This window comes from Monodelphis domestica, chromosome 7 (assembly GCF_027887165.1).
Source record: "Monodelphis domestica isolate mMonDom1 chromosome 7, mMonDom1.pri, whole genome shotgun sequence".
Lineage (NCBI taxonomy): Eukaryota > Metazoa > Chordata > Mammalia > Didelphimorphia > Didelphidae > Monodelphis > Monodelphis domestica.
This window is the reverse complement of record NC_077233.1, coordinates 190,258,699-190,547,056: the sequence shown is the minus strand read 5'-3', so window position 1 is coordinate 190,547,056 and position 288,358 is coordinate 190,258,699. Positions and strand designations below refer to the sequence as shown.

Sequence of the window (288,358 nt, the reverse complement as noted above, 5' to 3'; positions counted from 1 at the left end):
TTCACCAAGGCTTCCTTACAGATCTAAGTAAGAATTCCATTAGTGCTAACTCTAACCACGAAATAGAAGGCGCTATCCTGCCACAGAACTCAGTTTTTTTTCATTGGCTAAGCAACTGTCAAGTGAATTAATAACTAATATAGGAACTGGGGATCCAAACGTTATTATTTCCCTCAGGGAGTTTGCATTCTATCGGAAGGGAAAACCTTTTTTTCTATTTTATAATTTTCTATTATCCCTATTATATAATTTTCTATTATCTATTATTTATTATTATATAATTATGTCTAATATATAGATATTATAAAATTTATGAAATAGAACACAGATTTTGTACAACATGTACTCAAAAAAATAGATAAAAAGTAGATAAAAGTCAATGATAACGAAATAGAGAGCACCAGAAAAAGAGGGTGGAGTGGAGGAGGGAGTGATCATCATAACCTTAATATGAAATGGCTAGATTAAATGTGATGACCTATTCCACCACTTCCTTATTAAAGAAATGCAGGCTTCTTTTCTCTCTCTTTCCAACCTGCCCCCACATCATTTTATTAATATTTTAATTCTAGATGTGGAAATATTCTTCATCAATTCACATCAGCAGCTCTTTATCTGAAAAATTGACTGGAAGCAATGAAAGATTAAGTAATTTTCCCTTAATCATAGAGACAAGATGTGTGGCTTGAACCTAGGTGTTTTTGATTCTGAATCCCGATCTTTTATTCATGTTTCCTTTCCTCCCCATCCTTTTTCTTTGTTCCAACAGGGAAAGGGCAAGCATGTGGTAATAGGATGCAGATGAAGTAACCATATGGTACAATGGATAAGGGGGCAGGATGAGAGCCAGGAAAACCAAGTTCAAATCTAGCCATAAACCCTTACTAGCTTTTCTTTTAATCAAATGATCAGACTCTTTCTAGGAAGTCATCAGGTCTACTAAGGCTTCAAGGTAACATTCCCACCTCATAGGACTTTGGGTAAGTTAATTAGCCTCTGCCTGTCTTAGTTTTCTCATCTGAGAAATAGGGATAGTAGAAAAACACCTACTACCCAAAGTTGTTGTTAGGATCAAATGAGATATTTTGAAAGCACGACACATGGTACGGAGTAGGTACTTGACCGAGGTTTATTTCCTTCCATCCTCATAAAAACTCTTTTTTTTTGGTAATTTTCCTTAACAGCTTTCATTGGATCATATAATTTTAAAATCCTAGCTGTAGGGGGCAATTGGGTGGCTCAGTGAATTGAGAACCCAGCTAGAGACAGGAGGTCCTAGGTTCAAATTTGACCTCCGACCCCTCACTTATTAGCTATGTAACCCTGGGAAAGCCACTTAACCCCCATTGCCTAGCCCTTCATGCTCTTCTGCCTTAGAACCAACATGCATTAGTGATTCTAAGAAGGTAAGGTTTTTTTAAATAATTAATTAATTAATTTAAATAAAGTTAAATAAAATCTAGCTGTAGATCTTGAAGGAACCTCAGAGACAATTTATCTAACCCTTTCTTTTTATAGATTAGGAAAATTAAGGCCCAGAAGGTTAAGTGACTTCCTTATCCAAGGTTCCATGTTAATGTATAATTGAAAAATCTGTTACCTTAAAAAAACTACATTTCCCAGAAGCCCACTGACTTCCTGTTGTTACATACTTCCTATAGACAGGGGATATTAGGAAGTGGAGTGTAGGGTCCTGGCCTCTTTTGGCTTCCTGGCAAGGTCGGTGGTGGTAAGCACAGGGGTTTTGAACTGGCTGATTAGCCATGGGCATGTGGTTTTCATTTTGTACCCCTTTTATTCCTTTATTTCTAATGATCATGAATAAATCCTTTAAAATATAACATTTTAATTATTGTACATTAATTTAATTTTTACATTATAGGGATCAGGCTATGAATCCATATCTTCTGACTTAAAAAAAACAATTATTTTATTAACTTATATGTTTATGTCTGGCAGTTGTATTAAAACAAAATTTGAGAAATAACTTTTTATAAAAGCACAAAACATCAACCAACTTCTCTGCCATGGAGACTACCTAAAGTCACTGATGATCAGTAATTGTGTAAAAAAGTAGCCCTTATTTCCTGTTCAAAGGAAGAAAATGAAATGGGCTATATGATTATCAATTTAGCTTTTTCTTGGCTGTTCCTGAAAAACTAAACCATTTTAAATTTCAAACAGAGATCCCTAAGAATCATCTGAAGAAATGAGTTTGTAAATTCTTGAAGGCAAGATAGTTCAGTGAAAGAATATCAGATTTGGGCCCACAGGCTCTGGGTATAATACAGAATCAACTACTAATTGGTTTGGGTGGGGGGTAAGTTTTTGTTGTTGTTGTTTTTTACTTTAACTTTCCTTCTTAGATTCAATCCTGTGTATTGGTTCCAAAACAGAACATTAAGGGCTAAGCAATGGGGGTTAAGTGACTTGTCCAGGGTCACACAGCTAGGAAGGGTTTGAACCCAAGACTTCCCATCTCTAGGCCTAACTCTCAACCCAATGAGCTGCCCAGCTGTCCGCTCTACTATTCGTGAATTACCTATTAAATAAAGAATTAAGATCCCTTCCAGTACCCAATCTATAGTCTCTTTTAGACTGTCTTCCAAAAAAACATGAAGTTCTCTTCAAACTAAAATCTTCACTGCATCTACTATTCCCACATAAGCAAAAGTTAATGTGTATCCCTACCAATAATAATTAGTGCTCTTGCTTGAAATAAAAAAGCACTATTTTTATTCACAGCTAATCATTGCCAAAACATTCATCTTATTCCACAAGGACTCAAAACCACATTTTCTTCCTGGGAAAGTTGAAGTTTATTCACCTCAGCTCACCTCAGCTAATTAAGCACCTTTGCAGAGTTCATGATAACATGACCATCTTCATTGCTGTAGCACTTTATAGGCAAGATGCTTTCAGAGATATTTGAAGTCAGACAATATCTGGGTTGGATGTACCTTAGACATATACTGGTTGTGTGACAGTTGTCAAGTCACTTAACTTTTTAGTGCCTCATAAACATATCTAATAAATCCCAGACTGGCTCAGTTCATGGAAGGAGTTCCCTTCACTGAAGAAAGCCTATTTCTAAGTTTTCAACAAGCTCATTTAATTGGTCTTAGTAATGACTCTGGGAAGAAGACTGGGTCTTGTCCATTTCAAATTAATTACCCTATCTGTAAAGATAAAGATAATAAAAATAAAGACTTAAAATCTAAATTAATTGGTCACCAAGGAAAAAATCCCAAATAAAAAAATTTAATTAATATAGAGGGAAGGATTTAAGGAGAAAGAGGAAAGAGGGTATAGGTTTTCTCCTGCCTGGCCTGTGTTAGGGGGTGTCCACGATTTCGGCAGCTAGGTCTCTGAAGGAGATTAGAGGCTTCTAAGAGGATAAGTTTGGAAAGTAAAGGAGAAAAATCTCAGCCAGAAACTCACCACCAAACTGGACAATAGCTTGTAGCCATGTCAAGATACCAAAAGGACCAGCCAAATCTCCACTACCAAAAGGTCCCAGAGAGAGGAAGTGAGCCAAATATATAGACCTTTTACCCTTGTGTCCCCTCCTCTAAATGCCCATTCTTCAGTTCTCATCTTCTTTGATTAGATTATATCTTTTGAGTTACTTAACACCTCTTTGTTAAGTTCACCTTTTGTTAGTTATTTGACCTTTTTGTGATTAATTTACCCTTTATAATTATTTAACACCTTTTTGTATTAAGATCTAAAAATAGACTTAACTTAAAGTTCTAGCTTCACTATAAGTAAGAACTAAGTACCTTCATTGTTCAATCAGGAGATTACAACTTTATCTTCACCATAAAGTAAGATCTAAGTAGGGTGGAGTAATTTAAAGTTCACAAGACATTCCTGATTTTGTTAGACTAAGTAGGGTAGAGAAATCTAAAATTCACATATCTTTGACAAAAGACTATATCTTGCCCAGTATCAATGGAATAGATGGAATAGAAAGCAACAGAGTCAAGGGTAGAGTCCTGATTTTGGAATTAGGAGGTCTGGGTTCAAATTTTGCCTCCAAGGTTTACTACCTAGTTGATGAGATAAGTCACTTAACCTCTCTGACCTTTAGAGTCCTCACCTACAAAATGGAAGATTTGGGCAAGATGACTGGATTCCAGTGTTTGTTGTTGTTATTGTTCTGAGAACTACCCTTTAAATAACAAACCCAAAAAAGCTGTGAACTCCCAGGATAATTTAATATGTTACTCATAATGTTCTGCAATTATTTACTAGTTAAAACACCATTAAAGACTTGAATAACTTCCCAAAAGGTTCAAATATGATGAAATGGAAACCATTGAACTCTCAGGTCGCTTGTAGTTATGTCTATCAGTTCCACATAGGAAATCTCTTAACCAGTGCTGATGAACAAATTATCCATAATTGAGGCCTTAAAGAATTATCCCAGGTTAAGTTATTTGTACTTGGTCTCACAGATCAGAGGCAGGCAGAACTTTGACAAAAGAACTTTGACCCAGGGCCTCCTGACTCCAGGGTTAGCCATCTAACTATGCTAGGCTGTCTCCTTCATTCCATTTCATATTCTTCTTCTTTTTTTTTCTTAATAAGCCTCACTTTCCATCTAAGAATTAATACTGTGTATTGGTTCCAAGGCAGAAGAATGAATGGTAAAGGCTAGGCAGTGACTTGCTCAGGGTCACACAGCTAGGAAGTGTCTGAATTTAGATTCAAACCCAGTACCTCCAATCTCTGAACGTGGTTCTCAACCCACTGAACCACCCAGCTGCCCTCCATTTCCTATTCTAATAAAACTACTAAAGTAGGAGTAAAATTAGCTGCTTATACTAAAAAGCTTTATTGAACTTTACATTTTTTCAAAGCATTTTGCATAGATTATCTCATATAATTCTCCCAACTTCACTATTATATCAGGCATTACTCCCATTTTATAGATGTGGAAACTGAGGCTAAGAAGGTTTAAGTGTTCTGCCAATGGTCAAACAACTAGAAAGTGTTGAAAGTAGTGTTTGAACCCATGTCTGATCGTTTTTTTAAATTCCCATCAGTAATAAGAATTTTATTAAAGCAAAGTTATTTGGGCAAAGGTGTAAAGTCCAATTTAAAATGGCAGATAATCTTGATGATCCCTGGGGAAATCCTTTTAACCAATAATAAAGAAGTTTCTGATCTTGCTTTTGGTATGCAACAATTATTTATTTTGCATATCTTATCTTTCCATTAGTGTCAACAGACTCAGAGAATAGTTTCTGAAGAAAATATTGACTATTAGGGCTAGTCAGAATTAGCTTGGCTTAACCTACTTTCCTCAGTTCAAGCAAATATCGGGCTCCCCAGGAAGTGCTTAAAATCCCAAGAGTAGCCCAAACTTCTAGTTTCTAAATGGAATTGAGAAATACAACAAGATGGGGAAATAGAAAGTGCTTCATTTTGGGTACCTTATTCTTTGATTCCTGATGAAATAAAATATACTTACCACCCAAACCAACTTGATATTTATATAGTATCAAAGATTGAATTCAATCAACAATTACCAAGTGTCTTCTGTGTTCAAGACACTAAGCTACTCAAAATGAAACAGTTTCTGCCCTCATGGAGCATATACTCCACTAGATAAAACAACAAATCACAACCAAGCAAATACAGCATAAACAAAATTATTTTAAGAAGAGAATGTGAACAAGAGGATTAGGAAAGGCCTCATCTAGGATGTGACCCTTGAGGTATACCTTGAAAAAAATAAAGAAGGCAACACTATACATTTCAAATATATGGGTCTATTTGTACATAGAGTCAGGAATTGGATAATTTGATTTGAAGGAAAAAAACATGTGCAATAAAACTGAAATTATAGTTGGGAGTTATATTGTAGACCTTGAGTATCAGTCTAAGAAGTTTTTTTTTTTTTAAGTTTTTTTATCTTAGAGCAATAGGAGGAAATTGAATATTTTGAGTAGGGAAGTTCAGATATATTATTTTAAGAATAGGCAACTCTATGGAGGATAAATTGGAAAGGAGAAAGACTAGAAAAAGGGCAGTCAGTTGAGGTTCTTATACTAGTCCATATGATAGAGTCCTGAACTAGTGCAGATACTGAGTAACTTGAGAAAAGGGAATGGGCAAGAGTGATGCTATGGAGGTAGAATCAGCAGTCCCAGGCTAGAGTTCAAGGGCACCTGGAGGTCCTCCAAGTCTACTCCATTTTATAAATGAGAAAACTGAAGCAGTAGTTATATCAGTAAAAATCAGTCATCAAACTCACTCCTCCAAAGTCATCAAAGTCTAGTGGTAAGGCAAAAGTCAAGATGACTGGTTGTTTTGAAGCCTGTCAATAACCCTCAACCTAGTTTAGCCCATCTGCTAAGAGGGTTTGTTGAAGTGTGGACACTGTACATGCTATTTCTTGGAGCCTCAGGTGAGAGTTGGGTGAGAGGTAGACAACCAAGGTAGATAAACAGCCCTGAAAAGAGCTCAGCAAATACTCACACAAGAAGTACAATCCTCATTCCATGTGAACTGGAACACTCTCTCGGAATTGATGCAGAGTGAAAGGAGCAGAACCAGGAGAACCTTATACACAGAGACTGATACATTATGGCACAATCAAATAGACTTTTCTACTAGCAGTAATGCAATGATCCAGGACAATTCTGAAGGACTTGTGAGAAAGAGCACTATCCATATTCAGAGGAAGAACTGTGGGAATAGAAACCCAGTAGAAAAACAACTGCTTGATCACATAGGTCGATGGGGATATGATTGGGGATATAGACTCTAAACAATCACCTTAGTGCAAACATCAATAATATGGAAATACGTGTTGATCAAAGACACATGTAAAACCCAGTGGAATTGCATGTGGGCTATGGAAGGGGGTGGGAAGAGGGGAGGGAAAGAATATAAATCATGTAACTATGGGAAAATTGTATTAATCAAAAATATAAAATAAAATAAAAAGAAGTACAATGAATTTTCCTGTGGTTAAAATGGAAGCATGAAGAAGGAAAGGTCCTTTCATGAGTCTTTGAGATTTATGGCAATGGGACCTTTTACAAGGTGCAGAGCTTTATCATCTAAGTCAGTGATGGTGAACCTTTTTGAGACTGAGTGTCATGCTCTGCCTCCCCTCCCCCCCGGCTGACACCAAGTGCTAAGCCATGTCCCTTCCCTCTGTTGCTCTGCCTTACTCCAGTCAGGGGAAAGAAGAAGCAACACCCTCCCCCCATTGGAATACTGGGCAGAGGGCTGGATGACGTGAGGAATGTCCTCAGGGCAGGTGAAAAGGGGAAGGGGAATGGCCTGAGTACTCCACTCCACTCCAGTGAGCTGCCCACCTTACCCTCTGTGAGCTCCCATTGGGCTGCTAGGCAGAGAGGCAGGGGAGGTGAAAAAAATGACATCAGGCATGGTGGAGGAGAAGGGAGCAGCTCCACCCAAGTCTCTCTTCCTTTCTAATAAGGAACTCTGGGCAGGCATGAGCAGGGGAAGGTAGCCATGTGCCTACAGAGAGTGCTCTGCATGCCATCTTTGGCACATGTACCATAGATTCACCATCACTGATCTAGGTGGAAAGGGAAGGAGCATTGTGCCAAGTGAGTATAGAAATGATGAGGAATCACTTTAACATCAATTCCTAAGCATAAAGTAGGAAAACACATGTATCAACATGGACCATACACAGAAATGTCCCAACACTCCATCTGGGGACTTGGGCTATCTCTTAAACTCTATCAAAAGAAGATATCTCAACTTATTATCATAGCTCACTATATAAAGAATGGGCCAAGGAGGCAGCATAGTGGATACAGTACTAGGCCTGGAGTCAGAAAGACTCATCTTCCTGAGTTGAGATTTGGACCTCTAACTTACTAGCTATGTGACCCTGGACAAGTCACATAACTCTGCCTTAGATTCTTCATCTGTAAAATGAGATAGAGAAAGAAATCTTTGCCAAGAAACCCCCAAATGGAGTCACCCCCCCAAAAAAACCCAAAAAGGAGCCAGACAGGACCATATAAAAACTAAGCAACATAAAGTCAAGAAGAAAAAGGTAGTAAATACCTCCCCCTAAATAGTCAATGTGTTCTTGAGGAATGACTTCTTACTTCACTGGAGGCAGAAATGGAACCTAAAGTTCCTAACATGCCCTTCCCCAAGCTCTTCTTGTGGCAGCATGAGCCACTATATGTATACAACTCGGCTGCCTAATTTTAAATTCTATCACACTGATACAGAAGATAACCACCACCCTAACCCCCAATTTGCTTTTTCAATTTCAACTGTTAAGAAGTCATGTGGGTAAAAGCTTAGTCTGAAAAGGCCATGGAAAATAATCTGAGTTATTTGATAATCATCTATGAAAAATTTACTTTTATCAATGATACAATGGTCCAAGACATCTCAGAGACTCGTGATGAAGAAAGCTATCCATCACCATAGAAGGAACTGATGGAGTCTGAATGCATATTGAAGCATACCATTCTTCACCTTATCTCCTTCATGAGCTTTTTTTTTTTCTTATCTGAGCAATACGTGTCTTCTTTCACAACATGACGAACATGGAAATATGTCTTAAAGAATACCACATGAAGAACTTTTCACATTATTTGCTGTCTTGTGGAGAAGAGGAAAAGGGAGAATTTGTATTGAAAAAATGCCAGAAAATGATTATTAAAAATTATATTGACATGTAGAAATAAATAAAGGTAATTTAAAAAAAAAGAAAGTTGTCTTAGTTGTATAAATACATGCTGCCATTAGAAGGGCTAGGATGTACCAGGAACTCTAGGTTCCATTTCTATCTCCCGCAAAATATGAAGTCAATCCTCGAGATCACGTTGACCATTTAGAGAATATTAAATTAAATTCCTTTTCATGATGATTCAGTGTGCTACAAAAATAAGTCTCTGAAAATGACATGTGAGCAAGTTTGTATATTCTTCCACAACTTCAACAGATAATTAGTAAAAATAAAATTTCAAATTTGGGGTTCTACTTTTTAATTAATTAATACTGACCCACTAGAAGTAGGACATATGCTTTAAGTAGCTCTCCCAGGAGGGTTAATTTGTGCAGACCTTCCTCTTCGCTCTCCCAGGCAACCTAAAGAACATATTTTCACAATTGTTGGCTGGATTTTAGGGTACATATATAGTCATAAAGCAAAAAGAAGTTAACTGATAATATCTCATATCATTGTAACTTTTGCTATGCTGTTTTGTTTTCAAATCATGTTCTGGAACACATAAGCCCAAAATTCCTGTGTCTGAAGTACATTTGTTTTATTGCTAGAGATCCCTCAGTGGCAGCTTATAACTCAAAGCTTCCCTTTAGAACTGGACATTGAAGAAGATTCTCTCTCTCTTTCTCTGTATGTGTGTGTGTGTGTACCTCTATTTTTTTTAAAAAGCAAGCTTCTTGCCAGCAACAGTATTTTCACAGTTATTAAAACTCCAGAATACTTTTCATGGCAAATGTAAAAATTTCCTTTCACAGCTACAACTGAAAACAAACAAAATATGTTTATAGCTCAAAGAGAGGTCTTAGCTATTTTAGTAGTCTTAAGCAAAATGTTATAATGTTGCCCCAGAAAAATAGAGAAGCAAATATTCCCTAATCTTACATCATTAACTGGTTCTATAAAAAACATCTTGGGGTGGAGGCATGGCAGCTAGGTGGTTCAGTGGATTGAGAGTCAGGCCTAGAGACCAGAAGTCCTGGGTTCAAATTTGGCCTCAGACATTTCCTAGCTGTGTGACCCTGGGCAAGTCACTTAACCCCCATTGCCTAGTCATTACTGCTTTTCTGTCCTGGAGTCAATACACAGTATTGATTTTAAGATGGAAAGTAGGGGTCTTAAAAAATGTTAGATAAAACAAGGTTACAAGGAGCAACTACTGTCATAAGGACAATGTTATGAGAAATGTGTTATTGGGGAAGAGAGGTGTAGTGCTGGCACTCCTAGGTGGAACTGCTGAAGTAGTGCTAGAAAAGACTAGAGCAGAGGCAGTGACTGAGCCTAGGAGTGGGCAGGGATAAGCCTTGGCCTGAGGCAAGGCTGAGTTGTGTGGAGCTGTCCTAGGTACAAAGGTTTCTAGGTGAGGAGGCTGAGCTGAGAACTGAAGAGGAGAAGAATGGGTCTGAAGTAGAAATATTGGGTTGTGAGGCATGGCAGATGTGATCTGAAGGCAGCGAAGCTTAGGCATAGGATGTCATGAGAAAGTCAGTGAGTTCACTATGAAATAATCTGTCACTTGAACGCACAGTGATGGAGGATCAGCTACAAAACAACTCCTAGGACACATATGCACAAGAAGTTAGTAGCCTTTAGATGAATGCTTGAGTCTCTGTTGTGTCCTGGCTAGAGAGCAGTGCCCAACTGCGCATCACATGCTCACATTTGGGGAAACACCAGAATTCCACATGAGTTCCTGATTCATCATGCACTCGAAGTCAAGAACCTCTGACCTAACACCGTTTCACCTCACATTCTCACATTCTTCCTAAGACCTGCCATGCATGGGGAAGGGGGAAGAGAAACAAGAATGTTCTAGGATATTTGTCTTAGGAAAGAAATACGCAGTACTAGGAAGTTTTTCTGGCCCTAAGTAGAACATTCTAGATCACATGTCAGCAGATTCAGATATTGTATAATGATGAAGGATCTACAACAATGCTCAGGGAGAACTCAGGGGACCTTCATGATAGGAAGTACATAAGATCTAACTTTACCAAGACTCTTGCAAGGGGTGAGCAAAAGGAGCATTGGCTCTCCATCGCAGCTTTAAGTCTGATTTTGTGATCAGATTAACGATTGGTATGTTTCATGGAGTTCTACATACAAGTGCTTTCTACATGCTTGCCAGGGCAAGGATTGCTATGAATCTAAGATGTCTACTCCTAGCAAGTATACACATAACAGGGCAGGACAAACTTTAGTTGCTGCACGTCAATATTGTACGTCAGGTTCCAGGTCCATGACAGCACGTGTGTATGGATTCTGGATAGTGGGCCATACTTTCAGGCTTTCCCAGGAACCAAAGAAACAGGGCTGGGTTTTTGTTCCCATGTTGTTCTTTTTGAACTTGATGTTCTCAGCAACGTTGCTGGATGCCTTCAATGAAGATGAAAATAGCACCAAGAGATCGAATTCACAATGCCTAGAACATGAAACAGGTTGAGAAAGGCAGATCTCATCAAGCCCCACTACTTTGCAGATGATGGTTATTATCAGAGTTTTCTTCAAAGCCCCAAATCAGTGCTAGAACCTTAACTTCTATAATCCCATACTCAGACCCACTGAGTTAACTAGAGGAGGATATTCAATTATTTTTATGTAGCTGCTTTTAAAAAAGAACAATTTGAAAACACTTTTCAGTTAATCAGTCAATAAGAATTAAATAAGTGTTTACCAAGTCCCAAGCTCAGTAAGTGTGCTAGGTGTGGGCTCAGTGTAGCAGTGATCCCAAGAAATCATTCCTTTTGGCTTTACCCCTTCCCCTGAAGGCAATGGTTATGCATAACCAGTCTGTGGGCTATGAGAATGAATTAATCTAGCAATTGTCATACCCATTTCACAGATGAGACTCAGAAGTTTTCTTCTGAACTGTTCTGTTCTAATATCCATTTCCAGGAAAGTTTTCCTGGACTTTTAACTGATTGATTCAATTTAGTCAGCATCTTGGAGAGAGAAAAAAACCCAGTTTTTGTAAAGTTCTAAGTCTTTACAATGACCCCAAAATGAAAGGAAAATAATCATTTCCTCACAGAATTCCTGGAATTTAGCATTGTTAAACATCTAAAACTCCCATGAGAGAATCTCTCTGTCATTGCATGATACTGATACATGGTGTGTGGGGCAGTTTCCATTAATGCCCAGACTGTTTATCATATTTGCTCTAACATTTTGTTGTTTTCTGCTGGGAAGGCATGAAAGGAAGAGGAAAAACTTTAATTGTCCAGAAAACAGAACTCCAACAGTGAACTACCCCCTTTCCTTCTGATAGTTCCTCTGCAGTTTTCTGAGATGCTTCCCATTTGGGGAAGGAAACCAGAGGAGGATGTCTTGCGTGAATTTATTCCTTGGGGTGTGTCTTTTATAAACCATTATCAGAATGCAATCCAAAGTCTCATTAAGGTGTAGAAGTGGCTGGCAGATGGCAGTGGTGAGCTGTCCACGCTTTTTTGGCACACGGAATAGAGAACTGGGCAAAGATTAGAGTCCCAGGTTCAACAGATACTGGCAACCTCATACCATCTTTCAGAGTTTGTTTCTGTTGTTCAGGGTATATCTATGGAAAAAGACAAGAACCACTCCTCTGAACTGTTTATATAGTGGAATCCCTTAGTATTCCTGGTACTGGAGAATGAGATCTTGATACATTTGATTGACCTAAGATAGTGTAAGAGACTTTTTTACCTCCTTATTCCCACTGACTACATTTTCTCATATAAAAGACAAGAAGAGATACATTTGAGTCTTGTCAAACTAAGGTGTAGCAACATAGCCCAAACTTTTATTGAATTCAGTGAAAACAGGGAAGAGTGCAGCTCAAAGGTCAAAGCTCAGAGTGGATTGAACACTTGTAGGTTATAAAGTTCTCTCTGGAAGCAGCAAGATCAGAAGACTCCCTTAAGAAAATTCCAATGTGGGAACCTTATAAGCTCTGGGAAGAAGAAATGGGTAGTGACCAGTAACCAATAGCACCACAGTTTTTAGGCATAGAGAGCAGAGGCTCAGGGGCTCTGAAGTTCTTAATACTCTGCCTGGAGATGCAAGTAAAGGCCCTAAAGACCCAAAACTCCAAATATCAAAGTGCCAGACTGGGAGAACCTAAGCCCTGGAAGTGGAGTTCAGCAGAAGAAGCCAAGGAAGACAGTATAAAGCCAGCCAGGGGTTGTCATCCCACCCCAAAGTAAAGCCTGACCCTTAAATAAAACTTCAATTCAGGAACTACAGATGGATAAATAAGTGAATTAAAGAAAACACCCCTCCCCCCACAACAAGGAAAGAGCAAATAATTTTATAACATCGGCAAATAAAGAATGTTTTGAAATAATAGATTTTCCACTAGGATTAAATGGACACCCAGTAAATGAAGCAAGAGATTTTAGAAATTTCTAGAGAAAAAAATTGGAGAATACATAGCTTAGAGGAGAAAATGGTAAACTTTACCCAAGATGGAATCTGTGAAAACTGAAATATACCAAATAGAAATTAACTCCCTAAAATAGAAATATATATTAGCACAAAACAAAAATACTTTAAAAATATAGTATCTTAAATCCAAAGCTACAGATCAGGAAAACAAACCAAGGACATATAATTGAATAATTATTATACTTCTTAAAACAATGGATTTTTTACAAGCCTGGATATAATTTCAATAAATTACAAATGAAAACTACCAAGATCTAATAGAATCAGAAGGCAAAGTAAAGACAAAAAGAATCAACTTATCAGTACCTGATATATTTCCAACATATAGAAAGAAATGATTCCCTTCCTAAAGAACCATAGTCAAGATCACACAAGCATCTTCTGTGAATGAGAAATATTAGAATATATTATTCCAAAAGGCTAAGGACATAAGCTTACAACCGAGCAGAACTTTCCCTGAAAAACTCAGTACAATTATTCAAAGAGGAAAATGGATTTGTAATGGTATAGAACAATGAAGGCAAACTTTCAATTGGCACATGTGCCAAAAAAGGCACGCAGATCCCTCTCTCTGTGCTTGTCTGCAGTTGGCTGCTGGACTTCATTATTAGAAATCCAGAAACACTCAAGGTAGAGCTATTCCCCTCTCCTTCTCCATGTACCTGAGGACATTACTCACTTCACCAGCCCCTCTGTCCAGCAGCCCAATGGAATTGCTTCCTCTTCCCCCCTCCCCTGGTCTGGGATAAGGAAGGGGGTGAATTGGGGGATGGGGCCTGGCACTCAATATCATGGGTGAAAGTAGGCATGGCACTTGGTCTGGGGGGTAGGATGAGGCCCAACATTCCATCTCTAAAAGGTTAACCATCATTAAGGCACTTTTTTTTTTTTTAGTAATTGGAAGAAGTTGTATAATGATATAAGTGCTAATATTCTAATAAAAGAGAAGCAAGTGTCCCTTTGGAATTTTACTGTCTTTTGTAAGGATGATATTAGAAAATAAGCATTGTTTTATTAGTTTAATGATAAGTAAAGTGGCTGGTTTGAGAAAAGAACTGGAGTTTGAAGCTGAGCTGAGAGAGCATGTTAATTTCAACTGCTGACAGTTATAACCATTTCTCTATGTCAATTACTCTTTCTGGCAGTTGGAAGAGACACACACTCTAAGACTCTCTCTCAGGGCTGGAGGAGGTAACATCTTTGCCTTTCTCTCTGTCTGAGGGAAAGATCTGAAGGTACTTAGTGTTTTCCTTTACCAACTTGGGAAACACTATTGACTATCTATTATGGTTTTTATAGATTGTTTAACTCTGAAAAGACCAAAGAATAATCTGGTCTTTGGTTTGGACTCTGAGTCTGTTAAGACTTGAAGTCCTAACTGGATTCTTCTTGAGACTTAATCAGCTAGCCTTTGCTATTTTATAATTTGAAGACAAAGCTAAGATTTATAAGGATAATAGTGGTAGTTTTTATTTAGATAGTATAAATTTGGATTAGTCAGATCAGAGTGAATTAGTGTAGCCTGTGAAACACGGGAGAAGCAGTTCCTTGTGGAACCAGGGAGTTTATTTGGGTGGATTTAGAATACCATAGAATTAGAAATCTTTTATGTATCCTTATATATTTCAATAAATACTTTATTTTTATAATAAGAGTCTCTTTAGCATCCTTGCACCTGGCACTGAAGGGAAGTTCACTTTTGAGGTTCACTTCATCACTGAGGATACTTTTGGTTACCTCTATCAAAAATATCATAGCAGTTTTGAAACAGTTTTAACCTATATTGAACAGTTTTTCCATCTAAATATTTTATTTTTATAACTTGCCAATTTTATTTTTATATTTTGAAGGGTACTGAGAGAGTTATATAAGAAAACTAGAAGTCCTTGATTCTGTTCTGAGGGTTTCAAAAGAAGGTTTTTAAGAAAGGAAAAAGAAGAGAGAGTAAAAGGAGGAATAGTCTAGCATAGGAAGGAAGAAGGAGAAGGAATTTGTAATTTCTTATATTGGAGTTCTTGAGAAGAATAGCATACAAATGGAGAGAAATGGACATCAGATCAACCTTGCTCTTATACAAAATAGACAAAGGAGGATAAAAATATATTTTTATATAGAAATATATCAAACTTGGAGAAACAATGAGGGATGGGATAACAAGGAGCATAATAACAGAGAGGGAAGTCACAAATAAAACAAACTTCCTGATCCTGCCATGAGAATTAAAAAAGGAACTAAAAAAGTAAATAACTAAAAACTAAAGAGATGCATTAGGTTGTCCTTTAGCTGGTTGAATAATGACTGAATAAATTGAGGTAAATTAATGTAATGGAAAAACATCATTGTACATTAAGAAATGATAAAGGAGATGATCTTGGAAAGCCCTAGATAGCTATAAACTGGTGCAGAATGAAGTGAATAGAACCAGGAGAAAAATTTATACAAGGATAATAACATTGTAAAGAACAACCAAATGATTTAAGAACAAAGCAATGATCAACCATGACTCTATCCAGAGGACCTCTGATACAGCATGCTAACTCTGTTTTGCTGAGCTATACTCATCTTTTTATCAGGTTCTTTTTTTCCATTTCTTTCTCTGTCTTGGATTTTGGGGGGAGGAATTTCAAGGAAAAGACATTAGGCTAGAAATAGTGTTGGTAAAAAAAGTCTACTGTAACATTTTTAATGCAAAAAAGAGAACAGGAGGAAGCTCAGAAGAAAGTATGGACAAATAGAACATTTTTGAAAATAATATGAAAAATCTATTGCAAAAATTTTTAAAGCAGTCAGTGTGAAATGGAGATTTTTGGCTTCAAATGGAGTCTTTTTTGGGGTGTGTTTATGAAAATGTTCTTTTCTTGCTCCTCTTCCTCCTGCTCCTTGTTCTAGTTCTCTCACTCTCTTTCAATTTCTCTCTCTCTCTCTCTCTCTCTCTCTCTCTCTCTCTCTCTCTCTCTCTCTCTCACACACACACACATACACACACACACACACACACACACACACACACACACACACTCTCAGTCACTGATTTATATGTACCACTGATCCTATCCTCTCCTTTCTTCTTTAGCAGATGGATACCTCTAAACTGTATCTATATTCTGATTACTTCCCTCCTTCCTTCAAACATGTCTCAGTTTCTTCCATCTAAATTTTCTTTAAACAAAGCAGTTTGTTTTTTTCTTTGAACAAAAACATAAAACCTCAGAATTTTAACTCAAATTTCCCATCACTTTAAGCTATTCTCCTATATCTCTCTTCCTATTATTGACCAAATTCATAAAAAAAAAAACACTCTCAACTGATTACTTCCATTTCTATTTTTCTCATTCACTCCTGAACTCTGTAATCTTCTGGCTTCCAGTCATATTCAGCTGAAACTATTTCCCCAAAGTTACTAATTTCTTAATTGTCAATTTTATTGCTTCTTTATCAGTCTTCTATTTCTTGACTCATAGTTGACCCGACTAACCTTCCTCTCTTCTTAGATTCCCTGTTCTCTCTACATCGCTTTCTCCCAGTTCCCCTCCTATCTTTGCTAGCTGATCATCCATATTACAGTCCTTACCTAGGAATATTCCCCAAAGCCCATCTGAGCTGGGTTTTTTTCCTCTACATACTCTCTCTTGATGACTTCATCAGCTGAATTATCATCTTTTTACAAATGATTGACAATTATATATCTGGCACCAGTCCCATATGCCTGCTGAATCTTTTGAACTTCATAGCTAAGAAATATTTTAAATTCAACATATAAAAAAGTAATTCATTTTCTTCCTTCTCCAAATAACCCTCTTCCAGATTTTCCTGTCACTGCAAAGGCCACATCATTTTCCCAGTCTCTCAGGTTCATAGATTTTAATGCCTCACTTTCTCTCTCCTCATGTATTCAATGAATCCCAAATCTCGACTCCATTACTTATTGGAACCCATGCAGCTGACACCTTTTCTCTACTCATATAACCACTTCCTTAGTTCAGGGGTTCCTAACCTCTTGCCTAGACTATTGAAACAGCCTCATAATTGTTCTTCCTGCCTGCCTGACTGCTTTCTCCACTCCACTCCTTCCTCCACAAAGCTACCAAAGTGATTTTCCTTAAGCACATAACTTACTCTTTACTCAGTAAACACCAGTGACTTCCCACTATATCTAGAATAAAATATAAACTTTACTGCTTAGATTTTAGATCTGTTAACAGCCCATCCTATCTTTCCAACTTTAATACACAATTCGTTCTCTCCCACACAACAAACTGGCCTCCTCTGCTCTCCACATGTGCCGTCCTCTCTCCTATCTCTGTGCCTTTTTCACTGGCCAATCTCACGTGCCTGCAATTTACTCCCTCATCACTTACACTACAGAGTCCTTTTCTTCCTCCAAGAGGCTGCTGATCCCCACAACTATTGGTGTTTTCCTTTCCTAACTGTCTTGTGTCATTAAGACTTTGTATTTATTGGTATTTTTATACTTACACAATTCTGTGTGTGCCCTCTGTAAGAATGTGTATCCTTTATGCGTAGCATAATACCTAGCACTTAATAAATGTTTTTAGATGAATTAATTTCTGTTTTATCAAGTAGTTTTATTTTCTGATAAAGGATTTTACCTGGGATTTTATTAGTGTACATGAGCAGTGTCAAAGTAATAACTGATATTTACAGAGCAGTTTAAGTTTGGAGATTTCTTTATATAACATTATCTTATCTGACCCTCCCAACAATGTTTGTTATCACCCCTTTATGCAGATGAAGAAACTGAAGTGGAGATAAGTTAAGGGCCTAGAATAGCACCCTGGAGTTAATAAGCATCTAAGGCAGGGGGCAGTTATGTGGCTCAGTGGGTTGAGTCAAGCTCAGAGAGGAGAGGTCCCAGGTTCAAATGTGACCTCAAACATTTTCAAGCTGTGTGACCCTGGGCAAGTCATTTTATTGCCTAGCCTTACCACTCTTATGCCTTGGAACCAGAACACAGTGTTGATTCTAAGACAGAAGGTAATGGTTTAAAATTTAAAAAAGAAAGTCTAAGGCAGTACTTGAAACCAGGTCTTTTTTACTCCAAGTCCAGCACTCTATTCACTACTCCTGCCAAGTGAAACTTAACAAGGGTTTAACGTAAACTGTAATATGGCTCTCCTGCCTGATGCTTTGTGAGTTTTCCTTGTAAAATTATTTAAATCCAAATTTTAAGTGATATTCCAAAGTTTAGAGGAATGTAACAGTCCTGCCATTGGAAACTGCACCCCACTTCATCAATTCATGGCACTGTTTCCATTTCCTTTTTAAAAAATCTCTCACCTTCCTTCTTCTACCCCTTCTTTGCCCTGTCCCTTACTCCATCACCATCACCCTCATTTCTTTTTCTTGCAATAATAATCAATGAGCTGCCTGGAGATCGTTTGTGTAAAAAGGAGGGAAGAAGGAAAATATTTATTCAATCCAACTGAATTTGTCTCATATCCTACAACAGTATAAAGGAAGTTCCCACATAGTTACATGACAATGACAAGCAAGTAGAGATGGCAGTGTTACCAAGCTTGGATAGATAGTGATGCACAATGAGTGCAGTGGGATGCTCATACTTATTTGTAGCTAAGAGAAACACTTCCAAATGCTTTCTAGGTCATTTCAAGTCTCAGTAGCAGGTAAATAATGTTCTTAGAATCTCAGGACTACTCACTAAGTTTCTGGATTCTGTAGGTTTATTGGATTCAAAGGGTCTGTTTGGATACTTAATCCTGGTCAAAACTGAGTTATTTTTTTTAACCCTTACCTTCCATCTTGGAGTCAATATTGTGTATTGGCTCCAAGGCAGAAGAGTGGTAAGGGCTAGGCATTGGGGGTTAAGTGACTTGCCCAAGGTCACACAACTGGGAAGTGTCTGGGGCCAGATTTAAACCTAGGACCTCCCATCTCTAGGCTTGGCTCTCAATCCACTTAGCTACCCAGCTCCCCCACCAAAAACTGAGTTTAAATATCTTTCTTCCAAAATCTGCCCTTGTTGTCAATAGCACCATCATTTATTTAACTTCTTACATTGAAAATCTTAGTACTATTTTTCCTCTCTCTCAACTCCCATAGAAATAAGTGCCAGGGCCTTATCAATGCATTGTCAATAATAGCCTAATTGGTCTCCCTGTCTTAAATATTTCCTCACTCCAATCTCTCCTCTACAAAATTCCCAAAGAGATTTTCCCAAAGCAAAGGTCTGAACATTTCATCCTTCAAATGAATAACTCTAGTGTTTCCCTATACCTCAAGATCAAGTATAAAATCTTTCATTTGGGGATAAAAACCTTTCTTTTTACCTTTCCAGCCTTCTTATTCATTATATTCCTCCACTCATTTTAGGATCCAACTACAGCTACTTATTGTTCCTCCTACATGAGTATCCATCTTCTAACTCAATGCCTTTGAACTAGTTGTCCTCCATGTTTGAGATGCCCTCCCTCTTCAAATCTTCCCTTTGGTTTCTTTGACTTCTCTCAAAAATCCCTTCATCATTAATAATTAGAGAAATGCAAATTAAAACAACTCTGAAGTTCTACCTTAGATTGGTAAAGCAGACCCCCCCCCAAAAAAAAGAAAGAAAAAATGACACATGTTGGAGGGACCATGGGAAGATAGGTACATTAATTCACTGTTGGCAGAGCTGCAAATTGGTTTAGCCATTCTGATGTGAAACTATATCCCCAAACTTACTAAACTCTGCATAATCTTTGGACCAGCAATACCACTACAAGGCATATGCCCCAGAGAAGAAAGAAAAAAAAGATTCAATTATACAAAAATAGTTTAGTTCTTCCTTTTGTTGTAATAATGAACTAAAGAGGTATCATCGTTTGACTGGGGAACAGTTGAACAAATTGTAGTATATGACTGTAATGGAGTACAATTATGCCATAAGAAATTATGAAGGGAATGGTTTGAGAGACATTTGAAAGACTTGTGTGAACTGATGCAGAGTAAAGTGAGCAGAACCAGGAGAATAATTTATTCTGTAATAATAACACTTGTAATTATAAACAACTTTGATCAACATGATGACCAACCATGATTCCAGAGGACCTGTGATAAGTCATGGTATTCACCTCCTGACAGAGAGGTGATAGACTGGTGATGACCTAGCTCCCTCACATTTTGTATCTCATAATTCTATACTGTTCTTTAGAGAAGTTGAACTATTTTCCAACCTCAGATACTTTCCCACCTCTGATTCTTGCCCACATTTCTTTTGACTAAAGAAGTAATTTTCCTGTTTAAATCCTACCCATCCATTAAGGAAGGTTGGAGTGTTGTTTTTCAGTAATATCTGATTCTGCATGACCCTATTTGAGATTTTCTTGGCAGAGATTATGGAGTGGTTTGCCATTTCCTTCTCCAGCTCATTTTATAGATGAGAAAACTGAGGCAAACTGAGTGAAGTAATTTGGCCAATCACACAGCCAATAAGTGTCTGACCCCAGATTTAATCTCAGGAAGAGGAGTTTTCTCGACTTCAGGCCCAGCACTCTATCCACTCTGCGACTTAACTGTCCTCCCCATCCCTTCAAGCCAGATCACAAGGACGCACTACCTCCTTGTGAAGCCTTTCCTGGTCTTCTCAGTTAGTAATAGTTGGTCCTTGTTGGACCTCACATATTTTGTCCTTCTGTAATGACTAATGTTTTTTAAGCCCTTCCCTCTGTCTTAGCCTAAATCCTAAAACAGGAATGCAGCAAAGGTTAGGCAATCAGGGTTAAATGACTTTTGCCCAGGGTCTCAAAGCTAGGAAGTCTGCAGTGGATTGGAGCACAGGTCCTCCTGAATCTAGGGGTAGCACTCTACCTACTGTGCTGCCTAGCTGCCCCCATGACCCATATTCTTGCCTAGTTCTACTCAAGTATTATTTAGCATTTTGTTGTTTTTGTGGGCCATATCAGCTCCCTGCCCCCAACTTATCTGTAAATTCCATGAGGGTAGGCACAATAGCTTATCACAGGATGCTACATACAATTGGTACTTTTTGTAAATACTGCCTGGAGTTTGATCACTATTCTGTTACAGAAAAGTAGATATTCAATCCCCCCCCCCCCAACCTCCCAAAGGTCTATGCTTCTTTTAATTATCTGATACTGGCATCAAGGATAAAGTTGGAGGGTAGCAGATCAAGGGCAGGTTTTGGAGCCAAGAAGACATGGATTCAAGTCCTGCCTCTGACTTTTGTTGCCTGTATGACCCTATATAAGTCATTTAACTTCTCAGTGTCCCCACACAAATTCCCAAGACTTCAAGTTGACAGAATAGTTGTTATTCTGTAGCTTTGGAAAGTTCTGTGTTGATGACATCATGGGGTGAAGGAAAAAGAAAAGGGTGGATTTACAACTTACAAACACCTGATTAATGAATGACCCCTAGAAGCAAGAGGTTAGCAAGTCTGCCATCTGGAGCCCAGCATGGTTGGAGGAAGAACAAGGGCTCTTTGTCTCATGATTGCAAACACCTGTAGTATTATTGACCTCGAGAGTTACCTTCTCTTGTACAAAGAATATGGCATGTTTCCCCAGGACTTTGATTTTCATTAAGAGCTTTCCTTGAAACAAGCACATGGCAACTGTCATTGCTCCCATTCTACAGATTAGGAAATAATTAGAAATGCAAAATGATGTCATTAAACCCATTAACTCCCAACTGCTAAGTAAGCCGGGAAGATGAGCAGAATAGCTAGGAGCTAAACATATAACAAAGCTCCCCCATCACCCTTGTGAACAAAATGAAGTGTTGAAAGCCAGATAAAAGAACTGGAAGGTGGATCTGCAAGTGACTTAATAACTGAATCTGAAACTGTGCTTGGCCTTCTGTTGTTTAATGTGTTTAACAATGACTTTAATTTTAAAAAATTTTTTGTTGAGGGGGCTGCTGGGTGGCTCAATCAATTGAGAGTCAGACCCAGAGACGGGAGATCCTGGGTTCAAATTTGGCCTCAGACACTTCCTATCTGTGTGACCCTGGGCAAGTCACTTGACCCCCATTGCCTAGCCCTTACCACTCTTCTGCCTTGGAACCAAAACACAGTATTGATTCTAAGAAAGAAGGAAAGGGTTTAAAAAAACAAAACAAAACATTGGTGATCATATTTTAAAAAGAGAGCTAAATTGGTAAATAACAGAATCAAATCCATAGTAAGTGCTTAATGTTATGTATTTTATTATCTATTTTACTTTTTATTTATATTTATATATAGCTATGTATATATATATTTCTTTTTAAAATAGACAGACAGACAGATAGATAGATAGATAGATAGATAGATAGATAGATAGATAGATAGATAGATAGATAGTGTGGGTTTTAAAAAATATTGTGGCCAGGGGACTTCATTTCCCAGCATTCTTTACTCTTTCTGGGGCCCCCTTATCTTTTGTCCCTGTATTGTGCCCTGGCGTGGGTTTGTTTATAAATTTTGCTGAAACCCAAGCTGCAGAGCTTTGGGGCTTTTGTTTGATTCAAGTGTGGTAGGTGTGAGACTCTGGCTCTTTGCTCTGTTCACTCAGCTGAAGGAACTCCTTTGCTCTCTCACTTTGTTGCTATTAAATCCTATAAATTTAAATACTTGGAGTGTTCATTTATTTTTACTCTCATGATAGATAGTGTCTAAGTGGAAACTAGAGGTCCCATACTTGCAGCATGGAGGAATTTGGTGATCCCCAGTTTATTTAGTTGGGAGGTTTTGACCTTGTCACAGAGTTCCTCCCAGAGGGAAAGTCCTACTTCACTGGTCTCAGGCTAACCATAGACCTTGAGTTAGTTCTGAGTGGGGATGGCCAATCCCATCGGATGCCTCTTTTTGCCTTAGAAGCTTCTCCCATTGTATCACATCCCCCTTTCAAGGACTGAACTCAGGACCTTCAGTTTATGAGACTGACACACTACCTACTGTGCTATAACTCAAGGTCTATGGTTAGCCTGAGACCAGTGAGATAGGACTTTCCCTCAGGGAGGGATTCTCCTGGGACTAAGTCAAACCCTGGAGTTTCTACCAACTAAATAAACTGAGGATCACCAAATCCCTCCAAGCTACAAGTGTGGGGACCTCTAGATTTCATGTTGATGATATAGATAGATAGATAGATAGATAGATAGATAGATAGATGGAAGGATAGATAGATAGATAGATAGATAGATAGATAGATAGATAGATAGATAGATAGATAGATGGATGGATGGATAGATGGATGGATAGACAGACAGACAGACATTGGTTTTCTTTTCACTTACCTTTTTTTAGATGAAGATTCTCTATCTTAGCGGGCCTGGAAGTACAGCCCTCATGGTCTGGTCCCACTGCTGATCTAGTCAGAAGCTTTCACCTGCTCTGTTTTTCCAACCTGGGCTAGTTTGGCCCTCCTTATGTGGCTCCTCTCCATATTCGGGTTCTAGGTTTTATTGATGTGAGTCTCAGTTCCTACTGTAGAAATAAGGCTGAATGCCAAAACATGCCCTTGTTTTTCTTACTTCTTGAAATTACAAGTAAAGCCCCCATTTTGAAAAGAGATTTTCCTAAATAGAAGAGTTGAATTAAGCATTAAAATCTTTTTAACTTGCAGGTTAGGAGTTGAGTTCTTTATGTGAGCTAAAACTCTATAGTGAAGTGCTTTTTATTTGTTCAATTGATTGTTTTCTTTGGACTATTTGCATGAGAGAGAGACATATCATAATAGGGAGTCAGCTTCAGAATCAAGGAAGACCTCGGATCGAATTCTGTTTCTGCCATGAAAAGGACTACAGGACCTTGGGCAAGTCACAACCTTTCAAGTGGCCCAGACAATTTTCTAAGATTAGACTGTAGTGCAGATTGGGTCCTGGATGTGAAGCTGGAGGGTCATTAGGAAGAAGGGAGGGAGCTGAAGGGTGAGAAGAAAGCAGGAAATCTGCTCTATTTTGAGAGACTACCTAGCATATGCTAGGTGGCACAGTACACAGAGGAATAAGCCAGGAATTAGAAAGAGTCAAATTCAAATCCAGCCATACACATTTACTAGCTGTAAATATCTCTGGGCAAATCACTGAACTACTCTTTGCCTCCATTTTCATGACTGTAAGATGGAGGTAATAATAGCACCTATCTTGCAAGATTGCTGTGACGATCGAATGAGATGCTATTTGTAAAGAGATTAGCACAGTACCTTGCACAGAGTAGGTGCTATGTAAAAGTTATTATTATCTGGATTCTTGCCCATAATGGATGGGATGAAAGATGTTAGCATCCATCCTGGATGAAGAAAGCAGAAAGGGCCATTGGCAGGGAAGGGCCATCACAACACTTACTCTGCTGGACTCTCCCATGACCAGTGGAAACGGGGCGCAGGAGCTGGGATACAGGAGATGACGGGTTCCCTGTTGATCCTGTTCTGGCATCCACAGAGCTCTAAGAACAAGCCAGAGACCTACTACTACCACCATTTCCTAGTGATTCCTGGGAAGACAAATGATGCCACTGGAAATCTAAAAAGCTTTACTAACAAGTACAAAGTTCTGGGCAAGAAATGGAAGACCTTATGCAAATAAGTAACAGTTTAATAATCACAATGACAGGTATCCCTTCCACATCATAACTTCCCTTGGCGAGTTTTAATATAGCATGGGCTGGCTTAAGAAATTAAATGGGAATTTAGGGGGATTTTCGCAAAAGCCACAGACAATGGGAAGGCCAGCAGACAACACACACACACACAAATTTAGGACCTCAGAAATGTAAAAAATACATGTAGAGTTTGTAGAATATCAACATATTTTATCTTTTAATGTCATGAATAAACACAATTCATTTTTTAAAGGTAAAGTATGTAAAAAGTTAAAGTTTGTGAAAAGAACATGAAAGCCAGGAGTCAACACACAAAGTCTAGGAATGTAGAGATATCTGACAAAGTTTAGTCATTGATAAATGCATATGAGGTACTTTAAACACTCCATGAAAGAAAGAAAAAATCAGGCTTCTTCTCTGGTATGAAAGGAGGATCCAGATCTCAGGGGTGCCATGCTCTTAGTTTACCACTACAATGTGGAAGGGATGCCTGTAATTTAAGGGAAGAACTTTACAAAAGAAAAGAGTTGATCATTGAAGAGTTTACTAAGAAAATGGTCACTAAAACCAGAGGCCAGATGTATGCATGTCAGTGAAAAATATAAAAATGATGGGGTTTTGGTCCATGGATAAATTATATCTAATGAGAACTAAAAAAATAACATTTTCCCAAAGTCCTACAAACCTGGACACAGGACCTAGCACATGGTTGACATTTAATAGATAAAAACTGACTGCAAAGGGCAGCTAGGTGGTTCAGTGGATAGAATGTCAGGTCTAGAGAGTAGAAGGTGCAAAGTTCAAATTTGACCACAGACATGTAATGGAGGGAGAGGAATGGAGTCTCCCACCATTGAATGCAGGACCAGAGTGTGGTAGAGATGGAATGGAGCCAAGAGGTGGGGAGAGGGGATAGATTGGGTTCCCTGTCTCTTTCCCTGGTAAAGCCACTCTGTGTGCCTTCAGAATCACAGGTTACTGTTCCCTCAGAGACTTGGTTGAAATAAAGTACAGGACAGACAGCTTCTCCCTCTCTGAAGAGAAATGTGTAACTTCCTCCCCCCCAACCCCAAGTCTCCCTTCTTGGATACTATGAAGCAGGCACTTGATCTAGTAAACAGCTATTTATTCTAAAAGGAACACATGAAAGGTAGGGCAAGTGAGTTGTAGGATAAGGTATTGGGAAGGTGGGAATTAGGAAGTCCTTAAATATAAAAATTGAACCCCTTTTCTCCAAGTCCTGGGGGGTCAGGCTTTGCCTGCCTGACCCTCTGCGGTCAATTGTGACAGCTTTCCTGACTCCTTGTTGTCCTAGCTATGATATCAGGTTCAAGGCTGTCTAGAGGGATTGGGAGGAAATCTTCTTGTGGTGAATGGCTTTCTGGCAAAGTCCTATTCACTCTGGTTTGTCTTCACTGGATACTGGGGTCAGGCTTCACAGGAGGATGCTCCAGGCTCAGAGGTTCACTCAGATCAACCTCCCAGATGGGCTTCCCAAAGAGAAGTGAGTTCAACTGTTTGGATCTTCTCAGTTCCTCTGTTCCTTCTCTGGAATTCTCTCTCCTTCCTGCCCTTCCCCTGCTAAGGATGGTCTTCCAGCATGATGAATTTGCTCTCCTCTCTTTACAGACACTTCCTAGCTGCGTGACTGAGCAATTCATCTAACCCCAAATGCCTAGCCTTTACTGCTCTTCTGCTTTGGAACCAAGTATTAATTCTAATTTGGAATCAAGAACTTAGTATTAATTCTAAGACAGAAGATAAGGCTTTAAAAAAAATTAAAACTAATAAAAAGAGACTGATGACCAGGCTCTTCAGAGCATCTTGAATTACTTGCACATGTCCAATTTTCTGTAATACAACTATCACTGAAATATATGGCCTATGAATCTCTGTGCAGATTTCATTGACTGACATCCCCTTCAAGTTATCTCTGAGTGTTTCCATTTCAGAAAGTACAATTTTTTAATCTCTCACAATATTTTTATTTTTTATTATCTCTCCCTACTAGTGTCCCCACTGAGTTGAACAATTAACATTAATAAATAAATATATCTTATTCTACTTTTTTAAATCCATTACCTTCCTGGTAAGAGGCAAGAGGTGGGCAGTGTTTGATCTTCAGTCCTCTGGACTTGTGGTTTATTAATGCATTGATAAGAATGCTAACATTATTTTTAAATTTTATTAATATTTTATTTTTTTAATTCAAGTATATTAAAAAAACAATTTAAACTTCATTTTCTTTTAAGTTTGAACCAAATTCTCACTTTCCTTCCCTTCCTCCTATCCCCACACCCCAATACAACAGACAATCTGATAAAACATCTTTCCATATTAGTCCTTTTGTGGAAAAGAACTTAAACAAATAAAAGAAAAGTGAAGAAATACAGTGAAAGATAGTATTCTCAGTCTGAATTCAGACTCCATCAGTTCTTTCTCTGGAGGCAGATGACATTTTTAATCCTGTCCTTGAGGATTTTCTTAGATCACTAAATTGCTAGGGATAGTTAAGTCATTCATAAATGTTCACCATATAATATTGCTGTTTCCATGTACAGTGTTCTCCTGGTTCTTCTCCCTTAACTTTGCATCATTCCATTTAGGTCTTTCCAGGCCTTTCTCAAATCATCTTCCACATCATTTCTTACAGACCACTAGTAGAATGCTAATATCTTACAAAATTGCTTTTTCTTGATAATGCTGTCATTGTATAGTGTTTTCCTACTTAAGCTCCCCTCTTTCTGCATCATTTTATAGAAATCTTCACAGTTTCTTCTTTTATTTTAATTTTTATTTGGTCATTTCCAAACATTATTCATTGGAAACAAAGATCATTTTCTTTTCTTCCCTCCCCCCCTCCCACCACCTCTCCCATAGCCCACGTGCAATTCCACTGGGTATCACATGTGTTCTTGATTCAAACCCATTTCCGTGTTGTTGGTATTTGCATTAGAGTGTTCATTTAGAGTCTCTCCTCAGTCATATCCCCTCCACCCCTATAGTCAAGCAGTTGCTTTTCATTAGTGTTTTTACTCCCACAGTTTGTCCTCTGCTTGTGGATAGTGTTTTTTAGATCCCTGCAGGTTGTTCAGGGACACTGCATTGACACTAATGGAGAAGTCCATTACCTTCGATTGTACAACAGTATATCAGTCTCTGTGTACAATGTTCTCCTGGTTCTGCTCCTCTCGCTCTGCATCACTTCCTGGAGGTTGTTCCAGTCTCCATGGAATTCCTCCAGTTTATTATTCCTTTGAGCACAATAGTATTCCATCACCAAAATGTACCACAATTTGTTCAGCCATTCCCCAATTGATGGGCATCCCCTCATTTTCCAGTTTTTGGCCACCACAAAGAGCGCAGCTATGAATATTCTTGTACAAGTCTTTTTCCTTATTATCTCTTTTGGGTACAAACCCAGCAGTGCTATGCCTGGATCAAAGGGCAGACAGTCTTTTAATGCCCTTTGGGCATAGTTCCAAATTGCCCTCCAGAATGCTTGGATTAATTCACAACTCCACCAGCAATGAATTAGTGCCCCTTCACAGTTTCTTCTGAAACTCTTCACTTTATCATTTTATGGCAAGATAATATTAGATTATATTCATAGTACATAATTTATTTAGTAATTCCTCAATAGGTTAGCACCCCCTTAAAGTTTCCAGTATGGAACTACTGCATGAAGAACTGCTAAAAATAATTTTGTACATATGGGTTCTTTTCTTCTTTCTTTGATCTCTGGGGCATAAGCCTGATAGCAGCATCTCTAAGCTGGAGAGTTTGCAGAGAACAATAACATGTTGAATATAATCCTAAAAATCATTCCAGAATGACTAGACCAATTCACAGCTCTACCAACTTACATGATTAGTGGGCCCATTTTCCCATAGTCCTTCCAACATTTGTGATTTTCCTCTTTTGATATCCTTGCTAATCTGATGAGTGTGAGGTAGATTCTTAGAGCTGCTCTAATTTGCATTTCTCCAATTATAAGAGTTTTGGAGCATTTTTTTTCACACGACTATTGATAGCTTGGATTTCAAAGAGTATAATTTTCTGAAACATTTCTAAATATTTGAAGAGTTGTGGTATATGGCTCCTCAGGCACATCCCACATAACACTCATAAAGTGAGAGCATATCAGATCTCATGCCAAATTTCTTCCTCATGTGATCCTTCTAGTTCTCAGACAAGCAGACTACCAAAGTAGAAATTCTCTGGATTCACCCTTGCAGAAGGGGCCTCAGTGTTTCTTCACAGGCTGTAGTTAATTATTTTTAGAATATGTTGGTGTATGCTCTCTGATAATATTTCATTAAATATTTTAGATATTCATAAAGATATTGGAGATCTTAGTTCTCTTTTTTCTCCTGGATTTAGTTATCAATATCAGACTTTTATTATATAAAGGGTTTAGCAAGGTGCTATTCATGTATATTTTGTGGACAGTTGATGTAATAAAGCAGTTGATCATCCCTTAAATGTTTCATAAAACTTGCTTTAAGTCCATTTGAGCCCATGATTTATTTATTGGGGTGGGCAGAAAGAGTTCTTTTATGTTTTATTCAGTATGTTTCAATGATCTTGTGGAAATTCACATAAGGAATAAACATTCACAAAACAAAAACTAGACAATTTTAATCATATAAACTTAAAAGAGATTTTGCATGTCCAAAATCCTCATGCTACGAATTAAAAGAAGAACCATCAAATTTTTAAAAAGGAAATTCTTTACATCAAATACCTCTGACAAAAGTCTGCTACCCAGATATATAAGGAATTTAAACAAATATATGAGAACAAGAGTCACTTCCCAATAGGTAATCAAAGGATATATACTTTTCTGGGGAGAAAATGCAAACAATTGACAATCATGTTAAAGAATGCCCCTATTTAATAAGAGAAATAAAAATTAAAACAACCCTGAGATTTCTTCTCACTCTTCAGACTAGCAAAAGATGACAAAAGACAAAAATGATAAATACTGGAATTATAAACAGAACATGTTTATAGATACACTACTGACAGAATTCTTAACTAGTCCAGTCATTCTGGAAAAGCAATTTAGACTTATACCCCAAAAGTTATTAAAATATATGGACCCTTTGATTTAGTAATCCTGCTAATATACCTAACTCGAAAGAGATCAAAGAAAGAAAATAATTCATCTGTAAAAAAATATTTATAGTGTCTTTTTTTTTGTAGCAGCAAAGTAATGGAAACTAATAGAATTTCATCAACTGGAGAATACTTAGACAAATTGTGATATCTTTCAAAGCAATCTAAAGAAATCTGTATGAGCTGACACAGAGTGAAGTGAGAAGAATCAGGACAGCAATTTATATAATAACATTTTAAAAATAAACTTTGAAAGCCTTAAGAATTCTGATCAAAATAATGACTGGCCATGATCCCAGAGGACTATTAATGAAGTGAGCAGCAACCTCCTGAAAAAGAGATTAAAGATTTGGTGATTAGAATAATTATTTCTTTAGGAAAGAAAAATGTAGGAATATGTTTTGCTTGACAATGCATGTTTGTTTTAATGTTATTTTTCCTCCTTGTATAGGAAAGAAAATGAAATTTTGTAAATAAAAAAAATTTAATTTAAAATATATATATACACAAATATTTATAGCAGCATTCCTCTTATGTAGCAGAAAACTGGAAGCAAAATTAGTGCCCAAATTAGAAAATGATCAAACAAATTTTCATTTAATGTAATATTGTCATATCTTAAGAATTGATTCATATAATTTCAGAGAAACTTCAGAAGGCTTTTATGAACTGATGCAGCATAATAAAAGAAAAAAACAAAAGAATATGTACATTAATGTAAAGTAAAACTACACCAAAAGACATGAGAACACAGATCAGTCTAATGAATGGCCAATCAAGTTTATAGGCCAGCTGTTGATGAAACATACAACATCCATGTCAGTGAAACTGTGAAAGATTACATGCAGATTGTCAGATTTAGTCAATGTGTCCCTTGGTTTCCTTGTTACTGAATCATTGTACAGGGAGAGAATATGGGAATTTGGGAAGTCATAATAGTGTAAAAAAATCAATAAAGCTTTTTAAAAAAACCTTTATATTTTAAAGAATGTTATTAGGTGCTCTTTGGGAGGCAGGTGAATTTCTATTAATAAATGTGGAATAAAGGAGCATAACTTGAAGCACAATGCAGGTACAAAAATATCATAATGAAAAGCAATTTTAAAGGGCTTTATAATTCTTATCAATTCAATGATAAACCATGAGTCAAAAAGCAACATTGCCCACCCCCTACCAGAAAGGTGATGGATTTAGAAAACAGAATGAGATATAGATAGATAGATAGATAGATCAGTAGGTAGATAGATCAGTAGGTAGATAGATAGATAGATAGATAGATAGATAGATATACATATTTACACACATATTTGGACATGGCTAAGGTAGTCATTCATTTTGCTAAATTATCTATAAATTTTCATCCTGATTTTTTTTTCATTTTAAATTGCTTAACAAGGGCAGTGGGAGGGAGAAACAACAAATGGTTATTAAAATAATGTTTTAAAAATAATAGAATGCAACTAGAAATATAAAAAGAGGAAGCAAATCCCAAAACTCAAATCTCAAGGAAATGAATCAACTATTGCGGTTAAGACTCTTTGCCCCAGATATATAATTTATTGTTCCAGTTGGCAAGAGGCCATGAATTGCAATGAAATATACAATGGAAAAAGTTGTATAGAATGAGGATTACAGGAACTATTTGTAGTAGGAGATTTTCTCATCCACAAAGATCAGAGTAAAAATCATCCTGAAAGTTAAGATAATGGCCATGTGATAGTGATCTTCCTATGTCATCTGAAAGTGGTCTAAAAACCAAAAATAGATCAAAACATGTATGATCTTGAACAAAGGTTTAAATAGGTGAAAATAGTCCATTTTAGATGCAAAGTAGAAAATTAAATATGAATTTGACATTGACACAACTACAAGACATACGTGGCATAATTATTGGAAGGCCTCCCATCATAATTTGTTAATATTTTAAGACCAATCCCAGAACAAAGATTTCTAATCTAAGGTCAACATTATTGGGTGTGCTGCTCTTTTGTACTCCATGAGTATTTACTTGTGTTATGTGACTGGATGGTCTAGTTTCTATCTTGTTAAAAATGTTTGGAGACCATATGATTTTCCCTAAGACTTAAATGAAACTGTTAAATAAGTCTCAAACCACTTCTGAGTTTGGTGAGACCAAGTCTCCAACAGTTGCCACATCTAAGATGCAGCCCAAGGATATCTCAAGACCACCTAATTATTACATATTTGCTGAAAACCAGAAGTACAACTCCCAGGCAACAATGAGGCACCAAGAATAGGCAAAGTACATAAGATACTCATAGAAATAGATTTCTTGGGAACCCCGGCAGCACATCAGAGTTAGATTAATCAAAGTCTTTGATGTGAGCCATTTCCCATCACCAGTTGAGTAAAGGAGTCCTTTTTATCCTAGGAAGAAGATTAATCTGTTTTAATTGCTTATGCTGAGAATGGTACCGATAACCTGAAAGCCTTTGATAGGAAATTTCAACCCAATGTGGATTGGGAGAATACTATTTAGACATCTTGAATTACTTTTATGCTCCATCATTATTATTTCTAAATTGTACATTCAAATATTTTTTCATGTAATTTTCACTTCTCTGACTTTGAAGATCAAAAGTACTCATGAGTACTGCTAACACTTTCAGAATTAAAGAGCTAAAATGAAAATGTCTTATTTTCTAGAGTGACATTTGAGTATGCATCTGCAGTAAAAGAGGGAGAAAAGTTAGAGAGAAACATCAGCAATCCTGTCCACAAGGTCAATTGATGACTAAAGAAAGAAGATAAGTCAGGGTGATATATTGAAAATTCAGTGCAATTCAATCCAATGCAAATATATCTTAAATGCCTTTTGCATGCAAAATTCTGAATTGTGTACCTAAGATACAAAGACAAAAAAGAAAACAGGCCTACCATCCAAGAGTTTCCCAGGACCATCAAGATGCACTGTGGTACAATAGAAAATCACAATATTAGAATTATAGTCAGAAGACCCAGTCAGTTGTAAGTTCTTGAAATTGCAGTATGTCATTAGGCAAATGGTTTCACTTCTCTGGGGCTCCTATTCCTCATTTGTAAAAGGAAGGACCTGGACAAAGACCCCCTTTAGTCCCAAGTCTATGATCTTATGGTCTATAGAACCGTGATGATATTTGCCCTACATATTTTAACAGGGTCACTGTCATAAAAACACTTTGAAAACTCATAAGTGCCATACAAAAGTGAGCCATCATGATTTGTGTTAATTCATAAAGAAAACTGAGTTAAAGAAATTTCCAAAATAATGCCATCCTATTCCCCTAAAGAGGCAGGATAATTATAATTAAGCTAACCAACTATTATCTGTTTCTTTGCATAGATATGACCAGTTAAGATCTTGAATACTGACAATATTTATTCAATTCTTGGAAGTTTACAAAGCAGTTTGCATTCCCACCTAAATCTCAAAACAACCTTGTGAGATAGGTACTTTTATCTCCACTTTACAAATGGGGAAACTGGGACTCAGAGAGCATAAGTGCCCAGGATCATGCAGCTAGTATATGAGGCAGGATTTGAACTCAGAACTTGCTGACTTCAAGCCCAGCATTCTTAACCACTGTATCACTTAGCTGCCTAAATATTTTTGTTATTGCTGGTCAGCCATTTTCAGTCATTTGGGATTTTCTCAGCAAAGATACTGGAGTGCTTTGCTATTTCCTTCTCCAGCTCATTTTATAGATGAAGAAACTGAGGCAAATAGGGTTAAAGGACTTATCCAGAGTCACACACCTAGTAAGTATCTGAGTCTGGATTTGAACCCAGAAAGAAGAGTTTTCCTGATTCCAAGCCTAAACTCTATCCACCATGCTACCTAGATGCCCTTCCTAATTATAAATCTTTTTATAGAGATACTTCCTTTTTTTCAATACTTCACTTGTTGATGGGTGATTCCAAAGTACTTTAATATTTTTGAATATCTCCTCTCCAGAGTATTTCAACACCATCTCTTGGATCTTTTATTGTATTACCCACCAAGCCCTTTCTTCACAGTACAGTGCTTGGAACAAAGAAGTTTAAGGAAGACTTGTTGACTAGCTCTTTTCTCTTGGCTTGTGTTTCCTCATCTTGAAAATGAAGATGGTGGACTAAATGCCACTTTTTGGTTAAAGTTTATCATCTTATAATTCTTTGGAGAAAGAGCATGGTAGAATGGATAGAGGGCAAGGTTTAGAATAAGGATGACATGGGTTCAAGTTCTGCCTCTGGTGAATATTGACTGTGTTGCCCAGGGGCACAATCCTGTGAGGCAAGTAGGGCAAATATCATCTCTGTTTTATAGGCCATAAGATCATAGACTAGGAGCTAAAAGGGGCTTTTGTCCAGTCTCTTCATTTCATGAATAAGGGATCTGAGCTCTAGAGGGGGTATGTGACTTGCCCAAGGACACATTTTGGTAGATCTAGAATTTGGGACTGGGTCTTCTAATTGTAAGAACACTTTTAGTACCTCAGGAATAACTTAGCGATTACAGAACAGTTATCCCTTGTCTTGATAGAGGGTTCTCCTCAATGCAGATTCCCTATAAAATCACAGGTCTAGGTCACCCCAAATTCCTATGACAATAAAGTACCAATGTTATTAAATAGGAGTTTGGCGTTCAAAGACAGAAAAGAAAATGTCTCTTTCTACAAACTCTTTAGAATACTGGATTAGTTTGTTCCTGCCCCTTCTAGCAAGCACTCCAAAAAGTATCCCTTTATCCTTTGGAGAAGATGCTCCATGCAATTGTGTTCCATTATTACTGCTGCTTTCACCTTTGACCTTTCCTTCTCTTGACCAATACGTATGTCCCTCCCACCTGCATTCTTCTCTGTGATCAACCTTCCAGATTTCATTCCTTTCCCCCCTTCCCCACTGTCTTTTAATTAATGTCCTTTATCAGCCTAAGACCATATAACCCTATGACCATCTTTAAATTCCTCCCATAGCACTTTCCTGAAAACAGGATTTTAAGCAATGTCAGAGATTCCTGCTTCTCTCCAGGGGATCTTTAATGGAGAAGCATTTCAGGATGCCTACGTCAGAAAAGTTTAAATCCAAACAAACAAAATAATTGAGTCCCTCTCCTGAGGTTACCAGTTCAGGACCTTCCAACTACAATGTCTCAAAACCTGAACTGTTGCATGTGGTTTGAAGCCTGCCCTTTTCTTTCTTCTAGGTCTGGGTTCTACAGGTCAAGAGTCAGATTTTTGGTGCAAAACCCAGCACCATCAAGGTTTCCTTTGGGGAAAGGCTGGCATTCCATGAGTGTTCTTTCAATTCCAAAGGAGTCAAAGGCACAGGAGAACAGCTAAATAGCTTTCATCTGAGACTTTGTTTACCTTAGTTTTCCATAGTTCTTAGAATGAAATGTAATACCATATGATTTACAGTGGGCATCTAGGCGGATCAGTGGATAGAGTGCTAGTCTGGAGTCAGGAAGATTCATCTTCATAAGTTCAAATCTGGCTTCAGACCCTTATTAGCTGGATGACTCTGGGCAAGTCATTTTAAGCTGTTGGCCCTGGTTTCCTCATCTATAGAACAGATGAATGAAAGAAAATATAAAGTGAGCTAGAGAAGGAAATGACAAACCACTCCAGTATCTTTGCCAAGAAAACCCGGAGTAGGGTCACAAAGAGTTGGACACAACACACAATGGAAACGACCAAACAACAAAATTATTTACAATATGTCTGCTAAACATCTCTATCTGGATGTGTATAGGGAGATCAACCTCAGCATGTCCAAAGCAGAACTCACTATTTTCCTCCTTGGGTCTATCCTTCTAATCATCTCTGTTTCTGACATGGGCATCACCTTCCTTGCAGATACCCACTGGGTTCCCAACCTCAGAATCCTCCTCAACTCTTCCTTTTCAGTATCTCACATTCACTCCCTTCTTTGTACTCATGCATCTTCTACCCTCTACTATGCTTCTCAAAAATTCCTCAGTGGCTCTCCAATACAGTACAGACATGGGGCAACTAGATGGCTCAGTAGCTAGAGAGCCAGGCCTGACGATGGGCCACACATGATTACACAGCTAGGAAATATCTGAGGCCAGTTTTGAACCGAGGATCTTCTATCTCTGTGCCTGGCGCACAATCCACTGAGCCACCTAGCTGCACCCCGTACATTTTCTTAACCTTTAAACAGAACATAATGTAGTTAGGAGACTTAAATTGGCAAAAATTTCCATAAAAATCTATTGATCAGAAGTAAGAAGTTGAAAATAGGAGTGTTTTTTATACATTGAAAGTTTTCTTTATCTTTGTTTACAAATAAATTGTTTCCTAAGTAGCATCAAGACTAAGCCTTAGTTCATAATATAATATCCTCACATTAAAAATTCTTGCTACTTGGAAGAATGTTTGCCTACTTAAGCCTACTGGAAATGTTCAACTGGCTTGCAAGGACCTATTTCACTTTTAGTTGTAATTTTGTTTGAGTTTACGGAGTACTGACTTCTGAATTTCACATTTTTCAATTGTGTTGCGATGATTTTATCTTGCATTTTTACAGAGCACTAAGCATTTTAAATGTTGGTTAAAATTTCTCATGTTAACAGTTAAAAGATTCAAGATACATTGATATTGTAAGACTTTTTGCCCTCTACTATTTGATAAATATAAAACAACCTTCCTCAAAATCTAAGTTGCAATAAGTCACTTTAAATTTTACTTACTCTTTGTAACTTTTTGTCCAATAAAGCACTTACAAACTGAAAAATAATGATAATAAAATAGATTATACTTTTGTTTCTTCTGTGTTGTACAGATCTGACCTCTTCACACTTTACAGTAATGGGCTGTTCATTTTCAGCTTTCCCAGGAAATCACATTGTCTGAATAGCCCTGAAGGCTCTCCAGTGTTCCAAGGTTTTATATGATGAGCACGATTTCATCCTCAATTAAAAGCATCTGGATGCTATTAAGTAATCACCTAATAGAAAATCCCTCTTGCTCTTGGACCCTCAGCATACTTCTTGATGTCAATGAATATCTTTTGCAAAGATTGCTCTTCCTATTTTATATCTTATTCAAGAGTGATAGTTGGAGACTAATCAAAGGATAATTGAACAAAGTCATCACTGTCATTGTTATCTGTTGTCATCTACCCTAGAGTATCAAGGATTATTGTGTGGCATTAGCCACACTAGAAACATCATTAGAAGAAAACCTTTTAAAATGTTTTTGTTTTACTGAGTGAAATGCCTTTTAAAAATAAACAAATAGCTGGAGTAGCTGGGTGGCTCAGTAGATAGAGAGCCAGGCCAGGAAAAGGGAAGTCCTGAATTCAAATCTGGACTCAGCCACTTCCTAGCTGTAGGATCCTGGGCATGTCACTTAACCCTGTTTACCAGATTTCTCATCTGTAAAATGATCTGAAGAAGGACATGGGAAACCATTCTAGTATCTTCACCAAGAAAAGCCAAAGTGAGGTCACAAAGAGTTAGACATGATTGAAAAATGACTAAACAAATATGACCAGGCACTGTTAAGTACTTGGGATACAAGTAAAAAAGAATCAAGCAATCCCTACTCATAAGGAGCTTACATCTTAATAAATACACATAAAAATATGTACAGCATATATATATATATATGCATATATATATATATAAACATTTTCGTGGGCAGAAAGGAATTAAATTTAAGGTAGTTTGGCAGGGAGGGCACTATAACTTTCTCTGATGCTAAGACTTCTGATACTAAATTAAGGTCTTAACTACACAATACTCTTTACAATTACTGCTATTTTTTCAGATTACATGTCAGTTTAATTTTTTAAACCTTCCCTTTCCATCTTAGAATTAATTCTGTGTTCCAAGGCAGAAGATCAATAAGGGCTAGGTAATGGGGGTTAAATGATTTGAAGCCAGATTTGAACTCAGGCTTGCTTCTCAATCCACTGACCCACCTAGCTGACCCCTTGATATAATTTTAAATAATTACTTTCTGACATTTTACAAACCATGTTCTTTCCCTTCCTTTACCACCACCACCCAAAACAACTGGAAATATGATGCAGATTGTACATGTGTTCTCATAAAATATTCCATGTTTGTCACATTGTGAAAGAAGATATGTACTACTTACACTAGAAAAAATTCATGGAGGAACCAATACCCTTTAAATCTGCTGATCAAAAAGAATAGTTTTACTCCCTTAAACACTTCTTAATGATTCATGGTTAGAACATAAATGCTTTCGAATAGTTCTAGGTGCCACCTAATTTAAGCCACTTTTATCTCAGAATCAAAAGGTCTGGGTTCAGGATCTGATCTCAATACTTCATGAAGTTGAAATTTGGAGAATGTAAAAAATGTACGGCTCTATTGCCCTCTGCTACCATCTTAAAGATCCCTTCCAAGGGGAAGGGGGAACTTAGCCATTAGAAAGATGAGGCTGATCTCTCCACATATCCTACACTAAAGCTACTTGTCAAAAACTTATCCAAGAAGAAAGAGAATGAACATGTGCTTCTGGTTGAGAGGGACAGCAACAGTATCAGACTGTCATCACCAACAAAAATAGTTGGCTCTTCAGACAAAATTTTGAATGTCTCCATGCCCAGAGGAGATGGTAACGCTATATTCACTAGTCCTTGTTCATAAAATGTGTCCTGGGGTTTGCTAAGTATCTTATGACATTTAGTCCTGCAAGAGAAAAGGGACTCTAGAGAGGAGCAGAAAACTGGAAGAGAGATATAGAGATGGCAGTTAGTATAATCTACACTTTTAGAATGTAAATGTGGTCCTGGATAATCAGATTGAGGTAAGCCTTCTAAGATATGCTTACATGATAAAAATGGTTCTCAAATTGTACCCTACCAATGTGAATTCACTATGAACACAAAATTGAAGCAAAGGTTTTTGAAGAGGTATTCTGATCTTTTCCCCCCAAAATTACATGCTTTAGAAATTCCCTGTTTAGAAATCAGATTGAGTGTAGTAACTGACAATATTACCTAGAGCCTTGATGGCAAACCTATGGCACAGGTGCCAAAGACAACAGGCAGAGTGCTCTCTATGGGCACGTGGCCACTCCCCCTATCCTCTAGTTCATTACTAGAAAGGCAGAGAGACTCAGGTGGAGCTGTTCCCTTCTGCCTCTCCACTAAGCCTGATGACATTTTTCACATCCCTACCCCCCCCCCACCCAGCAACCAGTGGGAACATACAGGGGGGGGTGAAGGTGGGCAACTCACAGGCTGCAGAACTGGAGGGAGGAAGAGCACTTGGGCCACTCCCTTCCCCCTCTCTACACTTGCTGAGGACATTCCTCACGTCACCCAACCCTCTACCCAGCAGGCCAGTGGGAGGGCTTTCTCCCTCCCCTGTGTGGGGTGAGGAAGGGGGGCAGGGAGCACCTCACACTTGGTTGGGGGAAGGGGAGGAAGCACAGCCTACAATCTCTGAGGACTGGGCAGAGCACTTGGTTTGGAGGGTGAGATAGGGACAGGGCCTGGCACTCTGTCTCTAAAAGGCTCACCATCACTGACCTAATGTGTTGTCCAAAGTCATAGTCAGCAAAGAAGAGAGGGAAATCTTGACCTTACTTCTTTCATGTTTTTAAAGGTATAAAAGCTATAGATAGGAGGTTCAAATGCAGTCAAAGACTTTCTGTCTGGGTGACCCTGAGCAAGTCACTTGACTCCAATTGCTAGCCCTTATTACTCTTATTCTTTGAAACCAATACTTAGTATTCATTCTAAGATGGAAGGAAAGGGTTTTTGGAGTTCTTTTTACAGTTTTTTTAAAACTGTAGATGTGGAGGTAGAAGCCATTGGCTCTCCTGACATTTCTAACTCCTACTCTCCTTTCTATCCAACATCATTAAGAAATGAAATCTGGCCCTGGTCCAGAGGTCTGACTATTTTCACAAGATGAGCTCACATCTGCCAATTCCATTCTGGAAATCCTTCATCCAGTGTAGCAGAGGATCCACCTCAAGCAGCGGCAGATACTTGGGGAAGAGAGGAGCAGTATGGAGCCAATGACAAAATCCTAGCCAACAACACTTTAAACCATGTCTGCATGGGCATTAAGTAGAAAGGCCTCTGGGTTGCCAAGTGCCTCTTATCATTTTCCAAGGGTACAAGAATTTTCCAATTGACCTTTAGCCATCTGTTCATTCCCAAGCTAAATTTGCAGGCAGTGGGAGCTGGAGCCTCAGGCACTTCATTCTGGAGTCTACAGACAGCCTTACTTTGCAACACTGTATGACAGACATGTCCAGTCCTGAAAAGTATATGGTTTCCTCCTTACAGTCAGTTCAACTGGGCAGATTCTTCCCAGTGCCTGCTTCCCCATTCCAATTAAAGAACAGAATGAAGAGTAGGTGTCAAGTAGGAGAAATTCTATATCGTAGAATTTGAAAAGCAAAATGGTGTAGTGGAAAGAACTTGGTGTCAGGAGACATGCTGTCTCTGGTGTCTGAGAAACCAGCCTGAGATATCAGTTATGTGCTCCCTGGCAAGTACACATATGTTTAACCACTATGAGCCCATTTATGAGCCCTTATCTGTAACAATGAGGATAATGATATCATACACAGTTATTGTAAGGAATTCACTTGTAGACTATAAACACCATATAGCGCCTATCTCCACACCCACATGGGCATGCAGAGAAATGACACCAGGATCAAGGCTTTCTAAGTCTGTACCAACTCAAATGCATAGAGTCACTCATGAGCCCCTACCATCTATTTTAATTTAATTTTTATGTTTACAAGTCATGGAACAATTTCATTCAAAACAAAAGATATTCCCTCCTTAATAGAGAAAATATAAAATGGTACTCTAATTTTTTTGTTTTGTTTTGTTTTTTAAAAAACCCTTACCTTCAGTCTTGGAATCAATACTGTGTATTGGTTCCAAGGCAGAAGAGTGGTAAGGGTTTGGCAATGGGGGTCAAGTGACTTGCCCAGGGTAACATAGCTGGGAAGTGTCTGAGGCCAGATTTGAACCTAGGACCTCCCATCTCTAGACCTGGCTCTCAATCCACTGAGCTACCCAGCTGCCCCCAGATTGGCCAATATGACAGTAAAGAAAAATCATAAATGTTGGAGGGGTTGTGGCAAAATTGGGACACTAATGCTTTGCTGGCGAAGTTGTAAATTGATCCAACAATCCTGGAAGGCAATTTGGAATTATGTCCAAAGAACTTTAAAAGAATGCATGTCCTTTGGTCCAGCAATACCACTACTGATTTGTACACCAAAGAGATAAAAAAAATGGGAAAAGTTCTGTTTTTACAAAAATATTTATAGTGGCACTTTTTGTGGTGGCAAAAAATTAGAAAATGAGGGGATGTCCCTCAATTGGGGAATGGCTGAACAAATTGTGGTATATAATGGTGATGGAATACTATTGTGCAATGCGGAATGATGAACTGGTTGATTTCTATATGAACTGGAAAGATTTCCATAAACTGATGCAGAGTGAAATTAGCAGAACCAGTAGAACATTATACACAGTAACTGAAACATTGTGAGATGATCAAATGTAATTGACTTTGCTACTAAAAGCATTGTAATGATATAGGACAACTCTGAGGGATTTATGAGAAAGAATGCTATCCACATCTAGAGAAAGAACTGTGGAAGTAGAAATCCAGAAGAAAACATATGATTTATCACTTGTTTATATGGGTATATGATTTGGGGTTTTGGTTTTAAAAGATTACTCCATTACAAAAACTAATGATATGGACATAGGATTTGAGTGATGATATATGTATAACCCAATGAAATTGCTTGTCAACTTTGGGAGAAGGGAGAGAAGGGAGGAAGACAATAGGAATCATAACCATGGAAAAAAATTAAAGATTATAAAGTTATTTAATCAAACGGCACTACAAATATAGTGACATGAAATAAATCTCCAATCGTACAAAGTCACTACACCAACAATGGGAAGGATAGAATTACACAATACATGTATAGTCAGGAAAATAAGACAGACAATAATGACATAGGACAATGATGGTGAACCTTTTAGAGGGATGAGTGATGTCCTCAGGTGGACATGGAGAGGGGGAGGGAAGAATCCCAGCTCCATGTCTGTCTAACTTTCTAATAACTGGTGAATTCTGGGCTGGGGCAACAGTGTGCCCACAGAGAGGGCTCAAAGTGCTTCCTCTGCCATATAAACTACAGGTTCACCACCACAGACATAGAGAACATGTACCCAGGAAACATGCATGAAAGGGAATGGGTAAAGAATCCAAGGGACCAGAACACACAAGTAGGAACATTAATGACTGATCATTAATATCTCCAGCCCTACAAAGCACCATAATGTCTGTTGATGTCAAAGTTCCCTCTCTGTTGATTTCTTTGATGTATAACATTTCTACTCTGTTTATACTGGTCATCTTCTGTAATTCCATGAATGAATTAATGCAAAAGCATTTATTAGGCAGTTACAATATGCCAGGCACTGTGTTAAGACACTACATCTCTTGACTTTCAGCTATCCACCATGCTTGAAATTCCCTTCCTCCTGGTTTCCTTGACTTCCTTCAAATGTCACTAAAATTCCATCTTCTGCAAGAAGTCTTTCTAACTCCCACTTAATTGCTAGAGCCTTCCCTCAGGCAGTAACTCTAATTTATCCTGTGTATATCTTGTTGTACATAGTTGTTTGACTGTAAGCTTCTTAAGGTCAATGACTTCTTTTGGTGGAAGGGCTTTTTTTGTATCCCCAATGCTTAGCACAGTGCCTGATAAATAGTAAGCACTCAATAAATGTTTGTTGACTGTTAACTAACCAAGCCCTAGAAATACACATTTTAAAAACTAAAATAATTCATTCCCTCAAAGAATTTTTAGTCTAACAGAAGACAGTACATCCAAGAAGTGGGAACCAAGGAAGAAAATTCTGGTCTAAAGAGTCACAGCAGTAGCAAATTTGTCTATACCTAGGGCTGTCAATTGACATAATTTTTCCCAAAATCAATGGTACTATTTATTTGATTATCATGACAAGAGAAAGACATGGCAGTAGGGTAGAGGGATTACATTGAAGCCAGGCAGATAGTAAGGTGTCAGGAGTATATGGATAGATAGATGTGAAGCATAATTTGGTCTCTTCTGTGGCTGGTTATAAATAATGAGTTAGGTAAATTTTCTCTCATTTAATCATCAGTCAAGATGGCTCATTCTTATAGCAGGAGATCCTCTAGCAGAGGGAAAAGTGGATTCTGTGGTCAAGTTGCTGGTCTGGGTGGAAGAAGTCATGTCCAGGTGCAGCAACACAAATGGCAAAAGGATATCACTTAGATAATACATGTATAACCCAGACTAAGTTGTTTGTCAGCTCTGGGAATAGAGAAGAAAGAAGGGAGGGAGACAATTTGGATTATAAAACTTTGGAAAACTCTTGTGGAAATTTTTCTTTTAAAAAATTGTCATTAAATTAATTTTTTAAAGGGCATCATTTAGTTGTTCTGGGCTATTGATTGTAGGTTTCTTCAGAGCAGGGCCAGTTTATCTTTCTTATTTGTATTCCCAGAGCTTAGCATAGTGCCTGGCAATTTTAGCACTTAGGAACACTTGCTAGATTCTCTATTTCCACTTACTGATATCCAGTGGTTAGAAAGCCTCTCCCTGGCAAAAATATGGTGACAAATAGAAATCCATGATCCCAGAAAAACATCTGTTTTGGTCTTAAATACATTTCTTATAACTCTTTTTAAATCCTTCTTTAATCATCTCTGGATCTCTACTTTAAACACATACACACATAGAAGCTAGGTGGAAGATAGGTTTTAAAGTGAGAATCATTAAGATCCTCTTTGATAATATCCAGATGAAGTTAGGAGAAATAGGCAAAGTACTTTAAATTACTAATAGTTGACCTTGAGTAATGACACCCCATTTCTTGGGCTCTAGGCATTTTCTATGACAGTGCCCATGTCCGGAACACCCTCCTTCCTCCACTCTAACTACTGACTTCCCTGGTTTCCTTCAAGTCACTGCCAAAATCCTACAGCTGTAGGTAGCCTTCCTCAATCCCTCTTAATTCTAATGTCTTCCCTTAATTAATTCCTATATAACCTGTGTATAGTTTGCTTGGTTTATATTTGTATGCCTATTGTCTCCCCTGATTTTGTTTCTTGACAGCAGGTACAGCTTATCTTTCTTATTTGTATTCCCAGAACTTAGCATAATGGGAACTTTATGAATTTTTATTGATTGATGGATCCTCTTTAATAAGCTAAGTTTTAAATGAAGTTAGATGAAGTGGGCAAGTACTGCAAATTACTACCATTTGACCCCGAATACCTTGGTTATACAGACTCATAGTCTAAATATCCAGCTTCTTAAAAGTAGAGTTGACTGTTAAAAAGAAAATTATGTTTCTTTTTTCTTTTCTTTTTTTAATTCCAAATTTTATAAAACCAAATAAAACAAGCATTTCCATATATAAAGAAAAAGAAGATTGTACATAAATGAAATCACAAATCTTTTATATGTTGAGCTTACTTTTTTTCATATCTCCATAATAAATCCCATGCAAAATTTCCCAGATCCTCCCTGCCCTTCCCCATCACAGACCAACAAGTTCATTTAAATTAAGTCTTTCATGTTTCACATTTCAGTTCACTTTTTGGAGGTAACATTCACAGTTTATTCTTCCAGCATTAATTCTGTAGCTGTGAATAAAGTTCTCCTGGTTCTATTCATTTAATTGAATGGATCTAAATGTCATATAGTTTTTACAAAGTTTTTTTTTTAATCACTGAGCTCACTGCTTCTTATGGCACAATAGTATTCCATCACAATCATATACTACAATTTGTTCAGCCATTCTCAAATTGATGGACATCCTCTCAATTTCCAATTCTTCACCACCACAAAGAGAATTGGTATAAGTATTTTGAAATATATAGGTTCTTTTCCTTTCCCCGTAATCTTCTTGGGAAACAAACTCAGAAATGGTATTGCTGAGTTAAAGGGTATAGACCATTTTATAACTCTCTGAGTATAATTTCAAATTGCTCTCCAAAATGGTTGGATCAGTTCACAGCTCCACCAAGAGTATATTAGTGTCTCCATTTTTTCCACATGACCTCCAGCATTTGTCATTTTAGCCAGGTTGATGGGTGAGGGTGATATCCCAGAGTTGTTTTGGTTTGCATTTATAAAATCAGTAAGGATTTAGAGCATGTTTCATATACTTATATATGACTGATTTCTTTATCTGAAAATTATCTTTTCATATCTTTTGCTCATTTATCAATTGGGGAAAGGTTCTTATTCTTATACATTTGACAAAGTTCTCTATTTTTAGATATGAAACTGCTATGTCAGAGGGTGTCTATAAAATTTTTTCCCAGTTTTTTGCTTTCTTTCTAATCTTGGCAGAATTTTTTTTATTTATATGAAAACTTTTCAGTTTAATGTATTCAAAATTATCCATTACATTTTACAAAGCTCTCCATTTTTTGTTGACTCATAAATTCTTCTCCTATCCCTAAATCTGATAGATAGTATATTCCATGTTCTTCTAATTTACTTATGATATCTCCTTTTATTTTGATCTTATTTTAGTGAATGGTATAAGACATTGGTCAATATCTAGTTTCCTTCAAACTAGCTTCCAGTTGTTCCAGCAATTTTTACCAGATAGTGATTCCCTATCCCCAAAACTAGGATCCATGCCTTTATCAATGATGAGATTCCTATAATCTTTTACAACTGTTTGTGATATCTCTGTTCTATACTGGTGTTCTGCCTTTCTATTTCTTAGCCAGTTCTAGATAATTTTGATAATTACTGCTTTATAATATGGTTTAAAATCTATCATTGTTAGATCTCCTTTCTTTACATTTTTAATGAATTCTTTTGATATTCTTGATCTCTTATTCTTCCAAATGAATTTTTTTAAATTTTCTCTCACTCGGTAAAATAATTATTTTGGTAATTTAATTGGGATGGTATTGGAAAATTATGTTTCTTTTCTTTTTGAAAATTTTATTTAATTAGATGATTTAGAATATTGTTCCATGGTTACAAGACTTGTGTTCTTTCCCTCTCATATCTGATGTGCAATTCCACTGGTTTAACATGTCATTGATCAAGACCTAGGAAAATTATATTTCTTAAAAGCAGAACTCTTTATTCAGAAGTTAGGAGCAAATGTAACTTTCTACTTTATGATGTTGGATAAGTCACTTCACTTTGTTGAATCTCAATTTCCATATCTGTAAAATAAGGAATTTGGGCTAGATGACTGGTCTTTTAATAACCCCTACTTTCAGAATGGCAAAGGCTAGGCAATTGGGAACAAATGACTTGCCCAGAGTCACACAATCAAGAAGTATATGAGATCACCTTTGAACCCAGGACCTCCCATCTCCAGGCCTGGCTCTCTATCCACTGAGCAACCTCAGTGTACCTACATCACTTTTCAAGTCCTCTTCAGGATCTAAATCTAGGGTGTGCTTTTGCCCTAGCCTTACTTGAATGATACCATCAATCTCAATTGAAATAAAAACTTTTCTCAGAGTATATACATAGTTGTCTAAGGAATAGAGCTTGTTGTATCAGACTAAAACTAACAAACAAGCAAAAGCTCCTCATATCAAGGTCTTCCCTTCAGTGCAAGCACCTATGCCAAGACAATTAATTCCACCTTTCTACCTCCATTTTGTAGATCTTTCATAAAGCAGCTCAAGTAATTGGAATAATCTTGTCCAGCTGCCCCAAATGAAGATCTCCTGGAATGACAAGTAGGAAGAAAACAGAGGTGCCCCAGAGGAACCCAGAGTCAGTGGGACTCAGTGGGAGGTGCCTAGATAAATGAGAAGCATGCCATTTGAGCATTAGGGAATAAAAGAAACAAGGAAGATCAATCCAGAGCCTTCTGGGAATGCTAAGTAGACTCATTTAAAGGATAAACACATCCTGAGACACCTTTGAGTTAGCTCTACTCATACTGGGGAAAAGTAGAGTTAGATGAAGTAATGACACATTTCTTAAGAGGCAAGCCCCTAAGGCATTATATTCAGTCATGTTAGCAACCACCCACCACCACCACCACAGTTCCTAAAGAGTTTTCCCCTCAAATATTAATCTACAGAAATATTTTAAGAATTCTTTATGGGTGTGCTTGCCTTCCTGGCCATGCTAATCAAATGATAAAAATGCAGATTGAGTTGATAACCTTAGAATGGAGTGAGGACTGTGACATACTTCATGGGGGACACTAAACTGTTAATAACATCTTTCAGGGCTGAGAGGAGAAAGGAATGTTTATACTTTGTAAAAGAAATATACTGAGAATGAGCTGAGCAAAACTGACTTCATTGTGAGAGCTGCAATCACAAAAGTCAGGGTCTGTAGACACACTCAGCATGGTCTGAGACGCTGAGCCTTTCAGCTGACCAGTATTTATACTTTACACAAAAGAGCCAGATTGCATAAATTCCCCCCAAAAGAAGTTGGCTAAACTGGGTCTTCTTTCCCAGGACACAGGACATCCTGGAGGTCGGGCAGTCTCTTCTTTCTGTAAGGCAGATTATGGAGCCACCTGGTCCATATATGGTAATATAGAGATAGCCAAGGTTATTCTGTAGTTAAATGAGATATGAGAAACCCACAGCCTCAGAAACACCCGGGTGCATTCCAGGATGCTAAAGGTATATCAAACTCCCCTTGACAAGGCTATCTTGCAAGCTTCTACAGGGAATTTTTATTTTATTCACACTATGATTATTGATTATGGATTCTCATAAACAGTTGTTCCATCAGCTAATAACTGGGACTAAGCATTTTCTAGTAAATCTATAGTTAACAATTTATCATTAAAATGATGTATATCTAATGGGATTATATGTAGAGAATATAAAGTTATAAAGAAGCCTAAAATAATGAATATACATGTGTATACATATATGTGCATATGTGTATTAAAATAAAAATTGATCTGGAGGCTTATTACCAGATTTATAAGCATGTATTATTAAAGCAAAAAGAGGTAGTGGGGAGAGAGGGGTAAAGAGATACAAAGACAGAGAGAGAGGGAGGAAGAGAAGGAGAGAGAGACAGAGAGAGAGAGAGAGAGAGCTCAGCCTTTCTAACTTCAGGGGAAAATCAATTCCCCCATTTCAGTTGAATGGCTGAGGCCAAGGCTTGCCAGAGATGGCTAGATAAGATAAGAGAGCAAAGCACCAGCCCAGGGAGCCAGTTAATTCTGGAGGGGAAATAAAAAAGGCCCCAGTCCTTCCCAAGCTGACATTTTTAATTGAACATGCTCCTCCCTCTATAGCCACACACATTGCACTGGCTCTGCCACACTGATGCTCCAGATCCCTGGACAGACACATGTGACTGTGATTCCTGTGTCCACCACTGGAGTGCCTCGGGATGGAGGATTTTACTTCACACATGCATACACATAATCTTCAAGAATCTTACCCATGTGTCATACATCTATGATAAGGTTCTGCTAGCCAAGATATTTAAGCATCTAGTACAAATATATAATACCAAAAAACATTTCCCACTGAACATTTGGTGAAAGGATATGAACAGTTTTCAGAATAACTACAAACAAGACTGCTCCAAATCACTAATAATAGTCGAGGTACAAATCAAAGCAAAGCCAAGTCTTTATCTTACTTGGGAGAAATTAGCAAAGATATTAAAAGAAGGGAATGGTTTCTATGGGAGGGGTTGAGGAAAGACAAGCACACTGAAGCAATGATAATGGAGCTGTGAATTTTGTCCAAAAATTCTGGAAAACTAAATATGAAATTCAGCTCAAAAACCATGGCAGAAATGCCAACATCCTTTGACCCAGAGATCTCAGTGTTAAGCATATAACCCAAGAAGTTCAATGATAAAAAAAGAAATGTCCTATATACACCAAAACATTTCCAAGAGTTCTTTCTGTAGTCCTTTTTGATTCCAGAGTTTGGTAACAACTTTACCCCATAGACCTCATATAGTGCTTTCTTTTGTCAACTGTTTGCTGCTTTTGTCATGTAAAATGGCGGCTTACAACTCTGTGGTGGTATCCAATCTATCAGAGAGGCAGGTAAGCAGTTTCAGACCTAGATTCAGGAAGACTCATCTTCCCGAGTTCCAGTCAGGTCTCAGAGGCTTACTAGCTGTAAGGCCCTGGGAAAGTCACTTAACCCTGTTTGCCTCAGTTTCCTAATCTGTAAAATGAGCAGGAGAAGGAAATGGTAAACCACTCCAGAAAATCCCAAATAAGGTCATGAAGAGTCAAACACAACTGAAACAATTGAACAACAATTAACTATTGGAGTGTAAAGCTACTCAAGGACAGGGGCTATGTATCACTCAAACTTTATATGCTCTACTTTTGACCAGATATTTAACAATTAATTCATGAATAATGAATAATAGGTAATTTTACAGATGCAACTCACTACATTTTGTTTTAAACCCTTCCCTTCCATGTTGGAATCAATGCTGTATTCCAAGGCAGAAAAATGGGGATTAAGTAACTTGCCCAGGATCACATCGCTAAGAAATGTCTGAGGTCATATTTGAACACAGGACCTGGTTCTCAATCCACTGAGCCACCCAGTTGCTCCCCCATTCTCTTAGTCTTTGCTTACTTTTGCTGCCTATTGCTATGCAGACTAGAAGAAAATCTTTCTGTAAGGAGAATTACTTCTTCCCTAGTTGCTTTACTGATAAAGTAGAGACCTCCTATCTGCCCTTTTAGGCAAGAAGCAAACTGGTATAAATAATCTGAGACTAATCATTCTGAGAAACGTATTTTCCTCTGACTCTGACTGAAGTCTATATTCCAATTCCCTCGATCCCTCCACAGAGACACACAGCCCAGACCTAAGAATTTTACTTTCTCAAGAAAGTCCTGTCTCCAGGAGATATTGTGGGATAGACTCCTATGCAGGAAAATGGATTCTGGGGTGCCTTCTAGCTCTGAGATTCTGTGGATGTTTTATTACTGGCTCCAGCATTCATTATCACATAAGGGATGTGATTTTCCTTAAGTGACTGTAGTCTTACTTTCCTTAGTTATATTCCCTGGCTGCTTCATCAGTAACATTTTCAAACCAAAATATGTAGTTACTACCTATGAAGGGAAAGCCCAAATAAAGAATTCTGTTATTTTTGGGTTGTCTCAGACTCTCATGATACCATTTGGGATTTTCTGGAGTGGTTTGCCATTTTCTTCTCCAGCACATTTTACAGATGAGGAAACTGAGGCGAGCAGGGTTAAGTGACTTGTCCAGGGTCACCCAGCTAGTGTTTTAAGCCAGATGAATTTTTCTGACTCCAGACCTGGTACTCTATCCACTGTGCCACCTGACTTCTAAATGTCCAATGCAACAAACTTAAAACAGACCTAAATATCTTAAGGCTGCTTCGTTGTCTTAGTCTGAGAGGTGATGCCGTTTGTCTCTAGAATGAAGTGAGCCAGGAAGGTAGCTGAGGACAGAGATAGGCTAGGGCAATGGGAAGGATTTCCAGTCTGTCTCTATGGTTGTCTCTATTTACACTAAACACAAATGCACTGAGACTGGACCTGTAATTTCATTGGTATAGGAAGCCTGAGAAGGAGAAACTCCCTTCCCCAATGCAGTTTATCACTTTCTCTATAACTGGGATGAAAAATCACTTGCCCAGTATTATTATATGTTGCTATTTTTCAGTCTTTCAGTCATGTCTGTCTCTTTGTGACTCCATAGACCATACTGTCCATGGGATTTTCTTGGCAAAGGTGCTCAGGTGGTCTGCCATTTCCTTCTTCAGTGGTTGAAGGCAAATCAAAGTTAAGTGACTCGCCCAGGGTCATACAACTAGTAAGTATATGAGGCTGAGCAAAAGTTTTCCTGACTCTAGGTCCAGTACAAGTAAGTGTCTGAGGCTAGATTTCAACTCAGGTCTTCCTGACTCTCAGCCCAGCTCTCTATCCACCTCTTAAACATGCCCCATATGTTAAGAGGCAGGACCTGGATCCAAGCTAGCCCTCTAGCCCTTACATTAGCTATTCTGCCTCTCTTAAGCCCAAAAAACAGATACAAATGATTTCAGGATTATTCATCATTTGTACTTATCCCCACCCCTGCTCTCTTCTACAATCTCTGTGTATAATCTAGAGTAAGCTCTTTTAAAGAGAAATAACATTTTTCCTGCCAACATATTCGGTAAAAGGTGAAAGACTATCTTTGGCATTTGACCTCCATGGCCTTCCTGTGTCACTGGAAGATGTGTCTCCTGGGAAATCTCAGAGCTGACTATGAAGGAAAAATCATTTCCAGCCCCTGCTAGATTGACCAAGAATCCCAGCTATGTATATCAGGGAGTGTGCACCCTTCTGTCTTCACACACACAATTCCAAGCGTGTTCAAGCTGCTCAGGAAATTCCTAGTTGGTTGATACAGTAACTCATGCTTAACCTGTAACCTCAAATTCCCAACGGAATCAATGATTGTCAAATGATTGGACATTCCACCAGTGGAAAAGTTCAAATCTTCCCCCAGGCTCTGGGCTCTCCAAAAAGCTTTGAGATTGACTGGATGTCTCCCCCCAAAAAGAAATGAAACCCTAAATTTGATCCATTTGAGAGTGTATCATCGGCTCCTTTGGAATGACCATTTCTGATGTGGTGTGATAGAGGTACCCCTCTTTTTACACAACTATTTCCTGAGAAAAGTACTGGGAAAATTGGATTTTTATAAATGAGAACCACTGAGAGGTCACAAATTGATCACTGAGAAATTACTGAAATCATTAATTTGTGCATTACAAAGCACTTTAAAAATATCATCTCCCTTTTTAAAAACTTCTGTCACTTAGTACAGGGTCTGGTACATACATAGTAAACGATCGATCAATGCTTGCTGACTTGGTTTATCCTTTCAAAAACTCTTTGAGTTATTATTATTATCCTCATTTTATAAACAAGGAAACTGAGGCTGAGAGAGAGAAAATGATTTAACAGTAGCAGATACAGGATTCTGGCTCTAAGCCAGCTGGTGTTTAGGCTACTCCATATCAACTATCCTCTCCGTCACCTTTGGCAAGTCTTCTGGACTGAGTTGGAGTACTAGGAAAGAGGCATACTAAGAGGGAGTGACTTTTTTCAAGTTCACCTTTGGGACAATCCTTATACTGGCTCAGGAGAACTGGGTTCTAGTCTCTTTTACTCTCTATAATCTTTGGGGTAGCTAGATGGTGCAGTGGATAGAACACCAGGCTCAGAATCAAGAAGACATTTTCCTGATTACAAATCTGGCCTCAGACATTTACTCGCCATGTGATCCTGGACAAGTCCCTTAGCCTTATTTGCCTCAGTTTTCCCATCTGTAAAATGAGTTGGAGAAGGAAATGGCAAACCACTCCAGTGTCTTTGTCAAAAAAACCCAGCAGGGTCACAAAGTCTGAAAAATGGCCAAGCAATGTAAATTCTCCAAGGGAAGACTAAGACTCATTTTCCCGTCTACAAACTGAGGTTAACAGTCCCTTCTCCTCTTCCCTGACTCCTAGGGATGTTGTTCAAATAAAGTGAAGTCACAGATGTGAAAGCACCTTTGAGAAAAAAGCTGTGCATGAAGCTGGGAGGGCCATGATCAAGGTCCCTTTCAGAGGTACCCTTCCAAAACTTCACAGATGGAGAGGAGAGTTCCAAAGTAAGGCTGATGTTGAGCCATTGCAGCTGCCTCTGCTTCAGAGGGAGCCTTTGCTCTGTTCATGTTTTGGACTAGGCTCCAGCTGGATTCTAGTGAAGAATGTTTATTTGGTTTAAAAGGCCTTATGTCAGGAGAGGCATGTATAAACCAGCTGTATCAACTTCTAATTCTTTTCACTCCATTACACATCTCCCTCTTCCCAACTTCTCTATTACTATCAAGGGTACCAGCATCTTCCCAGTTAACCAGGCCAGAAAGCTAGGTTCCATCTTAGGCTATACACACACCCTGTTTCACTCTCCCCATTCAATCTTCTGGAAAGTCTTGTTGATTCTACTTCATAAATCTGTCATATGTACCGTCTTCTCCCATAGAACACTGATACCACCACTCCAGAGTGGGATCTCCTCTCCTCGCTATTGCAGTAGGCTTTTGTTTGATTTCATTGACTCAACTCTCTTCCCATTCCTGTCCATCTTCTGCTCAGCTACAAAACTGATCTAAAAGCATAGGTCTGACCACATTAACAGAGAGAGAGACAGACAGACAGACAGACAGACACAGAGACAGAGAGACAGAGAGACAAAGAGAGACAGACACAGACACAGACACAGACAGACAGAGAGAGACAGAGAGAGAGACAGAGAGACAGAGACAGAGACAGAGAGAGAGAGACAGGGAGACAGAGAGAGAGAAAGAGAGACAGAGAGAGAGAGAGAGAGAGAGAGAGAACTCCAGTGGCTCTCTATCATCTGCAAAGTCAAATAAAACCCTTTGCTGTTGTTCAGTCATGTCCTGTTCTTCATGATCTCATTTGGAGTTTTCTTGGCAAAGATCCTGGAGTAGTTTGCCCTTTCCTTCTCCAGCTCATTTTACAGATGAAGAAACTGAGGCCAACAGGGTTAAGTGACTTGTCTAGGATCATATAGCTAGAAAATATCTGAGGTCAAAATTAAACTCAGAAAGATGTGTCTTCCTGACTCTAAGCCCATGCTCAGCACCTAGCTGCCCCTCTTTTTGCTTTTAAAGCTTTTTATAAATTGTTTCCTTACTTCTTCCTAACTTTCTATTCATCTTCTACTCAACTCCTCTCCATGTACTCTGCAATTCATTAAAATATTGGCCTCCTTGTTAATCCCTAAATAATACACATTATGTCCCAATTCTGAGGACATCTCCTGTGCTTCAAATATTTTTCCTCTTCTCTGCCTTCTGTCTTTCCTGGCTTCCTTAAGTCCCAGATAAAATCTTACCACCTCCATGAAGCCTTTCCCAAATCCCCTTAACATTAGCCCCTTCTTTCTATTATTCCCAGTTTATTCTGTCTATAGCTGGTTTGTTCATAATTGTTTGCATATTTTCTCCTCCTTAGATTGCGAGCTATGTGAGAAGAAGGACTGCTATTTTCCTAACACAGCACCCAGTGCTAGGCACACAGTAAGTACTTAATAAATGTTTATTGATTTACTGCTCAATATGGATCAGAGGAAAGACCTACTCAGCAGTACAGTAGGAAGAGGCTTAGAATTGAAGTCCAGGACTTATATTCAAATCCTGCTTCTAATTAGGTCTTTCATTTAACTTTGCTTGGCCTTAGTGTCTCTTCTGTTAGATGAGAGGGTTAGAGTAGATGATCACTTAGATCCTTTTCAACCCTGAGTCTAGAATCTCATGAATAGTTTATTTCTTATATCCTAAATATCTTTGGCCTTCTTTGTCCGCTAGTGTTAGAACTGGAAGAGAGCTTAAAGATCATCTAGCCCCGTGTTGGAGAACCTATGGCAGGAGTGTCACAGATGGCACACAGAGACCAGAGTTCTTTACTAGAAAGCCAGAGGGACTCAGGTGAAGTTGCTCTCCTACCCCTCTCCACCACACCTGAAGACATTCCTTACTTCACCCACCCCTCTGCCCAGCAGCCCAATCAGAGCACTTCCTCCCTCCCCTGTTTGGGGTAAGGTGGGCTGGGGAGAGGGGAATGCAAGAGGGGATGATGGCCCACAGTCTCTAAAAGGGTTGCCCTCACTAATCTAGCCTAACCCTTTCATTTAACAGTTAAAGAAACTGAGGCAGGGAAAGGTCACTAAATTTATAAAAGCTGTGTTATGACAAGATACCACCCTGGATAAGAATAACATATGTGGTAGGTCTTCCTTGGATCCAGTCCAAGGGTTTTTAAAACTTGAAGCTACAAGATATATACCATTATAACATTGCTTCATCTAAAACATGCCACCTGGATCCCACATACTCCCTTCTTTTACCCATGGGATGTTATTACTGAGAAGCTATGTTCTTAGACAACTATTTTAAATGATTTTTCTATGTTAACCTGTTTTCAGTTCTTTGACTTACATTCAATTGTATGTGTATATTTATATCACATTCACTTCAGGATGGGGGTGTAGTGCAAGGAATAGAGTAACGGGTCCAGAGTCCAGAAGACTCAAGTTCAAATCTGGCTTTAAACATTTACTAACTGTGTGACCCTGGGCAAGTCACTTACCCCTATTTATCTGAGTTTCCTCATCTGTAAAATGAACTGGAGAAGATGTTGGAGGGGATGTGGCAAAATTGGGACATTAATGCATTGCTGGTGGAGTTGTGAATTGATCCAGCCATTCTGGAGGGCAATTTGGAACTATGCCCAAAGGGCGATAAAAGACTGCCTGCCCTTTGATCCAGCCATAGCACTGCTGGGTTTGTACTCCAAAGAGATAATAAGGAAAAAGACTTGTACAAGAATATTCATAGCTGTGCTCTTTGTGGTGACCAAAAATTGGAAAATGAGGGGATGCCCATCAATTGGGGAATGGCTGAACACATTGTAGTATATGTTGGTGATGGAATACTATTGTGCTAAAAGGAATAATAAAGTAGAGGAATTCCATGGAGACTGGAACGACCTCCAGGAAGTGATGCAGAGCGAGAGGAGCAGAACCAGGAAAACATTGTACACAGAGACTGATACACTGTGGCACAATCCAACGTAATGGATATTTATTACATTCCTACAATGTGCCAGGCACTGTGCTAAGCATTTTACAGGTGTTATTTAATCTTCACAACAATACTGGGAGGAACAATGTTATTACAATGACCTTTTTATAGTTGAAATAAAGGAAGTGATTATATGATTTTCCCACAGTCATATAGAGGCTGAATTTGAACTCAGGTCTTCTTATCTCAGTAAAAGGAATTCATCATTTAAGTGTAGTTTGTTTTACAACATGATTTCCCTGCAGGCAAGAAAAGACTCTGAAATCTAAGTATGGCAATTCTAGGAACTATATAGTTTCAAACAGTGTTTTCTTACAGCTTTAAGAGAGATTTTTCAACAGGAGTTTGTAAATGGACAAGGGGTTTGAAGAAGCCAAAAGAGTACATCTTTTGATCAAGGGGAAGGAATAGAGTTCATATAGAAAATAAGGAATGACTGGGAATTCCTCCCAAACCTCCAATCTAAACAAGCATTCATTAAGGATTTACCATGTGCCAGGCACTGTTCTTGATTCTGGTGATAACAATCACAAACAAAACAGGATTTTTCTTCAAAGGTCATACATCCTAATGAGGACAAAAACATACACAAATGAAAAGTACATATTTATAAGCAGGGAAAGACAGGAAAGGAACTAGAATTAACATAATGCTCCACACACTATTCTAAACCCTTTAAAAAAAAAAGAAATTAAAAGGGGTAAGGGGTGGAGGGAACAACTAGAAGACTTAGATAGAGAGCCAAGCCCAGAGACAGGAAGACCTGGGTTCAAATTTGACTTCAGACACTTTTTAGCTGTATGACACTGGGCAAGTCATTTAACTCTCATTGCCTAGCTATTGCCACTCTTTTGCTTTGGAACCAATACACAGTATTAATTTTAAGATGGGAGGTAAGGGTTTATATTTTTTAATTAAAAGGAGTTGATTAAAATATGTCAAGTGTTAGATTTATGGTTGAACTGAATATTAAATTTGTGGTCACCAGGGATTTAATTTCTAAATCCCAAAATGAATTACTAAAGTAAATGGAATTTAAGGTAGTTACTTTTTACAACAGAGGGAAGATGTTAAGGAAAAGAGAAAAGGAGAGAGAGAGAGAGAGAGAGAGAGAGAGAGAGAGAGAGAGAGAGAGAGCGAGCGAGCTCTGGCTTCCTCTGAACCAGTTAGAATTTCTAAGGCACCAGTCAGGGGAAAGGAGTCTCAAGATGATGTTTCACACCTCCAGAAAAGGCAAGGAACTAAGTCAGCCTTTACACTCACCATGGGGACCATCTAAAATGAAAGCAGTCTGAGGTCTCCTGCAGGAGCTCCTCCAGGGGTCCAGTTCCACTGCCAAGTGTCTTCACTCCAAGTCCAAGAGTCTCTCTTTACTCCATCAGAGAGTCTATCTTCCAGTCTAACTTTATCCTGTGTCTCTGTTTTCCACTATTTAAAGACCTTTTTCTCTTGTGTCACCTCCCCTAAATTTTACCTCTACCAATCACAAAAGATGCTCCTCTGCCCACTCTTTCACACGTGGGTCACAGACCTCCCACTCAATGTATGAAATGGATGTTCATGCCCTTTTGTAGTTAGCTCATATCTTTTTGTGGTTAAAATGGGTAGATCTACTTTAAATACTGGGTTTACACTTTGGGGGATTAAAATCTAAAAATAGACAGGGATTACAATTTAATCTTCACAATAAAGGAAGAGCTAATTACCTTCATTGTTACAACCTGGAGAGAGCCAAATCCAATCTTCATACAAGGTAACAACCTGTTGGCAGGCTGATCAATGAAGCTCAACCCAGATTTCAGATATCCCATTTTAATAACAAAATTTTATAATGAGATAGACAAACATTGATAGATTCCCATCAGCAAAAGAGGGAGGCCCATGCAGCTAAGTTCCTCTCCAGGTCTGTGATACTTTGCCCAAGTGGGGTTTTCGAAATGATACTTCTCCCACAGGCCACCATATGATTTGACTAAGGGACAGACTAAGAGATGTCTTGCTGCCTGGCATTGATTGATCAGCAGAGCTAAGAATACAGTGAATCATTGAGTTAAGATGTTTTTCAATACTGTCCTCTAAACTTCTCTAAAAATTATAATTTTTTTTTTACTGTCTTCTATCTCTTACATTATCAGAGCTATCTTTTCCCCTATATCTTTCCAGCCAGGTGCCCAAATATCTAAAAGTATTTCTGAAAGGGAAAAAAATCAGCACAACTAATCCTTTAATTGAAAATTTCTGAAAACACCAGCAATGTAAAAGACCTCCCACTGCCACAGAGGTGTGTATGGGGAATGGGTGAGGTGGGTGGAATTGTCTTCCCAAATATCTTCATTTGAGCCATGCTAAGCACTTTTTACAGATTTTATCTGATTTAATCTTTACCCCCTTTTCAAGATAGATGCTATTTTTATACCCATTTAACAGTTGTAGAAATTGAGAGAAACAGGTTAAGTGACTTGTTGAGAATTATATAGTGTTATGATAAAAAAATTCTTTAGAGACTGCATATTAATTTAAAATTGTTTATTAGTAAAGTTGAGAGAGAGAGAGAAAGAGGAGAAAGAGAGAGAGAGAGAGAGAGAGAGAGAGAGAGAGAGAGAGAGAGAGAGAGAGAGAGAGAGAGAGAGAGAGAGAGAGAGAGAGAGAGAGCAGGAGACAGAGAGAGAGATTGAGAGAGAAAGAGAGACAGACAGACAGATTGAGAGAGAGAAAAAGAGATCACATCACCAGGCCAGTGACATCACGCCTGCTGCATCTCTCTGGTTGGACAGACTTGACGCAATCTGAGTCAGAGCCAACTCTTTGGAAGCCCAGAAGTCACTCAGCCTCTTCCAAGAAGCCAGGGAACTACAAGATTGCTGGTACACTCCATAGTACACAAGGGTGGCCAGTCAAAGGGTGGGGCTGATAGCAATCAAGAATAGGTTTTCAAATAGAATAAGGGAGTACAATTTCTATTAAATTGACACAGTGGTTAATAAGTGGCTGAGAACCAAATTTGAACTCGCTTTTCGAATTCCAGACCCAGATCCACTAAGCCAGCTAGGTCTGAACTCATTTTCCCCTGGACTCTTTATGTCCTAGTAGGAGAATGTCAGAGTTTGGGGCAGAGGTAATGTTTTGCATTGCCTGATCTTACTATATCACCTCTTTCTAAATAATTGCTATTTTCACTCATTTTTTCAGTCATGTATGACTCTTCCTGATCCCATTTGGGATTTTCTTGGCAAAGATACTGGAGTGATTTGCCATTTCCTTCTCCAGATCCCTTGACATAGGAGGAAATACATAAACAAGGTTAAATGACTTGCCCAGGGTCACTCATCTGGTGAGTGTCTGAGGCCAGATTTGAATTCTGGAAGGGAAGTCTTCCTGACTCCAGACCTGGTGCTTTATTCACAGTACCACCTGATTAATATCAACTGCTATTCATTGGGGAAGGGCAGAGGACCTAACACACTGGTAGGACCTAATGAGTATTAAATAACCACTCCCCAGTCCCCAAGGACTAGCCCTAGTCCTTCTCTGGGAACCCAACTCGGCCATGTAAGGGAGACTTTGGATAATGACTCCAGGGCATGTGCTCTTTATAGAAGTAAACTCAAAAGCAAAGATAGCTAGCTAGGGGATCCCTGTCAGCCCCATGAAAAAAGGGGAACTTGGGGACAGCTAGGAGGCTCAGTAGATGGAGAGCCAGGCCCAGAGAAGGAAGATCCTAGATTCAAATGTGACCTGAGACACTTCCTAGCTGTGTGATCCTGGGCAAGTCACCATTGCCTGGCCCTTACCGCTCTTCTCCTTTGGAATATTGATTCTAAGATGGGAGGCAAGGGAAAGAAAACAAAGGAAAAACAAAACAATAAAAAACTGAAGGAGCAAATATAGAACAGGAGAAAAGTCATTTCTTTGCAAAGTGATTTAGTATTGAAGCATACCATTCTTCATTTCATTTCCTTCATGAATGTTTCTCTCGTATAAACAATGTATATCTTCTTTAAAACACGATGAACATGGAAATGTGTATTACACAACAGCATCTGAACAACCTATGTCATCTTCCCTGCTTTCTCAGGGAAGGGGGAAATAGAACTCAAAATGTCAGAAAATGATTATTAAAATTGGGTCTACATATCCTCGGGAAAAATATATAAAATATTTTTAAAGTGGATATCAATGGAGAGAGAGCCAGGTCTAGAGATGGGAGGTTTGGGGTTCAAATGATGATCATTCTGTCTATTAGCCAGTCAGTAATGACCAATCAACCCATTAATTAGCAATACTTTATTAAGAATCTATTTTATGGAGAACCTGAGGCAGGCAGAGGTTAAATGGCTTGCCTAGAGTCACACAACTGAGGCAATATAGGAGCTCTGGTATTGCTGACTTCAAGCCCATTACACTATCCATTGTACCACCAAGATCTCGCTCCCCTCAGCCATTTTGAATCTTCTCCATTATTTGAGGGTAAAAGCAGTAGAAACTATTATTCTTCTAAAGGCTTTGGAATCAGGAGATCTGGGTTCTAAGCCCTATGTTTGATATTAACTGTGATCTCCAAATCCTTTGTAAATTCCATGACCAGTCCAGCTGATGGTGTTCTCCTCTAAATCCTTCCTTTTTATAAATCCTTACATTCCATCTTAGAATCAATACTGTGTATTGGTTCCAAGGCAGAAGAGTGATAAGGGCTAGGCAATGGGGGTCAAGTGACTTGCCCAGGGTCACATGGCTGGGAAGTGTCTGAGGCCAGATTTAAACCCAAGACCTCTTGTCTCTAAGCCTGAATCTTTATCCACTGAATTGTCTAGATGCTCCATATTTCACCCTTTCAAGATACAACATTTTATATTTTAACTTCAATCACATACTCGAAAGACTGAACATCACCCTCCTATTATTTGACCTAAATTATTTACATGTGTTGTTAGGATGAGTTTGGCCATTTGGATATCTTGCTTTCTTTTTGTGAATTATTTATCAGATCCTGACTCAAAGACAAATTCTTAGAAATTATCATCAGAATTTATAATCTTTTAGTTATCTGGGAATGTGATTCAACTGGTAGCAATTTTAATTTAATTGTGGAAATTGGAGAAACGGGAGGAGGCAGGGGAGGGCTACGAAGAAGAAGAGATCTGGTCCAAAAAAGTCTTAAGAAGAACTGGAGAATTTCCATTGCAACTGCTGAATAAGGCTTATTTCCAGAGAAAGGACTTTTGCATCTCCATATGTATACCTCCAGATGGAAAAATTGCCAAATAGAGAAACAAGTGAGAAGGGAACTTGACCAGGAGAGCCAAAAGGAGGCCTTACTGAAATGACTGGTACATTCCAAATTCTAATCTGAGTTCTGCAAAAAGCATGGCCAGTCCTCCTTAGTCTTCCTTTTCCTTTTGAGAGATTCCCTCCATTTTATCCTGTTGATATCTCGTTTATACATAGTTGTTTTCCTGTCCCCTCCCCCATTATACTATAAACTCCTTGAGGACAGAGAATGGGGAGGGGGAGGGCTTTTTTGCATCCCAAGTATTTAGCACTGTGCCTAGTATACAGCAGATGTTTAATAAATGTTTGTTGACTTGACTTGGAATTCAGTCACTTGCCCACTCTTTCTCCATGTCCAGTTAAGAGAAGTTTCTAGAAGCATCCCTAGTTCACTGAAGAAGGTGTGCACTGTGCCTCTTAGTCAGTCTTGTCCAAAAAGGCTGGAATTATGTCAACCTCACAGAATTGTCTTGTGGGGCGAGGCCTGCAGCCTCTGACCTCCCAGTTCTCCTGTGAGGCCTCAAATAGCAGGTGTCTAATTTCTTTTGCACTTAAGTCAAACAACATCTGGAAAGTATGTTCTGGGTCAGCTACAGTGGGAGGTGAAGAAGAGTGGAGAGAGGGGTTAAGACTCAGGTTCGATGGTGTCCCAAGATGCTTTGCCCTGCTGTAAGCCATCTCCCTTTTGTATTACATGCCTTGGGCTGCTTGTGCCAGAGACAGGGTCTGGAATGGACAGAAAGCCAAAAATCAGGTGGTAGTTAGTCATGTGCCAAGGATGAGCTACATGTCCTACCTTATTTATAAGACATGTTTTCTGAACAGAAATCATCAGGATGTGGTTTTTAAAGCAATAAGCAAGACCCAGTCATTCCATTGGGTCTTCTAAGCACTTTCTTAATGATTTAAATAGCTTCCTACCCTTTTTGCCTTTTGTGATGAGGGGAGAGGGTAGGTATCCCAAAGGAAATTGTATTATTTATCAGAAGGAGAGAGAGAGAGAGAGAGAGAGAGAGAGAGAGAGAGAGAGAGAGAGAGAGAGAGAGAGAGAGTGAGACAGACAGAGACAGAGACAGAGACAGAGAGACAGAGAGAGAATGAGAGAGAGAGAAAGAAAGAGAATGAGAGAGAGAGAAAGAGGATGAGAGAGAGAGAAAGAGAGAGACAGAGAGAGAATGAGAGAGAGAGAGAAAGAGAATGAGAAAGAAAGAGAATGAGAGAGAGAAAGAAAGAGAATGAGAGAGAGAGAAAGAGGATGAGAGAGAGAGAGAGACAGAGAATGAGAGAGAGAGAGAAAGAGAATGAGAAAGAAAGAGAATGAGAGAGAGAGAAAGAGAGAGACAGAGAGACAGAGACAGAGAGAGACAGAAAGAGAGACAGAGGGAGAGACAGAGAGAGAAACAGAGAGAGAGACAGAGAGAGAGAGAGAGAGAGAGACAGAGAGAGAAGGAGGGAGGGAGAGAGAGAGAGAGAGAGAAATGGGAACATGGGATACTGACAATAGACAGCAAACTGAAGGCATTTTACTCAGGATGGGCTTATATTTCCTCTTCCAAAGAAAACAAACTTTGGCCTGGGAAGGAAAGAACAAAAAATGGAATGGAGAATTAAAGTTGAGATAAGCAGTAGGAAGAATACCTAACTGTATGCCTTGAGCAGTGAGTTTAAGCTTCAATGAACTAATAAATAGTAATACTGAAAGTAGAGACAGATTTCACTTCAACATCTGACTTTTAAGAGACGGGCAGATTCTAGGCCTTTTTACCTTGTGACTGATAGAGAGGCAAGCCCTTAGGAAATCTCAAAAATTGGCAACTTCCAATTTTTTGCTTTTGTTCAGTTCAGTTTTTCATTTGTGCCCAACTCTTCATGACCCCATTTGAGGTTTTCTTGGCAAAGATGCTGGAGTGGTCTGCCATTTCCTTCTCCAGCTCATTTTATAGATGAGGAAACTGAGGCAAAAAGTGACTTGCTCAGGGACACACAACTAGTAAATGCCTGAGGCCAGATTTCAACTTGGGAAGATGAGTCATCTTGACTCCAGACTCCACACTCCATCCACTATACAAACTAGCTGCCCTAAAGGAAAACTAAGGTTTAGGAAATAACATCTTCCAAGCCACAAAGATAAGCATGTCTATATTCTTCACTCTCCCTAAGCAGAGGATCCAATCAGTTGTTGTCTTGATTCCCATCTCTGAAGTATCTCCTGAATCTTTCTCCTTCTCTCTACTTAAATGGTCCTCATCCTAATTCAGACCTTCCTTCCTTCTTCCTCCATCCCTGGAATGCTCTCCCTCAGTACCTCTGCTTACTGGCTTGCCCCATTTCACTTCAAGACTCAGTTCATATTGTGCTTTGAGAACCTCTGCAGGAGTTAGGAAATCTATCAGTCACTTTTGGGGAAACCTAGACACACACCGTACCTAAGCTTTATTTCAGAGATTTCCTTGGAACAAAACTCTGAAATGGATGTCGTCTGTCTGGAGTGAATCAGTCTCAAATGTGTATTTGGGGAAATAGTTAACATATTTTTTTTCTTTCCTCCAGACAAGAAAGCAGACTGGAAGAGACAAGAATGGGACAGTTACCAAAAGGCCAAGGACAGAGCTGGTCTGTGGGTACGTCCTTGTGGCCTGAAGTTTCTCTCTGATCAAGCTACCTTCCACGTGTCTTTCCTCATTCCAAAAACAAAACAAAACAAAATCTGTTTTGATGGCCCTCTGCTTTTTTTTTTTTGTCATACAAGAAAGAAAACTCTGTTAGCTGTTCCCCCACCACACACATACACAAGCTATCACTTCACTCAATGCAAAGTCAGGCGATAGATAGGAAAAGGACATTGGGGTATTTTCAAATGAAGCAGTAAAGGCATAATCATTTGGTAATAGAGCCCCAAGGAAAATGAAGAGAGCCAGATTACAAAGCCAGTTAGATTGTACTAAGACAAAACTGTTCAGGACAGGCCTCTCAGTCAATTCTTCAGCTATTCATGTGGGTGTCAGATGGAATTTCATTGCCATTGACCATGAATCCATGTCCCCCTCAAATAAAGTGGTTCCAGGAACCCCCTTGAAGGGACTATTCAATACTGATTTTTCTTCAAGCCAAGAAAAATGGCCTTTCACACACTGATCTTTGAAAATTCCCTCCAATTTGGAGATTATCTCCAGATAAACACACCAGTTACCATATCAAAGTGACCTCTTCTGGGTCAACTGCCAACTCCTAGAGGCTGATTTTCTATTGGGCATTGTGTATGAAGCAGGCCAAGCTGTGAGGCTGCCAGAGCCATGTTTCCTGTTTAGTTTTTCCCTTTCATGCCTCATGGAAATGGGCTCCCCATTTTCCCCCTGAAGCCAAGGAGTTAGATTGGTATGTAAAACATATTTCATGACCATGGGCAAACCACCGGACTGTAACAATGAAGGAATCGGTCCCTCCCAGGAGAACAGCTGAGGCTGGCAGAGTTTCAGAGTCTCCTGCCAACTTCTATTTATTTGTATCCCTGTCCATCAGCGGTGAGAAAATCAAGGAGGCAAAGTTATTCATAACAGCTGCTATTTAGGCAGCATCTTAATGTTTGTGAAGTGCTCGATATAAAACATCTCCTTGGCTCCTCCTAAGAGTCTTTGAGGCAGGTTCTCCATTCCATTCTGTATTTAAAACTTGAATGGACCTATGACCTCATTGATGAGGAAATAGGGCAGATCACAATCTCTTCACGTCCTCTTTATTCCTTATAGGCTTAGTTAGAGTCTTAGAGCTAAAAAGACCAGAGAAGTTCTCTCTCCACTCCCTTTATTCCTCTAGAGGAGAAATCTGAGGCGGAGAAGGATCTTGTGCTTCACTCAAAGTCACACAGGTAGTGGCTGACAGGGCTGGGATTTGAACCACAATTTCCTGACCCCAAATACAGCCTTCCTTTCACTGCATCATGAGGATATTCTTGTCCAGGTCCCACAGAGGGTTTGCATCATATGCTGGGATTCTTCCTCTTGTTTTCTCTTGTTTTGTTGTGATGTTGGACTTTTTCAACTTTGTGTGAGTACCAACAAAGGACAGGAACTATTCAATTCTTCATATATTTCTTTGCTGATATCCTTAATACCATCATTTCTGTGCAATTCATTGTTTTTTAATATGTTGTAGCCTATAGATAGCCACCTGTGGTCCTCTTTGTAATACAGGTAGATGATTTATTCCCATTTTATAGAAAACCAGACTGAAATTAAGAGAGACTAAATGAATTGCCCATGACCATGTCCAAACTGTGATGTTTCCTGACTCAGAATCCAATGTGCTCTGTTGTGTCTCCACTCATTTTTTTCCTGTTTAATTTTGGCAAAGTGTGTTTTGTAATATCCTAATATTTAATAACCAAATGATCAGTGGTTCAGAGAAAGTTAAGTCCTTCCTGAAGATTCAAAACGTGTTAATGATTGGATTAGAATAATACTGAGGTGGAACCCTGGACAGAAACAGAAACTTTAGGAATAAGAATGAGAATCTAGGAGAACATAATAAAGTCCTTTGTGGACATGTTGAGGTTCTTTTGGAACCTGAGTAACTAGGTGGTGCAGGGGTTAGAGTGCTAGGTCCAGAGTCTGGAAGACACATCTTCCTGAGTTCAAATCTGGCCTCAGAAACTAGCTAAGTTTTAACTCTATTTGCCTCTGTTTTCTCATCTGCAAAATGAGCTGGAGTAAGAAATGGCAAACCATTCCACGATCTTTGTCAAGAAAATCCCAAATGGGATGTAGGCTCTAAACAATCACCCTAGTGCAAATATTAATAATATGGACATAGGTCGTGATCAATGACACATGTAAAACCCAATGGAATTGTTCATTGGCTACAGGAGGAGGGGAGGGAAAGAACACGATTCATGTAACTATGGAAAAATATTCTAAATTAATTAAATAGATAGATTTAAAATCATAAAAAAAAAGAAAGAAAACCCCAAATGGGGTCATGAAGAATTGGATGCTGCCTCCCCTTTCTTTCTACCTTTTTAAAAAAAATTATAGTAAGAGATCTGGAGGTACTAGGGATAAAGTCAATCCAGGAAACCTAAAAATAAAAGATGTCAATGAAAAATATATGTTTTTAAAAGCACAACTACGAAGGAAAAAATAATCTAATTTAGGAATTAAGATAGTATGGGTGGGGGGGCAGTCTCAGTGAATTGAGAGCCAGGCCTAGAGATGGGAGGTTCTGGGTTCAGATGTAGACTCTGATACTTCCCAGATTCCTAGCCCTTACCATTCTTCTGCCTTGGAACCAATACACGGTATTAATTCTAAGATTGAAGGTAAGGATTTTTTTTTAATGGACATTATTGGGAGGAAGCAAGGTGGCTCAATAGATAGAGAGCCTGACCTAGACACAAGGTGTCCTGGGTTCAAATCTATCATCTGAACTTCCTAGGTGTGATCCTGGGCAGGTCATTTAACCCCATTTGCCTAGCCCTTAGCACTCTTCTGCCTTGGAACTGATACTCAGTATCAATTTTAAGTCAAATGGTAATGGTTTGAAGAAGAAAAAAAATATTGGTAATCCTAGGTGGAAGATTTAGTTTAGTAATGGAGTCAGAAGTCAGAATTCAAAGGAGATAATACTAGGTAATATTCCATTAGCTCTTTACAGTTTCACAAAGTGCTTTATATGTATTCTCTCATTTGAAGCCCAAAACAATCCAGTGAGATGAGAACTATTATTATCCCATTTTATAGATGAGTAAATTGAGGTTGAGACAGGTTAAGTGACTTGTCCAGAGTCATAAAGCCACTAAGTGACTAAGGCAAGATTTGATTTCCAGTTTTCTGACTCCATGCCCAGTATTATATCTACTACATCATCTAGTTGCCTCCTTGAGAAAGGGGAATGAGAAGAAAGATGGAAATGAAAAGTAGAGACGATACAAAAAAATTGTGCTAGAAGATTGGTGTTGAGAGGAAAGGGAAGACAAGGTGCGGAGGATTAGGAGGGTAAAGTCATCTGTTGTTATGGACACTGTAAGGGTTTAAAATTTTTTAAAATAAAATTCATCCATTTTGTTATAATTAATCTGCTACTTAGATTCCAGCTATCACAATAAAAATAACTTCAATGCCACATCGCTCAATTAAAGACAAATCATAAATATGCAGAAAAGAATCCAGAAAACAAAAGATATCAGAAATTCTAGATTCCCGTCATCAGCAAGTGAAATCAAAAGAATAAGGTAAAACAGGGATCCAGAGCAATGCAAAGGACAAAAGAAATAATTTGGTATCAACATGCTTTTTTAAAGGAAACAAAAAAGACTCATCTTCTATCTTAGGACTGACACTAAGCATCATTTCTAAGGCAGAAGAGTGGTAAGGGCTTGGCAATCACCAGGATCACCTAGCGAGGAAGTATCTGAGACCAGATTTGAGCACAGGACCTCCCATCCCTAGGCCTGCCTGGTCTTCTCTACACTGAGTCACTTAGCTGCCCCAACCAGCTCTTAAACTTATAGCAACAGAAATAAGATGAATGGACTATATGTCACAGCCAAAATCAAGATTTGTATATGGTATGCTGAATAAAGGTTGGACGGATTGATTCTAAACACAGTATTGCACACATTCTGTATTGTATCCCCAAATTTGCTCAGTTTAAATACAATATCCATCATTCTGACTTTAGTTTAATTTCCACGTGCTGCCACCAAAAATAATCTCTCCTTTCCTTAATCTGAAATATTGTACATACTTTGCGAAAAGTAAAATAAACCCTAACAGATTTGGAAAAGGATCTTAATGAAACACAGGTCCCATCAGCCTAAGGCAAGTATAAAAAGATGGACAATTCATCAAAATGGAAAAGTATGAATAAATAGGCCAAAAAACTGCAGAAATACTTTTGAAATGAGAAGATATTACTTCACTGAGCAATAGCAAGGTCTGATAGCAGGGATATGGCACTAGAAGTCAGTGTAATGGAAAGGGGTTTAACGTCCAGTGGTGTTTGGTGGAGGCTTTGTGTGTCCCAAGCCCATTAGGGTAGCTGTGAACCCATTAGAGAGCAGAGGCTAGCTTTTGCCATTCTTTGTATTGAAACAGAGTAAATGTTTAAAAATACTAAGTATCACTGCATTGCTTCAAGTAGCCAAGTTTTTACAGATGATCACCACATAATACTGCTTTTACTATGCACAATGTTCTCCCAGTTGTGCTTATTTTGCTTTCTATCAATTCCTGTAGCTCTTTCCAGTTTTTTTTCTGAAATTATCTTACTTAATCATTTCTTTATAAGAGTATTCCATCACCAACTATACCACAATTTTTTCAGCCATTCTGAAATTGATGGACACCACAAAAAGAGCTGCTAAAAATACTTTTCTACAAGTAGGTACTTTCCCCTATTTTATTATCTCTTTAGGATATAAACTCAACACTGGTATTACTGGATCAAAGGAAATGCACAGTTTTATGGCCCTTTGGGTATAGTTCCAAATTGTCCTCCAGAATGATTGGATCACTTCACAATTCCACCAACAATGCATTAGTGTCCCATATCCCCTCCAACATTTAACACTTTACTACCTTATTGACCAATCTGATAGGTGTGAGGTAGTACCTCAGCATGGTTTTAATTTGCATTTCTTTAACCAAGAGTGATTTAGAACTTTTTTTCAGCATTCTTTTAATTTGCATTTCTCTAATCAAAAATGATTTAGAATGTTTAGAAAAATAATGTTCACAGAACATTATTTTTTTCCATTTGAATTAGTTTATTTAGTCAATTTAGAACACTATTCCTTGGTTACAATAATCACATTATTTCCCTCCCTCCCCTCTACCTACCCTTCCCGCAGCCAATGTGCAATTTCATTGGGTATTACTTGTGTCCTTGATCAGAACCTATTTCAATGTTTTTGATGTTTGTACTAGGATGTTCATTTAGAGTCTACATCCCCAACCATATCCTTTTGATCCATGTATTCAAGTAATTGTTTTCCTTTGGTGTTTCTACTCCCACAGTATTTCCTCTGAATGTGGATAGTGGTTTTTCTTGTAGATTCCTCCAAGTTGTTCAATTGCCACCAATGGAGAAGTCCATTACATTTGATTGTACCACAGTGTGTCAGTCATAGAACATTCCTGATAGCTTTAATTTCTTCATCTGAAAATTTCTTGTTCATATCCTTTGACCATTTCTCAATTGGGGAATGGCTTGTATTCTTATAAATTTGACTTAGTTTTCTATAAATTTGAGAAATTAGACCTTTATCAAAGACATTTCTTAAAAAAATATTTTTCCAGTTTGTATTTCCTTTCTACTTTTGGTTATGTTAGTTTTGTTTGGATAAAAGTTTTTTAATTGAATACAAGCATTTTAAAGGAAAGAAAAGTTTGTAATGCAATATACTAAGGACTTGGAAGTAGGCGAAACTGAAAAGCCAAAATATTAGAGAGTTTTATGAAAGTCCTGCCCTATCTTTTCATGGCCCTTGAAGAGAAAGACCTAATATTATACATGTGAATTTAGAGAAACCTGGAGTAAAGATTACTGCAACCACATGGAATATGTAAAGAAACCTACTTGGGGGAAATGTCAGACCATGAAATAGTAAAATAATGCATGAGAAGATACAAGGAAGGGAACCATAAAACCCAAGAAGGAGGAGGGAAAGCATACAAAGCTACAACATCAAAGAACAACTTGAACTTTTGCCTCCACTTAGAAGTGTGAGACATTCCCAGGATTTCCTCTCAGTGCAGAAAGAAGCGAGAAGCACTTTTTTTGAGAAGCACTCGTTTTTTTCAGTTTTTAAAACATTATTTTATTTGGTCATTTTCATACATTGTTCATTGGAAACAGATCATTTTCTTTTCTCCCCCCCCCCACCCCCTCCCACCCCTTCCCTAGCCGACGGGTGATTCCTCTGGGTATCACATGTGTCCTTGCTCTGAACCTATTTCCTTGTTGTTGGTATTTGCATTAGGCTGCTCATTTAGCGTCTCTCCTCGATCATGTCCCCTCAACCTCTGTAGTCAAGCAGTTGCTTTTCATCGGTGTTTTTACGCCCTCAGTTTGTCCTCTGCTTGAGGATAGTTGTTTTTTTTTGTTGTTTTTTTTTCTCATAGATCCCTGCAGGTTGTTCAGGGACATTGTAAAGTCATTACTGGAGAAGTCAATTACGTTCTCTTGTACCACAATGTGTCAGTCTCTGTGTACAATGTTTTCCTGGTTCTTCTCCTTTCACTCTGCATCACTTCCTGGAGGTTGTTCCAGTCTCCATGGAATTCCTCCACTTTATTATTCCTTTTATCCCAATAGTATTCCATCACCAACATATACCACAATTTGTTCAGCCATTCCCCAATTGACGGGCATCCCCTCGGTTTTCAATTTTTGGCCACCACAAAGAGTGCTGCTATGAATATTCTTGTACAAGTCTTTTTCCTTATTATCTCTTTGGGGTACAAGCCCAGCAGTGCTATAGCTGGATCAAAGGGCAGACAGTCTTTTATCGCCCTTTGGGCATAGTTCCAAATTGCCCTCCAGAATGGTTGGATCAATTCACAACTCCACCAGCAATGCATTAATGTCGCTACTTTGCCATATCCCCTCCAGCATTCATTACTTTCCTTTGCTGTCATGTTGAACAATCTGATAGGTGTGAGGTGATACCTCAAAGTTGTTTTGATTTGCATCTCTCTGATTATAAGAGATGTAGAGCACTTTTTCATGTGCTTATTAATAGTCTTGATGAGAAGCACTCTTGTACCCAGGTCTTCATGTCAAGAGTGACAGTATAACTGAGCAAGAGAGGAAGGAGAAGGTCCAGAGAGCAGAGTGAAAGGGAAGAACTGAGGATTAGGAATGGTGATAGTTAGGGTTGAACAGGACAGGGGTGATAGTTTAAGGATTAGTAATAGAAGGGAAAAAAAGAGACTATCTTTGTCAAATAAAGTTTAAATAACTGGGACTGGAGGGCAGAAACTGGGAATTTTCTAGCCTTAGGACAAGAAATATTAGTCAATTGTAAATACGGACTATGGACAAGAGGGTCAATATTAATGGCAGTTGGGAAGAGTTGTGTAAGATTTCATTAATCTCAGGCAGTACACAGCTGAAGCAGCTCCTATTGTAGAATAATTGGATAATAGATACCTGAGAGTTTAGGAGAGAAAACTTTGTAAATATCCTGGATAGAGATCGTTACAAAATATATTTCACATTTCCCTGCCTTCTTAAACAGAGAATAGGTGTGTTTTTGTTTTTTGTTTTTGTTTTTGTTTTTTGGTAGTTAAAGGATTTTATTATGGAAATAAATTATTTTATTATTTAGTAATAGTGTTGGGCTGACTCAGTTGTGTGGAGCTTCCTTTCCTATCATTACATATCCCAAAAGTGCTTTCCTTTTGGAGTTCTTTGAACTGCTTTTGAGTTATATCTCCTCTAGATGCCTACTATTCTCTTTTTGTTAGGATTCATAGTGTTCAACTTCTAATTGGCTATGAATCTGAAAACTGGATAACCAAGATTGTTGGAGCTGTGTATGAATTAAACATTAAATAGATTAGGTGACAGTATTAGGAGCTTGCCAAGAGGGTTAAGTATATGAGTCGTTATGCACTAGTTTTATGAAATTATTTTAATAGGGTACTCTTGGTTACTTTCTGTGTTATAGCTGTGTCTCAAATAGATAGAATTTATTTTAGCTGTTTCCCAGATAATTAAGGTTTTACTCTATATACTTAAATTGCCAGTACAAAAGAAAAAATTAAAAGTTCATTAGATTTCTTGAACATTTAGTTGAAATTTTATTATTTAGCAAAATCTATAGCTGTGCCTCAGCATAGCTATTCTGTTCTGTCTACTAATTATATTATAGATATGTATAAATTTTATTTATATATAATTATGTATTTCTATTTAAATCTATCTTATATTGACCTAAAATTATATAGAGAGATGAGAAATATCTATGATGGTCAAAGCAATTAATTGATGAATTGAATGAATGAATTGCAGTTAACTTGTGTGTGGATGACTTTTGATGTTATTTTCATTCCATCATCATAATTTCTCTTATATTATTCACCAGATCCTATTTTATTTACATCACTTCATCTCTCTTTCCATATTTCTCTAAATTCCTCACCTGTGGAGAGGCAGAGTCAAGATGGTGGCCTAGAACAAGCAGAAGTTCAGACCTCTGAATACCCTTCCTTACCAATTACAAACTGAATATTCCAAGGGTACTAAAAATCAAACCTAACAACAAGACGGAGCCAAGGAACCCTCCTGCTGGACTCAATTCAAAAGGTACACTCCCCCCCCAAAAAGCCAGAATCCATGAACACTTGGGTTTAAGGGGAAAGCAGAAGGAAGGTCCCAGGACCCCTCTCCCCACCCACCGAGAGCTCTGAGCCTCCAGTGGCAGTGGGAACCTCTGGGCAGGCAAAAGTGCTGGTCTGGAGGGTGTACCTTGTGGGCAGGGCTATGCCAAGCTCAGAGAATTGAACACAGATGGCGGGGGAGGAGCTGGAGAGGGAGCATAGAGCTGGCAGCCTGGCCAGAGCTGTGTAGATCCTACATATTTGCGCCAGCCTTCCAGGAGGTTTTGGCCTCAGAGCACACCCAGCCCAACCCAGCCTTAATCCCATCAAAAGTCTTCAGAACTCAGGGTAGCCCTGGCTCCACACCCCTCCATCATTGACTGCTGGACTTTAATCCAATCAAAAGCCTCCAGAGGACAGGGAAGCTCAAACCCCAACACACCTCCGCCAGAGACTGCACCAAGAGATCTTCTGTCAAAGCTCCAAGAGGGGAAACTGACATTAGCCCCCAAAACAAAAACAAAAAAAATGAGAGGAGCAAGAGCACAGACAAATATGGGGAGCAGAGAAGGGGTGAATATGAGCAAACAAAAGAAAAAGAAGAAAGAAATTACAATAGACAGCTTCTATACAGCAAACAGAACAGAAGGGGAGGGATCAGCAAGAGATAAATCAGAAATCCCAGAAAATTGTATACAGGCATTGAAAGAACTCAAAATGAAATTCAAAACACAATTAAGAGAGGCTGAAGACAATTAGGAAAAGAACTTAAAAACTAAGATAAGTCATCTGGAAATAGAGGCACTTGAACTAAAAAGAGAGTGTCTTGAAAGACAAAATCAACCAGCTGGAAAATGAGGCAAAGGAGATGAAAGATGAGTCAAAGAAGATGAAAGATGAGGCAAAGGAGATGAAAGAGGAGGTAAATCGGATGAAAGATGACCTCCATAGAAAATCAGACTAGAAAGAGAAGGATGACCAAAAAGCGAGGGATGAAATCCAGTCTTTAAGAACCAGAATAAAACAACTAGAATTAAGTGACCTAACAAGGCAGCACGACACTATAAAACAAAACCAAAAGAATGAAAAAAATTGAGGAAAATATGAAGCATCTCATTCACAAAACAGAAGATTTAGAAAATCATTTGAGGAGAGACAATTTAAGAATCATTGATCTACCAGAAGGCCATGACAAAAGAAAAGGCTGCACATAATACTGCAGGAAATTATTCAATAAAACTGCCCAGATATTCTAGAATAAGAGGGAAGAGTGGAGATTGAAAGAACCCACAGATCACCTCCTGTACTTAATCCCCAACTGACAGGAATGTTATAGCCAAATTCAAGAACTATCAGACCAAAGAAAAGATATTACAAGCTGCCAAGAAGAAGTCATTCAGATACCATGGAACCACAGTGAGGATAACACAGGATCTGGCTGCATCCACACTGAAGGACTGAAAGGCATGGAATATGATATTCCAGAAAGCAAGGGAACTAGGTCTACAATCAAGAATCAACTACCCAGCAAAACTGATGATATTCTTACAGGGGAAAGTATGGTCATTGAACAAAATAGAAAAAATTCAAGAATTTGTAAAGTCCAGACCTGAACAGAAAATTCAATGCCCAAGCACAGAACTCAAGAGAATCATCAAAAGGTAATTTTAAAAAAGGGGAAAAAAGAAAAACAAACAAAAAACCCCTTTTTAAGAGACTCAATAAGTTAAGAAAAGAGGTCATTGGTAACTCTTAAAAACTGTTGTTATCACTTGGGCAGCTAGAAGAATTATACTTAGAGGGAAGAGTGACAAACTATATTGGATAGAGTAGATTAGAATCCAAAACCCTACCTGATGCTGTCTACAAGAAACACACATGAGGAAGGTAGATACGCATAGGGTGAAAGTAAGAGGATGGAGCCAAGTCTATTGGGCATCAACTGATAAAAAGAAGGCAGGAGTTGCAATCATGATATTTGACAAAGCCAAAGTAAAAATAAATCTAGTTAAAAGAGATAGGGAAGGTTATTAAATCCTGATAAAAGGCAGTATAGACAAAGAGGAAATATCTATACTCAACATGTATGCACCAAATGGCATAGCATCCAAATTTCTAAAGGAGAAACTAGTGAAGCTCAAGGATGAAATAGATAGAAAAACTATACTAGTGGGAGACCAGAACCTTCCTCTATCTGAACTAGATAAATCAAACCAAAAAATAAATAAGAAAGAGGTAAGAGAAGTGAATGAAATCTTAGAAAAATTAGAGTTAGTAGACATGTGGAGAAAAATAAATAGGGACAAAAAAGGAATATACCATCTTTTCAGCAGCACATGGTACATTCACAAAAATTGACCATATGTTAGGGCTTAAAAACATTGCAAACAAGTGCAAAAGAGCAGAAATAATAAATGCAACCTTCTCAGATCACAATGCATGGAGAGGTAAATAAAAAATTAATTGGAAATTAAACAATACAATTCTCCAAAACCAGTTAGTTAAAGAACAAATCGTAGAAACAATTAATAACTTCATTGAAGAAAATGACAATGATGAGACATCCTTTCAAAATCTATGGAATGCAGCCAAAGCAGTACTTAGGGGGAAATTTATATCCTTGAGTTCATATATAAACAAATTAAGAAGGGCAGAGGTCAATGAATTTGGCAAGCAAATTAAAAAAACTAGAAAGTGAACAAATTAAAAATCCTCAGATGAAGACTAAATTAGAGATCCTAAAAATCAAAGAAGAAATTAATAAAATTGAAGGTCAAAGAACTATTGATTTAATAAATAAGACTAGAAGCTGGTACTTTGAAAAAACAAATAAAATAGACAAAGTACTAGTCAGTCTAATTTTAAAAAGGAAAGAAAAAACCAAATTGACAGTATCCAAGATGAAAAGGGAGACCTCACCCCTAATTAAGAGGAAATTAAGGCAATTGTTAAAAACTACTATGCCCAAAGATATAGCAACAATTATGGCAATCTAGGAGATATGGATGAATACTTACAAAAATATAAATTGCCTAGACTAACAGAGAAAGAAATAAACTACCTAAACAACCCCATGTCAGAAAAAGAAATTGAACAAGTCATCAAAGAACTCCCTAAGAAAAAATCCCCAGGTCCACATGGATTCACAAATGAATTCTATCAAACATTCAAAGAACAACTAATTCCAGTATTATACAAACTATTTGACAGAATAAGCCAAGAAGGAGTTCTACCAAATTCATTTTACAACACAAACATGGTACTGATCCCAAAGTCAGGCAGGTCAAAAACAAAGAAAGAAAACTATAGACCAATCTCCTTAATGAATATAGATGCAAAAATCTTAAATAGGATACTAGCAAAAAGACTCCAGCAAGTCATCACAAGGGTTATTCACTATGATAAAGCAGGATTTATACCAGGAATGCAGGGATGGTTCAATATTAGGAAAACCATCCACATAACTGACCATATCAACAAGCAAACCAACAAAAATCACGTGATTATCTCAATAGATGCAGGAAAAGCCTTTGATAAAAGACAACACCCATTCCTACTGAAAACACTAGAAAGTATAAGAGTAGAAGGGCCTTTCCTAAAAAGAATAAACAGCATATATCTAAAACCATCAGCTAATATCATCTGCAATGGAGTTAAACTAGAAGCCTTCCCAATAAGATCAGGAGTGAAACAAGGACGCCCATTATCACCTCTATTATTTAACATTGTACTAGAAACACTAGCAGTAGCAATTAGAGAAGAAAACATTGAAGATATTAAAATTGGCAATGAGGAGACCAAGCTATCACCCTTTGCAGGATGATATGATGATTTACTTAAAGAATCCTAGAGAATCAACCAAAAAGCTAGTCAAAACAATCAACAATTTTAGCAAAGTTGCAGGATACAAAATAAACCCACATAACTCATCAGCATTTCTATATATCTCTAACCCATCTCAGCAGCAAGAATTAGAGAAATTCCATTTAAAATCACCCTAGACAAAAATAAAATATTTAGGAATCTATCTGCCAAGACAAACACAGCAACTATATGAACACAACTACAAAACACTCTCCACACAATGAAAACTAGATCTAAACAATTGGAAAAACATTGATTGCTCATGGGTGGGATGAGCTAACATAATAAAACTGACAGCCCTACCCAAATTAATTTACTTATTTAGTGCCATGCCCATTGAACTACCAAAAAACTTTTTTACTGAATTAGAAAAAAACATAACATAGTTCATTTGGAAGAACAAATGATCAAAGATACCCAGGGAAATCATGAAAAAAAAATGCAAAGGAAGGAGGACTTGCAGTACCAGATCTCAAACTATACTATAAAGCATCAGTCATCAAAACAATTAGGTACTGGCTAAGAGACAGAAAGGAGGATCAGTGGAATAGACTAGGGGTAAATGACCTCAGCAAGACAGTCTATGATAAACCCAATGATCCCAGTTTTGGGGACCAAAACCCACTATTTGATAAAAACTGCTGGGAAAATTGGAAGACAGTATGGGAGATATTAGGTTTGGATCAAAATCTCACACCCTACACCAAGATAAACTCAGAATGGGTGAATGACCTGAATATAAAGAAGGAAACTATAAGCAAATTAGTTGAACACAGAATAGTATACTTGTCAGATCTTTGGGACAGGAAAGATTTAAAAACCAAGAAAGAGCTAGAAAAAAATCACAAAATGTAAAATCATTAATTTTGATTACATCAAATTAAAAAGCTTTTGTACAAACAAAACTAATGCATCCAAAATTAGAAGGGAAGCAACAAATTGGGAAACAATCTTCATTACAAAAACCTCTGTCAAAGGTCTAATTACTCAAATTTATAAAGAGCTAAACCAGTTGTACAAAAAAATCAAGCCATTCTCCAATTGAAAAATGGGCATGGGACATGAATAGGCAATCTTCAGTTAAAGAAATCAAAACTATTAATAAGCACATGAAAAAGTGTTCTAAATCTCTTATAATCAGAGAGATGCAAATCAAGACAACTCTGAGGTATCACCTCACACCTATCAGATTGTTCAACATGACAGCAAAGGAAAGTAATGAATGCTGGAGGGGATGTGGCAAAGTAGGGACATTAATGAATTGCTGGTGGAGTTATGAATTAATCCAACCATTCTGGAGGGCAATTTGGAACTATGCCCAAAGGGTGATAAAAGACTGTCTGCCCATTGATTCAGCTATAGCACTGCTGGGTTTGTACCACAAAGAGATAATAGGGAAAAAGACACGTACAAGAATATTCATAGCTGCGCTCTTTGTGGTGGCCAAAAATTGGAAAATGAGGGGATACCCTTCAATTGGGGAATGGCTGAACAAATTGTGGTATATGTTTGTGATAAAATACTATTATGCTAAAAGGAATAATAAAGTGGAGGAATTCCACGGTGACTGGAACAACCTCCAGGAATTGATGCAGAGTGAGAGGAGCAGAACCAGGAAAACATTGTACACAGAGACTGATACACTGTGGTGCAATCGAATGTAATGGACTTCTCCATTAGTGGCAATGCAATGACTCCGAACAACTCAGAGAAACCTACGAGGAAAACCACTATCCACATCCAGAGGAAACACAGTGGGAGTAAAAACACCGAAGAAAAACAACTGCTTGAATACATGGTTTGAAGGGATATGGTTGGGGAAATGAACATCCTAGTGTAAACAACATGGAAATAGGTTCTGATCAGGAACACAAGTAATACCCAATGAAACTGCACATTGGTTGTGGGAAGAGTGGGTGGAAGGGAGGGAGGTAATTAATGTGATTATTGTAACCAAGGAATAATGTTCTAAATTGACTAAATTAATTCAAATGGGAAAAAAAGTTTTGGCCTGAGATTACCTTCCACTTCAACTGTATAAATCTTGTACGTACATAGTTACTTATATGCTGCCTCTTCCATTAAAATTTGAACTCCTTGAGAGGAAAAACCCTGTTATTGCCTTTACAAAAAATCTCTTCTGCTTAGCACAGTGCCTGATAAACTATTTAATGCTTGTCTGATGATACACAAAAGCTGGGAAGGTTAGCTAGTACAATGGATGACAGTATCAAGATCCACAAAGGTGTTGAAAGCCTAGAGCAGAAACACTGCCTGAACAAGATTAAGATGTAATCGAGGGGCAGCTAGTGGCTCGGAACCAAACCTGAAGATAGGAGGTCCTGAATTAAATTTTAAGATTTTTTTAAAGATGTAATTGGGAAATATTTAACAAAATAAAAATACAATAAAATATAAAAAATATATTCCTCACTTATTATAGAATAGGGAATAATAATTTCATTACATTCATGCAATACAATTTGTTCAGCCTAAAAGATAGGCATCCATTTTGTTTCATTTTTCTATCAATAGCAACAATAACAAAGTACTTCCACAAGAATCTTGGGGGATATATAGGACCTTTATTTCTGTCTTGTACTTCTTTGAGATATATGCCCAAACAATGGGACCTCTTGATCAAACTTTAGTGTGTTTCCTTCACATAAAAGCTCTCCAGGATGGGTGGGTCAATGCACAGACCTAGTAATAGTTTATTAGTTAGTCTATCTTGCTACATCCCTCCAACACTGGCAATTTCCAACTTCTTAATCATCTTTGCCAATTTGATGCAATCTCCTTACTTTATACATGAGAAAAACCAAGGACTTAGGGAGGTGACATGATTTGCTCAAAGTCATAGAGCTTAGTAAGTAAAGCATAAATCTAGGTTCTCCAACTTATCTTTCACTCATATCAAGATCACCAATAGAATGTAGTGACTTTTCCAATTAATGTCCATTCGTTGGTCAATGAATTGAGATCACATATTGAGGGTATCCAGAAAGATACAATTTTACAGATATTCTAAAAGCTGTGTCATGTTGCCATTCTGTCTCATTTCTGCCATTCTATTATTCTGTTACTGTATTAGAAAAAGTAGATCATAAAGGACTTTGATTCAATTCAGCAAACAATTTATGTGCAGAGCACTGTGTTAGGTAGGTGCTGGGACCCAAAGAAAATTCCAACAAATATTCTGATCTCAAGAAGCTATACCCGCTAATGTCAAGATGGACTGGCACACAAATAACTATGATCCAAGAGAGATGAGCAGAGATCCAAGAAAGGTTTTGGTAGGGTGGTAAAACTCTATCAAATTCAGTAGGCATTTATTAAGCCTCTAAAATGTATAAGGCAGTATTCTGGGTGCAAAGGGTACAAAGACAAAATCCCACTGTATGTTGAAGTTCCTAGCTTCCTTTTAAAGTCCAGCTAAATAAGATGCCTGTCAGGTCAGAAAGGTCCGAACTCAAATATGGCTGTGATCCTGAGCAAGACCTTGAACCTATGTGAGCCTCAGTTCAATCTACTATAAAATAAGATACTTGAACACAGTGGCATCTAAGATCCCTTCTAATTCTAAGTCTATGATCTTATGATCCTCCATGAAGTCTTCCCTGGCAAGGTATACTCCTTCCTTCCCATCCCATCCCCCAAAGTGATTTTTCTTCCTTAAAATTTTCACACAATCCTGGACTTTTTAGTCAATATTTAGTAAAAGAAATGAAAAGCAAGATGAAGGCAATATATGTCTATTCCAGGCATTGAATGAGAGAGAGATGGAATTGTGAGCAAAGGCCATGTTGTAATTTTATGGATCACTATAGCTTAAATCATCGCCTAGATATGAACTTTCTAGCATTGAATATTTCCATCCATAGGCCAGTCTGATACTTGGAATAAAAATATATTCTGTCAATGGGACCATACTCTAATTCAACATGATATAAGCAACCTGAAAAATGTGTTCTCCTGGAAGATCAAAATAACCCAGGATCAACCAAATCTATGGCATAATAAAGTAGTAGAATTTGCCTGGGAAAACCTCCACCAAGCTATTACCACTTCTTAGAAAGAAAATACAGAACATGTCTTTTCTTCCTTAGTGTTTTCTTCATATATAATGAAAATATACTTTTAACTTTATGATACAACTAAAAAATTGGATGTGCTTTAAATCTTTCTTTTCTACTCATGTTCCCTTTTTTTTTTTTAATGTAAAACATACAAAGCTGAAGGATTTTCCAAATGACTGTTTGAGATAAGGATCATCTGGCTAATGTTTGTACATTTTCAACTGCCAAATGCTAGGGACCCTTGTACTGAGAGTGGGCAGTTATGCAAACAAGTCATTTAAACAAACTCTAGGAGTAGAAAACGGGAGGCTTTGAAATACCACTAATGGGCACACTGCCTTGCAACAGCAGGAAGCAGAGGCCAGAGATGTATCAGAGGCCTCTGAGCCCACTGATCCCAGACTTCCTTCCCTTTATCACAGACTCAGCTAATGACTTGGGTTTTGTTGTTCTGTCCAAGGCTGAATTGCCCTATCAAACATCTCTCAAACCCTCTTTTAATCTAGAAGGAAAGATGAGGCTGACATGGATGAAACTACATCACCCAAGCATTAAAATGACATTTCAGACCGGATTTTGTAGAAAGGGAGATGAGTAAGATCCATGCAGGCTGGAGTAGCTATGGAACCTTCACAGAAGAATTGGGCCACAGAGGGTGAGAAGGGTGAAGTATCTTTTATATTTGAATGATGACAATCTTCATTTTTCCCAAATCAGGATTTTGCTCAGGTTCATGTCTTCTCTATCAAAGATGACAGGAACAATTTGTTAATAGTAGAGTGCCTTTAGGAAGCAAAAGTAAAAGATTCTGCTGTTTTTTTTAATTATTTTTTTCTTTTAAATAATATTTCCATACTTCAGTAGATCTGATCTCATCAATGTGGGTATTTCCTCCAACAGTATAGATTGAAACTCTTCCGTGCCTTCACGACCTAAATGACCATTACCTAGCTCCTCTCATAAACTCCAAATGGATTCACTCAATGTTGGATTTCAACTCCTGGAACAACTATAGCATGAAAAAAGGGTTTGTTTTGAGGTTGTTAAATCATACGTGACTAGCAAAGAACAAGATAAACCTACAATGATGGGAGGGTAGAAGGAGTGATTATTTAGTCTATTCCTTTTCCTTTAGGGAAGGGTTATATATAGAACATTCTAAATATATGAGAATGTAATCAACTCTAAAATCTCTTCCAAAATAGAGATAGTATGGCCAAACTTCAGTAACATCTACAATCAACTCTGTAGTGACTCATTCTTGTATACTGGTAAGGCCATGAAAAGTGATGGTTCTATTGAACACTGTAGTAATTATAGCATACAAATGGAGGATACATTTGAAGAGAATGGCCAACTAGGGACCTCTATAGTAGGATGACCAAGACAAGATTCTAGAAATTGTCTTATGAGGAATAGTTGAGGGAGGAAAAAAAACCCTGGGGATATTTGGTCTGAAGAATAGAGAGAAACCACATCGCTATTTTCAAATATTTGAAGGGCTATCATATAGCTTTATATGACATTCCTCCATACCTGTAATTCTTTTCCTCATGTAGTGTAAGAGTACTTCTTCCAGGTTCAGCTCAGGTGCCACATCCTACTGAGCCCCTCAGGGGTTTCAGCATTTTCCTTCTTTGAATGATGTTGTGCATGTGCTATATATCTCTTTAGGAGCACAGAAACTCCTTTTGTCCAGCTCTTGGAAATGGGTCTTGCATTTAATAGGCACTCAAGTATGTCAAGCTGAACTCCTAGAAAGCAGCACTATGATGGATAGATAGAATTTGGAGGGGCAACATGAAAGACAAAAAAATACAGTAAGGTATTGTGGAATGAGCACTGAATTTGAAGTCAGAAGTCCTGGTTTGAATCTTGACTCTAACACAAACCTTTGGACAAATCTCTTAACCCCATTGCCCTAGTTTCCTTATCTGTGAATAGTGTTGAATTACATCTCAAAGGTCTGTTTTGGCTTCATTTCCATCAACTTTTTGCAATTAGAGAAAGCCATCTGAAATCAAAATGAATTGCCTCTTTAGGGTTAAGGAGTACATCATTTAAAATATTTCAGCACAGGCTAGATGACTGAGATGTTGCAAAAATGATTCCTGAAATGACTGAAAATTTAAACGAGATGATCATTAAGTTTTCTTATAAAACTAAGATTTCTGTAATTTAAAGAATTATCGATCTAATAATATCTTCTATATGTCCAATGTTGTGTTAGACAAAGTAGAGAAGACAAGAGAATGACATAAAATTGATTCTACTCTAAAGAAACTTACTCAACATTTTAAAGATTATCAAGGCTTCAATTTCCTCATCTGTAAAAAATGGGGTTGAACAAGACAATGTGTAAGATTCCTTCAATCTTTACCATTTCAGTCTTTCAGAGATATTACCCAGTATATCTAACTAAAATCACTCATGACACAGAGACTTTTTTTTTGTCACTTTCAGGAAATCACACTTTCTGGACCTTGTGTAAAGCTTTTCTTCTCCTACTTAAGTAATTGTAGTTAAAATTTTGATCTCTACTCACAGATCTTATTTTTTATACCTTAAGTCAGGAGTTCTTTATTTTGTATAATGTTACTCAGATTAATGTTTTAAATGCATAAAATAAAATATAAAAGATTATAAAGGAAACCAATTATATTGAAATAGATATATATGTGTGTATATTTTTTTCTGAAAGTTCATGGATCCCAGTTTAAAAAACTCCTGCTGTAAATCATTTGTTTCTGCCCTTTGAATCTACTTCAAAGTCTGCACATCCCTGTTATGAAATGAGATCACTTAAAACATAATAGAAATGTATTTTTGTTCCTGAATGCCCCTATTTCAGAATCAAAGTGAAGAAGCAACCACAGTAGAGAAATTCAGGAGAGCAAACCATTGGGGTCCAAAATCAACCCTACTGGAAGGGTCTTAAGACTCTTAAGAATAAACACCAACCACAACCAACACCACAACATCATATACTCATTGAGAAAACTTTATTAGTGGCTTAGCATTTCATTTTTGTCCCTTAAAAGTTAAACTAGCCCTCCTATTTCCCAGTTTACATGAGTGAAAAATCCAGGGCTCATCTTCTTGCTCACATTAACATATTTTAGGATTTATGTAAAATGTGTCAATGTCAATCTCAGTAAGATTTTTGCACTTCCTTTCTCTTGCTCAACTCTCCACACTTCTTGTGCCCAGTGCTCCAAATGGAAACTTTACCTTCAGTTCCTTCAAGTTCAACATTTACTCTACTATTACTCATATTTATCTTCTCCCATTTCTCAGATCATTCTTGTGATTGTGTCCTTTCACATGTGATCTCCTGTGTCACACCAACACACTTACTCACAGACCTTAGACAACATAATATCAGAGCATCTAACAACAGGGAAGCAATCTATTGTAGGGGAAGCCTGGGAAGATGATATATAATCAGCCACACATCCACTCTCACTTTTCAGATATAAGTGCCCAAGCTATTTAATAAAAAGGTCCCTTACTCACTAAATTTCACTGATAAAAGTCTTCTCACTTGGGTAGTTTCTGGTACTTTTAATTTCTTTAAACCTACAGCTGGTTATTAAGATCTAGACAACAGGCCAGTAAAACCGAATACTGTTAGTTTTATTAATAGATTTCATTTTTTGTGGCAGCTTAATATTTCTACTTAGATTTGTACTAAAAAAATACTGTACCTCAATGTAACTCAAGCAACCACTGTTCTTTAAGGATAAAAGGGTAATTAAATAGGTTACCCTGAAAAATGCCACCCACTCAGTGCAAAAACAAAATTCTTCTTTACAAAGGTAAAACATGACATGACATTTTTCAATTTAAAAAATCCTTTTGTAATGCACAGGTGATGAGAAAACACTCAGCTAGCATAAATACATTTAAAAATAATATTGTGCTTCATTCTTCTTCCATGATTCTGTTCTCTTAGACTTTGAGCACAAATTCCATCAGTGATAAACTAAGGACTCCTGCATACGTTACATATTTGGTACCACAAATGAGAAGTTAAATACCATGAAACTAGAATACTATTTATTTTATAATCTAACAAATAATGGCATGAGATCTAGGCTCTTCTATTTTCTAGAAGATTTTACAATGAACATCTTTTTTCATTAAAACAACTGCATAAATACATTACATGCATGCTTTTTAAAAAAAAAATAAGAAACAAATTGTAATTTACATTGTTTTCCTGTTTTTGCCATCAGGAAAAAGAAATACTGGAGTTATGGTAGTGTAGCAAAAAAAAATATGAAGAATATGATCTCTCTATGTAAAATATCCATCACAAGCGTGCGGACAGGCATAAACATGACATTTATTACATGAAATGTATTCTTTAAAAAAAGAAGGGGGGGCTAAGTTTCTACATGTAAATGAAGTTAAACAGGTACAAGCATAATTAATCAGAATTGTTTTCAACTGGCACCAAAACAAAGCAGTCTTTGAAAATCTAATCAGTGTAGTCTAAAGAGACTCTCGCTGATCTATTTATGAATTCCATTATAAGGAATCAGCTTTCTACTTTTAGCAGGGAGAGGAGAAAGAGGATGAGTGTTTTCGCATATGCCAGTTCTCCTACATGACCAGTCTTGTGCGAGTGGGTTTTCTAAAAACCAATACTGTAGTTAATTAGTGTTGAAAGACATCAGTTTGTTATTCTCCCCTGGGACTCCCTCCACAGTCTATGGCTAGCTCTTCATTTCCCATTTGATTCTACACAACAGAATGATCATTGCTATGAACCCCAGCCAAGATGGTATGGTTGAGTGAAGATGCTGAACGATCTGAACCATCAGTGGGACCATTGGCATTCTCATTCCGCTGGCAGCAGAGAATCTGTCTGAAGGTGGCGCTCATTTCCTTATCACGATAAGAGTAGATGATGGGATTCATGGCAGAATTGAACTCAGCAAGGAGAAGGAAAAACTTTTCATAGGCCAGGACGTCACATTGAGGGCAGCAGACATCCAGAAGTAACAAGACCAACCCGGGAGTCCAGCAGATGATAAAAGCACCTAGGGGGAAAGAGAAGAAAGAGAAGGAAAAGATTTAATAATTTTTGATTAGCAACCATACAGTATGATTTCTCTAGCCAATGACCTGAACATGGAATGTTCATAAAAATGTGGCTTTTTCAAGAGAACTAAAGTAACCAAAAACTCAGATTTCTATAGCATTTTTCTCAGGATAATCTTGAGATAAAAAGTCAAGAATTACATTCTTTTACCGATGAGGAAAGAGAAACTAAAATTTGTAAAGGTTTGCTCAGGTGTAGGGAGAATCCATTTCAATGAAGAGTTATCCAAACCTTGGAGTTTGGGTATTCAAACAGTCCCTACTAGAGTAGTATTTGGATTGCCCTGGTTCAGGCACCAAAATAATCCCTTATTTGTCTGGAGTTCAGGTGGTGACATCACACTGACAGAGAAGGCAGCCATCAACATTTTTTGGGATGTACCGCTAGTGTTCAGAGCCTTGTATTCAGGTAACCTGAAGAGGAAGACCTAAAATGTGTACTTGTGATAGGGAAGATAGAAGAATCTTGTTTTTAAATGTCAAGAGAAACCCCCAGAATATATGACAAATTCAAGTATTCGCCATATAGGAAGGACTCAATAAAAAAAGGAAGAATTCTTTATCACTCCTGGCATTCACTAAGCTTATAACAGAGTTAGAGGATATAGTTGTGATGACCATCAGTACAAAGAGCCCGTGGAAAAACAAGAATGAGGATTATTAGAAATGGACATGTAAAATCTATATCAGATTGCTTACTATCAGGGTGGCTCCAGCCAGCCCTGGGGACAGGAGGTCCTGGGTTCAAATATGACCTCATATACTTTATAACCATGTGACCCTGGGCAAACCACAACTGCTTAGCCCTAATGGTTCTTCTGCCTTGAAACTGATATTTAGTATGATTTCTAAGACAGAAGTTGAGGGTTTAAAAGAAAAAAAAAGAGTATTTATTATCTCAGGGAGAAGGGGAAAGGAGAGAAGGTGAGAGAGAATTTTAAAATCAAAATTTTTAAAAGAATGTTAAAAAATTTTACATGCAATTGGGAGAAAATATTATTTAAAAAAAAAAAGAAATAGCATGCTCCAGGTGACAGCTCTGACCATTAGATACACAAATAGCTGATATAAAGAAGGTGGCTGATCACTACCAAACAATTCCTTAGTGGTCACTAAGAGGCTGAAATTGACTATGCCCTCATAGAGAGGCAGTCTATATAGGGAGAACAGGTTATATATACTCCTTCCATTAAGAAGAAATTGAAAGAGGTCTTATAAGGAAGATTCTATATAGTTAGGGTGAAAGAATTGGGAGGCTAAAGACTCAGGAAAACTATGATTCAAATTACTCCATTGATAAAAAGTTGAGTGACCACAGATAAATGACTCAACCACTCTGAGATCCAACTCCCTCTCCTGTGTAAAATGAAGAGGTTGGACTGACTTTTAAGGTCCCTTACAGCTCTAAATCTAAGATGCACAACAACAAACCAAACCAAATTTGATTTTAGAACTTAGTCTTTGTTTCAAGGTTCTGTCTCTTAATTGGTATGAGTGCTCCCTCCATTAACAGAAGTAGAATCTGTTTCTGAATTAATTCAAAGTAAAGATGAACTAACATGCCCCTTGCTTTAAAAATATCCATCCTCAGGGGGACCAAAATTTTAGTTTAGTTTAGTTTAGTTTTAAGGCACAAAGACTTTTTTTGGTCATTTTTTTTCCCAGGCTCAGAACTATACACCTAGCTGCCCCAATGAGAATCTAAGACAAACAAAACTAATTACAAATACAAAATACATTTTTTCATTAGCCATACTTAAAAAAATAAAAGAAATATGTTTCATTCTATATTCTGAGTCCATCACTTCTCTATATGTAAATGGATAATTAGTTTCATCATGAGTTCTTGGAATGGTGGTTGGTCATAGTTTGATCAGAATTCCTAAGTCTTTAAAAGTTGATTATCTTTATAGTATTGCTTAATTGTATACATTCTTTCCCTGGTTCTACTCACTTTACTTCATATAAGTTCAGAGAAGTCATTCTAGGTCTCTCTAAAATCATCCTTTTCATCATTTCTTACAGTAATATTCCATCACATTTATGTACCACAACTTATTTAGCCATTCCCCAATTAATGGCAATGCCTTAAATTTTCACCTCTTTGCCACTTTGAAAACAGCTTCTATAAATATTTTTGTATGTATAGGCCCTTTCCCTCTTTTTTTTTATCTCCCTGAGATATAGTTCTTATAGTGGTATTACTAGGTCAAAGAGTATGCACAATTTATTAGCATTTCCAAACAGAATTTTAAATGGCTTTCCAAAATGGCTGGACTAATTCATAACTCCACCAACAAACAATGCATTAACTTTACCTGTTTTCCAAAAGCAGTGGGACAAACTTTTAATGATGAGCCTTTTAATTGACCTAATTTTAGAGAAGGGGGGAAAAGAGGCAATCTCTTGACAGATTTGTTCCAAAGCCTTTACAACTTGGTAGAATCTGCAAGATTTTGCCTTCAATGGCATAATTCTTAGAACCTGGGATTCCCTCTCTACCATGAAAAGACAATTAAGTAGAACTTTTGGTGGAGATTATTTCTATATCTGTTAGAATTTTGCTACTTTGGCAGTTCTGAGAAGAGGTTTACTTTTACATCAAATATAAATAAAACTTGCTAAGCAAACAAAACAACATGGTAGGAGGCATATTTGACCTACTTAGAATCACAGAAGCATCACATTTTGAAGCCAGAAGGGAAATTAGAGATAATCTAGACTAACTACTTTCATTTAAAAGAAGAAACTTTTGGAAAAAATGATTTTATTAATTGTCTGCATTGCACGGAGAGCCTACTAATTCATGAGGCACAGATATTTATGAAAGCAAGGGAAACTCTTCTCAAACCCACCTGTAACATGTACCAGAAGAGAATTAAAAAATTAATTTTTTTAAAAATCAATAATTCAAATCCATACTAATTCATTTGGTTATCTCCCCTTTTGTCTCCTTTCCTTCCAACTAGAATAAATTAGTAAGACTTTATGATGAATGCAAGTGAAATCGTAATTTAATTTAGGCACAAAAAACAGTCACCAAAACTACACCTCATTCTCATTCCCCACCAAACTCCTAATATTTTTACTTCTGGTGATACAACTTCAGAATAGGGTCCTCAAACTTTCTGGCCTGAGGACACATTTATACTCTTAAAAACAGAGGATCCCTAAAGGGTTTTTGTTTATGCAGATTATTGCTAAATCTTCCATATTATAAATAAAAGCTTCCTTCATAAATAGTTTTGACCTCACAGACACTGAAAAGACTTCCAAGTCTTGGAGTCTTCTTTGTGCAAGCCATTTCACATGCCAATAATTTACACCTTTTTGCCCATTTAAATCCTTCCCCAAAGCTCAGGAATTACTTTCTTCAAGAAATTCTACCTGATATCTCTACTAACTTAGTTATATCCTATCTTCAAGTAAGAGTTTTGTGTAGATCTCTCCTTTGACCCTTTCACTGTCTATCTTGTATCTGTATACAAGTCTTATTCCTCACATTGACATTTAAGATCCTGAGGGGCCAGGGCTGTATTGTTTTTATCTCTGTGTCTCCAAAGCCCAGCAGAGTGCCTTATATGTAGTAAGCACCTTATAAATATTTATCGAATTGAATTACTGAATAAAATTGAAAGAACAGGACCATTTTTTATAGGCATATAGAACTGATCTGCTTAGGAAGTACTTGCATAATTCAGATTTTTTTTTTAAAAAGTGAACCAACAAGATTCATTCTCCCAAAGTCTACTCTTTGAGTATATTTCCCTTTTTATAAGTTGTCAAAGGAGAGATAAAAAATCAAGTCAGGTAATACATGTTCTAGAAAAGTCTCTGTACTACAATAGAGGTATACAAACAAGATTAAAATTTAATTGGGAAATGGTGAACAAAATAGATAAAAATACAAATTGAAGCACGTTAATTTGTGGTTTTCTAAGTCCATTATGTGACCTTGAGGAGAATTTGACATCACTATTTTACAATGCATTTCTTGTGTTCTACAACTATTTTCCATTTATTGATTTAATTTTATAACTGCTGCTTTCTTTTAGGCCAGTCCAGGTTGCCTCACTTTCCAATAAATACACCATCTTGGTTTTTCCTTCCAAAGAGGTTTTGCTATCAAGAGATAATTACTAAGAAGCTGTTTCCACCTCAAGTGTTAACTTTAATAGAACTGTCATTAGGTGTCTGGTGAATAAAGCTATGCTTTATAGGCATGCTAATTAAAGCAGAAAACCAACCATAAAGGGAGGGAGGGGCTATCTCCTTGGGTGGTTGGGAATAAAGCATCAGTCAAAGAGAAGCAAGAAAGCAAGTTATTCCCAGGGAAAACAACTACTCAATTCTTGCTAATCCAAAGTATCCCTATTATGCAATTTACTTAGAAACTGACTAGAACCATGCCCTCCATGAATTGGTATCTTTTTAAAAAAGTTTTCTTCTCCTCTTAAAACTCTATTCAGTGAAAATTCAGAACTACAGACATATCAACATGAATCCCACAGCTCTATTTTAATGACAGAGATGAAATGTTTTCATTAGAAGAAAGAAAACCTACCCCATAATTTAGACCACCCTTTCTTTCTTTAAAAGAAAATGACCAAAGACTGTGTAGAAATCCATCTCCTTTATGCAAAAATTCTAAATATGTCTAACAAACCTCTACTCTAATTGTACATGTTTTTCAAACTGTTCAGAATTCAGAAATGGTACATAGTGGCACTTTCAAATCTTTTCATCCCTCCTAAGATCTCCTATTGGTCCCCCAATTCCACTCAGCTGAGTACCTTGTCATATTTTACAAATAAAAATGAGATCCCCACCTATCTACCTTCTGCCACCATATCCTCTTTCACTCCTGTCTCACATGATAAAGTGACTTTACTCCTTACCCTACTTGTTCAAGAGATTCCATTCCAGTTCGTCTCCTCCAACATGATGCCCTTTCTGGTATCCTTACTCTTTCCTATTTTTCAATGTCTTCTTTTCTACTGGCTCCTTCCCTACTGCCTACAAACACACCCATCTCTTTTCCATCCTGGGGGAAAAAACCCAAAACCAAAATCCTTATTTGATCTTACCTTTCTTCACCCCTAGCTATTTAATATCTTACAATCTGGCTTCCAAACTCACCCTACTGAAAACAATTCTCTTCAAAAGTGGCAATGATTTATTTGCCAAATCCAGTGATCTTTTGCAAATCTCATTCTCTTGACTTTTCTGGAGCCTGAATCATCCTCTTCTTCTTCATATTCCCTTTTATGTAGGTTTTCCTTACACTACTCTCTCCTGATTCTTCTTCTTTTATCAGATCAGATCTGATATATATATATATGATCCTCTAAAGGATCCCCATCCAATTCACAACCCCTACCTATAGATTTCTCATAGCATTCTGACCTGGGCTTTCTCTGTTTCTCCCTCCAATCTATAGGTCTACCTTGGAGATATTGTAGGTTTGGTTGCAGACTATCACAACAAAGCAAATATTGCAATAAAGTGAGTCATATAAATTTTTTAGTTTTCTATAGTCTATTAAAAGTACTTTAGAGAGCATAGACACAACTAAGCTTAGTATCCATTTAGCAAAAGCAATGAGTTAAAATAGGAATCTAGGTATATTGATGCTCTGGGTATTTTCTGTACCCAAGAAAATGCCCCATGAAGTCCCTGCATTTGCAACTAAGAGAACTTGTTCTTTCTATGACAGGATGGTGGTTCCAGTATCTGTTTCTTTACCCATATAATTTCCTCTGATTTGTTGATTTTGTAAAACTTGTCCTGGGCTCTCAGCATTGCTAGTTATGGCTCCTTTTTTCCAAGAAGAAAGGAGGATATGTAGAGTGAGGACAAAGATTAGACTACTTAAAGAGAACACCCCTTTCAAATGAAACAAACATTTTCTTTAGTAAAAGAGCCTATTTTTCACACCAATGGAGTCAAGTTCTCATCATTCATCTGAATTATGCCAATCAGTTATTTGTGTTTTCTAAGGTTACTTTATTTAAGTTAATATAGCAATCTTTATACATGGAGCATGGAGTCCAAAGTGAGAGGCAGGTAGGGAGTGGGGAGAGAATGCTTTGAAAGAGCAGATCTCCTTGGCAACACATGAACTGTTTGATGAAGAAAACAGAAAACATTTCCAATTCATCTGGTGAATCTATGTTTTGCTTAAAAGCAAAAAGCAGATATCCCACAGATCCGAAAACAAGTTAGGTAGAATAAATGGACTTAACATTACTGGCTTAGTGAACAAATCAGACTTTATGTCTGGGAAAGCACATAGTCTGATTTTATTCCATCTTTGCAAGTCTAGAAAGTGCTTTTGAAATAGTTGCTCAAAAAGTTGGATGTAAAGCTGTATTTGATGCTTCATTATAAAAATGGTGACCCTATTTGTCAACTCCCTAAATGGAATGTGTCTGAAAAAGAATAAACCTGAAACAGGGGATAGTAGCTATTGCTATTGACAAAGATTATTTCTTTTAAAAAAAAACAAAACTCTATTCCAATAGCTGGCAATTGAGTGAGTGTTCCAGTATTTCTTTTGACTGCTAAGCAATTTACAAAACTGAAATAGTTATTTTCAACTCTATTTTCCAGAATGATACACAGATCTTAGATAGTTAGAAAGTGTGTAATTGGAATCTGTTACCCTAAAAACTGCAATCCCCAGCCAAACTATGATTCCCAGGACCCCACTCACTTCCTGCCATTACATGCTGACATAGACAGGATATAAATTGGGTAAAGGTCCATCTCTCTGGCACTTTCTCCTTCCTGTTGCAGATTTGGTGGAGCAGGCCTTTTGAACAGGTAGAAAAACTTAGTCATGTGGTTCTATTTTGTTAGATAATAGACTTAAAAATATAATACTTGAAGTATTGAATATTTATTTAAATCCTACAAAAGTAAATACAAGGTGAAGTTCACTGTCTCTCTTCTCCCACTTTCTACCCACTCCTGTTGAGACAAAATTAGGATGATGGTATCTTAGAATCTTAGACTCACAAATTTTCCCTAGACACCTCACCTAATAGAATGCAATAATGAGCACTTAAAAGACACTTGTTGATTGATTCATTGATTGACGACAAAGTCTGTCCTGCCAATATCATTTGAAGTACTTTCTTTACCCATTTAGATAGCTCAACTACTTAAAAAAAAAAAACAACCACTTTCTGTCAATCCTAAGAGTGGCAAGGATTAGGCAGTCATGGTTAAGTGACTTGCCAGGGTCACATAGCTAGTTGGGACTTTTTCTTAAACTTACCTTCTGTCAGCATCAGTTCTAAGAGGAGGAGCAAGGGCTAGAATTCATCTACTTTTCAAAAACTGCCATGGTCAAAATATGCCTCCCCTCAAGACCATCATTCTAGTCATGACACTTCCCAGGCAGCAGACTCAAGACATCTTCAAAGCCTTCTAGTGAATCTAAGGTCACTCGTCTTCAACAATGAGTTATGGAAATAGAACTTTTATAAAAGAATATCCAGATATATTTCTACTCAATGTTACTGAATGAGATAGCTTGATAACATGGGAGGAAACCTCCATCAGAGACCCATAGCACTATTACCTTATCCATGGAGTCTAAGCACTTCTGGGCATTGCCATCTGCCCACACTGTTCTTTCCTTAGAAGTTCTCACCCTTTTTATCTGATGCTTTGAAGGTGAATTTTCTTTTATTTGTTTTCTATCCCAATTAAAGAGAAGGCTTCTTGAGGGCAGAAAAGATTTTTCATTTTTTCTATTTGTATTTCCATTATTTAGCATTGTCATTTTTCAGTTGTGTCTAATTTTTGTCACCCCATTTGGGGTTTTCTTGGCAAAGATACTTGGAGTGATTTATCTTTTCCTGCTCCTGCTCATTTTACAGATGAGGAAAATAAGGCAAACAGTTAAGTGGCTTGGCCAGGATCACACAGGTATCTAAGACTGAATTTTATTCCTATCCACTGTATCACCAAGCTGCCCTAATGTCCCCTAAAATCTAAGCAAATCCACACTTGAAAACTATTAAAGGTTAGGTTAACATGACACTTCACTTTTTGGCTCACTACAATGCTTTTAGCCCATCCTATCAATCTTGGTCACCTAAAGCAGTACCTTTTCTCAGGAACCCAATCAAAGGTTACTGCCCTCTAAAAAGCTCAAACTTAATAAACAATGGGCTTTTCTACAGTTTCATGGAACATCAGACCAAAAAAAGAGAACTTAGTTTTACATTTTTCCCACCCCTAAATTCATCTGAACTAGATGGAAGGGATGTGTGAGTTGGGGTAGGAGGCTTTTGAAAGACTGTGGTTTGCCACAGTTTCTAGATGAAATCAGGCAGAGCTTGGTTTGGGCATTAGTTCATGTTTCATTCTGTTTTTCAGACCAAAAAAGTTACACTGTTTAAATAATGTTTTAAAGTAAAAGAAGGGTTGTTAAAAAAAATCCTTCACTGCCAACTCAAACTAGAAAGATCTTAAAAGCTGAGTTAAAATTCTCACAAAAATTCAAAGAAAACTTTTTACTTTGGAGGCAGTAAGTTTTGTTTGTTTTCAGGCTAAAACATCAATAGCGTTTCCCACCTCCCTGATTTTCAAGAACCATTCCAAAAAGGCCATTTATGTAAATTAAACAGGGAACTTAAGCCAGGAATAATTTGCTTAAAACATCTAGAGGAAAAAAAAAGGAGACAGAATATGAGCTTCTATTACTTCATGCTTTTTCTAATAGCTATGAATCATTCATTAATACATAATGAAATAGTATTTTTTCAAGTTTATTTCTCTTCAATGTGAATAATCAATGTTACAACATGTAGTAAAAACAATAATAATAAATGATAGGTAGTATTTATATAGTGCCTACTATTACATGCCAGGGACCCTGTGTTAAGTGATTTATAAATATTATCTCTTTTGGTTCTCACAAAAACCCTAGGAAGGTATTATGATTATCCTCATTTTACAGATGAAGAAACTGAGGCAGACAGATAAAATGGCTTGCCTGCAGTCTAAGACCAAATTTAAAGCAAGGTCTTCCTGGTTCAAGGGTGCCTTCTGTGCCCTCTCATTGCCTCCATGCCTTGAACAGAGAACACTCTTGATAGTCACACACAATTTCAACACACAGGTATGTTTATTAATCTGTGAAAATTAAAATATGTACTGCTGAAACAAGAAAAAATGAGAATAATATTTCAGCTTTTCTATTATCCAGCACGATAATCCCATTCTATGGTCCAATTCATTCTTAGATCCTTCTCCTTGCCCTAAATGCAGTTTAAAAAAAAATCACTACTCCACCTTTTTCTTTATTCTCAGTATTTTTTAACATTCTCAGCAGACCATTCTGAGCTTTAGTGCATCAACATTATTCTTATGGTTTGTACCTTCACATCTTGTTCCTTTCTACCCCATCCCTGGATTAAATCTTCTCTTGTGACAAAGAAAAACCACCAATCAAAGACTTCTGATCTAGAAATCATATTTGGGTCCTGGAAGTCCCCACCTTTCTTAATGGGAGGAAGGAGCTAGGTTTTGATCTCTCTTGTACAGGATTTTACTTGACTTTTAAGTCACAAAAGTAATGGAATTTTGGTGATCTTTCCATTAACATTGTTAAAGTCTCATTGCACTATGCATCAGTATAAACAATTCTTCAGTTATTTTCAGTCATGTCTGACTCTTTAAATCCCATTTGGGTTTTTCTTGGCAAAGATACTGGAGAAGTTTGCCATTTACTTCTTCAGCTCATTTTGGTGATGAAGAAACTGAGGCAAACAGGGTTAAATGACTTGCCTAGAGTCATACAGTTAGTATGACTCTATATAACTATATAACTAGACTATAAAACTCGATTTGAACTCAGCAAGAGGACTTTTCCTTACCCTCTGCCCAAGTACTCTAGTCACTATGGTATCTAGCTTCCCAGCTTTGAAATTGGCTCTCCCCAGAGCTAGGCTATATATCAAACTATGCTCAGCCTTCTCCTTCTGTGTGCCTCTTACTTGAAGGAGCTGGATGGTGGAGTAGAGAGGACACTTAGGACTCAAGGAAAACCAGATTTCAAATTTGGCATCAAATTCTAGATGTGTAACTTTGGACACTTCAACTCTGTCTCCCTCAGCTTCCTCAAGTATAAACTGAGAATAACATTTACTTTTCAAAATTGTTATGAGGCTCAAATGAAGTATTTCCATAGTGTTTGTAGAATAGTGTTTAGTACATAGTGTGTGTTTAATAAATGATTGTTTCTATCATAAATTCTAACATGGGGAAAGGTCCTAGACTCAAATCTGACCAGATACTTCCTAGCTGTGTGACCCTGGGCAAGTCACTTAACTCTCATTGTCTGGCCCCTATTGCTGCCCTGCCTTGGAATCAATACACAAGAATTGATTCTAAGTTGGAAGGTAAGGGCTTAAAATAAATACATACACATATAAATTCTCCAAGGTTTCTTTTCTACTTTCATAAATAGATAGACAAATAAACAAATAAATAGACAGATGAATAAACAAATGACTAAACAGACAAATAATTTAAATGAGATAAAAGGCTTGATTCAACTAAAAAAAGTCTTAAACTGTGTAACGATCTATGTATTTTTTCCATCTTTTCTACTTTAATATCTAGTTCCTTTCTCTTTTTTTTTTGAGGTGGGAGAATGTGATAATTAGCCCAGAAGGGTTATTTTTGCTTTGGAGAAGCAGCATGATATGATAGGTATGATGCTAGAACAGACATGCAATTAGGAAGATCTAAGGTCAAATCCTACCTCTGATACCTGTTACCTTTGTATTAATTGATAAAACTTTAATATAGAATTTACTATGTTCTAGGCACTGTGCTAAGCACTTTCTAATTTTTTTCACATTTAGTCCTTACAAAAATTCTGGGAGGTGGGTGCTATTATAATCCTCATTTTACAGGTAATCTCAATAACTAGCATTTATAAAATTTCTGCTATGTACCAGACATTGTGCTAAGCACTTGAAAAATACATCCCATTCCATCCTTACAAAAGTCTGCAAGGTGGGTGCTATTAATATCCTCCTCTTACAGATGAGGAACTGAAGCAAAGAAAGATGAAGCAATTCACCCAGAGTCATACAACCAGTGTCCAAGCTGCAGCCTTCCCTACACCACATCCTCTGTGCACTATGGCACCACCTCGTTGCCTATGGACAAGCCATTTGGCACATCTGAGCTTCAGTTTCCCCATTAAAAATAGGGTAAGAATTCCTGTATTGCCTATCTCAAGGACTTGTTCTCCAGGTGAGAGAGGAGTCACTCTTTGGGAAGACTCTACCAATTTTCAAGTGTTCTCTAAACAGGTGATATTATTACTAAAAGGTAAGGATGAAATTATCATTGGAGCAAGACATCATTACCTGTTAAGAAGAGAGCTTTAGCGGGAACATAGATAGCCTTGATATCATATGATGCCTCTGTACAAGAATGCTGCCATTTCTAAAAATTGTAATCTGTGGGCCAGAAAAATGAAAGCCATTCTCAGCCACCATTTGCTTCCCTGCTATTCACATCCCTTGCCTTTCTCTCTAAAAGCCAACAAATAAACAGTGCTGCCTTTCCTAAAGGAGGGGAATAGTTCTGGCCTCTTCCCATTAAAACATATGTTTTGAGTTACATTGTCAGTAATAATGATCAGTTGTACTAATCTATCCGTACTCTCTCACTTGGTCCACTTATGACCAACCACACATATTTACTAGATAACTGCCCTAGGGGTCAATGAGGATTTTGTCTTAAACTGTGGAACAAGCCATGAACTGTATCCAAGAATGAGCTCACACATATAACTTTACAAAAGACCAAGAATGATGATGGAACATAAAATGGAGAAAAAAAAAGAAAGAAAATCTTCTGAGGGGATTATAGATCTAGGAAAGGGACCTTAAAAGCTACCTAGTTCAAACCCCTTATATTTTACAGATGACACCAGTGAGAACTTAGAGATATTAAATGATGTTCCCAGAGTCGCACAGCTGACATTGGGATAAACTAGGATTGGAACCCAGTTTCCTCTGACTTCAAACCCATTAGTAGAGCTTCCTCTGTATCAAGCTGCCCCTCTGGGTTATCATTTTTTATATTTTTAGTCTTTATTTTCAAATGACTCCATTATCTTAATCAATAAAATGAATCACTGAAACATTAGCTGCACATGCCACTCGAGTATCTGCCATGAAAACCCAAACTGGGGTCACAAAGAGTCAGGCAAGACTGAAATAACTGAAGAACAGCAACTAAGCTTATACCAAAATAAGGGCATTGATAGGGAGTCCCTCTATAAACCAAAATGTTTGTAGCAGTATTTTTTGTAATAGTAAAGGATTAGAAACAAAATAGATGTCCACTAAGGCAGTATAGTGGATAGAGTATTGGGCCTGAAGTCAGGAAGACTCATCTTTCTGAGTTCAAATCTGAGCCCAGACACTTACTAGCTGTTTTCCTGCAAGTCACTTAACCCCAGTGGCCTCAGTTTCCTCATCTGTAAAATTAGCTGGAGGAGGAAATGGCAAACTACTCCAATATCCTTGACAAGAAAATGTCCAAAGGGATCTCAAAGAGTTGAACAAAACTGAAAAACAATAAAATAACACACATACATATGAAATGCAAGTGGGTTTTTGTCTTTTTTTAAGAGATCCAAAACGTAGAGGCCATATAGTCCAACACTGTCATTACCAAGGAAGAGCCTGAGGCTTGAAGAAGCTATCTGATACCATATAGCTTTTAAATGCCTAAGGCAAGACTTGAACTTGGTTCTTCCTGGATCCAAATCCAGCACTCATACTTCAGCATCAATGGTAAGTACTCTAAGCTACTTTATAAGCCAGAAAGTGATAATATACTTATTGTATGACTGAGAGCCATCTGTTACCAAGGCAATTTGAATAATATTTATCCCCTTAAAGAGATAAGTGGCATTCCTTCTGCAATCCAGTCCTAACCAAAAGGCTCAACACAAACAGGAAGTTTTGATATTTATCTCCTTGCAATTGATTATGCAACAGAATTAATTCTTCAAAAGACCAATAAGACTACCCAAAAAAAATAGCATAAGAGCCTAAATCAGAACTGAAATCTGGCAGAATCATGAAATATTGCTGATGACAGAATCTTAATGAATCAGGACTTTGTAGTTAAAGAGTGATTGGCATAGACCAAGAGGATACTGTGTTAGTAGACAAAGCAAAAAGAAAAGGAAAAAAGGGTGGAATTTTAATTCCTGATCTCATTCTTGCCATCAAAAAGAGAAGGAAAAAAAGTGATATTTCCTCAAAAAAAGGGGGGGCTCTAAAAATTGTTGAGGAATATTTTTGAAAGCTCTTAGCTCATCTCAAGTAAATAGTTATGTTTTTAAATTAATGGCTCCAAAATTAATTATTATCTGCAAAGCTTCATAAATTGTGCTCCATAGTTACTCTTTTCCCAATTGGCTGTCTTCTCTTTGACTGCCAGATGTCCTGGATTGACCTGGATTTATGAAGGATTAAAGCAGATTCCTGGCAGTGTGGGAGGTATTAATCTAGGAATACTCTTAACCACATCTCCTAAACCACATCACAGATTCTCAAACCAACAACCCCAAACATCTTATATTTTTATATTTTTTAAATTTAACATTTAATTTATACATAAGATTTTATAGTTTCTAAAATGGTTTAATATTTATAATATCTATTACATAAATAATCTTCCAAGATAGATTAAAAGGCTTGTTTCTTTTAATTTTTTTTTTTCAGAGAGAAACTTGGATGGAATAAGAATCAGTAACCATTGGGTAAAAAGAATTTTATCAGAAAGCTTTTCCTGCCTCCAAGTCTCATTCCCCAAACCTCCTTTATTAATAGTATCCCACTGATCACAGAAATTCTAGTTTTCTTTTAATCAACTCTTATCTCAGGCTCTGTGAAGGCAAAAGGCAGAGAGAAAGCTTTAAGATTAAATAAAATAAAAAAAGAAGGGAAAAAAAGATTAAATAAAAGATGGAAAATTTCTTAGGAGAAATGTTTGTTTGGAACTCTGACATAAGTTCAGTGATCTAACCATTGCAAATGGGCTACTTTATTATAGAGACAATATGGTTGTTAACCTGACCTAGCTTATTAATAAATAAAATGGGACTTGGGGAGAGAGAAAAACATTTTCAAGTTATTTAAATTCTGTTTGTTTCAGTGAATGGCTATTTGGTTGTTATCATATGACAGATGGAAAGACCACTGCATTAGGGATTAGTCTTGGGTTCAGATCTCACTACTTGCTACTTCTGTGACTTTGGGCAAGTCTGCCCTTTTTGGGTCTCATAGAATCACAAATTTAAAGCCAGAAGGTCATTTTGAAGATTTTACAGATTAAGTACTGAAAAGTTAAATGATTTACCTAGGGTTACAGAGATAGGAAATATCCAAGTCAGGATTAGAATCCAAGTCTTTCTGACTCAATCTCAGTACTCACTTATCTAATACAGAACATTTCAGCTCAGTTTCCACCAAAATATAAAACAAGGGGATTGGAACAGATGGCCATTAAGGTCCCCCCTATTCTAAAATATTGTTTCTACCACATGTCACGCTAGATTTTGATGATCAACAACAAAAATCTTTCTTCTGTCCACATTCTCAGAATAAGCAGTGTCTATGTAAGCTAGGAATTAATGTATAACAGAACACCATATTTTCCAAATGTCACACTTTGGGAAACTAAGAAAGTTGGAGTTTGGAGAGTTGATGGCGAGATTATGCAGATTACTACAAGTTACAGGATAACCCCACTCCCCTAAAAAGGAACGAGGGGATTGATCATACCGTTAGTTATTTCATTTCTTTTTAACTCTTAACATCCCTTTTAGAATCAATTGGTATTGGTTCCATGGTAGAAGAACAGAGAGGGGGGTTACATAATGGGGGGGGTAAGTGACTTGCCTAGAGTCACAGAGCTAGAAAGTATCTGAGACCACATTTAGACCCAGGATATCCCATCTTTACGCCTAGATATCAGTCCACTCAGCCACCCAGATGCTCACCTATTGGTCATTTCTTACTTTAGAAAGAATCTAATGGAACCAAATTTTCCTCAATATCTCTATAACCTGCATTTATGGAACAAGACTTGACATGAGGGAGGGGAATTGGAAGGCAGAGTGGGGAGAAGGCTATTCCCAAAGAATTGCCTAGTTGATCAAAGTATCTTTAATCTATACTCTTCAGACCTTTTTATAGCTTGAGATTTGTTCAGCCTAAGGTAAAGACTACTAAAAGAACAAATTAAAAAAAACCATTTTGTTTTTGACTGTTCTATTACCTAAAAGACTTAAAGAGAACTACTTGGATTATAGGAATATAAGCGTACTGTATTATCTTTAAGTGCACCTTAATATAATCATACTGTATTATCTTTAAGCTGGCCACAAGAGTTCATATAAGCCCCAAAATGTCCACTAAGCATACTCAACCAAAGGTCTCACAAACCAGCATGCTGTAAAATCATCATGGAATCATTTTACCTCATTGTGCTAATCTGAATGAGAGATATTGCTATTGTTTTTCATGTAACCCTAGAGATCTCTCTATTAGGCTTCTGTCTAAGAAGGTAAATTTTAATAGCTCTAGGTCCTCTAAAAAATTCTCCCTATAACTGGAAAATCCTCTTTTCAGGTCCTGATCTTCAGTTAACTTCTTTGGTTCCCATGCTGGAATGAAATACTTCTACTAACTTTTAGCTACTTAATAACCCTTGTAGGTGGCCAGTTTCAGGACTTGCTAGTACAGGACAACCTGTACTAGCTAGCTCATTGAATTCTTACCTAAACATACCTATACAAATGGAAACTCAGCATTTGTTTTTGAGGACCACCAGTGAAGGGGAACCCACTACTTTTAAAGATAGCCCACTTCTTTATTGGGAAACTTTCTCCCCTTGTATATCATGTCTAAATTTGCCTCTTTACAAGTTGCATCCATTTTCTGACATCTGCTCCCTGGAGCCAAGCAGAATAAGTAATTTCTTTCTTGCATGACAGTCTTTCAAACATTTGAATACAGCTATCATGTTCCCCCTAAGGCTAGTCTTCTCCAGACTAAACATACTCAGCCCTTTCAACTGATATTGTTATAACATGATCTCAAAGCCCTTTACCATTGTATGCCCTGCAAGTCTGCTCATTCAGTATAGCAGCAAACCAGTGAGAGAATTTTATTTCACCCAAATCAGACTTTAAAAGCTAAAAGATCATGCCTTACTGAATTCATACTATGTCTAACACAGTGCTTTGCACATAAAATATTAATAAAAGTGGAAACACTTCCTAGATGTGTGACTCTAGGCAAGTCACTTAACATCCATTACCTAGTACTTACCCTCCTCTTCTATCTTGGAACCAATATATAGTATTGATTCTAAAAGAAAGTAAGGTTGTCTTTTTAAATACGAAGTTTAAAAGTAGTGATGTGGGAAAAGCATACAATTATAAAAAATTAATCTTATTTCATATTCCTGTGATTTAATTCTGATAATCAAATTTCACTCTTAGATTTCAAGGAATAACTTAATAATGCATTTCTAATGATAAAGTTGACTCCTGGGGCTCTCTTTCCAAAAATAGCATTAGGAGGTTGGATAAGTTGATGTTTACATTGCCTTACGGCTGCAAAATTCTATGGTACTATGTCTGTAGGAGTTACTAAGGTGGGAAAAGATTTGAAGCCAAAAGGCAGACCAGGTGAGAGATGAGGGCTTATAGTAGTAGCAGTGTCAGAGGAGAATAGAGGTCATATGTGAGAGATGTTAGAAAGGTTGAATCAATAGACCTGGACAACTATTAGGATATTGGGGTGAGGGGTGGGTACAAGAGTCTAAGGAACCTAGGGTAAAATCTAGTTAGCAAGTCTGAGTGACTGGGAAGATGCTTCCAGCACATAACAAAGTGCTCAGCACATAGTAGGTGCTTCATAAACATTTATTGACTAACTGGCTGTTGCCCTCAATAATAACAGGAATAATTTAGGAAAGGGAGAGTTTTAGGACAGGAAATAGTAAGTGCAGTTTGGGACTTGTTGAGTTTAAGATGACTTTGGAAAATCTAGTTCAAGGTAGCCAATATAGTTGGAGATACAAGACAAAGTGGGGGAGGGGGAAATTAAAACTTATATAGATCTGAAAATCAAATTCTTTAACCACAAGGCAGTAGAAAGGAATTTCTTTTTTAGAGTAAAGTCTGGTTGTCAAGCATAAGTACGAAGTTGTAATCCTTATTCCAACTTGGAAATAATTAGGTGCCTTACAGAGTGTCAGTAAACCTGGGAAATTTTGATACTGTCAGACACACATACATTGTTCCATCTGTGCTGATAATCACTCCCCACTCCCATTCCCTAGCCTTATCTTTTAAGAACTCCATCTATGATAGGCTATTACTTCCATCTCATGGTAAAAAACAGGAATTAAAACTAGTATTTTCTCTAGATGCCATCATGATCATCATCTCTAATTCTTGGTGTTAGTACAAAAACCAGGGTTGGAATTACTGGCTTAGTATCTAAACTGTGTGATTTTTAAAAGGAAATTGTGGGGTCAAAGATACTTGATCCCCAAATGATAATCAGGAGACTTAAATTCTATTCCTGGTTTCACCAAAAGCATTTTTTCCCTTTTAAACATTATTTTATTTGGTCATTTTCAAACATTGAAAAAAAAAGATCATTTTCTTTTTCTCCCCCCCTCCCATAGCTTAAACTCAATTCCACTGGGTATCACCTGTGTCCTTGATTTGAACCCATTTCCATGTTGTTGGTATTTGCATTAGGGTTCATTTAGAGTCTCTCCTCAGACATGTCCCCTCAACCCCTGTAGTCATGCAATTGCTTTTCCTCAGTGTTTTTATTCCCACAGTTTGTCCTCTGCTTGTGGGTAGTGTTTTTTCTCCTAAATCCCTGCAGATTGTTCAGGAACATTGCCTTGACACTAATGGAGAAATCCATTACATTTGATTGAACCACAGTGTATCAGTCTCTGTGTACAATGTTTTCCTGGTTCTGCTCCTCTCACTCTGCATCACTTCCTGGAGGTTGTTCCAGTCTCCATGGAATTCCTCCACTTTATTATTCCTTTTAGCACAGTAGTATTCCATCACCAACATATACCACAGTTTGTTCAGCCATTCCCCAAATGAAGGGCATCCCCTCATTTTCCAATTTTTTGCCACTACAAAGAGCACAGCTATGAATATTCTTGTACATGTCTTTTTCCTTATCTCTTTGGGGTACAAACCCAGCAATGCTATGGCTGGATCAAAGGGCAGACAGTCTATTATCACCCTTCGCCAAAGGCCTAGTCCTCTCTCTTTCTCTGTTGTTCAGTCATTTCAGTTGTGTCCAATCCTTCATGACCCATTTGGAGTTTTCCTGACAAAGGTCCTGGAATTGTTTGCCATCTTCTCCAGCAGTTCATTTTACAGATGAGGAACTGAGGCAAACAGGGTAAAGTGAATTATCCAGGGTCACAGAGTAAGTGACTGAGATCAGATTTGAATTCAGAAAGATTAGTCTGGAATTCTATCCACTGCACCATCTAACTGCCCTTTTCTTTTTTATCTAGGTCACAATTAATGTGGTTAATTAATCTTCTGCAATGGTTTAATGTGTTTGAATTTCCAGTATCCAGAGCTATAATTATGTAACATATGGTAACTAGAAACATGCAATGTGAATTTGAATGATGGAAGGATGGGTTCATTATTGCACTAATTGAGACAATAACAGCAGTTTCCCAAAAATCAGAAGCATAAATTATTGAGGATAATGATTGGCTGCTCTATTCCTCAATCTGTTGGAAGTACAACAGATTACACTAGGGTAAGTCCTGAAACTGGCCACCTACAAGGGTTATTAAGTAGCTAGAAGGTAGTAGAAGTATTTCATCCCAGCATGGGAACCAAAGAAGTAAACTCAAGATCAGGACCTGAAAAGAGAATTTTCCAGTTATAGAGAGAATTTTTTAGAGGACCTAGAGCTATTAAAATTTACCTCATTAGGTAGAATCCTAATAGAAGGATCTCTAGGGTTACATGAAAAACAATAACTCTCATTCAGATTGTTCCTTAAGATTTACAAAGTGATGTCTTAACACTATGAGGTAAAAATTGAGGATTAGGTCAGACTGGAGGGACCCTCGAGGTCAATTTATTGAAAGACATGGTTCAGACTTCCATAGGACTGGCAGGTATGGATGGGTTTGTGAGCTATATTCTTTAATGAGATCAAGAATCTCTTTGAATATAAGTATTAGCCCACTTAAGGCAATGAGGTGGCATAGTGATAGAGCTTACTAGCCATGTGACTCTGGACAAATCACTTAACCCCATTTGCCTCTGTTTTTTCATCTGTAAAATGAGTTAGCAAAGAAATGGCACTTCAGTAGCTTTTCCAAGAAAACCCCCAAATAACATTAATCCATTGCTGGTGGAGTTGTGAATTGATCCAACCATTCTAGAGGGCAATTTAGAACTATGCCCAAAGGGCGATAAAAGACTGTCTGCCCTTTGATCCAGCCACAGCACTGCTGGGTTTGTACCCCAAAGAGATAATAAGGAAAAAGACTTGTACAAGAATATTCATAGTTGTGCTCTTTGTGGTGGCCAAAAACTGGAAAATGAGGGGATGCCCTTCAATTGGGGAATGGCTGAACAAATTGTGGTATATGTTTGTAATGGAATACTATTGTGCTCAAAGGAATAATAAACTGGAGGAATTCCATGTGAACAGGAACAACCTCCAGGAATTGATGCAGAGTGATAGGAGCAGAACCAGGAGAACATTGTGCACAGAGAATGATACACTGTGGTACAGTCAAATGTAATGGACTTCTCCATTAGTGGCAATGCAGTGATCCTGAATAACTTGGAGGGATATATGAGAAAGAACACTATCCACATTCAGAGGAATAACTGTGGGAGTAGAAACACAGAAGAAAAACAACTGCTTTTTACATGGGTCAAGGTAGGATATGATTGGCTATGTAGACTCTAAATGATCACCCTAGTGCAATCAACAACATGGAAATAGGTTTTGATCAAGGACACATGTAAAACCCAGTGGAATTGTATATTGCCTATGGGAATGGGTGGGGGGTGGAGAGGGAAAGAACATGAATCTTGTAACCAAGGAAAAATATTCTAAATTGACTTATTAAATAAAATTTTAAAAAAGGAACCTCCCAAATAGGGTCACAAAGAGTCAGGCATGACTGAAAAAAAAAAAGCTTTCAAGGTAAATGTTAAAACTGGAATTTGCCTAATGTAATACCAAGTCTTCATTCTGCTAGGTAACAATCATCTTCTATAGTCCCAGGTCTCCACTAATGAATATTAATTACTCACATTTCTTTAGATACCACAGTCAAAAACATTTCTACTTTACAGCCTGTAAATGATGATGAAACTTTCCATACTCATATAGGATGGTTATTGGATCATAGAACCAGACCTAAAAGACATCTAAAAGGTTGCCTAGTCCAAGTCCCTCATTTGATGGATGAGGAAAGCTTAGATAGATTAACACACACATGATTGTATACCATTAGTAATTGGCAGAAGTAGCATTCAAACTCATGGCTCATGCTTCCAACATCAGCATGACCAGGTCAAAAATCTGTCAGAATTCTTGAAATCAGCTCAACTTGGCAGGACTAGCTAGAGCTTCTACTAACCTAACACCATCTTTGAAAGCCAAAGGTCTCATTTATAGCATAATGATGTACTGGAGCTAAGGCTTCAGTGAGAAATTGAGTAGAAAGAGCACTGGATTTAGGGGTTTGATTTGAGGTAAGTCTCTCAACCTCTTTAAGCCTGCTTCCTCATCTTTAATGTAACATTATAACATGATAACTCTCAGAGAACATAAGATTTAAGTAACATTATACATCATTGAGCTTTCCTAATGCAATATGGGCATTCCATGAGGGATAAAATGGAATATTTATGGGTAAAATAGCCTCATTTGGAGGAGTTAAATTTTTTTCTGTAGAAATAGTTTTCTGACCATCATATCTATGCTTCATTTCCAAAGTATTCATTTCTAAAAACTAAAGATTATTATATCCAGGAGCATTTATGATTTTGTAATTTTTTAAACTTTTTTCCCCCTCTAATTATAATGCCTGAAGATTTTTGATGTAATCAACAGAGATTTTAATGTCAGGAGGTTTTCTAGTTTCCTTTTCTCAATAGCAATATCTTCACTACTGGCAACTTGCTGGATTTCTATGCTTCTCTGATCACTATCTTTCCATCTTAGAGACCTACTCGCCTGATAAGTAACTGTCTGTCTGAACCAGCTTTTCAGGAGAAGACGCTGTCATACAGTCATAATTAGACTTTTCCAGACATCTGCATTCTTTCCTCAGCCACCTTGAAGATAAAAGGTCTGACTGCCAAAATTGGGTGTCACCTGCTACCTTCATGGACATTTGCTATTATAGTCATTATTTACATTCAATTCCAAAAAGGCATATGTTAAGCACCTATAGTTCTGAGAATACAAAGACAAAATCATACCTCCCCTCAAGAAACCCAAATTCTAGTGGGAGGGAAACAACATGTACATAGAAAATTAGTCTTGGATACTTACTAAGTGATCCCTGGGAAGTCACTTAACAGCTTAGATTTAATTTCCTTATTTGCAAAATAGAATAAAAATGCTGATATCTGTATTAACCGCCTCACATTTAGGAAGATCAATCAGCAAGCATATTTAAACCCTAATATGTGGCAAATGGCCTAATAGCTAGAAAGTTATTTGTGAAACTAAAAGAGCCATATATATGCCAGTTATTGCTTTGATTTTTCATGGATAAAATTGTGAAAATACCAATAAAATTTCTGCCCTTCCCATGAAATGAGTGAAATAGCCATTGAGAACATCTACTTTCCATTTTCCCTCTGATTTCATGCTTAATAAGCAACCTTATGTTGACTAATACGGTTTCTTAGTTACCCTCAATACTGAGAATGGATTGATACTAAAATGTGAACATGAGGATCTAGACTGTGGATCTATGATAACCTCCAAAGGCAATAGCTTTTGAGATCTTACTTACAAGAGCCAATCTGACCCATTTAACTTCAGTACAATATTCAGAAATGGAAAGCTCTCCCAGCTATAAATGTCTCCAAATTGTTGAATTTCTTTCTCATCACATACACTCACATACATACACACATATAGGGCAATCTATAAGACAGAAGTTCTCAAATTTTGTGTCACAGAACACTGGCAGTTTGAACGTTGAAGCCTATGGGCCATATCTCAAATTTTTTTAAATGCATAAAGTAACCAAGAAAATGTTAAAATACAAGATTAATGACTCCAGGTTAAGAGCTCTTGCTAAATAAATCAGTGTTGGAAATCTATCTGTTTAGTTCTTTAGCAATGTTGTAAGTAAACAGTGATATCAAGTTACCTTCTAGTTTTATGGAATGGTACAGAGCAGCAGAATAATCTGCCTTGACTTTACATTTATAGTAAGCATGAAAAGATTTCAGAAAAGTACTCCTGAGGGGTCATTTGGACCAGATTGAAGAGGTGGCTATTATAAATAGGGCAGTGCTCACATTTAAAGCATGAAAATACATAAAGAATAAAGGTAAAGGGCTGGAGCAGATTCTATTATGCTTCAGATGAAATTTAAAAAGCTGGAGAAGCAATTAAGACCTAAAAGCAAAAATGAAAATTGATCTAATTAAAGGAGTTAAGGAAGGAAACTATGGCTTGATAAAAGTACCATGGACAATGAAGCAATGTCAATATTATATATATACATATATGTATATATATAATACACACACGCACACACACCCCAAATGATATAGTATTATTCACATTCCTAAAGAAGTTACATGAATTACAAGAGAAACTAGAAATGAAATTATATTAGTTATATTAAGCCTCCCCTCTCAAAGTTAAATAAATCAAACAAACAAAGAAAAAAATGAGTCAGCATCCCATGGATTAAAGCGAAATTGATTGGATCAAGATCCAGGGATATAACCAGATTGGACCTAAAATAGTAGGTAATGCTTCTGGTCAACTTAGTGTATGTATTCTTTTTCCTTCCAAGTGAGAAGGGACTTGGCTCTATCAATACTCTCTTCTCTCCTGGCTGACCAAAGGAGTAAAGGTCACTCACTTTGCTTCAACTCTGTACTCCTGAAAAGCAGGTCAGCAGAAGCTTTCCCCCATCTCTCTCCTTTTCTGGAGGACCGGAGTAAGTAGCACTATGACTTCTCAGTCTTTTCTGTGGGCAAGAGGAGATTGAAGGCTACTCTTCTGGCAGACAGAAAAGTGATCAGAAGCCTTTTTCTCTCTATTAGGGATTATAAATTTCATGTGTATTTTTGTAAGTAGGACTAATCAAGTCCAAGAATGGTAATTCACCAACATCTTCCTTTCAGAAACAAACATGTCCCTTATATTTTAGAATTGTTGCCAAGGAGTCTATATTTGTTAGAAATTATTTTAATCATTTAATCATTTTATTTTTTTTAGTTTTATATGAAATTTCTTAAATAAATCCTTTGTTTTTCACTGTTTATACATAGTATCTACAATGGCTTTGTAGAAAAAAAACTTTCTAATCCCCATGCAATGTCAGAAAAAATAAATGATTATGCCAAACAAAGCAAAAATCACATATAGTAAATGTATATGATTTTTCATTGTTTTCTCTTCCTTGTGAAAACTAGATTTGAGAACAATGGTAGACTTCCCCATATTTATATATACAAGCATGAATACATGCACATAACAATATAAACATATTATATGGAAGGGGGGAGGGCAGAGAGGGAGAAAGAGAACACACTTTAGGGAATAGTCTCTAGACAGTCTATTGAGTATATTTGTCACACATACTCTTGAGTAAATGTATTGACACTTCTCTTCTATTTAAACATCATAATAATTAAGCCATTCAGGTAGGGTAAATGCATTTTTAGATTCAACCTTTAGAAATGAACATTTAAATCCACAAAAGGATTTAAATTTAAAATTTTAAAGTAAAACTTAACTACTGAATTTGAAAGTATGCCAAGGAACAAAGTAAAACCTAAGCCAAGAACAAAAACAAAACCAAAACAAACAGAAAAAGTCTCAACAAAATATAAGAAAATTCAATTACATGAACTAGAATTCCAAACATTTATTATACAGCTTTAATGTAGCAACTATGGGCTTTGTTCATCTTGATACTCTTGTTAAATATACAATTTAAAAATGAATAACAAATGAGTCTTTGGGCAGTGGAAGAATCAATATTACAAACACTTCAGTACATACAATTTACTCAAGAATAGCTTCTTGTTATTGTTATTCAGTCATTTTAGTCACATCCAATTCTTTGTGATCTCATTTGATGTTATTGGCACAAATGCTAGAGTGGTTTCCCATTTCCTTCTCCAGATCATTTTACAGATAAAGAAACTGAGGCAAACAGGATTAAATGACTTATCCAGGATCATGGCTAGTAAGTGTTTGAGGCTGAATTTGAACTTAGGTCTTACTAACTCTACCCAGAGTGCCACCTAGCTGCCCTGATAATAGCTACCAACATAAATATTTTTCTTAGGTCTCAAGGCCACATTAACTGAAACAAAAACATAGTAAATGAAGTTCATGATGTGGAGAGAATGTTTCTAGCATCTTAAAGGCAGAGACAATATCAAAGAACTTTCAGTTTAAGATGACTTAAATGCCAGGGATGAAATAGAGGTTTAACATTTTTGTCTCTTGAAAACAATTTCCAAACCAACTCCATTTTAAGATGCATGGTAGAAAGACACCAGACCTGATGGTGAGAGGACCTGGGGTCAAATATGGCCTCAGATGCTTCCAGGCAAGTCAGTTAATCCCAATTTTCGCAAAGACTTAAGTAAATGCTCGTTGACTATGTTTGAGTACAAAATCTATGTATATACATTAAGCCTTTCACTCAACTTGTGTTTTAATTGTATGAATTACACACTTAGTGGATCACCTGGAAAAAAACATTACTCCTAGGCTGCCACTTACTCAAAGCTTTAAAACTTTGTTTTGTAGCATTATTACATTAGCTAATGATGAATTATTTGACCTTTTTTGTTTAGTCCTGGGCTGACTTAGCCTTTTAATTTTTATTCCTCAAATGAGAATTGCTCTGTTTTGTCTTCCTTGTATATAGCCTCCAATATGAGTTTTAACAGATGCAAAAGGCCCCTGTGTGGGATTCTCTGTGTTCTCATGGACAAACTAACATATGGAATTAAAGAAAAAAATGTGTAAAAAATAACTAGAGGGCTTGATACAGCACATAGTATCAAGTGATTATTACAGTACAGGAAAAGGAAGCAAATACTCTAGAGAAATTAAATGACTTACCAAGATCACACAGGTAGAAAGAGGCAGAGCCATGAGGTGAGCACAGTCCCTACAAATTCAGGATTCATCCCACAATGCCAGGCTTCATCCTTTTTGCCTATCCTTTGCCGAAGACAAGACATTGGGGAAGGCTGACTGCACAAACTGAACATGGGTTTAAGTGATATCCATTTGTCCAAAATTTATGCATTTCAAAGACTTGGCTTTTGAATTTTCTGCTATTTTTATTATCAGAGACACTGATCTGTCTCTAGCATGATTATTAAGGATAATTATATATAGAGATATAGACAAATGTGGATATTGACATGCATAATAAGCACACTCATGCATACACACATAGCATGGCGAAAGGGTAGAGAATGCTGCAGTCATAGGTCCTGGGTTTCATTCCTAACTCTATCATTTATCACATACATGAATTGAGTAAATTATTTCAGTTTCCTAAGGCTAATTTTCTTTCATTTTAAAAAGCCAGTGTTGGACCAGATGACCTCTATGGTCTCTTCTAGCTTTAGAAATATGATCCTATGCATGATCTTAAAAAAACCATTAAAACCCAGAAATGTCTTAATAATGATAGCCAGCATGTGTGTAGTGCTTTAAGGTTTACAAATGAATCATTTTATTCTTACCTAATTCTGGTGGGTAGGTGTCACTATTATCCCCATTTTACAGATGAAGAAACTGAGATTAAGTGACCATCTCAGTCTTCCTGGCTCCAGGTCTCTCATTCTGTACCACCTAGCTACCCACAAAGAGTGCAATCTATATGGTATACATTAATGTATATAAATACACACATATCAAGAACATGATAATCTGATAATATATTAATCAGGAAAAAATTTAAAAATTGCTTCATGTCATGTGAATGAGAAGGAAAACCTCCATTACATCACCACTGGAAGGAGTGATTTCTCATTTTGTCACAGAGAAAAGGGCCAAGAATGTCATCTTTGAAGTCCAGACTCAAAAACAAACTGACCAGTTACAGATTGGAACATTACAAAATCATCAAGAAAACGACTGCTCCAGCTATGGGCATGTTTGTAAGCCTGATCAGGATTACTTGAACTGAAATCACCTGGATTTCATCGGCATCTTGCTTCGTAGAAAAACATTCTAAAACCACACAGGTTTCTGGACCAAAGTACTGAGCTATAATCTTCCCTTTGCACAGCAAGGAGGCAGCATTTGATGAACCAGCTGAACAAACTCCTTCCAGAGTAGATCAAAAGATGAAAAGAAATGTTGGGAAATGACGACCTTCCTGCAGATCCTGCCCTCAGGATCTTACTAAGTCTTACTAAGACAAGGATGCTCTCTGGTATATGTACACTGACATAAAAGTTTTTTAAGTTTTGATTGAGTGAAAATTGCCATTTAAGAATCAAGCCAGTTTATGATTTCCTGCTAAAAAAGAACTGTAATGACCCCTCACCCTCACCACCAATCTCCCCACCACCACCCAAAAAGTCTTGTTTCTTTTTCCATCTTCAGAAAAATAAGGGAGCAACTGGGTACCTCAGTGGGTTGAGAGCCTAGGTTCAAATCTGGCTTCAGACACTTTGTAGCTGTGTGACCCTGGGCAAGTCACTTGACCCCCATTGCCTGGCCCTTACCACTCTTCTGCCTTGGAACTAATACACAGTATTGACTCCAAGATGGAAGGTAAGATTTTTTTTTAAATGAGAAGATACCTAATGTTTTTATTATTCAATTATATATATGTTATATTATTTATGTTTATATAGAATAGTATTAATTGCTAAATAAAGCTAGCACATGTTTGGTACTGAAGTTAATTATGGAAACCTACAATTAAAAAGAACATTAGATGGCATCTAATGCAATTCTCTACCTCTAAAATATACTCAAAAGTGGTATGGGACAGCTGGGTGGGTCAGTGGATAGAGAGCCAGGTCTAGAGATGGGAGGTCCTGGGTTCAAAACTGGTCTTAGATACTTCTTAGCTGTGTGACCCTGTGTAAGTGACTTAGCCCCAATGGCCTGATTCTGATCTTCTGCATTGGAAGCAATATTGAGTATTGAGTATTTAGTAAGGGTTCAAAAAACAAAAAAATAAAAAGATAGTCAGGAAGCAGTCTATATTTTATAATGCAAAAAACATTGACTTCCAAGTATCAAAGACAGAATTTGAACCTAGATTTCTGTCCTTTTATATTACATATTGGGAAATATTATACTTGTTATAGAGAGGTTAATGCCTCAGTAATTAATAAATAAGGAAGAGATACAGCAGGTTGAGTAACAAATAACATTACTGAATTATACATTACTGAAAATTACATTTCTGAAGTAAAAGTACAAGAAGGGGAATTAAAATATTAACAATGGGAAATCAAAGGAAAAGTATATTAGAGCCCTTCGCTTAAATGCCAAAAGAACAAATATACTGTTTCTAGTTGGGAAAGATAATTTATTCATATTACAAGTGAGGAAAAATGAACTAACTAGAAGTTTAAATAACTTGTTGGAATGATTTTTTTTAAAAATCACCCAATTCCTAGTTCCATATTTAGTCATCTATACTTGTGCTATATCAAGCTGCTCCAGATTACTCTCTGGGCCCCTTTTTTCTTCAACAGGATGAAGTTAATGATAGATGCTGCCTTCTCACAGAGATATTGAGGGAATTCGAGAGGGAGGTAATGATTACAAAGGAACCGTAGAGAGGGGCTTTTGGAAATTAAATAAACTGACTTTCCATTTGTGTCACTGGAGACTAGACAGAAAATTTTAGGTAAAATCATGAACCAGCTCATAAGAATCATAATTAGCCTATTTGCCAGCTATTTTAAAATTCTTCAGTGAACTGTATTTCAAGTTCCAATGGAATTGAGTTTTTTCTTCTTTCGCCTCCCTTCCACTTCACAAAAAATACCATGATTAGAATAGTGAAAGGCTGGTAAAGTTCTTATTCTCAGTGTTTTGGAAATCACAGTTAGTTGTCAGCTCGTGTTGATGTCTGATCCAACATGACATGAAGCTTCCCTATATTGTTATTGTAAATAATATGAATCAGAAAATGACCAGCAGCACCAAATAAGAGATCTGGCCTCATAATGTTATTCTAGAAGCAAAAAATTGTCAGAATTTGGATAAACACTGCTTCTATAGAAGGGAAAAAATACAAGCTGAGATACACCTGCTGTTAGTTATACTTCTGTACATATTTTTAAAAGAAGGTATTTAAATGGCACCAAAACACTTGACCGGGTCCAACCATAATCTCCAGGTTGTACAAGTCTGAGAATTTTCTTACTCCATCATGTTTGCAAATGGTATGGGAAGTCCTCAGTACAATTTTTTGAAGCATTCTGTGTCTTCTTAATCAACAAGCTTCTCCAGAGAAGAGGTGATTTTCCCCCAGGGCTTTCGATGTTAAGCCAAGTCAACTTAACTGTCATTTCTCAAGAGTGAGTGTCTGTGTGTGTGTGTGTGTGTGTGTGTGTGTGTCTGTGTGTTTATGCATACACACATATAGACACCTTATTTGTACATAGTTGTTTGCTAGTTGGTATATGCTAAAGAGAAAGAGAGAAGAGAGGGAGAAAAAAGAGAAAGACCACTGGAATAGGGAAGAGAGTGAGAATAAATTAGAATTTCAGATGGGAGGAACTGGCATTAATGAAAATCAGGAAAAACTTTCAGAAAGTCCATAAATATTTATTAAGCAGGCACTACACTAAGGTCTGGAGATACAAAGGAAGGTAAGTAAAAGACAGTCCCTTAGGACAATTAGGTAGCACAGTGGATGGAGCACCAGGCTCAACTTGAGTTCAAATCTGGCCTCAAACACTTCCTAGCTGTGTGACCTGGACAAGTCACTTAACCTCAATTGTTTAGCCCTTACTATTCTTCTGCCATATAATCAATAATGATTCCAAGATAGAGGTACATGTTTAAAAAAATAAAAAAGGCAGCCCCTATTCTTGAGGGAGGTCACAGTCTAATGGGAGAGACAACATAAAAACAATTATGCATAAATAAGTTAGAGCCAAGATAAATTGAAGATAATTAACTGAGGGATGGCTCTATAATAAAGAGGGATTAGGAGACTTTTCTCTAGAAGGTGGGATTTTAGTGGATTTAAAGCTAGAAAACCAGAAAAGTCAGGAAACAGAAATGAGGAAGAAGAGAATTTCAGGTATGGGGGAAAAACTCTGAAAATGCTTAGAATCAGAAACTGGATTGTTCAAGGAACAGGCAAGAGGCTAGTATCACTGGATCACAGAACTTATGGAGGGATGCAATGTGTAAGCCATGAAGGTTGGGAAATAATTGTAACAGCATCTGTTGGGTTTGTACCTCAAAGAGATAATAATGAAAAAGACTTGTACAAGAATATTCATAGCTGCACTCTTTGTGGTGGCCAAAAATTAGAAAATGAGGGGATGCTCTTCAATCGGGGAATGGCTGAGCAAATTGTGGTATATGTTGGTGATGGAATACTATTGCACTCAAAGGAATAATCAAGTGGAAGAATTCCATGGAGACTGGAATGACTTCCAGGAATTGATGCAGAGTGCAAGGAGCAGAACCAGGAGAACATTGTACACAGAGACTGACACACTGTGGTACAATCAAATGTAATGAACTTTTCCATTAGTGGCAATGCAGTGATCCTGAACAAGTCGGAGGAATTTATGAGAAAGAATGCTATCCACATTCAGAGGAAAAACTGTGGGAATAAAAACACTGAAGAAAAACAACTGCTTGATCACATGGGTCAAGGGGATACAATTGGGGATGTAGACTCTAAATGAACATCCTAGTGCAAACACCAACATGGAAATGGGTTCGGATCAAGGACACATGTAATACCCAGTGGATTTGCACATCGGCTATGGGAGGGGCGGGGGGAAGGGGAGGGAGGAATAGAATATGATTTTTGTATCCAAGGAATAATGTTTGAAATTGACCAAATTTAAAAAAATGTTAAAAATAATCATAACAGTATCTTTCTGATCTGTTCCATCTTCCTTTCTAAGAGAATACTGAAGAGAGGTGGATCAGGAATCAGCAAAGTAGACCTTACTAATTAAGGGCTTACTAATTAAGAGTTAAGGGCTACTTGAAATTTGTATTCCATCAGCTAATTACTTTTGAAAAAAAAATTAAAAGTCCCAATTGCTTTTTTAAAACCAATGCTAGGTGTCTTTTTTCATTTAAACTTTGTTTTGGGAGTACTTACCAATTTGAGAGCTTTTGGTTCTCTGTCTTTTACCAACATCTATTTGGAGGGAAAGTTTTTATTTTTCTTTGTAGGTTTATTTTGCTTATTAACAGTTAAACAGTCCTAAAGAAAATCTTCTACAATTATATTGAGGAAATGAAACTAACAAACTTCTGTAAATTAATTTTATCAAAGGTTTTTTATATATATTTTTTGATATAAATTTTGATATAAATATTCCCCCACCAATCAATAGTTTCTTATACTGCTACTGAATTTGTTCCTGTCAGAGTATCTCAATTTGATTTGATCATGATTACATATCAAAGTATACTATTTTTCACTTCAGTTTATCTATGGCTTTAGTTTATGAGTATTCTTTTACAACAATGACCACTATGAACACTATGAAAGCATATTTTGCATGACTATATATATATATATGTATATATATATATATACACATATATAAAACCCAGATCAAATTGCTTACCATCTCCAAGAAGGAGGGAAGAGAAGGGAGGGGAGGAGACAATTTGGACCCTATGATTTCAGAAAACATGTTGAAAATTATTATTACATGGGAAAATAAAATATATCTGAATAAAATCACAATTGTTTTAGCTTTACTGATCATTTACTATAATACAGAATTTAAAAATTCCAGAGCTTGCAGGGACCTTAAAGATCAACTATTTTAAGAGTTTTTAGCTTAGAGTTCTCATACTACTCCTTGCAAAAGAACTATAGATTTCAGAGTTCATAGATTTGGAAGGGAAAAATTAAACATTTACTTGCACTAACTTCTAACTGAAATTCAGTATTTTTTCTGCCATTTAAAAACAATATTCTGAGAAAGATCCAACAATTTCATCAGATTGTCATGATCCAAAATAGGTTAAGAAACTGCCCTAGTTCAATCCTTTTCATTTTACAGATGATGAACCTTAGACTCAGGGACCTCTCTAATGGTAATAAAACTTAATTGGGCACTAGGACTGGAGATCAGGACTTTTGGCTTTTATTCAAGTCAGCCTTGACTTTCATTTCATAGGCTATCCTCTCTAGTTAATAAACATTTGTGGCTAATTATCAACAGGAAGTTAAAGCTAAAAACTGGTCCTTAAATAAGTTACAGACAATAGTAAATAGTGTCATCAGAACCCACTGATGAAAAATATTTCAAAGGAATGGTGAATTGTGGTCCTTATTTTTTTAAGTGAATATTCAGGAATATATGTTGGTTTCCTATTTCACTATTCTCTCTTTACTGGAAAAAAATTACTTGAAGTAATATCCTTCTAACCTTCCCATAGCCATAAAAAAATATCTCCTCCCTGGAACTTTGCACAGAACTTCGGACCTAATTCTTCAGATCATATTTTATATCCTTCTGACTTGTATCTCTCCCCTCAGGCCTTTTCTTTTAACAGAAGAGAAACAACCCCATCTCAGAAAAAGAAAATGAACAAGCCATCAATGAATTCCCTAAGAAAAAAAGCCCCAGCATCAGATGGATTCACAAGTGAAATTCCACCAAACATTTAAAGAATAATTAATTTCAAGGAAATTATCAAATTCCCCTTGTGACATAAATATGGTATTGATACCTAAACCACAAAGCACAAAAACACAGAAATTAAAATATAGACCAATCCCCTAATGAAAATCAATGCAAACCTTTTAAATAAAATACTAGGAATAAGATTACAGCACACAAGGATCATACAACTATGACCAGATGTATTTCATAACAGAATGCAAGGATGACTCAACATTAGGGAAACCTTCAGCATAATTAACCATATCAATAACAAAGCCAACAAGAAGCATGATTACCTCAATAGATGCAGAAAAAAACTTTTGACAAAATTCAACACCTGTTCCTATTAAAAATACCAGACAACATTGGTATAAAATGGGACATTCCTCAAAATGATAAATAGCATCTATCTAAAACAATTAGCAAACATCTGCAATTGGTATTAACTAGAAACCTTCACAATAAGATCAGAGGTGAAGCAAGAATGCCTACTCTCACCATTAATATTCAATATTGTTTGTACCAGAAATATTAGCTATAGCAAAAAGAGAAGAAATTGAAGGAATTAGAATAGGCAATGGGGAAACAAAACTTCACAGATGATATGATATTCTAGAGAATTTCCATATAGTAGATACTTAATAAATGGTTATTAAACTAATTGAAATAGAAAAATATATATTCCTAAAATAAATTTTAGGGAGGGAGGGAGGAAGAGAGGAAGGGAGGAAGGGAGGAAGGGAGGAAGGGAGGAAGGGAGGAAGGGAGGAAGGAAGGAAGGAAGGAAGGAAGGAAGGAAGGAAGGAAGGAAGGAAGGAAGGAAGGAAGGAAGGAAGGAAGGAAGGAAGGAAGGAAGGAAGGAAGGAAGGAAGGAGAGAGAGAGAATACATAGATAAAAGACCATTTTGGTCTTGACCTATGATTTCATCAGTGTAGGACACAAGCATTTGGTAAACACTCCTCCACAATCAGACATACTATAGAACTTTTGACTTTTCTTGCATTAACATTCTACGCTTCAAAATGCTGAGTAACATCCCTCATTTTAACATTGAACAGCTTAAAAATAAAAACATATGAATGAATTCAAAGATATTCCAAATTTGCCAAGTACATTTAATTTTTAATTTTTAAATTTATTTGTTTGCTATGATACATTCAAATCCCCAAGTATCTCCCTCCCTCTCCTCCCCTCATACTGAAAACATAATAAATATATATATATATATAATAAAAATATGGATAATTAAACATTACTTTATATTGACATGTACCTGAAATAAAGTTCAAATCCTGGCTTGCTTCTTACAAACTATGTGACTTCAGACTAGTCACAACCTTTTGGTGCCTCAGTTTCCTCAAATGTAAAAGGAGTTTGAACTCAAGGGCCTCTAAGATGCTTTCTAGTTCTAAATCTAGGATCCTATGAACTAAAGATTTCTGCCATATTCTGTCATTTTTAATTTTAATTCTTTACAAGGCTGCTTATTTTTCTTCATTGTTTCATCATAAGAAAATATCACATAAATTAACTTTATCACAAATCTAACATAAGTTTCCCCAGCTCAGAAATTAAGTTGAAGAAAGAGTATGTGTCTATGAATATATAAGTAAACAAATAGGTATAGATAAGCAATTCGATGCCAACTTTGACAAGAGGGATTTCTATTTAGTATCTTTCTTTCATCATTGTTGAATAGAGAGGTAGAATCAAATGGAGTACTGCTGGTTTTGAAGTTGGAAAGGTCTGAATTCAAATTCCATCTCAGATTCTTACTAGTAGCTGTAAAAGCATGGACAAAACATTTAACTTCTCTTTGCTTCAATTTCCTCCACTGTAAAAGGTAGATGAAACATCTGTACTATTTATCTCAAAGGATTATTGCAAGAATCAATATGTATATAGAACCCTTGGCAAACTTCATGCTGTTGTTCAGTCATGTCTGATTCTTTGTGACCCCATTTGGGGTTTTCTTGGCAAAGATACTGGAGTGGTTTGTCATTTCCTTCTCCAGTTCATTTTACAGATGGGACAAATGGAGTTAAGGGATTTACATGGGGTCACATGGCCCATAAGTGTCTGAGGCCAGATTTGAACCCAAGAAGATGAGTCTTCCTGACTTCAGCCCTGACATTCCATCCACTACACCATTTAGCTGCCCTTAAGCTGGTAGATGAGCGTTATTACCCTGAGCTTTCAGTGTTCATAGGCTCAAGTTGCCCACACATAAAGCATGGATTGAAGATCTGGGCATGGCTTTGAATCAGCTGTTGGTCTCTAAGAATAGAATACTAAAGGTCTTCTCTTTCAAAAGTTATAATCACCTCTGCCCTTGACATAAGAATATTCAGGTTCTCCAATCTCTCCACAAGCTCATTTTCAGGATAGTACACAAGAGAAATGGACCAAAGAAGGTGACCACAGAATGGAAGAAATGCAACTAGAAAGGTAGCATATTGAAGAGTAATGAATAGAAACTGGAGAAATAATATTTTGATTACACCTAATCCTTGTATTTAACACAATCTTTGTTATTAGGGACACTGTAACTAGCTCTATATACTGTTGGACAGGCAAAATCATAATACTCTGAGATTCAACTGTGTCCAGTGGTTTAGTTCATCAGTGACCCTCCCCCCCCCCCAAAAAAGTGAAATGGCTACAATGATATTTAAGCCTAGCAACATCTTAACTTTTTTAAAGAATAAAATAAAGGGTGTTTCATTATTTAGGAAAAACAAATGATATACTACATTTATCTCACAATCAAGGCATTTCTTTCTTTCATCCAGGAAGTATGTGGAAAAGATACATTTTCCACAAGGTGACACAGAGCTGAATCTAATAGGTCCAGCAATACAGACATCATGGACTAAGTGCTAAAATGCACAAGAGTGATCAAGAATTGAGTAAGGAAAGGACAAGAGAAGTTCAGATTGTCTTTAAATCACACTGGTGTTCAAGGATCAAAATGTTCATCGCTGAAAAGTTCCACCTTCCCAATGACAATGTTCTACTGGTGATGCCATGACTTCAAATCATAGAGTAGCACAAGATCAAAAACATTAAAATCATAAAAAGTGCAAAGGACAATGGAAAAATGTATTTTGGCCATAAGAAGGCAGCAGCAAGTTACCATAATAACCTGCATTTTGGAATCAGTGTTAAAAACATTTGGTTTGGGAAATTGCAGAATTGATTGCAACTAGTTTCATGCATCTATATATCTATATCTATAGGTTGTGATTCACATCAATGGAGTCATCTGATCAATAAGCATTTATTAAGCGCCTAGTATGTACTAGCTGCTGTGCTAAGTGCTGGGGATACAAAGAAAGAAAAAAAAGCCAGCTCCTGCTGTCTAGTAGTTCACAATTAAATGGGGACCATATACAAATTTATGAGCTCTTAGGTCTAGTGAAGTCTTGGCAAATATCACACTGAATGTATATGGGAAAATGTAAAGGAAGGAAAGTCTGAATAAATGTATAACATCTGCAAAAAAAAAGACTTCAAATACTTCTGAATTGTGACAGTATATGCTATTTAAAATAATATGTGGATAAGAAAAAAGAAAAGCACAAATTTTTAATATAGAATATTCTTACAAAATTTTCTTGCTGAAGATCTTGAAAATGAAAAATTAATAGATAACTACCTGAGACATTGGGCAAGTATATTCATAGGTGAACAAGAATGAAAAGTTATAGACCAGCAATTGACTAAATGAGCATTTTACAAGAACAAAGATTCAGTGTTGGTTTTTTTTAAATTATTCTTTAGCTAAAATAGAGAGGAAAGACTGATTTCAAAAGTCCTCTCCAGTTTTAAAATTACAGTCCTAATGGTCAATATATTTTTGCCAACTCTACATATTCCCATTCCTCCAATGTCCATAAAATAATGTCCATGAAAGCACTTTAAAACTGAAAAGTACTATTCAAATATAAGGTACTTTGGCTGTTAATGTTTTCATTATCTTCTATTTGAACCCCTTCACCTGACTAGATGGGAACTGACAAAGAGATAACTTGAGTTAATTATTTACTTCTATTCAGTAAGTTCTCTCACAATCTCTGAAGTCAAAATGAGGTAGGAAAAAGGTCCCTTTTGGCAATCGAATTACTCAATAATCCCTTCATATTGTCTGATGAACTATCAGTCTTTAACTTTACATATGTTGACCAGAGATCAAAAGATAATTTATTGTGGCATATATATATATATATACATACATATATATATATATATATATTTTTTTTTTTTTACTTAGCCTACATAAATAAACCTGTCTTTTCCTCTTTACCATCTCGGTGAATAAATTTAAGACTGACTAAATTCAGATTTTGTTGAAAAACAAGGAAATTCTCTTAAAGTATTTTTGGAGGATCAGTCCTATGATTTCATCCACACAGGCAATGGGGGAGGTGGGGGTGCTTCCTCTACCACTACAGATTATCATTACCTTCTCTGCCACCTAGAGAGTTACTGGACACAGAGTGGTTGAGCCTTGTCCAGGGGTCACTCCAGTAAAAACTAAAAGTTGGCCTTGAACCTAGGTCTTTCTGACTGTGATACTGAGTAGCTAGCTCCCTATCTATCATACCACAGTGCCTCTTACACATATTTACCAACTTTTAATTATTTTACTTTAGGTTAAAAAAATGGAATTACAATGAAAAGTCCTTAGAAGATTGATGTAGTAACAGTGACAACTTTATTCACAAAGAGTCTAAGTTCCCAAGACACGGCTGGTAATCAGAAACTAGTTATTATAGACTTATAGTAGTTACCTTAGGTAACAGCACAGAAATCAAAAAGTGGATATAGAGATTCTTTCAGGATTTCAAAAAAGATAAGAGACTTTAGAATTGAAATATCATTAACTAAAATATATATGCCTGGGCCAAGAGTGAATTGAGAATAGCATCTCTCTTCTCCATTGATGTAGGATTCAATAACAAATTATTTGTTAACTAGCCCAGATTGAATCCAAAACCAATTCTCCAAAATAGTCTGTTTTTATTCTGTCACCAGAATAAGTAAAAAGAAAAAAAAATCACTGACTAATTTTACAAATCTTGTATTCTACGTTTTCAGTGAATGCATGGCTTGAACTATGAAACCCCTAAAAAGAAGTTCCCCTGAAAGACTGCAGCAGAAGTAAACTGTGGCATTCCTAGAAGAGAATGGAATGAGATGGAAGGAAAATGGGTAGAGAGGAGGCTTGAAAAAGAAGGTTGAAAGAGATAGGTAGAAAGAGAACATAAGACATTTCTCAACCCTCCAGGTAAGGTATATGATGGAACAGAAAACTTCCATCCTTTCTTTAAAAAAATACAAATCATATTAATATCCTTTGTTTCTATATTATCTCTATTTTGTCCTGATCTTCCCCTATCCTCTCCCCGATAGCCATCTCTTAAAATACATATTATACAGAAAAAATTTAGTAAAATCAATTAGCACACAAAAAATCTCATATATGTAATGTTCCCTACCTGTGAACCAGAATTCTACAAAAGAGCAGGGAAAGATGTCTTCTCTTTTCTCTTGCAGGCAGCCACACTTGTTTTAAAATTTCCATATTCTATTTTATTATTTTGTGGGGGTTGGTCTTTCTAGTTACATCATCATAGTCATTGTGTATGTTGTTTATCTTGTTCTGCTTGTCTTCCATCAATTTAGTAACTCTCTAAGTCCAGGTTGTATGACTTCCGAGATAATTTAGTAATGATTACAGGAACATAGATTTTGTTAAGAGTTGGGAAAAGACCTTGAAGCTCATAGAATCCCACCTTTTCATTTTTTAAGTGAAGAAAATAAAGCCCAAAAGAAGTTAGATATTTGTCCACGGTTGTATCAAAGGTAGAATTTGAAACCACTGAAACAGAATCAGTGAGTGGCAAATGGGCCATATTGATATGTCTCAATCTGAGGTAAAATAACATTAACAGAGGAAAAAAACACATACAACACATAAACACACATACTCACTCTCTCTCTCTCTCTCTCTCTCTCTCTCTCTCTCTCTCTCTGGTAATAATATATAAGAATTGGAACAGGTCATGTGAACAGTGGCCACAGCCACTAATCAGGGAGTAGTGGAAAAGATGAAAGTCAGAATATCCTTTTTGGTTACACTTATGGAATTCATAAACTCGTGGAATGTCAGAACTGGAAGGCACTAGAAGTCACAGTTCAATGTTTGCCCTTTAATTTTACAGGAATCTATATAGTAGCACTGAGAATCACAGAATGTGAGTTGTAAGAGATCATTCAGGTCATTTTATGCCAAACCAAGTTGTAATAATGATGAGTAAAAGATTTAAATTCTCCAACTCAAAACTTGAGCATAATATCCCTCGGAAGCTCAAAAGGTCTGATTTAGGGATCAAGAAGTACCAGTTGTCTACACTTACAAGTTTTAAGAAATAAAACCAATGAAAAGTAAAATTTTTGTGATACAGTAAAATTTTATATCACAGAATTAATTCTAAAGGTGGAAGGGAACCTCAGAAGTCATCTGGTGTACCCCTATGATGTTTAGAGATGTCCTTTGCCAAATCCCTAACAGGGAGTTATCCAGTTTACACTTGCATAACTCAGTGCCTCCTGAAGTAGTCCTTTCCAGTTCTCATTGACTTTGTTTAAAAATTTTTTCTTTTAGTGAGACAAAATATACCTCCTTACTTTCATTCCATGAATATTAGTTTTGCTAACAATAGCAAAATAATACAAAAATTATCCCTTTTCAAAAAGTGTCCCCACTTTCCTTCAAATAATCCTGTTTTTATATTTTGTTGAATTATATAATTGTTTTATATATAATAAATACATACATTTAACATATTTTATATATAGTATTTTTAATATTATTTACATTTTTATAACTATACACAATATAACATCTTTATATTTTACTCATATTCAAGTTTCCTCATTGACGATCACTCTGATAAAAATATACTCTAATTTGTCAAAATTTGCCCTAAAATGCAAATTCTATCAATGAATAGAATATTCTAGGCGAGGTTTAACCAAAGCATTGTATCAAAAGATGATTACCATTCTCTACTTCATTCTAAGAATCATCTAAATATGAGATTATGGATTTCAAGCCAAAAGGAGCATGAAGCCTAAATTCATAATAGCTATATTTTGGTAGCTATAAAACATGTTACCTTAATGAATTTATAGAATAAATGAACTAAGTAACATGTAAAGCATTCTGCAAAACCTAAAGTATTACTGGTATTGTTTTTATGTTTAGTTTACTAAGACTCCCAGGTCTTTTTTCTTTTCTTCTTTTTTTAAATCCTTACCTTCTATCTTAGAATCTATATTGAGTATTGGTTCCAAGGCAGAAGAGCAGTAAAGTCTAGGTAGGCAATTGGGGTTAAGTGACTTGTCTAGGGTGACACAACTAGGAAGTGTTTGAGGCCACATTTGAACCCTATCCCTTTCAACTCCAGACCTTGGAACTTCTTCATCCTATATCTCTTAAGCAGTTACTTAACAAAAGTATTAGATTTCCATTTATGCCTCTGAAATTTTATCTCATTTTGTATATCATTGTATATCATTTATAGAAACATATGACAGATTAATAATTCCTCCTAACTTTATGGTATGTCATAGTGGAAATCATACCACATTTGAAGTTAGGAGACCTCAGTTCAAATTCTTGCCCCACTACTTAACTTTACTACTTGTGTGATCATGATCAGGTCATATAACCTTGTCTGAGGCTTGGTTTCTTTATCTAAAAAGTGATGGCTCAGATACTGCCTAGCTATATGACCTTGGGCAAGTCACTTAACTCCATTTACCTAGTCCTTACCACCCTTCTACCTTGGAACAGATACAGAGTATTGATTTTAAAATGGAAAGTAAGGGTTTTAATTATTTTTTTAAGTGACAGGAGAAGACTAGATCTCTGCTAAGAACTCTTCCAACTCTAAGTCTATCATCCTACATTATATCTGCATTCCAAGTTTTACCAAAAAATATTCAACAAAATAGAACCAAGGTGTCAGTTATTTCTCTTCCTCTCAGGTAAAAACTATTAATAAGCAATTTTGGGGTTTCGGCTCTGCTTTTTTTTTTTTCAGTTCTTTTTGAATACACTGAATTCTATAATCCACTATCTTTTTCCATATTGTCTTCAAGAATGAAGAACATTCTCAAAACCTTCCTGAAATCCATACGTACTGTGTGCATGCTCTTGATCTATTACCCTAGCAACTCTGTCTAAAAAATGAAAATGAGGCAACTGGCAACTGTTTTTTAATGAACACCAGTGTTAGCTCATGGTGATCACCTCTTCCCTTTCTAAGTGTTCTCAAAACACTCTCCCTTCCCATTCCCACAATCAAAACAAAAAAAAAAGTTCAAGAATTTTATGAGGAGTTGAAAACAAATGTATTCGAAAGCTCCTTCCCATTTTTAAAAATCAAGGCAATTTTTGTCTACTTCTGATTCAAAGCCAATCTCAATCACTTAGTAGCTGTGCAACCATAGGCAAGTCATTTAACCCTGTTTGCCTCAGGTGTCTTCATTTGGAAAATGACCTAGAAAAGGAAATAGCAAACTACTCCTGGTATTTTTTTTTTTACAAGAAAATGCAAAAATGGGGTCAGAGAGAGTAAGGCTCAACTAAAATGACTTAACAACAATAAAAAGTACTGCATCCCTTATCTAGTTCACCAAGATTCCTCAAAGATTAATTGTATTCACAAGCTCTTTCAATAACCTGAATTGTAATTTAACCAGATTTGGGTGTTCTCTTTCCATCTCTTCATTACTCTTAAGTAATTCTTCCCTGTTATATATTTTTTTCTCTTTTGTTCTAGTCGGAAAAGCATTCTCCTTTGTAAACATAACCAGATGCAAAACAGTTCAGTTCTTCGGCTATCATGACGTACCCTTGTGCTACACACCCAAAACATAGTCTTATCCCATCTTTGATCCTCCTCTGATTTCAACATAACTTTAAAGGTCCTTTTCTGTTAATCATTAATTGACATTTTCAGGTTGTTCTAGGCTTTAGCCTTTTTAACATTCTCACTCTTTTGTAGTCACCCTTATTACTGCTAACTTGCTAATAGCGATGTAAAGTTACATCACTTTAAAATCTGAAGTTCCTGATGAGGTCCTGACATAGTCACACTACTCTGAATTGGGCTCTCCTTTTTATTTCTTTATTTGTGTTTGCAACATTGGAGTTTTTCATTACTGAGTAACCCCTGTCCTCTTAGGGTACACTTCATGTGTAAATTCTCAGGTCATGAAGTATCAGTCTTGTCTTTGAACTTTCTCCAAACTGTTCCCTCAAAATCTAAGGTAGACTCAATTCAAATCAATACAAACAATTCAAATCAATACAAAAATGGTCATTAATAATTTGCAATTTCTTCTATTTGTTCATGTCCTTTGATTGCTCAGCTATGGAAGGAATGGTTTGGGGTCTTACATATTTCTGTTAATTAGCTATAGATTTTGGGTGTCAGAAAGAAACAAAGGACATGATGAACACAGAGAAACATGGGAAAATTTTCATGAACTGATGCAAAATAAAAAAGGAAGAACCAAGCAAACAATATACATGATGATTTATAAAACTTTTTCTTCTTCATGTTTTTATCTTTTTTTCATGCACTAGCTACATTAAAGCTGGGCCTGTCATCTAGCCTCTATCTGCTGCTTCACTTTCTTCATCTATAATGGGGATAATAATAGCACCTACTTTCAAGAGTTTTTGTGATAATCAAGTTAGATATTTGTAAAAAGCATCACAAACCTGAGTACAAGATATTAATACACTGCTTCTATGATATGAGTACATTAAACCAGAAAAAAGCAGACTCGAATAACTTTTAAATGAACTAGCATTCAACCATCTAAATTTTAGCATACTTGGGAAAGTAAGACACACTTTTTCTGCATAAATTATACCTACTGACAATTTCCCCACTTATATTAATAGTGCATATCACATAAAACTTCACTAACCTTTCAAAAGGAGAAATACAGAAAAAATATCAGAGCAAGAACACAAGCCCATTGTGGATTCATTTTAGTAACATCTCTAAATAAAAGCCTCTCTTTAGTGGACCTACATTCGTACAGTCAGAAAATGAAGCTCAGTAAATAGGCATAAAAATATGTTAATTTACTCCAAATATAGAATGTATTTACTTATGGCCCCACACAAGATAAAATGTGACTATACAGGGTTAAGGAATACTTCAAGAAATGGAAATTTGGAAATAAATACACATTGGAATATTAACCTTAACTTCATTTCAAAAGACTGCCAAACACATCCTTCTTTGACCACCCATCATGTTTATGTCTGCCTCACTTGTTGAAGGTAAGTGAAAAACTGCCCTGGTTTGAATCACCATCTTCAGATCAGGGAGTATAAGGATAACTGCAAGGTCAGAACATGGGATTGGGGAAAAGTTAAACAAGCCTTTAATGACCAGCTCAAAACAGAATCGATTGGGAACAAAGAAGAGGCTGGACCATACTTAGGGGCTCTTGAACCTAGTTTTTTAGAAATGTTTTACTTTATGGATTTAAAATCCTCCCGTTGAAATTTAGCATTTACTTCATTTTTTTTAAAGTTCTGAAAAAGGCTCCCATATGTTTCATTACACTACCAAAGGGGTCCATGACTAAAAAAAGGTCAAGAACTCCCCAGCTAGATCATCACTTAAGGCTTTGTTCAGTTCTAAAATGACATTATCCTACAAGCATTTATTCATTTAATGCTTTTCACATTTGAAAGAAAGGAAAAGCAGGGTGAACATAATGAGCTTCTCTTTTCACAATGAGGGTCTTTCTCAAAAGTCCTTCATTCAGAAAACATCTGATTTACATTTCAACTAGGTTCCATTTATTGGTTCAAACTCTGAATCCCCTGAAGTGATCACATTATTTGAATTTGCACTGCATACTTCCATTGGGTTGGAACCAGTATCCCTATTTTACATACTTGCAACTTTATTCAAAAGTTCAAATTTTAATATAGGAGTCATTGTTCATGCCAATCAAGAAAGGACTATAATGGGCTAGTGTGGCAAAAACTGACAGGTCGAAATCAAATGCAATTGTTACTATTTTTAATTGAGAAGATACAATCTAATGGCAACATTTCACTGCTGGGAGCTCATTCACTAGAATAATGTGCTCCCAGGCACAGATTTCCATCATACAATTATTCCAGTGGACACTCCCTTCTGCCCTTTCAGGTGAGACCAACTGTGGCTCTCTGGATCTTTAGCCCTGTGGTGGGCATTCATAACATACGAAGCCAATCCCAGGAGCAGTGACATCCACGCCATCCATAACCAAGGTTAACAGCAGCAACAATGTCAAGACCAAAGTCAGTTTTTTATGAATAGTAACTATTCTTGCCTTAATAGTGAGCGGCATAAGGGTCACTCAGGTTCTCTGCTACTGGAAAAATTAATGGGAAAGGAGGATACATTCATTTTTGCCATATATACAGTACGGTTTCAATAAAGTTATCTCAAAAGGAACATACATACATCACATGCTGATAAATGACTGTGACTACTTCTGGTCAAGCACCTCCTACTATTTCATCACTCACAGTACTTAGAATGTGAACCCTTTAAGGAAAGAGGCCATGTTTTTGTTTTTCTTTGCATTCCCAGAGTTTAGCACAGTGTCTGGCACAAAGCAAGCATATAAAAAAATTCCTCTTGACTGTCAGAAAAGAATCTCCCCTTATGTTTAGATATAAGAATGTGTAGTCATTCATTCACATCTAGTAGTTCCAAAAAGCACAAACTGAACCAAGTCACCTTTAGATGCTCCACATGCCCAAAATTCTTTTTTCAAGAATGATTTAGAGCAGCAGCTAGGTGGCTCAGTGGATAGGCCTAGAGAGAGGAAATACTGGGTTTAAATCTGGCCTCAAACACTTCCAAGCTGGTTAAGCCACCCTAGTCCTTACCACTCTTCTGCCTTGGAATCAATACTTAGTATTAACTCTCAGATAGAAAGTAAGGATTTTCTTTAAAAAAAGAATAATTAGAATACCTTCAGAACAGAGTAGCTAGAAAGGAGAGTAGGGCAGAAAGCTACTGCTTACTAGCTTTCTAAACTTGGGGAAAACATGTGAGGTGGGAGATTAGAATATATCTAATCCATCCCCCTAAACTTTACAGATGAGGAAATGGAGTCCCTGGGAAAGTAAGTGATTTGCCTCCTCACACTGCTAAAAGGTATTCAAATTCACAGACCCAGACATTTTTGCTAGTTGTATAATCTTGGATAAATTATTTAAACCATCTGCCTCAGTTTCCTCATTTTAAAAATGGGGATAGGAATAGCACCAGCATTCCAAAGTTGCTGTGAGTATTGAAATAGGATAGTATTTGTAAAGCATTTTGAACACCTTAAAATTCTTGGTAGCTATTAATAGGTATCAGCCAATCAATTAGAATTTAGAAAGTGTCCAATATGTGCCAGACATGCCAAGAGTTAGAAAGGCACAAGACAATCTCTATTCTCAAGGAATTTATAGTCTAATGCAAGAGGCAACATGAAAACAATGATGTACAAACAAGATATAAACAAGGTAAACTGGAAATGATCAAAGGAGAGGAAGCACTAATTAGCATTAAAGAAGATTGAAAAAGCTTTCTTGTTGCTGTTCTGTTGTTTTTCAGTCCAACTCTTTGTGATCACATTTGGGTCATAAACACTGGAGTGGTTTGCTATTTCCTTCTCCACCTCATTTTAAAGATGAGGAAACTGAGGCAAACAGGGTTAAGTGACTTGTCCAGGGTCACACAGCTATTAAGTGACCAAGGCCAGATTTGAACTCAGATGAGTCTTCCTGACACACTCTTACCTGGGACTTGAAAGAGACCAAAAGCAAGAATGAAGAAAGAGAAAATTTCAGGTATGGGAGATATATGGTGAAAATGCCTAGCAATGAAAGACGGAGTGTCTTATTCAAAGAACAAGGAAGCCCATCATGGGCAGGAGGACTAAGATTTGAATCTAGGTGTTATAATTCTACAGCCTGCTCTCTTCACTGTACCTCATAAAGAATGTCCCTGTACTACCAACTCAAATGATATAATGACCAGATGGTGCTTTGTAAAATGTAAAATGCTATGTAAAAAAGAACTATTATTAGAATAGAACCAGAGAGGAAAAACATAAACAAAGCTGGCATCAACCTTCTCTGAAATTATTCTCCTTCTATACATTCTTTAGCGAAAAAGACATTTTTGAAAGAAAAAAATGAAAGACTTCATTGTAACTAAGTAAACAATCCCTAAGCTAGTGTGCAGATAACAGTAATTCCTTTTTTAAAAATATAGCTCATGTAAAAAAAAAATCCAACACTCTGAAAAGAAAATATTTTTCCACTGGTATCTTGGCCAACATACATAGCACATGTAAATAACCACTGTCGATTTCAATAGCAATAATGGAACTTTGAGCAAGATTGAAGACATCCCTTAGTTTATTAGATCTCAGTAAAGCTCTGTCTTTAAAAAGTACCAGGCTATTTGGATGAAACTGGCCATCATCTAAAACACACGTTTGCAAGACAATTCCCTTGTGTCATTGGTGGCTCTTGATATTTATTTATGTAAGTGAGACTGGCTAGAACATACCAACCAGCTTTCAGCCTAGTCCGGACTGTGGCTTCACTCAACTTTCTAGCCGGGTAACAGAAGGTCAAACAGCTCATTTATATTACAAAAGTGAGTCAGCAACTCAGTCGAGACAAAAACCCAAGATGCTTGGCTTAAAACCGCAAGGCTACATGCTTATTTGTTATCCAAAAACCTGCTATTTGGGCATGGAAACCACCTCACAAGAGTGGACGAGGCATCCTTCCCTCAGACCAAAAAAAGAAAGAATTCTCCATTTCCACTGTAGCACTGAAATTAGAACACTCTCCAGGCTGGTCATTCGTAGCCTCTGGCACAGAAAAACTCATATTCCAAAATAGCAGCTGATTTATCTATGGCATATATATATATATATATTATGAATACTTTAATTCCAGGTCAACACTATGGTACCCAGAAAGAGTAACCCTTATAGCGCCTCTGAGAGGTAGATGGGTTAAAAAGAGATTTTCTGACTATGGATAGGAGAGTCAGACAAAGTGGAAAGACATCTTTTCAGAACAAATTCCTTCTCCATCACTGTACTTGAGGATATTGCCATAGGGCACTTAGGTGGCACAGTGAATAGAGTGCCAATGTTGGAGTTAAAAAGATTCATCTTCCTGAGTTTGAATCCGAATTAAGACAGTTATTACCTGTGAGACCCTTGGCAAGGCACTTACCTCTGCAAATGGGGTCACATTGAGTTGGATGTGACTGAACCAAATGAACAATCACCAAAGTTGTAAAATTCTTTTTGAACCTAAAAGCACTATACAAATGCTAACTTGAAAAAGTAAAATAATTACCACAAATGGATCAACAATATCATCTTTACACAAAGGAAGGCCAATATCACTACTATTTTATTTATTAGTATAATACCTAGCAAACGGTAAGCACTTAATAAATATTTTATCAGTTTTAAAGAATGTTTGGGGAGAATTCAAAACATGTCATCATTCATCCCAAAGCACTGAATGAGTAATAAAACTTTTCTCTTTCTGTAAGTATATTGGCTTGCAGAAGGTATTCATTTGAATCAAATTAAAATTTAAAAAAATAGTAAAACATACTTCTCTACCCCATATAAAGGTCTAGGCCTCCCAAAGGGAGTTTTTTCCCTTTATAATAATATATGCAAGACTGAGGCAATGCTAGAATTTCCACAAGCTATAGTCCTGAGAAGTCTAAAGGAAAATAAATCTTGATTTTTATTATTATTATTAAATGAAAAGGGAGCAAATTTCTGTGCCATTTCCCAAGGGGAAAATCATGAATTAGTAGGGATTTTAAAATATTTTAAGCAGAAAAAAAAATCTGTTTTAGAAATATCCTTGTGCTACTGCAGCCCTTAGATTATAATTATTTTGAAGACAAGGATTTTGATCTTAAATTTCCCACTCTACTCTAAAATTCTTCTAACTTTCATTTTCCAGAAACAATATAATGCAGTAAATTTCACTAACGAGAAAGTAGAATGTTGAATAAGCAAGGAAACACACTTTTGGCCTTAAGAAAGTAAAATGCCACACTGGAGGAAATATTCAGAAAGCTTTTCCCACATTTTCCAAATTAAAGGTTCAAGTTTCAATTGTTTCTGCTTTACAAAACTTTCTTAGGGTTGTTTTTGAAAAGTTCAGTGATGATAAAATTCTTTAATTACCAGACACACTTCAAAAGGCTAGAAAAGGAGACAATGTTCCAAATTATTTTTTCAAGGGTCAGTGGAAAAGATATTTTATGAAGCAAAAAAGTATCATTTCAAGAGAGCTTTTTTTTTATTTTTGTTTTTACCAACAATAAAAATATGGAAGTAATACATCTTTTCTCATCTATCAATGTTTAAGAATGATAGGTGGCACAGTAGATACAGTGCCAAGCCTGGAGTCAGGAGAAACTGAGTTCAAATTTGACTTCAGAAACATCCTAATTGGGTGGGTAAGTCACTCAACCTCTATTTTAAAAAAAAGAATTTCTAACATCAAAACAATGATCATGAAATTTGGCCAATAATGCAATTTCTACCAAATATATATTAAAATTATAAATAGAATACATTATAGGATAGTTGCACAAGCATAGCTATCTTCAAACTAGCTGATTTGAGATTGACTCAGCCACCAGCATTGGGAGGGGAGGGACAAATGTGAGATTAACAGTAAGTTAGAAGAAGTGAGGCAACTAAATTGAACCAAATAGAAAGATTATAAAAGTAATAAGGAAAATCACCTGTATTTCCAAGCTACACTGTACTGGGAGTAAAAAATAAGAGAAAGTACCCAGGAATGTTGGCATAGCTATACACGGAGAAAAAATTTCAAGCATCCTTGAAATCTAGGACAATTAATAAAAATGATCATCTGACATATGCAGTCTTCAGTGGGCTAATAGATAGCCAACTGAAAGGCAAAGGAGAAATGAAAGTTTAAAACAATATTGAGGCTTCAACTCTATCAGTCAAACTGGAGAAGATGATAAAAGATGGAAGTAAAAAATGGAGGAGTTGCAAAGAAGTATACTTAATGCACCATGAGTACACCAGGGGTTGGTTGGTTAGTCCAACTATTCTGGAAAACAGCTTAGAATTAAACAAGAGAAGTCGCTAAAGTTCTTGCCTTTGACTCAAAGATTACAATGATGGGAATATATCCCAAGGAGGTTAAAGGTAAAAAGCAATGGGAATCTTATATACAAGAAAATATGTAATAAACAGCACCTTTGTAAGTAGTAAAAAAAAAATTCCAAAACTGAAAAAAAACTAAGTATCCATGGAATGGGGAATAGTTGAACAAATTAGGATACGTGAATATAATGAATGTGCCATAAGAAACTATGAATATTGGAGCAGCTAGGTCACACAATAGGTACAGTGTCAAGCTTGGTGCCTGGAGGCCCTGGGTTCAAACCCGACAGACACTTCTTAGCTGTGTGATCCTGGGCAAGTCCCATTTTTGCCTCACCTTTGCCACTCCTTTGTCTTAGAATTAATACTAAAGACAGAAGACACTTTGAAAGATAAAGATAATAGATGATAGAAGGGTCTCATATGCTGTGGTCCCTGCAGTCAGGAAAAGTCAGACACTTGACTGAGTGACTGAAAAACAACAGACAATGAAAATCATGAGTCAAAATACTTTTAATTCACTTTTGAATTTTTCTCAAGATATTAGATTTTTGCCAAAAATAAATGAGGGTCTCTAGTCACACCTTCTTTATCTTTTTCTACTGTAAGAAAAATACACTCATCTAGAATAGTACGCCTCTAAAGCCTGTTTAGGGACAGAAAGTTACTAATGTCCAGACTCCAAAATTACTAGTTCCAGTTCTCAAGTTTACAGGCTTATTTTTCCCTTAGGGCTGAATGAATATACAAGGCAGAGATTCTGTGCCACAGGCCCCAGGGAAAGCTGGCAAAGTCGGCATGAGCTCCTGAAAAATAAAGCTGTTCTGTCCCTCGTGGACTCAAGCAAGGTCATCTCATTCTTTGTACTTAATCATTCCCCTGTGTAGGCACTTTAAGCCCAGGTTCCTATGTGGTCATCTTCTCTCTACTAAGAGAAAGGAAAATATCCCAAGTCAACGAAATCATGTCTGCCACATGAAAAGATGCTTCTCAGTGCAGGAATACTAAGTTAGAATGATCTCATGGAAAGCCCAATTAAAAATTCAGTTTTTCTTGTGTCAACAGAACTCTAATGGGAGATGAATAGGTGAAGCCATGAATTTCCAGTCACCCTAAGCCAAATTAAATCCCAACTATGCTCAAAGATCTTGTTACTGATGTGTCACCCAACTACATCCTAATGTTTGCTTTGGAGCATTAAAATAACCCTTCTATTGGCACAGAAGGTCTGTCAGAGTTTAAGGAAAGCCAGGGCCAGGCTCAGTCTAGACAATATCATCTTCATTGAAATCCTTGAGGTCATTCAGTTTCCTAGAGGCAACAGGGGCCACCTTAGACTTTAAAGAAATGTCAGAAGAACTAGCTGGTGCAGAACATCCCCTTGCAGAAAGTGGAAAAGTGTTTAATTCATACAAATCTCCCTGTGTTTTTATGAATTCTTAACATTCACCATTTATTCCAAGTGATTACATATCATATATTAATACACTAAAGAAATCAGATAATAAAGACATAAAGAGTACCATTTCCACTTATTTTTATATTTAAGTCAAAATATTTAAAGTTAAAAATCAAGCAGTTAAGGGCTAGAAATCATCTGAAGGAGCCATGTTCTCAAAATGAGTCTATTTGGGAGAATCATTTTTGTACCACTGGAATTGTTCTTTAAATTCTTAACATAATTAATTTGTAATTGCATTTGTTCAATGGTTCCCCTTCTACCTATTTCCCTTGAGAAGTTCATATTATCACATTTGATTCTCACAACACTATGAGATGCTATTATTATTCCTATTTTTCAGATAAGGAAACTGAGGCAGACAGCAGATAATTGACTTGCCCAGAGACACAGCTAATAAGTGTCCAAGGCAGGATTTGAAATCACATTTTTCCAACTCCAAATCCCATGTTCAATCCACATAATTGTTATGATTATTCAATACCCATCCTCTTTTAACTCACTTATCTGCAATTTGTTTTGTATACATTCATTAGATCCTGATCTCTTCCCTCTTGTTACCTCATCCAATCTCAGATTCCTAGAGAATACTTTTATTGCTATATTTCATTTGTGCCTGACAATATATCTCTCTCATTCTATTCTGTTTTACCTTCCCAGATCAAATAAGAATGACCTTATATAAGTCATTAATTTTCTTAATTTTAGTAACATTAATTTATAATGCCCCTGCTAAGAAATAGTTTTGTTCTACTCTTTTTCTTAATTCTTTCCTTCTTTGTAATACTCTGAAGTCTATTCTCCAATAATGTTTTGTTTTGTTTTGTTTTAATGAGGTCAATAGGGTACAATAGAAAGTACTTTATAACCTAAGACCAGGAAAGGTAATCCTTTTGTTTGCATTCATCTCCTTCCTTGACCCTTTCCATGCCCTGCAATCTTCCTTTTGAAGTTCTGATCCCTATGACCTTAGGTCATGCTCTCCAGACTTCCACAGTGTCTTCTATTGGAAGTTATTTCTAAGAAGCAAGATCTTAGACTTCAGAAATTGTGTTCCTTAAGAGTTAACCTCCTTCCTACAGAATTCATTTCAAGAACACCATATAACCCTCTTTTAGCTCTGCAGAAGTGTTTTCTGAAACTAAAGAAATACCTCTTTTCTCTTGGTGGAACTCAACTTTACTCTTCCCCCTTGGGAGCTGAACCCTACCATTCTATCCTTTCTGTTGATGCTCTATGGATCCTTTCCTCTTGGTAGAACCAAATTCTAGTCTTTTCATGGTAATATAAATTTCATTGTTCTACCCTTAAAAGACTCCCATATTTGAGTCTTGATCTTTTCATGGCACACACTTTATTCCATATACTCTTCTCCTCATTCCATTCAGGAATAATTTATCTTTATTTCTGTATTTTCACATTGTCACTAATATTAGTTTATAAGATGATTTTTTTTGTCCCTGAAATATTAATTCACTTCTCCCTTCTTTCCTGATTTTTCCTGTTATGTTTTCCCCTTCTTAAAAATTTTAGTTCATTGTTGCTCTCTTCAATTCTTATTATTTCAGTACTATCTGGGAGTATTTGACCTCCTTAAACAGTCGGTTTGCATACTGAGTAGCTTGCTCACATCTGAGTTCTTTTGAAGGAATGACTTGACTTCTTTCCTTGTGCTGAATGTTCACTACTTTCTTTGATGCTTCAGTTCAGCTTTGCAGGATATGTTATATTTGGGTGCTATCCAGTCTTTGCGTTTCAGATTATCATGTTCTGATTTTTCCTAGTATTTATTATAAACAAGGAAGAATCTTTTGTTATTCTGATTGCCTGTCCTTGAAATGGGAAGTGTTTTTTAATCTTGATAATATTTTTAAGTGTTCTTTAAAGATTTAATTTTTTTATTTGATAAAATTTTATCATGGTAGGTTCAGTTTGGGGGTTTCTTTCTGTTAGTGTTCTAAGGATTCTCTTGATATATACTTTGTAATGTTTATGGACAAATTTCCTGTATTACTTTCAGAAGTATGGAATTCAAATGTTCTTTTTTTACAATGAGATTATACCTTTGTATCCTATCTTTGGACCCAGTATTCTTTAACACAGTTCTTATGCTTACTGCCAATCCCATCTTAAAATTTTAATTTTTCATTCCCCTTTCTTTTTTGTGTTCAAATCTACCATATGAATACTCCTATGCCATAAGAAATGATGGAGGGAATTAGTTCCAGAAAAAATAAGGAGACTTATGTGAACTGTTGTAATAATTTATATTGTAAAGATAATTAATTGTAGAAAAACTTAACTCTTATCAACACAATGACCCAACAAAATGCCAAAGAACTCATGATGAAACATGCTATCCATCCTCTCTATTTAGAACTGATTCAGAGGACAGATCTAAGCATATTTTTTTTTTCATTCTTTTTCTGGTTTGTTTTGTTTGTTTGAAACATGGCTAATGTTTGCTTTGCATGACTTCATATTTATAATGGTTTTTATATTTCTTGCCTTCTCAGTGGAGAAGGAGAAGAGGACAACAAACCTGGAACTGAAAATAAAACTGAACAAAATTTTAAAAATACTACCAAAACTTTTTTTTTCCAGAGGAAAATTTGTTGTTTTTGGAAGCATCTGTCTTCTCTTCTAAATACTCTAGTCTCAATCAATTTTTAAAAAAATTGTTCCTTAAAAGATTTAATTTCCATCTTAATTTCTTTTTTTTCCCATTTAATTCTTTGGATATTCTCCTGAACCATGACTTCTTGGAATTATACCACTATCATTTTGGGACAGAGAAAGAAAGGGAGAAAAGGAGAGAGTGGGAAGGGGAAGAGAAACATCTTATTTCTCACTTTCTCACTTCATATAGTCCTGCTTTCAACCACTACACACCATGGATAAAATGTCTGAGATTCTTCCTAATGTAGTAGAAATCCTGTAAGTAATTAATTGTTGAGGATATTGCAAGCTTTGGTGATCACTTAAGAACATGTTAACCAATTATGAATATTGCAAAATAACAGAAATTAAGTTATTTAGCTTCAATAGGCTGACAAGTAGGAGTCAAATGGAAAGAATTCTGATCTAATCAAGCAGATTCTCAACATTTTATCCTACACCTAGCATTTTTTTTTTGTTCAGCAGGCATGAATTAATGACCTCCTGGGGCCATTGCAGTTGTCTCCACCCCCCAACCCCTACCCTAATTAGTTGTATTGAAAAAAAATTAATAAAGCAAGAAAATGAAAGAAAATGAAAAACTATATGCTTCAATCTGTGTAGTCAGAGTTCATCAGTTCTCTATCTGGAAGTGGATAGTAGTTTTTATCATGAGTCCTTTGGAACTGTCTGGAATGATTTTATTGGTAAGAATAGCTAAGTCTTTAGAAGTTGCTCATCATTATAATATTGCTGTTATAAAGCACAGTGTCCTTTTGGTTCTACTCACTTCACTTTGCATCAGTTCATAAATCTTCCCAGAGTTTTCTGAAATTACCTCCTTTGTTATTTCAGTACAATGGTATTCCATTCCAATCATATACCATATTTTGTTTAGTCACTCCTCAATTAATGGATTTTCCCTCAATTTCCAATTCTTTCCCACCATAAAAAGGGTGGTTTTAATTGATAAGTGTTTTAAATCAAGAAAAAACAGATCTTACAGTCACTTCCACAGAGCCCTCCTAGAGTTGTCTTCTGAGGTCAAGTAGAATAAGTCTAATCTTCCTTCCACACAATAGCCCTTCAAATACATGAAATCATGTAGCATCTAGCCCTTAAATATCATTTCCAGGTTAAATATAATTCTGATGCCTGAACCCCTCATCCTTCTTATCACCTTCTTCTGATATGTTCCTATTTGTCAATATCTAGAAATTAACCTAATACTATAGAACAGGGAATCTAAACCTAGCATCTGTGAACTTTAGCAAAATAATTATAATAGTTTCATGATTGGATTTTAATATAACTGTTTTCCTTTGTAATTCTATGATTTTAATAGATTTTAAAACTTTATTCTGAGATGGGGTCCATAGATTTCACCAGACTGCCAAAGGAGTTCAAGAACAAAAAATAGTTCAAAATGTATGTTATAGATGTCTAACCAGAGCCTGCAACAATGCAACTCAAGATCACATGTGTTTTGTTCATTTATTTGTTTTTGATTAGCCATTTTTTTTCTTCTCATATTATTAAATCATTCCAAAGAAACCTCTAGGTATTATTTTTTTAAACCATGAACTTAGGGCTAACCAAGCCTATTATTTTCTAATATACATATTTAGTTGATCTTTAACCTAATGAAAACTTTTATTCACCTCATACAATTTTACCAGGAGTCTCTCCCATCAAGGCCATTTACTTTATTGTATCCTAGAGCATTTGCTCTCTTACCCCACCCAGCTTTGTATCATGTAGACATGTGATAAGAGCATTGCCTGTGCCTTCATCTAAAATTGTTGAAAAGAATGGGGCCAAAGATAACTAGTAATCTCCCTCCATGTTGATATCAAAGTACACATCACACTTTAGGTCCAATCATTTGAACAATTCAAAGGCCATGCCATCATAATATAATCTAGATTATATTTCTCTATCTTGTCCATAAAGTTATGGAAAACTTGGCAAATGTGCCAAAACGTGCACAAACTATATTACTAGTAATTCCCTGATTGGTCTAATCAATGTATTAAGAAAGTTTCATTGCTACATTAGGATGTGAACTCATGACACAAATTCGAGTTCATTGGTCTCTAGATTGCAGAAACCACCTTTTTTGTCAGATAAGTACACCATTTCTTAAGTGATACTTTTTCTCAAAAAGAAAAAAACCCAAAGCCCTCACCTTTTGTCTTAGAAATGATACTCTGTCTCAGTTCTAAGGCAGAAGAATAGCAAAAGCTAAGCAATGGGGATTTAAGTGATTTGTCAGAGGTCATAAAGCTAGGAAGTACCTGAGGGTAGATTTGAACCCAGGACCTCCCATCTCCAGACCTGGCTCTCTATCCACTAAGCCACCCAGCTACAAGTAATATTTTTTTAGAAATGGAACCTAGTGGAGTTTCCATCACCGCTGCCTTTAATGGCTTACTTCTGGCGTTACAAGAGGATCTAATCTACTATTGGCTAAAGAAATGACCCCAGAAGTTGACCAATACAATGAATAAAGTCTTTCCCTTTACTGACTTTAATCAGCAAGAAATAATAAACAAATGAAATCAGAACAATGCTCACTATACTAGAGAGAAAAAACTTTGACACTGTTTTCCCTAAATCATTTTTCTCCTCTAAGGAGACAAGAATATACTGAGAGCAACATGAACAAGGGTCTTTTCAGGGTGAACAGTAATGATTAGAGCCATAGAATGATTCAAACTTCATAGCCAACCACAACTGATACCAGTTTCATCATAAAATTCCAGTCATAAGCAAGCAGGGGTTTCTAAGTCTGATGATGTGCATTCATTTACCTTTTTTTTTTAAACCCTTACCTCTGCCTTGGAATTACTGTGTTTTGGTTAGGCAATCGAGGTTAAGTGACTTGCCCAGGGTCACACATTTAGAAAGTGTCTGAGGCCAGCTTTGAATCCAGGACCTCTCATCTCCAGGTCTGAATTTCTGAACCAACTAGCTGCCCCCACATTCATTTTCAAAGTGACTTAAGAATTCAGCTGAACATGCCTAAAAATAAAATTTTACTTGGTATTTAAGAAAACATTATAAAGCTGTTTTCCAAAGGCAATTGTCTCATCATCTTATAGGCCTACTAATATAACCTATTTGGTTCTTCAGTGCTTCTGTGACAAGAGTCCTAATTTCATATCAAAACTGCAGCCTCCCTCTCCCTGTCCTTATCAGGCTTATCGGCTAGTTGGCCTTTGAAATCCTAAAAGGGGCTACATTCTAGGGAGGAACTTGTAAGAAAATTACTAATCATAACAAGTTTGGTTTGGCTCTTTTCACCTGTTATTTTTGTTAGGTATTGGACTAAAGGAATCCTCTCATTTTTCCTAAGCCCATGAATGTGGAATAGAAGGAGAAGACTGAGGAGTCGCCTCTCTTTGTAAAAGAATTTCCACTTACCTTTCCTTTGCAGATCTGAAAGGAAAATCTAGATTACCTCTCTAGCATTATATACAAAGAAATACTGTGTTATCTCTAAAGCTTTACATTCATAATTAAGATAAAAATTAGGCTTAATGACAAAAATTTTGGAAAAAAAAAAAACTTACAACCCTCTGATCTCAATCAAGCCATCAGACTTTCCACAGAATGGGCACAATGTTCTATAATTAAGTTCAAATGTACCCTAGTTCTGACTGAGTAGAATTAGAAATAAAATCCTAGGAGTCTATGGGAATAGAGACAAAGAGAGAGAATAGGAAAGAAGACTAAATGCCAAATCCTGCTTGTGGTAGGTCAGTAATCATTTTAATTGTATTTTAAGTAATGCATCTCATCCCTTTTGTTTCGTTTTTTTCTATTAAGCCAATTACAATTCTTTCCCCTTCCTTAATAACTTTTCCTCATAAGTGAATTGAGGTTTAAACCCAACTATATAACATTTTATGTTGTCTGTAGCCCAAAAACTTTCAGATGCGTTGAATGATTTTCATACAAACTTCTTATAAACTCTAAAGAGAACAAGTTGCAACAATAGATTCAAGTTGAGATCTCCTATTATGTGACTTCCACTGACTTTTATTGCCTCTCCTGTAAAATGGAGTGGAGTGGCGTAAATAACCTTTATTCATCACTCTCAGTTCTATATTTTACAATCATGAAACAAAATGGAAGAGTAGAAATTTTAAATGGATTATATGTATTCTATGATGTCTCTGAGTATAACCTAGAGTTCAATGAATTACCAGTAGTTGACTACAGTATTTAAGATTCTCAGCCTGCAAGACAAACACTACTGGATGTCTAATTCTGAGATCTGTCTGCATCACCATATTCTTTTTTTATTTTGTTGTTGCTATATTTGAACTCCAAGCTCTTTCCCACCCACCCCCTCAACCCTGCAGCAGAGAAATCCAACATTTGACACAGATATATACATATGAAACTGAGTAATACATAGTTCCATGTATCAGTTCTTTCTCTGGATGTAGACAGCATAGGTTCTTTGTAGGTGGTTTGCATACTCATATAACTCAGAATCACATTTACTCTTTATTTTTTTAACTTTTACCTTCTATTTTAGTAATATCTAAGAATGAAGAGCAAGGGTTAGTCAACCAGGGTTAAATTATTTTCCCAGGGTCACACAGCTAGGAAGTGCCTGAGGTCAGATTTGAACCCAGGTCTTTCCAACTCCAGGCCAGGTACTCTATCCACTGTGCTATCTAGCTACCCCCATATTTATTCTTCAAACAATATTGCTCAACAATAGTGTTTGGTCACTCTTCATTATTTTATAAAATTCTTTCCATGTTTGTCTAAAATCAAGGTGCTCATCCCTTCTTGTAGCACATTACTATTCCATCACAATCATACCCATAAGTCATTCAACCATTCCCCAACTGATGGTCATCTTCTCAAATTTCCAGTTCTTTGCACAAATATTCTTAATGCTCAATAATATTAAATAGTGCTTTGCCTGTTTTTTTTTCTTTTTATTCCAAGAGTACACTGACAGGAAAAGGAGAAAGTATAATTGAATCTTAGTCACGTAATAGTCAAACTTTTTAAAAATTACCTGTAATGCTTATCTGGCATCACTTAACACTATACTTCTCTTTTTTTAACTGGACCTGTGATTTCATCAGTATAGAGATCTCCAATAAAAGATTTTTTTATTAATTTAGGCTGGCATCTACTCTGCAACTATTTTAGAGAGCTGCCTGGGGCATTGAGGGGTTAAGTGATTTGCTCAGGGTAATGAAGACAATATGTGCTAAAGACAGGATTCAAATCCAGGTCTTCTTTACCCTAAGCAACTCTCCATCTAGTACTTACTTCATGAGGTTGATAAATCGAGTAACACATTATAGCACTTCCATAATTCTGTCTCCATGGCCTATAGGGCCACAGGTCCATGACATATGAGATATAAACCATCTTATAATTAGGACCTTTTAGTATTTCATTCAATTTCCCTTTTCTTCTGTGAATATGTTGCAAAGCAGCCTTGACTTACACTTGAGCCCATTTTATGGCAAATGATAAACATTCTAATAGATTTTCTTAGTAAAAAGAAAACTATAATTAGATTCCTGTCAAATTAAAAATGTTCTATAGGTGAATTAAAATCATTAAAACTAGTACTTTGATTTATACAATTTGTATTGTTGGGAGATACATTTTCTTGTCTTTTTATATTTAGGATACTTTCATATGCATTTAGATACAACTTTACATGAGAATATGAGACTTTTCTATTCAAAATTTGAAGTATTTTCATCTTCTGCAGAAGTAAAGATTACTTTGTCAGCTATAATTCAACTTGCGAGTAGGTAGGATCACCATTACTACAGAGTTAACCAGAACCAAAACAACTCAGAAGATCAAATATCTTTAGGCAAGAAGAATGTCAGAGTAATTTGTTGAAGCTAATCTAATTTTGTATGGAGAATCTCAGCAGAGGTATTATTTATGAACACTTACCTGAGGTAATTTTAAAAAGTGAACTCCTTTTATCGGAAAATATTGATGAAACAACTACTTCTAGAAATATGTATCAATTCACATAGGAGAAAGTGCTTTGTATATAATAAATGAATTTTAAAATACACGTACAAGGCTTATGACATAACCAAACTATAAAAAGAAAGTCTTTCAAGCTTAAAAAAGCTTTTTTTTAATGAAATTAAGTTTTATAATTTCACCATTACTAAAGTCTTCAATGGATGGCCATTTTCCCTTTACCATCATCATTATAATGCCCCTAGGGGGAACTTCCCACCACCCTTCAACAGACACCTACACTAGCAGACCTAGCATCATTCAGTGTTGAGGTCAGTTTCTTTTTCTTTCCCTGCTCAATAGGCACACACTTTTCTGGACCCACATATTACCAGTTCATCTTTACTGTTAGTTATTAAGTTATTAGGAATTTGAAAAGAAATTTTTAGTCAAGATACCACTTACCAAGCACAATGACCACAGTCTTCAGGAGACTCATCATAGTGTCCCGATTCCTCCTTGGTCCAGAACTATGCCTAGACATTCTCATAGTCCTTTGTCGGACATACCCAAAGATATGGGCATATAGGACCACCATTACTACAAAGGTAACCAAGTTGAAAATAGCCCAGAAGACTAAGTAAGAGTCACTGTAGAGGGGTGCCATATTGGAACAGTTAGTGATGTCGCAGATACAGTTCCAGCCCACACTGGGTATGGCGCCCATTACAATGGCCATGGTCCAGATGACCACAATGACAACCACCACCCGCCGGTTGCTCATTCGGGTATGCAGTTGCATGCGAAAAACTGTAATGTGTCTCTCGATTGCTATAGCCAGCAAATTGGCTACAGAAGCTGTCAGGCTAGTGTCAATGAGACCCTGGCGAAGAAGCCAGGTGCTTACAGTCAATCTTCTTGTATTGGGCCCTGTGTTGAACATTAGATAAAAGTATGCCAATCCAGCAAAGAAGTCTGCAGCAGCCAAGTTAGCCATTAAGTAATAAATAGGAAAGTGGAAACGGCGGTTGACATAAATCGCCACCATGACCAGCAGGTTGGCCAACATGATGAAGATGCACACAGTGATTCCAAGTCCCATCACAAGCTTGCTGACAGTATTCCATTCTGTGGCAAGGTACTTCCCACTCCGGTTGTAAAAGAAGGCAATAGATTCATTGTAGTAGCACTGTGGTTCACTCATAGCCATAGACTGGAAAAGAAAAGAAAAAAGGAGGCATAAAAAGGAAAACAGAAAGGGAAAAGAAAAAAATCACAAATCAGAACTTAAAGACATTCTATCTAGTTAACATAACATTTTCTCTGAATATGGCAGTCATAAAAAGGGAGAAAAACAAAGAATTCGGAAACTTGATGCTATGTAATAACATTCCATGAGCGAAGTTAAAACTATGAGGCTTGTCACACTATAACTGGCCTCAGGATTAAAGGCAGCCGGATTAATGAATTCGAAACAAGGTTTGAGCTTTGTGGTCAAATTTCATGGAAGCCTGTTGGAAATGCCACATGGCAGATGGAGAAATCTTGCTTAAAAATACATCAGTTCACAAAATGAGGCAATTAGCCTACTAGACTTGGGGGGAAAAAATAAATACTTAAAGTCTGTTTAAAGAAACTCAATCCATAGTTGATCTACATATGTAACATGTAGTCCTATTTTTGGCATGGCTATTTCATGTGATTCTCTGACTGACATCTAGGTACAAATAAGCATCCTGGAGAGCAATATCCTATACAGAATTGTAGGCTCTAAACTATCAAAGATATCACAACAGTCCAAAGAGCATAGCAAGTGCCTAATGTGTGCTTAAAATTCCTGTGGCCAGCACTCGCTAACCTCAAAGATTTCCTAGTATCAAACAAATGTCCATTAGCCAAGTTATGAAATGGGATGGCTCAGACTTTAGATAACATCTTTAATAAGACAAATAGATTGATAAACATACATATATATGTGTATACACATATGTAAAGATATGTATAATCTTTACAAGATATATAATGAAGCTTTTGAAGGACAAGCAGAACTATAACTCTCTAGAAAGCAAAATATATTCATGATGCAATATAATGTATTTACATGTATTATTACATGCAATAGAAAGAATTTATTTCAAGACATTTTAAAGGTTAAAATAATTAGTTCAAATCTATTTTTTTATGCTTCAGTATTATCATGTAGACTATAAATGCTTTGAGGACATTTTTATGTTTATCCTTCATGAAACCTTATATCCTGATAGGTGTTCAATAAATAGTGGTTGAGAGATATTTATAAACAATAACTTTCCTGGTTATGCAAATATTAAGCACTGGAGAATGCTAATTAACGTTAGGCAGATGCTAAATGGTTTACAGCATTTTTGAAAGAAACTAAAAGGTCTTCAATGCTAGAAGAATTAAGGCAAAATCGATTGTGTTTATAGCCCTATAATAGACTCTATGGGCAATGCATAATCAGAAGAGGTCTGAAATACTTACAATCATTCAAAGAAACAATATATACATGTGCTAAACCACAGAATGACAAAAACAAGTATGTTATACAAAATGATACCAAACCTTCTACCTAAGAACAGAAGCCATGTAAAGTAGTTGTCAGTGCTAGATAGAAATAGACTAGGAAGGCTATGTGGAATACACCAATCAGATTTTAAAGAAAGGACAGATAACAATTTGAATTGAGAAGCCAGAGTGCATCACAGATACATGAGCAAAGATACATAGACTTGAAATGAAAGAGCCGTCTGGCTAGAGTAAGGGAGCTGTGGGCTAGGTTGCAAATAAAAAGATGGAGAAGAGGGAAGGGAGCAAGCCTTCATTAGGCTGCTATTGTCTCAGGTACAGTGTGAGTGCTTTACAAAGATTACCTCATTTATTCCTCAGGACAACACTGTGAGGTAAGGGTTATTATCATCTCCATTTTACAGTTGAGGAAACTGGAGCAAATACATTAAGCGAGTTGCCCAGGATCATACGAGGTGGGTTTTGGGGAGCTAGTCCACGGAGGACTGAAAATTCTAAGTTTAGATGTAAAATTTTAATATAAGCTGGGGTACTAAGTAGCACAGAGAGCCAGGCCTGGAATCAGATGGATCTGGGTTCAAATCTGACAGAGAAGGAAAGGGAGAAAAGGAAAAGAAAAGAAGGGCAGGGAAAAGGAGGGGAAGGAAGAGATTGGATCACAGGTCTAATCTCTAATCCTTTTGTATATATTACAGTAGGATGGCATTGAGACTACTGGAGCTAGGAAAACCTGGATTCAGGTCAAGCCCCTAGATATAACTTTGTCTGTGTAATCCTAGACAATTCATTTCATTTCTCAGTGTTCTAAATAAGTCATATCAAAATCAACTAAAAACACATTCCTGTGGGTCAGTAGAAAGCCACAAATTAATATTATCTCTGTTGCATTTATTTTGTTAAACATTTCACAATTACATTTTATTCTAGTTCAGAACACATTCATGGGGTTTTGACACCTATGCCAGGAATGCAATCAGCCAGAATTCCCTACATTAATGAGGTCTAGTCCTTACTCCTATTTTATGTATAAAGCACAGGCTTTTTGTTGTTGTCATTAATTTGTTTCAGTCATGTCTGACTCTTCATGACTCCATTTGGAGTTTTCTTGGCAAAGATACTGGAGGAGTTTGCCATTTCCTTCTCCAGTTCATTTTATAAAGAAGGAAACTGAAGCAAACAGGATTAAATGACTTTCCCAGGTCACACAGCTAGTAAGTGTCTGAAACTGGATTTGAACCTAGATCTTCCTGACTCCAGATCCAGCATTCTATCCACTTCAAGGGCAGGTACTAAGATTAAAGAGGACTGCTCTTGGCACATACTAGGCATCAGAAAAGAAAAAGAAGAAATAATGCTCTGAGAAGCTTATAAACCCTTATGAGTAGTAAGACATGTAACAACTATAACATATACTGCAAATTACAACAGGAAAATTACAAAGGAGAGATTAAATATAGTAGTATAAAAGTATTCAGGGAGAGAGATTATTCTGCCTGTAGAGCGATCTGGAAGGGTGTGGGGCTCCAGGGGGTAGTGCCCCAGCTCCTTCTATTCACACAGCCATTGTTCTGTATCAGATTCTTATCTCCTCTTACCTGGACTGTTTTTTTTTTTTTAAATATTCCCTTTTGCTTAGAGGATAAAATTAAACCTTTGGCTTGGCATCCAGGTCCAACTTCTCTTTGTGAATCTCTTTGTACTTCTGATAGGTTTAACCTATTTTCCAATCTTGTTTGGCCACTAATCTTTCACTTTAGTTCATATGAGTCATCTCTCATGCCTAGATTATTTTCTTAATATTCTTCTCCTCAGTTAAGTCCTAAGAGAGATGCCACTTCTTCCAGGAAACCTTCTCTTAAGAATCACACTCCCATCCACAACAGGGTTTAGAGCTAGAAGAGAATTCAGATCATCTAGTCTAATCCCCTATTTTCATATATGATCCTCCTATGATCTCTTTCTCTACAAGTTTTCTTAGAACATTTTGTCCAAGGCCTGCTGCAGTACTTGGTACCTAGTAGGCACTTAAATGCTTAATGGTTGACTGTTTCCCACTTTGGCGCTATCATACCTTACCTAGCATCCTATTTCTAATTTTCGTAGCTGCCCTATCACTTATTAGTTGATAAGTAGTTCCTTGGAGATAGGAACTAGCTCTAGTTTCAATGTCATATCCCCAGGACTTTGAAAAGTTTTAAACACAGAAGCTACTTAATAAAGTTTGGTTGTACTGAATTAGCCAATTGGCCAAAACAGCATTATCAATCCACACTAAAAAAAGTTTACGTGTATCTCTCATAAAAAAAAATATTTGTTTTTAATGAGAGAAAAGGGCAATTCCTTCATGCCCTGAAAACAAATATAGAAAAGTCCTAATAGTTTACCTTCCATCAAGGATATATACAGATAGGGGAATACATAAAACCACTACTCTTCCCACTAGCCTCATATAACCTGTTACTCTCCCTGGCTGTTTGCAAGGCTGGGGTCAAGGTTACCACCAGCATAACACAGCTGGGATAGTAATCAGGGCAAATCACTAATAAAGTTCAAACAGGGGAGCTGGCAGCTGATTAACTCTTCCCACTGTGACAAACCATGTAATCGAGGGTCACAGGCCAAAAAGTACTCACTACTCTATTGAACTGCAGGATGCCAAAGCAAACAAGACTAGGGCTTTAATACTAAAATACTGAGCCTATTCCAACAGTCTGCCAAGAAAAAGGGACTCTTTTCTTCTTCACTTGCAAGAAAGAAAGAAAAGAAGGGGAAGGGAAGAAAGAAGGAAAAGGGTCACTGAGAAATTCATTCCCTAATTCAAGAAGTAGTAAAAATCTCTGAAATAAGTGGAATAAAGAATACCGTACCCCTCAGAAATAAATGCAGGTCAGATAATGTGTCCCGAGGGTCAAGTGAGCCCCTTTGTTCTGACTGCCTGATTTGTATTAAACTCACTTGTGTGCAGACTTAGCTCCCAAGAGGACACTTGTTCCTTTGCATTCCCCTCGGACTTCCACTAGTAAACACTTAGTAAATTATCTCTTGAATTAAAAAAAACAAATACATAAAAAGCCACGAATGCTTCCAGTTCATCACTTCTACCTATATTCAAATGGGGAAAAGATTTGTTTGTCAGAGCAGTGGAATAGATGTTCCAGATATCCCAAAGATTACCCCAAGCTATCATGCAATTTCAAAAAAAAGGCAAAACAAGAGTTGTTTGGCCCAAACTGCTAAAGAACATCTTTGCAATGTACAAAAGGGGCAATGGGACTAGGGATGGGATGGGGAGGAGAGCAAGGAGGGCATCCTCTAGGATTTTATTGAGACATGTGAAAAGGGGAACAAATGACCCAAGCTCAAAGTTCCATTTTAAATCATGAACAAATGATTAACTCTTGACACAAGAACATTTAAATATGGGCCCCAGGGGCATTTAATATTTGGGAAGAGGGTTCTTACTCTCAGAGGAAGAAAGAACCAGACATAAGAGCTTATAGCTATAGTTAGGACTACCTCTATTGAAGTTTCAGTATTATGGATAGTGCCCCATTCAAGAGAAGGGATGGGGGTGGGGAAGGTGTAGGGAGGGAATCCTTCAAGATTCTAAGCTTTTATCAAGCAAATAAAAAGGTCAACAAATGACCCAAGCTCAAAGTTCCATTCTAAATCATGTAGGAATGATTAATTCTTGTGAGATGACCAAGAGACAGAGTTCTTGTCCCTATACAGAAGAGAAGCCCAAAGGTACACAATAAGGGGCAGTTTATCTATAAAATAAGGAAACTGGACTAGAACTCTCAAGTTTCCTCTTATAATATGGAGTCCAATTGACGAAAAAGAGAAAATGGTCAATGCTGAATTAGAATACATGAAGAAATGAAATGGGAAGGCAACAATGAGAAAAGAAAATTGCAATTCCTCACCAGGGCTCAATTTAAAAGCCAAACACAAATTAATGTGTCATGTTATGAAAACTACAAATTATAAGGTTGAATATGAAAATATGAAAATTACAAATTATAATAGTCCTGATAAAAATAATAAATAAATAAAATAAAAATAATAGCTAAAATTCATATAGTATTGTAGATATTTACATGGAAGGAACTTCTCATTTTATAGATGAGTAATCAGAGATGTTATAAATATTTTTGTACATATGGGCTCCTTTTCTCTTTCTTTAATCTCTAGGTCAAAGAATATGCAGTGTAATGACTTCCTAGAGCCATTTTGGAGAAGACATGGCAAGTGCGCTCTGGTGTGCCAGAGGAGGCTGCTCCAGCTGCCCTCTACACCATGCCTGAGAACAACTTTCCCACCCCTCTGACCAGCAGACCAATTCGAGCACTTCCTTCCTCTGTTGTCTGGGGGTAAAGTGGGGGGGGGGGAGGGTTAACAGACATCTTGAAGGTGCAGTTTCAGCATTCAGTCTCTAACCAATGCTGTTCTAGACACACCAATAAATTGTCTTCCAGAATAGCCAGCATACCTCATGATTCTACCAAAAGTGTCACTTCATTTTTTTATCATATTTGCCAAAAGGATAGGTTTTATTTTTCATTTCCCTAATTATTAGTGCTTTGGGACATTTTTCTTTCATATGACTATTGAAAGCTTTATATGTTGAATTTGTATTTGCTATATGTTTTGTGATGCCTCAGATTGAGCAAGTCATGTAACCCTGTTTGACTTAATTTTCTCGTTTATAAAATGAGCTGGAGAAGGCAATAACAAACCATTACAGTATTTTTGCCAAGAAAACTACAAATGGGTTCATAAAGAGTCTGACAGGACTGAAATGGCTAAATGACAACAGGCTTCTTACTTCCATTTTCTCCCTTCTCCAAGTAATCATCCTCCCAGTGACCAAGATAATCTTAGGAAAGAAAGCACAAAGTCCAAACCTTTTCTCTTTTTGCTCAAAAATCGCCAGTGGCTCTCTACTGCCTCTAAGTACAAATTGAAACTCTTATACCTCGTATTTAAAGTCCTCTGCAACCTGAAAAACTACTTTTTCAGTCATAGTTCAAACTGCTCCTTTTGATTACTGCCTGGTTCCTGCCCTCTCCTTCCAAGGCTAGAAACAGCATGTTCCTTACCTATACTTTTGAATTCTCATCTTACTTTTAAGATCAAACTTGTCTACCATCACCTCTATAAAACTTTCCCTGATTCCCCTCAGTACTACTTGTTCTTCCAACTTGTTAATATACATATTTTATTCTCCCAATAGAGCATCAGCTCCTTAGGGGCAGAACTGATATCTTCATCTAAGTCACTGACATAGGTTGATATAAATAGGCAGATTATAGAAGACCTTTCTCCAACATTATAATCCATTGCTGTTTTTGTTATTAATATGTTGTATAAATCTAGATTTTATAAAGTTATTTCCTTACAAATACTCAGAAGATTGGTAATTCAAATATCATCATCTCCATTTTACAGATTAGGTAATGGAAGTTCAGAGTTTAAGGACAGTATAAATTGGTGGCAAAGTGGGGATTCAAATTCAGGACTTCTAGATTTGTCTAGGATATCAGGGCAGCTAGCTGGCACAATGGATAGGACACTGGGCTTGGAACCAGCAAGATTCATCTTCCTGAATTCAAATGTGGCCTCAGATAATTGCTTGCTGTGTGACCCTAGGCAAGTCACTCATCCCTTTGCCCTCAATCTTTTCATCTATAAAGTGAGTTAGAGAAGGAAATGACAAAACCACTCAACTGTCTCTGCCAAGAAAATCTGAAATAGAATCACAAAGAATCAGACATGACTGAAATGACCCAACAACAAAATTAGCCTGGTCTGGCTTCTTTAAGTCCCATGTTAATTCTATTGTAACATGATATTTTCCTTTAAAAAATATTCTCTTGGAATACGTATGAACTAAATAAAAATATACTTAGTTATTATACCATGAAAGACTATAGTACCATCAAATACCTTCCTAAAATGCAAATGTATTAAACATACTGCATTTTCCTGAATTCTATTGTAAAAAAAAAATTAAAAGATTGATACAGGATGACTTACTAAATTCATGCCAGCTCTTGATGACCTTTCCAAATCTTTACTGTTTTAATCATAAATTCTAGAATTTTCCTGATGATCAACAAATGCACTAATCTGTTCCTTTTCTTTATCTAGATTTTTGCTTTTTTTTTAAAGGGGGGCAACATCTGCTTATCTCTTGCCATTTGTCATTTTTTCCACTCTCCACTCACAGTAGTTTTCAAGTATATCTACAAAGTCTTAGCATTGTGAAGATAATTATTTGAGGTTGTAGGCTTTTTTAGGCAATTTATCTACATTTTATAAATGGGCTCCTTAATGGATTATGTCATTCAATCATTTCAGTTGTGTCTGAGTCTTCATGACTCCTTTTGGGGTTTTCCTTAGCAAAGTTACTGGAGTAGTTTGCCACATCTTCCAGATCATTTTATAGATAAGAAAACTGAGGCAAACAGAGTTTAGTGACTTGCTCAGGGTCACGTGGCTAGTATGTTTCTGAGATCAATTTCAGATCACAAAAGAGAAACAGTTCCTGCTAGTATTTCAGAAAAGTACCCCCCCCAAAAAAGTAACAGTTTTCTCTCTCCCTATTTCTCCTCTTCTCCCTCTTCCCTCTCTCCCCCTACCTGGATGGTCAGGTTGTGGTTGCTTTCTTTTTAATATAAGAAAACAAGAATTCTAAGATCATTTAATTATTTCCTGTGACTCCTCATTCTGTGATTGACTAAATATTTCATTAAGTTTGTACCTATTAAAAAGAGATCTATCTTTAAAGCTCAGGGCTAGTGAGTCTTTTTTGACTTGGCCAAATCCACAAAATGTCCCTGAATGACATTCATTTAGTGGTAAATAGGGAAATATTATTCCCACCAGAGGAATTCCTGAGTTTTTCCTGGCTTAAAAGAGAATACAACTTTTATCACCAAACCTTGATATTCAGTATAGAAAATAATAGTTACTTGGGTTCTTATCACTCAATTTTCCTTTTTCCTTTTCTTCTAAAAATTGACCCATGTCTCGTTACTGTGGGAGAAAATGACTTCTCATTTCCCTTAACTCTAATATTTTCATTTTCCTCATTCTGATAGTACCATTGCTCAAAAATAGCATCATTTCCAAGTAGCAAATGTAACATGTTTGCCTTTAAGCCTTATGTAATGTGTCTACCCCTTAACATGAGCCATCAGAGCCCTCACTGATGAGTCCTTTGACACATCTGTTCTGATATTCATGATGCCCTCTTGATATGATGTGAATTTCTTGCCTTGACCTGGATCAGCTTACCTTAAAGGTAACTAATTCATAGACATTTCATGCACCGGGGCAACACCCTTGGAATTGGTTTTGATCCAGGAGTGCTTGGGTTCAGCAGCCCAGAGAACACTGTCTGAATGTTCGAATGGATAAAAAGCCCTTCAAATGCATAAATGAGAAAATGGCTTTCTGGAGAAAAGCCTGAGTAGCCACAGAGCCTCTCTAGGGAAACCTTGTAATCCAGGTAATCATGTCTGGTAAAAGAATTCCTAAATCGAGTTTTCCAGAGAGATGATCAATTTTAGGATCAAGTGGGAGCCATAACTGAGGGATAGTATTATTCAGAGGCAGTAAAGAGAGAAACAAATCTGAATCTTGTCTCCCTTTCACTACTACTGTAAATAAAGTTAAGGTACAAGGACAGGAGAAAACTCTAAAATAACCCTGAAATACTGTTCCCTTTTCTAATCCCAGAATAGTATTATAAGTCTGGAGAATTGTACAGATTCCCAAAGGGAAATAAAAGCCTACCAGAAAGGAAAAGAGAGTTGCTTTGACTCTTATAAGCTCAGGTATGAGTCCTTTCAGGCAGCTAGGAGATAGAACACTGGGTATAGAGTCAGGGTGACCTGAGTTCAAATCCAGTCACACATACTTACTTCTGTGTGGTCTTGAACAAGTCACTAAACCCCTATCTGCCTACATTTCCTCTGCTATAAACTACAGATAACAATAAAGTTGTTGTAAGGATAAAATAAGATCATATTTGTAAAGCTTAGTTTAGCACAGTGTCTGGAACACAGTAGAGGCCTCTTAAATGCTTGTTCCTTTTTCTTCCTTTTTAATTTTAGAAATCAAGCTAAATAATGCCTGCACTATGCTTTGTTTTTTGTTTTTTTTTTTTAACCTTTACCTTTTGTCTTAGAATCAATACTCTGTATTAGTACCACGACAAAAGAGCAGTGAGGGTCAGGCAATGGGTGTTAAGTGACTTACCTAGGATCACACAGCTAGGAAGTATCTTAGGTCAAATTTGAACCCAAGACCGCCTATCTCTGGGCCTCACTCTCAATCCATTGAGCCAATCCACTGCTGCCCTCTCAATGTTTTATTAACTGAGTAATTTAAGAACTCAAAATCCATTTCATTTTTTCATTCAACATAAGCCAAATTCTGATGTTCCTAGGGAAACTCTTAACGTGAAGGTACACTACAAAGAAATTTTGAGAAAGAAAAGGAGAACTTTTATAGATACAATGGCCAGTTATGATTCCAAAAGAGCAAAGATGAAGGACATACTATATAGCCAAGGCAAGAATCTGTTTTGCATAATGATATATATTTAAAGGTTTAATTTCTTTCTATTGTAGTTGTTTTTGTTTTTCAATGGAGTGGTTGGTGAGAGAAAAAAGGCACACTTGTATGTTAATTAAAAGACAAAAATTTTTAAAGAGAAAAGGAAAGAAAAAAGATGTTTGGTGAGAACCCCCCCCCCCTTCCCAGACAATATGAAACAGGATATACTAAAAGCTAATAAAGTTTTAGTTTGAGGTCATAAGTTTGACAATTCTGTAATTTTCAATTTGATGTTTTTGAAAAGGCACAGAAATGTGATTTTGAGAGACATGAGTTCTGGACCCAACCCTATGATCTGGCCATTGTCTGAACTTCGGTATCTTTTTCAGTAAAATAAGGAAGCTGGCCTAGGGCAGAGCTAGGTGGCTCAGTAGATTGAGAGTAAGATCCTGGGTTCAAAAAGCAAGTGTCTGTCCTCAGCCACTTCTTAGCTGTGTGAGCTAAGTTGCTGGGCAAGTTGCTTAACCCCCATTTCCTAGCCCTTACCATTCTTCTACTGTGGAATCAATACACAGAATTGGTTCTAAGATGGAAGGTAAAGGTTAAATAATGTTGGTGTAAGAGACCTTCTCAATTACCTTTGGGTCATGGATCCCTTTCTCAGAATTATGTTTTTTGAATGACTAAAATAATATACATTGGATTATCAAAAAAAGTTCAGAGACTCCAGGCTAGGAACTCAGAGTCTAAGTAACCTAAGTTCCCTTTCAGATCTAAGACTCTGGAGTTCTTTTTGATGCTCTTTAATGTGGAAATACCTTATTCTATAAATTCCACTAAGTAACATATTTCTGATGCCTTTCTTTTTTAGGATATGGCTTAAATATCAGGGTATGGGTACAGAAATTCACAAATAGCACATGCACTTATTTGTGAAAGTAACTTTCTAACTGAACAATTTTAGCACTATAATTTAAGAGAGGTTCTTAGGTGCCTCTACATAATAAGCAAGTAGCAGAGTGATCATGCATCAAATGAAGGTCAATGGAGAATAAGACAGTCTTATTACAGCAAGGTATAATCCACAAAAGACAGAAATCCTATTGGAAGCTATGATTACCACCTCCACAGATGGCGTGTAAGACCAATAGGGCACAGACCTTTCATAGTATTTGGTCACTGTAAGATTACTGCAAAGAAAATAAAAATAGTCAGGGGAAAGGAAGTCATACAACTTTTAAGAAATGGGTTGGGGGCATTGAAAGGAGAAAGTTTCACTGATCATTAAAGAAATAAAGCAATTAGAAACTTTATACTATAAATAAAAAAGAAATGAAAAAGGTCTCATTTGTGGCTGACATCATTATAGTTTTGTCTTATGACATTCAAAACCCCACCCTTTGGTCCAAAAATAGATTATTCCTTCAAATTTTGCTCCACGTTCATAAAAGCAAAGGAATAAGGGGGGAAATGATGGGTTAACCTTTACTAGTAAGCAAAATGTTACTTTGAATTATACTGTTAGCTGATGTAAGGCTTTTAGGATTTAGTAGAAAACAGGGTCTAAAATGGAATAAATTAGACAACTTGGTGTTTACCTCTGCAAACATTTTTTTTCCTGGAACTATTCTGTACTTTTCCACATACAAATAACACTGGTTTAAGTTTACTTTTCTTTGACAAATCTTTTGATCCATCACAAAAAACCTAGCAAATGCAAATCCTACATGTAAAGGTAACAGAAATTTGTCCTCCAAATCCAGGATCCCCACCAGAAGAGGATCAATCACGGCAGTCAGAAGAAAGTCTGCTAAAGGAACATGTTCATTTTATGCCAATTGGAGAATGTTTCATATAAAAATTAGCTCCTTTAGTCTAAAGACAAAGTATTTCCTGGACATTGCACTTACACATTTAATAATTTTTACAATCAGTCATGAAAAAGCAGATGGCTTCCTTCATCTTTATCATATTGTGATGACTTTCAGATATTCACTTCTAATGGATATTCCTGATACACAGAACATTCAATAAATGTTTTAAAATACTTTTAATTATTTGATATGTGCACTACATTTGTCTCATAGTGTCTGTTAATAGGTTAATCTTGTCTACATTTTTATTTTACATTTACATATTAAAGCTTAAATTTATCTGCTAGCATAACCTGACAAAGAAAAAGGAGTTATGGGACAAAAGGAGAAGAGGAATGGAGGTTACAGATATTTAGAACTTGAAGAACCCTAAAGAGTTTTGTCTAATCTATTTATTTTATAAAATAAACTTCTGAAATAACTGTATTCAAGGTCATGGAGCCAATCTGAGGCAGATTTGAAAGCAGAATCTAGGTCTCCTAAGTTCTAATTCAATGTTCTTTCACCACTCAAAATAAGGAAGAGGGCTAATGCTTGAAATGATGGCTGTCTTCTAATGTGAATGTCCACTATCTTCTTCCAAAAGTACTTGCTCCCCAAATCAGCTTTCAATCTTTTAAAACCAGGATATCTTGTTAAAAGTTGATGTATGGGGGGAAAGAAGGGGGCACAGCTAGGTGGCTCAGTAGATAAGGGCCAGACTTGGATTTGGGAGGTTCTGGAGTCAAATGTGACCTCAGAAACTTCCTTGCAGTGTGACATTTAACCCCAATTGCCTATTCCTTACCACTCTTCTACCTTGGAATCAATATTTGATATTGATTCCAAAACAGAATGTAAAGGGTTTGTTTATTTTTTTTAAGTTGGTATGTTTTCTGGAGTGGAATCCCAATGTATTGGTGCTATCTTTCAGAAAATTCCTATTTTCTGTCTTAGTAACACTCTAAGACAAAAGGGTAAGGGTGAGGCAAACAGGGTTAAATGACTTTTCAGGTCACATGACTAGGAAATGTCTGAGGCCAGTGTTGAACCCAGATTCTCCCAACTCCCAGCATGACATTATGCTACCTAGCTGCCCCTGCTATCTCATTAATAAAATGGTGGTGTCCCATGAAAAAACTATAGACTGGGCAACTTTTAGAAAGTACTCATCAGAGCTCAGGCTAAAGACTTGAGAGCAGAATGCTATAATCTAAATCAGATCCTTGAAATAAAAGTTCACACAAGAGCATTAGAAAGTGGAAATGAGCTCTGGGATTAAATCTCACCTCATACGTTCTACAAATGACCCAAGTAAAGTCAAAAAACCTTCCTGGATCTCAGTTTCTTTATCTATAAAATGAAAAAGTACCTCTAAAGCCCCTTCCTCCTCTAGACCCATGATCCCATGAATAGTAAGAAACTCTCTGTACCATGATTCACTCATGTAACAATATTTAGGGTACACAGAGAAACACCTTACTATCTACTGACATTGACACTGATGCTGAGTTTTAGTGGACCTGATGCACAATGAGCTACAAACTATATGCCAAACCAGAGTAAAAGTTACCTTGTATAAGATTTTCCTATCATAACCCATTCCTCTCCTGGGACTATGTATAATACTGTGCAATTTCAAGCTGAACTTCTTAGTACTTTCTGTTTTTTTCCCAGTACGTTTTCACTTATCCAAATGCCCCTGGCTCTAATCTGTGAGCAGGTCCTTGAGAGCAGGGAACACATCTTAATTCATCCTTGTATTCAAGTAGTTGGTGGAGAGTACTTAATAAAGATTGTTTTTCAACATAAAATTTGAAATTTGGGGAGCGGATCAGTTATCAACAGCTAAAAAGAACATCTAGATATCTCTCAATACTTCAGGCACAGGGTAGCAGGTGGCTAAGTAGATAGAGAGTCAGGCCTGAAGATGAGAGGACCTGGGTTCAAATCTGAACTCAGATACTTCCTAGGTATGGGGCTCTAGGCAAGCCACTTAACACCAATTACCTGGCCCTTAACTGCTCTTCTGCTTTGGAACTGATACTTCATATTAGTTCTAAGACTGAAAGTAATGGTTTTTCTTTAACACCTTCAGCACACAATTATGGGGTGCCTTTCATGAAGGTGCTTATCTTCCTTCTCTTCATGTCTCCATCAATTCCTAGCACAATGAATGCATCGCTCATATTGAAGTATTAAATGTCTTTAAATATAAGTTTACTAATGAATGTGCTCAACTGTTAGCAGAGAGAAGTAGATGTCTAGGACTCATCACTAGAAGACCAAGACTAAAGACCAAGGACTGTATAGAACTGAAAGAAATTGTGACAGATTTTTTAAATCAGGTATTGATCAACAAAAAGTTTTTAGCAAAAAATAAAAATGGAATATGTCATCTGTCACTGATTATTCCAAAAGACTGCTCATAGCAACCAGCTAAATCATAACTGGATTAATTGAGTGTTGATTTGCCTTGGAGAAGATGTTGCCAGCTAAGATTCTTATGCTAAAAAAATTATCTTCAAGGTTTATTTGTTTGATGAAATGAACACAACATAATTCTGAAGTATCTCTCATAACTGGGTCCAACAAGTGGAATCTGGTGTCAACTTTACACACAAAGCTTTTGCCACTACTATTGCAGGGACTTTTATGTGGGCAGCTAATGTCAAAGTCTACCAAGTGCACTTAATCTAATTTTCAGAAACCCAAGATGCTTTCTCACCATGGGAATTTTGGAAACCCTTTAGAATCTAGGAAAGAGTGTAAATTAGGACAGTGAAGCCTGCTAAGTTTCAAAGTATAAGGCATATCTTTTAGCAAGTGAATTGCAAGCAGAGAAGGAGGACAATGGATGCTTTCTTTTCTATGACTGTTTAGAACAATTCAGGCTATTTACTTTTATTAATTAATTTATATCTAGCACTAGGTGGCCTTGGCCAAAAAAAAAATGCTCTTTGTTATAAAACATACAAAGTAACAAATCAGCCAGCCAAACAAAAACAAAGCTTTTTGTTGTTGTTGTTGCTGTTACATGATTTTCTATCCTTTTTAACGTCATGCTCTCTATGAGTCCATGCTTGTTCAACCTGAAGTATAACCAAAAAAAAAAAAAACAACAACCCATGAGTAAAGTATAAAAACCTCCTCAATAACATCACCTTCCATGGATCATTACCAGAAAAATAATTTATTCTCTTTTTTTAAGTGATATTGAGTAATTTTGCATCTAATGACTGAGACTGAGATTGAGTCGGGAGATCACTAAATCTAACTCCACTTTAAAGATAAGGAAACTCGGGTTCAGAAAGGAAACTTGTTCAGGGTCATAACATTAGTATTCCTGAGACGTGGACCTATGTCTTTCTGACTCCAAGTCTAGCAAGCTAATCCATATAGCTTCTCGCTAACTGTGAGAAAGAAAGCACTGGCTAATCAAGAAAAGGAAATGAGGGCTCATTGGGTAAAACTCTGATGCAGGGAAGGATTAAAGGCAAATGGAGAAAGGGACAGCAGAAGATGAGATGAGCAGTATCATGGAAGCAATGTATATGAACTTGGGCAGGCTTTGAGAAATAATGGAGGATAGAAAGGCCTGGCATAACTATGGTTCATGGGATCACAAAGAGACAGATATGACTGAACTGAACATTTATATTTACAACAGGACAGAGAAATAATATCAATATGATGACCATCCATGATTTTCAGTAGATGAATGAAAATATACTATCTACCTCCTTACAGAAAGAGAATAGTGCAGATTATGCACAGAATGAAAAAAAAATCTATTACTGAATACAAATAATGAAGGAATATTTTGCTTGACTATGTAATTTCGCAAGAATTTTTCCCCCAATAGGTGGTAGATAGGAATGAGAGAAAATAGACATTATAATTTTTAAAAATACTTTAATGATCAAGAAGTTGGGTAAGGAAAAGATGGAAAGTAAAGGGAGGGAGGGAAGGAAGGAAGGAAGGAAGGAAGGAAGGAAGGAAGGAAGGAAGGAAGGAAGGAAGGAAGGAAGGAAGGAAGGAAGGAAGGAAGGAAGGAAGGAAGGAAGGAAAGGATTCAGTACTGTATGAATCTTTGGGACTTCATGGATCACAACACACCAATACTGTCCATGAGGTTTTCTTGACAAGGATACTGGAGTGGCTTGCCATATCCTTCAACAGTGTATGAAGGTAGAAGTTAAGTGCCCAGGGTCACACAACTAGTCTGAGGCCAGATTTGAAATCAGGTCTTTCTGACTCCAGGGCCAACTCTTATCCACTGAGCCATTTCACTGTTCCACACATTCTTCATATTAGTCTACTGCCTTTCTATCAAGATGTATGTAGCATATTTGGTCATATGTCCTTTGCAAACAAGATTGGCTAATCTCATTTCATAAAAATTTCAAAATATCTCTCACAGAGTAATAGCTGCACTGGGCTTTGATAAAAAGCATCAAATCTCTTTTGCTACTTTATGGACAAGAAAATACTAGAAAAGACTCAGATCCCCAGAGGTAAATTAAATGCTGAAGAGGTAGAGATTCCTTTACTAGAAAGAAAATTACATATAATATAGTTCTGGCACCAAACAGATTGAAATGTGAAACCCACATTTTAAAAAATGTTCAATAACAATAACAATTTGATACATACTGCTTTGAGTAATTAGTGTTAGAATTTATAGGCAATGTTTCAAAGTACCAAAGGTTCTCATATTCCCCTCTACTGAAAATGGAGAAAACAAATAAGAGTAAACATATAGGATATATTGAGTTGTCATCCCTCTACCCCAAATCCTCATTTTTTAAAAAATGTGTTCTCTAGGGGCAGCTAGGTGGTACAATAGATAGAAAGCCAGGTCTAGAGACAGGAGGGCCTGGGTTCAAATTTGACCTCAGAAACTTCCTAGCTGTGTGACCCTGGGCAAATCTCATAATCCCATTTGCCTAGACCTCTCCAGTCTATCCTGTTACTCTTGAGTTGTTAATAAGACAGAAAGTAAGAGTTTTTAAGGGGGGAAAATGTGCTTTATAGAATCCAACCAAAAAGCTCTAGTCTATAAAATTCTGTGCAGAAAAAAAATTATTTCAGTTCATTTACATGTTAGAAATATTTGAGAGGCAACACCAAATAGTAGTTACAATGCTGGATTTGCAGTCAGAAAAAATAAGGTTCAAATCCTCCCTGGGACATTAGTGATAAGATCCTGGACCTCAGTTTCCTTATTTCCTTATCTGTAAAATGAGAGGGTTAAGCTAGATAGCCTTTAAGGTTCCTTTCAATTCTAAATATCATCCCATAGTCTTGTATTTTTACTTTAAGAGTATCTACCAACTTGGCTGTATTCTTCAAACTAATTTTGTTTTGTTTGAGGAGTTTTTTTTTTTTCTTGTATAATAAAAATAATTAAAAGGCAATGAAATATGTTGGATGGAAAACAAGGCTTGGAGATAATAAGTCCTGCTTTTAATACATATCAACCATATGATCCTTGGGCAAAGCTCCTCCCAGGCAAAGAAATGTCTGTCTGTATCAATGGAAAAAGGTTCTAAGATACAAGTTCCCTACACTAACGAAAGCAGAGGTTCCCACAAAAATAATAGTAATTAAGTTATACGAATATAGCTATGTGCATAGATAAAAAGATGAAAAAACTAAGAAAGTTAAGTAGGAAAATCAGGCTAAAAATCTGAATAAAAATGGGATTAAACTTCTTTGGTCAACGTATACTCTCTGAATTATTACTGATGCATCTTTCTATAACTTCAATATACTTTAAAAAATAATTGTTTGTTGGCCAAAGGGTTTATTTGTTACAAGAGTGAAAGAAAATAAAAAGAAATTCCTAAGTACAGCAAACAGATGAATTGGCCTAATAGGAACATATAAGACCAGGAAATTTTTAATAGGTTCACATCTATTCCTCATATATCCCGGTGAAGCCCAAATATACAAGGCAAAGATAACAATTGCCCTTACCTTTCAAGTAGTAACTAAGTAAGCCAACTTGAGTTTAAGGTTAAAGTATTTGCCAAGCATTCTGATCATTGAAAATCAAAGCTTCCCTTTCAATAAGGAAAAAGTCTTCATCTATTAAAAAATATTTATAACAGTATATTTTGTAATAGCAAGAAGTGGAAACAAAACAGACATCCATCAATTGGGGAATGGCTAAACAAAGAATGTAATGTGCTATAAGAAATGGTGTGTGATGAATACAGAGAATCATGGAAAGATCTATATGAACTGATATGGAGTAAAGTAAATAGAGCCAACAAAACAATATACAAAGCAGCTACAACACTGCAAATGGAAGGAATGACACACTTAAAAAAAAATCAAAAGTAAATGAAACAGGGGGCATCTGGGTAGCTCAGTAGATTGAGAGCCAGGCCTAGAGATGGGAGGTCCTAAATTCAAATCTGACCTCAGACACTTCCCAGCTGTGTGACCCTGGGCAAGTCACTTAACCCCCATTGCCTAGCCCTTACCACTCTTCTGCCTTGGAACCAATACACAGTATTGATTCCAAGAAGGAAGGTAAGGGTTTAAAAAAAGTAAATGAAACAAAATTATAAATATCCACTGGGTCTCAAATAAAAAATATGAAAAGCCATTTCTATCTACCACTTCATGGAGGTTGCAGGGTTTGTCTATGTTGTGGGACTTTTTCAATGTATCAAGCACTTGTGTTTCCCTCCCTTTCTAAAAATAAAAAAATACTATTTGTTATATGGGATGGTTCTCAGGGAGAAGGAGGGGTAAAGGATACATGAAATATAGGGCAGCAAAGTGGCACAGTAGATAGAGAGCCAGGCCTGCAGTTGGGCTGACCAGGGTTCAAATCTGACCTCAGACACTTCCTAGGTATGTGACCTTGGACACTCCAATACCAAGTATCAATTCTAAAAATGGAAGGTAATTGCCTAAAAAAAAGTATACTCGAGACATTGTTGTGATGTAAGAAACACAAAATGTCAGTAAAAGCTTATTTTAAAAAAGAAAATCAAAGTTTCTCTAAATATACTTAAATGCAGCTCTACCTTAGAAAGCTGATTTATTCATTATTTTTATGGTTATTGGACTTAAATGCATCTTTTTTATAAACTACTATTTTTAATGAAAAAAATTTAAATATATTTCAAAAGAAGATTTTAAGAGGTATTTTTTAAAACCAGTAACGTGCCACATGTTTTCAGGAATCCTCTTCAAATGTTCAGCAATGACTGGTAAATTCTTTCCTGGTCAAATTTTGGCTTATGCTTCTTACCTCAATCACTTGTGGCTGTGACACCACCGAGAAGGGCACCACAGCAGAGGGGGCCGCCATGGTAGCTAAGGAGATGCACAGAAAGGTCTCCTCTCCAACGCTGCTGAACTGTGAGTCCAAGTCCCAGTGTTACTGATCAAATACCAGTCATGCTGATAAGAGTGCTTTGCACCTAGAAAAGGAAAAGAAGACCTATCTTTAGCAAAATAGGAAAATCACACACCAGAAGAAAAGACAAAGCTATGGATGGGAAAAATCAAGCCCTCTCAATTATGCATCATAATGGAGTAGGTAGAATGTAAACCCAGAGCCCAACAAACACTTGGAGCATAATCTGATTTTTTTAGTGTGGCTCTGTGATTTTACATGTTGTGTCTGTATACTATTTGAATAAATTTATATTTCTATTGCTAGTACTTTCTGTGCACCCATTGTCAGAGCAATCTGAAATCCATTTTCACATGAGGAGGGTAAGGAACAATATATGTAAGATTAATTGAAATTTTGATTGTGTTCACAACTGAAAGGCACTGATGAACTATAACCAAATAATACTGAATAAGAAAAAAAAAAACCGTAACTGTAGCATAGAAGGAGCCTTTTTTTTTTCCTGAGCAACAAGTTTCCTAGTCAGTCTATTCAGCAAAATACGGGCAAAACAACATAATACCTTTGACTTTTAGTGAATTGAGGGGTGGAGGAAGAGAGGGAAATTATAGCTACAAAAAGTTAAAATGTAACCTTTTATAAACTAGTTGTGTAAGAAACTGAGGATTGTCTAAAACAATGAGCTTTCTATTGATCAGCATTCACCGTAACTAGCCTTACCCAAACTCATCTTGCTGCTACTCACTAGCTTTCTTCATGCCATGCCATGCTACCATCAACTACCTCTTGCCCTCTCTGGTAATCGATGCCATACAACCATTCCTGGAAAGAACTCAGGTCAGTGAATTGTCCTCTGTATCTCTCTGACTTTCCTGATCACCAAAACTCCCTTGTGTGCATTATCTTCCCTTATTATAAGGCTACGTTTGTTTCTCAAAGACAGAAATGTTCTTCCTTTTTCTATCTGTATTCCAGGGTGGCCTGTAGAGATACAATTCAATATCACCTTCTCCATCCCCAAATACTAGTGTGATCCTGACAAAGCACAGCCTTATGGTGGCTTAGGTGCTGATTTGCATTGTTAGAGAGGAGTTTCTGTACTCCTGCATTCTCTATCTCAATGAAATCAGTTTCTAGTCTTTATCCTTATTCACAACACCCAGCAAATTACCAGTCGCATAGTAAGTGCTTATTAAGGTTTTTTCATTCATTTAGTCATGCTATAATAGGAAGTAATTAAGAACCTTGGGTAATTATTTGGTTTCAACCTAAAGCATGAAAAAAAATTTGCTACAAATAGTGAAATTTTGAAAAAAAAATCTCTCTAGAAAATGCTAATGTGGGGCAACTAGATAAAGTGGATAGAAAGCCAGGTCTAGAGATGGGAGGTTATGGGTTCAAATCTGACCTCATATTTCCTAGCTGTGTGACTCTGGGTAACTCCCTACCAATCTTTTGCCTTGGGTCCAATACTTAGTAGTGATTCTAAGGACAAAGGGTAAGATTTTTTTTAAAAGAAAGAAAATGCTAATTTATATTTTTCAAAAAAGAGTTTCTCAGATGTCCTACCAGGATGACTGCCTGAACTGAAGATAGGCTACCTAGTTCCTCCATACCTACTCCAGAAAAACCCTGAGGTAAAGCAACAGACCAAATAAAGATCTAGGAATCTAATGGAAAAACTATAAGAAGCAATATATTCCACCGCAGAATACCAAAAAAAAAGTCAGCCAGAAGTCCAAGAGAAATAGAAGAGAGGGTCTTGCTAGCAAAGTCAGCATTAGGAGAATCACAGATGCAATAAGTGCCAATGAAATATATATACATATATATGTATGTATGTATGTATGTATATAAAAAACAAGTAACAGTTCTGCCAGTTATTTGATAATACAACCTTAGGCAAGTAACTTAATTTCTTAACCTTAAGGCACCTGTGGGGAGAGGGAGGGGAGCAGCCCCCTCTGGCATGCTCCTTTACAAGTGCTGTAGGCTCACCTTTCCACATCTCTTAAAAAAAGTAGGTGGGGCAGCTGGGTGGCTCAGTGGATTGAGTCAGATCCAGAGATGGGAGGTCCTGGGTTCAAATCTGGATTCAGACACTTCCTAGCTGTGCGACCCTGGACAAGTCATTGCCTAGCCCTTATCTCTCTTCTGCCTTAGAACCAATACCCAGTATTGATTCTAAGATGGAAGGGAAGGGTTTAAAAAAAAGGGTTTAAAAAAAAGTAGGTATGTGAATATATATATATATGTATGTATATATACACCTGGTGAACCAGGGCTTTGCTCACCCAGCATGTGAAGACTGCTTTGGCCAAACAGACTGAAGAAACCAATAAGGTTCAACGGCTGAGATGGCGATGCAGCAAAGCACTGTGGAGTGCTTAGGGCGTGTTGGAGCACAAAGGACAACAGGGCCATCCAGTGCAGCTGAGGAAGTCTCCAGGTGTAATGACTTTTCATACCACTGGACCCAGGCTTCCAACGCCAAGAGAGTGGGACTGTCTCTGTGCACCGACTCTTCCACTTAAATCTCCTTCACGCACAAGTGTCTTTGTGCACACTCATCTATCCTCCATAGATGAAAACGCACAAAGACAATCGTCGTACTCGGTTACCGAGAGACTACTACTACCTATACACATGCTCATATATAGGCTATAGGTCAAGTATAGCCTACAAGGTTCTGTGTTGGGAGGAAACAAAAGTGGAGGGCTGTTCTAAAAAAAAAAAATCCTAGTATTGAGACCCTGAAGGCCTCTGTATTAGTTGAGCAGTAACAGACAGCCTAACTGGTTAGCGCAGCATTATACAGAGCTCAAACCCAGAAGGCTCAGATTTGAGGGTTCTGGAGTTCCTAACATTGTCATATGAAGCTATGAAGATTCCTGAAGATTCAGAGTTCTGAATGACCCAGGTGAAACCAAACAATGAAACAAACATAAGATACCTGACAGGTCAAAGAGAAAGAACTTGTGAATCATCTGATATCCTCAAAATCATGATAAGAACCCACCCACCTCCCAAAAAAACTCTTAATGTTATATTTCAGGAAATCAAATGAAAACTGTCCATATGTATTAGAGAGGGCAAAGAAATACTGAAAGAATCCACAGATCACCTCTTGAAAGAAACACCCCAAGGAAAAATCCTAGGAATGTCATAGCCAAAATCCAGAGTTCAAAATCAAAGAAAACTATATTTAGAATCCCATGAGACCTGGCATTTTCTAATATAAACAATAAGAGATCTTGGAATACAATATTCCAAAAAACAAATGAGATAGGTTGCAATGGTGACTATAATCCTACTTAGGGAATGGGGGAGGAATGAGCCTTTAATAGGATAAAGGACTCTTTCAAGTATTTCAGATGAAAACACTAGCCTTGAGTAGGAACACTAAAAAACAAATATAAGAGTCCACAGAGAAAGAGAAAGGGATATTTATTTGAACTGAAAGGTTCCACAGGATGATTTGTGCTAAGCTTCTAATGAAGGAGATGAAGCAAGTGTACCCTCAAAATTTTAATGTCTTCAAAAGGTATTGAATAGAGTTAAATAAGAAAAACAAAAACAAAGGACCTGAGAATGAATTGGTTCTGTTCTGAATTGGAAGAAGGAAAAGAGAGAGTAAAGGGAAATATAAACTAGTCTAGAAAAAAGAAATATGGGTACAACTAGCTATTTCTTCAGAACATTGAACCTGGTGTCAGGAAGTCATGAGTTCAAATGTAGCCTCGGACACTTAATACCTGTGTGACTGTGTGCAAGTCACTTAACCTCTCTGGGCCTCAATTTCCTCACCTGTAAAATGGGATAAGAATACTACCTCCTAGAATTGTGTGTAAAATTTAAAGCACTATATATCAATGTTTGCTATTTTTATTATTCTCATAATTATGGCACATGAGAATATATAAACATGGAGGAAGAAGTTAGGAGTAGCAGGTATTAGATGAACCTTACTTTTATCTAAAGTGAACAAAGAAGGGTTGACTATACAGAAAAAATAAAGTTTGGTGTAAAAAAATCGGGAAACAAATCAAGATATAAAGGGGAGTTAAGAGGGAGGATAATACTGAGAAAAGAATAATCATAAGCAAAAGTTTCCTGAAACTGAAGGGAATATTAAAGGAGGGAAGATTTAAATCTAGGGCGTGCCTTTGAAAGAAACCTGAGAATACTTCTATGAACTGATATAGGATAAAATGAGCAGAATCAGGAAAACAATTTATATTATCACAATAACCCTAGGAAAATAAATATCTTCAAAAAACATAAGTGGTCTATAATCAATGCAATGATCAAACATGATTCCAGAAGTTCATTGATAAAGGATGCTAACTACCTACTGATACAGAGCTAGCAGACTAAATAAGCAGAATAAGATGGAGTTTTGCATATTTGAGTCCCTTTAGCCAATGGATGAATTTGTTTCACCTAACTATAAGAATTTTTGCTATAAGAATTCTGTTTTGTTTTTTTTTTTTCAGTGTGGGAAAGAGGAAATGGAATAGAGGAGAAAATGCTTATTAGTTGAAAGATGGGGTGACAGTAGGCCTCTTAGAAAATTAGGAAATAAGTAAATTGTGCTATATGAATTAACAGACATAACTAAAAACACAATTTCATAGAATCCATGAGATGAATGTCTGTTTTGTGCAAGGAACAGCAAGGAGGTCAGTGTCACTGAGAAATGGTCTAAGTCTAGGTTATAAAGAGCTTTAAAAGAAAGAAGGTAATAGGAGGCCACTGGGATTTATTGAATACAGAAATGACATGGTCATACCACAATTTTTGCTGGATATTTAAAGGAACAAGGGAAACCAAAAGAAAGATATGAGGTGGCAAAGGATTTCATGAATGGGGGCATAGCGAGGACAAAGATAAGGTGATGGAAATTGAAAGATTTCTATGAACTGATATAGGATAAAATGAGCAGAATCAGGAAAACAATTTATATTATTACAATAACCCTAGGAAAATAAGCAACTTCAAAAGACATAAGCAGTCTATAATCAATGTATGACCAACCAGGATTCCAGAAGCTCATTTATAAAGAATGCTAAACCACTTACAGATAGAGAGCTAGCAGAGGAACAGCAAGCAGATCAGTATAGCTATACATAGAGTATATGGATAGGAGTAAAGTGAGGCAACTGGAAAGGTAGAGGACTGGAAAGGGCCAGGTTATGAAGAGCTTAGGATGCCAAATAAAGGAGTTTATATTTGATTCTAGAGGTAATAGGGAGCCAGTGAAACACCTGGGGCAAGGGGTGATACTGTCAGAAGTAAAAATCATTGGATTGCTGAGAAAAAATTAGAATCGATCCCTTTGGTTTGTAAAACAAGTAACAATGGAGGCCTTTAAGGATCCTCATTAGAAAAATATCCATGAGGAAGGAAGAAAATCAATGTGAGAAGAGAGAAAGAGAGAAAAAGAGAGAGAGAGAGAGAGAGAGAGAGAGAGAGAGAGAGAGAGAGAGAGAGAGAGAGAGAGAGTGATGCTGTTCTCATAGTAGAATGCACTAGAGGATAAACTAATTTGAATATTTTTCAGTCATGCTTATACCCATTAATAAATTCCGCACAAATTAAATCACATAATTTTGAAAATAGTTTAAAGCAAAATTAAATGACACACCAATACTACATACTATATACATTCAAACACTCTGATATCCATCTCATTTGATCCTTACAAAAACAGCTTGTTGAACCTAGTATTCTCATTTCCAAATTACGTAAAACAGAAACTCAGGAAGAAGAAGTGACTCCTGAAATGAGGGAAAAAGTGACCAAAGAGCAATGACTCAAGCCCACGTATGTCTTTCTACTATCCTCCTAAGCTCTCAGTTTTACTGACTGTCTCCTATACCTGGAATGCCTCTTCATGGTTCCTTGTTTCTCTGGCTTCCTTCAAGCCCCAGCTAAAATTCACCTTTTCTCAAAAAGCATTTTCTGAACTCCCTTAATTCTAGTGCATTCCTTCTGCTGATTATTTCAGATTTGCCCCTTATATGCTTGTTTGTACATAGTTGCTTTCATTTGTACACAGTTACCTCCCCTATTAGACTCTGAACTCCTTGAGAACAGAGACATTATTTGCCTTTCTTTGTAGCTCCCAGTACCTTGCACAAGCTTAGCTTGGCACATCATAGTCATTTAATAAATGTTTACTGATCAATTGACTTGCTATCTTCAAATGGAGAAAACATAAAAAACAACAATAATACTTTTAGATTTTTTTTAAATGTTCTTTTAGACTCTTAGATTTGACATATTCTCCAAAGGAGTGACAAGAGTTTGAAAAGAGCTATCCAATCCATCTTAAAGATATGTCTGCGTGACATAATTAACATTATAGACTATTAGTCAAATTTTGCACAATGAAAAAACTCATTCTACAAAAATATATTTTAAAAAACATTAAAGACAATATGACAGGGAGGACAATGGAAACTTTCCTAAGATTGAAGTGTTTCTGGTAATCTGTGTTCTTAATGATCCCTCTTCCCAAAATCTTATGTAAAATAGCCCTTAGTTGCCTCCCTTTTCAGACAGAAAGATTTGGCATTGCATTGCTCCTGCTAAGAGTGAATCATGTTTCTCTCAGTGGTTAAGCCTTAATTCCTTCTCCCCATCTGTGGAAACTAATTACAATACATCTTAATTACCAGTCCACACAAACACTCATATTGAACCAGACAGGATGACAAAAATGACAATTCCAAAGCACAAATGCCATTTGGTCTCTAACAGGGTAAGATGGCTCACTTTGATCTATTTGCTACTGCCTCCATAGATCAAAGGACTATGTCAACTGCAACAGCCCACAGAAATTTTTAAAGAAACACACTCCTCTTTGTATCCAAGCCTACTGTTTCCTTAGGCTCCCTAACCTCAAACAGCAGCCCCACAAAGCAGGTTAGGGATTCCCTTACCAACCAGCTGCGTGACTCCTGCCAAGATGTCAAGAAGTGAGTTTAGGAGCTATCCATCAGGCTGGGTTCCAGGAAAATGAAACATGTCCATAATGTCTGCTCTAACTTTCATTTTTACACTGCATTGACCTCATCTACATATATTTGTCAATTATTTTATTATTCCTGCCTCACCCAGCAACCCCTCCTATTATAATTTTAAAAAAAAGAAAAGGTTCTTTTAGGGTTGTGAGAATTATTCCATAATACAGCAATCAGAAGTGACAATATCTAAGTATTGCACAAGTCCAAACAAAACAAAATGGAATGTCATTTACAAAATCAGTCTTGATTTGCAAAGACAAGTTATATGAAAGCATCACTGTGACATTACTCAATGATGATCATTTAGAATGTGATATAAATTAGATCTAACTTGAAGCCCCAAACACAGAATTATATCAACAGAAGTAGCCTTGGAAATCATTCTGTCCAATTTTATCTTGAAGAGAAGAAAATAAATATAGAAAAGTTCAAGTGAATTGCCTAGAAATCACAAAACTATTTCTTGCCATAGAAAGCACAACAGTGTCAACATGGAAATATAGAGCTCCCCAATTTACTTAGTTTAAGGGTAGAAATCCCAAGTTTTGACCTTGTCGCAGGAGAGGTTTCCCCCTGAGGGAAGATCCCACTTCTCCAGAAAATAGACATCCACTTCAGGTGGGAGGCAGTCTGGAAGTCAAGTAGCTCTTTTGTCTCCAGAAGTCTTTCCTGGTAAAACACCCTCCTAATGGAGGATCCAACTCTTTCAAGACTGACGTGCTACCTACTGTGCCAAAGCTGAAGTGGATGTCCATTGTCTGGTGAAGTGGGACCTTCCCTCAGGGGGAAACCTCTCCTGCGACAAGGTCAAAACTTGGGATTTCTACTCTCAAACTAAGTAAACTGGGGAGCTCTATATTTCCATGTTGACAACAGCAATAAACATTTTGTACAAGAGCACTTGGAAATTGACAAACATCACTAAAAGGCATAGCAAACACATCAGCTACCAACAAATATTGCCCCCAAAAGACTATTGATAAGAATAGGTGACTGGGCAACTAAGGTTGCTTAGTGGTTAAAGAACCAAGACTAGAGACAGGAGATCCTGGGTTCAAATGTACCTTCAATCACTTCCTGGCTGTATGACCCTGGACATGTCACTTAAGTCCCATTGCCTAACCCTTACCACTCTTCTGCCTTGTAACTGTCAACTTGTAATCTAGAAAACCCCATGGTTGTAGCAACTTGAGATATGGAGACCCCCCCCCCCAAGTTTGTCCTGGTCACATGAGAATTCACCAGGAGGAAGGTCTCAGACTCACAGGTTTCAGACCTTGAAGTACTTGGTGGTCCCAGCTAGGTAGGGCTAGCAGACTTAATCAGATGTTAGGTGCCCTTTGGCCCTAGTTTCTCCCATTGTATGGGTGTCCTTTCCCAGGTAGCCCAACCCTTGGCTGGATCTTTCCCTTTTGTATCCATTGTGAAGCATCAGCCTCTCCCTGATAATCTATCTGGAACTTCTTTGTAACCATCGTAAAGTCAATCAACTATACTCCTGTCCCCAAATTCTGTTGTTCCTCAGAGCTATCATCTATCGTGGTGATTTCTACCAAGGAAACTGTTGCCAGAGAGCCAGAGCCTTTGGCTCTGTGTGGTTTGGGGGGCTTGACTCTGTGTGGAGGCCTAAATATTAAACATTATCCCTCTCCTGATTAAAGACTTGGTTTTTCTGACTATTTAATAGTTCTGTGTTTTTTTCCAAGTTAACAGAAAGAAAACAAAATATCTATTCTAAAACAGAAGGAAAGGTTTTAATAAAATAAATAAAAGCCCTACTATGTGTGGGGCACTGTGCTTAAGTGCTGGGGATACAAAAGAATGGTCAAAGTCCATGCTGACAAGAACCTCACAGTCTAAGGCAGAGGCAATAATAGACAAATGAGTATTTATAATTTCCCATCACCCTCAGTGTTCAATGGCTGGTGGCTCATGGACTTTCTGAGTTCTCCTCTACTCACATTCGTCAATAAATCAGAGATGGTGTTCTCAATTACCACAACCTCAATTTTGACTCAAATATTCACTTTAATAATGCAGAGTTATAAAGCACGTACCACCCTGGGAGGTCAATATATTATCCTCATTTATCTGAAGCTGGCAGAGACTGCTTGCTCAGTGTCACATAGCTACTAAGCTCTGGGACTGAATTTGAATTTATGTCTTTCTAACTTCAGGCCCAGAGCTCTATCTAGCAGGTCACCTAGATGCCTATTCTACCTCCAAGACTTTGACCTCCAAAATTCTCTCTGATCAGTCTTTCAGTCCTTTAAAATCTCCTAGTTCTCTCAGGTTATCATCTCCGATCTTCTCTCTTTTTCTTTTATAGCTTTGACTCAATAGTAAGCTATTTCTCCACAGATACCATCTGCCCCTTTGTCCCTTCCTCTGGCCATGCATGCTCTGCTTATCTCCAGCCCCTGGGTCACTCCCAAGGTCCCCCCCCCCAAAGAACCACTGAACAAAGATGTCACCAAACCACTATCTGAGTCAACTAAAAATTTGTAACCTCAACTAGGTCCACATGCTTTAGAAGTGCCAATCCTCAGTTACTTCCCTGGCATGAGTCATCTTAAAGAGTGAAATGCTTTGATATTATCTGAGACTCTAAAGATATTCAACTTAAAGAACTTAAATTCAATTTATCCAAGAGTCAAAAGACCTCACCATAGTGATATTATTTTGGTCCTCCTCAATCATGAAGTACAACAATCAACCTCAACTCTTGCAATCAGGCTTCCCCCCAATACTCTATTTGCAACTTCATTCTAATGGATTATCTAAAGGATGATCTCTTTATCACATAACACCAATGGCTTTTCTCAGTCTTCATATTCCTTCATCATTTCACCTGGCTGACCACACTTTCCATTCTGTGTGCTCTCTCTTCTTTTTACATCTATAAGTAACTGTTTTCTCTGGTTTCTCTGTGTGATAGATCTCTTTTTTCAATCTCATTGATTCATTCTCCTTTTGCTCCCTTCGTATATGTACCCCCTTCTCCATCCTTAGCAATCTACTGAATTTCGAAGGTTTTAATGATTACTTCCATGCAGAAGATTTCCAAAATTTATATGTTATGCTCTAATCTCTCCCCTGAGTTCCAATCTCTCATTTTTAAATACCAGCTTAACATTGGCACTGAAATGTTATCTACAGGATAAAATACAAACTTCTTAGAGTTTAGAATATAAGGCCCATCACAATCTAATGCCATTGTAATTTTCCAATCTTATTTTACTTGCCTCCCCTTCATGGCACATAATGTGTTAGCTTCAACTTTGTCGTGTTCTTTTCTACTTCAGTGCATTTCTAAACTTTATCCCTGGAATACTGAATCTCTTTATCTTAGCCTGCTCAAATCAATCCCTTCCTTCAAGGTCAGATCAGCTCAGCACCAATTTCTCCATAAAGTCTTCCCTGATCTACTCAGCTGAAGTTGATCATTCCACCTTCAATTTTCCTAAATCTCTCCCATCACAATTTATCTTGAATCATACTAATTTGTGTTCATTTCATGCTCCAGTTCTTCCTAGGTTGTAAATTCTTTTATGGCAGAAACCAGGAGGTTTTTCATTGTTGTATCTGCAGTTCTCAGAATAGTGCCTTACATCAAAGAAGGCACTGTCCTCTAGGAGCAAAACAGAATTGCAATAGCTCAAAGGAAACATGAGACATACACATTTAGAGACATCTTCATCCCAAATGTTTATGTGGACTCTCTGTGCCCGACCTGTCAAACTAGTATTTCTCTGATCAGTCATTTAGGACACATTGTACATTGACCCCTACACAGTGATGAAGATAACAGTGAACCAACCAACCAATCAACATGTAGTAAGTGACTATTAGCAAATGCTAGCTAAATGTAATTTTCTTCTTGTTGGTCTGATTGAAGAAACTTGGAATAGACATGATAGTTGTCTTCAGTTACTTGAAGGTTTGTCACAGGGAGCAAAGGTTAAGTCTGTTTTACTTGAGCTAAAACAAAAGGACCTGATAAGGAAAAACTTGCTAACTACTAGAGGGCCATACAAACTGGGGAGATAGTTAGTTCTCTTTCACTAGAAGTTTCTAAGCAGAAGATGGAGAAACATACATTGATGATATGAAAATAGAGATTTTTGCTTAGGTGGGGAGTTGAATTAAATGGCCTTGGAGGTCTCTTCCAACTCTTGGATTTTATGATTATAAGTAAATATAATACCATATGGCTGTCCCATAAATTTTTTTTAAATCAATGATAGGACCTGAAAGACTGTTTGACATAGAAGCTAGCCCGGCAGTATAGCTCCTGAACTTCAGAAGGTGAGACCCATTGAAAAGCCAAGGCAAAGAAAACCAAAGCAAAGAATCATCAGCACCCAAATCATACTGTGAGTCCCAGGGAACACATAGAAGAGAGAGCAGAATTAATATAAGCCTACAAAGTCACAGTGGTACCCAAAGTGGAGAGAGCAGTGGTGACCACGATGAGCAAGGGAATTTAAAGTTTCTCTAGGAAAAAATAGAGATCAAATGCCTTAGCTGGCCATGAGTCTATACCTCTAAAGAGCATTCTTTTCCTCTTATTTTTCATCTACCTTTTTCTATAATGCTGAATTAGAATATGCAAACGTTGAAAAAGAAACTTGTGTAAAACCCCAAGTCATATTTATTTTAAAATCCAACCTCTGCTTGCCATTGTGGAAAGTGCACCATCTTCATTAGATTGTCCCTAAGATTATACTCCAGTTTTATCATATATCCAAGAAGACTTCATCTCATATTCTCTTTATATCCTTTCTCTCTTTCCCAGATATTAAGATCAGCTTTTCCATTTGCTATTTTCTTCCCCTTGTCAATTTTCTGTTAGGGATCCTTTCATTCTTAGCATTCAGCTGACAGCTTCAGAAGACAAAATTCACCCTTCTATCCCAAGAATATAAAACAAAGATTCCAATAATTATGTTTTAGAAATGTCATTTCTATTTTTTCTAGACCTGTGATTTCATGAATGTAAGAACTTCCTTACGTAGGGAAACCATATCATTGTGCATGCATGACTCTTTCACAATTTATAAACTCAGTGAGCTGCCTAGAGCACTGGAGAGGTCATATGTGATTTGTCCGGGGTCACACAGCCAGTACATGTCGGAGGCAGGGCTTGCCCCCAGGTTTTCCTGACTGTATATTGACTATTTCCTAGCTGTGGGATCATTTCTTTTATTATTTCTATATACTTACAACAAATTTGAGAAAAGAATAATCTGCTGGTGTGTTATTTTGAGTGTACATTTCTTTGGTCTCAAAACCAAAAGGATAAGAAAATTGAATTTCATTATTGAAAAGCTATGTATAATCTCTTCCTCCTTAAAGGTAATGCTTCAATGAAGGCATAACAATGTCTTGTCACTGTCCAGAATAATGAGAAATCATTCTTTAGCAGAGGATTCCATCCCAGATCTGCCATGACTAAACACTGAAGAAAACACTGGGTCCATTCACAGAGACCCCAATACTTCTGGCTTCAAGGGACAGACTGGTTATAGAAAGTCACACAGAGCAGAGTGTTGCATTTCCCTAGGGAGCAAAGGTGAAGGGTCAGTAAGGAATGATGTGTGTGTAACAAGGGTATCAAGTGAAGTTCACTTTCACTGATCCAGATTGGATGAGCACTCTAAAACAAGCCAAAGGAAGAACTTTACCTTGTAACTAACTAGAGAGATAGGAGCCCCAAGCAAAGAAAAGTACCAAAAGCCCTCATTAGGCTTGAAGAATTGGTTCTAAGGATCTCCACAAATGGAAATCCACACATTCTTCTACCCTCAATGGTTCTGCCTTTTGCCTTTCCCCAATGGGTCAACAAACCCAAGGAAGAGAGAAACAAGGCAAGGGGGAAGGGAAGCTTACTTGCAGACATAGTATTGAATATCAACTAAACTGTAGATGTGGTTGACAAGATTGTTCTGTTTTGCTGAACTTTAATTTCCATTTTCTTTTTCAAATTTCATATTTAAAATAAGGGATTCCTTGCTTTGTAGAGAGGGAGAAAAGCACATATTTAAAACTAAATGTTGCATAAAAGCAAAACATATCAATAAGATTTCTTTTTTTAAAAACCTTTCCCTTCCATCTTAGAATCAATATTACGTATTAGTTATAAGGCAAATAGGCAGTAAGGGCTAGGCAATGGGGGTTAAGTGACTTGCCCAGGGTGACACAGCTAGGAAGTGTGTGAGGCCAGATTTGAACCTAGGACCTCTCCTCTCTAGGCCTGGCTCTCTACTAAGTCACCTAGCTGCCCCCAATAAAATTGTTTTTTTAAAGGAAAAAACAAACAAAAAAAATCAGTCATAGCCATATTTACTCTTCACTTTTTTTTATTGTCCTTTTCTTGACCCAGGAGACATTTGTAACTATCCATATTTACCCATCTTCTTTTTCTTTTCCTTTCTTCTTATCAAGAAAGAAAGTAGTAGAAAGGGCAGTTAATTGGTTCAGTGGATATAGAGCCAGGCCTAGAGAGGAGAGATCCTGGGTTCAAATCTAGCCTCAACTACTTCCTAACTATGTAACCAAGGGCAAGTCACTTAATTCTAATTGAATAGTCCTTACTCTTCTTTGGAACCAATATTTAATATTGATTCTAAGAGGGAAGGGAAGAATTTTTTTTTAAAAAGAGAGAGAGAAAGAAGTAAAAAAGTGTAGAAGGATGCAATAACCTCCATGGACTAGACAAAGGAATAATCAAGGTATAAAAGAAAAAACAGTGGGCTAGGCTCCAGAGAGCTGGGTTTTCATTCTGACTCTCCCACTAACTACCTCTAATTTGGAGCAAGATAATTAATCCAGGCTTCAGTTTTCTCCTGGGCTGAAAGGAAAAGGCCAAGATTTACAGTCATTACCACTAATTCCAATACCTTATGTAGTTTGGCAGAGAATAAGTTACACATTATCCATGCATATCAGGCACCAAAGTATCTGTGTTGTGCAAATTATAAATACTGTCATCAAGGTCAGTTTATACGGCCACCATGAATATTTTTAAAATATTAGTTAATAACCTTTGCATCAGAATTTAAACTCCATCTCCATTTTCTGAGCATTTTCACAGCCTTGGAATACTTTTTTCTCCTCTTCCCTGCTAAAATCCTATCCTCTATGAGGAGTCTTTCTCAGTCCTCCTTAATCTCAGTGTTTCCCCTCAAAATGAATAGAGTGCTGGGCCTGGGCTCAGGAAAACTTCTGAGTTCAAATCTAGCCTCACACATACAGCTGTGTGATTGGGGAGGGGACAAGTCAATTAATCCCATTTGCCTCAGTAATCTAGTTTTGCCTCAGTTTACTCAACTGTAAAATGAGCTGGAGAAGGAAATGGCAAGCCATTCCATTATCTTTGCCAAGAAAACCCCAAATGGGACACATGTAGAACCTGGTGTAATTGCTCGTTGACTTTGGGAGGGGGTAGGGGGAGGAGAGGGAGGGAAAGAATATGATTCTTGTAGCCAAGGAATAATGTTCTAGATTGACTAAATAAAGCATAAAAAAAAAAGAAAACCCCAAGTGGGGGCATAAAAAGTTGGACACAACAGAAAACAACTGAACAAAGACATATATTTCGTTTGTACATAATTGTTTCTATACTGTCTTCCCTATTAGACTGTGAACTCCCTCAGAGCAAGATCTGTTTTCTGCCTTTCTCTGACTACCCAAATAGAGATGGCAAACCTTTTAGAGACTGAATGCCCAAACTGCACCCCTCACATTGCCTGTGAGCTCCCTCCCTTACCCTAGACAGGGGAGGGAGGGAGGGCTTCCATTGGGCTGCTGGGCAGAGAGGCAGCCATGTGATAAATGTCCTCAGACACCTGTGGAGAGGGGGAGGGGAGCAGCCCCCTCTGACATAGACCTAGCACTTAGCACAGTGTCTAGCACATAGTAGGTACTTAATAAATGTTCACTGACTGAATGACAGAAGGGGCTTCTGTAACTCTTTTTAACTCTCACCTTCTGTCTTAGAACCAATACAAAGGCAAAAGAGTGGTGAGGGCTAGACAATTGGGGTTAAAGGATTTGCCTAGGGTTACACAGCTAGAGAGTGTCTAAGGTAAGATTTGAGCCCAGGTCTTCCCAGCTCCAGGACTGCTTCTGCAATTTATTAAAATCTACTAAGATGGGCAGGGGTTGGGAGGAAAAGGAAGCCTCAAATACTTAATAATTCTGGTTTATATCACTTCCCAGTTAACATAAAAAACCAAATTGATTTCTGTATGAGAAGGGGGGAGAGAGGGACCCAGGTGACAAGAGAATTGGAATCTCTAGCACCACATCCGATAAAAAGAGGCCTAAAAAATATAAGTAAGATCCAATACAAGGAAAAGGGTTATTTCATATAAACATCGCCTTGCATCTCAGAAGTAGGGAGTTAAACCTGTAGAAAGGAAGGGGGGGAGGTTGTCCTTTATATGAACCAAAGAAAGTAATGGGCTTTCCAGTTTAGAGTCTAGTTTTTCAATTGGCTTAGAATTCTGTTTCCATAATCCTGGTTCCATTTTTTTTTTCTTGCTTAGTTAATTAAATGATTTTCTAATATTTATGAGAATTACAACATTGGAAAGAAATTGAGGAGGCATCAATGTGTTCTTCTCATCTTCCTCCCCTATCAACCACTTTCTCATCTCCAAAGAGGAAATGAGTTCTGGACTTGTCCTTCCATTGGTACCAGGAACTCCAGGCTAAGGAAACTCCCTTTACTAATACAAGTTGTGACTCTCTAAAACTATAAAGAGGAGAGATGCCTGGGCACTAAAACTGTAATTAACTTGCCCAGCGCACACAGCTAGTATGTGTCAGAGGTGGACCTTATGCCCAGCCCAGGTCTTCTGGGTTTTGAGAATAGTTCTCTATCCACTGTGAAATGTTGCTTCTTTTGTGGTTTCTCACTTACTCAGAAGAAATAAATAATAATGCAAGCTTCCCCTGAAGAAGCCTTCAGTCAAGAGATATAGGAGGCTACTAATACCTTCTGGTCCTTAACAGGAGGTTTTGTTTTTATCTTCAACAATTTACATGAACTCCTTTAGGCAAAAACACACCCATATGACACTTTTTATGTGTATGCATGTGTCAGATTCTCTCCTTCAATATGCCTAGTGGAGAGAAAACCATAATCAGTCTTGCCAAATTTATGAAATTTTAAGTTATATGTCTTCTTCTGAGTGGAGGTCATGATTGTTTCAGTTAGTGATCATCTAAAACCTCAGAGCTCTAGCAAAGATAGAAAAATGAAAAGCTATTAAAGTGTTAAGGGGGCAGAGGTAGGTGCTAAAGTGGATAGAGCACCTGATTTCTAATCCCACCTCACATACTTAGTTATGTGGCTCTGGGGAAGTCACTTAACCCTCACAGATTCTTCATCTGTAAAATAAGAAAAATTGCAATCACAATAAGAAAATGACAATCCACTCCAGTATCTTTTCCAAGAAACCCCCAAATAGGGTCATGAAGGGTCATATATGACTGAAAATGATTGAACAATAAGAACATTGGAGAGTTAAGCCTTTCTAATGCTATATAAATCAAATAGAAAATCTGGTCTTCAGGGCTGAAATGTAATGGGCAAAAGGACACAACAACAAAATACAGGACAGAGTCCATCATTTCAGAGTCATGAGAGTAAATATATAGTAAACACATTTTTTTAACCCTTACCTTTTGTCTCAGTATCAATACTAAGTATTAGTTTCAAGGAAGAAGAGAGTAAAGGGCTAGGAAATGGGGGTTAAGTGATTTGCCCAGGATCATACAGCTAGGACATAGCTAAGCCCAAATTTGAACCCGCCTCTTATCTCCAAGTCTGGTGCTCTATCCACTGAGCAACCTAGCTGCCCCTATAGTAAACACTTGATATATATTTCATCTATGAAGATAAGATTTAAGATATCTCTAATATCTTAAAACTTTAAAATTCATGTAAGATTTCACATCAGTAAAAAAAAACTCTAATAAACAAATGAACCAAACAAATTACACAACTTTTAATTTTTAAAAAGCATTAAAAAAAACACATTCCAGTAGGTGAAAAAAAAATCATTTGTTAGAGAGGATTTTCACAAATCAGAACAGGATTAGCAGTGCCCATAATTAAATTTAGTTTAAACTTCAAGATACTGTTACAAATTATTCTTGTTTCTGACATGTTTTGTCCTTAGAGGAGACAGGAAAAAGGTGTCTCAGACAAAGTCACAAGAATTAGAAGGCACATTGCCAAAAATCAACTAGGTCTCACTGAAAGGAGAAGTCTGGTCCACAAATAAAAAAGAACATAGCAGTATCAAGCTTAAAAAAAAAAGTTGCTGCATTACAAATACAAATAAGACTAAGACATTTTAGGAAGATCCAATATATCTACTTCAATGTGATGTGGCACAAATCACTTCTCATTGCATTAAATATGGAAATGTGACAAAGTACCATATTCTTTAATGATTAAATGTTAAGATTGTGGAATTTCCTCTGCCTACCAATGAGACTAATCTCTTCCAGATGTTGTTTGGCCACAATTCACTATTCAAAAATATGAAAGCTTCATTTATTTTCAAAGCTCAACAGAGAAATAAAAAAAGCTTACTTCATAGTCTCATTTTTAAATGAAAGGCCCTTTGGCATCAACTCCCTCATTTTACATAAAAGGGAATGAAGGCCAGAAAGGTTAAGGGATTTTCTCCAGATCACACAGCTAGTTAAGAGTCAGGACCAGAATGTAGGTCCCTGACAACTCTCTGTCCAGAGCTCTTCTCACCACAATATATCTAAAGGTTACTGTTTAATCTAGAGTAAAGAATTTTTAAAAGAGCTTATAAGATCAGCCTATCATTGATGTCCATAAAACCAAAACTCTTTTAAAAATATATCTCTTCCCAGTATTCTCTGATGCACCTAATTCACCGAAATAAGAAAAATGGGGCATTTCATTTCCTCTATTATCTTAAAAACATATAGTTTCTCTTCTAAGTATTTACGGTTCAGTGATATCTTTCTTAAATAAAAAAATAAATAAAGAGGCTAAAATACTTTTGACTCAGATATTCCACTGCTGAGCAAGTCAGTTACTAAGGTAATTTACACACATACACACACACACACACACACACACACACACTATACCAAAATATTTTTACAAGCACTTTTGGTAGCAAAACCTGGAGATAAAGTTCATTAATTGGGAAACAGCCAAACAATTGTGGTTTGCCGTGGCAATAGAAAATTACAGTGCTGTAAGAAAGGGGAAACACAAAGAAGCAAAAGATGTAATATAAACTGATACACAGTGAAGTAAGTAGAGCCAGGAAGTCAAACTATCCAGTGACTTAATAAGTAAATGGCAAGGAAAAACATCAAAACTGAATGCTGTACTGTGAGAATGACCAACTTTGGCCCCCAGATGGAAATAACCTTCCCTTTGCTGCTTCACAGGTGGGGAGATATGGAAATGTAACTGCATATAATATCATACTTCTTTGTTGGTTGGTCTTTCTAAATTTTTCCCTTTTTTATGTTATAAGGGGTGGGGGCTAGGGAGAGGAAGAATCACTGCGAAATATAAGTGAATGAAAAAACAAGATATCAGTGACAATTCACTTTTTTAAAACAGCAAGGCTAGAGGGAAATTACAAGAAAAAATATCCGAAAGAATGTTTTGTTTGGCTAATATATAGGCTCTGCCTCGCTAGTTTGAACAAAAATATGAAGACAAGTCCATAGGATTCACTTAGCCATAGGAAATCTCATTTCTAGAGGATTCACAAATATTCTCTTACACAGCTTCAAGATCTATCAACTTTTAAACTATCTCCTTCACCTATATAATATTCTTATCAGTAAGACATTTTTCAACCTCCATTCAGTACTGTGATTCCAAAATCCAGCAGTAAACTGCTTCTCAGTTTACATGGTCTGTGACATTATAGTTTCATTTCTTGGTAAATGAGTTACTTTTAAGGCAAGTGATCTGGAGAAAATCTGATCTATAACAGTCAACCATGCTATATTAATGTAAACAGGTAACCAGGATAGAGATAAAGGATGGAGAGAAAAGAGAAATTGCCTGGGAAAATCAAGGAGAGTCATAATTTGATCCAGATTTGAGGAGCATAACAGACAGCAAAAAGGGAATATTAATCAGAATGAGATGTTAAAAGAGGTTTATTACTGAGGGTGAGCCATTTAGGGGATTTTTTTTCTAAGAAAAGACAAAGAGCCCAAAGAAGGGAAATTTGCTAACAGGGTGCTGGGCAGAATTCAGAAAAGGAAAGAACTACTATATAGGGGTTATGATTCATACAGTCAGTCACTTAATAAGCAGTGTGCTGGGCTTTGGGAATACAAGGACAGAATTCCTCAAGGAGCCTCCATTCTACTAAAGAGGGCAGAGACAGAGAAAATACCAAACAATTTCAGGTGTAGAACACTAACTCCTGGAGGGAAACAGGAAAGGCTGGTTGGAAGAGAGGTGGCAGGCAAATTAGGCAAATTCTAGTTGAATTCAAGAAATTTTACCTGGGAGAAAAAAAAGAACTTAGAAAAACAGAATAGAGTATCCCCTGGGGACACTGAGGAGAGTGAAATAACCAGCATTCCATCTGAAAAAACAAGCAATTGTTTGAGTTTCTTCATTGTGTTAAGCCCAAGTAAGCTTATTTTAAAGAAAGGGCTTTTGAACTGTTTTTTTTTTTAATATTTTGATCATTTCAGTATAATTGGTTTCCTTGGTAATTCTATATTTTTAATCTATTTAAAAACTCTGAAAAGATATCCAGAAGCCTCACCAAACTGTCATCACACACACGCACGCACAAAAGATTAAGAATTAAACAATAACTATATCTAATTTGTGTGATACTTCCTTTGCACCCCCAAAAAAGCAGAAACGAGAAACAGGGACAGACTCCAGACACCAAGAGAGATGCAGAGCTCTGCTGGAGAAGTCCACAGAGAAAGAGGCACAAGAGAAGCAACAAGGATACCATAGCCATAAGGTCATGCTATACTACAGATTTTATCATGAAACATACTTTGTGTTTTGCAGCCTACAAACCGGGCTTATTCTTCAAAAGTCACTAAATAATCATATTCTCTCTAGTGTCTCAATCATTTGTTGGTAAAAAAAATTACTTGAAAGAGTTGATAGGACCAGCTAGGTGGCTTGGCAGATTGAGAGAGACAAGAGGTCCTGGGTTAAAATCTGACCTCAGATACTTCCTACCTCTGTAATCCAGGGCAAATTATTTAACCTCAGGTGCTTAGTCCTCACCACTCTTCTGCCTCGGTTCCAATACTTAGTATCAGTTCTAAGGCAGAAGATAAGGTTTTAAAAAGAAAAAAAAAAGTTGATGTTTCTTGATAAGCAAGGGAGTGGCTCAGGAGAATCAATGTAGAACCAGTCTTGAAACCAGGAAGACCATAGATTCAAATTCCACCTCTGGTAAATAGTGGCTTTATGGTCCTAGATAAGACACAAAATCTTTCAGCTCCAAAGGCACTAACTTGCAGAAAAAAGTGCCAGTCTGCATTAGTAGAGGGAGTTTTCCCCTTCAAGAATATCCTGTACTAATGAAATCACAGGTCCAATCCCCTTCAATATCCCTTTCCTCAGTGCCAGGCACAAAGTAACTGCATACTCAGAAAATCAGGAAGCCAATTAGGATAAAAGAAATTTCATGAAAGGGTTAACAAATATTTTGTACACATTATTATATGACTCTAGAGTATGCAATCATATGTAACCTACCAAAGGAAATCAAATCACTCATTGTTTGGGTAACTAATTCTAAGGTAATCCATCAACTCATCAACAGGAAATTGAAATTGGAAACTCCCTTAACTAAAGAAGATGTAATCCATAGGCTAATTTATTAGGTAAATCTTGGAAAATTGTTGGAGACACATAAAACTCAAGTGACTTGCCCAGAATTAGAATTACATAGCTAATTAAGGTTGGGAAAACCCAAGTTTTCCTGACTCATGCTCAATGCTCTTTCTAGTATACCCTACTTCCCTTTATTCTAAGGTAGACATTATTTTTTTTTATTTAAATGCATTTGCTTATTACACTAAAATATCCAATTAACTCCTTTCCCCCTCTCTCCCATTAGAAGAGGCATCATTTGACAAAAAAGATATATATGTATATAAAATTGTCTTATTTATTTCTATTTATTAGTTCTTTCTATGGAGACAGGCATACACATCATTCTTTTGAGCAATATTTTGGTTGCTATGAATAACTTCTCTTGGTTCTATTTGTCTTACTCTTCATAATTTCATATAAGTCTTTCCAAAATTAACCTGTTCATAATTTCTTACAGTGCAGTAGCATTCCATCACAATCATACGACACAACTTATTTAGTCATTTCCTAACTGATGGTCATCCCTTTCATTTCCAGTTCTCTGCCACCAAAGAGAGCTGCTACAAATATTTTAGAACATAACAGTTCTTTTCCTTTTTTCCTGATAACCTAAGGAAATAAACCTAATAGTGGTATTGTTGGGTGAAAAAAGTATTTATAGTTTATAATTCTTTGAGCATAATTCCAGATTGCTCTCCAAAATGTTTAGATCAGTTCACAGTTCTACCAACAATATATTAGTGTCCTCATTTTTCCACATATCCTCCAACATTTGTCATTTTGTTCTTTTATCATTTTAGTCAATATGACATTAATTTTTAAAATAACTTTTAAGTACCAACACTTACTGTCTCCTTTATGTTCCAGGAAAATTATTTATAAAGCAAAGTTTGATAGCTTTGGTCTCACTTGTCCATTAATTTGTATAATATCAGAAATGGGCTCTCAAGAAAAAAAAATCCTGCAATAGAAAATATTGAGGGGAATCATGTTTTAACAATGACTTTGAAGCCATACCCCCCCAAAAATACAAAATATGTACCTTATGGAAATTTGAGGGGAAATTCTAACTAGAATGTGCAAAATGTTAACATTAATAAGAACTTTGTTTTTACCACTTCAGAAACAAATACTAAAAGTTAAGGGTATGACTGGTTGAATTATTCTTATAAATATCCACAAAACTGAATTTTACATTATTTCTATGATGCAACTGACAAGAGTAAGTAAAACATCCTAAAGGATGGAAACTCTTGGAGGAAAATCTGGCTCCTTTGGTTTTAAAATGCATCTTAAATAAGATAAATTTGAACAGCTTCAATTTAGGAGGGTGGGGAAAGTATTTAGAAGAAATGCCTGAAATTTTATTTTAAAAGATGCCTAGCCTGACAATTCAAGGTATTATTAGTAAGAGCTCTGGATGAAGAAGAAATGAGGTGCCCCCAGCAGACAGAGCCTAGATAGAAGCTAGCTGTGTGATCTTGTGGAAGTCACTTACCCCCAGTTGCCTAGCCCTTGCTACTCTTTTGTCTACCTACCTACAGAAGGTAATGGTTTATTTTTAACTCTGCAACTTTATTGGATCTCCAAAATACTATTTTTTTAAACCCTTACCTTTCATCTTAGAATCAATACTGTGTATTGGTTCCAAGGCAGAAGAGTGGTAAGGCCTAGGCAATGGGGGTTAAGTGACTTGCCCAGGGTCACACAGCTGGGAAGTGTCTGAGGACGGATTTGAGCCTAGGACCTCCCATCTCTAAGCCTGACTCTCAATCCACTTAGCTACCTAACTGGCTCCAAAATACTATCTTTTAAAAAAAAAGTTTAAAGTGAAAAATAAAAATCAGACACCTTGATCTTTCATTTTATACCACCACCCCGCCAAATTGGCAAAGATGACAAAAGATGGGGAGGGAGTGATTTGGAGGGGTTGGAGGAAAATAAGCACACTCTTGCATTGTTAGAAAAGCTCTACATTTTATATTATTTGTAGAGCAGTAAATCAAACTAACTCTCTTAGAAAGAAATTTGAAATTATTCCAATGAAGTGAATGAACCATTCATGCCCTCTGACCCAGAGATTCTCCTACTAGGCATACCCAGTTATATCCCTTCCATATCTTGTGGGCTAGGAGCAACTCGGGAAATTTTGCATGAAAAATTTTGGCCTCCCTTTGTACCAGGGAAGAAATCTGAATATTTTCCTTTTTCTTTTAAGGGGTATTTACAGTACCTTACTGTAAATTTTGGGGGAAGTATGCATTTCTGAACCTTTAATTTTTTTTCTGTTCATCATCTAGCCTTTGCATATTGTCTGTGGCCTCCACAAAACTCCCATTTAATTTCTTATGTTAACCCATGACATAGCAAATCTCCAATGGGGGAAGTTGGTGATGTGGAAGGAATAGCTATACTTCAAGGATACCACTGATTAGATGAAAGACCCCTATATGTCAAAAGGTTTATACCACTTTTGTGGTACCAAATTGTAAGTCAAGTATAAGTGAGTTAATTGGGGAATGACTAAACAAATACCCGACAATGTAGAAATGTTATTTCATGACTGGAATATTACTTTGCTATAGAAAAACTAGAGGAAATAACAAAAATGATGAACGCTGACAATCATGGAAAGTTATTAACTGATAGAGTGAAGTAAAGATAGTTAAGAGAAAATATACACAATGAATATAACAATATTATGGGGAAAAGTAAATGTTCCAAGATTACAAAAAATAAGCACAGCCCCAAAGAAAAGAAGGAGATGTCTCCACCCTTTAGAGTAGTGGGAAGTCCATGAATGTGGAGTATTGCACATGTCTTCAAACTTTTTTTCAGTTTATTGATCAATTTTGAAAATTTTTCTTTTAGAAAACTCTATTGCTTACACTAATCCAAAATCTGCCTCCTTGTAATTTCCATCTATTAGTCCTAGTTCTGCCTACAAGAGCTCTGCAGGATAAATCTAATCCTTCTATACCCCTTTTAATTCCAGAGGAGGGCTAGCAAGAAGTGAAACCAATAGGACTATCGTGTCCTGTTCCGGTCACTGATTCTATTCATTCAATTGAAGGTGGCACCTACTATGTGCCAGACAGTAAGCTGAACTCTAAGGATAAAACAAAATACAGTCCTGTCTTCAATGAGTTTACAGTCCAACAAGGGAGACAACATGCAAACAGATACATCCAGGATAAATAGGAAATAATAAACTGAGGGAAGGCACTGAAATTAAGAGGGGTTGGGGAAGGTTTCCTGTAGAAACTGGGATTTTAGATGGGGTTTAAAGGAAGCCAGAAAGATCAATGGTCAGAACAAAGTAGGGAGAGCAATTCAGGCATGAGAAACAGCCAGAAAGACTGCCCAGAGGTGAGAGACAGTATGTTGGTGGATCAGCCAGGAGGCTAGTGACACTGGATTGAAAAGCACCAGTTGGGGTGTAAGGTGGGAGAAGACTGAAAAGATGGGGAAAGAGAGATCATAAAGGATGTTACAAATGCACAAAATCCCACAGATATTTTTTCACACAAACTGCTATCTAGTCAGGACAGCACAGTGGATAGGTCAGAAGGACTTAAGGTCAGAATTCAAATCTAGCCTCAGATACATACTACCTAGATGACCCTATGAAAGTCACTTAAGTGCTGTCTGCCTCAATTTCCTCATCTGTAAAATGGGGATAATTATAACACCTCTACCCCAGGGTTGTTGTGTTAACTGAGATCATATTTGTAAAATAATTTTTAAAGCACTATATGAATGCTAGCTATTAAAAGAATAATAAAAATTGTTATCATTACTACTATTGCTACTACTTTTTCATCAAGTAAGCTTTTTAAATAAGGTGATATTTGGGTAGTTTATAACTTGATATTATGAGGTCTTATCCAAAAGATGAAGTTATATTCATTATCTAGAAGTTACTTTCTGATTTACAGTTTTGTAACACTCAACCGAGCCCCAAACCTTAACCCTCAATTCAGAATGTGCCAGTCTAAAAGGAATGACTTGCAGAAGCAGATACTTAAGTTTACTCAGGAAATGAGTACTTGTACACTAAGGCACAATCACTCAAAGCAAAATAGTTAAGCAATTATGATCCCAAAGGTGATAAAGATTTCCTTCCTCTTCTCAGAACCTGCTCTGGCCAAAAATTAAAATAAATTGCCATATTTTGAACTGAAATTAACCTAGAGACAAGATCGCAAAACAAAACAACTCACAACTGCAGTGGGCTTCTCTAGGAGCTCCTTCCTGGACAGGGAGGGAGCTGGGCCATTACAGAGAAAGGAGCTGGAGGCTAAAACATGACCAACTTCCCCTACAAGCCTATAAAAACAATAAATGCATTCAAGTTTATTCTAAGCCTGGTCTCCCGGTGAGAGCAGAGTAACCAAATTACAGCAATCTTGCAATTACTCCTGCTAATAGGCAAGCAGGCATTCATCAAATGCTTGCTGTTTGACTGGCAGATTCTTTCAGACTGCTCATAGGTGTGAGAGAACTCCTCCAGAGGACCCTGGGGCCAGGGGGGGGGGGGGAATTTCTAAAAGAAAATATGCATTTATAAGAAAGAAACTAATTTATGGAAAAGTCAGGTTTTATGATAACAGATTTTCTAAAGTCATCATTGAGGAGGATCTGGGGGACAGGGCAGAAATCAATCAATCAATCAATCAATAAACATTTATTAAGTGTTTAATATAGGCTTAGCCCTGTGCCTTATAAGGGCTGGAGAAAAGAAGAGGTGAGGAAAGGACAGGGAAGGGAAGGAGAGGGAAGAGGAGAGAAGTAGGAGAAGAATGGAAAAACCATCTCTACCCTCAAGAACATCATATTCTAATGGGTAGACAGCATATGCATAAATAGGTACACAGGGGGCAGCTGGGTGGCTCAGTGGATTGAGAGCCAGACCTAGAGGTGGGAGGTCCTAGATTCAAATCTGGTCTCAGACTGTGTGACCCTGGGCAAGTCACTTAACCCTCATTGCCTAGCCCTTACTGCTCTTCTGCCTTAGAACCAAGACATAGTATTAAGTCTAAGATGGAAGGTAAGGTTTTTTACTAAATAAATAGGTACACAGAAGATACATTGAGTGGATAGAGGTGATCTCAATTGGGAAGGCATTATAACAAACAGCTGGAAAAACTTCTCCCAAAAGTGGAATTCAAGTTGAGTCTTGAAGGAAGTCAGACCTAGTGTAAGTCCAACCTTATATGGATGAAAGCTGAATCTTGAAGGAAATCAGATATAGTATGAGTCCACCCTCATACAGATGACAGCTAGTTAAAATGAACATTCAAGAGGCAATCCTGAAGGGGAAAAAAGGTATGAATAGGCAACTTGCAGGCGAAAGTGTGTCTCCAGAAGAGAGGAAGGGAGATGTGTGTTAAAAAAAAATAATAGCAGAAGAGACACCGCAATCAGGCAACCAGTCCCTTTCCCTTGAAAAGGAAGATGCTTCACATATGAACATCTCAGGCACCATTCATATTCTCACCATTTATCCCTCAACCATTGCCTATCTCTGTGGTGCTGGCAACATTTTTGGCTCACCCTAAATTTAGGCCCTTGGAAAGAAAATCTTCCCATTTTTTCCACAGGGATGGAATTGTAGAAAAAAGTACTCGTGTGCGTATCCTAGCACAGTAAATCCTATACCCACTGGTTTATTTCTCCTCACAGCAGATAAGTCTATAACAGAGAGAAGGCCATGGCCCTAAACCAGCTGAATATACAAGAAACTCAACCAAATGTTGCCTCCTTTTTCCCATGGGCAAAATTTCTTACTTCTGGTGGGCAACAAGAGTAAATATGAGACCCCAAACAAATCATTTAACTCTTCTAGGACTTAGTTTCTAACTTTGTAAAAGGAACAAGGTCTTTTGCATCTCTGCAGCTAGGATCCTATGAATGTAGAGAAGATTCTGCTGCTTTAGGGAATTCCTCGTTCAGTAACGGGACCATGGACTTTCTCTGCTACAAGAAGGTATAGAGAGGGCTTCCTCAAGGGGAATATTTAACTTGGTCATGTTTCCTGCTTGGTTAATGCACTTTAAATATATGGGAAGGTTCCAATAAGCAGAGGAGGGGTTTCCTTTATACTTGCTTCTTTCTACCTCTCCTCAGATGGCTTGAATTGCCAATTCTCTCTCACCATGCTGACTACTCTCCTCTGGATACACTCCAGTTTGTAAATTTTATTCCTAAACTGTAGTGCTCAAAATTGAACACAATAATCTAGATGTAATCTGACTAGGGCAGAAAAATATCATCTCCTATCTGGATATTATGCTTCTAACAGCCTAAGATTCCACTGTCTTTAAAAAATACCAGGACTAGCACAGTGAGTACTAATGACTCAGTATCCATTCCCAAGTTCTCTGATTAATAGAAGATTATCTGCCAAACCTTGAGTCCACAGATAACTGCAGTTAGGCAAAATCTCTCACAAATAACCTGTATCAACCATTTCAACTAGCCATGTTGTGAGATGGGACCAAGGACTTTGGAAATACATTTATATTATTCAAACATTTTCCTCCATGCCTCTAATGAGGGGGCAACTCATTGCATCCTGTTTCAATCTATTGTACCTTTGGATAGTTCTAATTTGAGGAATTTTTCTATTTCTTCTCCCACATGATAGTCTCCCACATTTCCCACACTGAAGTTCCTGTTCTCATTATCTATCTAAACTTCTACATTTAAAGAAAAAAGTGCCCATTTTTAATCTTTCAAGAGTTTTGGCAGCCCCAAAAGTCCATTCCCAAATTATGATTTCATCTAGACCACTTCCAACTAGGCATTGACATCAGGACTGATGGAGTCAGTGTAAATGAGATACTGACTAGCCTTTGCATTCCTCATTGTGCACATATTCATCTCTCTTGAAAACAATACTGTGTCCCATCGGGACAGTGGTAAAAGACTTGACAGTATGTCCAAGGTTATTTTGCCATAACAAGTCTGACATTTGGGTCACATCTCAGCTCATTAAAAGCTTGCAAATTTTCAGAGGTGACATGACAAAGAGCATTATTTAACTAAGAGGGTTGGGCCCAGTGTTCAGAACAAGACCAGCATTCAGGAACTGTGAGTTCTGTGAGTTTTGCCTCTGACCAGAACCTTGGGTCATAATGTCCTTCTGATCAGATTTGGGGCATTATGTCTATTTCTTCTTCTGAAAAGCATGAATACCAACCTAATCCATGGAAACAATGTGTTAATTCACAAACGATGCATTTTGGTTCTTCTAAAATATACAGCATGGAGAGGGAGGAGGGAAGGAAAGATGGGAGACAAGTTCAATCATATAACTTAGGAAAACTTGTGTGGAAATATATTGGTAAAAAAAACTAAAATAAAATAAAATATACATCATTCTATGTGTTATCCCTCCCCCCTCCCCAGTGTTTTTATTTCCAGAACTCAAAGAATCATTTACTCCCAGTCTATTAGTGTCCTCTGAAGAAGAGGTCCCAATAAACTGACCACAGGACTAAGAATTTTTGGAAAATATAAAGATAAAATAGCTCCTTCAGTAGCAAAAGCAAGGAAATAAACAAAACCTTCTTTCGTTTTTAAAAAAAATAGCTTTTGCTGTAGTTTAGATAACACACTAAGTTCCACAATGGGCCTAAAGTCAGAAGAATCTGAGTTAAGTGAAATCCCACCCCAGATGCTTACTAGCTAGGTGAACCTATGCAAGTGACTGAAATTTTGTGTGCCTCAGTTTCCTAATCTATAAAATATGGATAATAAGAGCACCTACCTCATAGAGGTATTCCATCAATTGAGACAGTATCTGTAAAATACTTAGCACATTGCCTAGCATATGTTGTTACTACTGTCATTCAGTGACTTTTTTCAGTAATGTTTGATTCTTTGTGACCACAGTTGAGGTTTTCTTGGCAAAGATACTGGAGCGGTTTGTCATTCCCTTTTTGAGTTTACTTTTCTGAAAACTCTTACCTTTTTTCTTAGAATCAATACTAAGTATTTGTCCCAAGGCAGAAAAGAATTAAGGGGTAGTCAACCAGGGTAAAGTGACCCAGCATCACATAGCTAGAAAGTGTCTGAAGCCACATTTGAATTCAGGAAGATGAGTCTTCCTGATTCCAGGTCTGGTGTTCAATCCACTGTGCCACTAGCTACCAGCCTGGCACAGATTAGGTACTTAGCAAATGCTTGTTTCTTTCCCTAAGTGACCTTATCTGACATGCTCTAAAATCTCTAAGAGTAAGAGAAATGCAAATTAAAAGAAGTCTGGTATCACTTTATAGCTTGCAAATTGGCAAATATTTGCAAAAACAACTAAAGTCCCTATTAGAGGAACTATGGGAAGACAGAAATACTAATACATTATTAATAGAGTTGTGAATTAGTCCAAATATTCTCCTTTTTACAATGATGATGATGATGATATTATTATTATTTAAAATCAAAAGAGAAAAAAAGCAAGTGTGAATTTTAGATTTACTCTACCCTGCTTAGTCTAACAAAACAGGAATGTCTACACCCCTACTTAAGGGTTAAGTGTTGAGGAGGATGGCCTATGACAGACATGTGCTAGCAAGTGGCAAGTAAGAAACAACTGACAGACTCCTGGGCTGTCCTAAGTCTAGCTTAAGTTATCATAGGTACATGTGAGACACAGGAAGTGATGTAAAAAAAGTCTATATATTTTGCATCACTTCCTCTCTCTGACCTCTTTTCCTGGAGAGGTGGCTCTGGCTCTTTTTGGTGGCAGAGTAGTTGAGCTCAGGGTCTCTCTCTTGGAGACATTGATTTCGACTAGTGATTTGGCTCGTGGCAGCGTTTTGGCATCTTGGCATGGGTCAGGTGAGGTGTCTTCCCTGAGCTCTCTCAGAGTTTAGGCTGATTCCTTTTCTTTCCCTTTACTTTTCCTAAAATGCCATCCTCTTAGGAGGCCCCTCATCTTGAAGGAGGCCTCATGGCTGGAAGGTCTCTGAACTGCCCTTGGTTCAGGCTAGGTTGGAGAAATCTTATACCCTTTTCCCTCTCTCTTCTTCTTAATTCCTTCCCTCTATATTAATTAAACCACCATAAAATTCCCAAACTGACTTGAGTATTTTTATTGGGATTTATAAATTTAATCCCTGGCAACCAACTAAATTTATATTCAGTCTCAACCCTAAATTTACCCCTAACACAAGTCAGAAAAACCAATTACCATACCTACCACACCAATAGATATTCACCAGAGGCAGAAAGTTTAAGGAAAGAGTAGGTGAAATAGAAGTTATAAAATTCTACATGTCTTATCTAGATATTAAAACAAAGATACAATCCTGACAAAGCTTTTATCTTTATTTAAAAAAATTGGTAGACAATATTAGATTTCCTTAAAAAAAGCTTCCTTCATTATATTCAAATGCTTTCTTACTAATTACATACTGTTGTTTTTAAAATCATCATATTATAAAGCATTTTCCACCATTTAATCAATAGCAGAATTCTGAATAAATCCAAATGGTATCAATTAGTGTCTGTGTGAAGTCATGGTAATCAAAAGATCTCAAATGGGAACTCTAAGCCTAATCAAAGACAAAACATTTATTCTTTAATCTGAAATACTGAAAGTCCTACAAGAATGCCACTGAGTATTGTTTTTAAAGTAGATGAATATGGGGCAGCTAGGTAGCACAGTGGATAGAGTGCCAGGCCTAAAGTCTGGAGGTCTTGGGTTCAAATGTGGCCTCAAACACTTTCTAGCTGTATGACTCTGGGCAAGTCACTTAACACTAATTGTCTAGCCTTTGCTGCTCTTCAGTTTTAGAACCGAGACTAAAATAGAGAGTGAGGATATTATAAACAAATAAAAATTTAAAGCAAACAAATATATTCTAAAACTGTAATGAATGCAAGTCAAGACAAAAAGCAAACTATGTGCCAGGCACCTGTGCTAAGCACTGGTGGGATCATAGAGAAAGAGGGGCTCACAGTGGGTCTAATTTGGGAGCCAATATGCAAACAACTATGTATAGACAATAAATGCAAGGTAAATTTGCAGTCATTTCAGAGGAAAGGCACTAGTATTGAAAGGAATCAGAAAATGCATCTTAGGTAGGTAGAAGGTAGTATTTGAGCTGAGCCTTGAAGGAAACAAAAGTGAGCAGAGGAAAGATGAAGCAAAAAAGACAGAGTTGAATGGGAAGAGCACTACACGCCTGGGAAAATGCAAGTTCCTCACACAAAGGACAGCAAGAAGGCTAGTGTCCCTAGACAGAATAATTTGGAGAAGGAAGGGAAGTATAAGAAAACTAGAGGTTAGAAGGGGTTGGGTTGGAAAGGGCTTTTAAAAGACATTTTATATAGGTAAGTTAGGTAAGTTAGAGTTCAATAAGTTCAGTGGCTAGGGGCTGATGTTCAGATCTGTGTTTTAGAAAGATTAATTTGGCTGTCGAGTAAAAGGAAGGACTGGAATCAATAACTAGACTATTCAAGGGGAGCTTTTATGTATCAATTTTACTGCTGCTTTGAAGGATGTGGATGAGAAAATTGAGGCTCAAAGACAAATGGCTGACTTGCCTATAATAACATAGCTATCAAACATCACAAGTCACATTTGAACCCAAGTGACACCTGACTAAGTCGAGCTTCCTTTCTGTTAAGTGGAACAGAGTGTTCAAAAGGTCATTGCTAATTTGTTCACCAATGTCGGTGCAGCTAGAACCATTGGCAGTCATCCTGACTTTTGTCTTGTCACTGGACTTCAATGACTCTGGAATAGAGAGTGAGGCTGATGAATTTCTATAACTGTGCCTCACTTAAATCCAATTCATATTCAAATCAAGATATCACCCCCTTGATGTCACTAGTCCACTTCAAAAAGGAAGGATGAATGAACAAGCTGCTAGTTAGAATATATTTTCTTTATGGATATGCAGTTTGATAAAACTGGGTTCAAGTTTTGCTCTGGATACATACTACCTCTGAATATGAGCAAGTCATTTAAAAATGCCCCCAACCAACTCTCAAAGATATAAAGTGTGTTACAGTTGAACTGCTTGGTATTTACCTACATATCCACCCATTGTCTTTTCTGGCTAGATGGTAAGGAAAAAAGACTTTCTGCAAAGAAAATTTCTCCACTAGGCTTCTCCATGCCAATAAAAACCCAGGTCTCGATAAATACACACACACACACACACACACACACACACACACACACACACACACAAACACTTTATATGAAAATAAAAAATTCTTTCCTATCCCATTTTAAAACTTTTTTCCTGAATTATTTCATAAAAATTCTTTTCTGTCACATTTTCCTAGATCAGGAATTGAATCAGAAAGAAAATAATTCTATCCCCACCCAAAATGCTCACTATTATCAAGAATGAGCCAGACAAAAATCTGGGAGCTCCTTTGTTTCATTCCTTCTTATCCCCTCCAAATACCTACCACACAAGCTCTCCTGTGTTAACAAAGAGAGCATACTAGGAATGCAGGGAGCCAGCCAGCCCTCTACAGAAGAATATGTGAAAGGGCTCCCTGCCCAATCCAGCTCCTCTTCCTTCTTCATCATGTTCATTTTGAGTCATTTTTATAAGGATCTTTCTATTCTCTCATGTTGGTCTAGTATTCCCACCCCAGAGAATCAGCACTTACAACAGCTTCTCTGTTCCTCTATATAGGATTGATGATGAAGAAATAAGGATATGTGTACCTAAGCACAAAGAAATTTAACTGGTGATCCTTGATAAACTTAAACTGACTGCCATTAGTTTTCCCAGCTCTTTGGCTCCAGTGAATTCTCCCACATATACTTTGCTGGTGTGTAAAATCTTTCCCATATGTTAAACCCAGCCTCCATCTGAACTTCACTGGATATTTTCACCCATTTTGAAAAGCTCATTTTCAGGGTTCAGCTACTGAGGGTAGGGAGATAAAAAGGGAGATGGAGAAAGAAGATAATCAGTCAATGCCTTCAAAATCTTTTGAAATAAATGAGACCAACAGGATTGAAGAAAGTTAAAAGCTGATGATGCATGGATGGTTACCAGTTCTCTACTTAATGGCATGAATAAGCTTTAATAAATACTTGTTAAGAGTTCAAATGAATTCAGAACAGATAAAAGTAAAAGGTGATGACTCTGCACAAAACTCTTTTTCATGAGTTAGAAACCATGTGTTTTCATTCTTAAGAGTCCATTTACTCCAATATAAAGAATATTTTTTCTACTCTATTCTCAGGTATTTGGGCCATTAGCAGAGAAAATACATATTACCTGATATCAGCTGGTACAAAAAGTCAATGTTTATTTATTTCTTCACAAATCAATTAAATATTTGTGAAAAGGATCCAACAGATCTTTTCAAAGAGGGCAAGTATATAAAAGAAAGGTAAGAACAGGAGCACAAGTTTGAATGACTAAATAACAATGTGAATTAATAAATAACAATTTCCCTCTGAAGTTAGTAGTATCAGCAGTACAAAGGAATAACTAAATTAGGGTTTTTTAATTGGCAAGAAATTAGAGAGGCAGCTAAGTGGCTCAGTGCCAGGGCTGAAGTAAAGAGGACCTAGGTTCAAATTTGACCTCAGACACTTCCTAGCTTTGTAACCCTGGGCAAGTCACTTAACCCCACTTGCCTAGCCTTTGTCCTGTTTTAAGACAGAAGTAAAAGGTATATATGTATATATATATATATATATATATACACACACATATATATATATATATATATATTTAAGATTTATCAAGTCTTTTGCTATTCTCAAGAAATATGCAAACATGACTTATTTTATATGTGTTAACTTTTTTGCGCAAAGTAGAAACTTCTAAATTAAATTTAAAATTTGGACTAAAATGAGATATAGATGAAATAGATTATAATCAAATTAAAATTTCTACAATCTAACTTCATTTCTACAACATCTCTGCATTTCTCTTAAGATGATCACAAAAAGTTCACAACTCATTCATCTTAATCTATTCTTGCAACAATTGTATTGATATAATACAAGGAATATCTGCTCTTTATAGTTGTGGCTTATCTTTTCATGTTTCAGGGAAATAAGGAAGTGTCTGTTATCCCCAAGAACACACAAGAGATGAAATAACTTGTTCTATGTGGTGCTAATTGGTGATGTCACTGAAAATAGAGCCAAATTATCTAAGTGACAATCATGCCCTTCAAAAGAAGAAAAAAAAAAGGACCACATGGTACAGTTGAAATTGTGCTTGATTTTGTCAAATGATCTGGGTTCAAATCCTGCCTTAGCCAGTGTGGCCTTGAACAAAGATCTCCTCTCTGAGATTCAGTTTCTTCATCTGTAAAATAAAGGGGGTTGACTAAATGACTTCCAGCTCTGAATCCATGGTCATGAAAATTAAGTAAACCCTAAATGAAAATGAAGTATTTCTCCCTCCTCACTATTAAGATATAAAACCAAAAAGTAGCATGATGAAATTAAAGAATGGTTGGGTTTTTTTCCTCTTATCTCTTAAATCTTCAACATAAGCATTGAGTGGTTCATGATGTAGAGGAGGAGAGAGTGGATATATACAACAATGTATATAAGGTAAAAATGATCAATTTTAGAAATCAAATAAGTGCCTAACCTCTTTCCCAATAAAAGTCTAAGAAAAACTCAACAAATGTATATGTATTTGGAAATCCATGGAAATGAGAGGAGGGGAAGAATGGGAGAGGATCTAGATTATTTTATAATCATCTATTTCATTGAAAAATAAAATTAAGGAAATAAAGCACTAGAACTTAGAGATTAATCTGTGATTTCCTTGAAAATGTTTAGAAACCAGATTCTCTGCATTTGAACTCTCAAGTTTCCACTGGGAACAAAAATCCTTATCAAGGTTTTCTGTTTTGTTTCCTACATCCTTACTTTCCATCTTAGTATCATTTCTAAGACAAAAGAAAGGCAAGGGCTAGGCAAAGAGAGCTTAAGTGACTTGCCCAGGGTCACACAGCTAGCAAGTGTCTGAGGTCTGATATGAATCCAGATCCTAGAGCTCTATCCACTGTACTCCCTAGCTGCCCCCCATCAATACATTTCCCATTCCCAAACAATCATCAAACTAAAACACAAAGAGATCTTAATTTTCATATTTGTTTAGATTAAAAAAATAAAAGAGGACAAAACATCCTTTCTTCTAACCATTTGTTGGCATCCATGTAACCACAACAAACAAATCTTAATTCAGCACAAGAGGTTGATATAATTCTTTCAAATGAGTTTTATTTTTATTTTTTGGTGGTTGGGGGTAGAGGGTCTCATTAAAGAGAATTAGATTGCCTTTTCCATTTCCACCAAGCAGTTGTTCCATATGTAGAAAGAATTCTACCACAAAACCAAGTTCTCAAAAAGTCAGACAAAAAAGTCCACAACTAAAGAAACCAAATCCTAAATTATAAATGTAAAATCCTAATATAACTTTCTACTGACCTGGGCCATGTAGTAGAAATATGAATGCAATTACCCTTATCTTAAATAGAATACCAACTCCTCCTCTTCCTTCCACAACTGGCTGTTGTTATAGGCCCAGAAGTCGCCCTTACAGGCATCTCAAGCAGATGATCATTAACTTCGAGGTATAATTTAGCTGCCCTTTGCCTAGTATAGATGTAATGAATTGCGCATTTGAGGAATTCCACAGGTACTCAGAGAAACTGTATCCTGAAAAACATTTACAATTAGAGAACAGTAAGAAGAAACTGTTATTGGCAAGATTTCAGCTTGTTGCTTCTCTTCTCCCACAGACCAACACAGCAAATAAAAAGACAAAATTATCAGAATCAGAAAGCAGTGACCCATAAGTAACATTTTACCTTTGATCTTCAGTCAACCTTGAGGATTGAAGATATTCAACAGAAAAATAGGGAGGGGACCAGAGTTGATGAAGCATGACCAAAATACACACACACACAGAAGGGAACATACCTGAATTTAGCAAGGAAACTTTTTTTTACTAAAAAACAATGACAAAAACTTCAAAAATTTAAAGGAAAATTTCCTAAATATTAAAATAATCATACATAATCCAAATGTTTCCATTTTCTAAACATAAGACAAAGAGCAAAGATGGCATTGAAATACTCTAACAATTAAGAAAAATATTTTCAACTATTTTAACACATTGGAAAGAATGTCACCTACCCTACATGAAATCACCCTCAAGTTCACTTTAGTTGATAAAAAAAAAAAGAGCCAACCAACCTGTTAAATGGTTTTTCTGACTTGCCTTTCTCTTAGAGTGAATGGATCCCTTCTTCAGTGGGTTCTAGCAAAAGTCATGTCTTCTACAATGCTGTCTAGGATACTAAGGATTTTGCCATAGCCAACAATGCCCTGAAATAACAATGCCTTTTTTATCTCTACTAAATCTAGAAAAGCAAATAATTACAGCTGATAATGAATGTCTCACTAACAGAATAGCTGACCCTTTTCTGTTTTAAGAAGAAAACCTCAGATCTGAACCTATGAGAAACAGTATGGTATAGTCAAGGAATTGGCTTTGTAGTCACAAAGAACTGGATTTAGGGGCATCGAGGTGGCTCAGTGGATAGAGAACCAGGCATGAAGCATGGATTTAAATCTGGCCTGAAGTTCTTCCTGACTATGTGATCCTAAGCAAGTCATTTAATTCCTATTGCCTAGCTCTTACTATTCTTCTGCCTTGAAACCAATATTGATTCCAAGACAGAAGGTAAGGTTTGAAAAAGGTTTAGAAAGTAAAGGTTGTTGTTTTTTTTAATCCAGAAAAACAAAGAGCTAGATTTGATTGGATGGCCATGGGCCAAGTCACTTAACCTTTCAAGGCTCCAGGTAGTAACCTTAAGTTATAATGTGTTACTGATCTGCACTGGAGGGGGGCTCTTCCCCAACAGAGTACTCTCCACACTAGGAGGTGAGGGCAAAAGGAAAACAAAACAAACAACAACAACAACAACAACAAAAACAGTAACTCCATCTCTGTCATCAACCAGACATACAAATGCTTTTATTTTTAATCCTTTTTTAGCAAAAATTGCTGAAAAGACTTCTCTAAATGAAATGAGAAGCATTATTTTAAGGTTCAAGTTAGACACAATCACTTTAATAAAAGCAATGATAGTATCTCTGCACATGGTCTGAGAAAATGTGAAGTCTAGTCTATGTGGCAGATAATGATTTCACAATAACACAAGCAGCACATCATCAGTGACCATAAGAAACTGACAGGCTATTTCAAATGAATGTTTACCAACACCAATCTCCAGTCTATTCTCCCTTATTCAAGCCCTTGTTGCCAGTCAACCAATCAAGAATCAGCTCTCCCATTCAATATTATACTCAGCACAGCTGCTAAACTCTACGGCTAAGCTAACCAAAAGTCATACAGAATTTCAGGCCAAACAACATTCTCCTGAATATTTAGTAACATGTATTGTCTTATATACTGTATCACTACTTCATGACTACATCAAAAAACATGCTTTCCATTCAGTGTGGTTTATCCCAAGTCAACAAGGAGCCAAAAAAAAAAGAATGATACGCCCAGACATCCACCCAGCTATCTCTCAAGGCACACCCAAAGAAGCCCATTAACCATACACAGGAAAAATGCCAACTCAAAGAACCACATGCCTATGTAACCCTCCCAGATGGGCACTCCCCCATACACAATGGAGATACAGTTTTTAAGATTTCAGATTTTTGTCCAGAGCCCGTCAAAATCGAAAACTCAAAATAATTCCCCCCCAAATCCTCTCTCCTCTTATTCTATTCCTCCTCCCCTATTAGTTATTTTAAAAATAGGATCACAAATGTAGAGCAAAGGAACTTTAAGAGTCATATTGGCCAACTTGCTCATTTTCCAGTTGAAGAAATTCAGGCACCAAGAAATTAAATGGCACCTAAATGTGGGGTTTGAACCCAGATCCTCTGACTCCAAAAAAAATTACTTCCTACTCCCTAGTCTAGACAAAGAACTTGGTTAACTCCCCTTATCTCCACCCTACCTATAAGTCCTCACATTTGTTACTTCTCTCCCACACTCAATTCTACTGTATATGATGTAAATATTCCTTTGCCTATACATGTCAGATTAATATTTTAAATTTGCTGGCTATTTGCCCTATATGCCCACATGAATATACATGAACTAGGTCTATATAATTTTCTTTATAAATTATCACATGAATTACACCCAATTAGCCACAATAAATGTTGTGTGTGTATGTTTTATTTAATGGCAGCCATGAATTGCAGCAGAGTCTGAGCCAGAAGTCTCCTTATTTTGAAGAGTGTACAAGGTCAATTACATGAGATGACATATGACAAACTAGAATTCATTAGTGTTTTCTGTTTTTTGCTCCCATACAATGCCATAAAACCATCACACTGCAGGGAAAAAAAATCCACTAACTACAAAAGGAGAGAAGAGTAAAAATAATAAACAATGGCAAATTTGAAATTTAAGCAAATGATTTTCTGAATCCTGGCAGCTAATGAAATAGCAGATAAAGACTAGATAAAGCTTAAGGAAACTTATGAGTTTCTTGTGATTATGATCTCATGAGATCATAGATTTAGAGCAGAACGGAACCATATAAATAGGCCACTAAGTTAAACCTCCTCATTTTACAGTGGAAGGACTGAAGTTAAAACAAAGTGACTTAACAAGGGTCATCCCACTCTGAAGAAGAACTTGAACCCAGCAGGTATCCTGATAGCACACTCAGCATTCTATGAACTATACCATGCTTCTCTCCTCACGTTTTTTCAGTCATCTTAGTTGTGCCAACTCTTCATGACTCCCATTTGGGGTTTTCTTGGCAAAGATACAGGAATGGGTTTGCCATTTCTTTCTCCAGCATGTCAGGGTTATATAGTTAATAATACATGTCTGAAACTGGATTTGAATTCATGAAGATGAGTCTTCCTGATTCTCAGTCAAGTGCTCTATGCACTGCACAATCTAGCTGCTCCCATCTCTCTTCATTTCAATCCATTTCCCACTTACCTGCAAAATTGATCTTTATAAAATACAGATCAGTGACTGCAGCACTCTCCTACTTGGCAAATTCCAATGACTCCCTACTACCTCATCAAATAGAAACATTTTCTCTGGCTTTCAAAGCCCTTCACAACTGGTCCATTCCAATCTTTTCAGTCTTCTTACATTTTATTCTTTTTCCTCAACATTCTCAGCACCTAAGTCTCCTCCACATACTTCATAATCCTGTGTCATTGGTTGTAGAGGCCTCACTGTTTCTTGCATAGGACACTCCATCTCCTTGTCTATTCCTGCTGTTAGAATTCTATCCTTTCTCTTATCTTTCTCCTGGCTTCCCTAAGGTGTCTGTTCCAACCCTACCTTCTTGCCTTACTTTCTTCATCTGTCAAATGAGTTAGAGAAGGAAATGGCAAATCACTTCATATCTTTGCCATGAAAACCCCAAATGGGATCACAGAGGGTCAGACACAACTGAAAACCTGGAGAAAGATGAGTCAAAGAGACCAATGAAAAAAACTATTTCTATCATCCAGGAAAGAAGTGATGAGGACCTGCACCGACATCAACTATATCAAATGAGGGTGGGATAGAGTGATAGATCAATAGATAGACAGATAGACAGACAGACAGACAGATAGATAGATAGATAGATAGATAGATAGATAGATAGATAGATAGATAGATAGGTAGGTAGGTAGGTAGGTAGGTAGGTAGATACTCTGTGAAAGTAGAAAAGATAAGACTTGGGGAAGACTGGCTCTGGGAAGTGAATGAGAAGTTGAGGATGACCCCTTAGGTCTCAAGCTTTTATTTGTCATTTAAAGTTTGTTATAATTTAGCTACAACTGATCTCTCCAGAATTATTTTTCTCCTTTGCTACATTATCTATTTTTATATATCCCAATTTTCCAGCCAAACTGGCTTGTTTATTGTTCCTCATACTCATTGTTCTATCTCCTATATCCTCTATGCCTTTGAATTTGTCCCATGACTGGAATGTATTCCTCATATCTCTCTCTTACAATATTCAGCAGCTTCCATAGCCTTGGGTCTTTCCTAATCCCCCAAACTGTCAATATTTCCCCATTTACTTTGTATATACCTATATGTATACATGATGTAAATCCCTATAGAATATATGCTCCTTGATGACAGGGACTATTTCATTTTTTGTTTTTTTATCTATCTTACCTAGCACACTTCCTGGCTCATCATAGGGACTAAGTAAATTCTTGCAGTTATCATAAACACAAATCCTTCACAAAGACCCTCTTTCAGCATCACTTCATTATAGAGGCAAGAGTGAATGTTAATAAGGAATATGGTTGACTGAATGAATAAAATTCAAGTTTATTAATCTATACAAAGATCTAAAAATAGGTGAAATGATAGTGATATCATTGGTTCATAAATTTTAAAAGCCTCATTGGGGAAAAAAAGCAACATTAGGAGCAGCTAAAGTGGCTCAGTAGATATAAATGGTTCAGTAGATAGAGAGCCAGACCTAGAGTGGGAAGTTCTGGGTTCAAATCTGACCATCCACAGTTCCTAACTGGGTGACCATGGGCAATTCACTTAACCTCAGTTTCCTCACTCTTCTGCCTTAGAAATGTTATCAATTCTAAGACAGATGGTAAAGAGAGAAACAGAATAAAGTTGATCAGGAAGACCCCTCATTTACCACCACTGCAAAAAAAAAGAGGGGGAGAGCTAGATAGCTCAATGGATTAAGAGCCAGAACTGGAAAACTTCGATTCAAATCTGATCTCAGACACTTCCAATCTGGGTGATGTTGGGCAAGACACTTAATGCCAATTGCTTATCTCTTCTGTCTTGGAACTGATGGTATCAATTCTAAAACAAAAGGTATGGGTTTTTTAAAAAAAGAAAAAAGTGCCAACTATAATCTTTTCAAACTATCCCAGATGCCCCACTTACGTATATTACTTTTTTTCACCTTAACAAAAGGATCACAGATGTATGACATGTGATTTGGAACATTCTTCCCCTTAACTCAGCCCCAGATGATGTAGGATACTTGTATAAATAACACTTTCTACAATCCTATTTATCATTTTTCAACACAGCTGGAAATTGTTTTCTTGTTCCCTGGTCAGAACAACCAGACATTCAAATCACCCTGACAAGAGCTCTTGCTTGAGGAAGGCCATGCAAGAAGCAGTAACAGGCAGTTCAAGATGTGTTGTACACACCGCATAGACCCTGTTCTCTTCAAACTTGCTTCCCACTGTCTCCTCTGAAAGGAAAAAATAAACAAACATACAAATAAGGTGGGAGTTGAAAGAAATGTCTCCTTATTTATCTGGTTGAGTTTTTTAATCCATTCATATCTCTGCAATAATTTAAATTAGACCAAACCAGAATGGATTGTTTAACCAGTATCCATACAAAGCTGTACATGGTAGTAACTCAGAATTAAGTATGCCTCCCCGTGACAGCATGATGCTTAGATCTTCTCATCCAAGTAGTCACTCAAAGAGAGCATAAAGTTTCTCCCTACCATAAACAGCAAAAGAGACCTTGTTATGCTCTGGAGTGCTGATTGAACAACCTTGACTCCTATACCTAATAGGCAAGGATTACCTGGGGAATTCACCTTTAATAGAACACAAAAATGCAAACAAATTATAGTCTGGTGGAGAATCATGTATTTAATACAGGTGAATGTCAAAATGAATGGCATACTTTGATCCAGCAATACCACTACTGGGTCTGTATCCCAAAGAAACCAGAGACGGGGGAAAGAACCAACCCATACAACAGTATATGTAGCAGCTCTTTTTGTAGTGGCAAAGAAATGGAAACTGAGGGCTGTCCATTTCTTGGGGAATGGCTGAACAAGTTGTGTTATATGCTTGTAATGGAATACTATTGTGCCATAAAAAATGAACAGGATAGTTCAAAAAAACTTGGAAACACATATAAACTGATGTAAAATGAGCAGAACCAGGAGAACAGTGTATACAATAACAAAAATATTATACAATAATCAGCTGTGAAAGACTGAACTATTATCAGTCAAGCAAATTCCCAAGAAACTCACAAGGTTTCATGATGAAATATGCTATTCACAGCCAAAGAAGGAACTGCTGAGGTCTGTTTGCAGATCAAAGTCTGCCATCTTCCATTTTACCTCCTTCATGAGTTTATTGTATATGTGATAATGTATCTTCTGCCACAATATGAACAATACAGAAATACATATTGCATGAAAGCTCTGGTATAACATATACCAGACAATTTACTGCCTTAGGGAGAAGGAAGAATAGAGGAAAAGAAAAAATCTGAATCCCAAAATGTCAGAAAACAATTGTTGAAGACAAGGCCAGAAGTCAGGAGGACCTGGGTTCAAATGTGGCCTCAGATACTTCCTTGTTATAAGACCCTGGGCAAGTGACTTAACCCCAACTGCCTACCCCTTGCAGTTTTTCTGTCTTTGAACTGATACTAAGACAGAATGGAAGGTTTTTAAAAAATAATAATAATGATAGGGGGCAGCTGGGTAGCTCAGTGGATGGAGAGCCAGGCCTAGAGATGGGAGGTCCTAGATTCAAACTGTGTGACCTTGGGCAAGTCACTTAACCCCCATTGCCTAGCCCTTACCACTCTTCTGCCTTGGACCCAATACACAGTATTGACTCCAAGATGGAAGGTAAGGGTTTTTAAAAAAATGATATCTAATTGAGAAAGTATAAGTTAATAATGTATGTAGAAACATTAATTCCTAGAAGAGGAAGGTGATAGTGCCTAAAATAAAAACCTTGTAAACAGTTTTCATTATTTGGATTTTTCCAGATGTGAAAGATGAGGTACACAAAGGATAATTTCAAAAACTGGAAAGAAAGACATGTCAAATTATATGACCCCTGAATAAACCATTATATTGTGTCCTTATTGAAAAATTTCATTCCAAAGTCACTTCAAGTTTAGCTAATATAGACTACATACAAATTCTGAACAGATTTTTGTTATTAAGCATTAACTATGTGCCAGGGAGGGCAGAACTATGAATTCAGTCGGGATGATGGAAACACTATACAGCAAAGTAGACACCTTAAATAAATAAGCGAAGGAAGCAGGAAGAAAAGAAGGGAAATGAACCAACATGCTAAAAATAGAACTTTCATATTTGTGGTTAAGATTCAGAACTTAAATGCATTGATCTGTCTGAGGTCTTCTCTGGATGTACACTCTTTCCACTGGTATAAATCACTATCATTCACATCTTTTAATTTAGGGTTATTCTCAACCATATCTTTCTATAAATCTTCCATAGAGAGTCTATCCTGTCTTTTTCTTTTTTTTTTTTGGAGGGGGGGCACTTTCAAAAGCTCTTACATCCAAAGGGAGCTAGTCAAGTCAACTAGTCATTCAATTAGCACTCATCAGGTGCCTCCTGTGTGCCAGGCATTGTGCTAAATACTGAGAATCTCATCTGTTAAACCCAATCTACATGACTAGTCTATATGTACTTCACAATGCCTTTTACCTTACTCTAACATGCTTTGCTAGCAATAGAACAGAGGCAGCCAGGATGTACAGTGGGTAAAGCACTAGGCCTAGAATCAGGAAAACCTCTCAGATACTTACTAACTTTATGATCCAAGCACCCAATGGCTGCTTGCCTCAGTTTCTTCCACTATAAAATGTGGTGAATAATAGCATCTACCTTACAGAGTTATTGAAAGATCAAATGAGATAATAATTGGAAAGCACTTACCACAGAGCCTGGCACAAAGGAATCACTTGATAAATGCTTTTCCCTTTCCTCTATACTAAGCTATTATTAGCTGTTCAATCATTTCAGTTGTGTCCCACTTTTTATGACCCCATTTGAGGTTTTCTTGGCAAAGATATTGAAGTAGTTTGCCATTTGCTTCTTCAGATCATTTGACAGATGAGGAAACTGAAGCAAACAGAGTTAAGGGACTTGCCCAGGGTCACCCAGCTTGTAAATAAATATCTGAGGCTGGATTTGAACTTGACTCCAGGATCTGACCCTCTACCCACTGTCCCATCTAGCTGTCCTAAGGAGCTGTAATCTACTTATAACAACCATATGTCTTTCAGATACACTAGTAGTTTGTGGGAAAACTAACAAGGGATAGCATGGGTAGTAACCCTCTTCTCTTCTGGGACCCGTGACTACAAACCTCGAACTACCTGAAATAACTTTTGCCAATATATTCACTAATATTTTTTTCTTTTTTGAAGAAGCAGCTACTTTTAATCATTTTCTTTATCCCTATTTTAAATCTAACCAACTTTTTTTTCAGCCTCATGCATGTTTATTTTAGCACTGACCTGAAGCTATGACACTCTCATGGCATCCCATTAATTTTTTTAAGCAATAAAAAGATAAACCAAGAAAAATAAAAATGAAATCCCTTGAAATGGAAATCCAAGTTCTTTTTCCTGTCTCAATTATTGCTGAATTTTATACTTTCAAATCTGTATTAAATTGCTTTATTCAAATCAATGAACTTTTATTAAGTGCCAATAGTGCCAGGTTCTATGCTAGCTACTGGAATACAAAGATAAAAATGTCCTGAAGAGCTTATATTCCATCCAAAAAAAACATATGTTTACAATTAGTGTACATACGTATATTTTATTTGTTTGTGTGTGTAAAATATATATATAAATGTCTTTGGATTAAAGCTTTTGAAGTTGTTTTTACATTTTTAATTAATTTGATTCTCCAATAACCCTGTGAAATAGGAACCATTAGGTATTACTGTCTCCATTACACATCCCCATGTAATAACAACCCTTTAATTTATTATATTATTTTCATCATTTACCTTTATTCTTGATCAGATTATATGATATCTGGTACAAAATATGTAAGACATATAATAGATCCACTGAAATTCTAAGAAATATAATTAACTACTACTTTGAAATTAGTCTCCTGAAACAATAGGCATTCTATAATATCCTTTCCAAAGGGAAGAAAGAAACTGAGAGAAGAAGTGAAAGAAAAGAAAGGAGAAGATAATCTTAGGACTCTTCCATTCAAAAATATGTAAGACAATGTCATGTTCGTTTCCCAAAATAACAGGTTGGTAGTAGCAGTCTAATAGTAGTCAGAAAACAATCTGACATCATGGAATTAGTTATTCTACTGCTTAAAGATTTGTTGTTTTTGTTTTTATCATTTCAAATAGACATAAGAATGGGAAAATATGACCAAATCAGTTTAAGAGCTGAATCAATACTAGATATTTATTGGTTTTAAGGTAGAAGGGAGTTAAGGTCTAGGTAACTGGGTCAAGGGACTTATTTTCCCAGAGTCATAGCTGGAAGTATCTGAGGTTGGATTTAAACCCAGGACCTTCCATCTCTTGTTCTCCATAAAGTAACTTTTAAAGCATTCAATCATACTGTCTCAGTCTGGGTGACATCACACACACACACACAACCAAAAACGTATTTCCTCTACTACACAAGATCTCTAGATGTCTCAAAATTCCAAGAAGCACCACAATTCAAAATTAAGGAACAAAGTGTTACTCTGTTCTACCACATACACACACGGACTGAATACATGCAACAAAATAACACATTATTCATAGCCTTTTTATTTTTACACATTGCCAAAATGCATCTTCCAAAAGAAAGAACCCTCAATAGGTTTAAAGTTCTAGTGACTTAAATTGAAATATTTATTCTTCTCCCAAAGTAGCTGACTATAGCATATCCTTCCCCCTCTCTCCTTTACTTTTGAATTGTCAACAGTTCCCCCAAGACAGTTAAATAATAACTTTATTGTTTCTTTTGGTGAAACTACATTTGTAGATAAAGACCAAAACAATAAGTGAGCACTGACCACATAATCTTCCATTTGGGGGTTCAACGACACACGCGCTAATATTTGCGGTCAATTTGCACTACATGCACTGCTGTCCCTGATAGAAATTCAGACATTAAGTTTTTAAGTTAAGAGCAAAGAAAATATACTATAGAACTTACGTGATCCATATTAAAATCATTTACTTAGAACTACAGTTCAACTGTCCTGGCTTACTGAAAGTCAGCTGCATAGTTCTAATGATACAGCATTATTCAGCCTGGCATGCAGCTTCCCCTGCCAAACTGAAATATGATTCTTAGCCCTGAAATTGGCTGATTTCAGAATGAATGTCACAGTGTAGCAAACCAACTTAGCAAGTGTGATTTTTTTCTCTTTATGTTTTTACAGTAGCTCTGTCTAACAACAGTTGGACCAGGTTCCCTTGAGTCTTCCCCTATTCAAACTGTGAAAAGTTTTATGGCATAATCAGAAAACTCAAAGTCCATAGCAATGATATTACACTTAAAGAGGTTTTTAAAGATTAACCTTCTTGGAAGTATTGCCACTTAGAATCTCCAAAGTCTCTGATATTCTTTCTCTTTTAAACTTTGTCTTAGTAACAATTCTAAGACAAAAGTACAAGGCTTGGGTAAATGGGGTTAAGTGACTTGCTCAAAGTCTCACAGCTAGTTGATGTCTGAAGTCAGAATTGAAAACCCAGCCTCCTGACTCTAGCCATTGAGCCACCTACCTGCCCCTTCTCATATTTAATAATGTTGGGACGCATAATGAAGAATTGGATTTGAAGTTAAGAGAGCTAGGTTTCAAATCCTAGACCCTCTTGATAGATAATAGTCATGTTACTAAGTAACTTAAGCTGTTGTGTTTCCTCATCTGTAAAATAAGAATGATACCGGAACCACCCATCTCATAGAACCAGTAAAAGAAATTCCTTTAAGCGTTGAAACACTATATAAATGTGAATTATTATTGACCTATGAATATATACATATACTAATAGCAATAATGTATATTTTACTACATAATGAAATAGAGCCTAAGCAGGCTCTGGTAGCATTAGAGGTCCTACTAAATAAATTATGAGTAGGGTAGATCTTATTATTCATAAGGTAAACTCAAAGAATAACATCTCACTTTTAAGAATGGCAGTGGTCAGACACTAAAGAAAATAAAGACAGACCATTGCGAAGGGAAAAACAACAACATTATTACAGATGTTCTCATGAGAGAAAAGAAGGAAGGAGAAAAGACATAGGAAGTTTTAAGTTCCCTTTCCTCCATCCAATTATTATTTCCTTCTGTGAGCTGACCTTCCTATTCATATGGCCTCTTGTCCCCTAACTTCCCTCCTTCTAACTCTTTCCTATTTCTCAGTTTCTTCTACTCTCTTCTTACTGGTTTAACTTTGGAGTAACCATTTGCCTCATTCTTAGAATCTTTTGAAGTCTGGAGGGAAACATCATCCCCTGGGCAAGTCACTTACTCCATTTGCCTCACCTTTCTCAATTGTAAAATAGGGATAATAATAATGGCTAATTTTTTTTTAATTTAGTCTATCTCCTTTTACAAACTAAGAAACGGAGGCCTTGGAAAGTTATGAGATTGTATTAAGATCACAGAACTAGTTAGTAAAAGAAACACACCTAGATTCCTTTTCTAATCCAATAAATTTTCTACTACACCTAATTGTATATTTTCCTGAATTCTAGTTTTTAATTGAGGTTTAAAAAATAAAATTTCCAAGCAATTAATGGATTACATGTTTACTCAACATAACTAGCAACCATTCAATTTCCTCCTTTCTTACCAAGGTAAAAAGAAAAAAGAATAATCAAACTTAACACCCACTCCAGTGCATATAATAAAAAACAAGGGACCCTAAGCAAGTTTATGTAATAGCCCAAACAACCATGACAATTTTAAAGGACACACTCTTTACTGTTAATTATTCCTGTCAGGCAAAGTCACATCTTCTTAAAATAATTATTAAAAATTTTTCCAAGAAACACAAATTTCAGGCAACCAGAAGCCTAGGATCTAAATTATGCCTCAACTTTCACAGATCAAGAGACAAATACCAGGTAGAATAAATAGTGCACCAAGATTGTTTTCAGTGTCTGGTTGGAGGAGGAAAGGAGATGGAGACAGAGGCAGGGGGCAAGAAGGGAGAGAGAATGAACTAGGTAAAAGAGGCACTCTAACCCAAGAGAAAAGAAATCTTGAGAGTTCCTAACCTGAAGTGTTAGGGGCAAGGTTTCCAGACAAAGATAAGTATACTTTAGACCCTGAAAGGATCATCTTTAAAGGCTGAAGCCCTCTACATAAACACCACCTAAATAAGCAGTTGAGTCCAGGTTGCCTTCATTACAGTATACTGCGTCAAACAAAAAAAAAATTAATAAACTTGAAAACATCATTAGCAACATCTAGCAACAAGAACCCACATTTTAAAACCATTGGCCCAAAGAAAAGTTTCCTTTCTACTTTCCAGTCTTTAAAAACTAAAGATGGGGGCAGCTGGGTGGCTCAGTGGATTGAGAGCCAGGCCTAGAGACAGGAGGTCCTAGGTTCAAATCTGACCTCAGACACTTCCTAGCTGTGTGACCCTGGGCAAGTCACTTAACCCCCAAGGCCTAGCCCTTATCACTCTTCTGCCTGGAAGCCAATACACAGTGTGGACTCCAAGAGGGAAGGGAGGGGGGTTAAAAAAAAAACCAGCAACAACAACAACAAAACTAAAGAAGTCCAGTGGTTTGAGTTAGGAAGAGGAATCCTGAAGAGGGGGTGGGGAGGGAGAGAAGGGGGGAATCCCATTCACACTACAGGGATAAGACTCTCACTCAGTAAAAGATAAATTTCCTTAGAATTACTAGAGCCACTCCGGTGACACGCGCCCCTAAGGGTTATCCATTTTAAAACGCTGGATTCCCCCAACGCATCCAATTCCAAAGGATCCCAATAGGCCACAGATAAAGTATAGAATTTAGAAGGGTAAAAGCAGTCCTCTTTTCTCCTCTTCCCTTCCCCCTGCATGCATACTGCCCCTCCATACCATACTCCCACCTCCAAGCCCCCTCCCCCAAGAGCCTATGTAATCAGGGAACCACAGAAGTGTACCCAGTGGTAAAATAAGACTCAGAAACTCCGAAAACCAGTCTCCCTGCCCCCACCCCGCCCCCAGCAGCACGGCTTCCCAGGTGTTTGTCTTTCGATTCTCCAGCTCAGGGGGGGAAGGAAAATAACCCCCAAAGATAAGTCCCAGCACTCTCTACAGCCTTCCAAACCTCTGAAGTCCACACAATAAACCGTACCCTCCGGGCGCAGACGGCGCGGGAGCTAGCGCCCCCAGATACCTCAGAAACTTTCTTCTTTGGGTTCCTAAAAGCTATCCGGAGGCAAAAAGACCAAAGCCTGGAATTTAGTTGTGCCTGAGGCAAACTACCACGGTTACAGTCGGAAAACCCATTCTCTGCGCTGGGAGCTTTAGAGGACCTAGTGGGATAGTTGCAAGAAAATGACTACAAAAAACTTTTTGACGATCGGAAAAGATGCTTTGGGCGCTGGCTTCCAAGCTGAGAAGGCATTATGTCCCTCACTGGCCCAAGCCTGATCCCCGCTAAAATGCTTACCTCCTCCCCCATCTCCAGAGGCTCGGTCCCCTTACCTGTGCCCTTCGGAGACGTCTTTCTTCCTACCTCCCAGCGCCGGTCCAGCTGCTCCCGCACCCCCGCGGTCCCGTGCCCGCTTCCAGCCTCTCCTCCAGCTTTCCCTGTCCTCCGGCCCGCCGCCTCGGATCTCTCCCTTGATCTCCAGCACCACTCCCCCCTCGGCCTCCCCGCCTCCACGCCTCTCCTCTAGCCCCAGTCACTGGTCCGGGCGGCTGCCAGAAGCCCCGGGTGCCCCAGCGAACACCATACCCCGGCGCCCGCCCCCCACCCACCCCACCCCCGGCTCCTTCACTAGCCCGGGCCAACCCACTGTGGACTCAAGAGAGAGACTTAGTTAGACTCCTCGGGATTGGAGAAAGAGGCGGGGCAGAGGTGGGAAAGAGCTCTATGCAAGCACACCTAGTAAGGGTGCGGGCTCCCTGCGTGAGGGTCCGAGGGGCAGAACTGAAGATTGGGGGAGGGGAGAAAGAGGAGGAGGATGGAGTCTGTACGCTCGGCCTCCAGCTCTTCGGCGCGCTAAGGGCAGCAAAACGGAGCAGCGGTGAGGGAACCTCTGCAGCCGCCGCCTCTGCTGTAGCTCCACTGGGGTGGAGTGGAAGAAGATGGGAGGAGACAAGGGAAAGGCGTGCAAAGTTGGAACTCCTTTCTTCCTCCTCCTTCTTTTCCCTCCTGGCTTGGAGCTGCTGTTTATCCCTCTCGTACCCCCAGCCTCCCCGCTACCCACACCCCACCCCACTTCCCCTTCCACCTCTCTCTTAGTTTCCTCTTCGACTCTCTCTCTCTCTCTCTCCCTCCCCCCCCTTTCCCCCTCCGCACCCATTCATTCGCTCAGGAGTTAACTTTCTATAAGTATCTCTGTTTTCCGTTCTTCCTGGTCTCCTTTTCTTTTCTGCTCAGCACTTTCAGTTAAAAACTTACTTAGTACTTATTTAAGTACTTACTAGACTGCCTTCCCGGATTCCTTAGAAAAAAAATGAGAGATTCGGCTAATAATACTCACCTCCCACTGCCCTAGCCTCTTCACCACAATGTTCTGAGTAAATCCTCTGCCTTGAAGGTTTCCGGAGACCTTCGAAGTAGACTGCATCTCCCTTCTTTTCCCAGATGGAAAACTCGCGAAACCCGCCTCAACACCCCACCCCACGTCTCCTAATTTTACCTCTTGCTGTAAGTTTCCAGGAGGTAGAGCTGGAGTCAGAGAACAAACCTAGACTGGCCAGAAAACTGAAGAGGGAAGCTCTCCTAATATAATATTTACCTATTTACCTGAAAGTAGTGATCAACAAAAAAAGAGAGTCCCTTTTTTTCTTCGAAGTCAATTTGTGGCTACTTTGCTTTTAGAATCCGAAGTGGGGCCACAGATGCAGCCTGTGTGAAGAGACTCCCGAACCTTTTCTCCAAATTAATAACTAGAAATAACACTCCACTTTCCTAAACTAATAGTTCACCATTTTAGCAATACAAATTAAGGAGGAGAGCTGCAGTGCCACCCCTTTCCCAAGGAAAATATCACTAAGGAAAACAGCTTTATCCAATGAATGTAGTTATCTTTGAGCAAATCTTTTAAGTTCCCTAGATCCTCCATTTACTCATCTGCAAAATGAATGAGATTTGGATTGCATGTTCTCCTTTCCAGTTCTAATCTCATGATTAAAAAGGTTGAGATTAGGGCACTAGGTGGCACAGTGGATTGAGAACAGAGCCTTGTTAAAAAAAAAAAAAAAACCTGAGTTCAAATTATACTGGAGCTTCATAGTAGCTGTGTGACTGAAGCAAATCACTTGACCTCCATTTACCTCAGCTTCTTCATCTGTAAAATAAGAGTAATAATAGTACTGGTTATGAAGATCAAATGAGATAATATGTACAAAGTGGTGCTCCATAAGTGTTAGCTATTTTTATGATCCTATGTAAGCTTTTTTGAGAGGAAAAGTCCTATTCCTTTTTGTCTTTGTGTCCCTAGCACATAGCTCATGGACTAGTACAAAGTAGGTTATATATGGATTTATGGAATCTCAGATGATTCAACAATCTTATAGAAAAAAGAAGAAGATGCAAATCAGGATGCTTCAGTGCCACCTCTAACTGGACCACTGACTTAGATGGTACAAGTTTGGGCAAATTGTTTAAGTACTTTGAATTTCTATATTCTCAATTTCTATATTTCTATACTATACAAACTCTATAATTTCTATACTCTTAAATGAAGGTGTTAGGTCATGTAATTTATAAAGTTATCAAAAATGCAAGGAAAATGCCATTGATAAGCTGCTTTCTATTTTAGATATTATAATATCTATATGACTGAAAAGAAAACTGAAATGAAGATCAGTGAAATGATTTTCTCAGAGTCATAGAGCTAGTTAATGACAGAGCCTGGACTCTTTGGTCTCCTGACACCAATCACACCATTGTCTGAAAGACTGTACTATCTCCACAAAGTAAACCAGAACAATCTCCAAGAAGAACTGCTCTTTTTCTGCCATTGGGAAAACAAAAAACAAAAAATGCAACTGATTCCCCAGGTTAACTGATTTCTTCCAGGTAGGTAGAGATAAGCAAGTCTAAATTTGGCATCTATTACTTCATCACAGTATACCATCATCTAGCTGCTCCTCTACCATCAATCTTGAAATCTTACTTAATAACTCTCCAAACTATTGTCACTGGACCTTTTCTCTTATTGGCTCTCCAGTATTTCTAATTCAATTCAAGTCAAAAGATATTTATTAAGTGCCTTCATAGACAAGTACTAAACTAGGCCTAGGTAACATAGAAATAAAAAATGAAAAATCAGTGAATAAATGAATGAATATCACTCCACTAAGCAAAGTGCCAAAAATACAAATGCAAAAGTAAAGAAAATCCCTGCCCCCCCTGGGAGCTTTCATAGTGACCAAGATCCTGTGTTTTGGTTTAGAAAATTTATTAGTGGGGGTAGCTAGGTGCTTCAGTGGATAGAGTTAGACCTGAAGATGGAAAGTCCTGGGTTCAAATCTGGCCTCATAAACTTCCTAGCTATGTGACCTTGGGAAGTCATTTAATCCCAGTTATCTAGCCCTTACCACTCTATGGCCTTAGAACCAAAATTTAGCATTGATTGATTCTAAGACAGAAGGTAAGAGTTTTTAGGAAAAAAAAATTGATTAGTGGTAAGGGTGAAGTGGAGCCATAGAGGAGTAGATTAACACAAATTTTCTAGAAAGCAATGGAAGTATTGATTTGATTATGGTTCCAGAAACCAGAAAAGAGAAGAACACTGACATCATGTACAGAAATAAGTTAATAGTCAGTATATACAATGATGTTGCAGAAGGAGGGGTGTTGCTAATGAATAGAAATCAATCAACAAACATTTAAGCACCTATTATGTGCTAGACTATGTGCTAAGCTAGAAAGGCAAAAAATAGTCCCTTGTGTTGCTTGAACATGACAAAGTTAGTAAAATGTAAGAAGACTGGAAAGATAGGAAGGAGGAGGTTGTGAAGAGCTTTAAAAACCAGAGAGATTTTAGATTTAATGCTAGAGGTAATAGGAAGCCACTGGAGTTTATTGAGTAGAGGAGATACATATTGAGGCCTTCACTTTAAGAAGATAACTTTGGAAACTGTGGAATGTGAACTGGAGTGGAGAGAGATGATGCAGAGAGACCAATCCAAAGGCTAATGAATTAGTTCAGATATGAAATTATGAGGAAACCACACCGGAGTGACGGTTATATGAGTAAAAAGAAAGAGCTGAATAGGAGAAATTTTGTAAAAGGAGAAATAACAAGATTTGGCAATAGACTGGAAATGTGGAATAAATGAGGGTGAGGAATTTATAGTGCAAAGTATAAAAAGACTGGAAAGGTAAGGCAAGGCCAGGTTATGAAAGTTTTAAATACCAGAGAGGCTTTTATATTTTATTTTGGAGGCAATAAGGAGCCACTAGAATGTATTATGTAGAAAAATGCCATAGTAAGACCTACTCGTTGGCACTTTAGGGCAGCTTAGTGGCAGATAGATTGTAGCAAGAAGAGCCTTGAGTGAGTGAAACTAATAAGAAAGCTATAGCAATAGTCTAGAAGTGAGCCTGAATGAGGATGGCAGCCTTAGGAGTAGAGACAAGGACAAATAGGAGAGATGTTATATCAGTAGAAACAATAAGACTTGGCAATAGATTGGCTATGTAGAGAGTTGATTATGACATTGAGGTCATCAGCCCTAATAACAAGCATGATGGTGGTGCTCTCCCAAAGAAAGGGAAGTTTGAAAGTGAGGAGGGAAGATAATAAATTCTGGTACGGACATGTAGCGTTTGAGATATTTATATGATATCCAGTTGAGGATGTCTAAAAGTTGGTGCTTCAAGACTGTAGCTCAGAGATTAGACCTGGGAATCATCTCTATAGACATAATCATCTTTATGAATAAAGTCAGAAAAGGCCTCATATAGAAGGTGGCACTTGAGCGGGACCTTATAGAGTGTTGGGAATTTCAAGAGATAGAGGTGAAGAGGGAGAGCATTCCAGGCATGGGAAACACCAGAGTCACAGAGATTGGAGATGGAATGATAAGTATGAGAAACAGCAAGTATGCGGATTAGTTACAAAGTAGAGTGCATGAGCAACTAGGTGGCACAGTGGATAGAGGGGCAGGAGATAGAATTTTTTCAAATGAGAGTCTGTCTTTAAAGTATTTACATTCTTCTAGGAAACTATAGTCTATATCAGAGGTGCCACATCTGAGCTGTATGCTGCTGGCCAAAACACTCTGGGATGCATCCCAAACCATATTAAAAAGGAATTGGGAAATATTTAGCAGTAAATAAATAAAAATACAATAAAGTATAGATAATTTCAGTCTGTGGTTTTCTAAGTCAATGGTCCAACAGGAATTCTTATGTAGAGTTCCATTGACCTCTGTTTCCATTTGATTTAACACCACCACTCTATATAACTAGTTTTCATTGTCTTGCATATGACTATACCTGCTTTGTTTTGATCTACCTCTTGGCGCCAACATAATGAAAATAGCCCCCTTTGCTGCCTTTTGAATTTGTCCTTAATCTCAGCTCATTCTCAGTTTTGGTGCTCCTGTCTTTTTTTTTTTTTTTTGGAGGAGGAGGGGGAGGAGGAGGAAGAAGAGGAGGAGGAAGAAAGGGAAGGGATAAGATAGTCTAATCCTGGGAAATGAGGCACCAACTCCATAATTTAGTCTTGGAGAATTTGCTCTAGGCACTGAAACATTAGTGTTTTGCCTGGAATCTCGCAGCTTGTATGTCAGAGGCAGAACTTGAATCCAGTCTTCTGAACTCCAAGGGTGGCTCTTACTATACTGAGTTGAATTTTATCCTGGCTGTATTTTTTTTTTAAATCCTTACTTTCTGTCTTAGTAATAACTTGTAAGATATCAGGGCAAGGGCTTGGCAAATGGGGTTAAGTGATTGATTTGCTAAGAGTCACACAACTAGGAAGTATCTAAGGTCACATTTGAACCCAGCTCTTCCCAACTTCAGGCCTGATGCTCTATCCACTGTGCTGCTTAGCTGCACCTCCTAGCTATATTATTACTTTAAGGTTTACATCCTCAGCACAACACAATTCTGAAACATTGCTTGCATTTAATAAATGTTTATTGAATCAAATGACACATTTTTATTCATCTTCTGTTGCTTCCCAGATCTATATACTTCTTGCCTTTCATTAGAGAACTAGAATGTTTTCTAATGGTTTTTGTGGAAATTCTCATAGAATGTCCTTTCTGTTGTTCTTAGTTGACTTAGCACAATGCCTGGAGCATAGTAGGTGCTTAATAAGTATTGATTAATTAATTTAAGTCTCTGTGCCTACATGAAGGGCAGTCATACATTATTTGCCCTAAAATATCTTTTTTTTTTTTAAATCTTTCATTTCCATTTGTCATAGACTATAATAAAATGTAGTGAAAGATCAAAAGCACAAGGTTTGCCTGGGCAGACTCATCTTGCTGACAAGTTCAAATTAGTTCCTTTGGTGAAAGTACCCCTTCAGCCACCAATGTTAGGTTAATACCTCTAAAAATCAAACCTAAGTTCTTCTTCAAGGAATGAAAAGAATAGGGAAATAAAAAATGAGAAAGAAGATGCAAACTGTTTTTTCTAAGTCATTCTTGGCTTATGAATTAATCCTAAAGAAAAGCAAAGTACCAGAAGACTGATTCTTTAAGGTCCACTACTTTGATCCCTGGGACAGGTAGGTGGTGCAGTAGATAGAGCATTGCCTTGGAATCAGGAAGACTTGTTTTCATGAGTTCAAATCTGGTCTCAGACATTTACTACTTGTGTGACCCAGGGCAAGTCACTTAACCCTCTCTGCCTCAATTTCTTCATCTATAAAGTGAGCTGGAAAAAGACAAGGCAAACCACTCCAGGTCTTTGCCAAGGAATTCCCAAATGCGGTCACAGAGAGTAAGCTTAGACTGAAACAGCTGAAAACACACACAACACACACACACACACACACACACACACACACACACACACACACACACATCCCTGCCTTCTTTGATGTCATGGTGCCTTTCAGATTAGGTCCCTATCATAGATTGGCCATGTAATGTAGGAAAAAAAGAGACCCTGCTGTCTGGATGAGCAGCTAGCCTGTGGAGGGGCAGATGGTTGAGGAGTGGAGAGGGAGCAAGAGGATTCTGGGAAAAGGAACTGGGAGCTGAGAGAATTCTGAGCAACTGATCACTTCCAGCCTTGAAAGAAAACTGACAGGAGCGTTTTCCTGAGGGTTAGGGAAATATCTGAAGCCACAGGAGGAGAAAGAACATGATTTCCTTCTTGTTGTGTACCTGTCTCCAGCTGGTAATCCTCCACCACCTCCCTTCACTTGTCTCCCGATACTCAAGACTGACAAGAGTTCAGTTGGACTCTTTGGCCAGAGCCAATCTGCCCTCTCTCTTTGGGTCTCCCCCTTTTTGCTTTTCTTTGGATATTAGGTTTTATATATATATATATGTATATATATATATATATATATATTTTTTTTTATTTCATCATTTCCAAGCATTATTCATTAAAGACATAGATCATTTTCTTTTCCTCCCCCCACCCCCCATAGCCGACGCGTAAATCCACTGGGCATTACATGTTTTCTTGATTTGAACCCATTGCTATGTTGATAATATTTGCATTAGAGTGTTCATTTAGAGTCTCTCCTCTGTCATGTCCCCTCAACCTCTGTATTCAGGCAGTTGCTTTTCCTTGGTGTTTCCACTCCCATAGTTTATCCTTTGCTTATGAATAGTGTTTTTTTCTCCTAGATCCCTGCAAATTGTTCAGGGACATTACACCGCCACTAATGGAGAAGTCCATTATGTTCGATTATACCACAGTGTATTAGTCTCTGTGTACAATGTTCTCCTGGTTCTCCTCCTCTCGCTCTGCATCACTTCCTGGAGGTTGTTCCAGTCTCCATGGAACTCCTCCACTTTATTATTCCTTTTAGCACAATAGTATTCCATCACAACATATACCACAATTTGCTCAGCCATTCCCCAATTGATGGGCATCCCCTCGTTTTCCAGTTTTTGGCCACCACAAAGAGCGCAGCTATGAATATTTTTGTACAAGTCTTTTTGTCCATTATCTCTTTGGGGTACAGACCCAGCAGTTCTATGGCTGGATCAAAGGGTACATATTCTTTTGTCGCCCTTTGGGCATAGTTCCAAATTGCCCTCCAGAATGGTTGGATCAGTTCACAACTCCACCAGCAATGAATTAATGTCCCTACTTTGCCACATCCCCTCCAGCATTCATTACTTTCCTTTGCTGTTATGTTAGCCAATCTGCTAGGTGTGAGGTGATACCTCAGAGTTGTTTTGATTTGCATCTCTCTGATTATAAGAGATTTAGAACACTTCTTCATGTGCTTATTAATAGTTTTGATTTCTTTATCTGAGAACTGCCTATCCATGTCCCTTGCCCATTTATCAATTGAAGAATGGCTTGATTTTTTGTATAATTGATTTATTCTTTATAAATATGAGTAATTAAACCTTTGTCAGAGGTTTCTATGAAGATTTTTTCCCAATTTGATGTTTCCCTTCTGATTTTAGTTACATTGGTTTTGTTTGTACAAAAGCTTTTTAGTTTGATGTAGTCAAAATTATTTATTTTACATTTTGTGATTCTTTCTATGTCTTGCTTGGTTTTAAAGCCTTTCCCCTCCCAAAGGTCTGACATGTATACTATTCTGTGTTTACCCAATTTACTTATGGTTTCCTTCTTTATGTTTAAGTCATTCACCCATTTTGAATTTATATTGGTGTAGGGTGTGAGGTGTTGATCTATTCCTAGTCTCTCCTACACTGTCTTCCAATTTTCCCAGCAGTTTTTATCGAATAGTGGATTTTTGTCCCAAAAGCTGGGATCTTTGGGTTTATCGTATACTGTCTTGCTGAGGTCGCTTTCCCCCAGTCTATTCCACTGATCTTCCTTTCTGTTTCTTAGCCAGTACCAAATTGTTTTGATGACTGCTGCTTTGTAATATAGTTTTAGGTCAGGGACTGCAAGGCCCCCATCATATGTGTTTTTTTTTCATTATTTCCCTGGATATCCTTGATCTTTTGTTGTTCCAAATGAATTTTGTTATGTTTTTTTCTAAATCAGTGAAGAAGTATTTTGGTAGTTCAATGGGTATGGCACTAAATAGATAAATAAGTTTGGGTAGGATGGTCATTTTTATTATATTGGCTCGTCCTATCCATGAGCAGTTAATGTTTTTCCAATTGCTCAAGTCTAGTTTTAGTTGTGTGGCGAGTGTTTTGTAGTTGTGTTCATATAGTTCCTGTGTTTGTCTCGGGAGGTAGATTCCTAGGTATTTTATTTTGTCTAAGGTGATTTTGAATGGGATTTCTCTTTCTAGTTCTTGCTGCTGAGCTGTATTGGAGGTATATAGAAAAGCTGATGATTTATGTGGGTTTATTTTGTATCCTGCAACTTTGCTAAAGTTGTTGATTATTTCAATTAGCTTTTTGGTTGAATCTCTAGGATTCTTTAAGTAGACCATCATGTCATCTGCAAAGAGTGATAACTTGGTCTCCTCCTTGCCTATTTTGATGTCTTCAATTTCTTTTTCTTCTCTAATTGCTACTGCTAGTGTTTCTAGTACAATGTCAAATAGTAGAGGTGATAATGGGCATCCTTGTTTCACTGCTGATCTTATTGGGAAGGCTTCTAGTTTATCCCCATTGCAGATGATATTAGCTGATGGTTTTAGATATATACTGTTTATTATTTTTAGGAATGACCCTTCTATTCCTATGCTTTCTAGTGTTTTTAATAGGAATGGGTGTTGTATTTTATCAAATGCTTTTTCTGCGTCTATTGAGATAATCCTGTGGTTCTTGCTGGTTTGCTTGTTGATGTGGTCAATTATGTGGATGGTTTTCCTAATGTTGAACCAGCCCTGCATCCCTGGTATAAATCCTACTTGATCATGGTGAATGATCCTTCTGATCACTTGCTGGAGTCTTTTTGCTAGTATCCTATTTAAGATTTTTGCATCTATATTCATTAGGGAGATTGGTCTATAGTTTTCTTTCTCTGTTTTTGACCTGCCTGGTTTTGGAATCAGTACCATGTTTGTGTTGTAAAAGGAGTTTGGTAGAACTCCCTCTTTGCTTATTATGTCAAATAGTTTGTATAGTATTGGGATTAACTGTTCTCTGAATGTTTGATAGAATTCACTGGTGAATCCATCAGGCCCTGGGGATTTTTTCTTAGGAAGTTCTTTGATGGCTTGTTGGATTTCATTTTCTGATATGGGATTATTTAAGAATTCTATTTCCTCTTCTGTTAGTCTAGGCAGTTTGTATTTTTGTATATATTCATCCATATCTCCTAAATTGGTGTATGTATTGCCATATAATTGGGCAAAGTAATTTCTAATGATTGCCTTAATTTCATCTTCATCGGAGGTGCTGTCCCCCTTTTCATCTTTAATGCTGTTAATTTGCTTTTCTTCCTTCCTTTTTTTAATTAGATTGACCAGTACTTTGTCTATTTTGTTTGTTTTTTCAAAGTACTAGCTTCTTGTCTTATTTATTAAATCAATAGTTCTATCACTTTCGATTTTATTAATTTCTCCCTTAATTTTTAGGATTTCTGGTTTGGTTTTCTGCTGGGGGGTTTTAATTTGATCGCTTTCCAGTTTTTTCATTTGCATTTCCAATTGATTGATCTCTGCTCTCCCTAGTTTGTTAATATAAGCATTCAGGGATATGAATTTACCTCTGATTACCTCTTTGGCTGCATCCCAAAAGGTTTGAAAGGATGTCTCGCCAGTGTCATTTTCCTCGATGAAATTATTAATTGTTTCTATGATTTCTTCTTTAACTAAAAGGTTTTGGAGTATCATATTGTTTAATTTCCAATTGGTTTTAGATTTGGTTTTCCATGTACCATTACTGATCATTATTTTTATTGCCTTGTGATCTGAGAAGGCTGCATTCATTATTTCTGCTTTTCTGCATTTGTGTGCTATGTTTCTGTGACCTAATGTATGGTCAATTTTTGTGAATGTGCCATGTGGTGCTGAGAAGAAGGTGTATTCCTTTTTATCCCTATTTATTTTTCTCCATATGTCTATTAATTCTAATTTTTCTAAGATTTCATTCACTTCTTTTACCTCTTTCTTATTTATTTTTTGATTTGATTTATCTAAATTTGATAATGGTTGGTTTAAGTCTCCCACTAATATGGTTTTACTGTCTATTTCTTCCTTCAATTCTCCTAGTTTCTCCATTAGAAATTTGGGTGCTATATTATTTGGTGCATACATGTTGATTAATGATATTTCCTCATTGTCTAAAGTCCCTTTTAACAAAATATAATTACCTTCCCTATCCCTTTTGATCAGGTCTATTTTTGCTTTGGCTTTATCAGATATCATGATTACCACTCCTGCCTTCTTTCTGTCAGTTGAGGCACAGAAGGTATTCCATCCTTTAATTCTGACCTTGTGGGTGTCAATCCGCCTCATGTGTGTTTCTTGAAGACAACATATGGTAGGGTTTTGGATTCTAATCCATTCTGCTATTCGTCTACATTTTATGGGTGAGTTCATACCATTCACGTTCAAAGTTATGATTGTCATTTGTGGACTCCCTGGCATTTTGATATCCTTCCCTACTTCTAACCTTTTCTTCTTCGGCTCTACCTTTTAGTCCAGTGATTTACTTTGAATCAGTCCCCCTTGTCCCCTCCCTTGATGTTTCCCTTTTTAGTCCCTCCCTTTTTGTTCCCTCCCTCTCCCCCCTCTCTTTCCCTCCCTTTTTGTTCTCCCTCTCCCCCTCCCCCCCTTGGTTTTCCCTTCTCCCTACCCTTGTTGGGTAAGATAGACTTCAAGTTCCCAATGGATCTGGATGTTTTTCCCTCTCAGAGTTGATTTCCCTGAGATTAAGGTTTAAGTAAAAAATCCTCTCTTCCTCTTCTTCTTATAGGAGTTTTCTTCCCCTCCCCTTCCCATGTGAATCTTTGTGTGAGAACGATTATTCTATTTGGTCTTTCTTTACCCCCTATTTATACATTACATTTTCCCCACAGGTTAGTATACATAGATTGATATAAATTTAGTCCTTATAGAAGAGAGTTTGAGTAAAAGAAGAAGATAACATTTTCCCCCTTTCCTTAATATTTACCTTTTCAGGTATTCCTTGCTCTTTGTTTTTCGGTATCAAACTTTCCACAGAGCTCTGGTCTTTTCTTTGCAAAAAGTTGGAAGTCTTCTATTTTGTTGAATGCCCATACTTTCCCTTGGAAGTATATAGTCAGTTTTGCTGGGTAGCTGATTCTTGGTTGAAGACCCAGCTCTCTTGCCTTTCTGAAGATCATGTTCCATGCCTTATGATCATTCAGAGTAGAACTTGCAAGGTCTTGTGTGACCCTGATTGGCATTCCTTTATATCTAAATTGTCTTTTTCTGGCTTCCTGTAGGATTTTTTCTTTTGTTTGATAGCTTTGGAATTTGGCAATTACATTCCTGGGAGTTGTCTTTTGGGGGTTTAGTGTAGAAGGTGTTCTGTGAGCTCTGTCAGTGGCTGTATTGCCCCCTTGTTCTAGAATCTCTGGGCAATTTTCTTTGATTATATCTTGTATCACGATGTCGAGTGGTATTTATTTCTGGCTTTTCTGGAAGTCCAATTATTCTTAAATTATCTCTTCTCCCTCTATTTTCCAGATCTGTCACCTTGTCGGTGAGATATTTTATGTTCTCTTCTAATTTCTTGGTATTTTGGCTTTGCTTTATTAATTCTTGCTCTTTTACACGATCGTTGTCTTCCAGCTGCCTGATTCTGGCCTTTAAAGCCTGGTTTTCCTTTTCACTTTGGTCAAACTGGTTTTGTAGATGCGTGAATTTCTTTTGCATTATTTCCCACTTTTCCTCCCAGAAGGCTTCCATCTTTTTGGTCATTTCTGATTCAAATTCTTCATGGGTTTGTGGAGAGTTTCCATTTCCTTTGGAAGGTTTCAGAGCATTTTCTTGTGTATCATATTCTATCTCCTCTGTATTTTGTATTTTGGCTCCATAGAATGTGTCCAAAGTCGCCCCTTTCTTCTTATTTTTCTTGAGATTTTGGGGCTTCTGTGCTTCTGTGGAGTTTGCCATCTCTGAATGGGGTGGATTAGCTTTTCTTATCTCTGTCTGGTGTTCAGAGGCTTTAATCCTGGGCAGATTGTTGGTTCTATGAGCTTTCCCTGGGTTAAATTGAGTATGCCTTAAGGCAATGACTTTCACTGGAACTGGAATGGAAGGGTTGGACCAGGGGGCCACACTTTCCCCCATTCTCTCTGTTTCCCTGCTGCTAAGGTGCCCCCTTGACTGGGTCGGGTTGCTTTCCGGAAGTTGCCTTCAGAATAGCCGGCCCTGAGGATGTTTTGTGGGCCCTGATGGTTGCTGTTGTTTCAGAGGACCCTGCTCTCTGCAGGGGAAGGGGCTGCGGCTTCCCAGGAGGGCAGTGATTTTCACTGAGATTTGGATAGCAGGATCCAGCTGGTGAGGCTGTCTTGCCCGCCCTGAGGGTTGCTGTTGTTTCAGATGACCCTGCTCTCTGAGCGGGGTGGGGCTGCGGCTTCCCGGAGCCTTGGACTCTGCGCTCCTACCCCTGAGGTCCGAGTGATCTCGGGTTCTGGCTTTTGAGGGGGGCTGTACCTTTTGATCCAGGTCCAGGTCCAGGAGGAGGATTCCCAGGGTCTATGCTGTTGATCGTTTTGAATTTCGGCGCCTTAGGAGCTTATAGTTTGAGATCGGTCGGGAAGGGTTCTCAGGAGATCTGAACTTTAGCTTTCTCTAAGCCACCATCTTGACCGGAAGTCTGGATATTAGTTTAAGATTTAGAGATTTAAGATTAAGATTTAAGAATTAGAGATATTAGTTTAAGTTATTGTGGCATAAAGATATAAGAAACAGGGTGCTGGGAAAAAGGCTTGAGGCACAAAGCCTCTGGCCAAGGACCTTTGAATACCAACCACAGTAAAAATATATTAGGGCATCCCTATCCCTCTATCCTTATGCCTTAATCCTCCAACCCTTTTCTACAGAGGTAGACAGATTCCTCCTGTCTCTCTGAGTAATCCAAAACTCTAAGGTCAGCCAACCTTGAGGAAGGAGAGACACAGTCATCTTTCCTCAGACCTTTCAGCTTTCCTTCACATCTCCCTTCAACCTCTCACTAGAGAACCACATCCATGCAGTGGGTTAAAACCTGTTTACCCCTCTCCACTAGTAAGAGAGGAGAGTCTCCCTCCATTTTCCTCTTCTTTTACAGCCATTCCCTGGCATATTCTTAGAGCCATAGAGTGTCAGAGCTAAATGGACCTTAGATATTATCTATGTCAACCATTGCATTTTATAGAGAGAAAACTGAAGGTCAGAGAAGTAACAACAACAGTAACAGTTAAGAGAAATGGAGTGACTTACTCCAGGTCTCACTGTTAGTTAATGGTAAAAACCAAAATTTAAAGAATATTCTGTGATACTTGCTCCAACATTTTTCTAGACACCTCAAAACTGATAGAAAAAAAAAATCAGTGCTCAGAACTACAGACCAAAGAAGAATGATTCTTCTAATTAAAACATAAGCTTGGGTTCAAGGCCAAGAATTTGGCAGATAGAGCTACAAAAGATTCTATTCTTTATACATCCTTCACATTGGGGGAGGGGTATGAAATGAGGTCGAGTGGCAAAAATCTTAATAAAATAAATAAAATAAAATTTAAAAGTCTCAAAGCATGTAAAGTGAGAAGTCCTGCTGAAATCTAAATATCATGTTTCTCAGACTGACTTTTAAACCTGACAACTGCTCCTTAAACTTTACCTATGATTGGATTAGAAGCTTGTGAAGGAAAAACATAAGTTGGTTTAGTGGAAAGAAAGCTGACTTTAGAATGAAGAAGACCTAAGTTCAAATCCTTTCTTTGACACAACTGATTTTGAGATCTAGGCCAAAACATTTAATCTCTACCTCAGGCAAATCTCTAGAACTGTAACTTACAGTGTAGGTTCAAACTCAATTGGCAGAGAGAGTTTCCTCATTAAAATTACAAATCCAATCTCTCCTACCTCCCAATCCCCACCAAAAGAGAGAGAGAGAGAGAGAGAGAGAGAGAGAGAGAGAGAGAGAGAGAGAGAGAGAGAGAGAGAGAGAGAGAGAGAGAGAGAGAGAGAAGGTGAGGGAATGAGTCAAATGTTTTTCTAATTTTGATTTTTGAAAAAGGGCTAATATATATATATATATATATATATATATATATATATATATATATATATATATATATATATATAGGTGCATTGAATAGAGCATAGGGTCTGGATTCAGGGAGAACTGAGTTCAAATTTGGCCACCACCACTTACTGGCTATATAACCTTGGACAAGTCACTTAAAACTCTCTACTTCAGTTTCCTTATCTGTAAAATGAGCCAGAGAAGAAAATGACAAATCACTACAGTATCTTTTCCAAGAAAATTTCAAATAGGGTCATGAAGAGTAGAGCATGATTGAAATAGCTCAACAATTATATATATATATATATATATATATATATATATATATATATATATATATATATACATCTTTTACTCTTGTTCTTTGACCAATTTGTCACTGGTGATTAGCTGTAGAGTATTTATATTCCCCTCACAAGGTTTGGCTGGCCTGTCGAAGCCATTGCCTGGGGTGTGGCCGCTGCCACATGCTAGCAGCTACTGGGAGCCACAAGTGAGAGCTGGGTCCATTGAAGAACTTGACATCCCTCCTTCAATAGAGGAAGTCCAAAAATCCATTAAACAAATGAGTGCAGGCAAGGCACCTGGTAAAGACAGGATCCCAACCGAGGTGTACAAGGCCTTAAATGGAAAGGCTCTCCAGGCATTCCACATAGTGCTGACCAGCATATGGGAAGAGGAAGACATGCCCCCAGAACTCAGAGATGCCTCCATCATAGCCCTATACAAGAACAAAGGCTCACGAGCAGCCTGTGACAACTACAGAGGCATCTCACTACTCTCCACTGCCGGAAAGATCCTCGCCCGTGTTATACTCAACAGATTCCTGTCATCTGTTTCAGAGCAGAACCTGCCTGAATCACAATGTGGCTTCCGACCAGATCTCAGCACCATCGACATGGTCTTCACGGTGAGGCAAATGCAAGAAAAATGCCTTGAGCAGAACCTAAGTCTCTACATTGTCTTCATAGACCTGACAAAGGCATTCACTACAGTGAACAGGGACGCATTGTGGGTGATCCTCAGCAAGCTCGGTTGCCCAGCAAAATTCGTCAAACTGATGCAGCTCTTTCATGTCTACATGACAGGGGAAGTCCTATCTGGTGGAGATACTTCTGATCGCTTCAGCATCTCCAATGGCATGAAACAAGGCTGTGTCCTCGCTCCGGTACTATTCAACCTATACTTCACCCAAGTATTACGACATGCTGTGATGGATCTAGACCTGGGCGTCTACATCAAATACCGGCTGGATGGCTCACTATTCGACCTTCGCCGCCTGACCACAAAAACAAAGACAACAGAGAGACTCATCCTGGAAGCTCTCTTCGTAGATGACTGTGCTCTCATGGCCCACCAAGAAAATCATCTCCAAACCATTGTGGACAGGTTCTCCACCGCAACAAAACTGTTTGGCCTGACTATCAGCCTCAGCAAAACAGAGGTGCTGTTCCAACCTGCACCAGGGAGGCCAACTAACCAGCCGTGCATTACAATCAATGGCACGCAGCTTTCTAATGTCAACACTTTCAAGTACCTGGGCAGCACCATCACCAACGACAGGTCCCTAGACCATGAGATTAATGCCAGGATCCAAAAGGCCAGCCAGGCACTTGGGCGGCTGCACTGCAAAGTTGTCCAACACAGAGGTGTAAGCACTGCAACGAAGCTCAAAGTGTATAACGCAGTGGTCCTCAGCTCGCTCCTGTACGGCTGTGAGACATGGACACTGTACCGGAAGCACATGAAACAGCTGGAGCAATTCCACCAACGCTCCCTCCAGTCAATAATGAGGATCCAATGGCAGGACCGAATCACCAATCAGGAAGTCCTCGACAGAGCCAACTCCACCAGCATCAAAGTCATGGTCCTCAAAACCCAGCTACGATGGTCTGGACACGTCATCCGCATGGACCCACAGCGAATACCAAGACAAGTATTCTATGGTGAACTGTCAGCTGGACTCAGGAAACAAGGCTGACCAAAGAAAAGATTCAAGGATCAGCTAAAGTCCAACTTGAAGTGGGATGGCATCACACCAAAGCAACTAGAACTGACTGCCTCTGACAGAAGCAGCTGGCAAACCCACATTCACCATGCCGCCACCACCTTTAAAGATGAGCGACTTCGACATCTTGCCGCAGCGCGTGAATGCCGATACCAGGCCACAACCGCACCTCCCGTAACAACTGGAGTCCCATGCCCCATGTGCCACAAACTGTGCGCCTCAGTCTTTGGACTCCAAAGCCACATGAGGGTACACCGTAGATGAAACTGCACAAAGACAATAGTCATTCTCAATCACTGAGAGACTACTATATTTATATTCACTTATGGATCCATACATTGCCCTTTGCATGACTCAAAATTTTGATTCCTTGAAGTCATGGTATCTTATGATTTACACTTTCCTTTGCAACAGATCTGACAAACTATTAAACAATAACTACCAAACTAAGTAATAATAGAACTTTCTAAACTTTTATCATCTGTTCTATATAGCATAATAGAAGAAATCTTGATTGGGCATTAAAAATACCTACCTAAAAATGAATTATTTGAAATAACAATTTATTTTTTAAAAAGCAAAATGGCCATTTAAAAATGACATCTATAGGAAGAATTGTATGAACTGATGAAGGATGAAGTGAGAAAAGCTGAAATAATGATTTATACAATAATTACACTATCATAAAGACAAACATCTTTGAAACATAGAGATGCTGATCCAACATAATGACCAATCAATCACAATTACAAAAGACTCAAGATGAAACATGTTACTTCCTGAGAGAAAGATTATGGATTCAGAGAGCAGAATAATACATAATTTATTTTGGGAACATGACCAGTGCAAGACATGGTTCTGCTTGACTATACATGCTAATGGCAAAAATTTTTTCTTGTCTCGGGGTGGGGGTGGGGGAGAGAAGGTAGGAGGGAGAGAACACAGATCCAAAAATAAAATAAAATTTAATTTTAAAAATTCTTATCTCAGATTAAACATTTTCATAATAAAAGAGTTCAGCCCAAATATCAGTAGCATTCCTTTCTCCTCTTTCCAATGGAAGAAAGTGCCTTTCTTTTCCTCATACAAGATCCTTTGTCTTCTGATGTGGTATCTTCATTGGCTATCTACCATGCTATCCTCCTCATCTCAGCTTCTGTCTTCCTTCAAATCCTAGTGAAAATTCCACTTTTAACAGGAAACCTTCCTAATCCTAGTACCTTCCCTCTCCTGGTCATTTCCATTTTATCCTATATATATCTTGTTTGAACAAAGTTGTTTACATGTCTCCTCATTAGCTTTTGAGCTCCTTAAGAGCAAGAACCATACTTTTCTTCATACCTCTAGCACTCAGAACAATGTCTGACACATAGCAAATAGAACAAATGTTCATTGACTAACCAGTAAGTAGGATCCCTGTGAGGAAAAGAATCTTAAAGTTTATCTTCTGTAAAAATTAAAATTAAACCTCAATAATAAAAATTTTATATTTTAAGAGATTAATTAATGATCATTAGAAATAAAAAAAAAACAAAGAGGATGCAAAATAAAGACCATGTGCCCATGGCTCATCAGCCCATTTAAATCTCCCCATGCTTAGCTTACCACTGCCACTATGCTGGCTACAAACCCAAGAAAGAGACTCAAGAGGACGGCCCACTAGCTAATATCCTCTCTCTACAAGAAGTATGTAATGACAGGAAGTCAGTGGACTCCCAGGAAATGTTCTTTTTTAGGGTAACAGATTTTCAATTATATATTCCCCCTGAGATCCATAGAAGACTGGTCTCTTCAATGGATCTTATAAGCATAACCAACTTTGAAATTATAATAATTTGAGGATAAGAGGAAAAGAGAACAAAACCAATGATTGCTAGCCACATTGACAAAAAGCCAGTTAGAGGGCAGTCCCCATTGGCATAAGAGTATCCATACAAAAACAAATGCATTCAACCCCATGCAGTTCCAATCACTACATCCCAAAGTTCACTCTGGATCTTCTGGTACAGTATGTGGTCTGTGGAGGCATCTTCATAGTGTCTTCTCCAAGAGTTCACTTTCTGGATTTGGAGAGATAGCATATTTCTTATCCTAAAATTACTCTCAAAAAGAATTTAAATTTACATTTTAGAATTATTATACATTCCCTCCCTGAAGAGGGTGTTGAAAAGTATAGGGATTACTTAGGGATGCATGACTAAGTTATGAGGTATATGAATCAATTGACAAGAGAAATCAAAAACATCAAAAAATCAAATAAAAGAGAAAAGATAACGTCTGGATGAAATATACACTATCAAAGTCTTATGTGTAAAAATTCTAAGTAAAAGAATAATAAATTTATAACAGGTCCTTGAATCAGGGCCCAATTAAAGTAATTTCTATCCCACAAGTCTGTAGGACAAAATGAAGTAATATTTCACTTACCTATTTGCAGCCAATACTACAGGATGTTGCTATATTATGAGAGAAAAGGGACTAGATTATAGGAGCAAATGGGAGCCAGGATGGAGCCAAAATAAGCGATGTCATGTATATTATATAGAGTGTGTAGTACAAGGAAGACATGCATTTAACATATGTTAAACAGCTGTCACCTAAAGTCTCACCCATGATTAAATCCTTGCATTCTTTGTGTGGAATGTCATCAATCCATGTAGGATTGGTTTGGTCTCTTTGACCTTGTGCTCTACTTGCACTATGCAAGTAGCTTTGTGCTTCTTTGGCACATGCAGTGGCTCTTTTTGTATTCCCTTCTCCTGGAATCAGACAGAATCATTAAGCAAAGTCCCATTTTTTTTAAACAATCACTGGCATCATTTTTATAGTCTAAAACTTTTTAGGTATGCATTGGCATTAGGAAAAATATATTTTAAACTCATATTACTGCAAAATCAAATAAGTTAAAGAAAATCTCAATACTAGTGACATGTGCTTCAAATACAAAAAGGAGAGAAAAAATAAAACTCATACTATATTGCACATCAAAGAAAAACAATAATAAAAGAGTTTTTAAAATAAAAAAATATATATAGCTTACAATCATTGACACACTGTGCCAGCTAAGGAAAGGTAGAGTACAAAAGTTTCTCACTCAAAAAATGAGACCCATTTCCTTTTCAAACTTGGCCATGATCCACTGTTTACAAAGTAACAGTTTTTATAAAGAACAACAGGTAATGCAATGCACATTCAAGAAGTATCAAAATTCCCAAAGTTAAAATAGCCCATTTAATGACTATAGAAAACAAACCCACTATCATATTTTACATGAGTCTACTGTATGACATTTAAAGCTAATGGATACTTGTTATAGGTTTTTCAGGTGTAGTGAGTCTTTCAACCTTGGTTGAGATATTTTAAAACAAAGTAAAATTATTTGGGTCTAGAACATTACTAAGAAATCTAGATTGTTCTGGTGGAAGTAAATTAAACTGAAGAGTTACAAATGAGAAATGCTCCCTCTTGGGAGCTATCCAGGGGTATCATGCCCTGGAATCAACTTTCCAGCTCCTTTGGTATGAGACTGTTATGTCTCATCCATTCACATTTTTACAAATGCGGGAGGTGGAGATTATTATTGTACTTCACTTCAGCTACTAAAATGGACCCTTTACCTCTTATTACAAATAACTCAGAGGTAGGCAAAATGATCAGTCAGGGTTGTTGAAAAAGAATTTTTAATCATGTCTAAAGACCCCTTAAAATCAATTTGAGATATTTAGCTCATTGAATTTATCAAAGGTTGTTAACCAGGTTGACGGAGTCCATACATCATCCGTGTGACAATTTACAAAGCCAAAAATGGAAGAAAAAACTGTTTTTATATGGGTTTATTCAATAATATTTGTTCAGTATAGTTATAGGGGAAAGGTAACAGAATATATCAATAGGTAAAACACAGCAAACTATTTCAGTGCAACATATTAGTATTGAATACATTATTATATGAATATAAAACAACAAAATTAAATCTTAAAGCAGACAATCAGAAAAATACAATAAGATGCAGAGACTTTCATAAAAAAAATGGAGTCTGAAAGGGCTTAAAATTTCCACCACCAGTCTCTTTAACGTTCCTTTCTCTATCCATCCAGGTTCCTTTTGTCAGAACTGTGGAATCTCTCATAGTGAGGGAGAACATTGGTTTGGGAAATCTCAAACTGGATGAATCTTAGAGCCTGGACAGGCCCAAATGGCAAAGGGTTATAGGGAGATGAATTTCTCCCCTGAATCTCAGGCAGGATAAGCAAAAGGTTCAGCGCACTCATGAATGGTAGAAGCTGTTTGAAATAGGCAAGGTACTCCTCTTTCATAGGGTGTGCCATGCTTGTAATTTACTTCCTGTTTGGATTAGTAACTTCCTTCTTCCCCTCCCTATCCCCCTGAGGAAAAATGCTAGGGAGCAGTTTGGTTCCCCAGTCACATGGAGAGGGTGTTAGGAGGCTAATTGTTGCCTAAAGAAAATGCACCCCAGTTTTTACCAGGTACCTGGAGAGTGGCTCCAAGTTTGTGAGTTCTGAAGATACAGAGGCAGCTACCAGCAGGAACGAAATCAGGGCTGGGGCCAAAGCCAGAGCAGGAATAGGAGCAGGACTAGAAGCAAGCAGGATAGGCAGTGGCAACCAAAGGCAGCAGTGAAGAATGAGGAATGTGAGCTCAAGCTGGTGGGAAAGAGAAGCAGCTTATCTTTTCTCAGCCAAGAGTCCCAGGTTAAGTTTCTCAAACTAGTAGTAGCTAGTAGGGAGGGCAACTGGCAAAAAAAATAGGGAAAGAAAAACAAAAAAAACCCCAAAACAACAAACAAACCAGCAGGAGCAGGGCAGTAGGTCAGGTAGAGAGTTCAGAGTTCTCTTGGAGTTTGAGAGAGGAGTAGGGTGGGGGATGGGTGGCAAAAAACCTTTGCAGGAGAAACGTGGCTTAAAAAATTTTTTATCTAGGCTATCTTAAAAAAATTAAGAGTTTTCCTCATCCCTTCTGGTTGCCAAAAAACTATAAAAAATAAAATTAAACCTCAATAAAAAAATTATATATTTTAAAGGATTTATTAATGATCATTCAAAATCAAGAAATAAAGAGCATACAAAATAAAGACCATGTGCCCATGGCTGATCAGCCCATTTAAACTCCCCACACTTAGCTTACCATGGCCACCATGCTAGCTACAAGTCAAGAAAGAGACCCAAGAGGACTGCCCACTCGCTAATATCCTCTCTCTACAGGAAATATGTAATGACAGGAAGTCAGTGGGCTCCTGGGAACTGTAGATCTTTTTAGGGGAACAGATTTTCAAGTACACATTTCCATTAACATTGTTCTGGGTATTTTATAAAGTTTTCAAGGACAAGTGCCTCTGTTTTTAATGGTGGATCATCAAATCAACATTTATGTTTCTGATTCTCTTCCATCTCAAACCCCTTCCCTTTGGCATTCAACTTACAGAACAGCAGTAAAGGCATTAATAATGATGAGTTGATAATCCAACCTAATCAAAAAGCATTTATTAAACACTAGCACCTATTTCAATTCTCTTTCTTTGCATGCATAGCACCCAATGCAGTTCAGGGCACAGAATAAATATTTAATAAAGGCTAGATCATTGGTTATTAATTCATCACTGATTGCAAGGTGGTGGAGACCCTCCAAGAGTCAAAAAAGACTTGAGTTCAGGTTTAATCTTTGTAATTCACTGGCTTTGTTTCCCCAGCACTTAGTGCAGTGGCACTTAATCTACATGTAGGCACTTAATGATACTGATTGACTGTGTGTTTCAGGGCAAGTCACTTAACTTCTCAGTGCCCTCTGGTAGTTCGAAAAGGATGTAAATTGTAGCATAAGTGCTGGTCTGGATTGATAGAGAAGTTTCTTCAATTAGGTTCTTCTGTTTCCCTATGCCAAAGAAAAAAAAACAATCTAGTCACTAAAAACATTCTAGGCAATTCATCAATTGCTAGGATTATTTAGGCAAAAAAGATTTTTTTCCTGCTATCTAGTTTATATTCTACTGCAGATAGAAGTATACACATGTAAACAGATGGGAGAAGAGAGACAATTACCCCAGAGCTGTCATGCTTAATGATAGAAATTCACTATCAAACTAGGATATAGAACTAGAAATAAACCTTGGCTATAATCTAATCTATCTCCCCAGCATTTTTCAAATTAAGAAATTGAGCACAATTAAGGGAAGTGATTTGACCAAGGTTACACAAGATAGTGAGTGGTAAAGTGGAATTTGAACTCAAGTCCCCTGATTGCCTATCCCATATTCCTACATTACATCATTTAACCATTCCCATTCCCTGCCTGCAAACTCCACATTGACTCTCAAGTCTTTAGTTCATCCCCTACTCTGGAATATGTCACTGAATCGTAATTGGTTAGAGATTTAGTGCCCCTGACCTACAGGAAACTCAGTGGGTGGTGAACTGGGATACTACTATCTGTATACTTTATTCTCTTTCTAAAATGGCCAAAAACTGAATGAAATGCACCCACATAAGCCTAGCGCATGAGTCAGTGCTAGCCTTGTTCTATCATGCTAGTAATTCTCTAGTACTTTGAGGGAGTGAATCCCTGTAATCCTTTGTAAAAATAGAAGGGTCATTGTAAATACACCCTAAGGGAAAATAATTTTGTAACTGCAAATTTATTCAACCATTGCATGCAGGAAAGGACTCAACCTGCTTAATTGAAAGATTCCGCCTTTCAAGGTCCTTCTTTCCATCATTTTCTTTGATTATTAATTTCCCTTGTTGTTATGTGTTAAATTGATCCAAGTCAAGTTGCTGTAATATATTTTAATCAGCAGTAATATGGAAGGCATTTTCTCCTACTTTAATATTTATAAGCTGCTTAGTTCTGCATTTTCTTTTTAGTTAAATCCCAAATATGAGTTTTAATACATCTTAACATTCATTCTCTTGGTTGTCTCAATTCAGTATGATTAACTTTCATTTGATATTTAATTATTAAGTTTTTCATAGATGACAGCATTGTCCTAGGTACTTTGGGAGGTGTAAAAATCATTATTCAGATCAGTGTTGATCTAAATGACCTCTGAGTCAAAAGTGCAATGATGAAGCTTATTCTCTAGATTTCATCTTCATTTAATCATTCATTCAACCAATCAATCAAGAAGTCAAGAAGTTCATGATTTGCCTTAGACAATTACTTGCCATAGTAAGCTCACCTAACTTTTGTCTGTCTCAATTTCACTACCTGTATAATGGGAATGATAATAACTCCAAGTTGTTGAGAAAATCAAGTGTTGTAATATTTGTAAAGGGATTACACAAAAAGAATACTGAAAAAGTACATTAGGTGCTAAATAAATGCTTGTTCCCTTCCTTATTATATCATACTTATCAATAATAAAATACCTACTGTGCTCTAGTTACTGAGTCATAAGATTGTAGATTTAGAGCTGAAAAGGGCATTAGAAGTCATGGAGTCCATGATTTCTCATGAGAAAAATGGGTCAGGGTTTGACCTCTGGTATTCCTGACTAAATCTACTGCTCCATTTGAACCACCAAAATGGATATGTAAGGGGCAGTTAGACAGTTCAGTGGATTGAGAGCCAGGCCTACCTATGGGAGGTCCTAGGTTCAAATCTGGCCTCAAATTCTTCTAGCTGTGTGACCTTAGTTAAGTCTCTTAACCCCCATTGCCTAGCCTTTACTGTTCTTCTGCCTTGGAACCAATGCCCAATATTGATTCTAAGATGGAAGGTAAGGGTTTAAAAAATATAATTTAAAAAGTTTTAAATGGAAATGTAAGAGAAAAAGTAAAAGTCTTAAAGGGGTTTAAATGGGGTGGGGGAGAGGAATACAACATGAATATAATAGCTAATAATAGCTAACATTTATATAGTGTCTATTAGGTTCTAAGAACTGTGCTAAGTATTTTATAATTATTATCTTATTTGATCCTCACGACAACCCTAGGAGATAGGTGTTGTTATTATCCTTATTTTACAGATAAAGAAACTGAGGCAAACAGGTTAAGTGACTTGCCCAAAATCACACCACTAGTAAGATTCTGAGGTTGGATTTGAACTCAGGTCTTCCTGCCTCCAGGCCCAGAACTCCATCTTGTGACAAGGAAATCACTTTAAAAGACTGATATATATTAATTTAAGGTCGTCAAGGAATTCAGCTATGTAATTCCTAAATGAAAACTCAAATCAGCAGTCAACCTTTTATAGAGTTTAATTACAAACAGGAGGAAAAAAGGAATTAGAGATAGAGAGAGAGAGGGAGAGAGAAAGGGGAGAGAAGGGAATAGGGCTTAAATACCCCTTCTGTTTAGGCTGGGCCAAAAGGCCCAAACCCTTAGATAGCTGAGGCAAGGAAAGGAGATCAGTCCCTATTACTCACGTGACCAAAATGGAGAAACAGTCTCAGGGGCCTCCACCTCCAGCTTCCTTCAGAGCCAACTCTCAAAGCACCACCTCTCAGACCAAAAACCTCTCCAACCAACCCCCTCTTGAACCAACCCCCTTCAGTCCTCAGACCCCGCTATCTTTAAGGAAACCATCCAAGTTCCCTCCCCTCAGTTCTCACATCTACCAATCACTGTCCATGTCTTCCCTGTGCCAATGGTGGCTCTAGCTTAACCCAGGACCGCCCAGAGGTCTGTGGCTTTGCATATGTCTGTTGAAGGTCATATTCTCAAATAATTAAATCTTGATCCTTTGCTGCAGCCCTTCCTAAATCCTGTTAGGACTGAGTGGGGTGGAAATTGTATTTTCCAAGACCTGGTTCTGTCATTCCAAGTATCTCTATTGTATCAATTCTAAAATCAATCATGACTCAAAGAACTTCCCGTTCTATGCTTAAGCATAGGTCAAAGCCCTTTCCATTGTTCAGCAAAAGGTTTCTGTCCTAAAGTAATCTTAAGAAGGGAGGAGGAACCTCCCATGCCAGTGGGGTTCACATTCTAATAGAGTTCCCAGTATCAATAGGAAATTTTTCAAGTATGAAATTTCCCAATGGTGAAATTTCCAACGTTTATAAGTCTAAGAAATTTTAAGGTTTACAATCTCCAGCTTCACTGAAGATGATATGTACATATATGCATGTATATATGCAAAATAAACACAAAGTAATTAGGTGGAAGCTAGGGATTTTAAGAGGCAGAAGAAAGAAGGTTAAGGACAGCCTTGGCTTCAGTGTTCTCCTTCCTCCTTCCAGCTTCTTACCACTTCCCCTCCTTTCAGCATTACCACTATTCTGACACCTCTTTTCCAGGGCTTGACTTCCCAAACATTATACCATCTCTCACTCCTTTACCCAGGGCACCAACACCCTATTGGCAGTCTACCTTGGCTTACTGTTTCCATATGGCATTTGTCCCACATTTCCACTGAGATTTCTCAGGGACTGTTGCAGATATGGTCCTGCTTTCGCAACATTTCATAAGACTGCTAGAATCTGAAAGAAGGAAGGAACCTCAGAGATCTTCTGCCTTACCTAAATAATCCTCACCTCTATAATGTCCCTTCAGCCTTTTGTCCTTTTGAAAATCATCAATGAAAAGGAAAATGCTATCTCCATTCTCCATTTGGTTAGCATGCAAAGCTTAAATCAGCAACTCAGAAACTTGCCTCCTTCCCACACCTATCTCATTCTCTGTTCTGCCCTCTGGTACTGAGTAAGACTAATCTCTGTTCCACATCAGAGTCCTTCCAGTCCTTAAAGATAACTTTCATGCCATTCCTCAATAGCCTCCCCATCCCCTCAGGTCCACTCTTCTCCAGAGTAAACATAAACACTATCCTCAATGCTATGATTTCCAGACCCCTTGCCATCTCCTAATCCCACTGACATATTTCCTAAAATGTGACATAAAAAAGGTACACCATGATGCACTAATGTAAAATGATCACTTTCCTCTTTCTTTACTCTTTTGTTTGTTTATTTTTTCCATGTGAATAGAACTTGATCCATTTATTATTTTTATAGTCTCAGCACTTAGCACAGGGTCTGGCACAAAGTGGGTACATAATAACTGTTGATGGATGGATGAATGGATCTGGTAGATGAAGGAGTCTTTTTATTTTTAAACTTTCAATTGCTTTATCTTATTTTTTTCTTTCTTTTTTTTTACTTTTAAACATTATTTTATTTGTTCATTTTCATACATTATTCCTTGGAAACAAAGATCATTTTCTTTTCCTCCCCCTCTCCTGCCACCCCACCCATATCTGACGTGCGATTCCACTGGGTATCACATGTATCCTTGATTCAAACCCATTTCCATGTTGTTGGTATTTGCATTAGGGTGTTCATTTAGCGTCTCTCCTCAGTCATGTCCCCTCAACCCCTGTAGTCCAGCAGTTACTTTTCTTTGGCGTTTTTACTCCCACAATTTGTCCTCTGCTTGTGGGTAGTGTTTTTTCTCCTTGATCCCTGCAGATTGTTCAGGGACACTGCATTGACACTACTGGAGAAGTCCATTACGTTCTATTGTACCACAGTGTATCAGTCTCTGTGTACAATGTTTCCCTGGTTCTGCTCCTTTCGCTCTGCATCACTTCCTGGAGGTTGTTCCAGTCCACATGGAATTCCTCCACTTTATTATTCCTATTAGCACAATAGTATTCCATCACCAATATATACCACAATTTGTTCAGCCATTCCCCAATTGAAGGGCATCCCCTCATTTTCCGATTTTTGCCACCACAAAGAGTGCAGCTATGAATATTCTTGTACAGATCTTTTTCCTTATGATCTCTCTAGGGTACAAACCCAGCAATGCTATGGCTGGATCAAAGGGCAGACAGTCTTTTAGCGCCCTTTGGGCATAGTTCCAAATTGCCCTCCAAAATGGCTGGATCAATTCACAACTCCACCAGCAATGAATCAATGTCCCAACTTTGCCACATCCCCTCCAGCATTCATTGCTTTCCTTTGCTGTCATGTTGGCCAATCTGCTAGGTGTGAGGTGATACCTCAGAGTTGTTTATCTATTTAGTGGTATACCCATTGAACTTCCAAACAATTTTTTTACTGAATTAGAAAAAACCATAACCAAGTTCATTTGGAAGAACAAAGGATCAAGGATATCCAGGGAAATAATGAAAACAAATACAAAGGAAGGTGGCCTTGCAGTCCCAGATCTCAAAGTATATTACAAAGTAGTGGTCATCAAAACAATTTGGTACTGGCTAAGAGACAGAAAGGAGGATCAGTGGAATAGACTTGGGGTAAGTGACCTCAGCAAGACAGTATATGACAAACCCAAAGACCCCAGCTTCTGGGACAAAAACCCACTATTTGACAAAAACTGCTGGGAAAACTGGAAGACAGTATGGGAGAGATTAGGTTTGGATCAACACCTCACACCTTATACAAAAATAAACTCAGAATGGGTGAATGACAAACATAAAGAAGGAAACTATAAGTAAATTAGGTGAACACAGAATAGTATACATGTCAGACCTGTGAGAAGGGAAAGACTTTAAAAACAAGCAAGACATAGAAAGAGTCACAAAATGTAAAATAAACAATTTTGATTACATCAAATTAAAACATTTTTGTACAAACAAAACCAATGTAACCAAAATGAGAAGGGAAGCAACAAATTGGGAAACAATTTTCATAACAAAAACCTCTGACAAAGGTCTAATTACTCAAATTTATAAAGAGCTAAACCAATTGTACAAAAAATCAAGCCATTCTCCAATTGATAAATGGGCAAGGGACATGAACAGGTAGTTTTCAGCCAAAGAAATCAAAACTATCAATAAGCACATGAAAAAGTGCTCTAAATCTCTTATAATCAGAGAGATGCAAATCTTTCTGTACTCTTAATGCAGGTTAAGAGAAGAAAAGTATGAGAAAGAAGGAAGGAAACAATTATTTATTTAGCCCATACTATGTGTCAGGCATTGTGTTGTCTCTTGAAAATATCATCTTATTTGATCATCTCCACAACCGTAAGAGGTAGATACTACTGGCACCCCCATTTTGCAAGTGAGGAAACTGAGAGAGACAAGGGTTAGGTGATTTGCCCAAGTCCCACAGCTAGTAAATGTCTAAGGCTGAGTTTGAACTCTGGCCTTCTTGACTCCAGCTTCAACACTCTATCCACAAATACCTCTAGATATAGTAGAGAGAGTGCTAGGTTTGGAGATAACCAAAGTTGGAATTCTGTCTTTGCTACTCAATATCTTTCAACTATATGAGTTGCTTTATTCCTTTTCCTCTTCAACATCCCCCTATCTAAAAAAATCAGATGTTAGAATGGATTACCTCTGACATCCCTTCTAAGGTTAAATCTATGATCCAATGATGTCATTAGCCTCTTGGGTGGTCATGTAACTGTTGACTCAGTTAAGCTTGTAACCAACCTACACCCCTAGATCTTTTATATATGACCTATTAGTCAGTCACACCTTGTCCTTTCTATTCTTTTAGCAAATGGCTTTATAATCAGGTCCTATTCACTACTATCTTATCAGATTTGTGCCATCATACTAGACAATTGAATTTTTTGAATCTTTTTTCCCTTCTACTACAGCTACCTTCTCCTTTTCCTCTTGAATCACCATCTCATTATTGCCTATATCAGAGACCAAGTCCTAGGGGAACTTCTGCCTTTGGACCCTATTCTCCTGATTGGTGACTAACCCTCCCAGAATGTTAAGAAGTCATGCTTCACTTCATTCCCTCCTCTCCTGCCACCTCCTCCATAGCCTTCTAACAATATATCCTACCACTCTCTCTGGACTCCAATTCTAGAATTTAAAATGATGATGAAATCAACTCTGCCATGGCTCAGGAATGTCTACTCTCTAATGACACTACTGTGAGATTTAAAATAGTTATTATTTCTAAAGCTATTATTAAACTGTGTATTCCTTCCAATCATCTTAATAAAGGTTCTACATTCCATCATTTTGTGGCCCTTCTTCTCACAGAAGTGGCAAGTTACTGATTTATTTGTGAATTCCCACAAAGGGGCTATAGTTTCTCCTTTATTTTTCAATTGTCTCTTTAACATTTCAATTTCTTTCTTTAAATCTTCCACTGATGTATCGTCTTCCTCAGGTCTTTTTACACGACCTTTATAAACATAGGTTGCTACTCTCCTTAGTTCATCAAGGTCCATAGAGTTCCAATTAGGACAGCAAGTTTTAAAGTAGTCTTTTACCACTGAACAACAATTTTTAACAAATTGCCTACGTATTTGTCTAATGTCTCTGTCTCTGGATAAATCAAGGTCCATATATGTATTCCCTACGTCAATAAGTCTGTCCATAAACTGGGAGGGTGTTTCATCAATATGTTGTCGGGTTTTTTCAAATTTTGACCATTTTTCAGGTCTATCAGAGCAAGCTCTCATGGCTGTCAATAATGCTTCTCTGGCCTGGTTTAGTTTTGTGTAATCTAATTCAACATTGGGGTTCCAATGTGGATCTTCAGTTGGCCAATAATGTCCTCTTCTACCTCGTTTTTTTTTTTTAATATATTTTATTTGATCATTTCCAAGCATTATTCGTTAAAGACATAGATCATTTTCTTTTCCTCCCCCCCACCCCCCATAGCCGACGCGTAAGTCCACTGGGCATTAGATGTTTTCTTGATTTGAACCCATTGCTTTGTTGATAGTATTTGCATTAGAGTGTTCATTTAAAGTCTATCCTCTGTCATGTCCCCTCAACCTCTGTATTCAGGCAGTTGCTTTTTCTCGGTGTTTCCACTCCCATAGTTTATCCTTTGCTTATGAATGGTGTTTTTTTTCTCCTGGATCCCTGAAAGTTGTTCAGGGACATTACACCGCCACTAATGGAGGAGTCCATTACGTTCGATTATACCACAGTGTATTAGTCTCTGTGTACAATGTTCTCCTGGTTCTGCTCCTCTCGCTCTGCATCACTTCCTGGAGGTTGTTCCAGTCTCCATGGAACTTCTCCACTTTATTATTCCTTTGAGCACAATAGTATTCCATCACCAACATATACCACAGTTTGTTCAGCCATTCCCCAATTGATGGGCATCCCCTCGTTTTCCAGTTTTGGGCCACCACAAAGAGCGCAGCTATGAATATTTTTGTACAAGTCTTTGTGTCCATTATCTCTTTGGGGTACAGACCCAGCAGTGCTATGGCTGGGTCAAAGGGTAGATATTCTTTTGTCGCCCTTTGGGCATAGTTCCAAATTGCCCTCCAGAATGGTTGGATCAGTTCACAACTCCACCAGCAATGAATTAATGTCCCTACTTTGCCACATCCCCTCCAGCATTCATTACTTTCCTTTGCTGTTATGTTAGCCAATCTGCTAGGTGTGAGGTGATACCTCAGAGTTGTTTTGATTTGCATCTCTCTGATTATAAGAGATGTAGAACACTTCTTCATGTGCTTGTTAATAGTTTTGATTTCTTTATCTGAGAACTGCCTATCCATTTCCCTTGCCCATTTATCAATTGGAGAATGGCTTGATTTTTTGTACAATTGATTTAGCTCATTATAAATATGAGTAATTAAACCTTTGTCAGAGGTTTCTATGAAGATTTTTTCCCAATTTGTTGTTTCCCTTCTGATTTTAGTTATATTGGTTTTGTTTGTACAAAAGCTTTTTAGTTTGATGTAGTCAAAATTATTTATTTTACATTTTGTGATTCTTTCTATATCTTGCTTGGTTTTAAAGCCTTTCCCCTCCCAAAGGTCTGACATGTATACTATTCTGTGTTTACCCAATTTACTTATGGTTTCCTTCTTTATGTTTAAGTCACTCACCCATTTTGAATTTATCTTGGTGTAGGGTGTGAGGTGTTGATCTATTCCTAGTCTCTCCCACACTGTCTTCCAATTTTCCCAGCAGTTTTTATCGAATAGTGGATTTTTGTCCCAAAAGCTGGGATCTTTGGGTTTATCGTATACTGTCTTGCTGAGGTCGTTTTCCCCCAGTCTATTCCACTGATCTTCCTTTCTGTTTCTTAGCCAGTACCAAATTGTTTTGATGACTGCTGCTTTGTAATATAGTTTGAGGTCTGGGACTGCAAGGCCCCCATCATATGTGTTTTTTTTCATTATTTCCCTGGATATCCTTGATCTTTTGTTCTTCCAAATGAACTTTGTTATGGTTTTTTCTAAATCAGTGAAGAAGTATTTTGGTAGTTCAATGGGTATGGCACTAAATAGATAAATAAGTTTGGGTAGGATGGTCATTTTTATTATATTGGCTCGTCCTATCCATGAGCAGTTAATGTTTTTCCAATTGTTCAAGTCTAGTTTTAGTTGTGTGGCGAGTGTTTTGTAGTTGTGTTCATATAGTTCCTGTGTTTGTCTTGGGAGATAGATTCCTAGGTATTTTATTTTGTCTAAGGTGATTTTGAATGGGATTTCTCTTTCTAGTTCTTGCTGCTGAGCTGTGTTGGAGATATATAGAAAAGCTGATGATTTATGTGGGTTTATTTTGTATCCTGCAACTTTGCTAAAGTTGTTGATTATTTCAATTAGCTTTTTGGTTGAATCTCTAGGATTCTTTAAGTAGACCATCATGTCATCCGCAAAGAGTGATAACTTGGTCTCCTCCTTGCCTATTCTGATACCTTCAATTTCTTTATCTTCTCTAATTGCTACTGCTAGTGTTTCTAGTACAATGTCAAATAGTAGAGGTGATAATGGGCATCCTTGTTTCACTCCTGATCTTATTGGGAATGCATCTAGTTTATCCCCATTGCAGATGATATTAGCTGTTGGTTTTAGATATATACTGTTTATTATTTTTAGGAATGACCCTTCTATTCCTATGCTTTCTAGTGTTTTTAATAGGAATGGGTGTTGTATTTTATCAAAGGCTTTTTCTGCATCTATTGAGATAATCATGTGGTTCTTGCTAGTTTGCTTGTTGATGTGGTCAATTATGTGGATGGTTTTCCTAATGTTGAACCAGCCCTGCATCCCTGGTATGAATCCTACTTGATCATTGTGAATGATCCTTCTGATCACTTGCTGGAGTCTTTTTGCTAGTATCCTATTTAAAATTTTTGCATCTATATTCATTAGGGAGATTGGTCTATAGTTTTCTTTCTCTGTTTTTGACCTGCCTGGTTTTGGAATCAGTACCATGTTTGTGTCGTAAAAGGAGTTTGGTAGAACTCCCTCTTTGCTTATTATGTCAAATAGTTTGTATAGTATTGGGGTTAACTGTTCTCTGAATGTTTGATAGAATTCACAGGTGAATCCATCAGGCCCTGGGGATTTTTTCTTAGGAAGTTCTTTGATGGCTTGATGGATTTCAATTTCTGATATGGGATTATTTAAGAATTCTATTTCCTCTTCTGTTAGTCTAGGCAGTTTGTATTTTTGTATATATTCATCCATTTCTCCTAAATTGGTGTATTTATTGCCATATAATTGGGCAAAGTAATTTCTAATGATTGCCTTAATTTCCTCCTCATTGGAGGTGCTGTCCCCCTTTTCATCTTTAATGCTGTGAATTTGCTTTTCTTCCTTCCTTTTTTTAATTAGATTGACCAGTACTTTGTCTATTTTGTTTGTTTTTTCAAAGTACCAGCTTCTTGTCTTATTTATTAAATCAATAGTTCTATCACTTTCGATTTTATTAATTTCTCCCTTAATTTTTAGGATTTCTAATTTGGTTTTCTCCTGGGGGTTTTTAATTTGATCGCTTTCGAGTTTTTTCAATTGCATTTCCAATTGATTGATCTCTGCTCTCCCTTGTTTGTTAATATGAGCTTTCAGGGATATGAATTTGCCTCTGATTACCGCTTTGGCTGCATCCCAAAAGGTTTGAAAGGATGTTTCGCCATTGTCATTTTCCTTGATGAAATTATTAATTGTTTCTATGATTTCTTCTTTAACTAAAAGGTTTTGGAGTATCATATTGTTTAATTTCCAATTGGTTTTAGATTTGGTTTTCCATGTACCATTACTAATCATTATTTTTATTGCCTTGTGATCTGAGAAGGCTGCATTCATTATTTCTGCTTTTTTGCATTTGTGTGCTATGTTTCTGTGACCTAATGTATGGTCAATTTTTGTGAATGTGCCATGTGGTGCTGAGAAGAAGGTGTATTCCTTTTTATCCCTATTTATTTTTCTCCATATGTCTATTAATTCTAATTTTTCTAAGATTTCATTCACTTCTTTTACCTCTTTCTTATTTATTTTTTGATTCGATTTATCTAAATTTGATAATGGTTGGTTTAAGTCTCCCACTAGTATGGTTTTATTGTCTATTTCTTCCTTCAATTCTCCTAGTTTCTCCATTAGAAATTTGGGTGCTATATTATTTGGTGCATACATGTTGATTAATGATATTTCCTCATTGTCTAGAGTCCCTTTTAACAAAATATAATTACCTTCCCTATCCCTTTTGATCAGGTCTATTTTTGCATTGGCTTTATCAGATATCATGATTACCACTCCTGCCTTCTTTCTATCAGTTGAGGCCCAGAAGGTCTTACTCCATCCTTTAATTCTGACCTTGTGGGTGTCAACCCGCCTCATGTGTGTTTCTTGAAGACAACATATGGTAGGGTTTTGGATTCTAATCCATTCTGCTATTCGTCTACGTTTTATGGGTGAGTTCATCCCATTCACGTTCAAAGTTATGATTGTCATTTGTGAACTCCCTGGCATTTTGATTGCCTTCCCTAATTCTAACCTTTTCTTCTTCGGCTCTACCTTTTAGTCCAGTGATTTACTTTGAATCAGTCCCCCTTGTCCCCTCCCTTGATGTTTCCCTTTTTAGTCCCTCCCTTTTTGTTCCCTCCCCCTCCCCCCTCTCTTTCCCTCCCTTTTTGTTCTCCCTCTCCCCCTCCCCCCCTTGGTTTTCCCTTCTCCTTACCCTTGTTGGGTAAGATAGAATTCAAGATCCCAATGGATCTGGATGTTTTTCCCTCTCAGAGTTGATTTCCCTGAGATTGAGGTTTAAGTAAGCCCCCCCCCTCTCTTCCTCTCCTTCTTATAGGAGTTTTCTTCCCCTCCCCTTCCCCTGTGAATCTTTGTGTGAGAACCATTATTCTATTTGGTCTTTCTTTACCCCCTATTTATACATTACATTTTCCCCACATATTAGTATACATAGGTTGATATAAATGTAGTCCTTATAGAAGAGAGTTTGAGTAAAAGAAGATAACATTTTTCCCCTTTCCTTAATATTTACCTTTTCAGGTATTCCTTGCTCTTTGATTTTCGGTATCAAACTTTCCACAGAGCTCTGGTCTTTTCTTTGCAAAAAGTTGGAAGTCTTCTATTTTGTTAAATGCCCATACTTTCCCTTGGAAGTATATAGTCCGTTTTGCTGGGTAGCTGATTCTTGGTTGGAGACCCAGCTCTCTTGCCTTTCTGAAGATCATGTTCCATGCCTTACGATCATTCAGCGTAGAACTTGCAAGGTCTTGTGTGACCCTGATTGGCATTCCTTTATATCTAAATTGTCTTTTTCTGGCTTCCTGTAGGATTTTTTCTTTTGTTTGATAGCTTTGGAATTTGGCAATTACATTCCTGGGAGTTGTCTTTTGGGGGTTTAGTGTAGAAGGTGTTCTGTGAGCTCTGTCAGTGGCTGTATTGCCCCCTTGTTCTAGAATCTCTGGGCAATTTTCTTTGATTATATCTTGTATCACCATGTCCAGTTTGGTGTTTATTTCTGGCTTTTCTGGGAGTCCAATTATTCTTAAATTTTCTCTTCTCCCCCTGTTTTCCAGATCTATCACCTTGTCGGTGAGATATTTTATGTTCTCTTCTAATTTCTTGGTGTTTTGGCTTTGCTTTATTAGTTCTTGCTTTAAAGCCTGGTTTTCTTTTACAGTTTGGTCAAACTGGTTTTGTAGATGCGTGAATTTCTTTTGCATCATTTCCCACTTTTCCTCCCAGAGGGCTTCCATCTTTTTGGTCCTTTCTGATTCAAATTCTTCATGGGTTTGTGGAGAGTTTCTATTTCCTTTGGAAGATTTTGGAGAATTTTCTTGTATATCTTCTTCTATCTGCTCTGTATTTTGTATTTTGGCTCCATAGAATGTGTCCAGAGTCGCCCCTTTCTTCTTATTTTTCTTGGTATTTTGGGGCTTCTGTGCTTCTGTGGAGTTTGTCATCTCTGAACGTGGAGGATTGGCTTTTCTTGTCTCTGTCTGGTGTTCAGAGGCAGTCCTGGGCAGATGTTGGTTCTATGAGTTTTCCCTGGGTTAAACTGAATATGCCTCACTGGAACTGGAATGGAAGGGTCGGACCACGAGGCCACACTCTCCCCCTGGCTCGATTTCCGGAAGTTGCCTTCAGAATCCCTGGCCGTGAGGCTGTTTCGTCGGCCTGCGGGGGGATGGGCTGCCGCTTCCCCAAGCTCCGAGAGCACAGACTTTCACTGAGACTTGGATAGCAGGATCCAGCCCGTGAGGCTGTCTTGCCCGCCATGAGGGTTGCTGTTGTTTTGACCAGCTCTCTGCAGAGGAGGCCCCAGGCAGTAACTTTCACCCGGACTGGGACTTGGGTAGAAGACCCTGAGGGTTGTTGTTCCTCAGACCCTGCTCTCTGAGCCCGGCACGGCTGCCGCTTCCGGGAGCCTTGGACTCTGTGCTCCTACCCCTGACGTCCGAGGGATCTCGGGTTCTGGCTTTTAAGGGGAGCCGTACCTTTTGAACCGGATCCAGGTCCAGGAGGAGGGTTCCCAGGGTCTGTGCTGTTGATCGTTTTGAATTTCGGCGCCTTATGAGCTTCTAGTTTGAGATCGGTCGGGAAGGGTTTTCCGGAGATCTGAACTTCAGCTTTCTCTAAGCCGCCATCTTAACCGGAAGTCCTCTACCTCGTTTTTGATTAGCCAGAGAGACTATTTTATTTTTTTCTCTCTTTGTTAATAATTCTTCTAATATATTCTCAACATCCAACCAAGTGGGGTCAAAAGTTCTGAATATGTTCTCTAATTTTTTTTTATAATTATTATTGGTTCGTCCTCAAATAATGGCATATCTTCCTTCAATTTTTTTAAATCCTTAGGGGTAAAAGGTGTATGATGTCTTACAGATATCAAGTTTCCATTTTTATTAAAAGTGGGTACTTCCCTTAAAGGAAATAAACTTTCTAAATTATTTGGTACTCCTGTTTCTAGACTTCTTGCTCCATTTTAATTGGGTAAGTCTGAGACATAGAAGAGTTGGGCACATTAAAAGGAAAGGTTTGTTGTAATCCCATAGTGCCAGAAAATTCAGAGGTAGGGTGTGAATTTAGGTTGGAATGTGAACTTAAAGTAGATTGTGTAGGATGAGAAGGAGGAGCCAAGGAAGAAGTATGAAAGGATACAGAGGTGTTTGGATTGGAGGAATCAGTAAGGTGTGAAGTAGAGGGATTAAGATCAGAAGTATGGGTAGGATGTGAATTTAGAGTTGATTGTGTTGGGTCAGAGTGTGGGTGGGTGTGTACTCAGAGTGGGTTGATTAGAATTAGAGTTTTCTGAGGCCAAGGGGGCAGGGGGAGAGGTAGGTTGGTTAGAAGCAGGGGGTTCTAAGGCCGAGTTGGCAGGAAGAGCTGTGTCCAGAGCAGGGTGGGACAGAGATTCTGATAATGTTCTTAACTCTCTGTTAATGCTTCTTATAAAAGTTACAATCTCTCCCTGACCTTCCTCTATAAGCTCCTGTCGAGTATTTAGTTCTTCAATTTGTTGAATATGAGAGGGAGCAATTGGTTGGTTTGACTGAGAAGTGAGTTCTTCAAGGAAATACAATATTAAAATTACAATAATCAAAAACTCAAGGGAAAGTAGTATGTCAATTAGATTTTGCCATAAGTTCCATGGGAGGAGCCCTTTCAGGGAGACAAGGAATTCTGTATTTATAAGATTGGTCATGGGGCTGATGAGCCAGCTGCTAAGTAAGCTGTAGACCAATGTTTGTACTAAGAAAAGAACAAAGTATTTACTGAAACTCCAGTTGTTAACTAAGTTCTGAACTGTCTGTGACTCCATATTTCTAAAGTAAAAACGTGGGAAGCAGGACAAGGCCAAAAAGTTTTCCCAGGTTTTTCTAATCCTAATTTAGGCAATTGCTAGCCAGGATCTTAGGGCCCTGTTGCTAAGATCTAAAACAGCTTAATTTAAGGAGAATCAAAAAGGTTTTTTTTTTACTCACCCATTCTTGCAGCTGTAAATTTGAAGTCAAGTTAAAAAAGAAAACAAAACTGACTAATAGGCAAGTAATAAAACAAAGAGATAAAGGAAAAAGGTTTCACAGAAGTCTTTTGAGGGTTTCTCACCAACTTCGTGAGGTCACCATAAACTGTGAAATTTAAAATAGTGAAGCCCATAAACTGTAGTGAGTTAAAATGGTGGAAGATATAAATTGTGATAGATATAAGAGAGGGTGAGTAAATTTGACCATAGAAAATATGTTTCACTACAGTGTCTTGGTTTTTAAATCAAATATAAGGTGGCCGCCAGGGAAATATTCCCAATTATTCAAATACCCAAGTCAACTGGGTTTTATAGAGATTTTAATTAATACAAATGTGGAATTAAAGAAAAGAGAGAAAGAGAGAAAAAAGAAATAAGTATGAAGGGTTTTAAGCCAACATGGCCTAGACCTGAGTCTTAAGAGAGAGAAATCAGTCAGTCAGTCTTTTAACACTCACCACAAGATCTGCCTAAGCAAGGATTCTAGTGACACCAGGCCAGCATCATCTCAGCGGCTTTCGCCAGCTCCCTCCTCCATCTGAATGTTTCAGAATGACTTTCCTCAATCTGAATGTTTCAGAATGCCTCCAGCTCTTCTCTGAGCTGTTATTTTTAAGGGCAAAATCTCCTATGTTGCCTCCCCTAAGTTCTTCCATCTACCAATCACTGTAGATGTTTTCCAAAAGACAGCCCATTTTGAATTCACAGCTGAGTAAATTAATCTCTTTAGGAAGTCAGAAAAAAAAATGCTGCTGTGTCGACTAATTTCATTAAGAGAAAACCTCTGAGTAAGTTTTTACCTTTTAGGTCTAAGTAGTTTTCAAGTTTCCCCACCTTTATAGGCACCTAGCATCCCATTGTATCAAATTCAAAAACAGGCATGGCTCAAAGAACTCCTTTCCTTTATAAGTATGGTTTTCAAGTACTTTCATTGTTTAGCAATGAGTTTTCTGCCCTAAAGCAGTCTTAAGTATGGGTGGAATAGAGGTCCTCCCATAGCAAGGAGTTTTCTCCCCTAAAGCAGTCTTAAGTAGGGGTGGAGTAGGGATACTCCCATAGCAAGGAGTTTTTACATTCAAGTAGAGTTCTCACTATCTGGTAGGGAATTATTTCAAGTAGGGAATTGGAGGATTCCTCAATGTAGAGTAAAATTTTTAACATTCAAAAGTCTGTGAAATTTTAAGATTTACACTACTCAATATCCCTTGTGAAGATTAAATTTAACTCTCCCCGATTGTGAAAATGAAATGAATTAAGTCTTGCCTGATTGTGAAGATTAAATTGTAACCCCTGCCTATTTTTAGATTTTATTACCAAAAGTATAAACACCCTACTTAAAAGTTGAGTAGGAAGATCTGCCCATTTTTAGATCTAATCACCAAAGATGTAAACATCCCACTTAATCATTAAGTGGGAGATTTGTGTCCCATGTGTGTAATAGTGGGTAATGAATCAGAATTGACTGACAGCCTCCTGGGCAGTCCTAAGTAAGGCTTTAGGCTATGATTTGTCCACATAAAAATTAGGGGAAGGCACAGAAAGTGACACAAAAGAAAATGTCTTTAAAAGGGAGTGACAACTTCCTGAGTTCTACTGACAGTTCTTCATTCTTTGGAGTAGAGGCTGGTGGAGAATCTGCTGACAGGATTGGAGACTGTTCTTGGTGAGGCTGTTCTAAAATCTCTTCCTTTGGACTGACACGTGGTGAGTGAAAAGTTGACTCTTAACTGCTAGATTTTCTGGGAAAACAAAACAAAACAAAATAAAACAAAACCCTAGCCTCAGGAGAGATTTACCTCTTGAGAGAGACATCCCCAGGTCCTTGGCTTTGTCAAGGCCTAAGGACTAACTCTCCCTGCCTGAGGTTGAGCCAGGGTCCAGGAGTAAATTACTTAGTGCTTAAGCTAGATATCTTACCGTAACCTCTCTTTGATTTTCTTCACTCTTTCTATATTTTGTAAATAAATTTTAAATAAATCTCTTTGGAATTAATATAAATTTCTGGTGACCCTATTTTAAATATAATCCAGTCCAACCTTTAATAATATTAACCCCCTTTCCCCCTACATCCTTTAACTTTCTGGACCAAAGTATCCCTCCCCCTCCTGGCCAACATTCCTCTATGTGCTTACCCATTGGAACATAAACTCTTAGATGGTAAGTTTTTTTGTTTTTGTATCTCCAGTGCTTGGTGCAATGCTTGGCACATAGTAAGCAATAATTTTTTCATTCATTAATTGTTATTGTTTACCATGTTAGCTATTTCTTTTTTACCTTGCTCTTTTCAAGATCCCATCTCCTGCTACCTTTTTTTTTTGTGGATGTTTCACTTTACTTTCTGCCTCCCTCTTCCTATATCAATTGCTCACAGTGGCTTTTAATCATTCTATGTTCATCTATAATTTAATCATTTCTGTTCACCTAATCTATCAACTTGTCTAAGGCTTCACTTTACTTCTTCCATCATCTTGTCTATATCTTCCACCTAAGAATCCCAAACCTCTTTTTTCATAGCTTACCATTCCTCAAGCATCAAGTCAATTGTCAATAAACATATTAAGTGCCTGTTGTATGCCAGTCACTGTGCTATACACAGGGATACTTAGAAGAAAGTCAAAGATTTTACAGTCTAATGGAGGAAGACAATACACAAAATGATGCTGAAAAGAGTTGGACCAGAGGTTAACTTGAATTGGAGCATGATGTTTCAACTAGAGAAGCTGGTGGAAAATGGAAACATGGCTGGTAATTGCTGAGCCCATTATAAAAGGAGACTTTGAGAAGATTTTTTTTTGCTCTGCCCTCAAGCCCTCCATTCAAAAGGGAGGAGCAACTGAAGGGTCAGAGAAGTATCAAAAGCTGAATGAAGCAATCTCCATAGTGATTAGATTTCTGATAATAAATTTATCCTAGGGAAATTTTGTGGAAAGGAAGCCAAGGAAAAAAGCTGGTGAAAAATGGAGATGTACATTCTCTCTCTTCTCCCTTCTTCTCTAGCCTCTCTATAGCTGAAGGCATTAACAAAATTTCAAATCATGTTGACTGGTCCTACCAAAAATTAATTTTATATAATTTCATTCTGGCTTTCACTAGTACATCATAATCCTTTTGTCCTTCCCTATTGAGTCTATCAAGCTCATTGAAAGGTCTCTTTTGAACTCTGTCCTCAAATCCCCTATAGAAGAGAAGTCAAGTCTGAAGGCAGGGCAACAAATTAGAATAAAATTGGAAAATATTTATCAAAATGCAAACACAATAGAAACATAGATAATATTACATTTTGAGTCAATATGAACCTCACAGATATCATGAGATATAATTTAGTGCTCCCTCTTTCTATTTTAAGCTTGATATCATTGCTTCCATTGGCCCAAGGTCCCCTCTTCACTTCATCTTGCATGTTTTCAAGATGATCAAGATCTTCTACTATGAAATCCCAAATCTCCTTATTCCAAATCTCTATCTTTCTCTATCTTCTATACTTTTGCTTCATTCTCTTAGAAAAAGTGGTTCCTCTTTTTATTAAGGTCAACCTCTATACTTGTACTCTTGATCTAATCATCTTTTGTCACTTGCAGGTACTTATCACCATCCTCTCTTTCTTTCATCTTCAATATTCTTCTGTATTTTGGGGCCTTTGTACTTGTTCATGTATCTTAGTCCTTTTAAAAATTGCCTTAGAGAAATGCAAATTAAAACAACTCTGAGGCATAATGCCACCTTATATCTATCATATTGGCTAATAGGTCAAAAAAGAAATATGACAAAAATTGAAGGAAATGTGGGAAAACTGGGACACTAGAACATTGTTGGTGTGTTGTGAGGTGTGAAGTAATACAGTCATTCTGGAGAGCAATTTAGAACCATGCCCAAATGGTCATAAAATTGTGCATACCATTTGACCCAGAAATACCACTACTAAGTCTATATTCTAAAGAGGTCAAAGATAGAGGAAAAGGGCCTATTTGTACAAAAATATTTATAGCAGCTCTTTTAGTGGTGGTAAAGAATTGGAAATTGAAGGGCTGTCCATCATTCAGGGAATAGTTGAACAAGTTGTCTATGATTATAATAGGATACTATTGTGCCATAAGAAATGATGAAGAGGATGATCATTAAAAAACAAACAAACCTGGAGAAACATATTAAGTGAATGCAAAGTGAAGTGCACAGAACCAGAAGAATATTGTACAAACTAACAGCAATAGTTTACAATAATCAAATACAAATAACCATTATTATCAGCAATGCAAGGATCCAATACAACTCCAAGGAACTCATGATGAAAAAGGTGATTCACCTCCCCTGAAGGTACTGATGAATTCTGAATGCATAATGAAGCATAATATTTCTACACTTTATTCCTTCATAAACTTTTCTCTAATATAAGTGATATGTGTCCTCTTTCACAACAAGACAAACATAGAAATATGATAATATCCATGTACAACTTTTATCATATTACCTGCCATCTTGGAGAGGGAGGAGAAGCAGGAAAGGAAGAGAATGTGGAATGCAATTGGATTGATTATTTTGAAGTATGGTCTTTGGAAATATAAATTTTAACACATTAGGTATTTTATAGGTAGATATGAATTAAATATCATGAAGACCATCATATCCTGGAAGTCTTATGTTACAGGAGTCAAAGAGTCATGTGTCTTAATTTGCCAGTATGGCAAGCAGGATTCAGGACTGATGAAAGTCAAAGGATGTGACATGTGGGGACTGAGGTGAAATCCTGATCAACTGGAGGATCTTGTGGGGAGAGTGTAAACTGATCTTGAAAAGCCAATGCATGAAGCAAGCTGTTGCTCTCTGCCATTTTGGTGCTCAAGTTCCCTCTCAGTGACCAGATGCTTATTTAGATAAGCCATCTCTGGCAACCAGGACCACATCAGACTAGAAATACAGGAACTTGGTCTCTTGGGCTTCAGTCTCTTCCTGAATTCAAGCCCATTCCTTGACTGGCCTTAATTTATCTGAACTGACCATGTGTGCAGCTGGGTCCTCTGGCCCTTGCTTCTAAACAGGACCAGAGCCCATCCAGGACCTGATTGAGCAGAAGGAACTCAGCTGGGGACATTTTTAAGTTAGATAGACTGGGAAACCTTATAGCTCTCTTTCTTTCTCTTTACTAATAAATATTGTAAATTTGGTATAAAGTCTCCAAGATTAATTTTTATTCTTAAAAAGTAATAGTGATAGTATACAATCCTTAAGCTTTTTAAAAAGGCAATCATTTTATCTCTATGTCTTACCAAATTTTGGCTTGTTTTTATAAAACATTGGAAAGTTGACCTTTTAATTTCACACTTTCCCCCTTACATCTTCTGCTAAAGGAACCAAGTTTAATGACAGGTTGATAAAATGGCAATTAAAAAAAAAAAGCCTGTCCAAACTATGTGCTCTGTCATTAGTCCTTGAATAAGAAATGTTATTCCATTTATTTTTCTTATTTTTAAGTCCATTTCTAATCATTTAAAAAAACATTTTGAATCCACCAAACCCTGAAGCTATGTTGATAGGCAATGTCCTGAGTATGAGGAAGTCAGTGCAGTCCAGGGGTGAATATGCATCAGGCTGAAAATTCATTTGTGGAATTCCAAGGTCCTAATACCTGGTTGTATGACCTGAGGCTGGTTACTTATCCTCCTTCTTAAATTGGAATGGTAGAAAGGCATGCTCATTGAAGAAACCAGATACTGTGGAGGTAAATGTTGCATAAACATGTATAAATGTAGATTAATATCAGTTAATGATTTAAAATTCTTGCTCAAGTCTACAGTTCTGACCAGCTTTGCTTCTCCTTCTTGGTATAGCTTTTGAGTTTCTCATATTAAAGTCCCATTCCCAGTTTTTTAGCTGCTTAATCTTCCAATATAGGAAGAGGAATCTATCACTTCTCTAAAATGCATTTGCTTTTAGGTTTGATTTGTACATTAGTTCTATAATACCTTAGAACCTGTTATTAAGGTTTAAAACTACACACACACGAGGGCAGCTGGGTAGCTCAGTAGATTGAGAGCCAGGCCTAGAGATGGGAGGTCCTAGGTTCAAATCTGGCCTCAGACACTTCCCAGCTATGTGACCCTGGGCAAGTCATTTGACCCCCATTGCCTAGTCCTTACCACTCTTCTGCCTTGGAGCCAATACACAGTATTGGTAAGGGTTAAAAAAAAAAAAACTACACACACACCTCTGCATTCCTCCACAGTAAAAATTGACTATGCTATTGTGGATTCAGAAAGTCACCTGTTTTCCCTTATTTGTACCAAGGTGGAATGGAAGGGGACAAATTCAGGCCCTCCATGTTTCAGTAACTTCTCTAAAAAAAGATGCTCCTTGCCCCTAAGCCCGTTGGGATTTTTCAATTATTGGGAAACCTGATCTTTTTAAAAATTTTATTGTAATAATGTCTACTCATTTCTGCTAGTCTAGTTTAAATAGCAATTTCTCATCAACAATAAATTAATGAATATTTATTAAATGCCTTTTTACTTGGGAAAAACACAGAACTACTAATGTAGTCAGAAACGCCAAGTCTTTAATCGGGAAAAAGATAGTGTTCAATATTCGACTGCCACACAGTCTCACACTCTGACAACAGAGTGGTCAGGAAGCTGGTGGGAGAACTTGGCAGGAAAGTTTATTCACATGGTCATACTTAACATTTCTACTTCTATTTTATTTCTTCTACTTCAAGTGATTAGTAATAAATCTTATAAAATATGATACTTGGAGTTATTGGATATTAATATAAATCTTACTTTGATGATGATATGATTCATGAATATGGATGAGACTCAAAAGACTTGTTCTTGGTCAATTTGTTTCACATCATGAAAAATGGTTCAGACAGATAATCTATTTATTTGGACAACTATAAAAGAAAAAAACCAGACGTTTGCCCAAAATCAACCTCAATTTTCTGTCAGTTTTCCAACATAAGGAGGAAATGGCTAGGGTGAACCATCCTAAGGAACACCGCTTCCCAGAGACTTAGTCATTTTAATGGTGTGCTATCAATTTAGAGGTAAGTTTGTAGTGGAGAGACCCAAGAATCTGACTTTGGTCTTGCGTTCTTTAGTATCTTTACCAATGTCTTAGATAAAGGCATAGATTCCAGGTAATCAAACTTCTAGATGATGTATATTTGGAGAAATAAAGAACTAACATGTGGCCTATCAGTTGAAATCCAAAAACCTCTCAACAAGGTAGGAGAAGTTAACTTTTAACACTTCATTGAATCTAGGACTCATGAATGCCTTTTCAACCCAACTACGCTTTATCATGCAAAACTCGTATTCAGAACATTCCAGAAATCCTCCACCAGGATCCTATAAGGGTCTCAAAATTTTGTCTAATTTTCTTAACATTATGATATGCATGTTATGTATGTTATGACTGACCCCTAACTTTTGCCCACCATGCTTTTCTTTGGTGATATCTTTTTTCAACTTTTTATTTGTAATTTGCTATGGCTATTACATTACCAATATACATAAAGATCCTGTAGAGTTGGAAAAGTTGGCATATAGGTTAGTAGTTAGATTTACCTAGTTTATACAGATGATGGGCAACAAACACTAAGTCAGTCAATATTTGAACCCAAATCCTCTGACTTTAGATCCAGAACTCTCGCATCACCTTAGGCAATAGCAAAAGCTTAGTTAGGCATTTTGCTATCATCCAGTAGCAGAACACTGTTTTATTCAAACATGGATTTATTAAGATATTTAAATAAAGAGAATTCTGGTGTTCTCACTAACACTTTCTGGTGCCCAAAATTTGTGAAGCAGAGAAGTGATTTTAAAAAAAAAGAAAAAGGGAAAAAAACCCTTTTGTTCTTTTATAGCCCCTGCAGAACCAAAGTCCTAAGAATATAGTTTTAGAGCTGATAAGAACTTAGTTGTCTAATCCAACTCTCTCATTTTACAAATGAGGAAACTGAAACCCTGAGACATTAAGGGACTTCTCCAAGTATACATAGTAAAGTAGAAAACCAGGATTTGAACTTAGATCCTCTGACCCTAGATCCTGGATTCTTTCCATTGCATCTTGCTGATGTCAAAATCAGTACTACACATAATTCAATTAGCATTCATTGAGCAACTTATCTTATTATGTGAAAAATTCTGCAAGATACCAAGGATTTATAAAGCAGTCTTTGCCCTCTAGGAGCTTATAGGCTAGCTATGTATTTGAGTCATTACAATCAGCTCCGGAAATGGTTTTGTGAGTTTTTTAGCTCAGACCCCAAATAATGAGTATGTAACAAGTCCATTTTGTCATATATCATAAGTAGGAGTTGAGAAGAGGAAAAGATCACTTCCGGTTGGGGTGAAAACCTCCTTAAGTATTCGAAGAAATAAGGGACTCATTTTATTTCTCCAAACCACAGAAGGCTGACCTATGTGCAATAATTGGAAATTGCAGAGGAGTAGATTTGGACCTAATGACAAGAACCAATTAGAGCTATTCCAGAAGTGGAATGGGATGTGTTTCCTAACTCTGACTGGAGGTTTTTGAAGTAAAGAATGAATGATAATTTGTTGGGTATGTGATTCATGGGATTATTGTTAAGATGTGAGTTAGACTACATTGTCTTTAAGTTTTCTTATAGCTCTGGTAGTCTGTGATTTTCATTATAAACCTGGAAATCTTAATGGATTCGATTTTTTTAAAAACATGGCCTTCCTTGGAGAATTGGTAGGATTTAAATTTTTAAACTTTTATCTTTTATGTGACTCTGGGCAAATCACTTAACCCCATTTGCCTCAGATTCCCCCTCTGTAAAACAAGCTGCAGAAGGAAAATTTCAAGTGGGGTCTGAAGTCAGACACAACTAAAACAATTGAACAACAAAATCAAGAACTTTGAATACCAAGTCGAATTATTTGTATGCTGCTTGCCAACTAATGGGAGATATTGGTATGTTTTGTTTTGTGCATGTGTGTGTGTGTGTTTTTAACAGGGTAGAAAGAAATCCAAGACAATGCTTAAGGAAAAATAATTTGGCACTAATCTCCATAATGGACTGGATATTGGAGAGACTGGAGACAGAGAAATCAGTTAGGTGAATATTGAATTATTTGAGACATAAATAATGGAATAAAATGGAAGGGTTATATGCAAGATACATTTTAAGGAAGAATCACCAGGAATTGTTGACTGGTTGGACTGAATAATAAATAAGAAAGAATCCAAAGGTGATGATAGGTTTTCCATCTGTATAGCAGTCCCAGACACAACCATTGTAGTGGGTTTGAACGATTCCCCTAAAGACAGAATTCATTGGGGAAGTGGAGGGCAGATTTTATGGAAATTATTATGATGTTTTTTGTTTGTTTTTAAAGATATTTTATCTCAACAAATGAATGAAAATACAAGGGAAATATCTCTCTGAGGTATAAAATAGTGGTTCTATTAAATTAGAAGTAATAGTGAAGTTAAGAGGATAAGTAAATTTTGGTAGAAAGAAGATGAGTTTAGTTTTGTACATGTTGTATGTTTCATCAGGGGCCAAGAGAATATCTAACAAGCAGTTGGAAATGTAGGACTAGAAACTAGAAGGAAGAGCACATAGTGATGTCAAATAAGAATTTGAAATAAAAATGTATTCCAAAGGACAGCAATGGAAGTAATCTACTCATAGATAAGCCAGAAATGGGTCTGGAGATAATACTCCAGGGGGGCCACTGTTTTGTTTTTCTCCTTTTAAACTTTCCTCTAAAGGCTCTTAATCAGTTGTTAGTGAACATTTTTTAAGGTTGCTAACTATACTTCAATATAATTAATTTCCTTTGTAATTTCATGTGTTTTATGTACTAAAAACCTAATTTTGAGAAGGGTTCCACAGACTTCATTAAACTACGTAAAGGATCCACGACACAAAAAAGATTAAGAAACTGCTCTAAAAGATTGTTGAAATGTGTGCTTATAAGTGGAGAGGTGGTATCTGTATATTGGGAAATATCATCCATAGAATTGCCTAGGCTGGGGAATACAATCCAATAAAAATGAGAAAATTCTCCAGTTCCTTCTTATCATGATTCTTAACCCTGTTCCTGAATAATTTTGCCCTGGAAATCGCATAGAAATGACCTGCACTCAGGAATGTTCTATTCTACAAGAATATACAAGAATTACATTTTGGGGTGTGGTCTGGGGTAGTCACTGGAAACACATCTCTTTTGTGCTGGCACTAATCAAACTCGGACAAGAATCTTTTCAAAGCAAGATCTATGTCTTCTCAGTACAGTCCTGTTGTGCATTGTTGTGTCAGTGTGTTATAGAAATGATTTCTCAGTTGTTAAAAGACTGATACTGGGGCAATTAGGTGGATCAGTGGATAGAGTCAGACCTGGATATGGGAGGTCTTGTATTCAAATCTGGCTTCAGACACTTCCTCTGTTTAGACTATATGGCTCTTCTGCCTTAGAATGAATATACAGTATTGACTCTTGGACAAAAAGTAAAGGTTTAAATAAATAGTGACATGAAAGGACCTTGTACAATGCTTTGAATACTCCAGGCAGATACACAATAGTAAAATGTCTAGGAGGAAGAACAATATAAATGCTATTTGTTAGTTTTCATGACATTGCTACCACCTGGACTATTGCTATAGCCTACTGGCTGATCTTCCTCCTTCTTTCTGAAATTCTAATCCAGTTTCCATTCTTGTCAAATTTATCTTCCTATATGACAACTAACTGTGTCATCCTCCTATTTAATAAACTCCAATGACTCCCTATTTCCTCCAGGATCAAATAGAAAATTCTCTGTTTAGCTTGTAAAATCCTTCATAACTTGATGCCTTCTTACTTTTTCAGTTTTCTTCTTTTTAAAAAAATATACATAAATATAATTTATTTTTAACATTTTTTTTCATTTTTAGATCAATAGTCTCTCCTACAATCCAATCCCTCCACTACCCACTAAGAAGGCAAGTAATATGTCAATGATATATGTAAAATTATGCAGAACCTGTCCCATATTACCCGTGATGCAAAAAAGAAAAAAATAAAATTCAAAAATTATACTTCACTATATTCAGAATTCATCAGCTCTTTCTCTCTGGAAGTGGATAAGTTTTTTACATCATGAGTCCTTTGGAATTATCTTGGATAATTATATTGACCAGAGTAGCTAAGTCCTTCACAGTTGATCATGATTTCAATATTGCTACGAATATGTACAATGTTCTGGTTCTGTTAATTTCATTTTGTATCAGTTCACATAAGTCTTCCAAGGTTTTTCCGAAACCATCCTATAAATATTTTTGTACAAAAAGATCCTTCTCTTTTTTCTTTGAATCTTTTTGGAATATAGGCCTAATAGTAGTATTGCTGTATTAAAGGGCATTCCCAATTTTATAGCCCTTTGAACATGGTTCCAAATTATCCTCCAGAATGGTTGGACCAGATCACAGCCTCACCAACAATGTATTAGCATCCTAATTTTTCTACAGCCCCTCCAGCATTTATTCTCCTTTTCTACCATGCTAGCCAATCTGGTAGATGTGAAAATTGTTTTAATTTGCATTTTTCCAATCAATAGTGATTTAGAGAAGTTTTTCATATTACTATGGATAACTTTGATTTCTTCTTTTGAAAACTACCTGTTCAACATTTCCTTTGACCATTTATCAATTGGGGAATGGCTCTTATTTTTGTAAATTTGACTCTCCTATATACTTAAGGGATGAGGATTTTATTGGACAAATTTTCTATAAAATTCTTTCCCCCCACATTCCTACTTTCTTCTAATCTGCATGGTTTTATTTCTGCAAAACTTTTCAATTCAATGTAATCAAAATTATCCATTTTATTTCCTGGGAACTGTATCTCTTGTTTGGTCATAAATTCTTTCCTACTCATAGATTTGCCAAGTAAAAATCTCCATGCTCCCTTAATCTGCCTCTATCACCCTTTATCTCTAAATAATGTACCCATTTTGAATTTATCCTGGTAAATAGTGTTAGGTGTTGGATTATACCTAGTTTCTGCCAAACCACTTCAGTTTTCCCACTAATTTTTGTCAAATAGTGAGTTCATTCTTTGAGCTTTGAGCTTTGATCTTTGAGCTTATCAAATAATAGATTACTATAGTCATTTATTACTGTGTATTATATGCCTAATATATTCCACTCTATCTCTCAGTATCAGATTGTTTTGAGGATTATCACTTCATGATATAGTTTGAGATCTGGCAAGACTAGGTTGCCTTCCTTTTTTTTATCACTGATTCCCTTGATATTCTTGACTTTTTGTTCTTCCAGATGAATTTTGTTATTATTTCTTCTAGCTCAGTAAAATAATTTCTTTGTAGTTTGATTGGTATGACACTAAATAAGTAAATTAATTTAGGTAGAAATGGCATTTTTATTATAATGGCTTAGCCTACCCATGAACAATTAATATCTTACCAATTGGTTAGATTTCATTTTGTTTGTTTTAAAAATGTTTTATAATTGTGTTTATATAATTCCTGGGTTTGTCTTGGCAGGTAGATACTCAAGTATTTTATATTGTCTACAGTTATTTAAAATGCTATTTCTCTTTCTAATTCTTTGTGATGAACTTTGTTGGTTATATATAGAAATGCTAATGATTTATGTGGGTTCATTTTATATCTATAACTCTGCTAATATAGTTAATTGTTTCAGCTAGTTTTTTTAGTTGATTTTCTATGATTTTTAAAGTATACTATCCTATCATCCATAAAGAATAATACTTTTACTTCCTTATTGACTATTCTTATTCTTTCAATTCATTTTATTGGCTAAAACTAGCATTTCTAGTACAATATTAAATAAAGTAATAATGGGCATTCTTAATTTACCCAATTCTTATTGGAAAGTCTTCTAGTTCATTCCCATTAAAGATATTGCTTGCTCCTGGTTTTAGATACATACTACTTATTTTAAGGAAAGCTCCATTATTCCTATGGTTTCTAGTGTTTTTAATAGGAATGAGTTGCATTCAAAAGCTCTTTATCTATTGAGATAATCATGTGATTTTTGTTGTTTTATTATTGATATGGTCAGTTATGCCCAAAGTTAATATTGAACCATCCATGCATTTGTGATAAATTTCATTTTATCACAGTGATCTTTGTGATATATTGCTGTTATCTCCTTGCTCTCATTTTATATAAAACTTTCGCACCAACATTTATTAAGGAAATTGGTCTATAGTTTTCTTTTTCTGTTGTTGCTATTTCTGGTGTAAGTATCAAAACTATATTTTTGTCATAGAATTTGGTAAGACTCCTTCTTTGTCCATTTTTCTAAATAGTTTATATAGTATTGGAATTAACTATCCTTTAAAAGTTTGGTAGAATTAACTTGCAAATCCATTTGGTCCTGGGGATTTTCTTATGGCTTGTTCAATTTCTGCTTTAATAACAGGGTTATTTAATATTCTATTTCCTTTTCTACTAATCTGGGCAATTTATATTTTTGTAAATATGTATCTATTTCACTTAGATACTCAGATTTATTGGCATATAATTGAGAAAAGTCACTCAAAATAATTGTTTTATTTCATTTTCTTTGATTGTGCATTTACTCTTTTAATTTTTGATGCATATAATTCAGTTTTCCTCTTTTTAAAAATCAAATTAACCAATGATTTATCTATTTTTTTAAATTTGGAAATTTTTACTTAATTAACTAATGTAGAATATTTTTAGTTGTTTTTCTTCTGTGTTTCTACTCCCACAATTCTTCCTCTGAATGTGGATAGTGTTCTTTCTCACAAGTCCCTCAGAATTGTCCTGAATCATTGCATTGCTGTTAGTAAAGGAGTCCATTACATTCGATTGTGCCACAGTGTATCAGTCTTTTTGTACAATGTTTTCTTGGTTCTGCTCCTTTCACTCTACATCAATTCCTGGAGGTCATTCCAGTTTACATGGAATTCCTCCAGTTCGTTTCCTGGCTTATCTATTTTATTGATTCCTTTCCAGTCTTCTTATACCTTATTCCCCTTTCTTCTATTTTTTTAATGTTTTATTTGTTCTAATGGACCCAAATCTATCTTCCTACCCACTCTACCTTAACATTCTCCCCCCATGGAGAACATAGGAAAAACAAACCCTATTACAAACATGTACATTCAATCAAAACATCTTTCCACAATGACTATGTACAAAAAACAAATCTGTCTTAAGTCCTTGACCTCTCTAAGAGGAGTTAAGTAGTGTGTTTCATTATTAATCATTTGGAATTGTGGCTGGTAATTATTCTGATAATAATTCAACAAAATAGTATCTCATCAAATTTATATGCCATAATTTGTTGGCCAGTTTTCCAGTTTATGGGTACTCCCTCAGATTTCCATTCTTTGCCACCTCAAAAAGAACCATAAATGTATTTGTACATATTTCAAGTTTCTTTTGTTTAGGACTAGTCCTGTGGCCCATGGATAGATGACTAATCCTTGAGAGTCAAGAGACAAGTTCAAAAATTGGTCTCAGATACTATTTGTGTCACCCTGCACAAATTACAACCTCTGTCTGCTTCAGTTTCCTCATCTGTAAAATGGTCATAATAATTAGTACTCAGGGTTGTTGTAAGGATCAAATGAGATAATAATTATAAAATGCTTAGTTCTGTGCCTGGCACATAGTAAGTGCTATCTATAAGTTAGCTGTTTTTATTGTTGTTAGCCTTCCTTTCTCTCTTCTCTCCTTTTCTTCTCATTTCTTAGTGGAATAAAATGTATTTCTGTATCTACATCTGTATGTTCACATTTTCTTGCTTTTGACTATTTCAAGGGAGAGTGGGGTTGAAGTGTTTGCCACTTCGCCTTCCCCTCTCTTTCTTATTTGTATAGATATCTACTACATTTTGATTATGCTAGATAATTTTCCTTAATCTTCTTTTCTCATCTCCTCCCAGTACATTCTTCTTCCCCTTGATTTCCATTCTTCTTTGAAGATCATCAGAACATAACAGACCAATTCCCAGACCTTGTCTAATTAGTCTCACTCTAAACAATGATAATGTTGGGATTCAGAAGGAACTCAAATATCATCTCCCCATACTTGAATGTAAGCAGTTAATTCTCGTTAGTCACTTATCATTGTTTATTCATGTTTACCCTTTTATGTTTCTCTCTGTGGGACTTCTGGAGGGAAGGTCTGGGCTGATCCTAATGCTGTTTTCTTGGGGTACTGAGCATTGTGTTGTTCCAGGATCTCAAGGATAATCTGGAGGCCTGTAAGATTTCAGTACTCGCCGAGTATTCTGGTCCAGGAAAAAATCTGATTGCTGAGCCCCTGGTCTGAGCTTTACAAGAACCTGTCCTGTGTTTGGATTTTGACAAAAGAAAATTGCTAATGAATTCTTCCCCTAGTAACCAGTGGAAATACTTTGTTGATTCAGAGTGACAGAATTGGGGTATGGAGTGTCATGTTATTCCAGGATCTCAGGGACAGTCTGAGACGTGTAAATTTGCAGTGCTTCCAAAGTATTCTGCTCCTTCACCAATATCTGGAGACCTCCCTCCCCATCTATCTATCTCTATCCACCTCTATCTCTATCATATCTCCCTATGCTGAGGACTGAACAAATGACTAATTGCAACTTTTTCTGGATTTTCTCCTTAGGATTTAGTCAAGTGCATCTTCTAGATGTGTTTAGAGGAGTTTGTGAAGGGTAACTTGTTATGTGGCTGCCTACAGCTTTGCCATCTTGGTTCTAACTCTATTCCATGTGTTTGCAAACCAGTGACTCTGGCCTTCTTCCTCTTCCTTGCACATCATGCTTCTTACTCTGGCCACTAGAATCAGTACTGTATATTGGTTCTAAGACAGAAGAGTGGTAAAGGCTAGGCAATAGGAGTTAAGTGACTTGCCCAGGGTCACACAGCTAGGAAATGTCTGAGGCCAAATTTGAACCCAAGACCTCCCATCTCCAGGCCTGGGTCTCAAGCCACTGATCCACCTCTTTGCCTCCCTGTATATACTAAAGATATTCAGTTTTTAAAGAGAGGGAAGAAAGTATGTTCCAAGTTGAATATGGCAAAACTATTAAAGCAAAAAACATGCCATCACCACCTTAACTAGGGCTGTTTTTTTCAGAAGTATGTACCCAAGCCCCTGGGCAGCCTTTAAGAAAGATAGTATGCCTCTACCCTAAATGGGCCTCCTATAAGAATTTGCTATTATTCTCAAGATAAACCATCGCTCTGCTAGGAGAGAAGAAATTTGAACCATGGATGGCATATGCTATTGAGATGCTATAAGAATGGCAGATATTAGACACAAGAAAGCCCAGACAACTGTTTGAAAGTCTCAGAGAGGCTTGAATTTGATGTGCATGTAGGTTAAAAATGGAAAACCCATCTGTTACAGTACAGGAATACTTGACAGCCCTGGATAATCACTTTGGGGATCTAGAGAATGCTGAGGACCTTCATGTCAAGTTCCTAACTACAATCCAAGAAGTTTGCAAAAAAGTTTCCAACTACCTACATGGGTTGGAAAAGTTTCTATGCTGAGTTACAATTAAAGGTACAATGACTTTTGAGTATAAGAATCATGCTCAGGGGGAGCCTTGGATGATAATGAATTGTTGTGAAATATATGGCTACCCAAGAAGCAGAAGCAGTCTGCTGCTTAGTCACAGTTAGTAAAATAGATAAGGAAGAAAAAGAAAGATAAGCATTTAGGGGCAGCTCAGTGATAGAGAGCCAGGTGTGGAGATGGGAGGTCCTGCTTCAAATCTGTCTTTAAACACTTCCTAGCTGTGTGACCCTGGGCAAGTCACTTAACTCCCACTGCCTAGCCCTTAACACTCTTCTGCCTTGGAACCAGCACTTATGAATTGGTTCTAAGACAGAAGACAAGGGGTTTTTCAAAAAAAGGAAAAGCATTTAAAGAAATATGTAAAGGCAAATGGAAGTCAGCCAAACAAACCCTCAGTGCCAGTTAAGGTGTCATGAATTAGCATAAAAGAGAATCTGATCTTAAAAGTTTGAACCTCTAAAGGATGTACCTGAGACTTACTCTAAAGAGCAAGGAGTCAGATCTTCTTTCTTATTTATAAATTATAGCTTGGGTCCTTAAAATTGAGTATCACCAGAATGTTTCAGGTTGACACGAATAATCTTGAATTCCAGGAATGAATGGACAACTAAACCTTTGGTCTTTGAAAATTCTCTGTTGACTTACACCTCTAAGGACAAGAAGATCGTTTGTTTTTTCTCCTATAACAATTGCCTATAGTTGGATTGTCAACTGAGCTTTGTTGACTATGGACCCCAAGAGGAAATAATACCAACTAGTTTACCTAAAAAGCATAACTAGTACCTAAACTAGTATTTGAAAAGCATAACTAGTAGCAAGACCTTGGATCTATCTAAAGTTGTTGTGAGGCTCAAATGACAGAATAATTGTAAAGCACTCAGTACAGTGCCTGGGCACATAGTAAGCATTATATAAATGTTAGTTTGTTGTATTTCTCTCACTTTGGAAGAGAAATAAGAATAGCATGAAAAACATTCTAGTTCAATTTGAGCATATTACTCAATATGCGGAACCTAGAAAAAGATAACCTTTACAGTGGCCAAAGTTTTGTGGAAGAAGTGTTAGTATAGATGTCAGGTCATATAGTGGCATAATTGCCATTGCTATTGGGGTCAAGAATTAGAGAGCCAGTTGATAAGAGAAGCACCTAAAAACTAAGAAATCTAGAACCATACCTTGTCACTTTCCAGGACCCTCAGCTAGAACATTTCTATGTACTCTGTTGAATATGCCAGAAATACTAAAGCTAAAAATGCTTCATTTAGCAGTACTAGGGGCATGGCTTGGAGCAGCTACTCAGTATGCTTTATCTGGGCAAGCCACTAGACAGTAGCCTAAGCACAGATGGTACCATCTCACTTAAGCAGGCACATGCCTACACATCTGGCACCCCCAAACCTTAATTACCAGCTCATTCATTATGCACAGATGGCTAACAATAGCATCTAAGCTTTCTTAACCTATATTCCTCACTAGTGCTTTCCAAGACTTCTTTCTAAGTTATGGAAATCCCAGTAGTAATTCATAATTCGTTATCTCATTGTCCTGATTTACACAGTTCCATGATTTTGCTTTACTCAATAGCAGTCCACTGAAAGTGAAAGTAAAATGTTAAAAATTAATATCTGAGTGGTGTTAATATCTCTAACTATCTCCCTCCCCAAATCCTCTGTATTAATACTTTTTCCTTGCTCTCACTTGGAAAGAGAAGGCTAATGCGCCTGGAAGAATTTGTGGGAATGAGCTCTCAAGCATCTCATCAGCAACCAAACCCTGGTATCAAAGTCAGAGAAGGTGGTAAATGATCCCCAGCATAACAGTTCACTCGTTGGTGTTGGGAAAATCTTCCTGGGCTCATCATATATTTGTGTTTCTTCTCTTTGTCTTCTCCCAATGTGTGATTGGTGCAGCCACAGTTCTGAGGGGGTTATAAATCTCTTGGATTGACGTAGATCCTTTTCCTTTCCTTTTCCTTTTTTGTTTAAAGTCCTTTTCTCCATATGGTTATTTAGGCCAAGCTCCAGCTTGAAAAAATAAACCCTGAGCTTACAAATACCAACAAGGTAGACATTTCCATATACAAATTAGAAGAGAAAAAGAGGAACTGAAAATGTCTATTATATGCAGCCTGATTTTTTTTAAGAATTTAAGTTCAGTTTATGGCTTTCAAATCTGTTCTGTTTCTCTTTACTTCTTTCTAGCCCTCCTTCTGTTTCCTTCTCCAATTAAAAAAAGAAGATGCCTCAATGACCTTCTATCTTTTCTTTCTTATTTTGCTACCCCATCCTCATTCTCTTTTGCCCTCACCTCCATGAACTAGAAAAGAAAAAGGGAAACAAAGCATTTGTGACAAATATACATGATCAAGCAAAAACAAAATCTTATAATATCTGTATCCCATTATGTACATCTTATTTTGTACCTTTTGTACCTATCCCCTCTGTCAGGAGGAAAGTAGCATACTTCATTATCAGTCCTTTCAGGCTATGCCTGTTCATTCCTTTGATCAGCATTCTCAAATCTTTCAATGTTTTTTTCTTTATTTTGTTGCTGTTGTCATATAATTTGCTCTCTTGTTTCTACTCAATACACTCTGGATAATTTCATAGAAGTCTTCCTACATTTCTCTGAAATTTTCCATTTCTTCATTTACTGTAGCAAATAATTCTATCACATTCATATACCATAATTTATTAAACTGTTGTTACATGAATGACAGACTCTTTAGTTTCCAGTTCTTTTCTACTACAAAAAAAGGCAATTATAAATCTTTTCTTGCACAATGTTCTTTTCATCTTTCATTGACCTCTTTTGAATATAGCAGATCAAACTATCTTAAGTTAATCTCTTCCAGGATACTCTGTACTTACAGTAACCTATATGATATAATCTGCAAAAAGAAACAATTATAGGATCTCATCAACCAGAGAATTCTCCCTTTAGCATGGACTCTGAGATCTTCTCCATCAGAACTGGGAACACATTTGGTGAACAAATGTGTCCCTATTTTATGCCTTAACTGGCATGTAGGACCACATGGTTTTTGAACAATGATATCTTTGTGGCTATATTTTGAGTGATTTTGATGTATGGATAATATGTTGGTTGATGAAATATTATGTTGGTTGATAAAATATTTAGACTTATAAATGTTCCTGAAGGACTGCTTTGGATCCATCTCCAAAAATGTGGGTATACTGTTTCATTGTTGTCATTCTCTTTAATGAAATTATCTATTGTTCCTATGATTTGTTTCTTGGCCCACTAATTCTTTGAGATTAAACTAGTCTATAATTACTTTTAATTATTTCTTCAGTAGCACATTACTTAATATAATTTTTACTGCATTGTGGTGAACAAAGGATTTGTTTAGCATTTCTAATTTTATGTATTTGCTTATGAGGTTTTTATACCATCATACATGATTAATTTATGTAGAGGTACCACACACCTCTGATCATTACAAATATTCATTTTTATTTCCATTCAATAACCTATGGAAGTCTATTAAATCTAACTTTTCTAAATTTAAAGTCAGGTCATTAACTTCTTTCTTATTTATTTTTTATCATTTTCCTCAGTATGAAATGAGCACAACAGTATGAAACCCCCACAACAATAACTTACCACATAAGCAATAAGTAATTTTTGTTCATTAAAGTGTAGCCAATTTCATTTTTTTATACTATACAGTACTTGCAACATCCTGTGTCTACTGATTGTTTTCTCAAAATATTCATGATACAGAGGCATGAGGCTTCTTCATGGTATACAAGTCTTTGCCTTCTCATTCCTTTATCTTGGCCCATGCTTTTCAGTATATTTCTTGCCATTGTAATTTGTTCCTACTTTTGCTTTGAAGTAACTAGTTATCAACATGTATATTGATTTAATCTAGATGAATTCTTTATGGAATTTATCTACTTCTTCATTTGCAACACAAAGTAAAGAAGCTGCAATTGTTTACATGGTGGTGGTGATCTTCCAGCAAATATTTATAAAAAGCACAATATAAGATGACAAAATGCCACATAAAATAATACATCCTTTAGACATATGATAAAAAACAATTCAAACAATTCATTTATTTGACTCTCTAAATAGGACCTGTGAACAATGCTTCAATGGAGATATACCTTTGACATTTCTGATTTCATTTATGAGAACATCAAGATCAACAAGATTCATTTCCTCCAGTGATTTGTCCACAGACTGATCAATTGAAAGGAATCACACATTTGAGGTACCAAAAGCAAAATTTAAATTTAAAGACACTAAGAAAATTTAGTCTTACTATATTTTGATCTGTTTTTTTATCTTTATTTGATCTTTATTTTTCTTTTTTCTATTCTTCTATTTTTATTTTTATTCTATTTTATTCTAAATTTAACAATCAATAGAACATTAAATAGAATGAGCATTTACATTGACATGGAACGCAAAAAGAATTGCACATTCAACTCCAGTTGATGTACAAAAGATATACATCTTCTTTGTATTTTTAAATATATAATAACCTGTAGCTTTCAATGTTGTCCTGCATATCTAGCCTTCCTTCTAGTCTCTCTCCATTAAAAAAAAAGATACCATAATTCTTCTTCTTTCTTTCCTTCCTTCCTATCTTCCTTCCTTCTATCTTCCTTCATTCACTTCTTCTTCCCTTTCCCCCTTTCCTTCTTCCTTCCTACCTTGCTATATTATATCTATCTTCTTTTATCCTCCTAGCCTACCCCACTGGATTTTTAAAAAGCCCTACTTTTGTCTTAGAATCAATACTAAGTATTAGTTCCAAGGCAGAAGAGCAGTAAGGGCTAAGCAATTGAGATTTAGTGGCTTGCCCAGGGTTACCCAGCTAGGAAGTGTCTGAGGCCAGGTCTGAACCCAGGTTCTTCCAATTCCAGGCCTGGTTCTATATCCACTGAGACACCAATCTGCTTCTCTCACTGGATTAAAAAAATCTTTGTAGTAAATATATCTGGTTAGGAAACACCAATTTCTATATTCTCTGTCTAAAAATGTTTGTCTAATCCTGCATCATGAATCCATCACCTCTTTGCACATATCTACCTCCTTTCCCAACATTTTGCTCCCATCCCTGAAGAAGTAAAGAATTTAATGGCTTTTTTTGTGTATTTTTCTTTGTTTAATGGATCTCCATAGAAAAAGAATGTGGCTAGTCTAGTGTTAACAATCCACTCCATACTTAGCGAGTGCTTGGGAAACTGTCTGTTTTTTGCCAAGACCACACTTGAAGCCTTCTTAGCTATTGTGGAACCTACTCCAGTGGCTCCAATGGCATAGCCTTTAATAATCCAGGGACGATAACTGGCACAGATAATTAGTCAATGGATTAATCCCTTTTCTTGGGAAAATTTTAAAAGGGATAATAAGCAACCAAAATAGTTAAATTTAGAATTTTTCAATAAGGTCCCATTCCAAACAATGGTTTATTGAATGATAGCTATAACATCTATCATTTATATAGTATTTAATAAAGTGCTTTACATATATTATCTCATTTGGTCCTCACAACAACCCAATGAGGTAGGTGCTACTATTATCCTCAATTTACAGATGGGGAAACTAAGATTGAGAAAGGTTAAGTAACTTCCTAGAGAAGGATATGCCAAACCACTCTAGTATCCTTGCCAAGCAAACCCCATACAAGTTCACAAACCCAGACATGAGGGAATGACTTAAAAACAACAACAAAAAATAACTTGCCTAGAATCTCACAGGTAGGAAGGGTCTGAAACAGTATTCAAACTCAAGTCTTTATTAGCATAAATCCAATACTGTGGCTACGTGGTAGAAGGAAGGAAAAACTAAATAGGACAAATATGCCAGATTTCATCTTAAAAAGGGTAGGGGAAAGCTACTGAAGCTGATACACTAACTCTTGCAAGTAAAATAAGAGTCTTAAAATGGGAAATGTGGCAAGCCTGACTGTTGTAGGTACACAGGTCAGGCTTCAGTCTTTTTTGATGGTGACAGATTTGTTCCAAGTCAACTCTGGAAAGAGTAATGAGAGAATAGTCCCAGATGTAATTTAAATAGGTGTAAGTGATATGTTTAGAAGAAACAACCAATAAAGTGCTGAGACCATATTCCACCTCTGTGATAGGGCCTCTTTAAAAGAAAAATTTTATTTGCATTGGAGAGGATTTCTCTTTCTAGGGATGGTGAAGTTCTTCTATTCTCTAATAGCTCCCTCTTTTCCCATCCCCCCCTTACCCTATACAAATAAATTGTCGGTTCCTTCTTTTCCTTCTTTCTTAATGAGTGAGGTCAGGATTTGAAACTTTAACAAGACAGAAGACTGAAAAAAAAAGGACTGGTAATATTAGCCAGGTACAAAGGGTTTGGGTAAATTTAGTTAATGAAAGCCCCTTGCTTGGAGGTAAGATTGGGTCATTAATGTCTGTACAATAACAGCTCCAACAAACCCCATATGAATGCCAGATGGTTGGAACGGTTCCACTAAGGGGCTGATGTTTTCATTGTTACGAATTTGATTTTGTAGCTTTCTGCTTATGATGATTTGATTGGAGCATTTGCAGTCTTTGATAGCTTTCCCATAAATAATTCAATCCCATATATTTGAAACTAAGGCTTATTCGTTTTATTTTTTCCCATCAGAATAATGTCATTGCCTTTTCCTGCTCCAATTTGGATAATTTACAAGATTTTTTAAAAAAGAGTTTTTTTAAGGTTCTTTTTATGGGATTGTACCCTCGAAGTACTTGCTTCTGAATAAGGAGAATTTTCTCCCAGTGTCCTTTAAGGATAAAGATAAAAATAAAACTAGTAGGTCAAGGGTGATCTACGCAGAATCCCAAAAGTATAGGCAAACCCTAATTTCCTATTAATGATAGTTCTCACAATTTAATCTTAATATCTCCCACCTCCTTAGCATATTGGTTATCACTATATTTATATTTATTTATGTATACATTTGTACATATTTAAATGCTTCATGTGACTACATGATTTGTTCAATATAAGACAATTTATAGATTTCCATTTCAAACATTAGAGAATTCCCACCCCCACCACTAAAATTTGAACCCAGCCCCTCAGACTCTGGGTTCTATGAGTCGAGTTTTTACCTTATCTAATCCTAAACCAGGCCACCTTACCACTTTCCAACCATTTTTACATCACAGGATGACCTATTCCCCCATCTCCCACTTTAAAGAGCCCTTTTACATGTTGTCTTCTGTTATGATTAAAGTTCTCTGAGGACTATATTTTACTTAATTTTTAATTATTTGTTAAATAAATTAATTTTGCAATTATTCATTAAATAATAAAATAAAATAATTATTTATTAAATAAATAATAAAATGATTTATTAGATGAAAACAAAATTAAATAAATTAAATAATATTGAATAAAACAAAATCAAATAATAACATAATTTATTAAAATAAAAAAATTTCAAATAATTAAATAATAAGTAACCATCAAATAAATAAATAATAAATAAATTAAAAAGCAGGCCAGAGAAAGAATGAGAAAAGCCTGAGTCATATATGGCTGTGACTAGTTTTCTTAGCCACCTCCTTCACCCAGGAGACTGAGGCATCTCAGAGTCAGAACATGTACCTCCTCAAGTCTCCCCTCCACCAATTTAGTCCTCCCAATGTCCTTTTTGCAAGCCTCTTTGATTAATTTGATTGATTTGAGACTTACATTAGACAAGAGGCAGGTCCTTTGAATGCTAGCAGTAAAATGTGGGTTTTAGAATGACCACATAGGTTATGTACAGTCTTTCCTAGCATGGTAGACAAGAGGAAGGAGAAGACCACCTGTAACCCCAGAGAGATACAGTTCAGATGTAAGGATTTTAGTTTTTAAATCAAAAGGTTGCTTTTGGAACACCAAAATGGGGATCAGATAAATATTAATTTTCCACACTTTCCTTCTTATTTGCTTGTCTTCATATCCTTAGCATGTAGCCCAGTGTTTGGTAAGAGAAAGTACTTAAATGGTTTTTTCATTCATTCTCTTGTTCATTCATTCATACGGAATAGGGGTCTAGCATATTGTAGGTCCCATCAATTTGCTCAAATCGTGCAATCTTTCTCTCAGGAGGATGCTAGGAAGAATCCAAGGGAAGGGACATACTTGGTTCTAGTATAATAACTCCATGATCAAGGGGAAGCTGATTGACTTCTGTGACAGAGACTGGCACATAAGAAAAGTGCCAGGCTTAAGAGTGTGTGAAATTGATCACCTTGATGGGAGAGGGGTGCCAGGAGTTTGGAATCTTGAGGAGGAGAAGACTCTGGCTGGTAGAGGAGTTGGTTTCTCTCAGTCTTGAGAAGCCAAAGGGAGAGGGTAAAAAAAAATTTCTCCTGAGGGTTACCCACTTTTTCTGCTGGTGACTGGAAATCCTTCCCCCTAACATTTCCCAATTGAAGAGACTTTCTGAAGAGAAATCTGAGCAGACTTTACCTCAGCTCCTGTTGCCCAGGGGTGAGGCAACCTGACTTTCTCTCAGGGGGCTTAGGCTGCCAAGGCCTGAATTCCCCCCAAACTCGAGGAGAGAGGGGAAAAGGTTTAGATAGAGATAGGGACCCCCTTTTCCACTTTCCTTTTCTCATTCTTTACTGCTAGTTATTATTTTGTATTACCTGATTGAGTTGACATTAAAAGATATGTGTTCCCTGAGCTGAGTGTGAGTGAATAGATCAAGGAGAGACCCTTTGGTCTTGAGTAGTGGGGGGAGGGGGATACAAGAGGAACAAGAGGGAATCTGGGAGAGCAGCTTTAGCTAAGATGGGAAGGCAGAAGGGGGAAAATATTCAAACCCCCTCTCCTCTCTCTGAGCCAACCCATTATATCTGCTGTCTCCCCTGAACCCCACTTTGAGAAGGGGGGTCTCTCCTTTTCCCCCTCTCAATATTGAAAATCCAAACCCCTCCATTACAAATTAACCTCCCCATGTAATACAGATGGCACCTCAGATTTAAAAGAACCCCATCTATTAAAAAAAAAAAGCTTTAGTGACTGTCACCAACTGTCATCAACTGTCAGTTGTGAAGTTTTTGTCAATTATAACTCCTGAGGCTAGCAGCCTTTGTCACTGGTTCTGCCTAGGAATTTCCACACAGGATCAAAAACATCTTGATTCCTGGTATGGGAGGAGTACAAGTCAGTTACCGACTGCCACTCTGGTCAGTTACAAAACTGAGGAAGAGAGTCTATTGTAAAAGGGAGGCTGTACTACAGCTGTCAGCTTATAGGATCTAGCCATCTTGAGTCCTAGCTAGCTAGAAGCAAAGCTTGTGGGGATAACAACCATTTTCTAACTGTTAACCCTGGGCAATTAGAGCATAGGGAAGATCTAATGGGGAAACATGTTACAACTAATACTGTGGTCTGCTGTTTTAGGACTAGTTGCAATTTACTGGGGCTACTGTATCATTTATAATACAGTGGCAGGGATGATAGACAATGTTCTAAGGACATTAACCAATATGACTATGGGGTGGACACAGTTACCAATGAATTATCTAGATGTGAGTTACCTCTAGCAGATCATACCCCAAGTCTATGTTGTGTTCGTGGCAGTGACTAACATTGTAAAGTACATCAAAGCTGGTGCCATCCTGATCTTCCAAAAGAAAACTGTACATGATTTAGTCATTGATAATCGATTTGAGGCATATGCCAGGATTACATGCAGAGAAAACAAGGCATGGGGAAGGGAACCGGCGTGGAGACTGGGGACGTGACAGGACAGACTAATAAGGATGAGATAGTTACTAATACTGATACTGGGACACCATTAGGGGCAATAGGGGGAAATGACCTTGCCAACAACATACAGGCACAAAACTACAAAGCACAAATTAATGCATCTGCTAACAATCTTGCAAATGCATCAAAGGCTCAAAAGATTATGCCTTTGCATGATGTAGCTAAGGTCACTGATAACTCTGGCATTTTACATGCAAAGGTTCATAAGTCATTCACCACCTATGACTTAGAGTCTTTACATAAACACATGCCTAAATTTTTATTAGAGCCTCATCTCGCAATTAAACAACTAAAAAGAGCATTCTGCCTCTATGAACCAGATTTTGAGGATGTAGAAATTCTTTTAGCTGAACTTTTTATACCCCAGAAATATAAAAACTTTATTGAGCAAACTAGAAAAGATTCCTTACTCATGAGCTGGCCAGAAGTTTTTGAGGATCTGGATTTTTCTAATCCAAGATCAATGACTTATCTAAGAAAATTCCATGAGGATCTATTGCAGGGGATGAAGCAATTGTCAGAAAGACCCAATGCATGGGGAAAATCTGACAAATTAAGCCCAAGAGTCCATTCAAACACAGACTCCCCAAGAACAACCCTTGATAAATAAACATAGAGCCTATGAATCCAAAAAAATTGCACAAGAAGAAATAGAGATACTAAGCAGAGACAATGGAACCAAAACAGAATAATGCCCAAGACAGATAGTTTGGGTTTAGTTAGATCAGGGAGAATTAGTGTAGCCTGTGAAACCCAGGAGAAGTGGTTCCTTGTGGAACCTAGCAGTTTATTTGGGCAGATATAGAATCCCTTAGAATTAGTAAATCTATATAAACATATCCATCTCAAGCCTAGACTAAAATATCATTAACCTCTACAATCAATCACAAAGGAATATTATAATTGCCTTATCACACATTAAGAAAGATACCTATATTCATTACAAAAAAAAAATCTTAATTGCACACATAAAGATGGCACAAGCATCCTGTATAAAGTTTCACTCACATGCATCAACATATTCACTCTTACATGCACACACACGTTAATCTTGCACACACACATGATCCTGTAGTTCCAGATACCTGAGATCGTCTTTCAAGATGAGACGACAGGCAAGTATGTATCCTGTAGAGGTGAAGACATCCGGACCTGTGATAAACTTCAAGCAATACCAAAGGATGGAAGATACACAGACAAATGGAAAGAACTTTGAATCAAAGACATTATGGAGTATGAACTTCAGGGTCACGTAAGATTAATTGCCGATCACATTAACTTCATATATAGGGAAATACATTCACATGCACATTGGAATAAATATGCATCCACCACGACATGTCTAGAACACAAACAAATTTCACACTGATATTAGGGGTTGTGCCGTAAATACGGACAACCCATAAATTGTATATCTGTAAATAGATCTTTAGTACCAGAGGATATATATATATATGACATGTAACATATGTAAATGTGTAGATAACTCAGACATATACATATGTAGCATACTAACGATCTGATCAACAAATATAGATAAAAAGGGAAGAGTTAACATATTAACTATTAATAGGAACAGAATAGTTTCGGGTGGAAAAGGGAATGTTGCAACATCTCTTTCCCCCCTCTCTATACTGAAAGTCTTAACCCCTCGAGTTACAACTTAACCTCCCTTTATAATACACTTCAGAAGCATTTGCAAAGACCTGTCATTATTTTGCAGGACCGATAATGAAAAATGCTATCCGCTTCCAGAAAGAGAACTGAAGAATTCTTAAATACAGACTAAATAATACTTTTTAAACTTTCTTTGTTTTTCTTTATTTTTAAATTTTATTTACAAACTAATGTAGAAATAAGTTTTTCATGATTTCACACACACACATATAAGAATCTGGTTTTATGCAAACTCAACACATGGAAATTCAGATATACACTATTGGCAATCAAAAAAATTAAAGTCAGAAAAATACATAAAATAAAATTTTCAGTTATCTGCACCATTTTCACAGGTGATAAAAAATCTCTCAGCCCTTTGCCCAATTATCTTCATTCTCACTCCGAGAAGTGTTAGTGTCATTACATTGTTTTGTGCCATATATTAGCTGCAGTCTTTGTCCAGATTTCTCACTTGTAACAAGTCATATTCATGTCATAGCAGTGCTTTTCTTTGTTTCATTAACACTAGTTTAATAATGGTCTAAAGTACAAGAGTAATGATGCTAGTATTTCTGAAAAGTTGTAAAGTGACTAGATATGTTAGAATAAGAAATATTATTTTTAAATGGGGTTTGCTATTGTCCACAATTTTCAACTTATGTGAAAGATCTTGAAATATAGCAGTTGCATAAAATGAGATTCTACTGTCACTGCTACTGAATATCTTTTCAATGGGTGGAGGAGAAACAGAAAGATGCAAAAGAACTTGGGTCTCAAAGTGTTTAAAAATCAATGTTAACCAAAGAAGGAAGGAAAGAAGGAAAACAATAGATATATGTGATTTTCTTTCATAGTATCTAATGAGCCAAGAGGTTTTTATATTTGATCTTGAAAATAACAGGGAGTCGGTGGAGCTGATTGTAGAGTGGCATGGTAAGACTTTGACTGAAAAGGAAAATCTATCAGCTAAATGAAGGATGGACCAGCACAGGGAGAAACCTGAGGCAAACAGACCAACCAGAAGGTTATTACAATAGGCCAAGTATTTAGTGATGAAGACTTGCACTAGAGTGGCTGTCATGTCAGTAGAGAGAAAGGGACATATACAAATATATTCTCTACATATAAATTAATGTCATTAAAAATATACTCATGGGCCATCTAGGTAACATAGTGGATAGAGTACCAGACTTGGAATCAGGAGGACTTGGGTTCAAGTCAGACATCAAACACTTCCAAGCTATATGACCCTGGGCAAACCACTTAACCCTAGTTACCTAGGCCTTACCTTTCATCTGTCTTACAATTGATACTAAGTCAGAAGATAAGGGTTTAAAAATAAAATTTAAAAATACATATTATATATGTATAACATATATATCTTTTTCCTGAGATGATTCATTAATCAAAATATCACTATTTTAAGGTTTAAATCCTAAAATAACAGAGACTGAAGAGACCATCTATTCCATAGCTTCTCATAAGAACTACAAATGAATAGTTCTAGAATGAGAATTGAAAACCATGGCCTCAAATTCTAATTTCTCAAAGAAAAAGCTGTCTGAGCCTGAGAGGAAAAAAGGAAACAGGGAGTCATTTGGACTGCCCAGGGCTACTGTTTCATTTAGTGAGAAGTTAGAAATTATTCGTATGGAAAGGTAGAAATTGATTGATTCAATCTTCTCACTTAAAATAACTGATAAGATTTTTGTTGTTCAGTTGTATCCAACTCTTCATGATCCCATTTGGGGCTTTCTTCACAAAGCTACTGGAATGATTTGCCATTTGCTTTTCTAGCTCATTTGACAGATGAAAAAAAACAGACAAAATTATGTGATTTGCCCACGGTCACACAACTAGTAGGGTCTGGGGTCTTCCTGACTCCAACCCTGGCACTCTATCCATTCTGCCAACTAGCTGCCTACTGTCAAGATTAAATTAACTCTCCCTGTCCTTTTTTATATTTAATCACCAAAAATGTAAATACCCCATTCACAATTGATTGGGGGAGGTCTGTGACCCATGTGTGCAATAGATGGTGATGAATCAGAATGGACTGACTATCCCCTGGGCAGTCCTATAAGGGGGAAAAGGGGTTTAATTTTTTTAAAAGTTGGATTTTATATTTTAAGAGTGTGCTTGCCAGGAATTTAATTAATTCCAAAGAGAATTTTTTTTTACAATTTATTTACAAAATTTAGAAAGAGTGAAGCAAGAAATCAGAGAGAAGATAAGGTAAGATATCTAGCCTGAGCACTAAGTAATTTACTCCCAGACCCTCCAGACAAGAAGAATTAGTTTCAGCCAGCCTCAACAATGCCAATGACCTGGGAAGTGCCTCTCAAGAGTAGGTCTCTCAAGAGGATAATTTTTCAGAAAAATCCAGCAGTTAAGAGTTAGCTTTATATTCAACATGTGTCAGTCTAATAGCAGATCAAAGAATGAAGAATTCCTCCAGTCTCCACTTCCAAAAAGTGAAGAATTCCATCTCACAGGAAGTAACAGCTTCTTTTCAAGATGCTTCTTTTGCATCACTTCTGTGTCTTCCCCTAATTTTACATCTACCAATCACAGTTAATGCTTTGTTTTATGACTGCCCAGAAGGCAGTCAGTCAATTCTGACCTGTTATCCACTATCACACATGTGGGTCACAGACCTTCCCCACTCGATGTGTGAAATGGGGTGTTTGAACCTTTGGTGATTCAATCTAAAAATGGGTAGATCTCCATACTTGACTTTTAAGTTCGGTGTTCTAAAAATAGACAGGAGTTACAATTTAATCTTCACAATCAGGGGAGAGTTAAATATTTTCATTGTTATAATCAGAGGAGTGTTAAATTTAATCTTCACAGTCCTAAGCAAAGCTTTAGCTGTAGTTGGTAGACATAAAAGTGGAAGAAGGCATAGGAAGAGGCTCAAAAGAAGTGTCTTTAAAAAAGAGTTACAACTTCCTGTGAGGACTTCTTCTGGAGTTCTTTGTGCTTGGGACTTCTGAGTGTTCTCATTCTTTGGAGTTCTGAGTTCAAGTTGGAGGCTGATGAAGAATCTGCTGACTGAACCTGAGACCCTAGACTTGGTGACACTGTCCTTGAATCTCTCCCTTTGGACTGACATGTGGTGAGTGAAAGAAATGACTCCTTTCCTGGATTTTCTGAAGAGACTAGCTCAGGAGAGACCTATCCTCTTGAGAGAGACTCCCTGCATCCCCAGGTCCTCTGCTTCAAGGGCTGAGGCTTCTCCAGCTAAGGACTAAACTCCCTTGCCAGTTTTTGAGCCAGAGATTCGAAGCAAAATACTTAGTGCTTAGGTAAGATATCTTACCCTATCCTCTCTCTGATTTCTTACTTCACTCTTTCTATATTTTATAAATAAATTGTTTTAAAAAATCTCCTTGGAATTTCATAACATTCCTGACAACCCTATTCTTATACAATCCATTCCAACCTTTTATAAAAATCCCTTACATTTTCTACCCCTTACACTACCCTTTATCATATGAGAATAGCTCTATTTAATCAATGAATCAAATCGAAACATTAAGATAAATACAACTTAGTCAATTTGGAAAGTATAGTAGTAGAGTATTTCAACTCAGTCATGCTCTGTGGGGATTTGTATAAAGAGCAAGCCAGTTCTAAACCTGAGCATTCGAATGCCTGGACGACTCTTAGAGGAAGCAGTTATGGTCAAGAGAATTGTTTTGGTCAGAGCAGAGAGAAGAACTTCTGCTTCCTTCTTTCTCTTTAACCAAGAGGAACCTCCGGTACTTCAAAAGGTCAGAAGATTTTGAACTTTTCATAGGTCCACTAGCAGTGCCCTGAGAACATCTTACAACAGTATCTACAGCAAGAACCCAAGATCTGCTAGGTGTCCTAAGGAAAGGCAGCCTTGGGGCCTTTCAAGGACCACACCACACCTAAGAGAACATGAGGACCCGATGAAGATGAAAGGAAGGAACTTCATCTAAATGACTTCCAGGAATTCTGTTACCCCTTTTGCCACATATGCTGGAACCTTGAGAGTACCGGAATTTTATATATGTTCATGGGGGAGTGTGCCCTTGGTTTGGAGTGAATGTTTTATACCAATTTAGTAAATAACTACATCCAAAAGATAATTATGACTGGATAATTTATATTAACTAATAATCAATGGTTCACAACCTCATCATTTTCTAGCTACTACCCTAAAATCACTTTTGAGTTGCAGAGTAAAGAACTCTGGATTTGTCATCTGAGGACATAGGCATAAATTCTAGCTCTGCTACCTATTTCTTTTTGCACAAGTTATTTAACCTCTTTGACCTCAGTTTCTTTATTTATAAAATAAAGAGGATGGATTTGATAGCTCCTAACATCCTTTATCATTGTGAATCTATGATTCTATAATTTGAGAACCAATTGTTTCTTTAGTCTTCCCCTATTCTCAACTTGTGAATCTTTATCCTTTTGGTAAATGCATCCTTGGATCTCACCATTTTTATTTCAGTGATAGTAGTCATTGCTGAAGAAAATTATAAAATTGAGTTAACCATAGGACAGTGGGAAAGGATACTGGATTTCGAATCAAAGGACATGGAGTAGCTTTGCTACATGATACTATGTGAACTTGGACAGGTCATTTATCTCTCTAGACCTCAGTTTGCTCATCTGTAAAATAAAGGAGTTGAACCTGAAAGTCTCTAAGGTCCCTTCCAGCTCTGAAACTATGATCCTATTATCCTAAATTTACTCACTCCAAATTTATTATATGTAACCACAACTGGTTTTCTTACTTTTCCTTTCTTTCTTTCTTTCTTTCTTTCTTTCTTTCTTTCTTTCTTTCTTTCTTTCTTTCTTTCTTTCTTTCTTTCTTTCTTTCTTTCTTTCTTTCTTTCTTTCTTTCTTTCTTTCTTTCTTTCTTTCTTTCTTTCTTTCTTTCTTTCCTTCCTTCTTTCCTTCTTTCTTTCTTTCTTTCTTTCTTTCTTTCTTTCTTTCTCTCTTTCTTTCTTTCTTTCTTTCTTTCTTTCTCTCTTTCTCTCTTTCTCTCTTTCTCTCTTTCTCTCTTTCTCTCTTTCTCTCTCTCTTTCTCTCTCTCACTCTCTCTTTCTTTCTTTCTTTCTTCCTTCCTTCCTTCCTTCCTTCCTTCCTTCCTTCCTTTCTTCCTTTCTTTCTTTCCTTCCTTCTTTCTTTCTTTTCTTCTTTCTTCCTTCCTTCCTTTCTTTCTTTCCTTCTTTCTCTCTCTCTTTCTTCCTTTCTCTCTTTCTCTCTTCCTTCCTTCCTTCCTTCCTTCCTTCCTTCCTTCCTTCCTTCCTTCCTTCCTTCCTTCCTTCCTTCCTTCCTTCCTTCCTTCCTTCCTTTCTTCCTTCCTTTCTTTCTTTCTTTCTTTCTTTCTTTCTTTCTTTCTTTCTTTCTTTCTTTCTTTCTTTCTTTCTTTCTTTCTTTCTTTCTTTCTTTCTTTCTTTCTTTCTTTCTTTCTTTCTTTCTTTCTTTCTTTCTTTCTTTCTTTCTTTCCTTCCCAAAAATACTTAACATTAGAATAATCTAATTTGAATGAAGTAAATATTGAGCCATTCAGTATTATACCTTGTCTTACCTTTAATGTGAGAAAACCTAATTTCTTCCAACACTTCATCATTTAATCAGACTTTCTGCAGTACAAAGGCAGTAGAACATTATAAGATTTGCAAAGAGTCCTTACCTGCCAGATTTACTACTAAGAGTAAATTATTAATTCAACTTTTGAAATTATAATTTGCTTCAAGTTCAACATTTCAGTTGCTGGTGTTTTTCAAGGCTGCTTCATTTGAGGTTCATTAGTGGTAGCTTATTTGTTACATTTTAAGGGACATTACTCTCCCTTCCTTAGCCATTTTCATTGAATCGTTTAAAGACATAATATTTGTTTTCCTCCTTTCTGTTATTTTTAATATATCAAACAGAAAAAAGAAAAGCTGAGAACATTTCTCCCTTTCCTACTCATAAAAATTCCTGGTGACTCCATTTTTTTCTACTTAAGATATTTTAAAATTTGTTTGAACAGATAATAGGGTAATAATTGTGATGACAACCCACAGAACTCAGCATGGATGGAATTCCATGGGCCTTAAAAACATCTCTCTCCTGGGGGACTATTATGATACTTCTGAGAACTGCTGTGCTATTTAGGCTCAGATTCCAGAGGTCACAAGTCTAGAAGGAACCAGGATCATTATTTCCTCTGTGGCACAAGTGTCCACTACTGCTTGCACTTTCTGTTTTGACACACAGGCTAACCTTGTACTTATCCTTACGTGTTGAAATTGAATTGACTTTCCCATAGGCCACCTTATGGAATATGCTCAGTTTTGAGAATTCATAGTTTGAAAGGAAGAGAGCAGCCAAGAAGCAGGCTGCTCATTTTTGTACATACACTGGATTATTAGTTCTTACAAGCTTGCAGTCAATAAGGAGACTCTCTTCTGTCATTTCAATATGGGAGCCCTTTAGTCTTGAGACACATATGACTGGAAGGTGGACCCAAAGCCTCCCCTATCAATCAGGAATAACAATTCGAAGACTACTCCTGGCTCCTTCTAGGCTAATTCAATCTTGCTACACATTTTTGTTTTTGTTTTTGACCCTTACCTTCTGTCTTAGAATCAAGACACCAGACTTGAATCCAAGATCTCCCATTTGTGGGTCTGGCTCTCCACCCACTGAGCCCCTTAGCTGCCCCACTTGCCACACTTCTAAGTTTTCATTAGGATTTCTGTACCCATCTCCATTTATTTTCAGGAACTACTAGAAAAACTAGAAAGTCGGTTGTCAGAAATTAGATTTAGACTAGCATTTTATACTTATACCACAATAGCCTTGCAAGCCAACAGCAGTCCTTAGAGAAGACTGAATCTCCAAGATAAACACAGGAATTATATGAACATAATTTACAAAACTCTTTTCACATAAATAAAGTTAGATCTAAACAACTGGAAAAACATTAATTACTCATGAGTAGGCCATCCTGTTACAATAAAAATGACAATTCTAAGTTAACTTACTTATTCAGTGCCATACCAATCATACTACCAAAAATTATTTTATAGAATTAGAAAAAATAAAAAACAAAATTTATCTGGAAGTACAAAAGATCAAGAATATAAAGGGAATTAATGAAAAAAGAATGTAAAGGATGGTGGCCTAAGTCGTACCACATCTCAAAATGTACTATTAAGTAATAATCATCAAAGCAATCTGGTACTGGCTAAGAAATAGATTGGTAGGGGGCATCTGTGTGGTTCAGTGGATGGAGATCCAGGCCCAGAGATGGGAGGTTTTGAGTTCAAATCTGGTCTCAGACACTTCCTAGCTGTGTGACTCTGGGCAAGTCACTTGACCCCCATTGCCTAGCCCTTACTGCTCTTCTGCCTTGGAACCAACACACAGTATTGATTCTAAGATGTAAGGCAAGGGTTGAAAAAAAAATAGATTGGTGGATCAATGGAATAGATTAGTGGTAAAAGACCTTTAGCAATCAAGTATTTGATAGACCCAAAGATCCCAACTTTTGGGATAAGAATTTAGTATTCAACAAAAACTGCTGGGAAAATTAGAAAAACCAATAAGCCATCCTATACCAAGATAAGGTCAAAATGGGTATATGACTTAGACATAAAGGATGATATTATAAGTAAATTAGAGGAATAGAATAGTTTACCAGTCACTAGTGTGGAGAAGGGAAGAGTTTCTGACCAAATAAGACGTAGAGAACAATATGGTGTAAAATGAATAATTTTGACTATATTAAAATAACAAGTTGTTTGTTGGACTGTCTCCCCCCCACCCCCTGCTTTTAAAAATCTCTTTGGGATACAGACCTAGAAGTATTATTACTGGATCAAAGAAAGGATAGACACTATTTTACAATCCTTTGTGCATAGTTCCACATTGTCTTCCAGAATGGTTGGATCAGTTCACAACTCTACCAACAATTCATTAGTGTTCCAATTTTGCCACATCCCCTCCACTATTTATCACTTTCCTTTATTTTCATATTGGCCAATCTAAAAGATGTGAGGTGGTACCTCAGAGTCATTTTATTTTGCATTTCTCTAATCAAGAATTATTTGGGACATTTTTATATGATTATTAATAGTGTTGATCTCTTCATCTACAAATTGCTTATTCATATCCTTTGACCATTTGTCAATTGGAGAATGGCTTGTATTCTTATAACTTTTACTTAGTTCTCTATATATTTGAGAAATAAAACCTTTATTAGATAATTTTTTAATTAAAATTTCCCCATTTGTTGTTTCCCTTTTAATCTTGGCTACATTGGCTGTTATATGAATTTTCTCTTACAACAATGACTAAAGTGGAAATATGTTTTGCATGATAATACATGCATAACCCAGCTCTGCTTAGCAGCTCTGAGAAGGGGGAGGAAAGGAAGGAAGGGAGACAATTTGGATCATTTAATTTCAGAATACTTCTGTGAAAAATTATTACACATAATTGGCAAAATAAAACATCTAAATAAAAGACCACTGCCTCTAGCCCTTAGCTTAGGAAGCCTGACTTCTGACTTCTGGACTACTGGAACATGAAGTTTGGATGTCTCATTCTGGAAAAGCAGATAAATTGAATTACCTATTCCCTGAGCTTTATTAGATCCTGTGTCTTCAGAAGTGCCTCAGAACATCTACCATCCTACCCCATTTTCTTTCTTCTCCCCTCAACTGACCCCAGAATAAACACCGATCCCCACTACCACAGTACCTCTGTTCCCCTCCAATTCCAGTCTCCATCAAATTTCTCTCTTCTCTTGGGGTTGGACTGGATCTAACTGGGTGGCCTTGGTTAAGTGTCTGCTTCCCCAGGCTATTGCCCAAGGTAAGGGTTGGATCAACCCCAGGAAAGATGTCTCAGGCCTGATCTCCAACCTGGGTGGGCCAAATCACAGCAGAAGGGCTGTCCCTTGAGAGCTGGATTAGGATTAAAGGAACTAAACTGCCAACATCGCTGATTTCATCCCAAGCCACTAACCAAA

At 37.1% G+C, this 288,358-nt stretch overlaps 1 protein-coding gene across 6 annotated transcripts; it reads right to left on the bottom strand.

Moving 5' to 3' along the window:
* Nucleotides 1-83,020: 83,020 nt before the first annotated feature.
* LPAR1 (lysophosphatidic acid receptor 1) lies at nt 83,021-214,974 on the bottom strand. Of its 6 annotated transcripts, XM_056806208.1 has the most exons (5): nt 213,483-214,227; nt 199,462-199,658; nt 163,955-164,126; nt 144,179-144,926; nt 83,021-85,083 (listed from the first exon to the last, which is right to left on the bottom strand). In XM_056806208.1, exons 3-5 carry the CDS (start codon nt 164,012-164,014, stop codon nt 84,782-84,784), a joined length of 1,110 nt encoding a protein of 369 aa, XP_056662186.1. In that variant the 5' UTR covers nt 164,015-164,126; nt 199,462-199,658; nt 213,483-214,227; the 3' UTR covers nt 83,021-84,781. The 6 variants fall into 6 exon arrangements, with proteins under 6 accessions (XP_056662186.1, XP_056662190.1, XP_056662188.1 ...); XM_056806212.1 differs by lacking the exons at nt 199,462-199,658; nt 213,483-214,227 and adding an exon at nt 214,753-214,974; XM_056806210.1 differs by lacking the exons at nt 199,462-199,658; nt 213,483-214,227 and adding an exon at nt 214,487-214,600.
* Nucleotides 214,975-288,358: the final 73,384 nt, after the last annotated feature.

Excerpts from the sequence above, each read along its gene's own strand:
- LPAR1 (XM_056806212.1), bottom strand. The coding sequence starts at position 164,014 with ATGGCGGCCCCCTCTGCTGTGGTGCCCTTCTCGGTGGTGTCACAGCCA. Across the intron at positions 144,927-163,954 it reads CACAGCCACAAGTGATTGAG|TCTATGGCTATGAGTGAACC; the intron begins GTAAGAAGCATA and ends TTTCTTTTCCAG. Across the intron at positions 85,084-144,178 it reads GACTGTGGTCATTGTGCTTG|GTGCTTTTATCATCTGCTGG; the intron begins GTAAGTGGTATC and ends CTTTCCCCCTAG.